Source organism: Lissotriton helveticus, chromosome 1_1 (genome assembly GCF_964261635.1).
Source record: "Lissotriton helveticus chromosome 1_1, aLisHel1.1, whole genome shotgun sequence".
In the NCBI taxonomy this organism is placed as follows: domain Eukaryota; kingdom Metazoa; phylum Chordata; class Amphibia; order Caudata; family Salamandridae; genus Lissotriton; species Lissotriton helveticus.
The window spans coordinates 1,277,748,014-1,278,036,371 of record NC_136057.1 but is presented as its reverse complement, the minus strand read 5'-3'; the positions used below and the strand labels follow the sequence as shown (position 1 = coordinate 1,278,036,371).

The following is a 288,358-nucleotide window of genomic DNA, read 5'->3' as shown; positions in this document are numbered from 1 at the left end:
TCATCTCATCGTGAACGAAGAGACCTGTCATCAGTAAACATCACAGCCGTTCCTATACCTGGTGGTATAGCATGGGACACAACTGATTATGACATTTATGGCCCGGTGGAACTGTTGAAGATTCCACACCAGTTTAAGGGTTCTTTAAGTGATTGTGTCTCACCAAACACTTTTTCTGATGATTGGGACTTTGAAACTGTTAATATTATGATGACAGACTTAGAATTGTCAGCAAAATTTACAAAACATGAATACTTAGAAGGTTCATCAAGTTATGAAGAAATGTATTGTTATAACCATTATGGTCATCATTATTTGCACAAATCTGTAAATCCTAGAAAGGTTTTTAGTTTCAATCTATGGGAACATTGTACAACGCCGCCAAAAGGCAGCTGTAAAACATTTTATGAGAAATTTCCATACTTCTCAGGATTTAATGTCACAAATCCAGAAACGTTTTATTTTAAAAATATAAATAAGACAGGAATGAAAAACATGTTGACCAATACTAAACAAATTTATTCTGTGAACTTTTATGCTCAGCTGTCTACATTAGGGTTTAACTTTTGGAAAGACAATATTGAGACAAAAACTGTCTGGGGCACAAAAGACTGGCAGGTGCAGGGTTTAGAAGCCTTGTTCAGAGCCTGCATTATCCCAGAACAAATTATATTTTTAAATGACACTGTTCAACAAACATCATGTCTTGACTTGGCCAAGATAAAAGATTTAAACAAACCGTCCATACCTAAGCCCACAACTGACAGTAATGGCACTGCAGATGAGGAGGTAGACGTAAAACAGATTTTACAACACAACAGAACTAATCCTGATTGGAAGAAATGGTTAATCTGGTCCATAGACACGAATAACTGTCAAGATAGATTCCTGAACAAAACAGAAGGGTTCAAAATGAATAGGCCAGATCCAAGATATTCACAGAGACAACATCCAGGGATAGTCACCACATACAGTGTAGGAAAACTATGCCTTGAGTGCCTACAAAAATCCACACTTCCTGAAATTAAACAACACTTAACTTTACTTAAAGAAGGCGTTGACTTGCGAGACTTCTTACTTGGGCTCCTAAACAATGTCAAAAACGTTTCATATACGCCGGTATATATTCTGCTTACAATGAAGCATGGAAAATCACGCAAATGGAAACTGCAGAAAAAATATGAGAAATTGATCGTATTCTTTAAGAAAGCTCTCTCTGTAGTAGACAATGGGTTAACGACTCTGTCCTCCAGACTTTATTCTTTGGACAGCATTGTATCATCTGCCATTGACATGATAGAACAGGATCTGCTAATGTTACAACATGGCCAGTCTCAATTACATTCTATAAGGCTGGACGTTACAAAATCTCCGTTCAGGCTACGTCCCATGGTGTCTAATCAATACCACGTCATTGTTTGCTGCCTTTAACCTTACAGATAAACAAAACTATTTCTTAGTACTAAAAATTTTAAAAACTCACTAACCGGTACACTTTTATGTGAAGGTATTAATTTACACGGAGCCTGCGAAGGTTCTTCAAATAACCTTTCCTGCCACATGCACGGTTCTCCTGCAGCAGTGATAGACCCAATTTTCAGGCAGCTTTCCAATGGCAGCTACATTATGCTCAATGATCACAGCTGTTGTGGCATGTTGCCAGGAAAAGCCTATCTAGTTAGTGTGTCGGCCAGGGTCACTTGTTGTATGCAAGTATTGTATCCAAAAAGCAAGACAGACAGGGAGTCGGTGTTATGGCCTTCACTGAATATCTCTTCTATACAAATTGATACTTTAGGCAGAATGAAAGCCATTCTTTTGCAAAAAACTTTGCCACTGACCTCGTCTAGAGAAACGTATGATCTGCAAGTTGCAAGGACTTCAGCAGAGATACATGCATTATTATCAACAAACTGCCCTGTACATTTCGCAGAAATGTTAGGTCAAATCTTAAACATGTCTGATACCAGTGGCATCGCACATGTATTTAAGATGATATTTTCGGGACTGTTAGCACCATTTGAAGCAGTCCTCTGCATTTTTCCAAATTTCATGCATTCATTTGGGGACTCGTGGCAGGATTTCGATTTTTGTTTCTTCTGCTCCGATATGACAAGTCCAGTCAACATCGATACCCAAGCCAGCATGGAAGATGCGCTGCAGGCGATGAGGTACCATGACAGAATAACACAGGTTCTTGGCTTGGCTCGTTTAAGAGATCTGAATACCACTTGGTTCCTTTCATTAAGACCAATCTGGCAAGATTGCATCTTACCTGTTCTACGATGCCTGCTTTGCGGAGAAGAATGCGTGTTAGACGTTTGTCTTACACTTCCATCAGCACTGCCAACGGATGTTGACACTTTGCTGGGTCCGGTAACGGCTCATGCCTCGTGTTGCCCCCAACGGCTGCCAATCCTGATGACGGCATTCATTGAGATCTCACCGGCGAATCCAGCTGCTGGTGAGGTACGTGGAACAACAGGCACACAGGTACCATCTGCTATGAACATTGCTAATGTGGATGACGCTGACGGCAATGCTTCACATCTGTGCACAATCGATCTACTTAATGAAGTAGTTCCACTTTCACCTACTGTGGTAGACGATTTCTTTGCCAGCTTAGACGATTGATGTTTTCTCCCGACACTGAGAATAACTTTTGAGACCTGCACACAGCATTCCAAAAACTCTGAAATTCGGCCTTCGTTTTTTCAAAACAAACTTTCTAACTTGGGAACTCTATATTTCTACGGTTTAATTGGAACTTTTTCCGAAACAGAATTTTTTCTCTTGGCACAGAGTGATCTGCTCAAAGTAGAACTATTCTTAGAGAACAAGAAATTCATTCAACACTTCCTAGAGACAATATTTGACCTTGTCCTCTGAAAACAACAATAACAGTTTTATATTCTGCTATGGAATGGTCTCGACTTTTTCTTCTGTAAACTTAGAGCCATTTCATAAATGTCATTTCATGATTCATTTTAGATAGCATTATTTTTTTGAATGATAGATATTGCTTATAAACTGCGTGCAATACAAATACTCATGTATGTGTATAACCATTTTATTGAATGCATTTTATGTATTTTTGGGTGAGATTGTGAACACATGCTTAAGTTATGTTTTAGATGCTTACAGATTTAGTAATATTAGACATAATACGTGGAGTGGGTGTTGTATAGCGTTTTAGGACCCTAGTTTAATTTTCCCATTTCATACCCTTATATAGGTATAAAGTACTGTATCCTTATATAGGCATAGAAATCATAACCATATTAAGACATAGCTCAAGTAGTCCTAATACGGCTTGGCTACTTCCACTAGTTCCGAAAATCTACAACGATTTCTTGGAAAAACCTGCCTTCAGCAGTCAGGGACTTCCCCCTGCATGAATATTGATTTATCCAAGATCTCATGGGGTTTTCAAAGAACTAGGGGCCAGACGTAGGTAACCAAATATTGGTCGGTAAAGGCCGAAAATACAGAATTTCGGCCTTTACCGACTGGTATTTGGCTTTTGAGATGTAGGGGACACAAAAACGTCTGAATCGGTAAATTTACCGAATAGGTAAATTTACCGATTCGGAAACTTTACAGAATCGGTAAATTTACCGATTCGGTAATTTTGCCGATTCGGAAACTTTACAGAATCGGTAAATTTACCAATTCGGTAAATTTACCGATTCGGAAATTAAGAAATGGTAAAAATGACTATTGAGATGTAGGTAACCTCTTAAATACCGAATTTGCATGAAATTCGGTAATTTAGAGTCAGTATTTACCATGGATTGAAATCAGGTGGTAACCAGGTGCAGGCTAAAAAAAGGGCCCAAAATGCAACAGTTTTACCAGAATGGCAGCATTCTACGTGATTGCAAGGCGGCTACGGCTACAGGCAGAAGGAGAGAGGGTCTGGAGAAGGGAGGAGCAGGTCTACAGGCAGAGGATCACCCTATTCCAACTAACTGAGCCAGAGATCCTACAAAGGTACAGGCTAGACCCCAAAACCATCCTGGACCTTATGAGGGACCTCCACCCACTGTTGGACCACCCAACCCCAAGGGTGCACGCCATCCCACCCCATGTGCAGGTGCTGTGCAGCCTACACCTGCTTGCATCTGGGAGTTACCAGAGTGTGGTTGCTGCGGTAGGTGGGGTGTCCCAGAGCTGCCTGTCCCGTTTTTTCATGAAATTTCTAGACGCCATGTTGCAGAGAATGCATAATTATATCAGCTTCCCTGCAACGCATGCAGAACTGCTCAGGACCAAGACAGACTTTTATCAGATGGCGCATTTTCCCAACATCATTGGCTGTATTGATGGCACCCACATACCAATATGTCCACCTGCTGCCACAGAGTACATTTATAGGAACAGGAAGTCCACCCACACCACAAATGTACAGGTGATCTGTGATTCAAAGTACATCATCACGGACATAGTTGCCAAATTTCCCGGGAGTACCCACGACTCATACATCTTTCAAAACAGTGGGATCTACACACGCCTGACAGCGGGGGGATTTAGCGAAGGATACTTGCTAGGTAACACACTGTGTGAAACTCCCTTGAGACATATTGCAGATGGATGTGTATGTGTGCATGTGAGTAATGTTTTTTTCTTCTTGCAAATAGGGGACAGTGCATATGCCCTCCGGTCCTTCATCCTTACACCCTACCTCAACCCTTCAATACCCAGCCAGAGGAGATACAACAGGGCACACAAATCTACCAGGAACATTGTGGAGCGCACCGCTGCCTACATAACAGTGGAGGGGCACGCCAGTATACACCAGTCACCTGCTGCAAGATGATTGCAACCTGTGCAATGTTGCTCAACCCTGCGGTTAAGAAGGGCACCGAAGTGGATTCATCTGATTATGAGGACCATGATGATGAACAAGCACTGCCTGAACCACACACAGCTGGAGTTGCAACACCAACAGATGGGAGACACAGACGGGAAGAGATCACACGCAACTTTTTTTAAGTAAGTAAAGAGACACAGACAGGTGGAGTATGCACCCAACGTAGTTTAATGGTGTCACTACGCAGGTTTCTAAAGCACAAATGTGCAACACAAATTATTTACATTCGATGATGTGTGTCCTGGGTCACTTCCCTATTAACTAAGATAATCATTTGCGCCCACGCCTACCAGTGCCAGATGTTTGGTGCTCGCTGTGTTCACTTGGCGTTTGGGCTGTAGCCTCAGCGTGGCGTCTGCTGCTCCTCCTTGTCTCTACGACAAGTGGTCTTGCCATGCTGCTCCTACTTGTGCTCCCTTCACTCTCTGGCACATCCAGAGCAGCAGTTTGTGCTGTGTGTGCATTTACCAGCCCCTCAAGATCACTGGTCATCCTGGCTATGCCCCTAGTGACCTCATTACTGTTTTGCGTTAGTCCCTCCTGCATGTTTATGCTTCTCCTGCATAGCAGGGATGTGGCTGTGGCCAGGCGGTTGATTGCTTTATTTTGTTGATGCGCACGCTGCTTTTTCTCGCGCCTTGATGCAATTTCATTGTCTAGTTTGGTGCACAGAAGCTGCACCGATTGTGACATTTCACGCATCCCTGCAGCCATCTCCTTGTTGACATCTACTAGTTCCCTGATGCCCTTACCTATGTCTTCCATGTTATTGTTCAGGTTCCTCGTTTGGCGTTGGCAAGACATGATGGCCTTTCCCTGCATCCTCTGAATTTTTACCATGCTCCCCTCCAGGCCACGGAACACACTTGAACCCTCCACACGTGCAGCTACACTGCTTTCTTGGACTCTGCGGCGTCTTGTGCCAGTACAGGCCACCTCTGCATTGGACTAAAGTGTGGCAGAGCTACTATCCCCAGGCAAGGTGTGTGTGTCTTCCCCCTCCATTTCACCTGCTGATGACTCAATTTCCAATAGTGGGGCCACAACATGCCTCCTGCTTGGTTGTGATGCAGGTGTTGTCACATGCAGTGATGCTGGCATTTATGGGGATTTGGCGTTGGCAAGACATGATGGCCTTTCCCTGCATCCTCTGAATTTTTACCATGCTCCCCTCCAGGCCACGGAACACACTTGAACCCTCCACACGTGCAGCTACACTGCTTTCTTGGACTCTGCGGCGTCTTGTGCCAGTACAGGCCACCTCTGCATTGGACTAAAGTGTGGCAGAGCTACTATCCCCAGGCAAGGTGTGTGTGTCTTCCCCCTCCATTTCACCTGCTGATGACTCAATTTCCAATAGTGGGGCCACAACATGCCTCCTGCTTGGTTGTGATGCAGGTGTTGTCACATGCAGTGATGCTGGCATTTATGGGGATGACAGTAACAGAGGGGATTGTGAACGTTCTGGGGACGCCTGCAACTGTGGAGCAATTTCTGTGTCTTGGGACGGAGGATGGCTACTTGGTGCACCTGTGTCCTGTGATACATTCTGTGCACTTGGACCTGGCCCCTGACTCTCATCCCTCTCTGGTGCCGGGCCTTCAGTCTCCTGGGAACGCCTGCGAGATGTGTCACCTATGGACATATGAGCGAACATTAGCTAAGCGCTACTGTCTCACAGACACTGCAATGAAATCATTTTAACTTGAACAATGTGCATGTTGCCTACGTTTCATTCTGTCTGCATTCATTTCCCTAACTTGCTGGTTGCTGTGCTGTATGACATGGTCTTTCATTTACTGACTACATGTCCCATGATGCATTGCTCCTGCATAGTGCTAGCAGTACTGGACTAGGGTTCACTTAGCGACAAAGGGTAAAGGGAAGGATGAGGGTGTGGGGCGGTTGCTGTGCATGCGTCTTACCTTTTCTGCTTGCAGCTCTGGCTGAGCTGTCTACTTCTCCCAGTCCGCAGACGCTGTCAGGTTCTATGGTTGAGGACACCATCTCCTCCAGGTCAGTAAGGGGGGGTGCTGGGTTCTTCCCTCCACCAGATTTGGATGCCTGCTTGTGGTGTTCAGCCATTTTTTTTGTTAGGCTCCTGAGGTCGTAGAACCTCTTTTTCAGATCCTCTATGTCTCTGGTAGTCACTCCAACTGCATTAACTTTGTCAAGTATGTCCAGCCAGAGTTTCCTTTTGGCTGATTCAGCCACAGTGAGGGACTGCCTGCCAAACAGTTTTTGGTGCACCTTCACCACCTCCTCAACAAGGACCTGCAACTCCATGCTGCTTAATTTAAGGTTCCTCTTCCTCTCTGGCTGCTCTTTGTCTTTGCTGCTTGCCATTTTTCAGATTTAAAAGTGCACAAAACTCTTTCTGCTGCTCAGGGACTCTCTGCTCCAACTGCCTCTCCAGAAGCTTCTAATTAGTTGCAGCTGCCTGTGTAGCCACTTGCTGGTAGGGAGGGGGAGGGTGGTTGCACCTGATTGGCTGCCTACTTAAGTTTCACTTTTGTTTGCTTTCCGATTCGGTTTTCACCGAATCGGTATTTACCGAATCGGTATTTGCCATTCATTCCTATGGGCCAAAAGGCCCATAGGAATGAATTGGGAATACCGATTCGATAAATACCGATTCGGTAAATACCGAATGTCCGATTCCGAATTTTACCGATTCGGTAAAAAATATTTTTTTTTTACCTACATTGCATTTACCGACTCATAAATACCGAATCGGTAAAATTCGGTATTTAAGAGTCGGTAAATCGCAATTACCTACATCTAGCCCTAAGTCTTTGATGATGTTATTATGTCCAACCTTACGTCAAACTCTGCAACTTCAAGGTATAAATATACCCACACTTGCCCAAACAAACACACAGTGGTTTGGAGCAGTTCCACTATCTACTTGCCCGACGCGCCCTGCTGCAGCAAGTGCCGAAGGAAGCCGACCCATCCAGCTGACGCACTGAGAGACTCTGTCCTTTCTCCAGCCTAGAAATCCAGCTTCAGTGTTTCTAACCTACCCTTGCGGGTTGTTGAGAAATCGAGTCCTGAGAGAGAGATACCAGACCTCCTTCATTCTAAACCAAGGTACGGAGCTGATTAGACCCTTAGAGAATTCTTGGATTAGATTCTTGGCAAAAAATACTGAAACTAAGCTACACCTCACTTACTTCTTCCCTTGTACTAGACCTAGGTTAGGTACACCGGGTTAGGTGTATTTTAGAAAGCACCAGTTGAGTACTTTTAGCCCCTTTTATTTATGTATATATATATTCACTGAAAAAACCATAGGTTTAACACCAGTTATAGTTAGCTGGAAATTTTACTGATATAAAACCAATGAAATTCCACGTTATAGTTAGTTGGACTCACTATAACTTGCGCGTGTAATGCACTGCTGATGACGTCACATATTACATCACTCATGACATCACTGATGACACCATCCAGTGAATGTGTGTCTTTCTGAAAAATAAATATGTGTTATATATGTATATATTATTGAATATCTTAGTGAATACATATATTAGTGAGTAATGCTTAAATATTTAAATACATGTATTAGTGTTTCACTTTGTGTATAAGTGGCTGCATGGGTTGATGAGTAGGTACATGTGTATGTATATAGGTGATTAGATGTTTTTCTTAGTATCAGTATGAGTGTTTGCATGCTTTGGTGGGAGTATTACTTAGTACATAGATGCAAGAATGACTGAGTCTCTGTTTGTATGTGTTTTGAAGACAGCATGTGTGCAGGACTGTATGGGTGGATTCGTGTGCATATGTCTGTGTTAGTGAGTGAATGACTGTCTTATTAGTGTCTTTATCAGTAACTACATATGTTTTAATGTAGTATATGTGAATATTGATGTATATAAGTGACTATATGTGAGAGTGAGGGATTGTAAAAGTTCCTGTTTAAATTAGTATGTGTTTCTAGAAGTGATTTTTTAAGAGAGTAAGTATGTGTAAGTTTCCTTAGAAGTAAAGTGGTAGTGTGTGTATATTTGTTTATGCAAATAAATGTATGTTCAATAGTTTATTTCCATGTGTGAGTATGTGTGTGAATAACTTTTGGATGACTGTCGGTGTGTAACAGGATGTGTAGGTGTATCACTACATATGATTAGTGAATATATGTATGAGTGACTATATAGAACTGTTGGTGAATTAGTGCATGTGTATATACATGGTGGAATTATTGAATTGGTTGTTGTAACTGGTATGGGTATCTCCATTTTTTTGAACATTTTAGTTTCTATTTTTGAATATGCGTTTCAAGGGTTAGATTACAGTGAAAGGAGGTCTGTCACTGTGTCACAAGGATGGTGTCATCAATGATGTCATGAGTGATGTAATATGTGATGTCATCAGCAGTGCATTACACGCGCAAGTTATAGTGAGTCCAACTAACTATAACGTGGAATTTCATTGGTTTTATATCAGTAAAATTTCCAGCTAACTATAACTGGTGTCAAACCTATGGTTTTTCAGTGAATTTCATAGGTTTTGTAAATGCTACTTCCTAACTATAACGTGTGTAAAACCTATGGTTTTTTCAGTGAATTTCATAGGTTTTTAAAATGCTAATTCAGAAATATCTCGTGTATACAACCTATACTTTTGTCAATAAAGTTCTGGCAATATTTTTTTCAGAAACAAGCCTTTTTCTTCACTGTTCAAGTTGCATAGAGACTCCTTGTAAAGCGATACAGAATTAGAAAGTCTGTACCTTGCCTTTTTTTCAACGCATTAAAATTTGCCTGTAAATAAAAATAGCCTTTCTAAACTTTCGTGCACGACCCGGTGTGCGCACTCTCGGCAACAGTTCTCAATAAAATGGATAGCGCATTTCCAGGCTTTCGTGCGCGACCGACTGCGCGCACCCGCCTATATATTTCGTGAAAACTTTGCAATCTGAACTTATTGAATTTCTTCATAGACCCATCAAAGAACTTATAATACGTCAAAGAGACTAAACCTAGGCTTCTTTTTTAATATTATGAAAATATTCATTAAATGGAGCCGAATGTCTTTTTAAACTTTCGTGTGTGACCGAATGTACACACCTTGGTATTTAAAAAAAAAATATAAAAGGTTTTATACTTTAACAATTGTATGCTTGAATCGAGCTCAGAAGATATATTAAATCCGGATATGTTTGGATTTACTCCTTTTCACGTTTTGAAACTTCACTGAATTAGACCGCTACTTCCAAATGGCGTCCGTGACCAGATACTATCACCGCGTACACGTCCTGAGACGTGCATGTGAAGTCATGTGACTTGAAAACAACACTTCCAATTGGTTCTTAGTAGTTTCTATTCTGCAATTTACACGGAGGACTCCACCCACTCCTCTCACTATCTTTTCTACTCTCAAAAGAGAACAACGTTCAACACCCTTCGGAAGACTTTGCTGAAATGGCTGCCGCCCCGCATTCATCTTCCGAATCTGAAGGAAATGAGCGACTACCTTTAAAAAGAAAAAAGGAATCTTTTATTTGGCAATTTTTCACTTATCCTGAAGAACAAAAGAAAGTGAATGCGTCAAAAGTTACCTGCACGATATGCAATTCGGTTCTCTCAAGAGGAAATCCAAGAAAAAAATATTCCTTTTCCATACATACCATGGTGCGGCATGTCAAACAAGTGCACCCTGTGGAATTTGCACAGGCATCGACAAGAGCCCTGGCCACGCTATTACCATCAGAGGTGGCCAGCACATCTTCTGGTGGACGACCTGTATCTCCATCGAGTGCTGTGATGGACTTGAGACCATATCTTGCAAAGGTGCACATGAAATGCAACGAGTGTGGAGAAATTCTTCTGTACGGAGAGCAGAGCCTCATTCTTACTAAACTAAAAATTGAGAGTCATAAATGCCCCGAGAAAAGATACATTTCTTCATTTCATTTTGATCCTGTGTCACACATGAAAATGTTGTTGCAAGTTAAAAAAAATCAAAAACTGCATGACACTGTTCCTGTCAAGGTAGCATAGCTGGCGGCCTAGGGGTGGAGGACCGTTGTGCAAATACTCCGGGGAGGACTCTGGATATGCTTGGCCCCTGAGATTCTTAGATGTCACTGCCTTCCACAAATGGCATAAGTCCTGGATGTTCGGTGCCATACTTGAGGGTTTGACCTAAAGACACGTCCTGCGGTGCCCTGGTCCAAAATCAAACAACATAACACTTGTTTAAAAAAAAAAAAAAAAAAAAAGTTATTTTCAGAACTAACTCATTGTACCAAAAACAGCTCCAGGAGCATATTATAAAGGGGGTTTATCTCCCCTTTTTTGGCTTTCGTTCGTGCGCGACCGTGTGCGCGCACCCGCCTATATATTTCGGGAAAACTTCGCGATTGCAACTTATTAAATTTCTTCATAGACCCATCAAAGAACTTATACTACGTCAAAGACAGTAAACCTAGGCTTCTTTTTTATTATTATGAAAATTTTCATTAAATGGAGCCGAATGTCTTTTTTAACTTTCGTGTGTGACCGAATGTACACACCTTGATATTTTAAAAAAATATATAAAAGGTTTTATACTTTAACAATTGGATGCTTGATTCCAGCTCAGAAGATATATTAAATCCGGATATATTTGGATTTACTCCTTTTCACGTTTTGAAACTTCGCTGAATTAGACCGCTACTTCCAAATGGCGTACGTGACCAGATACTATAACCGCGTACACGTCCTGAGACGCGCATGTGAAGTCATGTGACTTCACAACAACACTTCCAATTGGTTCTTAGTAGTTTCTATTCTGCAATTTACACGAAGCACTCCACCCACTTCTCTCACATCTCTACCCTGTTATCTGCAATTGTGAACATCAAAAGGAGCTGCGCTACACCCCTGTAAGAGGCCTCACTCCCACTGCTGCAACGGCTTGGCAGTCCTCCAGATGCACAGGAACAGCCCCTCCGATCCATTGAAGTTCTCTGTCGTGAGAGGCCTCACTCCCACTGCTGCAACGGCTTGGCAGTCCTCCAGATGCACAGGAACAGCCCCTCCGATCCATTGAAGTTCTGTGTCGGTCTCAATACCACTTACGAAATGAAAATAAGCACTGAAGAATATTTATGCTGTAGCAGGAGGAGTACTACATGCTTGCAGAATGCATTCTATTACCTATAACAAGCATTTGCAATGCAATAGGTCTCACCTTTGCGAGAGTTTAAGTTATTGCATTGTAAATGACTATGCCTTTTATTTATCTTTTTTGATTAAAAAACATAAATAAAAGGCATTGTTATTTACAATGCCAACGGCTCAAACTCTTGTAAATGCGAGATCTATTTAATTTCAAAGAAGTGGCCACCATTGTCGTGGGCTACTAGATAAGTTAAAGCATGCACAGAGCGCTGAATGTTGCAGGAAAGCAGATCCTGCCTGCAGTAGGAGAAACTCATTAAGAAAATAGTGCTTTCAGACTAAATAAGTCATACTGTGTAGCAGAAGTAAAAGAGTCAGTCCTCATGGGAGATTACAAATAAAGACAAGGCGGTACTAAGGAGGTACTAACCAGCCTATTAACGAATGTGAAGCCAGCATTTACAAAACGACAATGACACAAGCCAATGAAAAATATGGGCAGAGCTTCAAATCTATACTCTAATACAGAATGCCTCGCAGCGCTGCCCAGGCTTGACCTAAAAAAAAAAACTACAACCACGGGTAGAAAGGTAACAGAGGTGGGTCTGTGGAAAAGTAAATTTTGCCATGTTCTGTGTCCCTACGCGTCATCCATCATATGTTATCTGTGCATGATTAATATGCATATGTATTCCCTATGTTCGATTAATGACGCAATTACAGTTGTGTCCACCTCTAGTATGTCAGTTTCCAGTTCTCGTGAATACTACGAATATCAGGCCTATGTAAAGCTACGTTGCCACGTTTCTCAGTGTGCACGTTATTTCATTGTAAAGCCCCCGTTCCTAGGCCTCAAAAGGGCCCGGACACCAGATTTCAGCTCCTGTCTCCTGAAGCCCTCGCTGAGGAGCGATACAGCCCCCACCTGTATCCTCGACCCTTCACTTACTTCCTGCCTCGCAGTGCCCGGCTCAGCCTAGCTCTGCCTCTGAGTCTGCCAAGAGTATGTTATGATTCCAGTTATCAGTTCAGTCCTCCTTCTCTGCATTCCTAAAGCTACTGAATCGCATCAATAGTTTCCGTCATTGTCTAGCCTTTACGTCTCCACGTTAGAGAAATACTGCATTTAATGGTCATTTAATATTCTTCATCACGCACTACATGTAGAATAATGCATGCTCCAGTCTTAGAGTCTGTTCGCCTTTACCCCGATAACTTTTGGATTCCATCAACATGTTCTCTAAACATCAGATACTAGATACTGCTTAGGTACATGTCGCCCTGACTCTCCAGACTTCAGTCTCTGCTCCTAGCACAGAGTTCGAAGCCCCCAGCTTCTCCTAGTAACACGTCATTGCCAGTTTGCGCGCACCATTAGGTCAGAGGTCCCGGCTCCTTAGGTAGCCCCCTCCATGTTTCCGCCCCATTCATGACATATTCTGTTACGTTTGCATCACATGTCTATGTATACGCCTCTGTTACACCTACTTTCACCCTTATCTTTCGCGACTGCTATTGATCACACCCACTGCTCCGCCTATCGTATGTATTGTAATGCAACTGTTTTAGTATATATGATCGTGTATTGTTATTAAATGTTAGCGCGCTCATCCCAGATCCAGCCCCAGCAGCTGCTGGGCCCTGCCATCCTATTCCTATGCAGGTTGTCCCGCTCCTGTCCTTTATGCTGTAATAAACCTGCAAAAACTCCTACTACCTCGAATCTTGACTCTTATTTATTGAGCTATCTGTTATTGCTATATCCAGACAAACCTAGATCCGGTATTATTTATTTATATACCACATAATGGCGCCCGAACAGGAACTTGCCCTTTCCCCACGCGTCGGTGAGGCCACACCGGCCCCCTGACCCTCTGCAGCCGTGACGGAACCATACCGTGCACGTGCAGATATTTCTGCTTCAAGTATCCCTCAGGCCCACGGAGGAGACGGAGGTGGCGGTCCAGCATCCAGACGAGACGGTGGAGGAACGCGGCGAGTCCCGACCAGAGCCCAAGCCGAGAGTCCAAGGTCCGAGGTATCCGGAGGCCCACCTGTAACAGAAGTCCGAAGTTCGTCCGTCCGGCGTCGAAGCAGTCCAGTCCAGTCTGAGGCCTTCCGTTCTTGCTGCCCGGTGAGTACCGTTGCTGGGGTAGTATCTAGACAGGGTCAATCTAATTGACTCTGGTCCGTGGGTTGGTGGTACACAGTCCCACAAACGAAGTGTCCACTTCGGTGGATGCGGGTCCTGACGTGTCTCTGTATGAGACCGGTAAGTTTCGTACTGTTTCAGCAGTGCATCTAGTTCCTGTTCTAGTCAGTTCTGTTCTCGAGAAAATTCATGTATTCTGTTTTCCGTATTCCAGGTAGGATTCTGTTCGAACTGTTATTCTGAATGTTCTTCATGTATTTTAATGTCGTGGTATGAGTGCGAAGTGATTCTCGTGTTTATTGTGTATTGTATTGTGTCCAGATCATAGTTCAGTCATGCCGCTCTTTTCAAAACTGCGTCAGTTAAAAACTAGAAAAGGTCTGCTAGAAGCAGCAGTTCCTGTCCCGCCTAGGGACAGTCCAGGTCATTTTATGTATCAGAAGCATGGCATAAGCGCCATATTGTATCTAGATTTATGGGTCGAGTATACCAAACAGTTAGAGGAAAAGTATAGATGGCCTGTATCAGGCACATGGGATGCCGAGTGCATCATGCGAGTAGAAGAAGCATTATGGAAAAAGAAAGCCAGACAGTCACAGAAAGATGCCATCGAGTTATGGCGCAAAGAATCTCATAAAAGAACCGAAAAAGAAATCAGAAAGTCAGAATTAAGTAGAGAATCCTTAGAACGAGCCCAAGAAAGGGAATTAATCGAGATTGGTGAACGAGTTAAAACCGAACAGTCAGACAGACAGAGGCATGCTCTTATTAAGGGTATGTATCCTCTTCTTGCCGAGGACTTGCCAAAAGCAACCCCAGAGGCATCCAGTAATTTTCCGCCACCATTAGTCCCGACCAAGCTACGTCACAAACCGACCGCAGCTGATATTTTTATCTCGTCCTATTTGGACGACACAGTCCCAGAATATGCAAATCCCGCTCCGCCAGTCCCTGTAAATCAGGCACTTCCCGCTCCTCCAGACACCGGAGTACCTGTTACGGTACCCCCGGTCCAGCCCGCCATACAAGTCCAGCCTGCATTTCCATTTCCCACTCTGCCAGGACGAAGAGCATCAGTAGACGACTCTAGTTTAGGGGCCGCAGGAGGAGGTCCTCCTCAAACCCCGCCGCCACACAAGCGTTTAACGTTAGCCGAATTACATGCACAAGCGTCACAGCGTACGCCCAGGCATCAGTCTGTTGCAGAAATAAGAAAAGCCCTTAATGAATGTGGCTATGATCCAGTCCCAGGTGAGGATAGTATGGTTTTATATTCATTACGCGTAAGAAAGGTGACCGAGTATCTAGTTACCCTACCAGATATGAAAGAAGATCTAGACAGAATATATCGTTTCATCCGTACAGGGAATGATCCAGAAAGTATTAGTGACGTCATGTGCCAAAGAAAAGCTGAAGTCCAGCTCATGATATTAAAGTTTCTGATTAATTGTCTAATAAGGGAACAAGATTATCCGACCAAAGATCGAGCCGAAATGAAAGTCCTGACAAGGTGGAGTGATAATATAGCCGAGGGTAAGCACAAGACTATCGGTAGTATAGAGAGTATGTACAAGAAGATTCGTAAAGAAATAATAAGGGTACACGAACAACGTAAAGAAGCACAAGTAAGCGAAAAGGAAAATGACTCTGCGGAAGAGGTAGAGGACGAGAATCCCGACAGAATAGCGTATGTAGGAAAATCTAGATTTCCAGATCGCCATTTGCGCCTAGAACACAAGTCAATTTTTCATCATCCAGCACCAGAACAAGGTTCTCTGGAACAAGTATTTCAAGCTACCGATCACATTCTGAAATCACGAATCGGTTATAGCGAGTTAAGTACCATGCATGAACAAGAACTAGTCCGATCAGCAGTCCGATGGATTACTGACTCTACCACTTTTCCAGACGAAATAGTGGCACAAATGTTTCTGAAATTGCCCCCAGCCGAGCAGCGACTGGCGGGTATGTATATGATCCAGCACCTCATTACATTGTATGAGGGTCAACATTCTGATCCAGGTCCGTTACACGATGTCCTGAACGAGTTACTCCAGTATAAATGGAAAGGTTTAAGTACCGATTTGATTAGTGTCATTCTAGAACAGCGCCACAAATACAGAACGTTTCTGAACTCGCATTTTGTCCATGTCTCACCCCCAGAAAGTAAACCCTTTTACATAGACAGACAGAATCCGTTACGAGAAGTGCATCCAGTTAAGACAGACGGTGGTGAAATGCAACGAGTGTTTGTTTACACCCCTATCACAAAGATGGAACTCTTAGAGATGAAAAAGTTAATTCCCTGTCATGATAAAGATCCAGCAGGGTTCCACCGAGAATTAAAAGACATGCTCCGTATGGGAGAATACACGTATCCAGATATAATTAAAATGTTAAAAGTCCTGTTGCCCGCAGGGGTATATGAGAAGCTCAAAGAAAAAGAATGGGAGGTGGGAGAGAAAAAGATCGATTGGGCAGTTCTAGAAGCCGAAGATAAGGCACGAGTACCAGGTACCGGTCTTGGAGATAAATGTAAAGAATTACCAGAATTGTTAATACAAGTTTTGCCTAGGTTATTGACAACTAGAAAAGAAGACTGGGATGCAATCTCAGCCTGTAAACAGAAACAAGACGAAGATATTAGTGATTATTATTCCAGATTTGAGAAATGTTTTACCATAAACAGTGGCCTCAAGACGAGTAGCGAGTCATACCCTCATCTTTTTGTTACTAAATTAGTCGAGAATTCAAGTCCCCAAATTAAAAACCGAGTTTTGAAAGTCGAAAGTACCTGGCAAGCTAATACCCCGTCCCAGATGTTACAGATGCTTCAATATCACCAGAATAGAATCAGAGAAGAGCAAGAACATGAGAGAAAACGTATGAAAGACACGAAAATGAAAGTACTAGTTGCACAATCTGTTCCTCAAGATAGTCAGAAGAGGGGACCAAATCAAGCCAGTCATCCTGCAGCTCCCGTTAAAGGAAACTGCAATTATTGTAAACAGCCAGGTCATTTTATAAACGAGTGTGCAGTTCTGAAACACAACATAGCTACCGGTAAGACTAAAGAAAGACCACGTCCGCCGAGACAAGAGCAAGTTTCACAGACTCCTCAGTCACAGATTGCACCACAGACAGTTACCGCTCCGCAGCCTATCGCTGCAACACAGCATGTTACACAGCAGATGTACCAGTATGCACAGTCTGAGTATCCAGAGTATCAGCCGTATTCATGAAACAGCCTAGAGAGGGAGGTAGGCTTGCCTCTCATCGAGATACCTGTAGATCAAGAAGGTCCCTATGTTCACAGTCAAGTATTAGGGAAAGACAGAAAGTTTCTGATTGATACAGGGGCAAGTAGGACCACTATCAGTCACGCCGAAGTTCCAGGGGCTCCGCTCTCAGGCTCAAGAAATGTTTCCCTTGGATTTTCAGGAAAACCTATTGTAAATGAAATATCAAAGCCAGTTACTCTAGAAGTAGGTCCATTGTCCCGCACTACTGATCTGTTACTCACTAAGTCATGTCCAGAAAATCTATTAGGCATTAAAACACTGAAAGAGTTAGGTGCAGTTATATGCTGTTCCCCAGAGGGAATACGATTGTTCCTACGTGACTTCAAGGGTCACTATGTATTACGAGATTTTGATCCCAGATTGTCCAATGTTCCGCAGCATCTATGGGCGCAAGGTCCAACTGATGTTGGTTATATGCAAATCACACCCCATCGTGTGACTCTCAAGCCAGGTGTAGTGTTACCACGAATCAGGCAGTACAGATTGCCATCTGAGGCTGTAGCGGCCTTATCCAAAATTATTGACGAGCTCATGGCTCAAGGAGTAGTTGTAGAAACTGACTCCAATGTATGCAACTCTCCGATCATTCCAGTCATGAAACGTACTGATCCAAATGCACCTCCAGTATATCGATTAGTGATTGATCTCCGAGAACTTAATAAATGTATTATTCCCCAGTACCCAGTTGTCCCAGATATCTCTTCCCTATTGACAGCCATTGATTCAGAAGCCTCATTTTTTACAGTCATAGACCTCAAGAACGCATTTTTAGTGTCCCCATTCATCCAGACAGCCAGTTCCTTTTCGGATTTTGTTTAAATGGAAGGAGCTATATGTTCACACGAGCTCCTCAAGGTTTCACAGAAAGTCCTAGTATTTACAGTCAAGCACTTAAGAGACAACTAGATAACATTCACATGCCAACGGACACTGCCCTGCTCCAGTATGTCGATGATCTACTGATCACAGCCCGTTCTGAATGTGCTTGCGAGCGAGCATCCCTTACAGTCTTGTATTTCCTAGCCGAGATGGGACACAAGGTGTCCCCTTCGAAGCTTCAATTCTGTGTCCAGCAAGTGGTCTACTTAGGACACTTACTGTCCAAGAGGGGTAGGCAGTTGACACCAGACCGAATCCAGTTAATAGCGAGTCTTCCTCAGCCCAAGACCCAGAAGGAGGTACGTGCTTTTATTGGCCTCACTTCTTACTGCAGACAATGGATTCCTCAGTATGCATTTCTAGCCAAGCCACTGATACAGTTAACGACACAGGAGGCAGCCGTGTCGACTGTCCTCCCTTGGACATCTGAACATACACTTAGTTTCAATGAGTTAAAGAAAGCCCTATGCCAAGCTCCAGTTCTAGCAACACCGAACTACAGTAAGCCTTTTACACTTTTCGTCACAGAACGCGAAGGTACAGCATTATCTGTCCTCACACAAGATCAAGCAGGACAGTACAAGCCCTGTGCTTATTTTTCGAGCACATTAGATCCTGTAGCCCAGGCTCTGCCTGCATGCCTCAAGTCAGTTGCAGCCACAGCACTAGCTATCAGACAAAGTGATTCCATAGTATTAGGACATTCCTTGACAGTACAAGTTCCACACTCCGTGGAAGTTCTTTTAAACCGAACACAGACTCAGCACTTGACAATTGCACGTTTAACAGGTTATGAATTGACACTGTTCCAGCCACACATAGAAATCAGACGCTGCAACGTTTTGAATCCTGCTACACTGTTACCGTCAGTTAATCCAAACCCTGCAACACACGACTGTGTGGAAGTAGTTAACATCATGACAAAGCCAAGACAAGATCTGACAGATACTCCATTACCAGATCCAGACCTGACACTTTATGTGGATGGTTCATGTATGAGAACAAGTACAGGAGAACTAGTCGCCGCGTATGCAGTGACTACCGACACCGACGTTATAGAGACACACCGTATTGACACCCTGTATGCTCAAGCAGCAGAGCTAGTTGCTCTGACTCAAGCCTGCATACACGCCAAGAACCTGAAAGTTAATGTTTACACAGATTCACGTTACGCATTTGGAGTCGTACACGACTTTGGAGTGCTCTGGCAAGAGAGAGGTTTCATGACTTCTCATGGAACCAAGATTCAGCATGGTCTCCTCATTCAAGCTCTGTTAGATGCAATACATTTACCGACATCCATTGCTATCATGAAGTGCAAAGCACATACGAAAGTTACTGACACCATTTCCCAGGGTAATGATCTAGCAGATCGCACAGCCAAGCTTACAGCTCAGACTCCAGACATTTCAGTTAATCCGACACAGACGCACACTCCAGATCCGACTACATGCATGACAGTTAAAGACCCTACTCAAGATGTCATAGATATCCAGTTACATGCTACTCCCGAGGAAATCAAGAAATGGTCCGAACAAGGAGGGGTCCAGACAGATCAAGGATGGTTAACGAAGGGTAGAGCCACATGGTTTCTCCCCGACTCTATGGTTCAAGTCATTATTAATACCGCACATAGTCCAGCACATTTAGGAGAAAAAGCCATGTTAGACAGTATCCAGAACCTTTGGTTCAACAAGCATTTACGAGCTGCAGCCAAGCAGAAAGTCCGTACCTGTATGATATGTTGTCAGTTTAATCCAGGTAAAAGTGTCCCGGTGGAACAAGGTGGATTCCAGCCCCCTGACCACCCTTTTGAAGTCCTCCAGATGGATTACATTCAGATGGAGCGATGTCGAGGTTTCAAGTATGTCCTTGTAGTTGTATGCGCTTTGTCCAGGTGGACAGAAGCATATCCAGTTCCAGATTACACAGCCGCGACCACTGCCAAGCAGTTGGTTCGTGAGTTCTTCCCCCGTTATGGACTCCCTAGAGTCGTATATTCTGACAACGGCCAGCCATTCTCATCTGAACTCATGAAGCATGTGTCCCTTTTGTTAGGGTACCAGTGGAAGTTCCATTGTGTACGCCATCCTGAAGCAGCCGGTCTCGTAGAGAGACATAATCAGACCCTGAAAATCCGAATTGCAAAGGTTTGTCAAGAGAAAGGTGTGGACTGGCTCGTAGCTCTGCCAGTCGCTTTGTTTTATATGCGCATGGTCGCACATTCCAGATCAGGTCTGTCCCCGTATGAGGTCGTTTTCGGCCGCCCCCCTAACATGTGGGGTACTCCTAGACCTCGAAGTATTACCGATGTTTCAAGTAATATGCTGACAGATTACCTAGCTTCCTTGATGTCTGCCCTCAACTCTTGTCGTTCACAGGTTGCCGCCGCATTTCCAGACAATACCGAGGTGGCACCGCATGAAATCGTTCCAGGATCCATGGTCCTAGTGAGAAATTTCGATCGCTCAAGTCCGCTGGAGCCTCGCTGGAAGGAGCCCCGACAGGTCCTCCTGGCCACCCGTACAGCCGTGAAGTTGGAGGGACGCAAAGGCTGGGTGCATCTTTCGCATATTAAAAAATGTTATGGATTGAAGCCAGTCTCAAAGAACATTTCCCAGGATTCTAAAGACTGCCAAAGTACTATTCTTAAGGACTGTCCCGCAAAAGACATTGCTACGAACCCTTCCCAGTTAGAGAAAACTCCGCAACAGGAGTATAAACTCAAGTTAAGGTCTAGTAAAATAAGTCAGCCAGTTTGATTGTCTAAGTCCTCCCCTAGGTGAAACGGTTAGACCGGTTTCTGACATGTATAAAATAGACCCCCATAGTGAGAGAGTTAGTCAAAACTCAATCCGATGTATCGTTTTTCTATGTTTCATATTATTTCTCAGTATTATGATTTCCTGCACCAGTTATGCGTTTTACTTGTATTTTCCAGTTTCTCATGTAAATAAGTCTTCTAATGCTACAGTAGAGCACACGTTTAGTGATCTGCCTCCTCATGAACTCTCTTACCGCCTCGCTATGCGTAACAACTCTTTTATCCGCATGTTACATTATTCACACCAGACCAGCAATGCCACTAATTGTTGGGTGTGTGGTCGACTCCCCCCTTTCCAGACACCGAAGGGAGTTCTGCCACTCTTTCCTTATCCATTTTCACATAATGGTTCGTGTGGAGCATGGTCCACGTTAACGTCATCCTCAACAGATATGTCTTTTCTTAACAGTACATGTTTTCCAGACAAGCAAGGTCTTCCCCACAGAACAGGGTTAGATCTAGAAAACGAAGTTTACAATTTAGGTAATTATTCTTCGAATTTCATGGTCCTGAATGTTCAGTCTGATACTACTCCAGACTTACCTACTATTTCAGTACTACCAGTCAAAGGCGAATTATGTGTTAGAAATAATGGTTCCGTACATGTAGGACATAGCGATTGTACTACTATAGTCAAATACAGTGACAGTGGGAAATCTATTTTCAAAGCTTCACGTCATTCTTATTTTATTTGTGGTCAGACCGCATATGTTCGTCTGCCCCTCGATTGGGAGGGAACCTGTTACATTGCCTTCCTACTGCCACCAGTTTTTCTAGCCCCACCCGACTACCATAGGAATTCCCACCTAGTACATACTAGACACAAGAGAAACCTCCCGATTGTCGATTATACTGAAACTACTCTAGAACAATATATAGATATCAATAAAGGTGTCTTTCCTTATTTAGGTACAGTTGTGAATAGTAAACTGATACGTAGATTAACCAGAACACTCGAAGCAGTAGTAATTGAGACTACTTCTGCTCTAAGTAATTTAACCGAAGAACAATCCTTTATGAGAATTGTCGTGCTCCAGAATCGTCTCGTCCTTGACGTCATATTGGCCGATAGGGGCGGGGCCTGTAGAGTCATCGGATCTAGTTGCTGCATTTTCATTCCAAATAACGCGCCGTCTGTTTATTGAGCTATAACCAGACTCCATAAAATTGCCCATCTGTTACACCAAGATCCAGGCACCTGGACATGGTCCGGTTGGTTCTGGACTATAATTTCCGCTTGGGGATGGAAAGTCTTGTCCTTTCTAGGTATTGCAGTAGCGATCATATTCAGCTGCTGCCTCTGTATACAATGTGGCCCTGCGATTTGCGGCATTTGTGCTACCTCTTGTATTCCTAGTCCCAAGCCCCGTTCTAAAACACGTTCCCAGAAAATTCGAGACGAGCAAATGATACTGTATGAAATGATAGATGGTATCATGAATATTGATGTTTCCTGATGGAAACGTAGTGACAAGGAGGGAATGTGGAAAAGTAAATTTTGCCATGTTCTGTGTCCCTACGCGTCATCCATCATATGTTATCTGTGCATGATTAATATGCATATGTATTCCCTATGTTCGATTAATGACGCAATTACAGTTGTGTCCACCTCTAGTATGTCAGTTTCCAGTTCTCGTGAATACTACGAATATCAGGCCTATGTAAAGCTACGTTGCCACGTTTCTCAGTGTGCACGTTATTTCATTGTAAAGCCCCCGTTCCTAGGCCTCAAAAGGGCCCGGACACCAGATTTCAGCTCCTGTCTCCTGAAGCCCTCGCTGAGGAGCGATACAGCCCCCACCTGTATCCTCGACCCTTCACTTACTTCCTGCCTCGCAGTGCCCGGCTCAGCCTAGCTCTGCCTCTGAGTCTGCCAAGAGTATGTTATGATTCCAGTTATCAGTTCAGTCCTCCTTCTCTGCATTCCTAAAGCTACTGAATCGCATCAATAGTTTCCGTCATTGTCTAGCCTTTACGTCTCCACGTTAGAGAAATACTGCATTTAATGGTCATTTAATATTCTTCATCACGCACTACATGTAGAATAATGCATGCTCCAGTCTTAGAGTCTGTTCGCCTTTACCCCGATAACTTTTGGATTCCATCAACATGTTCTCTAAACATCAGATACTAGATACTGCTTAGGTACATGTCGCCCTGACTCTCCAGACTTCAGTCTCTGCTCCTAGCACAGAGTTCGAAGCCCCCAGCTTCTCCTAGTAACACGTCATTGCCAGTTTGCGCGCACCATTAGGTCAGAGGTCCCGGCTCCTTAGGTAGCCCCCTCCATGTTTCCGCCCCATTCATGACATATTCTGTTACGTTTGCATCACATGTCTATGTATACGCCTCTGTTACACCTACTTTCACCCTTATCTTTCGCGACTGCTATTGATCACACCCACTGCTCTGCCTATCGTATGTATTGTAATGCAACTGTTTTAGTATATATGATCGTGTATTGTTATTAAATGTTAGCGCGCTCATCCCAGATCCAGCCCCAGCAGCTGCTGGGCCCTGCCATCCTATTCCTATGCAGGTTGTCCCGCTCCTGTCCTTTATGCTGTAATAAACCTGCAAAAACTCCTACTACCTCGAATCTTGACTCTTATTTATTGAGCTATCTGTTATTGCTATATCCAGACAAACCTAGATCCGGTATTATTTATTTATATACCACAGGTCATATAAAACAGCATTTCTCTTATAAGGCGCATATATCACAGTGTGACCAGTCTCCTATCAAGTTGTCACAGCATTTGAGGTGAAAAGCAAGAGAGACAGAGATGGAGAAGATATTCTCTTCTGAATCCTTGTATGTGTAGGTTTCGAAAAGATAACATTATAAATGACAAAATGCCGCAATACGACCTTATACTGGGAGTTGCACAGTTATGTAGTCCAATTTACCTAGAACCTGCTTGACTGACTGCTGAAAAAACAACATCAAGAGTCATTAAGATGCTTTATATACGAGAAACCTCCTCTCAGGTTCATCTGTCTGGCTGCTTAACAAAATGCCATACTTGCTGAAGTATTCCGGATAACCGAACACATTCAGACACCATATCATCTCTAGGGACACTGTTGTAGAACAGACACTTTCAGGCACAGGTTGATGGCTATTGACGATTACCAGAAGTCATGGCGTGAACACAGATGCAAAGAAAAGAAAACAGGCAATGGGAGCAAGGGAATGAACCTCAGTGTAAAAACATACGCATCATGGCTGTGCCTGGCCGCCGCGCTGCCCGCGACGACCCGGAAGCGGTTGGGAAGCCGGCCAATGCCAGCGCGGCCCCAACCGGAAGTCCCGCCCCATCGCGCCGAGAGACAGAGAGAGCTGCCCGAGGAGCCACGAAGGCTCCGCATTGAGTCCCGGTCCCGAGATGGGGGACCGGGTGAAGAGCGGCCGGGCGCATGGGGAAGGCGGGGCTCTCATGTGGTGAGAGAGCCCCGCAAAGCGCTACCGCCACCCGGGAGAAGGAGCCGCCGCCGTGCACCGCCAGAACAGGTAAGTTGAGTGAGAGGAGGGGTGAGTGGGGGTGGGGTGTACGCGTGTGTGTGTGTCTGTTTGAGTGTGTTTGTGCGTGCGTCTGTCTGTCTGTCTGTGTGCGCGTGTGTATGTTTAAGGGGGGGTGCGTGTGTGTATATGCAGTGTGTGGATGCCTTTGTTTGTGCGCATGCGTGAGTGACGACGTGCGCGCTCACGAGGTAGAATCTCCGGCAGGAGACGCTCGTGACAGTGACAGTCTGCTGTCCACATTCCCCGGAATCCCTGGAAAGTGGCGACATAAGTAGTCTCCCTAGACAGCAAAAAGCTTTGCTTTTTGCTTTCGTCTAGGCGAGACCTAAAAAAGTGAAACACCCACGCTACAATCATATAGAATACTTCCTCTAAAGAAGCCTGTGAATAACTTTCGAACATCAGGTTAACCTTTTTTTACTCTGTCATCATTGTTAAAGATAAGTATTTACAATACTATATTAAACAATGCCATGATTTTTCCTTTTTAATTTTAAAAATCTTGCAATCTTTCACAAACCCAATACTCATGGCTTCTTTTTCGTGACAAAAATCTTGCAATATTACATACCTACATAGAATAACAGAAAAAACATAAAACTACAAAGGCCAAACAGTCTACTAAACGCGGATTTGTAACCTATGGGGCAGATTCATGTTAACTACTTCATACCCAGATATGCACCAGTTAATGTGCACCACAGTATGGTAGTGCTCCGTTACCCATGGTGTGCCACATTTGAAATGTGGCGCACCATGGTACAAAAACACCATACATGCGTAACACATCTGTGCTCAAAAACTAATACATTGCTAGAGTTGCATCGCAACTGTGATGCAGCTCCAGCAAGGCTCACCAATGCACTATATTCACAATGCTACGTCAATACCTACGCCTGCTTCAAGCACATGCACAGTTTTGAAACAGCATGGGCCTGAAAGTCACTGAGTGAAATATCATACATTACAGTCAGCCACTTTCAAGACGCATTCCTTCAGAGGAACACTTACCGGTTATTAGAGGTAGATCGTCCGACTCCACCGGAGGAGACCCCTAATAAAAAAGACATATATAAAATGCGGACTAGCCACTGTATCGTGCTAGCAAACTTTAACTTAAAAATCGTTAGAAAAAACAAAAGGAATCGAGCAAAATTAGTAGGCCACTGATAGGATCTCTTTTTCACCTCGCTAAAATAGAAACATTAGGAACAACCCCTCATGAGAAATATGAAACTAGTGAGAGAAACCGAGCTCGACGCCATGATGGCTGCAAGATAGCTCGGCTCCGCCGCCCACCCCGCCCAAAATAACGACAAACCCTATACAAATATTATAAATAAATACAACACACCAGCAAAGTAACAGGGTAAAACGTTTTATTAAATAACTATTTACATGGCAGCCTGCTGCAACATGAAAACAACACTTCCAATTGGTTCTTACTAGTTTCTATTCTGGAATTTACACGCAGCACTCCACCTACTTCTCTCACTATCTTTTCTGCTCTCAAGAGAGAACAACGTCCTACATTTTTCGGAAGACTTTGGTGAAATGGCTACCGTATCTCATTCATCTTCCGAATCTGAACAAAATGATCGACTACCTTTAAGAAGAAAAAAAGAATCTTTCATCTGGCAATTTTTCACTTATCCTGAAGATCAAAAGAAAGTAAATGCACCAAAAGTAACCTGCACGATATGTGACTCGTTTCTCTCAAGAGGAAATCCAACAAAAAAATATTCCTTTTCCATACATACCATGGTGCGGCATGTCAAACAAGAGCACCCTGTGCAATTTGCAGAGGGACTGACAAAAGCCCTGGCCACGCTATTACCATTAGAGGTGGCCAGCACATTTTTTGATCGACGACCTGTATCTCCATCGAGTGCAGAGAGGGACTTGAGATATTTAACTATATATGGTCTATAACCTATAGTTTTTTCAGTGAATTTGCTCCGCCGCCCACCCCGCCCAAAATAACGAGAAACCCTATGCAAATATTATAAAAATATACAACACACCAACAAAGTAACAGGGTAAAACGTTTAATTAAATAACTATTTACATGGCAGCCTGCTGCAACATCGATCCAAATGCATGGTTTTTTCAGTGAAATTCCTCCGCCGCCCACCCCTGCCAAAATAACGAGAAACCCTATGCAAATATTATAAATATATACAACACACCAACAAAGTAACAGGGTAAAACGTTTAATTAATTAACTTTTTACATGGCAGCCTGCTGCAACATCGATCCAAATGCATGACACTGTTCCTGTCAAGGTAGCATAGCTGGCGGCCTAGGGGTGGAGGACCGTTGTGCAAATACCCCGGGGAAGACTCTGCATATGCTTGGTCCCTGAGATTCTTCGATGTCACTGCCTTCCATAAATGTCATAAGTCCTGGATGTTGGGTGCCATAGTTGAGGGTTTCACCTAAAGACACGTCCTGCGGTGCCCTGGTCCAACCATCACATATACCTGCGCCAGGAGACGGCGTGGGGTGCACTGGAAGGGAGAGGCGGCACGAACGAGCCTCCCCCACCTCCCCAGGTGGAGGTTTCTCAGCTACACCCCTAAAGACACGTCCTGCGGTGCCCTGGTCCAACCATCACATATACCTGCGCCAGGAGACGGCGTGGGGTGCACTGGAAGGGAGAGGCGGCGCGAACGAGCCTCCCCCACCTCCCCAGGTGGAGGTTTCTCAGCTGCACCCCAGCACTTCACTCGACATAGGCGGCCGGCTCCCAGGGTCCGGCGGAACTTTTAGCCTTTTGGTGACTCTTCCATTCTGGACCTTGTCCCACAATCCGTTTGACCTGAAGACACGTCCTGCGGTGCCCTGGTCCAACCATCACATATACCTGCGCCAGGAGACGGCGTGGGGTGCACTGGAAGGGAGAGGCGGCGCGAACGAGCCTCCCCCACCTCCCCAGGTGGAGGTTTCTCAGCTACACCCCTAAAGACACGTCCTGCGGTGCCCTGGTCCAACCATCACATATACCTGCGCCAGGAGACGGCGTGGGGTGCACTGGAAGGGAGAGGCGGCGCGAACGAGCCTCCCCCACCTCCCCAGGTGGAGGTTTCTCAGCTGCACCCCAGCACTTCACTCGACATAGGCGGCCGGCTCCCAGGGTCCGGCGGAACTTTTAGCCTTTTGGTGACTCTTCCATTCTGGACCTTGTCCCACAATCCGTTTGACCTGAAGACACGTCCTGCGGTGCCCTGGTCCAACCATCACATATACCTGCGCCAGGAGACGGCGTGGGGTGCACTGGAAGGGAGAGGCGGCGCGAACGAGCCTCCCCCACCTCCCCAGGTGGAGGTTTCTCAGCTGCACCCCAGCGCTTCACTCGACAAGATGAGTTGCGCCCGCTCCTGCGGCACAGTGCCTCGCTCGGCCAGCTGAATTACGCCTGCTCTTGCTATTACAGCGTCTCACCCGCCATCCGGCTGAATTGCACCCACTCTTCCGGTACAGCGACAGGCGGCTGCCACGGAGCTCAGGAAATGGCGGTCGGCTCCACAGACTTGGGCCTGGCCTGCAAGGATGGCTCTGGACAACCCTGGAACTCGGACGCTTGACTGCTACGGCATGGGCCCCATTCCCAAAAGCGTCCCCTCAGCCTTGAAGATACTACAAGAGTCACCGGGGCCCCCGACTCCCGCAGACTTCCGGTGGGCAGCTTCTGCCATGATTGCTCGCAGAATGGCCACGACGTAGCCACGAGGTGCTCTCATGCTGACGCCAGCTTCAGTCTGAAACATCCAGAAACACTGTAGTATCGCGTTGTCGCGTAATGCCTCATATGACGCGCCGCGTTAGCGCATCCGGTGCGCGAAGCGCAGCTTCCCGGAAGCGATCCGGGGCGCGGCGCGAAGCGCGTAACGTAAGCATAACAGGTCATGTGACTTGTTAATAAAACTTTTCATTGGTTCATTTCACTTTTGGTTTCCTAATGATGTAAGGCTAGGTCATGTGACCTAAAAGTAACACTTTTCATTGGTTTAGAACTAAACCACACCTCTTCAGGTGGTGGTTGAGCAAGAGGTGCCCCCCTCCCCACCTTCATCTTGCCTGATTCGGCCAGCTCAATCGATCGAGCATGAGACTCTGTTGTGATCTGAAGAACCGCTGCCTGCGGTGCCTCACAGAACCGCTTAATGAAGGCCCCCGAGGGGCGGTGTGGTGGCGCGGACTGGGAGGGGCCGCTTATCTCCTACCCCGTCCCCAAGTCTCGCTTGGCCAGCTGAGTTCCGATCACTCTTGCGGCCTACGACATGGAGAGGCCGAGGCGTTGACTAGGCGGGACCTCCGGCCGCAACCACAGCGCCAACGATCGCTGCTGACGGAGGGGAGCCTTGCCGGTGAGAGCCACTGATCTAAAGAACCGCTGCCTGCGATGCCTCCCTGAACAGCTTAACGGAGGCCCCCGAGGGACGGTGTGGTAGCGCGGACTGGGATGGGGCGCTTGGCTGCTGCGCCCTCCCCAAGTCTCGCTCGGCCAGCTGAGTTTCACCCACTCTTGCGGCCTACGACATGGAGAGGCCGGGGCGTTATGGATCAGTATGAGCAAATTGATCTCAGTCTTGTTGCCCTGGTGTGGCCTGAGATCGCCCCCGACATAAGCGGCCGGCTCCCGGGGTCCGGCGGAACTTTTAGCCTTTTGGTGACTCTCGTCTTCTGGACCTTGTCCCACAATCCGTTTGACCTGAAGACACGTCCTGCGGTGCCCTCGCAATGCGGCCTGGTCCCTGAATGTGTGCAGGGGGACGGTATTGATTGGATCAAGATGGCGGCTTCACACAAAGCTGACTCAAGTGTTGCTGCTGATGCTATGCAGACAAAAACTGGTTTTCAGTTTGTACATTCTTCAGGCTTTTTCTTCATAAATGTAACAATATGAGACTCACTAGGAGAACGGCCGTTTATCTTTCCTTTCAAAATGCTGCCAACAATATTTTCTGAATGGAAGACACCATCTGAGATCGCCCCCGACATAGGCGGCCGGCCCCCGGGGTCCGGCGGGACTTTTAGCCTTTTGGTGACTCTTGTCTTCTGGACCTTGTCCCACAATCCGTTTGACCTGAAGACACGTCCTGCGGTGCCCTCGCAATGCGGCCTGGTCCCTGAATGTGTGCAGGGGGACGGTATTGATTGGATCAAGATGGCGGCTTCACACAAAGCTGACTCAAGTGTTGCTGCTGATGCTATGCAGACAAAAACTGGTTTTCAGTTTGTACATTATTCAGGCTTTTTCTTCATAAATGTAACAATATGAGACTCACTAGGAGAACGGCCGTTTATCTTTCCTTTCAAAATGCTGCCAAAAATATTTTCTGAATGGAAGACACCATCTGAGATCGCCCCCGACATAGGCGGCCGGCCCCCGGGGTCCGGCGGGACTTTTAGCCTTTTGGTGACTCTTGTCTTCTGGACCTTGTCCCACAATCCGTTTGACCTGAAGACACGTCCTGCGGTGCCCTCGCAATGCGGCCTGGTCCCTGAATGTGTGCAGGTGGACGGTATTGATTGGATCAAGATGGCGGCTTCACAAAAAGCTGACTCAAGTGTTGCTGCTGATGCTATGCAGACAAAAACTGGTTTTCAGTTTGTACATTCTTCAGGCTTTTTCTTCATATATGTAACAATGTGAGACTCACTAGGAGAACGGCCGTTTATCTTTCCTTTCAAAATGCTGCCAACAATATTTTCTGAATGGAAGACACCATCTGAGATCGCCCACGACATAGGCGGCCGGCCCCCGGGGTCCGGCGGGACTTTTAGCCTTTTGGTGACTCTTGTCTTCTGGACCTTGTCCCACAATCCGTTTGACCTGAAGACACGTCCTGCGGTGCCCTCGCAATGCGGCCTGCTCCCTGAATGTGTGCAGGGGGACGGTATTGATTGGATCAAGATGGCGGCTTCACACAAAGCTGAATCAAGTGTTGCTGCTGATGCTATGCAGACAAAAACTGGTTTTCAGTTTGTACATTCTTCAGGCTTTTTCTTCATAAATGTAACAATGTGAGACTCACTAGGAGAACGGCCGTTTATCTTTCCTTTCAAAATGCTGCCAACAATATTTTCTGAATGGAAGACACCATCTGAGATCGCCCCCGACATAGGCGGCCGGCTCCCGGGGACCAGCGGGACTTTTAGCCTTTTGGTGACTCTTGTCTGCTGGACCTTGTCCCACAATCCGTTTGACCTGAAGACACGTCCTGCGGTGCCCTCGCAATGCGGCCTGGTCCCTGAATGTGTGCAGGGGGACGGTATTGATTGCATCAAGATGGCGGCTTCACACAAAGCTGACTCAAGTGTTGCTGCTGAAGCTATGCAGACAAAAACTGGTTTTCAGTTTGTACATTCTTCAGGCTTTTTCTTCATAAATGTAACAATGTGAGACTCACTAGGAGAACGGCCGTTTATCTTTCCTTTCAAAATGCTGCCAACAATATTTTCTGAATGGAAGACACCATCTTGTAGCATAAAGGGCTGCGTCAAGAGTGGTATTGCCCAGAATGTCTTGTTTTCTAGTGCTCGTAATGACGAAGCCAGAACTGCCGAAAGGGATTCTGGTCCTGCCGCTACTTATTGGACACATTGAACTATACTCTGGTCCTGCCTGCCCTCGACCAAAATGGCGCCAGTATGGGAGCGAATTGCAACTCCTTATGACGTTCTAGTTACTTAGCCTTGACATTATGGGGGATGTATGCGGTCTTTATGCACATTGCGGGCGGGGAAGGGTACTGACTAGGAATACGGACAACCCTATTGATGTCGATTTTTCATTATTGATTATTGTATTAATAAAGCTTCGAAATAATGTTACCCATGATACTCGCCCATGGTATGCGTATTGACGATTTTATTGTAACTGATCCTGTTATACTTTCAATTAAAAAATCAACCTTCACTGATCCTGCAACCGTTTGTCACGTTTAGTTTTTTCAATTAAATGGCTCGCTTGTTACATACTCCTATACACCTGGCTTTTGAAAGACACCATCTTGTAGAATAAAAGGCTGCGTCAAGGATGGTATTGCCCAGAATGTCTTGTTTTCTAGTGCTCGTAATAACGAAAGCCAGAACTGCCTTGGTATATTCCAATATATGCCAAAGACGGAAATGGAATTAGTCCAATCAACATTGTGCACAAATTGAGAAAGCAAGGAGACATGTTAATAAATCTGTTTCTGCTTTCCTCAGAGATTATAGCATGGGTTCTATTTACCACAACAACTTGCGTTACCACATGCAAGACATCTATAGGACAGATGGTGTTCATTTCACGGATGAGGGAAACAGAATCTTCCTCTGCAACATCAGACTCTGCATCGGTACTTACTTATAAATGCAGAAAAAACTCAATTAACACAAGGGCTCTTTTCAGAGCCACCTTATATCAAAGCACTCAAACTTCTGATTTATCTCCATTTTCACACTCTTGTAAATAGGTGTGCGCGCCCGGGTGCGTGCACCCCGCAACTTTTAAAAAAAATATATATATATATTCGCGTTTAAGGGCCTTACTGCACACCCTGAGAGAACCTATGCAGCAAAACAATCTCTACCTTCTCCCCTTTCCATGTTCCAACGCTTTGAAATGACAATATATTTACTCGCAGTGACAAAATGGCGGTCAACACTTCCTGATTTCCTTCGAATCGAACGTTAACAGACGTCACGCAGCAAAAAAAAAATTCAGCTCGCGCGCAGCCGCTTGAGTACGCGCACCCGTCCGCGCTTACAGATATATAATTGACTTTAACTTTAATTTTCTCATCAACTACTGAACGGATTTACACTATTCCCAAAAAAGCGTAATCTGCGAGCCGGACTCTACAGTTTTGCCAAATTTCTTATAAATCCATTCAGCCGTTCGACCTGTAGCCGTGTCTAAACGTCCTATGGAAAATAACATGGAGAAAACATGTTTTGGGACCCCCCTTTTATCTCAGCCCCCACTTCACCAATCCCCCCCAAACTTTCAGGGAAGGAGCGCAGCGGACCGAGCCATCTTCTTTGAGAAATTCGCAAAGATTCATCCACCAGGGCCAAAGTTAATCCAAATAGAATGTTGAGGATTTCCTATGGAAACTAGGTCCTAACTATAACTACCTACTGGCGACCGCCAGTAGGTAATACATATATATATATATATATATATATATATGGTTTAGGAACCATACAATGCTCTAACAGTATTATTTTATTCTACTATTTATACTGTATGCATTCTTTTTTACAACCAGTGTTACGATTGTAGCAGTTCATTTCTTATGCTTGAGAAGAAGACTGTTCAATAAATACATTTTATTGAAAACGCCCGTCTCTCTATTTCTCTGCACCTCTGGTGAAACAAAGCATGCACAATTGACTGAGTGAAATAACTATCTATTGTTTCCGCGACTCTAGAGATACATTTCTTATTCTTGGGAAACAAATTTGTCATGTTTTATGCGGTTGTCAGAAATTAATCTCTTCTTGTTTATTCGAGAAAGTTTCTAGTGACCTCTGAGCTAGCTGGCACTCACAATTAAGTCTAGTATATTCGGTAGAGACCTAGTCGACTTCAGTCCTACGTCTAAACTACAGGATACACTATTCCAATGTGCAGAGCCTATTGGGAATATAGGAACTACACTACAGGAGGATGTCGAGCTGAATGTGACTGTGCAAGGACTGTATGCTAATTGGAGTCTGTTGCAGAAGCAAGGAAAAACGAGGGAGCATTTAGGATTTTGGACAAAGAAATTGCCAGATGCTTGTGAGCGGTACACTCCCTTTGAAAAACTGTTGCTTGCATGTTATTAGGCCCTGGTGGATACTGAGCAGTTGATCCTAGGGCACAATGTGATTTTGAAACCCGAGATTCCTATAATGCAATGGGTGATGCATTCCCCCAAGACTCACAGAACAGGACATGCGCAAGAAGCCAGCATAATCAAGTGTAAGTGGTACATACAGAATAGGGCCCGAGTAGGGCCCAAAGGCACTGCAGAGTTGCATGAGCAGGTGCAGAAGCCCCAGTGGGGGATGCAGAGGTGTTGCATGACGTACCTGAGATACAAGAATATCCTGTGAAGTGGGGTAGGCCATTTGAAGAATTGTCTTTAGAAGACAGGAAGCATGTGTGGATTACTGATGGTTCAGCCAGGTATGTAGGGGCTAAAAGGCACTGGAAAGTGCTGTCATACAATCCTGTGACCAAGAAATTGTTGACCGGTACCGGGGAGGGAAAGAGTAGGCAGTTCGCAGAACTATATGCTGTGTATCAAGCTTTGAAACAAGAATTGCCAGGAAAATGTCATATATACACAGACTTGTGGTCCACTGCTAATGGGTTAGCTACTTGCATTCCCACGTGGCATGCCCATGACTGGATGATATATTCAAAGGAAGTGACAGGTAAAGAACTGTGGAAGGAGATCAGGACCATGTTGCTACAAAGCACAGTTACCGTGTATCATGTAGATGCTCACTGTTCCACTGACTCACTCGACCGCTGGTTTAATTCCCTCACAGTTGAAAAAGCTAAGATTTCAGAGGCCGAGGTGGCAACGCAAGAATCTGACCTGGTTGGGATTGTGAAATGAGCACATCAAAAGTGCGGACACTTCGGAGAAACAATTTAGCTGGTGGGCAGAGAATAGAGGGATACACATTCCCCTAGATCTGATTAAAACTGTGATTTTACAATGTCCTATTTTTCAGCATACCCAACATAGACCAGTCCCACAGATAGAGAGAGGCCAGCTAGGCAGAAGGAAATTACCAGCACAGATCTGGCAGAGTGATTACATTGGGCCCCTGCCAACTAGTCGAGGATGTCAATGTGTGTGCACGGCTATAGACACATGCTCTGGATATTTGATAGCATTTCCATGTAAACGTGCTACTCAGTTGAGCACATTGAAATCGTTAGACTTGTTGATTTTGTATTATGGAACTCCATTACAGATTCAAAGTGACAATCAGTCTCATTTCAAAGGCAAACTGGTGCAGGATTATTGTGCTCAACACAACATTGAGTGGGTCTTTCATATCTCATATTACCCGCTGGCTGGAGGTCTAATTGAGCGCATCAATGGATTGCTGAAAGATCAATTGAGAAATTTGTCTGATGGTTCATTGAAAAATTGGAGAGATCATATCGAAGAGGCATTGCAACTACTGAACAATAGACCCTTAGCAAATGCAGAAACCCATCTGATGCAAATGCTAACCCCAGCCTTGCAGATTCAGCCTCATGTAGCCACTAATACAATCCTCTACTGGGAGACAGCTCCTGGAGCTTTGGCTCCGTACCGGACAACACCAGAGGCTGCAGGTCTTGATCTGCATGCTTTAAAATTGTACAGACTCAAACTAAGAGATATAGCACTCATTGAGACAGGAGTGGGAATCCAGATTGCCCCGGAGCACTTTGGCTTGATTGCCCCTCGATCTGGATTAGCTCTAAAAGGCATTCAAGTGCTGAGAGAGTCATTGATGAAGACTATCAAGGTGAAATCAAGGTTATCCTACTGAATAGTGGAAACACTGATTTGATAATACAACCTGGAGACAGAGTCACTCAAACAGTGATCATGCCAGTAAACAGAGGGATAGTCAAGAAGGGGACTGCCCCAGCCCTTCTCATTGTGCGAGGGAAAGGAGGGTTTGGACCTGAATCCAGGAGCCATGGTGTGGGTAGAATCTCCAAATAGTCCCCCTGACAGTCAGAGGTTATTGCAACAGGAAAGGACAATGTCCTGTTAATCATGAAACCAGGGCAGGAAAAATGGGAACATGTGCCTGCTGATAAATGTCACTTGCGAGAATGAATAAGACCTTTTTGTTCTCTGTTCAGAGCATAGCGTGTCTGTGCTCTGCTTGCGCTCGCTGGAGTGTGTTTGGTCGTGTTTGAGTGGAGCCGGGAGGGACAGCGGAACCCCTTACTCCGAAGTGGCCAGCCGACCGCACAGATCAACAGCACTGCTGACTCGACCTGATAATGTGTGGTCCTATCTTGCACAGACAGTCCTCAACAGGTCACACTTTTGCATGACAAACATGAAAGGCACCATGGATATTATTTCCACATTTCTCGTAGCTATACCTACCCCCGTCGATGTACTGTTGCAGTCATTCAATGTCACAAATGCAGACGGGGTAGTGGAGGAAAATTATATGAGAACTCACCTGTCACCCTATGAGTTTTGCCGATTTTGTCCAGGACCAACTGATGATACTGGATAAAATCAAACACAAGTGATAACTTTCAATATCTCTGAAGGCGACATCTATATATATAAAAACGAATGTATGTCTGTCTGTCTGTTTGTTCTTTGTGCATTACTACACCATTCATCCGATCGCCATTAAACTTTGGGAAGTTGTTGAGTACACACCCGCGAAGGTTTCTGGCATAAACATTTTTTAAAGATCGGCCCCCCAGGGCCCTCATAATCTTTCCAATACTGAATTTGTAACCACGACTTTGCAACGGTACAAGACTTTCGGTGAAAAAGATGATGAACAATGTCATCGAAGCTACAATTTTGAATTCAAGGGGGAAGATGTACTGTTGCCACGTATTCCAATGATCCCAACAGATATGCCATTTGAATTCAAACGTTTACAGTTTTTTCGGTGCGACTCGCTTTTGCAATGACCATCAACAAAGCACAAGGAAAATCGCTGCAAGTGTGTGAACTAGATTTAGAGAATCCGTGCTTCTCACATGGACAACGGTATGTGGCCAGCTCACGCGTCGGAAAACCTTCTGATTTATTCATGTAAGCACCAGATGGAAAAACAAAAAATATCGTGCATTCACAAGCACTCGAATAAATAAATAGAATTAAAACAACACTTTGAAATGTTTTCCAAATTAAAATGAATAAGTTTCAATAAAAATGACACAATGTAAATTGAATGTTATCGTAACAAGTTTACTTGAATTTCATTTCTTCTGAGATCGCAGCAACGCACGACGGGTAAGCTAGTTTGTTATAATCTAACCTGTGACCCAATTACCATTTGTAAATGTGCTCAAATACGACTTGAAGGAACTGAGTCACAAATGACGTGGGAAAAACAAGCTCTATGCAAAAATCGAGATGAAAGTACATATAAAAATATGCAGTATAATATGATATGTAAAGATGTAGTATCTGCTGTCAGTCATTTCAGGCATGTTAAATTGTCTGTAGGGTGGTTATTCTCTTGTGGTGATGTTACATATACATACATTCCAGCAAATATCACAGGTGTACCGTGTGCCTTTACTAGATTGGGCCTCATGATGTTCCCATTAAATCCAACATCACATGTCCGGAATACGAGAGAAGCTGTTCAACTCAATGAACATTGTGATTCTGAAATACATTTATTATCTAAGTCTGAATATATCAGTTTAACTGCTTCAATAGTAAGAATTCCAGGCCTAACCATGTATAATTCTAGGGCTGTTAGTGAATTAGCATATTTAATGGTGAAAAATATTAAAAATGCATCCGTTGCTTTAGCAGAATTATTATTAGATGTGTGGGGGGCAAGAAAAGCTATCCTACGGAACAGAGCTGCAATCAATTATTTACTCTTGAAACATGATCATGAATGTTCAGACTTTGAGGGAATGTGTTGTTTTAATCTTTCAGATCAAGTCAATTCAGTCCCACATTGAAGCTTTACACAAGTTAGCTAAAGATGTCAAGCAGGATGTAGAAAAAGGATGGTGGTATTTTGTTTGGGTGGTTGCCCGATTTTGGTAAACTTCGCTCTGTTCTAGCGCGGGATACTATTAGCAAATATGTATCTTGATATAATTATGTTGCTGTATCCAGTGTGTGCCTAATCTCTTATCTATGCTTTGACCTAAAGCAGTTGATCTCAGACCAATATGTTATGAAAGCCAATGATCACAGGGTGGAATGTAGTGATATTAAGAATAATACATTGACTATTGGCTCAATTTAGCATAATTGTCTAATTTTCTGTGTTGACTCCACCTTGTGTAACAGACTCCCTTTTCTGCGCTCGCACGTAGCTGCAAAGTGGGGAGGGGATGTTTTTGCTCTTCACTTATTTTTGCTCCTCACCGATCAGAGTGAACTGGAACATTCACTCTGTACGTCCATCTCAGAACCTTCGCCTCACGGTGGGTAAAACGTATTAAAGCCAGAGAATGTTGACAGGTGAACTGAATCTCATTTACGGAGTAGACGTACTGCCGTGAGACAAACGGAACCTGAGTCCTGGTCGAGAGTCCAAGCCCAGCTGTCAATAGGCTCCCCAGCTTGAGTTGGCAAGGATGTCGAGTGAACGATCGGGGACTTTGCGTATATGATTTCTATGTTTCTTTGCCCTCTGCTACATGTATATATGCTACATGTTATTCCGGTTTTGTGCTAAAGTTACTTGATATTTGGGAGTCTGCATCAACAGATATATTTTGCCTTCCTTTCCAAAATATAGAATTAATAAACGTGTGTGTCACTTTAAATGCACCTGAATGTGCTTTCTTGCCTCGCCTTAAGAGAGTGCTGGGTCTTGTTTTATCGCCTTGTCTTTTGGGAGTGCTGTTTTACGTGTGTTATTTAAAGGTGCATCAGTGTATTTGCCTCCTCTCAGGAGTGCAGTGTTTAAGTGTGTCCTATTGTGTCAAATTACAAGCATTACAGGAGGTGTAAAAAGCTATAGTAGAAGCGCCTGTATTACAACCATATGATGCTACAAGATGTAATATTATTACTGTGGATGCAAGTGGCTTAGGAATCAGGGCAGTTTTTAGTTTAAAAAAAGTGACAATTAATTTACTATCGCATACATTTCAAGGAGATTAAAGAGTGCAGAAAATTGTATAGCATTATTGAATGAGAAACCTTAGCATGCATCTGGGCTGTTGAAAATGTACTTATGGGGAAAGGAATTTGAGATAGTAACTGATCACAAACCATTAATATATATGATTAATGGGTCTGGAAGAGGAAATGGAAAGGCTTCATCTAGATTGCTCAGACTTCTTGCAAAATTACAAGAATTAAATGTTTGTATCAGGAGGATTAAACAGCAGAGCAGATTTTTGTCTAGACAACTAATGTGGAATATGAAGATGAATGTGTGGAGGATACTGAGTGTGTGGTAGCTCATATAGATGCCATTGAGATGTGTGAGGGTGCCATAACAGATTCTGAATGGACAGAATGTCTAAGTAAAGACCTAATCTTACTTAATATAAAGGAGTACATAACAAGTAAATGGCCATCACAAAGAAATCTCGTACAGGAACTAAAATGTTATCTTCAAGTAGCAGATGAGCTTACTGTTGAAAATGATTTGATAATGAGTCATGACTTATTTATTCCTCCATTTTGTTTAAGAGGAAAATTAATATCTTTAGCGCATAAGGGACATCATGGTTCGAGTGCCACTAAGAAACTTTAAAAACAGTATTACTGGTGGCCTGGAATGAATGCTGAAGTTAATATGCATGTTGATGTTGGCAAAGAATGTTTATGTGCAGACAAACATTAGAAAGCAAGGAGAAATTAAATGCATTTCGTAGAAATACCTGACGGACCATGGGTTAAGGTAGCAATTAACTTTTCAGGCCCATTTTCTATACTTGATGCGAGTTGTAGATTTCTGGTAGTATTGACAGATTATTTTTTTTACCAAACATTACAACTGATGTTATTATTGAATTTCTCAAAAAAATAGTTTCTATTGAAGGACAACCTAAAGTTATTGTATCTGATAATGAAACACAACTTGTATTAGAAAAAATCACAGGATTTAGAAAACTAAAAGCAAAACACACAAGATGATGGACGGAATGTTGCACAATGGCAAAATATTCACCCCCAGTCACAGATCTGGGTTTAATCAGTCTTGACCCTGTGCCTCATGGGAACAGTCCAGACCGAACTGCATCCTAGGACCGGTTTCTGGCTATCAGCCTTCATCAGCCAGGATAGCTTGACTCCACTGGCTTAGTGAGCACGGGACCCACGTCTGGGCATACCCTTCCCACATAGGGTGAAGAGCAAAACACACAAGATGATGGACGGAATGTTGCATCAACTGTTGTTTTTGCATTTGTCACCCCGAGTGGGACGGGTATGCTCAGACGTGAGACCCGTGCTCTCCACGCCACTGGAGTCAAGCTATCCTGACTGAAGACGGCTGATAGCCAGAAACCAGTCCTAGAATGCTTGATTCTGGTCCAGGGAAGACATGGCTTGGCAGTTCGGGCTGGACTGTTCCCATGAGGCACAGGGTCAAGGCTGATTTGCATATGCCATATCTGAACTGGGGTGGTGTGGTGAGCAAAAAAACAATGGATCTAGGCCCAGATCTCTGTACTGGGGTGAATGTGTGACATTGTTCTGCATTCTGTCCATCAACTGTTTTTAGGATTAAAAAAAATGTTTAGGCATAAAACAAGAGAAGACTCCTTTATATAGTCCTTCTTCAAATTAACAGGTTGAGCGTACTAACAGATTTTTAAAAGAGGGTGTGCAATTAGCTGTAGCATCTCATTTACCTGTTAAAGAATATTTACGAGAAAAGCTAAATAGCTAAAACGCTACTGTTAATGAGATTACTAAATAAAGTCTATTTTTTCTAATGCGAAGAAAGAGAGTGAAATACCATACTTCTAAATTTGATTATTTGTACAAGGAAAGCACAAAGTGTAACATAATTGATGATAAACAAGTAAAAGTGAAAGAGAAAATAATTAAACAACAACAGGTGACGAAAGAAAGCTGTCATGCAAGCAAAAAGTCTACTGCCAAAGAAATTGAAAAGAATGATTTGGGTAATTGTTAAGATACCTAGTAAAGTGCTCAAAGGTGAATCTAAATATACTAAACCATACAAGGTCTTGAGCTCTTCTAAATGTTCTGTTTTCTTAGGAAGTAAGGGTTGGCGAAGTAAAAGTGACGTGATTAAACTAAAACCTGGACAAGAAGACATTATAATGTCAAATAAGAAACATAACTTTGATAGTGATGGTCAAATTGATTGGGAACTATATGGAGAGAAGTATGTTAGAGATATAAATGATTCTAATGTACATGAGAATGAGGACAATTATACCAATTTGACTCAACAAAATACTGAGTTTACTAATCCTAGTAACGGATTTTGTCTTGGCAAGGAATCTAACAATTTTGATTTGTCAGATGCTAATCCTAGTCTTGAATCTGAAAAAAGAACATTTGTTTATGTTGAAAAATGAAAAACAAACGGAAACTAGCAATACTGATGGTGTACATTCAGAGGTTCAAAGAGCTGCTTGTAGAAATGTAGGTATGTCAAAACTTTTCATGACTTTATTATGTTTTAATTTTTTTGTTTTGTAAAAGAGGGAGATGTTGTACATGTATTATATTGCATTTTCTATGCTTGTTAATAGTTGCGCTTTGCTTATGTCCTTTTTTGCATATGCATATCTTTATTGGTTGTACCCCACATTGTGATGTAATATATGGAATGCTGTTTTACTATTTATATGAAGTGTTGGAAAGTTAGTGGCATTTTGCTGACCCTTTTTGTCCTTGCTACACCACGTTCTTCGTCCACCTGCGTGTGGGCCTTAAGATGTTACCTTGAAAATAAACATCTTCTTTTCACCTCGTGAGTCCTGTCATAACACCCACTGTACTGTTGGGGTTTCTTTGGCTTATGCTATGTTCTTTGGCTTGTGCAGCTTTTAAGTGTGCATTCTGCATTCCTTATTACGGTGATCTTTGCATCTGTTTGGCACTTTCCTACCGTGAGTTGCGCATTTTACTCCTGTTTTGCTGTGCCATAGAGCCATTCCTGGCTTCATTGTACTTTGACGTCAGAACTGCGCGCATCCTCTTCTTTACGTCAGACATCGTAACCTTGGTTATGACCAACGCGTCTGTTGATTCTGCACGTCATAGTCTTGTCTACGACCAACGTTACGTCCACCTCCTGCGCTACAACCTGGTTAGCTTTTCAGCTTTCCTGTGACATGTCACGTTGCACGTTACTTGATGCCATTTTTAGGTCGAGCGACCTATCTCAATGCGCATGCGCATTGAGCGGGAGCTCGATATATAGGGGCTTATCGAGAGTTTACCTAACTGGCGATTCCACTGGCGATTTGATGCTGTGCCCGTGCGCTTTTAGGTCAATGCGCAAGCGCATTGACCTAAAATGCGCGTGCACATCATCAAATCGCCAGTCAATCACCAGCAGCACTCCTCCCAAACCTTTGAAGTGAAGCTTAGCTTCACTTCAAAGGCCCCTGCTGCTTCACACCCTCATGCCTCTCTCCCCGCTCCGCCCCCTCCCCTGCCCGCCGTGTCGCATTTCTCCTCCCCCCTCCCCACAGCAATGCCCTCCGCCGGCCATACTTTCACTTTGACGGCCGCAGGCCGTCTCTCGTGTTTCTCCTTGTTTTTAGCTCGTGATGGTTAGGCTGCTGTCTGTTGAGTCCCAAGTTGCTAACCCCTGAACTCCGCCTTTTGTTAATTTGCTCGTTTTCTTATTCTTGAGACAAAGCCCACTTCTCTTTGTCACATTAGATTACCATCCAGCGCGCAAGATATTTCTTGCTAAATCCTCTTTCATTTCCCTCGCCACGTCTTTTCCGTTATCAGAACCCCCAACCCGCCCCTCTCAAAATTCTCACTGAACTGTGTTTATGTCCCTAGCACCCGTGGTTAAGAGTTAGTTTGAAAAGATCACTGAAAGTCTTACGCCCACATGCTGTCTTCTGATGGGTATTTCAAGGTCGGTGTGTGATTTATTTTTAAGGCCAACCCCCTCACTTCCTTTAAGGGGCCCTTTAAAATGTGTTTACTGCTCAGTATTCTAGCGGGTGCAATTGCTGGTGTCAGAATCGACCACTGGAGGCTTTAAGTATGTGAACAGGCAGCTGAATTAGTTTTGCTTTAAAGGGCCTTTAATGTCCTTTGACTCATCATGTTCCATTGTTCAAGGGGGAATAATTTCATCTCCAACCGAAAAGTTCCTTAGCATTAGTCAATAGTCGGACTGGTATGAGACATAGGGTTACTGGGCCTTAAAATATGCACATGACAAAACTTTCCTTGGAGCATGGAGACTTCCCACGGGTATACGTCTCATCCTCCTCACACCAACTTATGAGGATGTCTCATCCTTGCAGTGAGGCTTTTCCTGTCGCCCAGGATATGCTGTTCATTACCGTACCTCAGCAGTGGTTTCTTGTATTTATTTGTTAATGTTACTGAGACTTCTAAAGCGCTCTGTTACCCTGGGGTGTCCTGGCGCTACCTACCTGGAGATAAATCGGATAATATTCATTTCCGCTTCCAAAATCTTTTGTGTGTTCTCTTTTTTTAAATATTTTTTTTTTATGCAGGTTATGTTAAATAGTGTTTTGCAGCATTTCCGCGGTATTATTTTCTGTACTTCGAAAACTGATTACGGTAGCACAGTGTTAAAATGGCATCAGTTTTCCTTCCTCTTTGAAAAATATTGCATTTTCCTGTGACACCACCACCACATCCACCGCATCCACCACCACATCCACCATCACCTCCACATCCACCATGACATCCACCGCCACATCCACCACCACCACATGCACCACCACCGCATCCACCACCACATCCACCACACCCACCACCACACCCACCACCACCGCATCCACCGCATCCACCACATCCACCACATCCACCACATCCACCACCAAATCCACATCAACCACCACTTCCACCACCACATCCACCACCACCACATCCACCGCATCCACCACCATCACCTCCACATCCACCTCCACATCCACCTCCACATCCACTGCCACATCCACCACCACATCCACCACTACATCCACCACCACCTCCACCATCACCTCCACCATCACCTCCACATCCACCATGACATCCACCACCACATCCACCACCACCACATCCACCACATGCACCACCACCGCATCCACCACTACATCCACCACCACATCCACCACCACATCCACCACCACATCCACCACCACCACATCCACCACTACATCCACCACCACCACATCCACCACCACCACATCCACCACATCCACCGCATCCACCACCACCACATCCACCACATCCACCACCACATCCACCACCGCATCCACCACCACATCCACCACCACATCCACCACCACTTCCACCACCACATCCACCGCATCCACCACCACCACCACATCCAACACCACATCCACCACCACATCCACCACCACATCCACCACCACATCCACCGCCACATCCACCGTCACATCCACCGTCACATCCCCTGGCACATCAACCGCCACATCAACTGCCACATCCACCACCACCACATCCACCACATGCACCACCACCGCATCCACCACCACACCCACCACCACACCCACCACCACCACATCCACCACCACATCCACCGCATCCACCACATCCACCACATCCACCACATCAACCACCACTTCCACCACCACATCCACCACCACCACATCCACCGCATCCACCACCATCACCTCCACATCCACCTCCACATCCACCTCCACATCCACCTCCACATCCACCTCCACATCCACCGCCACATCCACCACCACATCCACCACCACATCCACCATCACCTCCACCATCACCTCCACATCCACCATGACATCCACCACCACATCCACCACCACCACATCCACCACATGCACCACCACCGCATCCACCACCACATCCACCACCACATCCACCACCACATCCACCACCACCACATACACCACCACATCCACCACCACCACATCCACCACATCCACCGCATCCACCACCACCACATCCACCACATCCACCACATCCACCACCACATCCACCACCGCATCCACCACCACATCCACCACCACATCCACCACCACTTCCACCACCACCACCACCACCACATCCAACACCACATCCACCACCACATCCACCACCACATCCACCGTCACATCCACCGTCACATCCACCACCACATCAACCGCCACATCAACCGCCACATCCACATCCACTGCCACATATACCGCCACATCCACCGCCACATCCACCACACCCACCACCACCACATCCACCACACCCACCCCCACCACACCCACCACCACTACATCCACCACCCCTACATCCACCACCCCATCCACCACCACCACCGCATCCACCACCACCCCCGCATCCACCATCACCACATCCACCGCATCCACCACCACCACATCCACTGCATCCACCACCACATCCACCACCACATCCACCATCACCACCACATCCACCACCGCATCCACCACCACATCCAACATCACCTCCACCATCACCTCCACATCCACCATGACATCCACCACCACATCCACCACCACCACATCCACCACATGCACCACCACCGCATCCACCACCACATCCACCACCACATCCACCACCACCACATCCACCACCACATCCACCACCACCACATCCACCGCATCCACCACCACCACATCCACCACATCCACCACCACATCCACCACATCCACCACCACATCCAACACATCCACCACCACGGCGTCCACCACCACCACATCCACCACATCCACTGCATCCACCACCACATCCACCACCACATCCACCACCATCACCTCCACATCCACCATGACATCCACCGCCACATCCACCACCACCGCATCCACCACCACATACACCACCACATCCACCACCACATCCACCACACCCACCACCACCACATCCACCACCACATCCAACACATCCACCACCACTTCCACCACCACCGCATGCACCACCGCATGCACCACCACCACCGCATCCACCACCACCACATCCACCACCACATCCACCACATCCACCACCACCACCACATCCACCACCTCATCCACCACTGCATCCACCACCACATCCACCACATCCACAACACACATCACCATCACATACACCACCACATCCACCACCACTTTCACCACATCCACCACCACCACATCCACCACCACATCCACCACCTCCACCACATCCACCACCTCTACCACATCCACCACCACCTCCACCACATCCATCACCACCTCCACCACATCCACCACCACCTCCACCACCACCACATCCACCACATGCACCACCACTGCATCCACCACCACATCCACCACCACATCCACCACCACATCCACCACCACCACATCCACCGCATCCACCACCACCACATCCACCACATCCACCAACACATCCAACACATCCACCACCACTTCCACCACCACCGCGTCCACCACCACCACATCCACCGCATCCACCACCACCACATCCACTGCATCCACCACCACATCCACCACCACATCCACCATCACCTCCACATCCACCATGACATCCACCGCCACATCCACCACCACATCCACCACATGCACCACCACCGCATCCACCACCACATCCACCACCACATCCACCACACCCACCACCACCACATCCACCACCACATCCACCACCACATCCAACACATCCACCACCACTTCCACCACCACCGCATGCACCACCACCACCGCATGCACCACCACCACCGCATCCACCACCACCACATCCACCACCACCACCGCATCCACCACCACCACATCCACCACCACCACCACATCCACCACCTCATCCACCACTGCATCCACCACCACATCCACCACATCCACCACACCCACCACCATCACATCCACCACCACATCCACCACCACTTTCACCACATCCACCACCACCACATCCACCACCTCCACCACATCCACCACCTCTACCACATCCACCACCACCTCCACCACATCCACCACCACCTCCACCACATCCACCACCACCTCCACCACCACCATCACCACCACATCCACCATCACCACCACCACCACATCCACCACCACCATATCCCCCAGATCCACCACCACATCTATATGTGTGTGTGTGTGTGTGTGTGGCTCTGTGTGTGTGTAGGTGCAAATGCAATGTTCTTGGATTTTTGTCACAATAAAATACACTGAACATAATCTTCACAAAATTTATTTACAAACGTTTAAGCTATTGCCATTATAAATTACAATAAATGTTATTTAAGTATTAATTATTTACAAAATTAAAAGCCATTGTTATTTGTAATATCAATACATGTAAGTCACGTAAATACAACACACATTACATTACAAATGCTATAGGTGTCACATTTGCGAAGGTTAAAACTATTGACATTGTAACTGACAAAGCTATTAATTTTGCTATTTTCAAAACCAACACAAAAATAAAAAAAGTGTCATTTACAATACCAATCGCTCAAACTTTCCTAATGCGAGACCTATTGCATTTCCAATGCTTGTTTTCTTTTTTTTGTTTACCTTCGTATTTATTTCTACGGACCGTCTTTGTGCAGCAGTGATTTCCTTTTGCCTCAAGAAAAGTAAGCCTTTATTTATTTTTCTTATTCTTTTCCTTTTTTTTGGTTCACTGATCCTCACATTTCACACGATCAGTTCAGTTTCTTTTTGGCAAATCTCCCTTCAAGACTCTTCATGTTGATATTATTTTATGGTCCTATGGTTGCACCCCCATATACTTGGGGTATGTCCCCCGGGATCCTGTTGGCCCTCCTATGTAGAGGTTCAATGAGTTCATACCATAGGTTTAGTTGTGAAACTTGATATTTTATTGCGTTATATATCCATTGTATTCATGTAACGTTTATCTTTAATCATTTCATTCATGAGTAAACGTTTTCGTTTATGCGCTATACATTTCACTTCTCCCAATGCATTTCGGCATATAGAATGCCTTCTTCCAGGGAATATTTCTACAAATCAAAAACGAAATAATGCAACATTTACTGTCTGTTTCCAAAGTCATATGCACAATACATAGTACTTAACTCATATTAATCCCCACCTTTCACCTTAAAATTCTAGCTTACAAAATCTTTGTGCCTTATGTCTGCTTTCATAAAATAACATGAAACTAACCAAAACGCTGTTTCGTGCTTAAAAAAATCCTCACTCACAGTGACTTTTGCTCTAGATGGAATCTTTGTCTATGACGGTTGTCTGTCTATGGCAATTGTCTGAAACTGTATGTGACTGAACAATAGTTACCCAAATGTTTACTATTTGGGCTGATTACCGAATTGTCAACCCTCAGAGTTCTTAAAAGTACCGAGGCTGTTACGCTCTCGGAAAAGCGGGCTTACCGAGAAATGTTTGTGTCTCCCGCGGCAATTCTCCTGAACCGGAAGTGTTAGATGTAATGCTCCGGAAGTTGAAGTTATAAAGGACGGTTGTTGCTAAGCAACGCTCGAAAGATATAAAATTGATATGTGAAATGTGGTGAAATTACTGTACTCACTATATCGGTTTTAGTGAAAAGGTGCGAACGATACCTATGGGCTCTGTAATCCTAATTGAAAAAGAAAAAAACCAATGTACGTGTGAGTTACCCGGTGTCTCAATAAAGTTACATGAAAATCCTGTAAGGCACTAAAAAAATGTCTAGAGGTGTAATGTGGTTTCAAAAACAGCCCGTAATGACTGTGCACTATTGATTCATACACCAATATGTCAATTTGGAAATTGATACTTTCATATACAAAGTCACATATCGCATCAGAGGAACATTATGCTAGGTTATAAATAACAATTAAATTCCATGCGGTCATTGAGGCGTATGGGGTCATGCTGGTCAATAAAGAAATCCAATAATTTTCTCTTTGTAGTAGTCTTTTTTTGTGGTCTTGTCCTTCTCTTCTTTGAACATTCTCAAGAACACAGAATCTGAGTTGACTAATGTTATGGTTCATTTCCGCAAAGTGTTGAGCCACTGTTGATTTTAACTGTTTAGTCCTAATGTTCGACTTGTGTTCATTGAGTCTCGTTTTTATTTTTCGATCAGTTTGTCCCACATATACCTTACCACAAGGACATTTCAACATATACACTACGCTGGTCGAATCGCACGTCGCTGTTGCTCTTATTTGAATTTTATTGCCCTTCATGGGGTGATTAATGGTTGTGCCTTTGATGACGCTGTTGCAGTGATTACAATTCCAACAAGGTAATGTCCCCTTATGTATCATTGGCTCTGTGAGTGAAGGTTTTAAACGTTCGCCTAGATTCTTAGCTCTGGTGTAGGCAAAGATGGGACCCTCATCAAAGATATGTCGAAAGTCTTGTTCAATTCTCAAAATTTCCCAATGTTTCAAAATGATGTTTCTATATTTTTTGCTTGCTGTTGAATATTTTGAGACTACTGTAATAGATTCTTTGGTCTTTGGTTGTGTTTTGGTCAATAATTCTGTTCTTGTTTTTGTCTTGGCACGTTCTTGAGCCTGTTGGAGGATATGATCAGGATACCCACGTTTGCTGAACCTGTGTATCATGTCTTAGATTGTTGTTCCAATATATTAGGATCTGAAACTATTCTTTTGACTCGTAAGAGTTGACTATATGGTAAATGTTCTTTCAATGGTTGTGGATGAAAGCTTGAGTAGTGCAATGTATTGTTTCTGTCCGTACTTTTCCTGAACAGGTCGGTCTGGAATCCCGTTTGAGTTTTTGTGACTCTTACATCCAAGAATGATATTGACTCCTCTTGTATTTCATGAGTAAATTGGACTCGTGAGTCTATGTTGTTCAATTGCTTCAGTTGTGTTTCCAAGGTATTTTTGGGACCTTCCCAGAGTAAAAAGATGTCATCGATCAATCTTAGAAATAATTTAGTGTGTTTTTTCCAAATTTCTTTGTTCAAAATATTATCCTCTTCAAATCTGCTCATAAAGATATTGGCGTAGGCCGGAGCTGCTGAGTTTCCCATCGATGTTCCTGTCTTTTGCTGATACCATTGATCATTCCATGTAAAATAGCTATGAAATAGCGTAAACTCCATGAGTTCCATCAAGAATACTTTGAAATTGTTTTCCAAATCTGTTCTCAGTAAACAGTATTCTATGGCTTCAATTCCTTTTGAATGGGGTATTGAGGTATACAATGCTGTGACATCGATACTACACAAAAGGATATCATCCATGTTTGTTAGCGCTAGCGTTTGTAACTTCTGAAGAAAATCGGTAGTGTCTTTAATATAAGTTTGTGTTGATATCACACTTGGTTGTAAATACTTGTCCAAGAATTTTCCGACAGGTTCATGTATGCTGCCGACAGTGGAAACTATCGGTCTACAAGGTGGAGCCGTTTGATTTTTGTGTATTTTTGGTACCAAAAAGAACTTAGGACTTTTGGGATATTCCTGTGTGAGGTATTTTTTTGTTTTATCAGTGATAATCCCCTCTTGCACTGATTTCAAAAGAATAGTGTCAATGATTGTTTTGAATTGTGTCGTTGGGTCTCCGTCTAATCTAAGATATGTCTCTTGGTCCGAGAGGTGCAGAATTGCTTGGCTGTTGTAATAGGTGGTATTCATGATTACTATCGCTCCTCCTTTATCTGCTTTCGCACTCGTTATATCAGGATTCTGGGCTATGGTCTTAAGGATACTCATTTCTTTCTGAGTGTAGTTTTTATGCTTTGGTACTCGTTGGCAATTCATCTTGTTTATGTCGTTTTTAACTAATGTTTCAAATGTATCTAGCGTTTTGTGAGATATTGGAGCCATGTATACGCTTGTAGGTCTTAATCCTCTCAATTGGTCTTCTGTTATCTCCATAGATGTTTGAACTACGTTGCTAAAAAAGTGACGTAAACGTAGCTTTCTCATTAGTTTAAAGAAAGAAATGTCAATTTCAAGTTTGTTCGTGTTAGACGTTGGAACAAATGATGTTCCCTTTTGCAGTGTTTGAATCTGGATTTGACTAAATTGAAAATCCGAAATGTTGATGACTAAACTTTCGTCTATTTTACTGTCTTCGGTTTGTCCTTCTTGGCCGTGACCGTCCAAGTTTGTGGAGGTTTTTTTGTTTTTTCTTTTGGCCCTCCTGAGTCTTCTTGTCTGTCTTGGCCTACTTCTAAAAAAGGATCTACGGATGTTGATGCTGTTTCCGCATTTCTGTGTAGAGTGCCAGTGGTTGTTTCTGTTCTCGATGGCGGGTAACGGCTAGCTCTTTTTTGTTGATTAGAGGTGTCTCCTTCTGAGGAGGAGGTGTCGGTATTAGCTGTATATGGTTTGTTTTGGCGACGTTTGGCATATATATCAGCCCACATATAGACTTCTCCCATCTTGTAGTCGATGGTGTCCCTTCTTAGTTTTCTTATCTTCCGTTCACTTACTTCAGCTGTGTGTTTAGATAACTGTACCTTGATATCCTCCAGAATTTTTGTTAATTCCTCCGGTGTATAACTGTTTTCTAGTTCTGATTTTACAACGCTGATGTCTCTGGCCAATTCTTCCAAAATGCTTGATAATTCTTCAACTATTAATAATATTAAGTCTAATGAACATTTATTTAAGATCGCGAACCATCTATCCTTGAATTTTTGAACATTTTTACAAAGTGATGGTTTGAGTGGTATCCTGAGGCCTCTCGGAATCCTTTGAGCCTTGTGGTATTTGATCATTGTACTCGCATGCAGGCGTTGATTTATTTCTTTTTTGGACAAATAAAGTAATTGCCTTATGTTTTGTTCCTTAGTGCGATCGGTGACTATGTCTGTAGCTTCTTCGTTAATGAGAGCATAGATTCTGGAAACTTCATCCTCCTTGTATGCAAATGTTTCCGCTCTGTTGTCTGTCATGCTGAAAATATCCTCGTGTTGCATTGTTATTGGTTATCTATTCTCTTGAGAGTGTGCCGCCCTTGGTGAATCAGATAAGTCGTACTACTAAGTGGAAAACAGGGCGCACTACTTTTTTAACAATCTTTGAAGTTGTATGGTTCTCCGGGGTATCACTCTCCGTTACGAGTGTATAATAATGATCCTATGGTTGCACCCCCATATACTTGGGGTATGTCCCCCGGGATCCTGTTGGCCCTCCTATGTAGAGGTTCAATGAGTTCATACCATAGGTTTAGTTGTGAAACTTGATATTTTATTGCGTTATATATCCATTGTATTCATGTAACGTTTATCTTTAATCATTTCATTCATGAGTAAACGTTTTCGTTTATGCGCTATACATTTCACTTCTCCCAATGCATTTCGGCATATAGAATGCCTTCTTCCAGGGAATATTTCTACAAATCAAAAACGAAATAATGCAACATTTACTGTCTGTTTCCAAAGTCATATGCACAATACATAGTACTTAACTCATATTAATCCCCACCTTTCACCTTAAAATTCTAGCTTACAAAATCTTTGTGCCTTATGTCTGCTTTCATAAAATAACATGAAACTAACCAAAACGCTGTTTCGTGCTTAAAAAAATCCTCACTCACAGTGACTTTTGCTCTAGATGGAATCTTTGTCTATGACGGTTGTCTGTCTATGGCAATTGTCTGAAACTGTATGTGACTGAACAATAGTTACCCAAATGTTTACTATTTGGGCTGATTACCGAATTGTCAACCCTCAGAGTTCTTAAAAGTACCGAGGCTGTTACGCTCTCGGAAAAGCGGGCTTACCGAGAAATGTTTGTGTCTCCCGCGGCAATTCTCCTGAACCGGAAGTGTTAGATGTAATGCTCCGGAAGTTGAAGTTATAAAGGACGGTTGTTGCTAAGCAACGCTCGAAAGATATAAAATTGATATGTGAAATGTGGTGAAATTACTGTACTCACTATATCGGTTTTAGTGAAAAGGTGCGAACGATACCTATGGGCTCTGTAATCCTAATTGAAAAAGAAAAAAACCAATGTACGTGTGAGTTACCCGGTGTCTCAATAAAGTTACATGAAAATCCTGTAAGGCACTAAAAAAATGTCTAGAGGTGTAATGTGGTTTCAAAAACAGCCCGTAATGACTGTGCGCTATTGATTCATACACCAATATGTCAATTTGGAAATTGATACTTTCATATACAAAGTCACATATCGCATCAGAGGAACATTATGCTAGGTTATAAATAACAATTAAATTCCATGCGGTCATTGAGGCCGTATGGGGTCATGCTGGTCAATAAAGAAATCCAATAATTTTCTCTTTGTAGTAGTCTTGTCCTTCTCTTCTCTTGTCCTTCACCCCATGAAGGGCAATAAAATTCAAATAAGAGCAACAGCGACGTGCGATTCGACCAGCGTAGTGTATATGTTGAAATGTCCTTGTGGTAAGGTATATGTGGGACAAACTGATCGAAAAATAAAAACGAGACTCAATGAACACAAGTCGAACATTAGGACTAAACAGTTAAAATCAACAGTGGCTCAACACTTTGCCGAAATGAACCATAACATTAGTCAACTCAGATTCTGTGTTCTTGAGAATGTTCAAAGAAGAGAAGGACAAGACCACAAAAAAAGACTACTACAAAGAGAAAATTATTGGATTTCTTTATTGACCAGCATGACCCCATACGGCCTCAATGACCGCATGGAATTTAATTGTTATTTATAACCTAGCATAATGTTCCTCTGATGCGATATGTGACTTTGTATATGAAAGTATCAATTTCCAAATTGACATATTGGTGTATGAATCAATAGTGCACAGTCATTACGGGCTGTTTTTGAAACCACATTACACCTCTAGACATTTTTTTAGTGCCTTACAGGATTTTCATGTAACTTTATTGAGACACCGGGTAACTCACACGTACATTGGTTTTTTTCTTTTTCAATTAGGATTACAGAGCCCATAGGTATCGTTCGCACCTTTTCACTAAAACCGATATAGTGAGTACAGTAATTTCACCACATTTCACATATCAATTTTATATCTTTCGAGCGTTGCTTAGCAACAACCGTCCTTTATAACTTCAACTTCCGGAGCATTACATCTAACACTTCCGGTTCAGGAGAATTGCCGCGGGAGACACAAACATTTCTCGGTAAGCCCGCTTTTCCGAGAGCGTAACAGCCTCGGTACTTTTAAGAACTCTGAGGGTTGACAATTCGGTAATCAGCCCAAATAGTAAACATTTGGGTAACTATTGTTCAGTCACATACAGTTTCAGACAATTGCCATAGACAGACAACCGTCATAGACAAAGATTCCATCTAGAGCAAAAGTCACTGTGAGTGAGGATTTTTTTAAGCACGAAACAGCGTTTTGGTTAGTTTCATGTTATTTTATGAAAGCAGACATAAGGCACAAAGATTTTGTAAGCTAGAATTTTAAGGTGAAAGGTGGGGATTAATATGAGTTAAGTACTATGTATTGTGCATATGACTTTGGAAACAGACAGTAAATGTTGCATTATTTCGTTTTTGATTTGTAGAAATATTCCCTGGAAGAAGGCATTCTATATGCCGAAATGCATTGGGAGAAGTGAAATGTATAGCGCATAAACGAAAACGTTTACTCATGAATGAAATGATTAAAGATAAACGTTACATGAATACAATGGATATATAACGCAATAAAATATCAAGTTTCACAACTAAACCTATGGTATGAACTCATTGAACCTCTACATAGGAGGGCCAACAGGATCCCGGGGGACATACCCCAAGTATATGGGGGTGCAACCATAGGATCATTATTATACACTCGTAACGGAGAGTGATACCCCGGAGAACCATACAACTTCAAAGATTGTTAAAAAAGTAGTGCGCCCTGTTTTCCACTTAGTTGATATTATTTTATGGCTCACACATGGAGTTTACTTTACACTTCTCTTTTTCTTGTGGCTATTTTCAAGTACAGTGCTTCGTTGTTTGGGAGTATACCTTATCCATATTAGCTCGTCACTTGTATCAAGGTACACCATTTATGCCTCCTGCTTTTAACTGTTCAAGTTTACTTTACTATTTAAGAGTGAAGCAAGGACGCTTCAGGAACCCACCTGTTTTCCTCCTTTTTAGGTCTCGCAGAGAGACCTAATGCCGCCCATCCACAAAGCTGACTTTTACGATGAGGATTTTCAACAGTTCACGTGAATCACGTGACCACAAGCTCCTCGTGCACGAGCTTGCATTCGATAATCAAAGGCAGCCCAGTCCCCCTCAAACAAGCTTCTCCCAGCAGGCAGCCCACCCCCCTCCCTCTCCATATGGTCGCTCGAGTTGCAGGCAGCCCACCCCCTCCCTCTAATCTGACATCTGCCCCGAGCCTTCAGCCTGCCCACCCCCTCCCCTAATTATTCACTTCACTCACTCTGGCTCTTCAAAGGCTCTGCTCCCCGCCCCCCCCCCTGCCTGCACTTCACGGCCGCTTGCCTTCTGTCCCTTAATCTCCCCGTGACTACCCCCTCACCTCTCCCACTCCACTGCTTCAGGCCCCCACCATTTGCTCAGGACATTGCTTGTTAATGCAGGCACTTAATTTAATTAGTCAGGCGTGGCACGCAACTAGTGATATCTGAGTGTTACATTTTCAGTATCTTTGGTTAAATTAGAAGATTTTTTTTTCGTTAAATGAGAAATGCAAGTTTTGCTTTTTGAAAGGCATAGACGTGAAGAAAAAATTAAATGTCTTCCAAACCACATTTTCCCACTACATTTTCCAAGTTGTGTTTAGCCGGAAACATATACACACATGAAAATATTTTTTATTTAAAAAAAGTTGCATCAAGATAGTCAGTCTCGCAACTACGGAGCAAGGAATAGGGACATTCTGATAAGCTGCCTAGACTAGAGCACAACAGCGGTCCAACTTTTATCCATAAGAGTCACATCTAGCAAAGCTTCATTCTCAGAGGCTTGCGAATCCCGACGTTCAGCATAAAATAGCACAGTGCAGGAATGCCTTATCTTTCACTAATATGGGTTTGGAAATCACCGTAAGATACAGCAACCTCTCCTAATGATGTCCCTATGACGTTTGAGTTTAGCAACAGGATTCTTATTCCACTGCTCGTTTACAGGACCATCCCCCAGCGCCTGCCCCCTCCCCCGTCCTATCCTTCAGTCCACGGGCAAAACAGCAGACAGGGCGCTCCAGCCCGGAGCCCAGGAGCCAAGGCTTTTCTTGTTCTGCAAGTCAGCCGATGAAACTAATTTAGCGATGTGAACGTACATAATACATTCAGGCACACCTATGTAGCATTTCTGACAACTCTCACACAGCCCCATATCGATCATAAGATATGTTTTCTTACGTGGGTTATGCCATATTCGCTAGTATTAATAAATCAAGAAAAATATCACATTTGGAAACTTGTCCCAAGAAGAAACCATGCACTTCCTGAAAGAACGATTTTCAAATTATGCAGCAAGACGTGTAATCACTCTTTCCTTGCTGTACGTCCAAACTTTTTGGCAAGGTTCATTTCCGCTTCTCCCAGGCGCTCATAAAACATGCGCAATTGTGCAAGTGACACAGGAACCGGACTCTGTGTGTGTTGGGGCATTAACACCAGGCCTATTGGCTTTGTCAATGCTCGTTTTTAATGCAGGCACTTAATTTAATTAGTCAGGCGTGGCACGCAACTAGTGATATCTGAGTGTTACATTTTCAGTATCTTTGGTTAAATTAGAAGATTTTTTTTTCGTTAAATGAAAAATGCAAGTTTTGCTTTTTGAAAGGTGTAGACGTGAAGAAAAAATTAAATGTCTTCCAAACCACATTTTCCCACTACATTTTCCAAGTTGTGTATAGCCGGAAACATATACACACATGAAAATATTTTTTATTTAAAAAAAGTTGCATCAAGATAGTCAGTCTCGCAACTACGGAGCAAGGAATAGGGACATTCTGATAAGCTGCCTAGACTAGAGCACAACAGAGGTCCAACTTTTATCCATAAGAGTCACATCTATGTCAGATTTTCCGCATATTTCCGTCAGATAAATCCTTGTGAAATAAATCTGAATAGGAATCCATGTTGTTGTTGAAAGGTTCTAATGAAAAACAGTATGGCATTGAAACTCGTGGAATAAGACAGGACACCCACACACTTTCTTCAAGTGAGCACAGGGAGTGATTCACCTGCTTTCTACAGCATTCAATTTTCAGTTGCCATCAATTTTCAAACAAACTGTTCATGCTAAAAAAAAAATCTGCATCATTCGCTTGCGTACACATGGATTATGTTTACACCACTGTCCAATCGCAAAACACTAAGAATTCTTCCCAGAGGCACTTCTGCTTTATTGGTGAGGCACTCGGGTTACTGCCATGTAATGGAGGATGGAGGTAATACACATGTCCCTTCTCAAAATACGTTTATGTCAGATGAATCTCCAGATCTGCCCATTAGCTATGACCCCTGTCACGACACACAGGTTACGGATTAATGTGGGGTTCAGCTTCATAAGTCACTGGGGTATTCCAGGAAACATCAGAGTTTTAATACGTCATCTCTTATGTCTGGCACTATTGTGATACGTTAAGGTATTTTTTTTCTTTCTCACCACAATGGTTGTATCCGTGTCCCACCTTTCTGCTCATTCTGTGTTCTCCCTTTTCCGTTCTACCATCTCCTCACCCACCCTTCCTTCACCCCCTAACCCTCTCTATGCCACCTCACCCCACCTAATTCTCTCTTCATGCAATCTCCCCACTCTCCAACTCCACCACCAACTCCACCACCAACTCCACCACCAACTCCACCTCCGACTCCACCCTCCAACTCCACTCTCCAACTCCATCCTCCAGCTCCAACTCCACCAACTCCACCTCCAACTCCACCACCAACTCCACCACCAACTCCACCACCAACTCCACCCTCCGACTCCACCCTCCAACTCCACCCTCCAATTCCACCCTCCAACTCCAACTCCACCACCGACTCCACCTCAAACTCCACCTCTGACTCCACCCTCCAACTCCACCCTCCTACCCCAACTCCACCCTCCAACTCCAACTCCACACTCCAACTCCAACTCCACCCTCCAACTACAACTCCACCACCAACTCCACCACCAACTCCACCTCCAACTCCACCTCTGACTCCACCTCCGACTCCACCCTCCAACTCCACCCTCCAACTCCACCACCAACTCCACCTCCAACTCCACCTCTGACTCCACCCTCCAACTCCAACTCCAACTTCACCACCAACTCCACCACCAACTCCACCTTCGACTCCACCTCCGACTCCACCCTCCGACTCCACCCTCCAACTCCACCTCCACCTCCAACTCCGACTCCACCCTCCAACTCCACCTCCGACTCCACCTCCGACTCCACACTCCAACTCCACCACCAACTCCACCTTCAACTCCACCTTTGACTCCACCCTCCGACTCCACCCTCCACCACCAACTCCACCACCAACTCCACCACCAACTCCACCTCCAACACCACCTCCAACTCCACCTCCGACTCCACCTCCAACTCCACCCTCCAACTCCAACTCCACCCTCCAACTCCAACTCCACCCTCCAACTCTACCCTCCAACTCCAAATCCACCCTCCAACTCCACCCTTCAACTCCACCCTCCAACTCCACCCCCAACTCCAAATCCACCCTCCAACTCCACCTCCACCCTCCAACCCCACCTCCACCTTCACCCTCCACCCCCACCTCCACCCTCCAACTCCACCCTCCAACTCCACCCTCCAACTCCACCCTCCATCACTCAGGAACACCACCACACACCCTCCAACTCCACCCTCCATCACTTAGGAACACCACCACACACCCTCCAACTCCACCCTCCAACTCCACCCTCCAACTCCACCCTCCAACTCCACCCTCCAACTTCACCCTCCAACTTCACCCTCCAACTTCACCCTCCAACTTCACCCTCCAACTCCACCCTCCATCACTCGGGAACACCACCACATCACTCGGGGACACCACCACATCACTCGAGGACACCACCACATCACTCGGGAACACCACCACATCACTCGGGGACACCACCACATCACTCTGGAACACCACCACATCACTCTAATACACCAACACATCACTCTAATACACCACCACATCACTCAGCCCAACCACATCATCACTCAGCACCACAACAGCACTGTCCTTGCTTGCTGCCAACAAGCATTTCCATAGCCAATAGGACTCGCATTAGGAAAGTGTAAGCTATTGGCTTTGTGAATAATGATGCTATTAACTTATATATTTTCAAAGCCGACACATATTAAAAAAATTTGTCATTTACAATACCAATAGCTCACACTTTCCTAATGCGAGACCTATTGCATTGCAAATGCTTGTTCTAGCTAACTAGTCCCTACACTATTTCACCATGTGTGCACAAAATTACGCACTCAAACCTCGTCAATCGTTCTGGCCTGCTGAGGAGTTCCCTGCATGAAGTAGGTTGAATGGAAACCGTTTTTCCTAAACTATATTGAGACATAGACGACCAGGGAAAATTGTCTCCAGAACAACAAAAAAACAGATTTCCGTATTGGTCCGGAAGGTTTAAAAGCCTTCATTCAAATGTCTAAGGCTATTGGTGGTGATGGGGGCGCTAATGTTTTTGATTTTGCCATTGCTGATTTTGATTGACATTTGTCTTCCAAAGTGTGTATCGGCATTGTCAGGTACACGTTTTTTCATAGGAGAGTGTTGATGACTATGTGGCTGGCCTAAGAATTTTCTCTTGATTGTCAATTTGGTTCTCTTCAAGAGGATTTCATAAAAGACCAGATTGTCATGCATGTCAACAACTCTTCTATTCAAGATAGGTTATGGGTTAATTGGGATTCCAATTTACAACACATTTTAGCACTGGTAAGAAAAGCTGAAATGTCTAGCAGAAGTGCCAACGTCTTTATAGGTGAATCTGGGCCCAAACAAGTTGAAATTGTTAGTAAAGTTAATCCCAGTTCTAGTAAAATGAATCTCAACCAGTTAGACAATGTTTGAAATGGGGGCCTCTAGTTGGCAATGGCTGGCACCAATGTCCAAATAGGGGCCCTTCTTCCTAAGTCAGGGCAAGTGGGCTACCCCCTTTGATAACCCCTGCTCAACCCTGTGGTAACGTAGCACGAGCAGTTAGGCCTTTCTCAGAAGCAGTGTGTGAAGCGTTTATGGCCACGTACAAAAAGGCAGAAATGACACCACACAAGGACACAACTCAAGTAGATATAGAAAAATAATATCTTTATCTAACAGTTTAACTCAAAACTCTCAAAGCGGTTCAACAACTAAAATTCACGTCAACCCGTAGGGACTCAAAAGGGACAACAACGTATTCACCCAAAGGGTGACATTGACTGAGTTCAGGTTCGGGGCCTACGCGGCCCATTGCGCACCAGATACCTGTCATTGGAAGGGGATACAGCACGCAGTTCGTTAAGATGCGGAGGCGGTGACAAGCGGACTCCCAGCGACCACAAGACTTGAAGGCTGAGATCCGCAGCGTGCACTCACAGTGATTCGGGTACTCACGGACAGGCGACCGCGCAGCGGCTGCAGTGCTTGCTGCGGTGGCCCAGGCTGGTGGTGGCGATGACTCTCGACGTGCAGCTCCGTGGTGGGCTCACAGCGGCAGCAGCTCTCTCTTAGCTGCGTCGGCCCACAGTACAAATCCACGGATTCAAACGTTGTCAATGGTGCGGGCGCTCAGCGGCCACAGCTCCCCGTTAGCAGTGCTGGCCCGCGGGGCAAATTACGAGGATGCAAATTTGTCAATGGGGCGGGCGCTCAGCAGCCACAGCTCTTTCTTAGCTGCAGCGGCCCACAGGGCAAATTACGAGGATGCAAGTTAGCAAAGGGTGTGGGCACTCTGCGGCTACAGCTCCCCCTTGGCTGCGGCAGCCCACGGGACAAATCACGATGATGCACAGTAACAAAGCGTGTGGGCACTCAGCGGCTACAGCTCTCTCTTGGTTGCGGTGGCCCACGGGACAGATCACAAGGATGCACAGTAGCAAAGGGTGTAGGTACTCAGCGGTACAGCTCTCTCTTGGCTGCGGCGGCCCACGGGAAAGATCCTGATGATGTACAGTAGCAAAGGTTGTGGGCACTCAGCAGCGACTGCTCTCTCTTGGCTGCAGCGGCCCATGGTACAGGTCATGATGATGCAAAGTAACAAAGGATGTGGGCACTCAGCAGCGACAGCTCTCTCTTGGCTGCAGTGGCCCAAGGGACAGGCCACGATGATGCAAAGTAGCAAAAGGGTGTGGGCACTCAGCGGCGACAGCTCTCTCTTGGCTGCGGCGGCCCACGGGACAGGTCACGATGATGCAAAGGGGCCAAGGGTGCCGGCCCTAAGCGGCAGCAGCTCTCTCTCAGCTGCAGCGGTGCGCACGGCAAAGGATGGCTTCGACCAGACGGGTACCACGGTGGATGCTCAGTGGCCAAAGCTCTCTCTCGACTGCAGCAGTCCACGCGGATTCCGAAGAAGGTCCGAAGGTGCAGATCCAGGCAGGCACTCAGCGGCGGCAGCTCTCTCTTAGCTGTAGCGGCCCACACGGATCCAGCGGAAGGTTTGAAGATACAGGTTTAGGTGGGCTCTCAACGGCAGCAGCTCTCTTCTTCGCTGCAGCGGCCGGCACATTTTCAGCAAAAGTTTAGAAAGTCTACGTTTCGATTGAGGCGGGCTCTCAGCGGCAGCGCCTCTCTCTTAGCTGCAGCGACCCGCACAGGTTTAGCAAAAGTTCCGAGGTGCCCTGTCCGTGGCCCTCACAGTAGAACTAGAGGCTCCGGATTACTCGACGGAGGCCTCATCTGCAAGCAGAACTCCTCGCACAGGAATTCCGACGGCTGACGGGGTGAAGTCTAATGTCCCTGAGACTTCGCCAGGAAGCGCTCTTGGTTTAGGCCCTCTGGTAGTTTCTTCGGCAAGCTTGATGAAAGTGGCAAAGTCCTTTTCTCTGTTCACTTGGACACAGTTTAGTCTTGACATCCAGAAGGAACACACTTGGCCAAAGTTCCAGCGCAGCATTTTATACCTAAAACGTTTTTGTTCTCTAAGGTTGCAAATCACTGACTCCGGTCAGAACCAGTTTGGTGGGGTCGGGGAGCACTTGGTTTACGAGGCGACATCCTGCCCTTTCAGAATGAGGGGGTCTGCTATCAGACACCCAGTGGGAGGTGGAGCCATCATTCACCTTGACAGGCACGGCACTACTCGGATCAAAGAGTCACCCCTCCCCATGCTCTGAATACCGATCTCTCTCTCCAGCCAGGTGTGACCCAGCTGGCCCTGCTGCTCCAAAACCAGATGGCCAATATACATACTCGCAACAGCCTACAGTAAAGCTCAGGCAAGAAACTACCACGTTTTCAGGAAAGGTATTTTAACACATGTAATATATAAATGGTCCTTACTAAAAGGTGGCCCTCAATGTCCTGAGCATATACATATCATACTTGAGGTTCCTATCAGGTTCCTAGTGCCATATAGGATAATAGAAAGCAATCTTTAACTGGCCCATCCTGGCCTATGAGAATGGATCATTTCGCAGTAGCGCCGGTGAAATGGAGGGTAACTCACTATTGAAACAGGCTACACCGATGTAGGTATTATAGTTATCTTTATTCATACAGTCATTTATACAGGGAGCATTCGCGCTGTGGCACTGAGTAGCAGTGGCACGGCGCCCAAAATGTCTAAGTACAGAAAATATAAAAGATAGGGAGAGGAGAGAGAAAGGGAGACCCACGCCAATGATGCCAGGTCTAAAAGACAAAAATAGGGAAAAGGTAAATGTTCGTACTAAAGACATTTTTTAATGTTTCAATGGTGGCAGTCCTTCTCACCTTGCCAACAACAAGTTTTGTCCTGCCCTTAAACAAAAGTGTTCGTTATGTGGTTGAATTGGCCATTTTTCTACAGTCTGCAAAAAGATACCCAAACCAAAAGTCAAATGTGTTGAAGAGGGTGATTACAGTGATGAGGTTAATTCTTCTTTTGCAGATGATAGATGTGTCCTTAATATTAAGTGAGGGAACCCTGTGGGATCTAAAAACAGAGGCGCGGTGAATAAGAAACCAATCATCCCGTCACCGCTATGTGAATATTAGAAGATAGGTCAACATGTTTCAGCCAAGATGTCCAGAGGGTACATGGCTTTCATCAGGACCGAGTTGAGGGGCTCCAATCTTACCATACTGTACTGGTAGTGCCACTCTGTGGTTATGACCTATAGTCTCTAACCACTCAGGGGGTCCATTGACCTATGAAAAGTCAAAGGACAATAGTGAGTCAATGTAGTTTACATATGAATCATGATAATCATACTTGGTCTAATCTGGGTAATTCTATACTCAAAATCGAGTTTTAAAACTACAACACAATTTTGTTTTCCCTGAAAACAAAAAACAAAATGGGCAATCATCTTACCCTTCAGGGGGGGGCGGATATCCCCATGGGAGGCGAGGGTTAGGGAGTACCCAGTGATCACACTCGCTGGAGGGAGAACAAAAGCAAGAAAGGAGATGTAAACCATATTCCGAGTAATCAGAGTTATGGTACAGGCAATATCAGCATACAAAGAATAAGGACAGCAACTTACTTAGTGGTAGGTAATTCCCAGTAGGATCACCTAAGATGTACGTCTCTCTCAAATTCAAGAGGGATACTATTTACCCTTACACCACTGATGAGTATTACGACAAGACACCGGAACAACAAACAAATAAGAAGCAACAACGGGCCAGACCAACACCTCAGCACTGGACCTTTAGCTCAGGGGAGGATCGCAGCTCCTCTGGTAGTAGTGATGAAGGGGGTGGACCATCACCGCGTCAAGGGCAACAGCCCAGACAATATCCCAACCAACAGATGTTTGCACCACCTATGAATCCGTATGGTTTCTGGCAACAACCATATTATCCACCAGGATTTGGCTTTCCAACAGGACCCCAGCCTTTTTTATTCAGGGGCAGGGGGAGAGGACGAGGCAAACAAAAACCACGAAGAGGCCCCAGAGTACACTGGGAGGAACCCGTGGAAGAAACCACAGGGGCTGTAACAAGGAGCAGAGGCAGGGGCAATGCCCCATCAACGAGCCGGATATAACGAATATTGTTAATTTAAGTCAACACCAGCTCTCCAATGATGAGGAATCCATTCTACAAAAAGGTTTGGGTTTTGTTCCAACCCCACAGAATGATCCATTCACCCTTCATGCTGAACTCGCCCAGTTCTTCCGGAAAATCAAATAGAGATCTTTTTTCGGAGACTCGGATGCCAGTACGTCTGAGGGTGACGGACATACCACCCTGAGAAACAAATCCTCCTTTTCGCCTCCAACGCAAAGTATACCATGCAATGTCTTAGCGTTTGAACAGGCAGTCCTCGCTGAGATTGAAAAAATCAACTTCAATGATATGAAAGGGTTCCAGAATATCAACAGAGGTGAAAGATCAGCCTTGCGAGACCTGAAACAAAACAAAGAGATCGTAATAAAACCCGCGGACAAAGGCAGAGCCACGGTCATACTAGATGCCACCATGTACCAAGATGAATGCTTGAGGCTGCTCGCTGACAACAATAGCTATGAAATCCACCAGAGGGACCCCACCATTACCCTCCTGAACAAGATCAAGACTATTGTACACGAGGCTTTGACGAATGACTGGATAACAAAAAATGAGGCAGATTTCCTCACTAATGATGACCCCAGGATGCCGAGGTTTTATGTCTTGCCGAAAATACATAAAAATGTATTCCCACCTCCTGGCCGACCTATAGTTTCGGGGATAAACTCTGTGTTGGAACCCCTTTCACAGTTTTGAGATTGGTTTCTAAAACCAATAGTCCAAACATCGAGGTCGTACCTACGAGACACTAAAGATGTCCTCTGTCATCTCCGAGACATGGATATCAACCAAGAAGAAGACATCTTCATCACTATGGACATCGAAGCGCTTTATACAAGCATTCCACAGAGACGAACATTGGAAGTGATCGAACAGATACTTTTCGACCAAGAATGGGACTACGTCACACCACAACATTTTGTGATAGACTGCGCAGAACTTGCCTTAACCGAGAACTTTTTCGAATTTAACAACGTCATATACCATCAGATACAAGGCACGTCGATGGGGAGCACATTTGCTCCCAGCTTGGCGTGCCTATATGTCCGGCAATTCGAGGAGGACAATATCTTTAAAGACACGAATCCCTTTTCTATGAATCTGAAGACATGGAAAAGATTTATAGATGATGTCCTTATAGTGTGGAGAGGCACTACAGAAGAAGCACTACTTTTTGTGGACTGGGTGAATGGAATCGACCCACACTTGAGGTTCACTCACAAGATTGAAGAAAAACACGCCATATTTCTGGACTTAGATATCAGTCTTACCTCTGAAGGAACACGGACCAAGGTCCACAACAAACCAACAGACAGAAATAGTCTGTTACTCTATGAGAGCTTCCACCCTAAAGCTTTGAGACAAAACCTCCCAGTGGGCCAATTCCTAAGGATCCGTAGAAACTGTTCAGATTTAACGGATTTTGTAACACAAGCAGACGACTTGGAAAAGAAGCTGCTGACTAGACACTATCCAAAGAAACTGATAACTAGAGCCAAAAAAAGAGCAAAAAACAATCACCGAGAGTCACTACTGGAAACCACACAAAAAGAGAAAACTGATAGACCAGTTTGTGTAACAACGTTCACACCTGCCTCCAATAAAATCCAGAACATTGTCCGGAAGGAATGGCACATTCTTAACTCGGGCCAGATGAATTGGGCACAACCCCTTTTTGCCTTCAAGAGAAGTCGCAACATCAAGGATGAGCTTGTACACACCACAAGCATCACACAGGGAAGAGACACTCAACTAACATTATGAGGCCATCAACGACCAGTGGGCCATTATCCATGTGGTGGCTGTGTTGCATGCGAATTCACTGACAGTATGAAAGAAGTGGATATAGGTACTGGCAGGCCCTGGGTTCTAAACAATTTCAGCAACTGTAACACTGAATGCGTGGTATATATGTTAACCTGCCCATGCATGAAGATATACATTGGCATGACCACGCAAAAAGTGAAGATCCGCATCAGTGAACACCGTAGCACATTCAGACGACGGAAGGATAATACCAAACTCACTAGACACTTTTTGGAAAGCAATCATACAGACTCAGATTTGAAATGGACTGTAATTGAAGTACTGAATAATGCAACAACGAACAGTACACATGCCCTCCATGTGAGAGAACAACGCTGGGTATTTAGGCTTAATACCTCCAAGCTTGGCCTTAATGATGACATCCCTTGGCTACAAATGAACAAATGAACAGATGTAACCTCTGAGGGCCTGAACTTAGGACACTAAGGATTCGCTTATCTGGGGCTAATTTTGGCTCCCTTTAGAGACAAAGATTGGTTCCCCCCCAGAAAACTGTATAATAATACACTTCAGTAGATGAAATCCCATCTGTTTCGTAAAGATAGATTTACTCCATGACTCACAAATGCACCTAATATTGTACATGATGCATCGACATAGAATATATGGTGAAACCTACTGGTACAGCAGCCCAGCGCTGGGATCTATGCACAAATTTTGGTGTATAGGTCCTTCCTTCCAAAATACTCGATCCGGACACCTAAATGCCACCATTTAGATGCCCACGAGACTTATTCTCTGTCTCTTCGTCTGCCGAGTGCCAGGACAAGATTTACCGATTTCCTACTTTCAGTGCTTCATGTCTCCATGACTACGAGACGCGGATGCACTGAATGGACACTTACATGTTCCATCACATGTCCAACCAATAGCGGAAGGGGCTGGCCACGTCATAACGAGGAAGCCACACCCACCCGCCACCGCTCGGAAACTCACATTATGAATCGAGCGTGAATTGCCCTTACAAATCCACTGTTAGTTTTTTTTTTTTTTTTTAAATAAACATAGGACGCACACAGTCTCCCTTTTTTCGTTAATTACTATTTTACAAGAGTGTTACGTCCAGGCAGCCGACATACGCCCACCTGGTTCATCGGGTGTTTATCGGCCTCTGATTGAATGCCGTAGCACCACGCCCACCTCCAGGCACAGAGTCCTATCAGGCTTGGGCTATAGCGAGTCCCTTGCGGACACAGGAAACACAACGTGTGTTGTGAGCTCCGATGCTTACGGCAGCCAGGCACATAATCCTATCAAGCTTGGGTTATAGCGAGTCCCTTTCGGACACAGGAAACACTGCGTATAATCAAGCGCGCCCATGATTACGGCACCCACTCCACCTGTGCACCATTAATTTTGAATGGGCCGTACTATATAAACTCCCTTCCCAGAATCCCCTTTGTCGTCGGGGAGGAATAGAGAGACGTACATCTTAGGTGATCCTACTGGGAATTACCTAACACTAAGTAAGTTGCTGTCCTTATTCTTTGTATGCTGATATTGCCTGTACCATAACTCTGATTACTCGGAATATGGTTTACATCTCCTTTCTTGCTTTTGTTCTCCCTCCAGCGAGTGTGATCACTGGGTACTCCCTAACCCTCGCCTCCCATGGGGATATCCGCCCCCCCCTGAAGGGTAAGATGATTGCCCATTTTGTTTTTTGTTTTCAGGGAAAACAAAATTGTGTTGTAGTTTTAAAACTCGATTTTGAGTATAGAATTACCCAGATTAGACCAAGTATGATTATCATGATTCATATGTAAACTACATTGACTCACTATTGTCCTTTGACTTTTCATAGGTCAATGGACCCCCTGAGTGGTTAGAGACTATAGGTCATAACCACAGAGTGGCACTACCAGTACAGTATGGTAAGATTGGAGCCCCTCAACTCGGTCCTGATGAAAGCCATGTACCCTCTGGACATCTTGGCTGAAACATGTTGACCTATCTTCTAATATTCACATAGCGGTGACGGGATGATTGGTTTCTTATTCACCGCGCCTCTGTTTTTAGATCCCACAGGGTTCCCTCACTAAATAAAAGTCATATTGGGGAACTTTTTATGGCTTTTTAAATTCACTATTCCTTTTGGGCCCCCACTCACTTTAGAAAGTGCATCCCTGTCGCCAGGTGTATGCCCGTCCTCCACCAAACGGGGTTTCTAGAGGGCGAGGACTGGCAGATGATGAAGCATGACACCTGGTGGTGTGTGATGCCAGTCCATCACTTTTTTTGAGATGCCCTTACCTGGCACCTCGTGTTAACTTGGTCACATTCTAGAAGTGGTCTCTTTTTGTGATATACGACTTTGACTGGAGGCTGGCCATCTTCTAGAGCCCTATTGCCTCTTGTTCCCTACTCGGGTCCGTACCCGAGCCTCCTTGTGTTTTCCTTAATATTAAGGACAAGGTTGCTGAGAACATTTATAGTGTTTCCAACAAAAAAAAAACCCTGTGTGATATGACAATTGGAGGGGTGGATATTCAAAGTTATGCAGATTCCGGATCAGCCTATTCCATTGTTAATGAGAGTGTATGAAATTCCTAATTTTCTTCCAAATTAGGTGCTGAGCTCGAAGTGCTAGATATTTCTCCAGAAGGGTATTCTGGGGAAAGAACTTATTTATTGGATTTCCGAAATTTAGTTTTCAGGTTCAAGAAACGTGAGATTGTTGGTAAGTTGTATGTCTTAAAAAAAGGACCTTCTGTGTTAGGCTGGTTCGACCAGGGAGAAATTGGCATTCTATTAGATCCTAATAGTCCTGAACCCGTTATGGTTCTAGCTGATAAGGAGGTTACTGGTAAGGACATGCATAATAAGTTCCCTAATGTTTTAATGGAAAGATTGGTAAGTTAACTGATTTTGTACATAAGATTGTCCTTAAAAAGATTTGTGTCCTAAGGTCTTCAAGGCTAGGAATATTCCCATTACTGTCAGGAGGGAGGTGGAAAAAGAATTGAGCCATCTAGTGTCTGAGGATATTATTGAGAAAATTGAATCCTCAGAATGTGTTTCTCCTGTTGTTATGCCTAGGCGTGCTAATGGTAATTTAATTTATGCATTGATTTAAGATACCTTAACAACAATATTCTTGTGGATCAGTTTCCATTACCTCGTATTTCTGAGATGCTTTCATCTGTTAAAGGTGCTAAAAAAATGTTGTCCATTGACCTCTCATCAGCGTACCACCAAATTATTTTACATGATGACTGCAAAATGTAGACTGTTTTTATCACCCCTGTTGAGTGCTACCAGTACAAAAGGATGCCGTTTGGACTTGTGTCCGCTACTGCTGTTTTCCAGCGTATCATGCATTCTTTATTTGGTCAACTGGGAAATTTACAATGTTTCCAAGACGATATTCTTTTGTAAGGAAAGGACAAAGCTGAATATGACGCCATTCTCTACAAAGTTTTGGAAATTTTAGAAGCCAGAGGCCTTACTGTTAAATTTTCTAAGTATAAGTCTGCCGAGACCTCTGTTTCTGATTTAGGTCATGTTTTATGATGAAGTTAAACCTAAACCTGAACTGGTTGAAGCCATACCATTTGCACTGGCTCCTAAGAGCAAAAGATGATGTTCGCTCATTTTTAGTCCTCTCTGAATTTTATGCAATGTATATAAAAAACTTCTCATGCACGGTGTTTCAGATCAGGCAACTCCTGAAAAATAAGTCCAAATTCTTGTGGTATTCTGATTGTGAAAAAGAATTCAAGGATGTCATATCTGCTTTTGCTGAAACCCCTACCCGATCAGGGTTTGATCCCAATCTCTTTAGTGTGCTTACCACTGATGCCAGTTCCAAGGGGTTGGGAGCTGTTTAATCTCAGAAACAAGTTGATGATGGTGAGGCCATCATTGCAATGCTTCAAGGTCCCTTACCTCCGCTGAGGAAAGGTTTTCTGCCATTGAAAGGGAAACTTTAGCGGTCGTTTGGGCTTTGGAACATTTTAGAACCTTTGTTTGGGGTAAACAGTGTCATATTAGAAGTGACCACAAACCTTTAGTCAATCTTCTTATCACTGATGGCATGATCAAAGCATCTGCACGCATTGCCAGAATGTCTATGCGTCTCCGAGATTTTGTTTACAAATTTTTTAGATCCCAGGCAAAGACAATGTCTCGGCTGATTTTTTGTCTAGGCTGCCTTTGAAAATTAAAGAAATCATTACTAATTCATGGGACGACTTCCATATTGCTTTCGTTCATGATGATGGCATTCCTTTTATTTGCAAGCAAGTTTGGTTGGATTTGTATTCTGATGATTCTGTTGTGCAAAGTGTTTTGTCTTTCATCAGCAATAGTTGGCCTTGCAAGAGTCTTTTGAGTCCTGATTTAAGACGTTTTTGGGAAGTACACAATTAATTTTCCTCTGCTGACGGCATTCTTTGGAGAGGGGATAAAGCTGTTCCTCCTTTCAAGCTTAGAGACTCTATTGTCAAGTTGTGTCATGAGGGACATTGTGGCATTGTTAAAACTAAACAGACTGTCAAGAATGGTTTCTGGTGGCCTGGTTTGGCCATTTTTGTGGAACGCATTGTCGGAAATTCTGTAATTTGTGCCATTGCCTCCAAATCTCTTAAAACCCTATGACCCAACATGTCTACCCCTTGTATTCCAAGTGGTCCTTTGGAAACCATTGCTGTTGATATCATGGGTCCTATTGGGAATGAGTCTAAGTACATTATTTCTGCTATTGACATATTTTCTAGGTGACCCACTATCAAGGTTGTTGAAAAGATTGACACTGCTGCTGTTTTTTGTTTTTTTTTGGACACCGATTTTACCGAGGAGGGTCTTCAAACTAAGATTATTACTGACAATGGTGTACAGTTTATTTCTCACAAAGCTTAGTTTTTTTTTAAAGACTAGGCATCGCATTACTTCTCTTTACAACCCCAGTGACAATGGCAGGATTGAGCGTTTTAATAAGAGTGCTCAAGGACGCTATCCAATCTGTTGGTACTGAGGATAGTAAGTGGGAGTTGTGTGTTCTTAAAACTGTTTGGACTTATCGCACTACTATTAATGACATGACTGGTTGTACCCCTTTTGAAATTATGAGAGGTAGGTTGGCCAGAACTAAGATCAGTCCTGCGTGGTTGGTTCCCAGCACTACTTCTAACTTAGATTTGAAAGTTGTTAAACAAAACATCAAAAATACTCTTGACAGGGACAAGTGTTCGTTTGACTACAAAAGAGGTTCTAAGGTCAACACCGACATTGCTATCGGTCCGCTGGTTAAGGTTAAGAAACCTTGTAAAGTCACTAAAGAGTTGAAAAATGCTGTTATGTTAAATGATGGTAAAGTTTGGAATCTCAAAGTTATTGCTGTTTCAAAGGTAACAAAGATCTTTATTTTAATTCTACCTCTCCTGTAAAGGGGAACGGTTAGGATGATGTGGATTCTTTTTATGGAGATTTGGTCATTTCTGATGAGAATTCTCTTTCCAGTTCTCCTCCTGTGGAAGCCTCATCCTCCAACTTTGCTTCTACTGAGGTAATACGTTGTGTACCATTTTCCTTTGGGAAAAAGAGTCAAAAAGAAACCTTCATGGAGGTCTGATTATATTTCTTGATTTTTTCTGTTGTTTTTTTGTTGTATTTTGGGGGAAGGTGTGTAGTGTTGAGGTTTCTTTGGCTCGTGCAGCTTTCAAGTGTGCATTTTGCATTCATTATTAGAATGCGTGTCTGCACTTTGACAGTTGGTGGCCTTACCTACTGCCGTATTGCTGCTCTGTTCGTGGGTGGTGTTATTACCTGCAAATAAAGGTACTTTCTTTCTGCAACCGAGTCTGGATTACTTTACACCCACCCTGGATCTACTTGGCCTTCTCTCACATCACAAATCTTTGAGCCAGGCCTGTTGCTAGGTGGCGTCACCGTTTACTTAAGACACAGTAAGGACGCACCAGTCTGGGAATCGTTGACATATACTTATTTACTTCCTTTTTTTTAAAAAAATACTTCTTAATATTTTGTTGAATAATCGAGCACATAAGTCTGTAGCTTATGCTAACAACACACTACGGATAATTATTTACAATTACATTAACGGAAATTAGAAATCTGTGTTTGAGGCTAAGGTGGACAAGGGCAGAGACGCCTTTTCTTGCTGGAGAAAGTAAAATATCCAGCTCGATATCCACGCTTTACTTTATTGGGCAGCCCCCGTACAGGAAGCAAACCTTGCCTGTGTGTGGCTTCCGTCCGACAGGAAGTAATTGACGCACCGGTGGCACGCATGCGCAATGCACAAGAGAAGTGTCTCTCATCCGAACATCCTCACTTACGCACAATAAACACTAGTCTTTAATTAGACAGGAGATGAAAAGTGTTTCTTCAGTGAACCAATGCTTCATTCAGTGAGAAGTATCTCTTTTCTGAACATCCTCAGTTACCCACAGCCCCCACCCACCCTGAAGCACCCGTGATACATGTAGACATTGTAGAGCTACAGAAGGGGGTTGAGTGAATCGTTTAAAAACACAAGACAAGAAATGCCCCCGCAGGGATCAGGTCAGGTGAGTCCTTCTCGACGGCAGATTGTGGGGTTTATAGGTGGACAAGTATTGCACGTAAGATGTCTTCATTACTGCAAAACAGATCACTGTATCTCTTTATAAGTAGCATCCTAACCCATGATGCTGTATAGAATCAGGTTGTTTTATATATTAATGTAATGTATATATATTTGTTCATGAAACCATCGATGTCTCGTATTTCTAGGTCTAGATTAGTATATTTTGATTTTGTGCATGAGGCGAGTGAAGACTAGGGACTAATGTCAGTTTTTTGTTTTTTTTGTTTTTTGACTAATGTCAGTTAACACATTTTATGGGCAGGTCAGGCATCATCAATAGTTTGGTGTTAGGGTTACCTAGACAGTGTGCAGTAATGTGTCCGTGTTTTGGGAGCTGCTTGGTAGAAGTGGAAATGGGCAGAATCTGGTTGTGGCTTCATTTTCCTGCAAACTGGAAACATTTTGAGGTTACATTCCCGATAAATGTTTTCATTCAACGGACTATCGCTTTTGTTTTGATTCCTGGGGACTAACTGCAAGGTTTCAGCCTTCTGAAAGAATTGATAAAAACAGTGTCCTCAAGCCTGTTGAAGTGTGACTCTTCCCAAGTTTATTAGTAAGCATTTCCTAGAATAAAATACTGAACCAAGATTGTTAGGGTTGGAAAGGGTGTATGAATAAGTAATATGTCTTCACACAAGCTAACTGAACATATCCTTCAGTTGCGAAGATATGATCTATAAAAGACACACAACTGCCAGTATTTTAGAATTTCACATGTACTTAGTGACAAGCTTGCTGAAACAGTACCAACAATGAGATGGTGTAACTGGCCTTTGGGGCTCAATAGTTTATTTATGCTATCAGGAAGCCATGCACTATTAGACTGTCGTATGCCATTCACTTAGGGCCAGATGTAGGTAGCTAAATATCGGTCGGTAACGGCCGAAAATAGGTGAATTTCCCGTTACCGACCGGTATTTAGCCCTTCCCAATGTAGGAGGCTGTAAATTACCGAATCCTTAAAACCTATGTAGGTAGCACTTAAGTGAGTGCATATTTGCTTTAAGGATTCATTATTCACCACCAACAAGTTGGTGGTAAATACCGAATTCCTTTAAAAAAGCAATTATTTGCTTTTTTCAAAGCGCCATGTGGCAGACATACATGCCCTTAGGGCATGTATGTGCGCCACATGTGCACACATGCACGATTCAGGGGTGCAACAGGGTGTCAATGTATGTGACACCCTGCCACCCTTGAATATGCTCCTGCTATTACCGATTTGGTAATAGCGAATCGGTAATAGTGAATGGCTTCCCATTCATTCCTATGGGCCTCCAGGCCCATAGGAATGAATGGGAAGGTATTCCACCGATTCGGTAATAAGGAATATTACATAATCGGTAAATTTTACCAATTTTTTACCTACATCATATTTACCGATTCCTAAATACCAAATCAGTAAAATTCGGTATTTAAGAATCAGTATATTGAGATTACCTACATCGGGCCCTTAGTGAGATGTTATTTCATTGGAGACTGCACAGCAAAACGGCTGTCAGCGAATACTGTGATGTTGATATCCATGTATGAGTAAGATTCACATCTTCTATATGTATTTGCTAATGTGAGGACAAAATATCCATGTCGACGGATTTCACTGATATACCCCCAGATGCATCAATAACCTATTTTGCTATTCCTTAATAGTGAAAAATAACGATTTGCTATTAAGGTTATAGTAAAATGCAATGCATAAAGAAATCACTAAAAAAATAGCGATTTCTTCAAATTCCTTAATTGCGAGTCGCAAATTGCGAGTCGCAATTAAGGAATACCTCCCCATTCATTCGCCCATAGGAATGAATGGGAAGACATTCTCAATTTGCTACCGCAATTAGCGAATCGTAAATTGAGAATGTGATTTCAAGGGTGCAGGGGTGTCCAAAGGACACCCTGTTGCACCCCCTGAAATTGATCTGTGCACATATGTTGCGCACACACATGCCCTTAGGGCATGTGTGCGCGCAACATGAAACTTTAAAAAATGCACTTTAGTGCATTTCTCAAAGTTTTTGCAAATTACCATGAAGGTCAACTTCTTGGTAATTTGTGATCCCTATTAGCGAAATCGCTATTTTTTAAACTTTAATGCATTGCATTTAAGGAATTTCAATTTGAGATTCCTTAAATGCAAGTAAAAGCAATTTTGCGATTTCCCAATTTGCGATTTTTGCATTTGGGATGATGCATCCCAAATGCAAAAATACCAGTCGCAAAGGGGCAGATTCTGAGAATGTGCCTCTTTGCGAGCGGATTTTATCTTGATGCATCTATGCCATAGTCAGTTTAGAAAACTCTGGAATCAAATAATTGATTATCTGTACATAGTTTAGTTGACAAATAAATAGAATTCCTAACATCCATAGTGAATCGTGTGGACGCAGTTTCTTTTAAATGATTATGATAATATTCATATGTAGGGTTTAGGAAACACATTTGCCAATTACATTGTCCATCACCTAGATTACAGTTTAATTTCAGCATTTTCGAGAAAGAAATTGCAGTTTCTGTATAATTATGTATTTCTAATTTGTTTATGGTACTATGCACACACCCCTTTCCTCCACAGTAAAATAGTAAAAGAGTCCAGGTCCACCCAGCCTCAGGACACCGAAATAGTGAGAGCCCCTTCCTTACCTGTTCGTTTATGGTGCAGTATCATATGTATAATAAGAAAAGAGAAAGCTGTCTTTGAAACAATACTCTATGGATGCTGCGCAGAGTAAAGTGTGTAGTTTGTAGGGAACAAGTCAGATGTTAGTTGTGGCTAATGGTTTTAGAGACAAAAACGCAAGGAAAGAATCATACCTAATATAACAAATGTTTATTTACAAAAAACCACAATAAACAATTTTAAGAGTTCACGAGAAACACATTGAAATGTTTTATGTCATAATATAATTTGAAGTTTGGCACGTGTTTCTTCAATGAAGGTGTACACAAATAAAATTACGTCTGCACGTCACCATTCTTGTTATGGCGTATCTAAGTATAATACTTGCTCTTCTAGGCACCAGTTGCATTTTGCGATGTTGCTGCACATTTCTCCGAGGAGGAGTGGGAGCTTTTACATGAATGGCAGAAGGAACTTTACAGGAACGTGATGAAGGAAATTCACCAGGCCTTGAAATCACTCGGTGAAGTTACATGTCTTTGGTTTTTTTTTGTTTTTTTGTTGGAGGGTGGTACTTGACTTATTCTCAGTAAAAAAAAAATATTATTTAAAAAAGCTCAGTCATCAGTAATGTGAGTAGTCCTGATCCTCCATTGTCACGGTCTTACATTTCAGCTCCAAGTCCTCATCCATTAAGGCAAGTAAATCTACCTCCTGATCCTCTTTTTAGGTCTCGCGCTTAGCGATGCACTGCGCAGAAGTCTGCGCAGAAGTGCTCGCGCAGCGAGAGTCCTTTTGTCCAGGGTTCAGAAATGGACCCTGGAATCGCACACTCTTGTGCGTGTGTTTTTACTTTGGTCTTCTGTGATTGGGCTTTGAGTGCGTGTTTTTTTTAAACAGACCACGCAATAGGCCAAAGGCGGGCGCATTGCTCCGCCCACGGCCTATTGGTGTCTGTTACGCTCACCAAAGCCCATATGTTTTCAATTATCGTGTCCAGACACGGGCGCGATAATTAAAAACATATGTCTTGCAGTGGCGCGCTTTCATGATCCCTTTCAGTGCCATTTCTTTACTGAGATTCGGAGAGCGGTGTACCTGAAACGGGCACCGCTCTCCGTTTATTTACTTATTTGAACTTAGATTCGGAGAGTGGTGTCCCTGGAGCGGGCACAGCGCTCCATTTATTTACTTATTTTAAGTTTGATTCGGAGAGCGGTGTCCCTGAAGCGGGCACCGCGCTCTGAATCAAAGTTAAAAAACAGGGTTGAGGGGCGTGGCTAGCAGCCTAAGATGGTGGCAGCTTAGAGGGCGAGCTCCGCGGTTGAAGCGGCCTCCAGACCTATCCGAGCAATAATCCGAAGCAGAATTTCACTTTGCGGGCAGGGACTGAAGCCCAGGACCGGGCGGCACGCCCGACAGCAACCAGACCGAAAATCCGACGGCGGGAAGTCAAGTTACTCGACTCGCCCGCTCTGGCCTTGGGAGGACATAGGAGCCGGGGTCCTGCCTGGCGTGACGGGGCCGACAGGAAGTGCTGCGGATTCGGCGTGGAGGGGCCGGAAGCGGTCGCTCGCAGCGGAGCACCAGGGACGCGAGCGGCGAGCAGCTCGGACTGACCATCGACGCGTCTGTGGCCTGAAAGGGGGAGAGTGCCTTACATCGACTGCAGCCCGGTGAGTGAAAGGGCGAGCTAGACCTCGGCCCGGGGGCGGTCGGACCCGTCCCGTCGGAGCCCGGGGCAGCCATCTTGCCTACCGACCACCGGAGGGTCCTGGCATCGGCTTTGCCGGGGTGTTGAGTTTGCCGACCCGGCTTTGAAAACAGCCGTCACTCGGACAGCGGAGAGCCTGGCACGGGGGACACCAGCGTCTTGAGCGGGGACACGGGGGCGGCCATTGAGACGCCGGAAAAGGGCCGCGCTACGAAGGCGGCACCATAACCTGCCTGTCTGCGCCGACCACCCTGAGCGCCCACACCCTCGACTAACCGGCTGAGAAGCGGAGCAGCGGGGCTGCCGAAAATACGGACGAGGCTCCTGGTCCACTGTGAGTCCTCTCTGATACACGGACTGGTGGGCGCGCCCCTAGACACGGCTGGCACATCACCAACTGGGGCCGGGAGGCGTTAAGAACTACACAGAGCCGAGGGGGGCCAAGGAGTGGGTCAGTTGGGACATTATCCTGAGACGTCGGACACGCACGTCATCCAGACCACGAGCAAATTCAGCTCCCTCGGTGGCACAGGTCTGCGGGTCCGGCGGACCACGCAGCAACACAACCTCATCAGCTAACCTCACCGGGGGACCCGGGACCTGGGCCGTCGACAGTAGCTACTTTGGCCGGCCGCACCCGAGGGCTGCAGTCACTACGGTGGGCATCCACCGGGACTCCATCTGGGGAGACATAGCTTCCTGACTGCTCTGCTCACAGCGACTATCTTAGGGCAACTACGGAGGCAATGGCGGGCAAAGGTCCGAAGGGAGGCAACGCACAGTCACGTCTTGAGAGGTATGCGTTTGAAAGGCCGTCCGCCTCCCCACCAGATGCCAAAGCACAGGCGAGCAAGACGACCGACCAGAAGGGGGAAAAAAAAGCAACCCTTGAGGACGTTATGCGTGCCTTGACGCAAGTGCAGGCTATAGTGGGATCGATCTCAACGGAAATAACCCTGATAAGAGCTGATTTCCACAAGATGTCCGAGAAAGTTTCGTCAATGGAGGTGGTGACCAAATCTTTGGTGGAGGACGTCTCGGAACTCCAGATCAATGTGGAGCGAATCTCGAACGAAAACAAAGACCTACGTGCAAAGCTGGATGAGCAGGAAGGGCGCTCAAGACGGAACAACATCCGCATTATAGGGGTTCCGGAGTCGGAGGACACGAGAGCGATGGACCTCTACGTGGAAAACTTGATCGAACAAGAACTCAAACCCAAGGGCCTATCCGCCTTTTTCTCTGTGGAAAGAGCACATCGGGTCCCGGGAGGAAGACCGAAGCAAGGCGCAGCACCGCGGCCGATCATTGCACGTCTCTTCAATTTCAGAGACAGAGATGCGATCTTGCAAGCGGCTAGAAACTCACCTCCAGTTAAGATCCAAAATTCTACTTTGGCGTTCTTTCCAGACTACACGGCGGAGGTCGCACGCAGAAGGAGGACATTCTTTGAAGTCAAAAAGGAACTGAGGGCGAGAGAACTCCCCTATGCCATGCTCTTCCCAGCCAAGTTGAGAGTAGTGGCAGACAACAAAACTTGGTTCTTTGACACTCCAGAGGCTGCACATGACTGGCTAGAAGGATGGAGACAAACGGGCCCACCTCGCCGCTCCACACGACCAAATAAATACCGCGCAAATGGTTCTCGCACAGGCTCCCAAGCTTCCGGAGGAGACCTGGATCCACACTCCCCGCTGAGTGAGGCCCATGACACTGAGAACAATGATGAACAATGACATCCCGGGCTTATTGAACTAGAACAAATGTACTGTTGATTGGGCTGGCCGTCAAGGAAACCGGGCGGAGGTCCTCCGTGGAAATGGAGGGAGGCCGCCGACTCCGGAGAGTCCCTCACCCCGACGAGCAAGTACTGTGTTTGGGGTTCGGGTCAGGCACTCTGCTAAGTTGGGGGGGCGGGCAGTTCTGGGTCCGTCAAGCAGGGGGGCAGGGAGTGGGGGAGTTGGGGATGGGGGGGGTTTGTTTTTTTTAAATTGTTTTCCAGGTGTAGATTGGTACCACGGGGCACACACACTACATAGGGCGAGCGCATGTCAAGGTTTTAAATCACACTTTCTATGGTACATAGATTTTCTCTACCACGGAAGCAATGGCACACAATACACGGTATGACATAGGGAGGGGAGAACCTGAGACAGGACCCGTGGCGCCTCTACAGCTTATGTCTTGGAACGTCAGAGGTCTGGGGGACAAGGTCAAACGAGGGTTGGTGTTACACAGTATAAAGAGGTTCAGCCCGGCCCTGGTCCTACTGCAGGAGACACACCTCACAGGCACAGCCACACATGCCTTAGACAGGAAAGGCTACCGGATGATTGCCCATTCGGAATTCACGAGGGGATCCCGGGGGACAGGAATATTAATGCACCGATCCTCCAGATTCATACTCCAATCCACGAAGGTAGACACACAGGGGCGCTTCGCAGCGGCACTTGGGCAGTGGGAGGGGAGACGGCTGAATGTGGTCTCAGTATACATTCCACCGGCATTGCACATGACGGTTCTCCCAGAATTGGGTAAATTTCTGTTGGAACTTCCAGAAGGTGACCTCATAGTAGGGGGGGATTTTAACGCAGTGGCGCACAATACACTAGACAGGTTCCCGTCACGAACACAGGCTCCAGGGCCCTCCCGGCTACATGATTTCCTAGAGGCGCAAGGCCTGATAGACCTTTGGAGGCGCCTACACCCGACAGACCGTCACTACACTTATCATTCAGCGGTCCACGACAGTCTGTCGCGGATCGACTATTTTCTTACACCGGGGCAAGGACTCCTTACTGTCGACGAAGTACAGATCAAACCAAGGGGTGTCTCGGACCATTCCCCGTTGACACTGACCCTCTCCAACCCGGAGCGGTCCCAAAAACGCATCTACCCGATATTCCCGGGCTTCCTTAGGGTCCCACAGGTGACCAAAGCTCTTAAAACAGCGACAAGATGTTACCTAGCAGAAATTATTGTGTCGGTCTCATCCCCGTCGATTCTATGGGAAGCCTATAAAACGGTACTCCGAGGCCAAGCCATCTCCACTATAACGAATTATAAGCGCACCCAGAAAATAGAACTGCTAGACCTGGAGGACAGACTTGCCGAGGCGAATGAGGTTCATATGGCTGACCCGACCGGGGACACGCTCCACACATTACAACTGTGTCAGCAACGCCATGCTGATCTTCTCCGACGTAGAGTGGTTGAAAACATAGCAGCCACTACGACTAGGGTTTACGATGTGGGGGATAAGGCAAGTGAGCTCTTAGCCTGGCTAGAAAAAAAACGGGTGGGACAGAGGAATATCTTACAGTTGAAAGACGCTGCGGGGGCGCTGCACACCCGCCCCGCACGGATAGTCGAACTCCTGGCTGATCACTTCCAGATGGTATATACCTCTGAGATAGAGGTTACACGGGACATGGCGGAGGTAGCGCTTGTGGGAGTGCCCACCCGAGCCCTGACGCCAGACAATGCAGAGGACCTGGAAACAGACTTGACGGCCGAGGAGGTGCAATCAGCTATAGCGGCACTACATCCAGGAAAAGCCGTGGGTCCCAATGGAATCCCGATTGAGTGGTATAAAACCATGTCGGAATCGCTTTCGACACCGCTACTCAACATGTATTTAGATAGCTCAGAACGAGGACACCTGCCGCCTGATCAATGCATGGCCACCATTGTGGCGATTCCGAAACCTGGCAAGCCCCCTGAGGACTGCGGCTCTTATCGACCGATCTCCCTCCTCAATGCTGAAAGCAAAATCCTGGCGAAATTATTGGCCAACAGGCTGTTGCCTCACCTTAGTCACCTTATCCATCCGGATCAATCGGGATTTATGCCGCACAGAAGTACGGCGCTGAATCTCAGGCGCCTGCACGGTGTTATGGCAAGGGCCCCGTTGCTGACAACTGATGCAGCAATCCTCTCGTTGGACGCCAAGATGGCGTTCGACTTGGTGGAATGGAGATACCTTTTTGCAGTCCTACGACATATGGGCTTCGGCCCAAAATTCATAGCATGGATCAGGCTCCTGTATAGTGATCCCACGGCGCGGGTGACGGCTAATGGACACCTCTCGAGAATCATTACATTGGCCAGAGGCACGAGACAAGGCTGCCCGCTCTCACCGCTACTATTCGCCCTGGTACTGGAGCCATTGGCCACTATTATTAGGACCACGCCGCTACTGCGTGGCATTACCTGGGGTGAAGGCTGGGAGGACAGAGTGTCCTTATATGCGGATGATATGCTAATATACCTTGAGAAACCGGCGGAGGGGATTCCAGTGCTGCTGGCATTGTGTGAGCGGCAGGGAATAGCCTCAGGTTACAAGATTAATTGGATGAAATCGGTGCTCTACATGCTGCATGGGACCCCGCCATGTCTGGAGGTGGAATGCCCCTTGGTGGTGGAGACAGTCTCCTTTCGCTATCTAGGGATTCAGGTCACACGAGATCAGGTGACCTTTCAGGATTTGAACCTAAGGCCCCTGCTCGACAGATTGAAGGCGGACGTGCGCCATTGGAAGACACTCCCGTTGACATTACTGGGCAGAGCCGCACTTTTCAAAATGATGGCGCTGCCCCGGTTCCTCTATGTTTTGGAAAATACGCCGGCACTGGTCCCACCTTCCTTTTTCAAACAGATAGCGGGACAACTGTCAGGCCTGTTGTGGGGGGATAGACCGGCGAGGGTAGCGCAGGTGAAGCTGATTAGGGATTGGTACAGTGGGGGGATTGCGCTCCCAAACCTGGAACTATACTACTGGGCAGCACACCTCAAGGTGATTAACCAATGGGTGCATGCGCCGCAGGAGGACCCGGCATACTTAGCGGACAGACGGCAGCTTGGCACTACTACACTACTTGCCCCGCTTTATAACAAGGGCCTGACGGCGAAACTGATCGGCCCGACTAAGCACACTGTAACTTTATGGCATAAAGCTCAATCTCGTCTGAAATGGGGGGGGGTGATTACACAGCTCACACCCTTGTGGGATTCTAAGGCACTGGGCAACTTGAGACGCAGTAAAGGATTTGATCAATGGGACACTATAGGAATATCCACGGTGGGGGATCTATGGACACGGGAGGGAGTGGTCCCGTTTGACACCCTGAGAGAACAGTATGAGTTGAGCACCACTGAGACATACCGCTACATACAGATTAGGCATGCATTACTGGCTGCACTGACACCGGGCACCATTGTCCCGGAATCGGCCCCTTTGGAAGACCGACTACTCACTGATTACATGGAAGCTAGCGCCACCTCCCTCACATATCGCAAACTAATCAATAACTTGCCTGACCCATTACGACAATTGAAAGTGAAATGGGAGGATGATGTTGGCGACTTGGATGAGGCAAATTGGAATGCCGCAATGGCATCGCCTAGAGAAGCGGGAATATCAGCAAGATTCCGTTTGGTACAGTTCAAGATACTACACCGAGTATACTACACACGCACCACACTCCACAAATTCCAAAGGGCAGACCACCCGTATTGTTTACGAAACTGTGGGGAGGAGGGCACATTGTTTCATACCCTGTGGTCCTGTCCAAACATACTGGAATACTGGAAGCGAGTGGCACGTACGGTCGCCCAGACGCTACAACTCCCGTTCACTCCAGATCCTAGAATTTGTCTGCTGAACGTGTGGGGCCCGACCGACCTGACGCCACAAGGGCGATTATGGGTGGTTATAGGGATGATGCTAGCAAAACGAGATATAGCACAGAAATGGGGGGCGGCTGAGATACCGACTTTGACACAGTGGTGCAAAAATATGGACATGATCATGATGACAGAGCGGGCGATATACCAACAGAGGGCTAATCCACGTAAGTGGAACAAAATATGGCTGCCATGGAATACATACAGAGGGGAGCCCTGTGAACCACTGCCGGAAGACGAAGAGGTAGATAGTTCACTAGAGGGGGACGATGCAGAGTAAGAATGGGCCAGTGGGGGGAACAGGGTGGATTGGACGTGGGCAAACTCGGTTTTCCAACGCCCTTTAGGCGTAAGAGATTATAAGAGTAACTGTGGATGGGGAAATTTGGCTGATGGCCTGCAATGCCTAGAATGTAATGTGTACGTAGCATGCTTCTGCCAAACCAAGTTACACACCTGGATGTTGTTGTTGTTTATTTACAAAAATGAAAATGTTGCGGTCCTGATAGAAGATGGCGGAATGTTGACGCCACACTTCGTTATGCCTACACTACTGATTATGATATTGTGATGCAACAATAAAAACAAATTTAAAAAAAAAAAAAAAAAAAAAACAGGGTTGATAACAAATGCTAATAACTTGCTAGCTGCACCATTGCCTAACGCCACACCTGCTTCGTAATCCTGACGTTACAGGAGAGTGAGGCCAGGCTGAGTCGGCTCAGTTTGTTGGCTGGAGGAGTGGTGTGAGCCTGCGTGGGGGGAGGCCAAGCACAGAGGCGATCGGTGGACCTCAAGAGGGGATAAACCATGTGGTGTAGTTGCGACCACTTTAAAAATGTGTGGCTCCCCGACAAGCACCTTTGCTGACACTTTAACCAAGCAGCAGTAGGAGCGTGAGCCGTGAGGTAGCAGTGCGAAGCAGTGACCGTGGTTACGCAAACACTCAAGAGGTCGCAGAGTCTGCAGCGGATGGCTCTGGACTTGGACTCTTCTCTAAACTATCATCCCTGCAGGCCAGCTGCTCTTACCCTTCTTCACGAGCCGTTACCACCCAGAGGGACTGACTCCTTTATCATTTCTACCCGAAGGTACTGTAACTTACCCCATCACAATTAACACCCAGAGGCACTGACCCCCTTTACCACCCAGAGGCACTGACCCGTTACCACCCAATCCCTCTGACGTTGCCACCCTGAGGCACTGACCCCTATACTGTTACCACTCAGAGGCACTGACTCCTTCACCGTTACCACCCAGAGGCACTGACTCCTTCACCGTTACCACCCAGAGGCACTGTCCCCGATACCGTTTCCTACCCGAAGGTACTGTAACTTACTGACCCCATTACAATTAACACCCAGAAGCACAGACCCCTTTACCACCCAGAGGCAGTGCCCCCTTTTAACCGTTACCACCTAAAGTCACTGACCCCTTTACCATTTCTAGCCAAAGGCACTGGCCCACCCTTTACTGTTTCTACCCGAATGAACTGTAACTGACCTCTTTACAATTAACACTCAGAGTTACTGAACCCTTTTAACCGTTACCACCCAGAGGCACTGACCCTCTACCGTTATCACCCAATCCCTCTGGCGTTCCCACCCTGAGGCGCTGACCCCTATACTGTTACCATCCAGAGGCACTGACCCTTTTACCACCCACAGGTACAGATCCCAAAAACGTCTTGTTTTCTGTGCCAACTAAAACACTTTAATCACTTGAATCCGGAGTGGCTGGTTATTTTCACTGGACCAGTAAAAATTTCTTTTTATGTCTGACTATCTCTCCTAGCTCCATGCATATGACTTTCACACGTCATTGACTTTTCCATAGCTATGATCTCAAGTGGTATTTATAGAGCACAGCTTGTCACCGGCGACCTTATCTAGGCGCTTGCTGCAGATCTCGTTCGAATGGTGGAATAGGTCCTACTTGTTTGATTCCTCATCCTGATGTTTTACTTGATCTAACCCATACAGTTTCTCCAGTTTGAGAGATACACGTGGGGTGTGTGACTGCCTGGAGCCCAGCTCTATTGCACTTCCAAAAGCACTATTTATTCATGCAATTAAGTGTGTCATAATTCCATGCTGCATCCAGAAGACTTTGCCTTTCATGTGGCTGACTCTGCCCCAGCCTTGATGGGTGATTGAAGCTGCTTACTTAATAAGCAAGCATTTGCAATGCAATAGGTCTCGCATTTACTTGATTTTAAGCTATTGACATTGTAAATAACAATCAGGCACATGCATCAATGTTGGCTTTTGCGATTCCTTAATTGCGATTTGTAAGGAATCGCAATTAAGGAATCGCAAAAGCCTATGCATGTAGAAATCGCGTAGAAAATAGCGATTTCTAAACATTCCTTAATTGCGACTCGCAAATTGCGAATCGCAATTAAGGAATACCTCCCCATTCATTCCTATGGGCCTAGAGGCCCATAGGAATGAATGGGAAGACAATCTCAATTTGCGATTCTCAATTAGAGAATTGCAAATTGAGAATGCAATTTCAGGGGTGCAACGGCAACATGAAACATTGAAAAATGCACAAAAGTGCATTTTACAAAGTTTTTGCAAATTAATATATAATTTGCTACTCCCATTAGCGAAATCGCAAATCTTTTGACTTTGATGCATTGCATTTAAGGAATCTCAATTTGGGATTCCTTAAATGCAATCGCAATTTAAGGAATCTCAATTTAGAGATTCCTTAAATTGCGATTTTTGCATTTGGGATGATGCATCCCAATTGCAAAAATACCGGTCGCAAAGGGGCCGATTCTGAGAATCTGCCCGTTTGCGACCGGTTTTTAGCTTGATGCATGTGGCTGAATGTGTTTTTATTTATGTTTCAAAAACCAAAACATAAATAAAAGGCATTTTAATTTACAATGCCAATAGCTTAAACTCATGTAAATGCGAGACCTGTTGCATTGTAAATGCTTGTTTTTGAAGATAGCATTTCCCTTAAACCTACACATTAATGGATTGGTAACGTTTTTTAATGAAACTATTCCACACAAGGCTTATATTAATTAAATAGAACAAGGCCTCACCTGAACTTCCATCGGTACTATGAAGTTCTGTACGAGGGAGCTGACAAGTCATTGGGAGGAGGAAAATCAAGAACTGAGAAGAGAAAGACTTTAGCCCAGAGTGATGACAATACAGAAAGTAATTGAAAATGTACCTCTATGTCCATATACTTTGTATGTGTATGAATGTTCACAACAACTACCTGGCTACAAAGCAGTCTAGTACCGTAATTGGGTGAGGGTAGAACTAAGGAGGCTGATGTGCTGTTATTTAAGTAATGTGTATTTGTAAATAAAGTGCATTATCACCCATGAGAATATCCTGGTGTTGAACAGGTGTGTGTGCTTAGCTCACCCTAGGGTACATTGGTAAATTGAAAAGCCAGATCTTCAGCTTTTTGCTGGATTTTTGAGAGGAGGAGGCTCTGATGTGGAGTGTGAGGCTGTTCCATGCTTTAGGAGTCTTTTAAGAGAACGCCCATCCTCTTGATCTGTTTCTGTGTATGCGTATGATGTGTGCAAGTAGCAATGCTGCAGACAGGAGGTGCTTGGGGGGTTGATGGATGGAGATGCAGCTGTTCAGATTGGTGGTGTTTAACTTGTGTGGAGCCTTGAATGTGTGTGAGGAATTTGAAATGAGCGTGTTTGTGTATTAGGAGCCAGTGAAGCTCCCCAAGGTGTGGTGAAATGTGAAATCCATGTGTAAGGTTGAAGATCAGTCTAACCTCGGAGTTCTGGATGGTTTGTGGTCTTCTGATGTGTTGATTGGTGATCCTGACATAGAGAATGTTGCTGTAGTCCAACTTTCTGGTGACTAGGGAGTGAGTGACTGTTTTTCTAGAGTAGCTTGAGGGCCATTTGAAGATCTTCCTCAGCACCTTCAGGGTGTGGAAACAAGATGCAGAGACTGCGTTGACTTGTGCCGTCATGTACAGTTTGATATCAATGATTATGTCAAAGTTCCTGGTATGGGTGGGGTTCCGAGTTCAGCCACCCACCAGTTGGAGTCCCCATGGCTTGGTGTTCTTGCCATTGAAATCTGGGATGCAGGCAGGACAAGGGGCCCAGCCAGCTGAGGTCCTCCATCTGGAGGGAGGGTTGCACGTTGATGCGGTGTTTTTTATCACAGTCCTTGCAGCTATGAGGACGTGCAAAGAAGCGAACAAGAACAAACTCATCTGCCCCAGTGTATCTATGGTACATTCCAACTCCAATCTCTTCATAAATTAATGAAGACTATTTGACCCTTTTATAATTTTTGTAGGACTTTTGATAAAAAGCTATAAGCAGTAAAATATTCAGCACCAGGTGGCACTATCAGCTATATTTGCAATTTTAGGTAGGTTCGATGTTACCAGATTAGTCACCATCCTTTGCTTTTACCCAGTACTCTGCTTTTGAATCCTCTGTGTTCCTCTGCCCTAAGTGCCCGGCTGTGTGTATCTGGTATCCTGACTTTTTATTTTGGCCATGGCATTATGCTAATTTAAGCATATGTAAAGGCCTGTCCCCAACTATGAAAGGTCCTGGACTGAAGGGGTGCACCATGCGTGCCCTCTTTTGCGACAGAGAACTACTGTCTTTAGTTGCAATGACTTTTGTTTGTAGCCTAGACTCTAGAGGGGTATATGGGCTCCACCCTTTCGCGTTTTGGTTCCTGAGATAGCACCCGGTTGGGTGTACAGTGTTCTTGGTAAAAAAAACACACTACAAATAAAAGAAATATAGTGTGTAAACGTACAAATACTTGTATCAGGATATCAAGGTTTTTTCTTAATTTAAGATACCTAGAAAGACACATATGTACTTTTTTAACACGTGATATTAGCGTGTCAGAACCATACACAGTTATATAGAAGAACACATTTCCAAATTACTAACCAGTCCTTCCCTGTTAAGTGACAGCAATGATACAGTTGCAAACACTAAATTAGACAACATCCTATGTGGTAAGACAATCAGTGACACATGAAAAATGCAGATCTCTGAATTTATAACATTTACTATAAACCAAAAAAACAACAAAAATAGCCAAAGATGTAAAAAAAACTATAACATCGAAGCCACTTATCCATAGGTAAAGGAAGACTTTGTCACTGCTAACACATCTAATAATCACAACATTCCAAGCCATGGCAGATCATAGAGTAGAATTATAACATTCTCCTAGACCTCTTCAGACTCTTGTATAGAGACACATGAGGCTGTAACAAACAACAACCAGTCTACTTCGCATTCAGATCAGTCGATTTTTGTTAGGAAGAGGGAGATGAAACAGGAGAGGATACAGAGGCAGGGGAAAAGGAAGAGCCCAATACCCCAGGGAACTACAAACCAACAGAAAAGTGTTCAGTTGGCAACTCCTATAGAAAACCCAGTTTACAACCTTTCACCACATACCTTGACTGAGGCTGAACAATCCCTTCTCAGCAAAGGCGTGCCGTTTGTACATTCTACCACGCAAGATCCCACCCAAACTAAAATTGAAATGTTACAATTTCCATGAAAGATATGATTACAGATCTATTTTTCTAACAGGGACTACTGGAGAGAATAAAGCAAAACTGGTTTGAAGAACAAATGTTTTGCTCTCCCACTACAGAAATGCCTCCTCAGTTGATGGTTTTCGAAGAAACTATTCTTTGGGAGATTGATCAGTTGCACCAAAAACACCTGTTTGAGCCCAAGAACCTTTCATATGATGAAAAATAGACATTAAAATCCTTTTCATGCAAACCCCAGATTATAGCCAAACCCGCCAACAAATAAAGAGGAATTGTAGTGATGGGCAGTGAGAAATACGATAGAGAAGTACTATGACAACTAAACAGTAAGGAACACTATTGTCCACTCTCACAAAACCCAGCCACAGAATTAAAACATCAGATACTGTCCATTACAGAAGAGGCCCTAGCGGACAATTGGATCAGTAACAAAGAACTTGACTTACTCAATAAAAAATACCCCAAGTTCCAATAATGTATGTACTGCTAAAGTTTCACAAACACTTACAGAAGCCTCAGGGGCGCCTGATAATTCCGAGATGTGGATAATTACTTGAGCCTATTTCTCAATGTATTGATTTTTTCTTAAACGACCGGCTCAATAGACCAAATCATACAAAAGAGATTCTATGGACTTTATCATTAAATACGAGGCCATAACTTTTGCCACAGATAACGAGGTTCTGGTAACAATGGACATGAAGTCCCTCTATACTAACATCCCCCAAGATGAAGCCCTGGCAGTTATGGAAAATGTCTTAGCCAAAAGATCTCAGCCTATAACAGTCCCGACCAATTTTCTCTTCTCACATGCCACTTTGTGCCTTTGCTTTCAAGAACGATCTCTACCTACAAGTGAAAGGAATAGCTATGGGTTGTGCATTTGCCCCGGAGATAGCAAATATCTTCTAAGACAAATTGATTTATGGCATTGATAACATATACATTGGCAAATTAAAATCTTGGCATAGACATCTTCTTGATGTGGCAGGTTTCAGAGTCTAAATTAAACAGCTCCCACGGATGGCTGATTGACAGGTCACCGGAACTCCATTTCAAGATGACAAAAAGTAAGGAGAGATTAACATTTTAGACCTGTGGATTACAACAGAGTGCAGCCAGATATACACTGATCTCTATATCAAACCCACTGACAGCTATACTCTCCTACATTATAGAAGCAACCATCGCTCAAAGATAACCTCCTCTGTGGTCAGTTTCTACGTACAAGTAGAAACTGCAGCCGCAAAGATTACTTTGCGAATGGTGAATTTTTCTGCAGAAAATTTACCAGCCAGGTGTATCCTACGAAATTGGTAAAAATGCTCTCAAAAGAGCATGGTTTACACCGAGAGAAAGTCTTTTTAGTACTTAAAGCCAAAAACAACAGCATCACCCTGACCTGCCTGTTGACATTTTCCACCATTTGTTTTTTAAAGACAGTTTTTATTGAGTTTTTATAGGTAACAAATCAAGAAACAGGCACATAGACAATGAATGATCTAAGTACAACTGTTCACTGAGTTGAGGGCATCAGTTACATTACTATACTGCATGCGATAGAGTGCAAACCTTTGTACATGCAGAGGAAGACATCTTGAGTATCATAATATATAAAAATAGTTTTGGTACAGTGCTTCCGAAGGGTAAGACAACAATACATTAACCATACATTGTGCATATCTGTTACCATGGAATATCAACAAACTTCCCCCTCCCCCTCCCACCAACTAACTGGTGCATTCCTAGTAGTAGACAGTAGCAAAAGAGAAAGTAGGGGAAATTCCTATGTAGTCATAATCGTGCGATCATGGTAGCTGGCATGGCGTATAAACTCTAGTGTGCAGTGTCTGGGAGGATGACAAGCGTATTCAGGCATCAATGCCATCTCGCGGCCCCAGTACCGTAGTGGATCTGGAGCATAGTTGTGCTTCGTCTGCATGTGAGTGTAGTTAAGACATTTTCCATCATTACCAACTAAATAAAGAACATCATTAAAAATAATTGTAACATTTTGGCAACATTTGATGTGCTGAATCCATTGTTTTCGTTCAAGAGAGGCAAACATTTACAGCAGCACTTGGTCATAGCCACCAGAAACCAAAATTAAAGGATCTACAAACACTTCTGAAGCTCCCTCCAGTTACAGGACCCCACAAATGTGGACATTGTACAGCCTGTAATTACACTAATAATTCCAAAGGAGTGATTATTAATGGCACTAAACATACAGTTTGAAAACTTCTGTTGTAACTCTGAAAACATTTTTTACTGTGTCTGGTGTTCTTGTGGCAAACCATACATAGGACAAACCATCCAACCATTCAAGAACAGAACTCTACAACATAGATCACAAATACGTTGTAAAACAGCTAGAGCGCCATTAGTACAACATTTTGAAAAAAAGAATAATTCAGTGGTCAGTCCTATTCGTTGCAAACACAGACACAAGACGAGGCTCAATGGAATCCCTTTTGTTAACAAGCATTGGCAAAGTCATTAGGTCTCGCCAACATAAGATCTATAGGCTCTGTCAATATTTTGTCACCATGTTGCATAGCAGTGCGGCCGCTGTGCAACTTGGAGAAAAACATTGACAAAGCAAATAGCTCTCGTATAGGCGAGGCTTAATGGCTTTCTCAATGCTTGTTTTTAATAGTGGGGCTAGGAGCAGTGCAGCCTGTGGGCTGCTGTCTCCCCCTCCCTCTGCTCCTTCTCCTCCGCTCCTCGGAGAACTGGAAATAGGAGACAGAGAGGACGAATTGGGGGTGCTAAATGAGTTGCCTAATCTGCATTTATTGCTGGGAACAGGTTACCCAGTACCATGGCCCATTCGTAATGTTCAAGGCACGGAGAGCCATCGAGATAGCAAATATATGGAATGGGAGAGGATGCAGCATTATTCCCAGAGCTGCTGACTTGGGGAACCAGGTGCTGGTTTCGGCGTTGGCTCAACATCTTGTGATTCTAGGCAAATCACTGCATGTGCCCGTGCCTAAGAAAACATGAATGCGACCTTCTGCAATGTAATTGGTACTCATATGAAGTGCTTCGATACCAGCCGGTCAAGTTTTCACTAGAGGAGAATGCACAAAAAAAAAGTTCAATGTTTTGTGAAAGACGGTGAACAAAGCCAATAGGTCTCGGATAGGTGAGACCTATTGACTTAGCCAATGCTTGTTTTTAATGGTGGGGCTTGGAGCAGTGCAGCCTGTGGACTGCTGTCACCCCCTCCCTCTGCATCTATTCCTCCGCTCCTCGGAGCATTGGAAAAGGGAGACTGGGATGCAGCCCTGCCAAGTACTACGCAACAGGCGTTAGACTAACGCATTTTAATGCAAGTGTCCGCTTCACTGCATTAAAATACCTTGGTCACGCATAATTCAAGCTCGCCCATCTTCGAAGTTGTGAGCCACTGCATTTAATTAAACTAAACAAAGCCGGCACGTTTGGCTCTGCTACAGGTGCTGCCAGGCAAATTAAGGAGCCGGCAGGGCCTGGGACTCACTTGTGTTTCCATAGTAACAGTCAACTTGAAAAAAAAGTAGCCCCCTGTGCAGCTTACAGCGCTGATGTAATGCCCCTTAAAAAAAATATCAGAACTGAGGTCATGCCCAGCTTCCCCGGGCCACGTGGATCCAGCGACCAGTGGGGTCTCTAATAAAGAAACTGCAAGCAGGTATGACCCAGCTCCCATGGGTTCCGGCACCTTCTGTTGTGTTCTGGGGTGGGGCGCTGATGCATGCCTTGCTGCGATGTCTTAAATTACTTTCTTTGTAAGGCCTCATTTCTTTCAATAGGCAACAGAGTATAGTGCAGATGCACTTATTCCTTTTTGCAGTGCTGTCCCCCGCATGGCAGTCTACGGCCGCACTGTGATATTGGGCCTATGGGTTTCCCTGACGAGCTGCAGTTTCTCCACAGCTGCGCCTTGTCTCTCGGGAGCTCCTCAGCTCAGCCCAGCTCACTCATTCGCCCCAGCAGGGCCAAGACCGTCCCGCCGGAGAGCCTGGTCACTCACCAAACCACATCCGTCCAGCATGGCAGCCAAGGTTTCAGATTGCTATGTGTGACATTTTCATAATTTCAGTATAATTATGAGTGACTTTTCAATGACTATGAGTGACACTTTCTCGCAAGCAAAATCAAGCAATGAAGACAAGGGAAATATATGAATAGCAGAAATACACCCATTTGAGCAACAAGAAACTCTAAGAAGAACTTAAAACTGCTACAAAGCAACAGAAATTGAAGGGCACTGACCGGAGGGAGACTGCATGACTGCAGTTTTCAGTAACAGAAGGAGGGCAGGCAGGCACTGCAGCTGCCCAGAAGATGATCTCATTGATCTGATCATACATGACCGTGCGCTAGCCTAAAAAGCACATTTTATAGCATAGCAAGTGCAACTAGGAGATTATACATCTTTGCGAGCCAAACCTGCAGGTGCTCTCAGGGAGGCCCCCTGTGCTCGAGTATATGCTTTAACTTGGGCCATCAGGTTAGAGTACAAGCACTACACATATGTAAGAGGGCGCAGATAAGGAGACCTGCATGTCCTTTAAGGTGAGCAAATGTTTGTACTTTTAGAATGTGTGCGATCAATTTGAATGAAGCTATACCTCCGAACGTGCGGCAGTGGATCTGATCTGAGGGGAATGGTGAACGAATCAGATTACTTTAAAAGCAGGCCCATGTGCAGAGAATTAGCCTATAAAGCCTGCAGCAATCTCTTGTCTACTTGACTCAAAAGACTTACAAGAAGGCATTAGGATGTTTAACAGGGATGTTTTGTCTTGAGATTCCGATTCTTGAAATGTCGGACAATAATGTTGTTTCACTTTTCCCCAGTTTTTCCCCTTGTTTTTGCAAGGGAGTGAAAAAGAGTTGGTAATCAAATGATCACCAGTTAGGAAACCACTAAGGGTTTCTGCCTCAAATTATTTCTAAAAACTCCAACATTTCTGCTGAAACGCCGTGAGTTTTTACTTAACAGTTTTGTTTAAGGAAAGTTAACTGGCAGTTCATGGAAAGTGTTGCTCTTTTAATAATTACAGACGTCGCACAGGAAGTACTTATAGCATTACTCACGTTCATGCATTATCATGGTGTCCTGACTCAAGTTAAGATTTGCATGTCAGGATAGTCCGTTTCAGTGTTGCTGTGTATTGGTATGTTTTTTAAATTTTTTTAATGGAATCTTGATGTTCACCTTTATTTTAAGCAAGAAACACATCTAGATTGAGGCTCGTTCCCAGAGCCAATGTTTGATAACCCCCGTATTTAAAAATAGGAGCAGGGACTGCAGTTAACACATTATGGGATCAAAGTTATGATCCATTTAACTCCCATTAGAGGTCCTTTGATCATATAAAAATATATAGAAATATGAATGATTCTATGACTTCCTTGATAATTAGGAAGCCAACCATGACCTACGATCCACTGAGCGCCCTCTATAGGCCCTCTGCTGCTGCGGCGCCAACTCGCTAGACTTGCAAAGATGTGCCTGAGACTGACCTGCAGTGTAATCAATCTCCTAGTTGCACTTGCTATTCTATGCTATAAAATTAGCTTTTTAGGCTAGCGAACGGTCATAAATGATCAGATCAATAAGATCATCTTCTGAGCAGCTGCAATGCCTGCCTGCCCTATTTAACTGAAAACTGCAGTCACACAGTCTGTAACCGGTTAGTGCCCTTTCATTTCTGTTGCTTTGTAGCAGTTTTAAGATCTTCTTAGAATTTCTCATTGCTCAAATGGGTGTAATTTCTGATATTCATATATTTCTCTTGTCTTCATTGCTTGATTTTGCTCGCGAAAAAGTGTCACTCTTAGTCGTTGATATGCCACTCATAATTACACTGAAATTATGAAAATGTCACAGATAGCATTCTGAAACCTTCGCAGTTATGGCGATGCGGAATCGGGGGTGCTAAATTGGCTACCTAATCTGCATTCATTACTGGGAACACATCACCCATCACCAGGGCACATTCGTAATATTCAAGGCATAGAGAGCCATTGAGCAGAGATATCCAATGGGAGAGGATGTGGCATTATTGCCAGAGCTGCTGACTTGGGACCCAGGTTCAAGTCTCATGACTTTGTAACCCACTCCTGAGGCGGAAAGCCGGGAGCTGGCGGTACGATTTGCTTTACCTGACTACCATTTTTAAAACTGTTTAGTGTGATTTATACCTATGTGTTTTTAAAAAAATATTGAAATAAAGCCTACCTCTCTTAACCCTCACTCGGGGCAGAAGCCCTTTGCTTGTGGTAGCGCACAGCCGAGTTTAACGCTGTAGCGTTCAGTGTTTACTTCAGCGGCCGCCATCGCCGGCGTGCTCACTGACCACGCCCCCTCGAGGCCACGCCCCCCGCCCTGCCTATAAAGACGCTGATCTACTAGCTGCTTTATGACTTTGTAACCCACTCCTAAGGCGGAAAGCCGGGAGCTGGCGGTACGATTTGCTTTACCTGACTACCATTTTTAAAACTGTTTAGTGTGATTTATACCTATGTGTTTTTAAAAAAATATTGAAATAAAGCCTACCTCTCTTAACCCTCACTCGGGGCAGAAGCCCTTTGCTTGTGGTAGCGCACAGCCGAGTTTAACGCTGTAGCGTTCAGTGTTTACTTCAGCGGCCGCCATCGCCGGCGTGCTCGCTGACCACGCCCCCTTGAGGCCACACCCCCCTGAGGTAGATATGTGCATGGACAGGAAGCGCAGCGGGAGCGCCGTTTGCGCGCCGAAGGCACGCCTAAGGCAAGCCCGTCTGCGCTCGACCGGGCTCAGGGCCAGAACCTATGCCGGATCCAGCCTTCAACAGAGTAAGTTACTCTCGCCGAGCCCTCCTGAATCTCAGACCCACCAACAACCCTTTGTGCAATTATGTTCATGAAGGTGACGGACCCTTCACTAGCTGCACACTCTGTCATCCAGTCCGGCTACAACTTACCGACCCACCCACCGCACATCCCGGCCTCAAACTAGCCGTACTGAATTGCAGGTCGCTCCCCAAGCATGCTCTACTCATCAATCACTTACTTGTAGACCACGACCTCGACGCTCTGTTCCTCACGGAAACGTGGCTCACCGCTCACTCGGATTCGGACGTGGTCATAGCCCTACCCCCAGGCTTCCTCATCCAGTCCCAACCACGTCCCTCCGGCAGAGGAGGTGGACTAGCTATCCTCCTTCGGGACCACCTCTCCTGCAGAATTAATGATGCCCATATCTTAGATTCAGAAAGCTGCCAGTTTACTATCCAGCTGACACCGACAAGCTCGCTGTCAGGCCTCCTAGTATATCGTCCCCCTGGCCATTTTGGCCCCTTTGCTAGCGCCCTTTTAGAATCAATATCTTCACTGGCCCATTCTACCTCCAACTTTACTATACTTGGAGACCTGAATATTCATTTCGACGACCCCCTAGATATAGGGGCCGCCGATTTGATTCTAGACCTGGCAGCCTACGGCCTCCAACTGACTAACTCTGGAGCCACCCACACCAAGGGTCACCTGTTAGACCCAGTCTTCACCAACGTCTACATCCTCCAATCCAAAGTGTCTCTTCCCCTCCCTTGGACGGACCATTTTTTGGTCCCTCTCTTCTTACCAGGAGTATTTAGGAAGCCCCACAAGCCTGCCACCCTCACACGGGACAGGGCGTGGTCCAGACTCTCCACAGAGGACTGGGCCAGAACTTTGAACTCGATGACCCTTACTCCGGCAGAGGACCCTGTCACAGCGGACAGAAATTTCAGAGACTGGATTTCAACTTCCCTGGATTCGATCCTCCCCATTAAAACTCGTGAGGACAAAAACGGAAAGACAGGATCAGCCCCCTGGTTCAGCCCGGAGCTTAGAATCCTCCGCAAAGAATGCAAAAAAGCGGAGCGACTGTGGAGAAAGGACTGGCTCCACTCCAGTAAGGACGCCTACCGTAAGTCGGTGAGAACTTATAAATCCACCCTGAAACTCACTAAAGCCTCATATTACGATGCTAGAATAAAAAATGCCACTAATTCGGCGAGAGAGTCGTACCTTATCGCCAAAGAGGTTCTGAAAATACCAACACCCCCCTCCTCCAACAGCTCCCCTCTGGGCAGAAGCGATGAACTGGCAACCTACTTCGATTCCAAAATCTCCCGTATCTTGACCTCTCTCCCACCTCCCAGTCAGCCAACCTACAGCAACACCGATGTGTCCATCGCCCACACTGGAAACATCTCTCATCCACAGCTGACCGCGTTTAGGGCTGTATCCCTGGACGAAGTGGGAAAAACTTTGGCCAAGATGAAAAGCGGATCTCCCTGCGATCCCGCCCCCATGAGATTCCTGAAAACAGTGGCCCCGGCCATCGTACCCCCTATCACGGAGCTGATTAACATCTCGCTGTCCCAAGGCTCTGTCCCTCCGAGCTGGAAGGGTGCAGTAGTCAAAGCCCTCCTTAAAAAACCTCAACTGGACCCCTCCGATCTGGCAAACTACAGGCCGATCTCGCTCCTCCCGGGCATTAGCAAAATGGCCGAAAAACTGGTCAATACCCAACTGTCCCTGTTTCTCAAATCCAACAACCTTTTGCGTCAGTCCCAAACAGGGTTTCGCCCTGGCCACGGCACGGACACCGCCCTCCTCACAGTCATCGAGGAGGCAAGGTGCATCTTGGATTCAGGAGGGTCAGTGGCAGTGATCCTCCTGGACCTTAGTGCAGCCTTTGACACGGTGAACCACCGTGTCTTGCTCCATCGGCTGGCCAGGGCAGGTCTCGGGGGTACTGCGCTTGCCTGGATAGAGTCCTTTCTATCGGGCCGCTCGTTCCAGGTCTGGGACGGCAATTCACGCTCAGCCTCCCTCCCTCTCTCTAGCGGAGTCCCCCAAGGGTGTTCGCTAAGCCCCACTTTGTTTAACGCCTATATGGCCCCCCTGGAGGATGTAGTGGCCCCATTCGGGATCAAGATAGTGAGTTATGCGGACGACACGCAATTGGTCGTCTCTCTCTCACATCTTGACCACCGCCCAGACAATCTGTTGAACTGCCTCCAGGAAATCCATCACTGGATGTGCGATTCATCACTTAAGCTCAACGGATCTAAAACGGAGGTCATGCTTATGGGCAAGAAATGGGCTACTATTCCTCCATCGGTCTGGCCTGATGTTCTTGGCGAGGTGCCCACCCCAAAGAAGGAAATTAAGACCTTGGGAGTCTGGCTTGAACCCGATCTATCCATGAAGACCCAGGCAGCCAAAACAGCAGGCACCTGTTTCGGACTCATGCGCTCTATCCGAAAGATCCTCCCGCTACTCCCTCCCCTATCAAGGAAACTCCTTGTTCAAGGCTTGATCCTTGCTCGTCTGGACTATAGCAACGCCGTCTATCTAGGAGCCCCCGAATCCACTCTGGCAAAACTCCAGCGCGCTCAAAATGCAGCTGCCCGGCTCCTAATGAATCTTCCCACCAGAGCCTCTGCCAGACCAGCACTCAAGGCCCTACACTGGCTTCCGATCCGTCAGAGGATTGAATTTAAGGCTATGTGTACCGCCCACAAACTCCTCAACGGCCTAGGCCCTTCGATCCTGAGAGACATGGTCACTCCTTATAAGGCTCCCAGACTCTTCGCAGTAAAGGCGTCCTCTGGCTGGAACTCACTTCCACGCTGCTTGCGTCTGGAACCCTGCCACCTTCGGTTCCGTAAAGAACTGAAAACTTTCCTTTTTCCCAAATAGGACTTCCTCTCCCCCCCTGGTCATTACAAGTCTTTCATAGCGCGGGGATGCCTTCGGGTCACCAGGCGCTTTATAAATCGCTAAATAAATAAATAAATAAATAAATAGGCTCAACATCTTGTGATTCCGGGTAAATCACTGCATGTGCCTGTGCTAAAAAAAACATGGAGGCAACATTCTGCAATGTAACTGATGCTCATGTAAATAGCTACAATACCTGCCAGCCGAGTTTTTGCCAGTCAAGACAGCAAAAAATGTTTTACAATGTTGAATTGGAAAACCAGCACTTGCATAACAGCTTGACCGGTGCTCATGTAAAGAGCTACAATACGTGCTGGCAAGTTGGATCTATACAAGTCTGCCCCCAGCCCCCTCAAAAAAACAAAGCCAACAAGGGCAAGCAACAAGGAAGGAAAAAATAGTGGCGTGCCTGTAGGCGCACAGGATTTCCATATGTATAAAAGTAGTCCCAGACATACATAACAATGGCCAATGCGATGTTTAGCAGTAGTTGGCCCGGGGAGGGCTAATCACCGGAAGAGCAATGACTTATGAATACCCTTGACAAATGGGGAACATGCAAAATCGAGAGACAATCGTGCAACCTTTTCATAGTCTCTGTAGCATTAATCAAGGACAGTTACCTCTTTTGATTAATATATACATATATGATATCCAATGCTTGCTCTCTCCAAGATGGTGTCTGATCTCTTCACCGCCATATCTGGCCTTTCTATCCATATATACACATATGACATCTTATCCATGCTCTCTTCAAGATGGTGCTCGATCTCTTCACCACCAGACTAGACCTTTAGCTTTCATGTCAAAGGATGCCAAACCTATCCCATATGAGGCCTGGGTAATGCCTTCACCCCTCGCCAAACACTCAGGAGCCCAGCATATTAATCCAATTCGGGTTAAGTCACAACTTCCCCATGTCCCTCCAGAGGTCCTGTGCTTTCCATTCACCATGCCAAGATGGCAAACAATGCTCCAGCACAGCACCACGTGACAGTGCAGCCCCAGCCACACCACACTGCGTCTCAGCTCACCATTATATGCAAGGTGTATCAAAAACACCTGAGGTACGTGGACGCGACCCGTATGGCACTATGGCACTACGGAAGTGACCACGTGTCTCGTTACCGCTATCCAGAAGTACCTAACTCTGGTATAAAGCTCTTCCAGTCTATGAGTTATGTTCTCACTACAATATTCATAGCTCTTTAGTGATTTGTTGTGCTATGTCTGATAACCTAGCCATATCCAGTTTTAGGGATTTCTTTTGCTACTGTGACCGGACCTATCAGCTCCAGTGAGAGCCCTGCCTTACTAGATGGTTCCTGCCAATGCAAGCAGGAAGACATTGGGTAAGCTTCACCCAAGACACATTGGTAGATATTAAATATACCCTCTGAGCCCACAATGCCCGGCCCCAATTTAACACTCTGGGCCTCTTGTCATGCTGTTTTCACACATGCTGTTTGCCCAGTGAGATACCTTAACAGTTTTACACCATTTGTGCAGATAAACAGCCACCGCATGAGCACCATACACATGAGGGCTATGCACCGCATCAGAGGTTTTGAAGGTTTCTATTTTTCTTTGCATGCCACTGAACATTGCTTGCTATGCATGTACACTCATTTTTGTTCATTTTTATTGATGCATCATTCATGCTTTTGATCTGAGAATGGGTCATTGTAACCCCCTGGCAATATTGTTTTAATATATTCCCTTTAAGTGAATGTACATACCCTTGCTCAGTCCTGAAGTGGCCTTGAACATACGGGCTGAAACGTGTTGCCCACAACACAAGGAGCCCACCGGACAAGACCTTTAAGATAGACAATTTGATTGAAGATAATTGCTGCAAGTAATCAGAGACATTGGATACATAACTCGTTGAGCCTGCCCTCCTCTGGGTGGTCTACCTACTGACGGTTGAAAGCCCAAAAAAACAGTATTGACTGTCATTATCAAAAACATATTGCTTTGGCAAGCATTGTGCACCATTTAAGTGATACATGATTTTCTATAAAAAAAATGATTCTATTTGCACAGGTATTCTATTTTTGATTTAAGATAGATGTATAGGTTTCAGCATCAACATGTGCAGTGTCTTATATGATAAACAGAACACATGATACGATATCCAGGTTATATAAAAAAAAGTTGTTGAAAGTATTTAAGTAGGATTATAATGATCCTGCTGATAACAATTGAAGTGTTAATATCAGCTGATTTATGCTTTAGAACTTATCCTGCTAGAGTGGTTTGCATTTTGTATGATTTTAGTACGGTGGTGGCAGCATATTTTGTTTAAAGAAAGATCACCAGTATGACCAGACCTTTTTAACTGGATCACTAGAGTGGCGGCCTACTCTCCCACTTGTGTAAAGTTGTAATTCTTTGTGCTTGCCCAATCCTTTGCCCTATCATCCCACTTGCGTCTTAGTGTGTGTAGCTCCTGTGGAAGATACTTGATGTATTTAAGTGAGCCAGAGTAATGGTGGCCAATGGGATTAATGTTGGACTTGAATGTGATGGAGGGTGAGGACTGTGCTTCCAGACACTGAAAGTGTATTGCTCACATTCTGTACTGGTGGGAGGAGATATAGACACTGAAGTGAGAGGCATAGAGACAAGGCTCCTTTAGATATTTTATGAGGCCTTTTCGTTAGCAAGTAACTGCTGATTAATTGTCCTGAACACTGCAATTTGATGGAAGGTAGGGATTATGGCTGGAACTGCTAAGTCAGTGTGAAAGGTGAGGAAACATTGAGGATAGGCCTGACTTATCTTTGCGTAATTGCTCCTTCAATTAGGCTGATGACAGCAGGTGCAGACATCTCATGCTTCTTTGTGCCTGTGTTGTGGGTGCTTCAGGGTGGAGACACGCCTTGCTGTGAGTAGCGTCACTCTATATAACGGCTGTGTCTGGAAAACAGGCCGGAAATTACACTTGAAAGAAGAACTAACCCAAACTGGTTCTACAGTTTAAGAAAGTGGATCCAAATATCCTGTCTGTCAGCAGTGAATAAAAGTGGTATCCAAACTACCCCACTTTGTGGAATAGTTCCAAGTCCTCTTTGACCGAGGACTGCTGTGGAACCAGGGGTGGTGTCTGCCTGACAGCCAGTCTCACAGAGGTGAAGAGACATACATTGAAGTCTGGATCTATTACTGGAAAAGCTGCATATTCGTCTTAAAGCGTCTAGAAACATTTCTGCATGCTGAGAGAGCAAAGGAGCCTGCCTACCCTGAATGAGGAGAGAGCGAGGTCTAGCATGTCCCTGGTGGCTGTGGAGTGCTCAGGAGAAGCAGGCTTGTTGAGCGAGATACAGGAGTTAAAGGGCACCACCCAGACAGCTTTGGTTTCCAGGCAGGCGGACCTGCATCTGGTGTATTGCGGAATGGCCCATGCAGGGCTACATCTGCGAAGGTGCGAGAGGCGCATGCGGGGTTACCTTTGCCGAAGTGCTGAAGTCCCTGTTTGGAGACTGTCCCTGCTCTGCTGTGGAACCTGGCATGAGCTACAACTGCTGATTATAAGAACCCCCTTGGGATTGCACTTACCAGCAGTCTGGCTGGGACTGTGGCTTCCCAGGACTGCTGATCTTCAGGTGATCACAAGGTAAAGGCTGAGCACCCGTGGTACAGAACGCAATCCAGTGCAAAATAAGCTCCACTGATTACTGCTGGTACACTGCTGCTCTCCTGAGTGTACGGGTGTGCAGCATCAGGCGAACCTGAAACTATCCTTGGGTACCAAACATCTGAACCCTGACCCTAATATTGCTATTGTTTCACCCGCCTCTTATGGAGATACATTTTGGTCTGTGGCATGTCCCCTTGGACATCTACACTTTATTTATTTAAACGTTTTGTATAGTGCTGACTTGTGATTGAAGCCACTTAATAGCGGGGTTGAGGTCTAAAAAGTAGACTAAAGAGGAGTGCATGAATAACTCAGTTCCCAACCCCCAGATAGGCCTGCTAATGTTTGTGTTGAGTTAAACATGATTGATAGCTACTCAAATGTAGACTCTATCGAGTTTGAGGATTTTAATTTGAGGGTTTGAGGATTTCAGGCTCAAACAATATAAAACCTTGCATGAGAAAGCAATACGCCAGAATAAAATGGGTTAAGTGCTAATCTCTGTGCTGGCACCTTCCTCAACCAGGTAGCTGGCATCAGGGCCGGTTCTAGGACTTGCGAGGCCCTGGGCTAAAAGGGAATGTGCGAGGTACCTCTAATGGAGATAAGTGGCCCCTTGCAAGGAGACCATTCACAGACACTGTGGGAGGCACATTGTCCAGCATTTTGTCGCCCCCACAGTTTTAACTTTGAGCCCACAAGCATTTCTCACACCTTCAGTCCGATAGGTGTGAGAACTGCTTGTGGGCTAAAAGTTAAAACTATGGGGGCGCCAAAATGATGAACAATGGGCCTCCCACAGTGTCTGTGAATGGGTCTCCTTTCAATTGAACAGAGCGTCTCCCTCCCTTATGTATCCAGATACCATCCCTGAGAGGCCCGGGGAGGGGAGGCCCCTCCATTTCAAAGAAAGGTGACACCTTTCTTTGAAATGGATCGCCAGGGAACCGACAGGACACATCACCAGTGCGTGGCCCCATGCTGGTGGGCTGAGTGCGAGGCCCTGGGCAGCTGCCCACGCTGCCCATGCTGCCCATGCCTAGCGACGGCCCTGGCTGGCATTACCCATTCAAATCTTTCAACTTATCAACCCCAACTTGACGGCTCCTCGTTTATTCACGATGAGTTGGACAGCATTCAGTAATACTTGGCAATTTTCACCATAGTAAAATTTATGGTGTTTCCTATAGTTTTATCATAACCTATGTATCCATTATAAGTTTTAGTTGTCTTTACTCAACAGGCCCACTGATTGCCACCTCAGTCTTTTCATTGCGGCCAAAAGAAAAGAACGAGCTGCGCTCCGCACTTCTTCCAAACTTGCAGACAGAAGGCAGCAGCTTGAACCCTCCTTCAAGTGAGTATTAGACACAAAAGTGCTCCATTAAGTAGTGAAAGAAATTATCATTCTGTTGTCGTTGGTTGACTTCGTTTTGAATTTCTATATTGGTGGTATGGACAGCTTCTTTGAAGAGTTTGGGATTTACATCATTTTAGCATCTGTTGGGAACGATCATTTGGGGTTTCCCTTATTTGTTGAAATTTGAGTATCTTTAATTTTCATTTTGGCTATCATCTGAGGCTCACTTTGCCCTCCTCCGAAGAGAACTCTGCTCGCCTCTCTTTTTTGTAATTCTCTCATACACCTGTAGTGCAGATCAGTCTCCCTTGTTGTCACTATTAGGGCATCCAGCTTTGACATGTATTGTCAGGTCTTGTGCCTTTCATATCTAGGCATGCCCCAGGCGTACATAGTGTATGGCTCCCCTGCTTCCATAAGACTGGCCTGACTGAGAATTGCTACATCTTAACTACTAGGTGATGAAATTGAAAGCTTATTGCCGATATCTGGTACTTTCAACTTTTTAGTCTATTTACATATTTTCTATGTACTCTCTCCATACACTGATATGAATTTAGTTAACTACCAGTACATTTATTATTATTTTCAATGGTGACACTACTGAGACAAATGGACTTTGCTTCTCTATCCATGCCCGCGTAAGGCCCAATGACTTGCGAGGAATTTTGTGCCTGATATAGAGTTTAGCTGATGGAATACAGTACAGATATCCTGGCTGCCGTATTACAAGTGCATTGTATTCTATGGCACTTGTGATATAGCGGATGATATATCCGTTACGTTTGTGACAGAGTATGCCATCAGCCAAACTATAAATCAGACCCTGAGTGACATGAAGGAAAAATAGCCACGCACCTTGGAGATAAGTAGTTTCCTTTTTGATTAAACAACACACCCAGTCTTCCTACTTTCTACATATGCAAACATTAACATTATCACTAATTCACAGGAACACAAATGCAGACGCACATATAGAAGTACTGACATGAATGCACCCACAGACACAATCATACACAAGATGCAGTGGAGCAATATCTGAGATGGGGTTGAGATTAGGTCTGCCCCAGTATAATACCACAATGTGAGACTATCAGATCGTCTCCAAATGAGATTAAGCCATGGGCAATTTGGGGTCCAGTGAAAATAATAATACGAGTTATATTGATAACCCCATGATATCAGTAAAGAGTATGCACATGTCGATAAGGCAATTCGTAGTGGAGGTGAGGGGTTCTGTGGAAAATCGCCCCCTGAGTTGATTCAGCTGTGTATTAATTCCTGTAGGGCTGTAAACTCCTTTCCAGTTGAGGTAGTTTCACATATCCATCAATTTTCTATTTAAAAGCTCATCTTTAAATGTTATCCTGCTTGCCTTTGGCACATTGACTTTCGCCTCTATTGTCAATGTAGGACCTGCTTTTAGCAAATCCTTCATGAACCTCTGTAAGGATTGAAATAGCCAAAATATTTCCAACATTTGTAGCCGAAAGTAGCGGTTTGCACAATATCTAAAACATTGCTTGTAGCCGTGGAAACATGAAAATACTCTGTAGCTACTACTGGCTGGTCTGCTTCTTTTTCCTTTCAGTCTACCTGAGCTTGTGAGTGTGCATTTTCTGTTAGAGGCAAAACTTACCCTTGGGTCTGCGCGCTCTATCATTCTCCCTAAAAACTCTATCTGTGAGGTATTAAGAAAAAATGTGTAAAACAGTACTATTTCCACATTCTCCCTATCCTAAATATTGACTACCATTTTTCTATCGCAAAAGCTTTTTACCTCCAATATGTAAAGCATAGACATATTTTGACTTAAAAAAATGTCATTGATTCCAATTTTTATCACACACTCTCCCACAAAGTTATATACTTGCATGAGTACTTTTTTCAGGGATCTCTTAGTCACACAGCTACAATCATAGGTCGTCTGGTGGCTTACCAGAGTGATTTTGGCACTTTTTAGGTCTTGGACCGAAGGCTGCGCTTGCGCAGTCTCCGGTCGGAGATTTAATGATTTGGAGTATGGGGGCTTGGACCCGCCTCTCTACTCCATTCTCCTCCATTGGCTGGCTTCCTAAACGGAGGCCAGCCATTGGAGGAGAAGGGAGTCACACCAATAAAGCCCCGTCTCTTTCGGGGCGTGTTTTTTTGCGTTCTTTCGCCTGTGACGTCATCCGTCACTCAGAACGCCCAAAACACGCCCCCGAATCCGAAATTTCAGAAGCTTGCGGCCGCCATTTTTTTTTGGTGCCGTTTTCGGATCATCAAGCGTTTCATTAAATTGCTGCATTTCATGTGTGTCGCCTCAGAGATTTCTGTAAAACCCTTGATTTTTAGCCAATAAACTTGAAAACCTGCTGTAAATATATTTGTGTGGCCTCATGTAACAATGTCTTGGAGGGCCAGCCCCCTCCCTGCCAGAGGGGCTGGGCTCGCTCCTTTCACGCTCCCTCGGTGGAGTGCCGGGCTGGGGCTGAACATTTACCAGTGCTTGGTTATGTTTGAGTGCAGCTCTGACCTCCTCTCCTGCCCAGACAGCACTCGCCTGGGCCCGGGGCCCCCCGTGGGCTGCACCGACCCTGCTGTGCAGGGGGGCTCGCCCCCACTGTGGGTGTCACCCCGGGGGCCCTCTGTACTTAGAGGACATTCATGGATGCAGGAGGGGTGCCACCTCGGCTCATTCTGGAAGCTTTTCTGCGCCACTGACGTTTTTCAAAGTTCACGATTTATGCACCCGATGGAATTTGCAACATTCCTCGGTTTGCTTTCGCCTCTGATCATTATGAGATCATTTTCACCTGAGTGCAATAGATGGTCATAGACAATAAGGAACATGTATACAGAAATGTCTGTGAATGTTTTCCTTTTTGCAACATAAATGGGCACAATTGTGACGGAATGCATAACACGTCACCCCTCCCCCTGCCTCGGCCTGCAGCCCCCTCAATAAGGTCAGCGCTGTCCGGGTTGCCATGGGGACGGCCCCCACAGGTCTTAATTTTGTCAGGAGCAGCGGCCGGCAATGTCCCACCATCGCCTTACCCCTGAAGGCACCAGCGGGGGGTGCGCTTCCGGGGAAGGCGATGGTCTGCGCCCCCTTAGCAGTCCCAAAACATGCCAGCGCCGTGTCGTGATTCTTCGCCTGAGAGGCCAGGATTCCTCACCCCACTGCCGAGGAGCACACAACACCTCACGTTTCCGCACAGAACTAAATGCACATAGAGTGCCCCCCCCCAAATCCTGCTCTGAACCCGTCATCTCTGCTATGGAAGTGTTTGTTATTCCTCTCTCTGCCCAGATATTGCTTCAGCCGTGGCCAGGGGTTCGTCAAACACGCCTATGTGTCTGCGGGCGCGCCAGGAGCGCTAACACAACAAAGGTACCTCTGCAGGCCGAGTGAGAATGTTCGAGCAAAGAAAGGCTGGTCTGTTACAGGAGGAAGGGCAGAGGGACACTGGGGCATTGTCTGGGAGGGGGTGGCAGGGCCGGGGGGACCCCTGGAGCCCGGGGGGCTGAGTGGGCAGCCAAGCCCGGGTGGGCGCTCAAGGGGCAGTTTAAAGGGCAAACTCTGGGCCCAAGGATTGCTGTGTTTGCTCCGTCACTTCGGGGTCTCAAGTGAATGTTAAACGTGGGCCAAAGACCCGTGTTCGGCTGCATGGGGGGTCTTCAAGGCGCTGCAATGATGATGCGATTCTGCGTCTGCAGCGTTTGCCGCATAACTAAGGAATTGCCACATTTGCCCCATAATCTATCATCCATGGATGTCATTTTGTGCTCCAGGCATTGCTTCTTGCAACCCCTGGCACTCCCTTTGTGACCCCTGGCCTAAGAGAATGCAAAATCAGTGGCAGCCACACATAGGCAGGTCGTCTATATGGACACCCCGTGGTTAGGGCTCCCTTGACCTTTTCCTGTCAATTGTTTATTACACTAATAATGCATAATGATACATGAATAATGAAACACTATTCACTATTAGTATAATAAAGAATGAGGTAAACATTAGCTGGAATATGACCTCCCTGCCCCCAGCAGCTGAGGGAAATTAAAATGCTTTTAAATGTATGGTTTTTTTCAGGAGTGTCATATAGCGCAAACTTGGCTCAAAGGTAGCAGAGCTCTTTATATGAACACTAGGAGCTTTACATAAGGACACATACATTTTTGTAAGGCATGGGGGAGTAAGTGATTTGCCCAGAATCACAGGATGGTGAGCGTTGTTGCAGATACTCGAGCCTGGTTCTCCAGGTTTTAAATTGAATAGCCCTAGCCGTTAGGCCACATGTTATGTGCGTGCTTGTGAGAAAGAGTGTGTTTATATGAGAGAGAGAGTGTGCGTGCGTGCATATGTGTGTGTAAGTAAAGGTCAAATGGCATGTGATATCACTTCCGCTGCCCTTGGAATTTTTGCACTAATCCCCTTTCTTGCTCTTTTCTGTGGGTGTCCAGTAAGGTGCGCTGTGCACATCACCGTGTTTTGATTGGCCTCTACTTTGGTACGTCACAGTCATCAAAGTTTCGTCATTATCAGCTTGCGCTGCAAGTGCTCATGATTGACACTGGTGAGAAACAGAAACACTCACACATGATCAGAGTCCAGAACGTCTTAGCAATGTCTGTGAGAGGGATGATTAGCCTAGTGAACTTATGTCTGAATGCACAGGCTAACAATACTACAGCTGCGGGTTTCAGTCCATAGTGGAGATAATAAAGGCCGCCACGCCGTCTGCTCTCAATGCTTTCTGCAAAAACTACTCACCTGAGACCATCTGCCCTAAGTCCCAGTTGTGTGGGAGTGGGTGGAGTCTGTCCTAAGTCCCAGTTGTGTTGGGGGTGGGATGGGGGCAGAAAGCTTTCTTCCCCAGGGAGTTCTTTGGTCAGATTTATTTATTTTATTTATTTGAGTTTTATATAGCGCTGGCTAGACCCGGAGGTATCAGAGCACTTTACATGAGGTTCCACATTGTTACAAAGTTACATCAGTTACAAGTTATTTCTATTGTGAGAAACATTTAAAGAGCATAGAAGACGAGATAAGTGGAGAGTAGAAGGGTAAAGGAGTAAGGGGGTAAGGAAAAAGGGTAAGAGGGAGATAAGGCGGAGAGACGAAGGAAAGTCTACCCAAAGTCAGGCTGGGTAGGTGATGGCCGAGGGGGAAGTCAACAGCCCATCTCCTCTATAGCTATCAGGTAGCTCCACCGGGCATTGGCCAAAATGCTAGGTGTCAACCGTCGGTAGCAAGATCACAGGATCAGTGTCCTGAAGGTGAGCCGATGGGGGATATCCTTGAGGTCTGGACGATGTCCAATTTTTGTCCAAGAGTAGTAGATCATCGTGGTAAAGGACCATTGGTGCAGCCATCTTGGGGTCAGGCAAGAGGATTTGCCCCTGGTGTTCCATTCGGCCGGACCCCATTTTTATCTTTCCCCTTTGTATTCTCAGGGATCTCAAGGGTAATTTGCGCAGTTCTTTAGGTGTCTCGTGAGCTGTTTCAGTAGGATACTCCTCCTTGCTGCCTATTCACCACCATTTTAAGGTCAGGGGTGCAGGAAGAGTACTTTCAGCAGGGGTCGGGTGTGAGGTTGCCTCACTGCTTTTAGGAGGTTTGTCTGGGTGCCTGAGACAATACAGGCAGAATCTCCAGGAGCCGGGACTTAGAAGGAGATTCTCTTCAGGCCTTATGTCCACCACCACTGAGTGGTACCAGGCGCACTGAGCCATACTCTTTCACAAAACACCCTCAGTACAAGGCACCGTGATAACTGGAAGACAGCTGAGCTGAATTCTTTTCAAGTGCGACGGGAAACGAGGAGGGGGGAGAAAAGGAGCGCGTTTGTTTTTTGTTTTTATCCCCTCAGTTCAGATGGTGGACTATTTCAAATAACCTTATGCTCGGCGCCGGGTGGTGTTCCATTTCCCAGGCTTGATGATCCATAGGCGTAGCTCAAAACAGCTGAAGAATAGATTTTAATTGGCCAAACTTGTATTTTTTGTTTTGCTTGTCTATCGAGCAGACTGCAGCCCTGCAACAACACCACGCAGTGCGAGTTCTCTAGGAGGTATTTACAGCCCCAGGTAATCAACCCGCCATTTAGCGCTTCCACGCCATTTTTCAATGCCTATTGGCGGCTGCTAGTTTACAGTGTTATGCATTTTTTCGTTCTCACAGAACTAAGGCACTACCACCGCTGATATTCCACGGCCCCACATCAGCTGTGTGACGTTATAATTATTACAAGGCATCCATTACCCCGCAGGTAATTACATTTCTCCTGTTCTCCCCATCAGTCGGATTTTCATTCAAGCCGTCTGCTCCGTAGTTTATATGCGTTCTGTTTCCTTTTCCTCTTGCAGACCTTTGTTATCACCAACATCTCAAATTCCCGGCTAGTATCGAGCCCTCCATACGCCCTACAATAAAGTTGTAGGTCTAACAGGAAAATTAATAAGATAAGAACTTACCGATACGCAGCGGCTATGTTTTAATCACCAGGTAAACATCTGATTCATGCTATAGAGAGCTCTATATTCGCCTTTGTACTCCATGTGAGGTGTCACTCACCAGATAAATATTCTTAGCTCTCTCCCAACTTTTTCCGTCCCCATTTTAATGCACGCTCGGTCATCATTTTAATTCCCAGAGCAATCTGCAGGCATTTCCACGTGCACAAAATCCTCTTTAACGCCGGCTCCAGCTGCCTTTCTACTCTTCATACACTGACTACATCACACTGCTTGAAACGAGAATTTTACTCTGCAGGTCTGCAACCTTTGTTTTTCGTCACTAGTCCTTACACACTACCTCTGGTTGATTTAAGTGGGCCACACTCCCTAGTCCCTCGGATAAAAAACATGATTTGACACTTAACATCTTTATTTTCTCATTTATGCTGTCCTAGTTACAGTACAATTTTTGTAATTTATTTATACAAACTAGAGCGCCCGAACAACCCAGTACGCTCCGTCTGCAAGAATATATCAAAATACATTTCGTCTGTGTCTCACACTAAAATTGGGGACAGCTAATTTCCAAACAAACCTGGCTACCACTAAGGAAAAATGTCCTGCCGTCTTTGCCAGGGTCGGACTGGCATACAAAATAAGCCTCGGCACCAAGATAAGTGTCCCCCATTAGCGAACCAGATCGTTAAAAAGTGACCCACTTGTGCAAATCAGTCAATTATTGTTCTTGTAAAGACAAACTGTAAAGACAAACTGTATACATGTTTTGCAAGGTTTGAGAGACTGCATACATTTTAGTTTGCTCCAGACAATGCTAGTGGTAATATCTGGAAAATCGACAGTAAAACCAACCCATCCAGCCATAAAACAGGGCCATGAACTTCTAGAAAACCGGCCCACAAACTAATGTCAGACCAACCCATTTGGACACTGCCTGGTTGCCCTCTAGGCAGTCCAACCATGGTCTTTGCCATATTTCTTGAGCAATGCAATGCCACCTTGGTATGTACAGCTCTTTTATGAGGTGGAGAAGCTGGGAAGTAACTCTGTCTTCAATCTTTGTCATCATATCCCTAGTCAGGGCATAGAAGAATGACCTTTCTTCTTACTTGCCACAGTACTTTCCTGCCCATGCCTACTTCCACTGGTGAAGCAGTGCACCTATCAGTCCATTCTGATCTGTGCCCCTGCATATGTTTGCCCCTGGCTGGTGTGCCCTGTGCTACATGCTTCTCCCTGGCGCCTCTGCCACCATGCTACAGTACACCTACCTATGTCCCAAATTCACTGTGTCACCATGGCACTGCCCATCCTCTATGCCTCCTATACCCTCTATGCCACCATGGCCCTGCACTCTCTTGCTTCTTCATAGGCCTTCACTACACCTTATTTGATCAATGTTTCCTCTGTGCCACCTTAACACAGCGCTTGCTGCCTGCTGTCCCTTCGCAACACTGCCCAGCCTCGCTGCCTGCCACATGCCACCTGTCCACTTTGTCACCATGCTCCTCCCTGCCCTGATCCCCCCGTGCCACCAAGCACACCCTGTTCCTGACAATTTTCTCCTGCCATTTCATCATGCCGTTTCATCCAGACCCGCAGACCCTGTCCCCCCACGCAGCAGTCTGCCTCTTTTCGCCCTCTGTGCCACCGCTGATAGTCTCTGCCACTCGCCCTGTGCCACCGTGCTTCTGCAAATCTCCTTACCTCTGATCCCACTGTGCCAGCTGGGCACTGCCCACCCTCTCTGACGCCCTCCCTCCTATGCTAGTCCCCTTCTACTCTCCTAGCAGTAGGGCACCGCCCACCTCCTGACATCGGCGTCTCATGTGCTGACATGGAGGTTACCCTGGCTGCACCCGGCTGGCTGGCAGTGCCACGCTCTCTGCGTCGATGTGTATGTTGACCTGCAGACAAAAGGTTTCCCAAATCTGCTGTACAAGTCTGGTGGGCTGTGTTAATTTTATCACTGCAGGGTGGCCAGGCGATTAGCCGGGGCAGTCCGGGTTTTTAACCTTGGATGTTTTATGTAATTATAGGCTACAAATGTCCGTGTTTTCAAAGAAAATTCACTAAGCACGTGGAGAGGATTATCTTGTGGGTTTATATAGCCCCCTTGTAAGAGAGTAATTTATGTAACGCAGATCACGCTGCTCACAAACTTGCATTTTACGCCCCCTTAGACTTAGCCTCCCTGTTGCATATGTTCCATGGTTGCGAGTGCATTGGCACCACTCATGTTCCTTTCCGCATTCAACGTAAAGCACTTTTGTGAAAGCGCTACACAAATAACAGATTTTTATTTTAATAAAAACAAAAGGTTCGGTGTGCAACACCTGCTTGTTTTATGGTCATGGGAAGCAGGTGCTCTGTGTGTGTGCGGGACTCTGTGTGTGTGTGTGTTTGTCTGTGTGTGGGGGGTGGCTCTGTGTGTGTGGCTGTGTGTTTGGCTCTGTGTGTGTGTCCCTGTGTGTGTGTGGGGGGGGCTCAGTGTGCGGGGCTCTGTCTCTGTGTGTGCGTGGCTGTGTGTGTGTGTGTGTGCGTGGCTCTGCGTGTGCGTGGCTCTGTCTGTCTGCGTGTGCGTGGCTCTGTCTGTCTGTGTGTGCGTGGCTCTGTCTGTCTGTGTGTGCGTGGCTCTGTCTGTGTGTGCGTGGCTCTGTCTGTCTGTGTGTGGCTCTGTCTGTCTGTCTGTGTGTGCGGCTATGTCTGTCTGTCTGTGTGCGTGGCTCTGTCTGTCTGTGTACGTGGCTCTGTCTGTCTGTGCGCGTGGCTCTGTCTGTCTGTGTGTGTGCGTGGCTCTGTCTGTGTGTGTGCGTGGCTCTGTCTGTGTGTGTGCGTGCGTGGCTCTGTCTGTCTGTGTGTGTGTGTGCGCGGCTCTGTGTGTGCTCTGTGTCCGCGAATACTCTCTAATGCTCACCTATTGCCATTGTAAATGACAATACCATTTATTTATGTTTAAAAAAAAATAAAAAATGTCATGAGCAGTGCCAATAGCTCTACCTTTAATAATGCCGAGACCATTGCATTGTAAATGCTTGTTTGTACATGGCATGAAAATATTTTTTGGGTGTGAAAAACCAACCATAGCTTTTGTGTTATTTATGCTGAACAGGTGTCCTCACCGATGAGTCTACTGTTTTATTCTTGGAAACCAAAATAGAAAACCCACATCAAGACCCTTGCAGCACAAAAAGCAAAAATGTTGATAATCCCAGATCAGGTAACGAATTACTGATGGTAAATGAGTGAATTAATGACTATCATCTGAAAATCATGCACTGTATTAGCATAGAGAAGAAAAGTGTATGGCTATAGATGTGTCACAGGGTTAAGCAGCCTAGGGTAGATTTACAAAAATTTTGTTCAAGCAGGTATTGTGTGCTGGTTACATCGTTGTTAGTTTGGTGCCAGAAGAACTGTAGGTCAGTATGAAACACAGAGTGCTGGTGACACTAAAGCATGATAAGATTAACCTTGTGGCAAAAACCAAGCTGACTGATAAGGTAAATGGTTGGCCCTCCACAGACAGCAAGCACACACAAATAATGCTACAATACCCATCCACGTTCACTGAGAAAGTCATATGAAGAGTGCTGCAACAGCCTTGCATGAAGGAGCACTTCAAGCGATGAAAAACATAGAATACCTATACCGAGGTTAAAGAAGGTATAACTGCACACAGAGAGAGATGGGAAGAGGTGCTGAACAGAGTATATGGTGAAACATCTGGGAGGCTTGCATGGCCAGTAAGATCATAAGACAATATTGTGCAGTCCTGCCCCATAAACATGCAGGGACATCATGGTGAACACAAAATGGGCGTCCCTGTACAAAAGTTGAAGTGTGAACGAAAATGTACTGATGACGAATCAGAATAAGAGAAACTGAGGAATTAAGCTCCCATCTAATTGCACAAAGTAGGAATCATCCAGCAATTGATGTGATCACTTAAGTGGAAGACATGAAGCAAGCTCCAATTCAACTCAGAAAGTATACAAATGAATATCAAGTCGATTTAGTCTTGGATGACCCAAGATAAACACCACCAGGATTCCTGCGATTAAAGAAGTAGGTCAGGAAAAAGCAAGATTTCAGCTAAGGGCTGAATTCCAAGAGACAATAAGAAACTAACTGTGTCCCCCGACCCCCCTCCAATACCTGTCAATTCAGAGGAACTTGAAAGGGAATTCAAGAGGGAAAGATAACGCCCCAAAGAGAAAACCTTGAGAGAATCCATTCAGAAACTTCCACAAAGATAGATACATTGTTGGAAGGAGGAAATCTAAACCTGCTCTCCCTGAAATATAGAGCCAGGAAAGAACAGGGAGTGACCTGCCATCCCAGAGACTCAAGATTAGGTTTCATGCTGAATGAGGATTGCTTGGACTGTGAGATTCAAGACCAGAAGCCACCGAAAGGAGGGGTAGTGTTGATCTGTGACCAAGGAAACTAAAGCTGTGGTACACCATAGATAGAGGGAATCTGACTTTTGATGTAGGAATATGTGAACTTGGAAACTCAACATGAAAAGAATAACCTGGGCGTGGCCAAGCGGTTTAACATGGAGGACGCGCTGTAAGAGAGCTCCCGTAGCCCCTTAGCAATCCGCCTGTTAATCGTGCCATGTTGGCCTTTGACACGATATCCCCCCTATGTAGATATTCCTTATACCTGGCGGCTCCTCATGAGCTGTGTCAGACCTGTTCATCAAGCTGCTGCAGGTTTCCGGAACTGGGGAGCGATTGAGGCCTGGTGAACCTCAGCCTTGCGTGAGGGGTGGTGCAGAAGAACTGCGACTGGCTGTGGCAGTGTGAGCCTGGCATGCATAAAAAACTGCTGTGCCACCTTGTTACTTGCGAGGTGAGGTGCCGGCAGCTGTGGGGCAGCGTTTGCTAGGAGACGCCCACCCGAGATTCAGCAGCTTTATCGGGGCGCGGCGTGCCTGCTCTTGATCTGCATGGCCCATCGCGGTAGGGGAAGAGACCTCTACACTGACCTCCTGACTCCGCCTCTTCACTTGGGCTGCCTGCGGTTGCTGCGGAGTCTCACTTGTTTCTGTGGGCACCGCTGATTCCTGTGGTGGGGCCCACTGTTGTCCCGAGCATGGGAGTGCCTCATCATTTGGGGTCGACTGACTGGGATTTACCGGCTGGATACCCCATTCCCGGGCAGTCATCGGCGTTCCTGGGAGCTCTGAGGCAGGGAGACTCGCGCTGGCCTGGCTGAGATAGGGGGCTGGCGACAACGCCAAGTGTCTTTCCCTCCACGGGGCTGATCTGGTGATTTCACTGCGGCAGTTGAGCGGGTGCCCCCCTGCTCCCGCATGTGTTGTGAGTCCTGGATTTAGAGTCGCCTGATGTCCCTGAGTGGAAGCTGGCTGCACAGGGGGGACTAGCGCGGTATTGTGGACATTGCTATCACGGCCTACAGACATTCTACGTGGGCCATGTAGGTAATAACCAGAGCCGGAGACTCGCAGGCGTGGTCACTGCCCATGGTCAGTTTTTGGCCTCCGGCTCCCCTTCAACACCAATATTTCTAATAACCCTACCACCATCTTGAACTGGTCCTACATATATATCTTCCTCAATACTCTACATGCCCACAGTGATTGTCCCTACGCCGTATATCTGCACCATGACCAAAGACAAACTTTGCGGTGCAACAGCACGACAGAGCACAATAGATAAATATGCGGGTGCTTCAGCCTTCGCTCCAGTTACAGGCAGCTCGCAGCCGTCCTCGCCAGACAATGCCGCCATATTAGACGCCATAACACAGTCCAGAGACATACTGGAGGCCAAAATAGGCGCAATCGGCTCTGATGTCATGCTCCTCAGGCAAGAACTTCGGAACACAGTACAGCTCATTACTGAGGCTGAATCCAGGATATCGACTGGAAGATTCAGTGACGACGCTTCAGAAGAAGGTTTCCACCCTGGAGTTTGTCGCAAAGAGCCTGGCAACACGTGCTACGATGCGGAGGGGGGTGCACACAGAAGAAATAACCTCCATTTTGTTGGGTTCCCCGAGGGCTGCGAGGGCTGCGAGGGCAGCGACATGGCGGGCTTTCTTGTTCAATGGCTTGTGGACTGGCTCCCCTCTGGACTTTTGTCCCCTTGCTTTGTCGTTGAGCGTGCGCATCGAGCCCTGTTACAGAAACTACCACAAGGCGCTCATGCCGGGCCAATTATTGCTAGATTTTTAAACTTTAAGGACAGAGATGTCACCCTGCAACAGGCTAGACTTAAAGCATCCCTCAACTATTCCTCACACCCTATCATGATATTCCCGTACTATACAAGGCTAGTCCAACAGCGCCGACAATCCTTTACAGAGGCTAAAGCTAGACTGCGGAACCTCAAAATCCAGTATTCTCAGTGTTCCCGTCCAGGCTGCAATATCCTACAAATCGCAGACACATTCTTCGACTCACCTGAAGAGGTGTTCACTTGGACTGACGAGAACGTCAGGCTCAAGCCACATCCTCCACCTAGAATTGATTTGGATTCTTCATCAGGGGGGCCGGGTGTCGTCTCAGTTACCGGGAAAACAGCGCCGCAGATCACGATTCAAGAAACGCTCCAAATCTCGCAGCAAATCCCACATCCGATCCACAGAAGACACCACATGAAAGACACTTAACCTAGTTAATTCTCGTTGTGAATAATTTGTCTACACGGTCGACAGTATAATATTATGGGCTACTTTTCTTAACGCTTTCCCTTAACTCTGGAGACATCTTTATGTCTATAGGGATCCATTGGCTGAGGATCATTCCCGACCCCCGTTGGGGTAAGGACACCTCTCATGCCAAGACAGAGTTCAACGTTCACAAGGTATTGGGGTGGGAGGGAGGGGGTAGGAGTTTGGGAAAGTTATTGTTTTTGTTCTTAAGTGTCATGCGTATACAAAATCTAGATGCTATGTCAATGTCTATGCCTATCGCATATTGTCCCCCGCCCACATGCATCGCTGTCAGTCATGTCGCTAGATATGTCTGGATTATATGAAAGATGCCTCCGCATTATCAGTTGGAACGGCCGTCGATTGCTGGATAATGTTAAAAGGGGGACTGCCCTTCGCCAAGCTAAACGCTATGAGGCAGATATCCTATTGCTGCAAGAAACACATTTACTGGGAAATAGGATCCCATGCCTGACACGATTTGGTATGTACAGGCTTTCCACTCCGGATTCACTAGAGGCTCACGGGGGTAGCCATATTGATCCACCACATAATCTCCTTCCTTCACGATAAAACTTAGACTGATCCCCAGGGCAGGTATATCATTGTAACTGGCACACTTTATGGCCAGCTGCTCGTTCTGGGCCGTGTGTATGCCCCTCTTACATGGAGCCTAACAGAACGCCTGATGAGGCTCTGGGTGGAAATTCCCCTGGGACTGACCTTAGTTGGGGGCGATTGGAAAGATACTCTACATCCCCGTCTGGATAGGTGGCGCTGCACGGGCAGACCTGCGGAGACGTGCGAGTCGAGGCTGCAATTCCTGGTGCAGGGGCTCGATTGGGTTGATACTTGGCGACGATCTATATGCCCCTGAGAGACTATCTCATCACATCTTGTCCATAAGTTTATTAATGACATGCCTCCGCGTGCCCTCACAGACTCTGCAAGAGAAGAATTAGATGCCTCAATAACAACAGAGGAACTTCAGATGGCACTATCCGAGCGGTGCCTTGGTAAGGTCCCCGCCCCAAACGGCTTTCCGTGTAAATTCCATAAGAAATATCAATCCATACTCGCGACCCCATACTTAATGCCGCCTTAGAAGAACGGAGCCTCCCAACGGACTTGCGCCATGCGGAAATAGTGGTGTTCCTTAAACTGGCCCGACCCCTGAGCTCCATGCCTTGTATCGCCCTATATCACTCCTTAACAGCTAGGCTAAGCTACTCACCAAGAGCATAGCCAATCGCATAGTACAATATATCTCAGACCTAGTCCATCCAGACTAAGCTGTTTTCATGCCGCCGTGTGCCTAATGCCATTGCTTCAGTGGACCGCCCAGGGGAACCGGCTGCTCTCTTGCTGGCAGACTTCGATAGGGCGTTCGATTCCCACAGTAGGACATTCCTCTTTGCACTCCTGTGTCACCTAAACTTTGGCCCCGTCTCCTTAAATATACTCAACTTCTCTATACTAATATTACTGGCTCCGTCTGTGTCGCGGACACTATCTCACAAACCTTTCCTATAGGGCGGGGTGCCTGTCAGGGCTTTCTCCTCTCTCCATACTTCTTAGTGCTCGCCATGGAACCTCTTGCAGCCTGGGTGCGGATAGACTCGCAGGTCCGTGGGTTTGAATGGTCCAGGGAGACCTCTGATCGCATAGCACTCTATTCGGATGTTGTCTTATTTTTCCTTACATGACCAGACCGGTCGGGACCCAGACTGCTTAGTATCATGCAGATTTTTTGTGAAACATCTGGGCTCTATATGAACCCCGGAAGTCTAACCTATGGCCCATGCGTGGCGCAGGCCCCTTGGGCCCGTGATCAGGCGCGGTGACGGTTTTACAAGATGGGTTTAAATATTTGGGAGTTTTTCTGGCAACATCACAATCTCTGTCCTGGGAAAGAAATCTGGCCCCACTATGAACACAAATCAAGGAACAGATCCGCCATCTTTAAAAGGGTCTCCCTGCCCTGCCTATTATATCAACTCCAGAACCACCCATATTTTTTTTTTCACAACAGGTTTATTGATAAAGATGAGCAGATGAATTAAGGTGGCATCCCACATTCAGGACGATACCACCAGGCATTGTAATTACAATCACAATATAAATCTGAGCGTTGAAACAATGAATCAATGGAATCAAGGATACACGAAAAGATTAACCCCACCTTCATCTTTTCAATAATCTACCCACCCAACTCCCCGAGCCCTCCCTCAACCCTCCCTAACCCCATGCATGTGTGTGTGAACCATAATGACGGAAGCTTTTAACGTGTCAAGTGTGTGTGCGGGAATGGGTTTCGCAGGAGCATATATGGCTACAGGTCCTCCACCGGTTCCGCCGGGGGATCCAGTGTCAATCCTCTGTAGTCCGCCCACCTCTTCCATATTTTGAAATGTTTACGAGGGCAACCTCGTGCCTCAAAGATTGGCCTCTCCAGACCCATACAAAAGTCCAATCCTGCCTTCCATGCATTCAGGGGGGGGGGCCTCACGTCCTTCCATGCTCGGGCCATGTCTCTTTTAGCTACCACCAGCCCCAGTAGGAGCAGATGCCGCTTATAGATATTACCACCTACCCCTTCCAGGATGTGTAATAGACCCAGGCGGTGGGTACGGGGGAGGGTCCAGCCCAGCACCTCTGACAAACAGCCCCAAACACCCCTCCAGAAGCCAACTAGTTTGGAGCACGACCACACTGTGTGGAGCAATGTACCCACCTCCGCCCCACATCTCAAACATTCCGGGGACCCAATCAGGCCCGCCCTCCACAGACGCTCTCGGGTATAGTAGGCCCTGTGTAGCACCTTGAACTGTACGAGGCGAAACCGTATCGCTATAGCCGCCCCCCTCGGGGATTCTAACGCCTCCCGCCAATCATCCTCATCTAACGGTCCTACATCGGCCTCCCAATGCGCCTTCAGCGGAAGAAGAGTGGATGAGCAATGCGTGACCATGGTCTGGTAGATGCGTGATACTTTTTTGTCCTCAAGATCGCCCATAAAGACCTTCGCTTCGATTGGGCTGAATTCCGGGAGCGAGTCAAGATTGGCTATACTGGGCGTCAGCGCATGTCGGAATTGTAAATAACGAAAGAATTGAGATTGGTGCATATCAAATTCGGTACGAAGGGCCTGAAAGGACTTAAGAGTCGTCCCGGACATCACATGGCCGAGCTGCGAAATGCCTATAGAGTCCCAGCCATCAAAGCCTGATAACTTAGACAGTTCCGGTAGTAACCCGTTGCGCCATAACGGCGTTTCCGCGGTCAGTCGACCCCACCAGCCCACGCGACGCAGCGCCTGCCGCCATATCGCAAATACAAGTTTAGTGACTCTCGGCAGTGGCCGACGGAGCCGGGACGAGTACAGAATGGTGTGGAGCGAGTGATCACCCATCAGCGTACGTTCCAGGGCATAGGCCGGATCTCCACCGTCACCATACCACCATTCATTTAAAACAAGGAGATGAGCGGCTTGGTAGTACGATTGTATATCCGAGGCGGCTAGGCCCCCACAATACGTGGACAGAAAACAAGTGCGCAGCGCTACCCTGGCAGCACCGCCAGCCCAGAGGAAGCGACCCAGCACCGAGTTCACCCGCCGAAACCATTGGGGTGGGATAGGATACGGATGGTTCTGAAGTTGGTAAAGTAGGCGCGGTAGTGCAACCATCTTAAAGATAGCTGACCGGCCAAAGATCGATAGGGGCATCCGGGACCAAGTCTTGACATCCGTCTGGACCCGCTCCCAGACGGGCAGTAGGTTACGTTCCCAGGCCGTATCCGCCGAGTTTGATAGAAACACCCCGAGGTATTTCATACCAACTGTGGCCACTTGCAGTTCCGAAGCCCAGGGCTCCGTCACCGTGTCCCCATGTAGTACCCATAAGGTGGATTTACGTAAGTTCAGGTATAAACCTGAAACTTCCCCAAACAATTGCATGACCTCTAGGACACGTGGGCCGGAGCGCTGTAGATCGGTGAGGAAGAAGAGGACATCGTCCGCGTACAATGCAATTCTATCCGATAGGGTGGCATTCCATTCGAAGCCCCGAATCAGCGCATCACTACGGACCCTGGCAGCTAGGGGTTCCATGGCTAAGGCAAATAGATAAGGGGAAAGAGGGCACCCCTGCCTAGTCCCCCGGCCAATGTGGAACGTCTCCGACACCGCCCCAGCGACTCGCACCGAGGCCGTGATGTCCGTATAAAGTAGTTTGACATAGGACCGGAAAATTGGGCCTAGGTTGAGCCACGATAGCAATGTAAATATGTACGACCAGCTGACCGAGTCGAAAGCCTTGTTGATATCGGCCAATAGCAACGCCGCCCGGTCCCCAAAGGCTCCAACAGCGTCTATCGCCGCCTGTGCCCGTCGGATATTATGTCTCGTCGCCCTGTGGGGCATGAATCCTGCCTGATCCGAGTGGACCAGACCCGTAATATACGGAGCCAGACGGTTTGCCAGGGCCTTGGCCAATATTTTGGCCTCGATATTGATGAGGGAAATAGGTCTATATGAGTCATGGCTACCCGGGGGTCTACCGGGCTTCTGAAACACCACTATTTCGGCATGGCGCCAATCTGGGGGCAACGCGCCCCGCGCTCTCGCCGCCTCAAGAACTCTGCGATAGTGGGGCCCCAGCTGTACGTGGAATTTCTTAAAAAATTCACACGGGTAGCCATTAGGGCCAGGAGCCTTGCCCGCATTGAGTTGCCCCAGAGCGTCTCCCAGCTCCTCTGCTGTGATGGGTGCGTCCAAGGCCTTCCTGGCCTCGTCTGACACCTGGGTGGGCGGGAGGTCCGCAAAAAACCGGGCTAAATCGCCCTCAGGCAATCGGTCACATGAGGCGTATTGGGCTTCGAAGTACGTGGCGAAGCTCGCTGCCAACTCGTCAGGGTCAGTCAGTACCTCCCCATTATCATCTGTGATGCCCGGCAGCACGAGGGGTTGAAAGTTGTGCTGGCATAATCTATGGAGCATGGAGCACGACTTGTCCCCCCATTGATACACCCTACTTCTTGTGGCCAGCCACGCCTGTCTGGCTTCATCCATCAAGAGGGACGCGTACGATTGCTGTGCTTGTAGAAGCAGCCTCAGTCCGACCTCATCGCCACCCTCGCGGCGTTCCCGTTCAAGGGTCTCCACTCGCTCAGCCGCCACCGTAGTCTGTTCCCGGCGCCGCCTACGGGCCTCCGAGCACCATGCGATATCCACCCCACGTACAGTAGGCTTCATCGCTTCCCACACCACTTCTACGTCAGCCCCTTCTATCAGGTTTTCCCGCCAGTAATGATCTATGGTTTCCCGCAAGTGTTTAGTATAGGCAGGCTGTAGCAGATGCCACGAGGACATCCGCCACCTGAACGGCTGCCGTTTTCGCAGGAGGTCCACGCTAACTGAAACTGGGGAGTGGTCTGACAATCCTCTCGGCAAGATGTCTGCGCTCTTCACCCTACTCAGGCATTCACGAGGTAAAAACACATAATCTAAGCGCGAGAACGACCCATGCACCGTCGAGACATAGGTATATTCACGAGTCGCCGGGTGCATATGTCGCCAAGCATCCACCCATCCCAGCCCCTCACTCATGGCATGCAGTCTGGTGGGTGGAAGGGAAGGGGGAGGAGTGTCAGTCGTCTCTTGGCGCCTCCGGCGATCCACACACACATCCATTACGTCATTCCAATCTCCCCCAATCACTGCCACTGACCCGGATATATCTTCCCATACAGCAAACAGTCTCTCAGCCAGGGCCCACTGAAGGGGGGGGGGGGGGGGGGCGTACACACTCCCAAACACTATAGGTTCCATGCCCACCATGCCTTTCACAAACAGGTAGCGACCCTGGGGATCCACCCATTGTTTCTCGTGGACGTATGGTATTCTACGGTGTATCAAGATGGCTACTCCCCTGGATCCCCTCGAAAACCCGGCATGGAAAACCTGCTGATACCCAAACCTCTGCAGTCCCAGCGCCTTTGTGCCCATCATATGAGTTTCTTGGAGCAATAACACATCTGCCGCTGCACTCTTACCCCATCGCAACACTGCCCCACGCTTGATTTTGTCCAGTAATCCCCTGACATTCCACGTAATCACCCGCATAGAGTCTTCCGGAATCCGACGAGTCGAATCAGCCATAGTCCTTAGGAGTCCACCACACGAGCCCCCCACTCCAGCACCACCCACCCCACGTCACATGAATCATTAGAACAACACACACATGCAGTGCACCATCCACCCCAGAGAACAGCTCCAACCCCCTAGTCCCACAATCCCCAACATTCCCCAACCCCAACTCAGCAGCCACAACCCTGACCGCCCGTCCCCAACCTCCCCCCACCCTATACCCCAATGAACTATGAGGTACCTGTCGCGGCATGGGTAGTCCCGAGTCCAAAACAGAGGGTGCAGGCCCATCCATACCAATGGATCCCAACATCCCAAAGAGGAACAGTGAACTCACCCCCTCCCCTCAGTGTCCCTCTCACAAACGGGAGAGTGGCAGCCACTATTATGGAGTCCCCGAACCCCACCCCACAACCTCGTCCACGCGCAGTAGACATTAGATGTACTGACACAAGGCCGCGATACGGCTGACGACACAGTGGGTCTCAGGCGACCAGGTGCGTCCAGCTAGGATTGGCAGCAGTAATAGCAGAAGAGGGAGCCGAGGCCCCGGAGACTTCAGTGATCCGTGCTAGATTGTTCGGAGTCCTCGGTTCTAACAGTGTTTTGTGCGCCATCGGCCGAGGCTGCGCGCTTGCGTGATTTGGAGCGTTTGGTTCGTCCGTGTCTAGACGTCTGATCTCGCTGTGGCCGAGGCGAGTCCTCAGGGGAGCCTGGATTGAGCCCTGGTTGAGAATGCGGTCTGACCTGCACCGTTTCATCGGTCCATCTGAAAAGGTCCTCCGGCGTATCAAAGAACAGTGTCCGTGACTGGAAGATCACTCTCAGGCGCGCCGGGTACAGCAGGGAATATTGTAGCTTAAGGCCTCTCAACTTTGCCTTGGCTGCCATGAAAGAGTGGCGTTGCTGTTGGACGAGTTTGGTATAGTCAGGGAAGATCAAGATCTTTTGATTTTCACATAAGAGGGTTTCTTTATTTCTAGCTTCCCTCAATATGGCGTCCCTGTCGTGGTAGTTCAACAGCCGTGCGATTACTGCCCTAGGCCGCTCGCCCTCAGGTGGTTTCTGCGTCAGGGCGCGGTGCGCCCTTTCAATAACGAAGCATGCAGACAGCGTCCCCGGGGGCATCCATGATTCTAGCCACTGTGTAAGGAACTGTTCCATGCCACCCTTCCCACAGTTCTCTGGAAATCCAAGGAAGCGGAGGTTGTTTCGGCGCGCCCGCCCTTCTGCATCCTCCACCCGGAGCGCCGTAACCCGCTGCGCAGTTTCCATCGCCGCCATCCTCTTCTTAAGGTTACTCACGTCGTCCTCCACCACTGACACCCTGGATTCCGCTTCCGTGATCCGTGCCACGGCGTTCCTTAGGTCCTGGCGCAATAGGGTCACGTCTGCGCCAACAGCCCCTATCTTGGCATCCAGCATGTCCCGTGACTGGGTTATGGCCGCCATAAGGGCCGCGTTGTCCGGCCCCCCTCCAGGCGAGCCGCCTCCTGACGGCCCAGGGCCCCCACCAGGCCCGGTGAATTTATCGATGGTTACTTGTTTAGCGGTGCTGCTACCCCCCCTGGTCATGATCGCAGAGGCACCAGGGCCACTGGACTGCTGCTGGCCCCTGGGAGGGGGGGAGTCTCGGACAAGTCACTTCGGGTCGGCTTAGTGTCGGGTATAGCACCGGGTGGACCTCAGACACTGCCCCCACTTATGCTGTCCCCCCCAGCCGCTGATGAATGGGGCTCTCAGTGACCGGTAGCGCTCCTCCAGTCGATGCCTGGACCCACAGCGTCTTGCGCCACAGCGTCGATGTCCCTTCTGGTCTGTGGGCCTGGGGGGGGGGGGGGGGGGTGGGGGGGGGGGTGGCCCTACTCACTGTTGCCGTCGGTAGGCCGGATAGTTGCCTCGGCACATTCACCGCCGATCGGGCTCTCCAGGGCGTCCGTCTCTCCTCCACGCTGCCGGCCCCTGATACCGGACCGCGAAAATCGAGGTCCCGGCTGTGCCTGGGCCACCAGGCCACCTCTGCCGCTCCGGTCCGCCTGACACGTCTACACTGCCCCTGGGCTCAGCCTGGCCCTGGGAGGATGGATGCCAGCAGTCTCTTGGCCCCAGGGCAAGCGGGGCGCCGCAGCCGTCTCCTGGCCGCAACCCACTCCTCGGCTGCTCCAAAATCGAGGCCCCGGCTGCTCCGCAGTCCACCAGGCCGCACCTCGCACCCCGCTGCCCAGCTCCGCACGGGAGCGCGGGATCGCCACCGAACACACCGGATGGTCGCTGGCGCCTCTGGTAACTTTAGCCCCGTTTTGGTTGCGGGTCTGTGGCTCGGGGACCAGGATAAGACGTCGGATCAATGGCGGGCCGGCGGGAGCTCTAGCAGGCTACAACCGCCATCGCCGCTTGCGTAGCCACGCCCCCAGAACCACCCATATTTGATATCACCGATTTGTTTAAGCAATTAAACGCTATTCTTCTAAACTTTCTCTGGGGGCGAGGCTCAACCCGAGTGGCATTGAAAACATGCTTCCAATCTACATACTGCGGAAGCTTAGCAACGCCAAACTTCCAGGCTTACTACGCGGCCTCGCATCTTCTGATATTGAACGATTGGTGGTATGGGAAAGGTCCGATCCTCCATATGCAGTTGAATGCTGGCTGATGAGCAACACGCCCCTTCACACTATCTTATATGCGGGCCCGATCCTAAAAGCATTACCGCCGGTGACCGCCACGATCTTCAAGCTCTGAAAACAAACACTGCATCAGTTGGGATGGTGGGCAGATTAACGAAAGAGGCACCATTGTGCCAGAGGGGTGTGTGGAATACAAGAAAGGATGTACGCTGTGATGATGTTATATCCAAATGGTAGATTTATTCTTCAGTTAAATAAGGACAGGAACATAAGATGATAAGATGGTTGTAGTAGTATCAGCCCCACCGGGAGCAGCATCCCTGCTGCTCAACCCACACAGCAACTGACTTTTCATTCAACCATACACACAAGAACACTCCGTGACATCACTCACACAATGGCTGAACAGCAGACTACAGAACACAGCAAAAGGACTAAACATAATGAAAGCAGAATACCACACGCCTCTCTGACACAATTGTCTTCTACCACAGTCAGCCGGACTGCCTGGCTTCTATGGATGTGAGGCAATAGGGATCTCCCTGGCCAGACATTGAATTCCTTCCAGGAATTACAACAAGAATACGCAATGACTCAATCGCAATGTTCTAAATACCTCCAGTTCCGTCAAGCTTTCTCCCCATATCTCACACTCCAGGAGACCATACCAGACTTTAGCGCTATTGAAGCCAAAGTGTTTATGGGTGAACTTGGAGGAACATAAGATTAGCAAAATATTTCGTACACTTATTACGAATAGCCCTACTATGCTCTGTAAAACACGTCAAGCCTGGCAGGTCGACTTGGGCCCCATCGATAACGAGGACTGGACTGAGGCGCTAAAGTCCCCATGTGGCGCTGCCATTGCGACGCAACTACGATATATTCTATTCAAGTACCTTCACAGGGATTATTACACTAGATATAAGCTTTGGCGCTCGGGGCTTATTGCATCTCCACTCTGCCTACGATGCCATGTTACTGATGGTACCCTCATACATACTGTATGGCAGTACACAACACTCTCAGGGTTCTGGCATGGGGTCATTGCATATCTGTCGGAAGTCTTGGGGTGGGGAATCCCATATTCACCACGATTAACACTCCATATCACTGATGGCATCGGGGGCAATATATACAAACGCCATCTACTACTATTGGGCCTTACGCTGGCTAAACGTGACATTGCAAAGGCTTGAAAAGACGCTTCCCCGCCCTCCCTTGGGGTGTGGAAGAGGGGCCTTGATTTTTGTATGGAGTTTGAAAGACCTATAGGTACAGCAAGGAGATGCCCCCAGAAAACATCCCAAGATATGGAAAAGGAGGGCGGACAATAGGGGGCTATATTTGGAACCTATCCCAGCTGTTTCAATAGACTAGCAAGGGATACAACAGACCCGATGGGGGGGTTGAATATGGGTGTAGATGCTTCGCTCTTCAATTGGGGGACTATTTGGCATGTACTGTACTGTATATTGGATCTATGACACTTCAGTTTATTGCTAGGATAATATGTTTACTTGCACTGTATCCTTCATTGGCAAAATGGCAAAAAAATGTCAACATCACAATGGCTGTACTGCTCTGGAACCTGGCTTGGCCAGGCCTACTTTGGCTGTTGACAATAACATTTTGTTGTGGAAAAAAAAGAAACATAACCCGAGATCAAGATGCCCCCAAAGCATTTAGACCCCTGGAAAATTGTAATTGCAGATTGTATTTATTTAGCACTTACTACCCCTGACGAGGGGCTGAGTGGCTTTGCAGCGAGTACCACGCTACTCCGGAACCCTAGATTTGAAGTTAATAGCTAGTAGATTAGCTAGTAGATTTTTTTTGTCTTTTGTGCATTATTTGTACTCTTGATTTCTTGTGTTTAGAGTGGGGATAGAATGATGGGAATGGATTTGAAAGGGGAATCAGTAAGTTGGTTTTATCAGAAGTGGTTTAGTGTGCCTGTTAGTTGGGAGCCATGGCTAAAAAAGGAAGGGAACGTTTGAAAAGGATGTTTAGGGGTTCATAGTAGTCAGAAATAATTTGGAATGAGTCCAAGAGAGGGATTGGACAAAAATTGAAAGAAGGATTGGTTTTTGCTGCGAGGCCTCCGGGTAGTTACGCTCTATACAAGTGCAATTTTTCATTTCATTTTAATAACAAAAAACTGAAATTAACTTATGCATATATACAGTAAGGTTTTATTGACTGGAGGAAACTCCTCTATATAAATACCCATATGTGCATAGAAGCAGCAATATTTACATGATCTGATGTGGTTATTTAGTTTGTGGTGAAAAATGTAATTTTGCTTCAAAGACATTTCTTAAAGTTTTAGTAGCAGACATACACCTCTCAATATATGCACCCATATGTACATAGGAGCAGCAGTCTTAGATTCTATTGTAACTTATAGTATAATATACATTATTCCCTTGTATCTGCTTATAACTGGAAGCATAGTTCAACGTACAATGGCACATTTATATTGGCAACTTCATCTCTATACCGTGATTAGTATAGTTTGTCATGTCAGGTTATAGTGTTGTGACACATTGTTGAATTGCAAGTATAGTTGTAATGCGGGGAAGAACCAGCTCTTGGCTAATCTTCTGAAGCTGAGATGGTTGTCAGTGGATCTTATGTGTGTAGGTAGAGAATTCCATAGCTTCGCTGCTTGGACAGAGAAAGATGTTGCACCCATTGTTTTTTTCTTGTATGTTGAAATGTTGAGAAAGAGTATAATTCTTGAGCGTATGTACCTTTATTGTATTTGTTGACTTTTTTCCTTATGAAGAGTAGCCCTCTGTTGTGTATTTCTTTGTGTGTGGTACAAAATAGCTTAAAGGTGCATCTTCTGGCAATGTATACCCAGCATAGGCTCCTCAACGCAGGGGAGATGTGTGCTTGTGACTTTGCATCTGAAGGAGGTGCAGGGTTGTAATTCTATAAACATAGCTCTCCAAGGGTGCCAGCTTTACATTCGCCTGTGGCAAAATAAATTACATTTCCAAAACGCTGCCACTACAGGAGAACATTTTAACAAAAAGATCTTTCTTTAAAAAAGTATCCTTCGCTGTTTGTTTTCCCCACACAAAACTTACTTTTTGTAAGTTTTTCACCCACTGTTACAACCACAAAAAACGAAACCTTCTGCATCTCTGAGAAGTTGACAGAGGCCAATTTCTCACATTTAAAACTTCCTTCAAGAACACTGACTATCAGTGACCTTTGGGTATTTATAATACCTCATCTCGTCCCTGGCACAAACGTAAATATGAGCCAAAGCAAAGCCCACTGGAGTCATGAGCAGCGTATGTATGCAGGGTGGGTCTTCCACCCCTCCATCTGTACAGAAACAAGCAAACGATGAAGACCAGAAAGACTGCCTCAATCCAGTTATTTTCTTTCCTGCCTTCTTTTTAAGCACATATCCCGCATAGCCTTCACCCAATATGTCTTTTAGAGGTCACCAGAGGTTTCGATTGCAACGCCATGTTGTATTCCTAGGTAACACAAGACCCCAGAGATCAGCTTAAGACAACGTATCTCCAGACTCTCTACCACCCATGTGATGGTAGATAATGTGTAGTACATGTAAGTTACCTTTCTAGTTTATTTGGAATACCTGTTAGCTTATGTTCCACATTCTACATTCTTGTGTTATCTGCTCATTGGGTTCTTCACTGTGGCAGTTGGTGTCTTGCTGCTGCTGTGGAGGGTCCGCTCTTACTCTGCTGCATATATTGCAATAAAGAATCCTACAACTACTTAACTCCGATTGATAGTCTCCTTTACTACAATAATTTGGCGACGATACATCGAACCCACGATTCATTGAACCCGTCTTTTGACCAGAGAACTAAGAGCGGACCAAGATGAGGTAAACCAGACGTCGTGCTGATATACGCAACATTGCCGTGAGTCCAGAAACTGCATTCTGAAGTGTTCTACCACTTACTTCTGACCGCTGGCAAGTACTGCTTTCCCCTCCCCCCGCCTACCTGTTCCGCTGCATCGCTCTCTCTCTGCCTTCTGTTCCAGTCTGTTCCTCGGAGTGAATGATGACGTTTTAGAATACTCGAGGAGAGTTAGTGGAAGGTTGTCTGACGTCTGAATACGTACAAAACCTCTGAGCCTCAATGACTTTAGCGGCGCTTCTGTAACGTCAGCGCGCAACAGAGAGAAACCACGTGAGCAGCGTTTTTCAGTTAAACGTCAGCACCCATCAGGCAGCCATCTTGTGTTGCCGGGGAAACCGAAGATAGCGGTTCACTCATTTTACCTCCAGCAAAGCAACGACGATGCGCACGTCTTTTGCGCATTCATTTCAAGTAATGCACTAATCTTATGTTGCTCTCACTAAAGTTTGTTTAAGATCACTATGTTTATTTACATTTTATAGATTTTTCTTCCATTCTCGATGCCTACTTCGATTATTTAAGAACTACAGTCGATCACCACAACTGTTTTAACTTTGCATATTTAGTCAATTTATTCCACAAACTATTTTTTACCATGTCAGAACATGTTACCTTACAAAGTGGTGCTGTAGTCCTACCACCTAGCTTTCTTCCTATACCAGGTCAACCAAGCATATCATGGGAGGATTGGTTTCCTATGTTTGAAAACTATTTGGATGCGTTGGATGCTCAAGATTACTCAGCTAAGAGAAAAAAAGCGCTACTTTTGAGTTCACTGGGTAAAGAAGGCCAACGCGTTTTTAAGTACTTACCTCAAGTCCTACAAGCAGGTGCACAAGCTTCTTTAGATGAATACAAAGAGGCTATCTCGAGATTGGAAATAAGATATGCCAAGGAGGAAAATCTAGTGATGAACAGATACAAATTTTACACCAAAAGTCAAAAGGTTGGTGAAACCATAGATGACTTTGTATCTAGACTGGGAGAAATGTCCGTCACGTGTAAATTCGGCAACATGACTGATGAGCTAATTAGAGACCAGCTCATAGTACAATGTAACAACAAGAAAATTCAAGAGCGCTTATGGGCAGCGAAAAATCCCAATCTCCAAACTGCGATTGATTTAGCCAAGATTGTTGAACAATCGGAGGGTTGTATGAAAGAACTAGAAAAGAGAGAAGTCACTAGTGACGTTAGTGAAGTGTCTAGTCACTCTCACAATATTTCTCCACACGAGGATGATGATCAGGACGACGTTGCTCTCATCAAACAGAAGAAGTTTCCTAACAAGAAGTTGGGGAATGTGAAAAGTCAGGGCACTTTCAAACCAGCAACTCTTAAACAATGTTTGAGGTGTGGTAGCTATGGTCATGCCACTGACTCTAAATTTTGCTTCGCACTTAAACAAGAATGTCTGAAATGTGGCAAGTTGGGGCACTATGCTAGAGTATGCAAAAGCAGACCTCGTTCTTCTGTATCTTGCATAAATGATATGCCAGAATCAAATGAGGATTCTAACAAAATTTTGGTAGTTAGCGATAATGATAGTGTTCAGCACGAAGAACTCAAACGGAAAAACAGACCTAAGGCCTTGTTTACTATCAATGAGAAAAATGTACATTTAATGGTGGACACTGGTTCACGCTACACTATCATTCCAAAGTGTGTTTATGTAGAAGTGTGGGGTATGGGTCCTCTTCTTCCGAAAGACATTTCTCCAGGTGGCTATCAGGGTGAACCTTTAGATATCCTTGGGTATTTTCAAGCTACCATCAAGTTTTTCACAAGACAAATTCAAGGAAAAGTTTATGTCTCTGAGTCTGGGCCGGCAATCTGGGTTGGGTGCACCAATACGATCTTTCTATCATTGTTAATCCCCGTGCAGATCCTCAAGTCATGGTTGTAGATGCCATAGAATTATATTCCATACTTTCAAATTTCAAATCGGTTTTCAGTGAAAATTTGGGCCATCTTAAAGGTTATTCCCATAGAATAATACTTAAAAAAGATGCCATTCCCGTCCAACACAGAATTAGACACATTCCCATCATTATTAGAGATGATGTTAAAAGTCTTTTAGATGACATGTTAACTTACGGGGTAATTGAACCAATTGAGGCTTCTCCTTGGGTTTCGCCTATTGTCGTCACGAAGAAATCGGACAGCAAGCTCCGTTTCTGTGTCGACCTCAGGTCCCTCAATCAGTGTGTTGTAGCAGACACCTTTCCATTATCCAACATAACTGAGCTTGTTACCACTCTTAATGGCACAAAGGTTTTTTCTAAATTAGAATTCAGGAGTGCATACCACCAAATTGATTTGCATAAGGATTCCAAATGCTTGACAGCATTTATCACTCCATGGGGTACCTACCAGTTCACTCGACTCCCTTTTGGTCTCATTTCAGCAGCGAGTGTTTTCCAACGAATGGTTTCTAACATTTTTGAAGGTGTACCAAAGGTCGTTTACTTTCAGGATGACATTTGATCTATGGTCAAACTGAAAGTCAACACAATGCCACACTTAAATGTGTTTTGGAGAAGTTATCCACTGCTGGTCTTACCTTGCGTAAGGATAGGTGTTTGTTTGGAGTGGACCAAGTGGATTATTTGGGTTACACCATCACTTCCTTAGGCATTAAACCAAAAAAAAACTTGTGTGAAGCCATTCGTTCTGCACCTCAACCATGTGATAAGGATCAGCTATGTTCCTTTATAGGACTGATCGAATATTATTCGAAATTTGTTAAAAACTTTTCTGATAAAACTGTTGGAATTAGATTTTTACTTAAACGTGGTGTGGGTTTTACCTGGGGAATTCAACAACAAGAGTGTTTTGAAAACATTAAGAAGGAGATTTGTGATGCCAAAGTATTGTTTCCTTTTGATATACATAACAAGTCTATTGTCACAGTGGATGCCAGTGCGCATGGTTTGGGTGCCATGCTCTCGCAAATGAAGGGGTCATCAGAGGTTACTATAGCTTTCGCATCAAGGACTCTCACAGATACTGAGAAAAATTACTCAGTCATTGAAAGAGAGGCGTTAGCTGCATCTTGGGCTGTTGAATATTTCCGCACATACCTGTGGGGCATGAAATTCATTTTAAAGTCTGATCACAAACCCCTTATCAAGATACTTTCACCGGGGGGGGGGGGCAGGTAAAGGTTCAGCCCGGCTCATGAAGCTTGCAGCCAGGCTACAAGAGTTTCAGTATTCTGTAGAATATATCCAAGGGTGGAGGAATGTTCAGGCCGATTGCCTTTCGAGGTTGCCGTTGGACTGGCGTTCTTCTCATAATTCAGAGGTGTCCTTGGACAGTGATGACATTGCTGTGGCTTCAGTTGAGGATGCTGTTTTTGTTGGTGAAGGTGTGTTCTCTTCTAGTGATTGGTTGAAGGAGATGTCTGCCGACGTAACCCTTCAAGAAGTTATCAAACTGATTAGATTGGGATCAAGACGTGAAAGTTCAGTTTCTGTATCAGTGAGACCATATATAAAAGTTTTGGATGAGTTGTCGATTGTCAATGACATTCTTCTTAAGGGTGAAAAATGTATACCACCTTTTGGGTTGAGAAACAAGTTACTAGCTTTGGCACATGAGGGGCACATGGGTCAGACTCACTCAGAGACGCATTAAGGACCACTTTTGGTGGCCAGGCATAGATTCGCAAGTGGTTGAGTGGGTTGAAAATTGTCCAATGTGCAGAGAGGGTGAGAAGCGTCTGAAAACTGGTCCAAGAGTAGTTCCTGATACTCATATTCGGAATCCTGGTCTGCCTTGGCACACAATTTGCTTGGACTTCATTGGTCCGATGGGTGAGCTGAATGAGAGAGACAGATTTGCTATAGTGGTAGTCGATGTTTTCACCAAGTGGTTGGTTGTTCATTTTACTAATGAGATCACTACATCTTGTACCATCAGATGTTTAGGTAATCTTTTTAAAGAAGAGGGTCTACCCTCTATCATTATTACTGATAATGGACCTCAACTCACTTCCGGAGACATGCTGGTGTTTTTGAAAGATTGTGATATCTCTCATCATCGCACGTCCTTGTATAATCCCCAGGGCAATGCGATATGTGAGAGGGCGAATAAGGTAGTCAAGGGCATTATTCAGATGGCTTCCAGTGGTGGGTGCATTGTCAGAAAGATGGTGGATGAAATGTTATGGGCCTACCGCACTACGCCCTTAGTTGTTGGGGATTTGTCACCATTTCAATTGATGAAAGGACGTGATCCTGGATTGAAGTTGTTTCCTTCATGGATGAGAGATGTTGTTACTTCGCGGACTCAGTCTAACACTTTTGACGGGGTAGAGGTCAGTCCATCCTCTTCTCATGTTCCTGTTTCTTCTCCTTTTTTGGTAGGAGATTTAGTTAAAGTTAAGTTGGGTAGACTGCAAAGAGGATTGTCTAAATTCAAAGGACCTTTCAAAGTTAAGAAAGTGTTAAAACCATTGTTTTATCCTTAATAATGGTGAGTGTTGGAATTTCAGGCGTGTTGCTCTCTACAAAAGAGTGAAATCTACCTTGCCCTCTGTCGCTCTGCCTAAGAGTGATTCTACCTCATTGGTGCCTGATACTGCAGCGTCTTCCATGAGTGGTTACTTATTGGCTGATCATATGTCCCTTGAGTCTCCACTCCATAGTGCTGTTACTAGCTCGGGGGGTGGTGATGCTCCAGTTTCTTCACAGGTATTTCCCTCTACGGACAGTGAACTTGTTAGTACACGTTCACTTAGGTCTCGACGGCCTCCTGCTTATTTGCAAGATTTTATCTGTTAAGTTTTTTTTATTCTTTTTTATTTTCACTACAGAAAGGGAGAAGATGTGTAGTACATGTAAGTTACCTTTCTAGTTTATTTGGAATACCTGTTAGCTTATGTTCCACATTCTACATTCTTGTGTTATCTGCTCATTGGGTTCTTCACTGTGGCAGTTGGTGTCTTGCTGCTGCTGTGGAGGGTCCGCTCTTACTCTGCTGCATATATTGCAATAAAGAATCCTACAACTACTTAACTCCGATTGATAGTCTCCTTTACTACATAATGCAGCTGTTGTGTATGAGCGAGTCCTGAAAGAGCTGGTGGACAGACACTATGAAATACAGGAACTGGTGCCTCGGGTTCGTGTGGCACTGGAAATTAAGGCAAGGCCTTTTGAGGCACAGGAACTGGTGGTCAGGAACTTTGTGACTGGGCATTATGTGGCAAATTAACTTGTGGCCATGTATTATGTGGCACTGGAAATGATGGCCAGGCATTACGAGGCACTGGGCCTGATAGCAGGGGGCATCATTTGGAGGTTGGGGAGTCTTCATGGACTACAACTACGACCTTTGTGGTTTCCTTTATCATACTATGACTGACTACATTTTAGCCACTTGTTACATTTTAAAGTTATTTATTTCATACTTAAAGAGTTTCTTCAGATGTAACCACCACCACAAAGGAGACCCATAACATATACTTAAATATCTGTCTGTTGGAAATTTGCCCTATCTGCAGGCTCACTCCACATTTTTTTGCTGAAACCTGTTTTTTTGGACTATAGAACTCTGGACTTTATCCCTGATAACCAGGGGGATAGTGCGTGTGCTCCTCCTTTCGACATGGTAAAATTGGTGTACTACTGATTGGCACATTTAATTTACTCCTAAGTCCCTAGTACATGGTACCATCTTTACTCGGGGCCTGTATGTTAAATGTCACCAGTAAGCTACAGCAAACATTGTGCCACTCACTATAGGTATAGGGCAAAACATGACAGCAGGCCTGCCCTGTGTAGCACAGTGGTGCACGTTTTAACTGCAAATCCGACCTTTCAAAGTAACTCAGTTTGACAGGCTTAAACCTTCCTTTTAAATGTTTACAAAGTCACCCATAAGTAAGCCATATGGCCCATAAACACAGTGTGCAAGGGGATGTATGACAGAACCACTCAAGGTATTATCATGCATACCTTTACAAAGCATCATTTACCACGCAATGCCTTTGCCACACTTCCATTACCACACCTATGCCTTAACCACGCATACCTTTACAACGAAAATCTAAGCATATCACAGGTAAATGAAAACCCTTTATAGATATATATACGCATATACACACAGATACATATATATGTTGTGTGTGTATATATAAATATATATCAGCATGTGATCAAGGCTGTGAACCGGCCAAAACGCATCATGGCGGACTAGCTTGTGGGCAATAAAGAACATTCTGCACTAAATGGGGTCCTCACTCGTTTTTTAAGTCTGCAACAAGAAGTTATTGATGAGAGATAGGATGGAGCTATATATATATATATATATATATATATATATATATATATATATATATATATATATATATATATATATACACACACACACACAAACACACATTACCATATCGACCCCTAAACTCTATCACCGCTGAATATACTCATACCACCCAATACCCCTACCCACCCTAAACACACCCTTACCAACCAATTCCTCTACTTACCCAAAAGTACCTTTACCACCCTATACCTTTACTCACCCCTAACCCCAAACAAGCATTGGCATTGCCAATAGGTCTCGCTTGTGGGACCTTATAAGTATTTAGTTTTGCAGCACAATATGATGAGTGGCGTTGCGTGTGTGAGTGGCGTTGCGTGTGTGAGTGGCGTTGCGTGTGTGAGTGGCGTTGCGTGGGTGAGTGGGGTTGCGTGGGTGAGTGGGGTTGCGTGGGTGAGTGGGGTTGCGTGGGTGAGTGGCATTGCGTGTGGGTGAGTGGCGTTGCGTGTGTGAGTGGCGTTGCGTGTGTGAGTGGCATTGCGTGTGAGTGGCGTTGCGTGTGTGAGTGGCGTTGCGTGTGTGAGTGGCGTTGCGTGTGTGAGTGGCGTTGCGTGTGTGAGTGGCGTTGCGTGTGTGAGTGGCGTTGCGTGTGTGAGTGGCGTTGCGTGTGTGAGTGGCGTTGCGTGTGTGAGTTGCGTGTGTGAGTGGCGTTGCGTCGATGAGTGGGGTTGTGTGGATGAGTTGCGTGTGTGAGTGGCGTTGCGTGTGTGAGTGGCGTTGCTTGTGTGAGTGGCGTTGCGTGTGTGAGTGGCGTTGCGTGTGTGAGTTGCGTGTGTGAGTGGCGTTGCGTCGATGAGTGGGGTTGTGTGGATGAGTTGCGTGTGTGAGTGGCGTTGCGTGTGTGAGTGGCGTTGCTTGTGTGAGTGGCGTTGCGTGTGTGGATGAGTTGCGTGTGTGAGTGGCGTTGCGTGTGTGAGTGGCGTTGCGTGTGTGAGTGGCGTTGCGTGTGTGAGTGGCGTTGCGTGTGTGAGTGGCGTTGTGTGTGTGAGTGGCGTTGCGTGTGTGAGTGGCGTTGCGTGTGTGAGTGGCGTTGCATGTGTGAGTGGCGTTGCGTGTGTGAGTGGCGTTGCATGTGTGAGTGGCGTTGCATGTGTGAGTGGCGTTGCGTGTGTGAGTGTCGTTGCGTGGGTGAGTGGCGTTGCGTGGATGAGTGGGGTTGCGTGGATGAGTTGCGTGTGTGAGTGGCGTTGCGTGTGTGAGTGGCGTTGCGTGTGTGAGTGGCGTTGCGTGTGTGAGTGGCGTTGCGTGTGAGTGGCGTTGCGTGTGTGAGTGGCGTTGCGTGTGTGAGTGGCGTTGCGTGTGTGAGTGGCGTTGCGTCGATGAGTGGGGTTGCGTGGATGAGTTGCGTTGCGTGTGTGAGTGGCGTTGCTGTGTGTGAATTGCTGGTTGGGGGAGTGGGAGGGGTGGGCGGGGGAGCAGCAGGCAGATGCGAGTGGAGCGCGCGCTGGAGAGGGAGGGGGTGGGAGGACTAGGCAGCGGGAGAGAGGGAGAAAGGAGCGCGAGGGAGGCGTTTTTAGATACATGAAGCCAAAATTACAAGTGAGCATGTTACAAAAGCAAACGTTACGTTACATGAGACAATAGTGACAGTTGTGCAAGTATCAAGAGCAACAAAATACAAGAGGTAGCAAACGATATGCAATAGCATATCTGAGGGAACACGGCCTGGGGGAAGCTGGCTGGGGAGGGGGAGGAGAAATGAAAGGAAGGCTGTGTTTGCGGGGAGAGAGAGGGGAGGTGCTGGTGTGGGAGGAGTGCTGCTACGGCAAGGCTGTGTTTGCGGGGAGAGAGAGGGGAGGTGCTGGTGTGGGAGGGGGGAGTTGCTGGTGTGGGAGGAGTGCTGCTAGGGGAGGAGAAGCCCTGGCCGTGAATGCTCGTGCATGTTCACGTGAACTGCAAGAAAACGCCGGGCTGAAACCCCTTAGTTTGAAGAGGATTTTGCCGACATGAATTCGATCCTATCCATTCCTGCGGAATGGGACAGGCTCGACCTAAAAACACCCTACCACCCCATACCTATACCCACCCTAAAAATTGCCTTAACACCCAATATCCTTACCCGCCCCTAAACCCTAAAAACACCCTTACCACCCAATACCCCTACCCAATACCCCTACCCACCCTAAAAACACCCTTAACACCAAATACCCCTGCCCACCCTAAACCCTAAAAAACCCTTCTCATCCAAAACATCTACCCACACTAAACCCTAAAATACATTTACCCACCCCTAAACCCTAAAAATACCCGTACCCCCCAATACCGTTACCCACCCCTAAACCCTAAAAATACCCGTAAACCCTAAAAATACCCTTGCCACCCATTACCCTTACCCACTGTACACCCTAAAAATACCCTTGCCACCCAATGCCCCTGAGCACCCTAAAAATACCCATACCACTCAATACTCTTACCCACCCCTAAACCCTTAAAACACCCATACCCTATATCACTTACCCGCGATATACTTACATTTTCATTGGAAAGGTGTGTGCGGTAAAGGCAATGCATGGTAAAGGCATTGCATGGGTTGACTGCATGGTAAATGACTGAGTGGGAAAAGGTTGTTTCCCATGCATAGCATTTAAAAGTAGGGATGTTAAATGTTTACTGTTAAACATGTCCTTATAGTGAATATGCCTTCAAGGTTAATTTTAGTTTCACGGTTTTTGGGTGTTCCATTGGAAAACATTGGGATGCAATAATAAATTCAAATCTTGAATTAATAGTTGTTAGCAATCCAATTCAATGGTGAAGTCTGATCGCAGAATTTTTACAAAAATGCCGATTTCGCGGGCACTTTTGAAAAAACAATAGGCTAACTTGAATGGTTAGAGGCGACCCCTCTGAACCTAACAGAATATGCAAGGTGGGGCTAGGATGATCCTTTATGGCATTAAAGCGTCAATTATGACTTGAATGTCGCATCCTGCTTGACAGGTCTGCTGGCACTTTTAATCTGTTAGCTGACATTTGGATGGGGCCCTTCTGTTGTCTTCCTGGGTACACAGCTTCAATCACAGTTGGACTCTTTTGGCATTACATGGTCACTGTCTGTTTCACAGGACTGCTGGGTTTACTTTTAGCATTTGGGGTGCAATTGAAATGAGGGCAACAGGATGCCAAAACAATGTTTGTGCATCTACTCTCTGGTTGCTAAAAACTCAGCATTGTTGGGGGTACAGGGTTGACTAAAACTGGAATTTCGTGTTGGATTTGGTAGAACACTAGTACATGTGACCAATAGCTTCGTTTGGTAATTTAAAACATTCAAGTTAATTCACAATAAAGTCCAGACACGACATTGAATAATAAATAGTTAAAGAACCATTAATATTCATCATTGTGATCCAGATTAGACCAACATTAATGAATGTTTAAAAAATAAGTAACCTAATCTTGTAGTTTAAAATTTGAGCATTTCCCAGCCTCTTAAATTAAAAAGCGTAATAGTTACAGGAATTCCCTGTAATTCAAGCAACATCTATCACTTACCAGGGGGATCCTGAAAGGTGGGGAATCCTTGGAAGTTGCCCACTTTGCCCATCGCTCTGCTTCAAAATGTATATAAAAGGGAGCGTACTGGCTGTAAATGCAGTATTTCAATATGAATTATAACTGATAACCAACTCATCTAACACTCCTTAATCCACTGGCATAGAGTACTTCAAACAAGCACAATATTATAAAAAGAACTAATAGCGACAAAATAAAGGTCGAAGAATATCCAGAACATCCCATAATAGTATGCGCCAAGTAAATTTGAATGAATGAAAAGTAAATGTTGTTCTAGAACGTCATTAGCGCAGATGTGAATCAAGTCTTCAGTTAAAATAGGGGCTGGGGGGCATGGGCAACAAGCCGACCGGTTTCCTAATCTGTGCCGAAATCTTTCTCTCATCCGCCCTAAATTAATTTAACTGCAGGGGCGGGAACATTTGTGGAGCAGCCTGTGGCAGAAATGCGGATGCCGGTGAGCCCGTTCTGGCTGTATAGGGGTGACTCCATCGTGAGCACGTGCAGCGCCTGCAACATGGCTGAGGGGTGTGTGGCAGCCGGGCTCGACATGGAGGGGCTCTGCCACCTGCACTGAGTAAATCGCAGGAGACTTTCGGCCCTTCCTGCTTCAGCCTGGGATACGAGTGTCCAGGTATCTAGCGGACCGAACTGAGTGCCACCAAGCACAACACCCTGCCTGGGGTCAGGGGCGTGGCCCAGAGTGTGAGGCAGAGAAAGGGCACAATCCCAAACCCACTCCTACATACACTATCTGGTGGGAATGGGGTGAAGAAGCTACTGCCAGTTACCCTTGTAGCTATAGACGCCTGAAAACGGGCAGAAAGGTGGGTGAAATGGAATGCATGAGTTGCACAAGAAATCCCCTTTTCGGAGGGGACACGCCTGAAGGAATTCAGGAAGTTGCAGGGTTTCAGGGCCTGTGATAATCTTGGGATCTCTAAACTGGGAGACATCATAGAGGGTGGTGCCCTAATCCCTTTGAGCTCTCTCCAAAGAGACTATCTACTCAATACTACACAGCACTACAAATACCTCCAGCTTCATCATGCCTGGATGACGAGGGGCTAGATATTAAAAGCATACCGGAAAATGCACCTCTAGAAGGGAGACTGCTCATGGGAGAAAATCCAGAAAAGGTAGTGTCATAGACATATAAAACGATGACAAATAGGCCCGACTCCTTAATAAAACTAAGAGCTCACTGGGAAAATGAAGTGGGAGAGGGTGACGACCTAGATTGGGACTGATTGGGACTCAGCCCTAATTCACCCCAGGGAAGTCGCAATTAAATCAAGACTTAAACTGATCCAATTTAAAGTCTTTTCATAAGGTTTGTCATGACCGGGCCCGATTGCATGGCTCCGGCAGGGCTGATTCTGCTACTTGCCTTCATTATGGGGCAGAGAAAGGGTCGCTCATACACACACTCTGGGAATGCCCTAGCATTCAACGGTACTGTGGGGGTATTGGGAGAAACAATACTGATGGACCCTAAACACATACTGTTCGGTATCCCCACAGATGTAGATATCCCTAGAGCCAAGCTCCTATTCAATAATCTGGGCAGTGGTATGTCAGCAGTGAAGTGCACGTGTCACAGTGGCGTGTCAGCAGAGGTGTGTCAGCAGAGGTGTGTCCACAGTGGCGTGTCTGGGTAACAAACACAATATCCCAACTGGTATTATTCAAGAAAGACAGTTAAACATGTATGCGAAAGGCATTACGCGAACAGAAACAAGGAGACTTGTTTGTTTACGAAGTGTGCTCATGGCATCATATAATTAGGAAGAAAAATGGAAAAAGGAAAAAACAATTTGTACAGTTGTATCAGCACTACTAAAACTGATAGTAAAACAACCCAAATTGTACTTGGTGCTTAAAATGTGCAAGTGACATTGAGGTGGCGACGCAAGTGACAATTGTGATCAGCAAGAACGGCCCATCTGTTATGTATGTATGTATGTATGTATGTGTCTTGTAAAGCGCACTGCTGCCCTGAGGCGTCATGGCGCTGTAGACCGCTGGGGAACCCGTCCTGGCTATCCCTGTGAGATGGTCCCTACTGGGTATCTCCAAGGTGAAACCAGGCATCCCCTGCGAATTGTGGGGGGCCATTGTAGAGATGAGGCAAGCTAATGCCCAGAGTTGCCGAGTGTGATCCCTGGTTAGTGTAGGCACCGAGGCGAGAATTATCGAGTCCGCTGACCCTGGTCCACGACCCTGCCGCGTCGGGAATTGAACCCTGGTCCCGGGTCTGCCGCCTCTAACCAGTGAGCCACACCACTCCACTAATAGATACAACTTATAGATGGAGCAACAGATATAACTTATAGATGGAGCAACATTGTCTATTAAATCAACATATGGGGATTTGTACAGTGCTCGTCCTGAACCTCTGTATTTGAATGCACTTTCAAATATGGTTAAAGAAAAGAAAAAAGAAAGGGAAGCTTGGTGCAAAATTGTTTGCCAAGGACCACACAATTCAGCCAAGCGGGATAATAGGAATAGATCCAGTTTTCTGGTTTTACGTTCACCCAATAGATGGATAACTGTTTCGCTCTCTGAAAATCTGACTCCTCACAAAGACATTTCATAGCGAGGCCTAATACACCACGGGAAGGAATAGGAGTACACCACGGGAAGGAATAGGAGTACACCACGGGAAGGACTATGCGGTCACCCCTGACTGAAACCAGCAGGGAAGGCCTAGAGGGTTCTCCCTGCCGCCCCCTTGAATGGGTCAGGTGAAGTAGGGGATTGCGCGAGTCACCCTTTTCGGCTCCTCTACAAGACTACAGAAATAGTAGCGCCCACTTTCCAAGCACAACTCCAAGCCCAAAATACCTGCTGCGCTTCCCTCGCGCACGACCCTCACGACACAAACAAGAACATTAAAACTGCATCACCCACAAGGATTCCATCCAGGAATAGCCCGCCCCCCTGTCCACAATATCGGTTTTCTTCTATGTTTTACAGAATCCATCAGGCATTCGCATCTGGCTCCCAGATGTGCTGCGATCTGGCCACATGTTTTCCCACAAAAAAAGGCTGGCTCTTACCTCGAATCGAAACGGCAGCACACGCTCGCGGAACACCTAGCACTAGCCACTGGAACAAAGCTATGCATACACAAGAACCCTGCAGCTCAGTTTCCGACTTGCTGCTGCCAGTCCCAACAAGCATCGGTCTCTTGTCCTTATGGGGCCATGTGTTTAATACATGGACCCATAAAGATAAGAAAGTGCTTTGCGACAGCAGCAAAGCAGGCCACCGAGTCCGGATCAGAGGCCAACGGACGCCAGCCAATGGAAATGAGGGGCGGGGCTTAAAGCACCCTTCTGAAATCTCCTTCATCACAAGAGTTCTCGCAGAGCGTTGCGCTGCAACGCTACACGCGAGACCTAAAAAGCATGGGGAGTATCAGGACCGATAAGAGTCCCAGAGAAAAGGGAGATACAACATGATAAGAAAGGCATAAGACAAGTAGGAAGATCAGGTGGACAGACCGCAAATCACAGAGGGAAGCACACAACAAAGAGTCAGATTACCTCCTAAAAAAAGATGCACCTGACTTGCGATGCAGAGCAATTTTAACAAGCTGTCCAGGGTTATGAGAAGAAAGAATTAGCAAGAAAAGATCATGAGTTCCATTTCCAAGAGTAGCCTGGGATTAATCTGCGTACGTGGTGAGAGCTATCTCATTTACTGGAAACTTAGATCTAAAACACTCAAGAGGTTTACACTTTGACCTCGAAGAGGCTAAAGCTATAGGGTAGCAGTAGGAGTTTGTAGGTTTCATATTAAACACAGCACTCATAGAAAATGGTAATCACATTTTCAATCTTTTGAAATGTTCAAGCTTTGTAAGAAGTACTCTTATGACAAAAGCCCATGCTTTATGCGTTCTGTGATTTCTCTATTCAGCCTGCTCTGCCCTACCAATTTTGCTCAATGCTCAGGTTCAGCCACTCACAGCTTTTGTGAAATTCTTCTTGAATATGGCCCCATAGGCCAGAGTCACCCTTCTGTTACAGCAAGATTGGCCCATCCTGCAGTTTCTTAAACAAATAGAGCGAGAATACCAAAATCTCAAATAAACCAATATGAAACATGAACGTTCTTCTCCTGAGTATTTCTCTGGTTATTTCTTGTACAGCAAACAGGTGCCAATTCAAGTAAGGCTTTTTTTAAACACTGACTTTGTGCAAGATTTCCTTTGGTAGTAAGAAAAGAAGACAGTCAGAGTAAGGTGTCAGGATTTGGTCATGAAAAAAAGCTTGCATTTTGTACCAGGAAAGTATGTCAGAACATTATAACCGTATCTCGTGCAAACAGCATCTCTGCCCAGCCTCACTTTACAATTGCCTAACTCTTACATTATGTTTCATCACACTCTGTTACTGAGCAGGCACACCGAGCGCTCAAGACGTAGTGTTTTCTTACCTACACACACAACCCCTTTCCTAATACCTGCACATTCCAAGAATAGGGTATCATTTTGGTTCTGTCTACTAAAATATTCTTTTAATAATTCTATCATTTTTAGGTCGAGCCTGGGCAGACCATGCGCTGCTCTGCATGCTGTATTGAGGTAGGGACTTGAAGCTCCGCCTCCATTTTTCATTGGCTTGTGTCGTTGTCCACTGTAAACTGAGGCTGTTGATTGGTCAAAATACTTTGTAGTCCCTCCTTAGTACCGCCTTGACTCATTTTGTAATCTCCAATGGCGACACCCCATTACGTGTGTTGTTGCTCGGTATACAGCCTCCAAGCACTATTCTCTCAAATAGCTTTGTCCTGCCTGCTGTTGCAAGCTGGACACACTCTCTGCGAACGCTTATTTTTATAGCGCACATTTGCAATGCAATAGGTCTCGCATTTGCAAGAGTTTAAGCTATTGGCATTGTAAATGACAATCTCTTTTATTTAGCTGTTCACCCACCGACTCAGTAGGCTGCCTGGGTAAGTGTGAAACGTTCTCTCAAGTAACTTTGGAAACCTATTATAAGCTGTTTTCCTTAATGTTTCCACTGCAGGCTCAAGTGAGTATTCAGAGACCACATTATACATTGTAAAGCCTATTGTGCAGTATACATGCTCCAGGGCCGGACTGGAAACCACAACCGGCTCTGGCCAAGTGCTTAGTCGGGCTTTGGTCTTGGACTCACCATGGTGGCCTTGATGTGCTAGCCGTACTTGTTGAGATCACGATTGAGGTACCCCGTAGTATCACCCCGTGAGGGCCTTTGCTGAGTTCGCTCTGAGCTCTCCAGACTTGTTGCCGAAAAGCTTGCTCCGCAGCTGTGAGAGAACTGACGCCGTCGAGGAAGTGCTTCCAGTTCCGATTGGTCAGCGTGTTCTTTACTTTCATGAGACACTCATCCGAACCCGTGGCTTTTCCTACGTTTTCCAGTGTGAGAGCAACAGAACAAGCCTCCTGCGAGATCATTTGCACGAACTCTTCGACCTCATCTTGCATGGGAGCTGGTAGGGCTGCGTTTGGGTGGCGCGACAGGAAATCAGCCGGATTGTCCGCTCCAGGTCGGAAGTGTACCTCAAAGCGATAAGTCTGTAATTGTACAGCCCACCTTTCGATCCTGGGAGGGGCAAGCCTAGCGGTTCCAGTGAACAGCGGGACGAGTGGCTTGTGGTCTGTGATTACCCGGAATTCATGGCCAATAGAGGTACAGATGGAAGTGTTGGCATGCCCATTTTATCGCCAATGCCTCGAATTTGATTTGGGCATATCGCATTTCCGTGGTGGTCAGCGCCCAGCTGGCGTACGCAGTGGCTACCCAATCTCTTGATTCCGTCTCCTGCATGTTCAAGTTCAAGTTCAGGAATTTGTATAGCGCACTACTCACCCAGAGGGTCTCAAGGCGCTCGGGGGAGGGGGTGCATTATTTATCGAATAGCCAGGTTTTAAGTTCCTTCCTAAAGGAAATGTGGTTCTGAGTAAGGCGGAGGTGAGTGGGGAGAGAATTCCAGGTTTTGGCCGCCAGGTAGGAGAATGATCTTCCTCCCATGGTGGATCTATGGATGCGCGGAACTGCGGCGAGGGCTTGATTGGAGGATCTTAGTTGGCGGGTAGGTGTGTAGAAGGACAGTCGTGTGTTGAGGCATTCGGGTCCTAGTTTGTAGAGGGCCTTGTGTGCGTGGGTGAGGAGCCGGAACGTTATTCTCTTGTTGACGGGAAGCCAGTGGAGGTCTTTCAGGTGAGCGGTAATGTGAGCTTGGCGCGGGATGTCCAATATGAGTCTGGCTGATGCGTTTTGGATGCGTTGGAGTTTTTTCTGTAGTTTGGCTGTGGTTCCGGCGTAGAGGGTGTTTCCATAGTCCAGTCGGCTAGTGATCAGTGCGTGGGTGACAGTCTTTCTTGTTTCGGTGGGGATCCAACGAAAGATTTTTTTGAGCATACGAAGTACGTTGAAGCAAGAGGATGAGACGGCGTTGACTTGTCTGGTCATCGAGAGGGAGGAGTCTAGGATGAAACCTAGGTTACGTGCGTGGTCTGTGGGTGCCGTGCTCAGGGCCGATGGCCACCATGAGTCGTCCCAGGCAGAGGGGGATGATCCTAGGATGAGGACTTCCGTTTTGTCTGAGTTAAGTTTAAGGCGGCTGTTTTTCATCCATTCGGCTACTTCTTTCATGCCTTCATGAAGATTGGTTTTGGCGGTGTTAGGGTCTTTGGTGAGGGAAAGGATCAGCTGGGTGTCGTCAGCGTAAGAGATGATGTTAAGGTTGTGTTGACGCGCGATGGGTGCGAGGGGACTCATGTAAACGTTGAAGAGGGTGGGACTGAGTGATGATCCTTGTGGTACCCCGCAGATGACTTCGGTGGCCTCTGATTTGAATGGGGGGAGTCGGACTCTCTGCGTTCTCCCGGCGAGGAACGAGATGATCCAGTCCAAGGCTTTTCCTTGTATCCCGACGTTGTTGAGGCGTTGTATAAGGGTGCTATGACTAACTGTGTCGAAGGCGGCGGAGAGGTCGAGTAGGATGAGGGCAACTGTTTCTCCGTTGTCCAGTAGTGTTCGGATGTCGTCTGTCGCTGCAATGAGGGCGGTTTCGGTGCTGTGTTTGGCTCGAAAGCCGGACTGTGAGGAGTCGAGGGAGTTGTTGGATTCAAGCAAGGCTGCGAGCTGGCTATTGACGGCTTTCTCAATGACTTGAGGAGGGAGATGGGGCGGTAGTTCTTAAGTTCAGAGGGGTCTGCTGTGGGGTATTTCAGGAGGGCGCTGAGTTCGGCGTGTTTCCAACTTTCTGGGAAGGTAGCGGAGTTGAAGGAACAGTTGATGACATCACGGAGATGGGGTGTGATGATGGAGTCTGCTTTGTTGAAGATGTGGTGGGGACAGGGGTCGGTTGGCGAGCCAGAATGGATGGAGTTCATTAGGCGGATGGTGTCTTCAGTGGTGATTATGTTCCAGGCGTTAAGGATGTTAGAGGGCGGTTTAGGTTCGGAGGTGGGTGGAGTGGACTGTTCTTTGGAAATGTTCTCGAAGCGGTTATGTATGTCGGCGATTTTGTTGTAGAAGAAAGAGGATAACGAATCGCAGAGGTCTTGGGAGGGAGTAATGTCGTTTGAGGCTACGGTGGGGTTGGTAAATTCTTTGACGATGTTGAATAGTTCCTTGCTGTTTTGGGCGTTGCTGTCGAGTCGATCCTTGAATGCTGATTTCTTAGTGGATCGGATCAATTGGTGGTGTATGCGGGTGGCTGTCTTGAAGGTGGTCAGGTTGTCAGCGGTTGGGTTTTTTCTCCATGTTTTCTCGAGAGTACGGCATAGTTTCTTGGATTTCTTAAGGTCCTAGTTGAACCAGGGGGCCTTTTTGCTACCCTGTTTGGTTTGGTGGCTTTTCAAGGGTGCTAGCTCGTCAACGCTGTGAGTGATCCATTGTTTGAGTTTGGAGGCCGCTTGGTTTGGGTCCGATGAGAAGGCGGGAGGGTTTTGTTTGAGCGATGTGAGGAGTTGGTCGGTGGTGATTTTGTTCCAGTTTCTTCGTGGAATAGGTTGTGGGTCGAGGTAGTTTTGTAGCTGAAGTGAACACAGCTGTGGTCACTCCAATGGAGGGCTGTGGTGTGATCGAAGGAGATGTGCTTGCTGGAGGTGAAGATTGGGTCGAGCGTATGTCGGGCTACATGGGTGGGGGTGTCAACAAGTTGTTTGAGTCCGAGATTGGCCAGGTTGTCCAGAAGGGTGGTGGTGTTGCTGTCGTTTTTCTTTTCCAGGTGGAAGTTGAGGTCTCCCAGTAGAATGTAGTTCTCGGAGATGAGGGCATGTGGGCTGATGAAGTCAGTGATGTCTTCGCTGAATTGTTTACGGGTTCCTGGTGGTCTGTAGATAAGGGTGCCTCTAAGTGTGGTCCTGGGGTCGGTGTGGATCTGGAAGTGGAGGTGTTCGGTGGTTGCAAGGTTATCGTCGAGGCTGGTCGTGATTCTGATGGTGTTCTTGTGGACAATGGCGATGCCTCCTCCTGTTTGGTTGGTGCGGTCTTTTCGGATGATCTTGAAAGCGTCCGGGATGGCTATGGCGATGTCGGGCGCTGATGAGGCGTTCATCCAGGTTTCTGTAAGGAAGGCGACGTCCGGTGAAGCAGTGTCGAGTAAGTCCCAGAGTTCAGTGGAGTGTCTGTGGACCGAGCGGGTGTTCAGCAGGATGCACTTCAGGTGGTTAGAGTCGGAGCTGTGTTTGGAGTTAGTGGATTTGGTGTGGGTCTTGATGCAGGTGAACTTGCAGGAATGGCAGGCGAAGGGACCGTGGGAACGTCCTGGGGCAGCTTCGTAGCATAGTGGTGTGCGTCCGGGGTTAAGGGCATAGAGGGTAGCAGCGTCATACGTTATGCGGGTGAAGTGGATTTTGCAGGGTCCAGGGGGTCTGGCGCTGGGCGCGGTCCAGGCGCGGACGGGCGTAGACGGGCTTACCTTTGAACAGCTCCGAGGACAATGGGGCTGGCGCCTGTTCGGGCGGAAGTACGCCATCACCCTGTCGTCGATGAGGGCACTTTTGACCGCTTGAAACGCCGCATCTTCTTTTGCTGACCACATCTATGCTTGTCCTGCCTTGGTTAGGACCTGAAGGGGCTCAGAGAGGGACGCGAGGTTGGGGATGAACCGGCCACAGTATGTGGCCATCCCCAAGAAGCTTCGGACCTCCGTAGCTGTTGTCGGCCTTGGTGCTGAGCGGATGGGTTCTGCCTTTCTTGGGTCCCTAGAGAAAATGTAGCCAAAGAAGTCTACGGACTCCTGGTAAAAAGGAACACTTTGCTCGGTGCAGGGTGAGCCCAAGATCTGCCAGGCGTTGCAGAGTGGCCCTGAGATGGATGTGGTGGTCTTCGAGGGACTTAGAGAATACCAGAATGTATTCACTCAAGTTGATTACACCAGATAGCACAGAGAGTGTCTCCTTTATGCCGTTTTGAAAAGCTTCTGCTGCTGAGGAGACGCCGAAGCTTAACCTCTTGTAACGGCGCAAACCAAAGTGTGTAGAAAACGTGGTGATGTTGCGGCTGTCTGGGTGGAGCTCCAGTTGGTGGTATCCCGCATTGAGATCTAATTTGGTGAACCACCGGGCCCCATTCAAATCTGTGACTATGTCATCCATCGTAAGTGTAAGATGGCGCTCTTGCTTCACGGCCTCATTTGGTAGGCGCATGTCGACGCACAGTCGAATGGCTCCTGGCTGTTTCGGTTTTGGGGCTACCACGAGGGGCGAAACCCACGGTGTCTTCTAGCTTGCGAAGTTCTTCCTCTAACTGCGGCCGCAGGTGGAATGGCACTCTCCTGTGCCTTAATGCTGTCGGCCTGACCTTGTGGTCCATGTGCAGCTTGAAAGTCTTTCCCTTGAGGTAGCCTAGAACCTGAAAGAGCATGGGGAAGTCCTTGAGCATTTCCTCCGCATGTAGCTCGTGCACTTGGTTCGCGAAGAATACCAGCTCTAAGTCTTCTGCTGTATGGAAACTGAGGAGAGTCCCTCTCTTTCCTTCCGTGACGTGGAATCTTGTTTTCAGGCTTTGTCCATTGCTGGCTATTTCCCCCTACATGACTCCACGTAGGGGGGAGTGGTTTGTCACTGTCGTACGTGTATATCTTCGCTCTGGATGGCAGAAGAGGGGGGTGAGGCGATAGTTTGTCGTACTGAATGCTGTCCATTACGCCCCTGTATCTATCAGGGCATGCACCGGGGAGCCTGCAACAGTGATGTTGCACATTGGTGGTGGTCGTCTTCTGGAGCCTTCCCTGCCGACGAATGACACAAAGAACAAGTTGTCGTCGTCTTCAAGATTGAAGGCTGATCGTGACGTGTCACTGCAGGGTCCTGGATCCTCCGTCAGCTGACGCACTCCTTGCGTGAATCCGCGTGAGCCACCGCTGCGGCAAACTTTCGCGAAGTGGTTAAGTTTGCCGCACTGTGAGCACGTCTTCCCCTTCGCGGAACATCTACCACCTGCAGGATGGTCCATGCCGCAGTTGCCGCAACATGGAGGTCTGCGGAGCCCTTGATCCACCCCTCGACTGTTGATGCTGTCTGCGGATCACCTCCACCTTCTCCTCCTTGATTGCAGGTGTCCGTGCCGCCACTGTAGGACGATTCAGGGGCGCCTCCATCTTGTCAGCCTGCGCGTTGGACAGTTCATGAGATCTTCCGAGAACTAGTATTTCGTCAAGAGAAATGCGGGGTTGTCGGAGAATCAGACGCCTGAGCTGAACGGACTTGCAGCCTTGAAAGAGCTGGGCACGAATTTCCAGTCTCTGGTCTAGCAGTTCACATGAGGTGGCGAGTTTCCTTAGGCAGGCGTAGTAGACGTCTACGGTCTCCGTGTCCGCCTGCCGCGCCTGATGAAGTTTGAACCACTCGTAGTCCGGGTTGATCTGAGGATCAAAGTGGCGATTCAGAGCAGCAACCGCCCCGGCATAGTTGTCATCATTGCCCCTGTCCGGCAGCTTCTCAAACAGGTCATAAAGTTCAGCTCCGCCATAGCACATGAGGAGCGACATCTTTAATTTCCCATCCGTCTCTCTGACGCCAACGAAGTAGTGGTCCAAGCGACCGATCCAGGAGCGCCAATGTGCTGTGGCGGTGGGCGGGTTTGAAAGCTCGCTGAATGGCGGTAGCGGGGCAGCAATGCCGTGACGGGGAGGAACAGGAGCATGCTGGACAACCTGGACGGGAGCATGGGCCTGGGGCGCGGCTTGTTGCGGAGCCGGCGCGCCTTGCTGAGCGGCGACGCCATGGGCGGCCGGATTGTTCATTGCCACGAGGTGTGGCTGGCGATGTGGCGCGGTGGAGGTCCTGTGCGTGTGCACACGATGATGTGCTGCCTCTTTTAGCAGGTAGGTGTGCGTTGTGGTTGCTACGACACCTTTTACCCCTTCCACATGCAACGGCAGTCCACCAGAGGTACGTGGGGCACAGAACTGGGTCACTCTGGGCCTATGAATAGGCCATGCTCATCTGCTGGCTCAGGTTCTGAGTAGGGCCTGATGAGGACGTAGAGGCCTCCAGCCAATGCGAAGGGGCTGTCTGCAGAGCCCATGTCTAGGCCGGCGAGAGGGGAGAAGCAGTGGTGTGGGCAGGATGGGAGCCCACGTCAAGGGCAGCACGACAGAGGAGCAGTGGGGCACACAGTGCACTGGCCCCCAGCTCGCGAGGGCCGACACAGTCCCTCCGTGCGAGCCTCCACAGCGCACGAGGCCCTGCACGTCGGCCGCACCACGTGCGTGAGCGCGCGCGGCCAGGAAAGGTGAAGCACCCGGGCCAGGAGGCGGTGGAGTGCGGGGAGACTGGCACACACCCCTGCCGGCTCCGTGCAGGGAAGGCCTCACCTGGGCACTGCTCCTGGCGCGCGCGAGCGAATGCAGGTGACTTCAGCGGGGTAGGCACCCGCAACATGGTCCCGGCGGTGGCTCGAGCACAGGAAGTGTGAGCGCCGCGGACACTGGGCGCAGGGGCCGGCGAGTGTCCGCGGGGGCGAGGCGTGGGGCAGACCCACCTCGTAGCCAGTGTGGTGACGTAGGTCACCGGGGCATGGGGAATGCCTAAGCCGCTAATTTGGGCCTACCTATACTCAATGACCACACACGGACACTCACTATAGTTCTGGGCCGAATACGTTTATTTATCCCCTCGGGCGGGCCCGCTCTTGGGGTGTGTGTGTGTGTGCGTGACTGCTTGTGTGGACGGGCCGGGTGGCTCCGTCATTACAGTGTATAGGCCAGTGGAGACAGGAGTGCAGGCGCGTGCGGCATACTTTACTCATTCGATTTTTTTCTGCAGCACGTAGGCACAGTGATTTTGGGGTCTCGGGGGGGGGGGGGGAGATTGGAGGAATAAGAAACATTGCCACAGTTGGGTTGGTGTCTCGCAACACCTGATCGTTGTTCGTTCCCGTTTTGCCCTATTTTGATTTCTCTTTCCTCAGTAGCATTTCCCGTTCGTTCCCAGGTCATTGCTGCTTCTACCAGTGGCGTCAATATTTGCCCTACTAATTTTTTGAGGAGTGTTATTTAGTGCTACAAATTCATTTTGATTCCCTTAGCCCCTCACCGGGTGTTTGGCTGGTAGTGTAGCTCAGTCCTATTTGGTCTAGTAGCTCCAGCCATCATTGCCACAGCAGGTAAATTAAATCTCGAAGGGAGAGATTTAGGATTGAATGCCATTTTATACTAATATATATCATACTGATCTCCTTTTATATGCTCGATATAGTGTGCCTTGTTTCTGTGAAAGAAGAGGCTAAGATGTGTAATAGCTTTGGAAGTGTTATCTGAAAAATTACTCGCTTTTCATTTTTTCTTCTGCAGTACTAATATTTCCAGATACACACTTTAAAATAGGTTCTGTCACTGGGCCATGTATTATGCATTCCAAACACAATATATTTTTTAATTTTCCACGAAAATAAGAGGTCTGTTTGTACAACAGTGAAATAGGCAAATGTCTCTGCTTAGCAGACCTCTCACATTATTTTGATTTTTTAATAAAGGTCATGGTGATGTAAGCCCTGTTGTTCCATTAATTGTTAAAGAAGAAGGAGGAGGAGAAGATACATATTCGATAGACCTCTACGACCATGAGAGAAGAGAAAGTGCTGCCGATGTGACACGTGAGTAAATAGTTCTTCTCGCATAAGCATTACAGAAAACATACAACCTAAAGACATGTCTGGGAGTAGCTGTGGCGATGCAGTGCAAAGCCACTAATCTAAGATGTCCTGGTATTGTTCACCTCAACTCCGGATCTAGAGAGATTGCCAAAACTTGCAACCGCTTAAAAAGGTGTTAATGTAGCATACCAAGCAAATCTGTCTTGAGTCATTATGTAAAACATTAAGCAATTGACATGAATCCTTCCAACCGACTATAGGTGGCTCATAATAAATTTGAGGAAAATATGTCAGTTACTTGTACCTACAAAAATACTTGCTCACACAGAGGGAGAACATCTTATTTCCATTTCATAACAGAAGGACGAGATAATGATGGGTTACTTCAGGTTCTTATGACAATGCAAATAATTCATCGAAGTGTATAGTTTGCTTCTTAAGCAAACTTTGAGGCCTGCGAAATATTGTCCTCCCGAATTGGGTCTTGGTCTGCCTTAGGGTAGGGCGTATGTCCTAGTGATTGGCCTACTGCTTCACGTTAGTCTTTATTGTAATTTGTATTGTATTCATGTTAAAGTCCTTATGTAGGGCCCAGCAGAATAAGGTTATAAATCATGGTAAGCTCATATGCACTGTACATAATGGAAAAGTCATTGTGATTTTTCATTATCCTGTATTCTTTGGTAACTCGATTTGGAAGTACTGTGACCCCACAACTCCCATTTATAACATTACTAGATTGGCTGCAGTTTACACTATGTAACCCTTTCACAGTATTCGGTCACTAGTGTCCTGAGCCATGATGGAGAAACTCTGCTCCACCTGGCTGCATGTTATTCCTACATGACAGGTCTCACTTGAAGCTGAAGATCTAAAATAAAATACCACTTGAATGAAAGTCGTTTTATCTTGTTCATTAGAATTTCCATTTTGCAATATTGAGCAAGAAGAGTGTTTGGCAGAATATCACCAGGAAAGAGAGGAAAGCAGCGCCTGTCCAAATACAGGTAAGTTATAAACAGTTAACACAAGTGGGGGGTGGCGGGGGGGGGGGGGTGAGAGGATTTGTTTGTTTGAGACTGTTACACTCCCTACCTTTCTAGAGTTTGAACGTATGAAAAGCATATCTCTCCTTCTAAATACCGAACTATTAATGGTATCACCATGTTCTGCCTCCTCCCTTTGGGCAATAAACCCTCACACACCTCAGGATGGGTGCTTGAACTAAAACACTGCCTTTACAAGTGCGGGCCACTATTAAAACAGTCACGTAGGCATCACTTAGTCAAAACTACGAGTAACACTGATTCAGGAACAGTAGCTGCAATACTCTACTAGTTGCTGCGCGGGGTAGACTAAACCCACTTATAACGTTATCATATGAACAAGCCACTGTTAGATTAATGGTACACTGCAGCCTTGTTCCCTATAAGAGCAATTGATCTACAGAGGGATTTTACTGCACATTGCAACATATCAACAGCAATGGACACGCAGGCCTTCATCTCAGCCCTCTTGGATTTATTATTTTGTGATAGGGTGACCACAGTAATAAAAAATATTTTCGGGTGACCCTGTACACAATTTTAGTCTAGACCATGGGTACTCCCAAACTTTCTCTGGGGGGCCAAATTTACAGTGTGGCTTGTGGCCGAGGGTCGCACCGGTAGGGGCCAGAGCAAAAAAACCTGTGACCATGAGGTTGAACACAGGCCCCTGCAGCTGACGCCTTCATCCACTGAGCCACCAGACCTGGCATACACACATCTATCTCTCTGTCTCCTTCCCTGTTTCCCTCCCTCTCTCTCTCGCTCTCCTTCCCTCTCTCTGTCTCCCTCTGTTTCACTCACTGTCTCCCTCCCTCTCTCTCTCTCTCCCTCTGTCGCCCTCCTCCCCCGTCTCCCTCCCTCTGTTTGTCACCCACTCCCTTCCTCTGTATGTCTCCCCCCTCTCTCCCTCTGTCTCCCCCCTCTCTCCCTCTGTCTCCCCCCTCTCTCCCTCTGTCTCCCCCCCTCTCTCCCTCTGTCTCCCCCTGACTCCCTCCCTCTGCCTCCCTTCCTCTCTGTCTTCCTGTCACCCTCTTTCTCTGTCACCTGCCCTCTCTCTCTCCCTCGCCATCTCTGTCTGTCCCTGTCTCTGCCTCTATCTGTCCCTGTCTCTATCTGTCCCTGCCTCTTTCTCTCTCGCTGTCTGTCTCTGCCTCTATCTGTCTCTGTCAGTCTGTCCCTGCCTCTATATGTCTCTATCTGTCAGTCTGTCACCTCACCGCCACAACACTTGGAATAGTGCCAGGACACTCGCAGCATGAGGAATCGATAGCTCGCGGAAGAAACTGATGTTGCGGGGGAACATTGTCTCTCTACCTTTATAATTGAATTGTAGCCTAATCTATCCATTAAGGCCTTTTATTACTGTACTGGATGGCGGGCTGTGGCACCCACGGAAAAATGCGTAGTCTGTTGGTGCAGGTGGTTCCTGTTGCGCTTAATTATTAATAACTTTATACATTACTCCTTACGTCATGAACATGTATATTAATGAGGAACGTAAATTAGAGATTAGGGAATTTCTAATTGTTTTGAATCCATATGGCCTGAGTGAAATGGGATACACCTTGCTGGTGCCTCGGTCATATGCTGGGCGGTGGTGTGTTTTTTTTTTTTGTAGGACAAATCTGATGTTAGGTCATTAATAAATGTCTTCTGCAAAGGTTCTAAATGTGAACATGTAATCTTTATCAATGGCACTAGAAATTGCATATGTTGCTTGAAAGAAGTAGAATTCTTTCCGACCCTGCTGAGACAGCTTCCCGGGCACACACACAGTACTTCACAGGTCTTTAAAAGACCATTTACTTGTTAATGAGGCTTTGTTGTATTTCACCTCTTCTTAGCTCCCCTGCATCTCCACTCTGACTATCACTGGAATCGCCCAGCCCCCATAGAGCAGAGTTTTTCGGAGTCCGGGCAGCTGCAACCGGCAGTGTTTGCTGACAATCTTTTTTAAAAAAAACCTATAAAAAAAACAGGTACGATGTCTGCAAGGTCCACGGGCCGCCAAGGAAGGCTTGCCGGGCCGCTGGCGGGCCGTCCCAGGAGTACCCCTGGTTTAGACTATAAGGATTTGTGTTGAATAAAATACTTGACGATAGAACATTCAACTCTTCGCATTGATGCCCACGACTGATAGACTAGCAAATAACAAGTAGAGAAGCAGAGTTGGATTCTCCTCAGTGCTAGAAAACCAATGACGAATCATGCACACTGGTTGGTGGAGGGCTCACTGTCCAAAGAGATGAGTTACGACATGGTAATGCCATTAATAGTTTGGTGTTTTAACAAGAAAGTTGTACTGTTTTGTAGGTTCGGAGTTATAAACTTTACAATATTTTAAAAGGTCTCTGCTCAAATGAATTTACAAATGTCAGTGCACTGTTAATAGTTTATTACTGGACGGGTTCCATAATCAAACACGTTTTCAATGCTACCGAGTAGGTGCCTTGATGTCATGAAACCGAGTGAATCACCGGATGTACAACCCAGGTTTTTATGTGGGTCACAAGGTGTTATAACACTTGTGATGTCATGCTGTGAGCTCTAGATGCCATGTTTTAGGTCCTCTGTACTCTTCAATAGTAGCTACAGAATTAGCATGCTCATCCACAGTGCAATGTACTGTTTTACTCGTGATGGACCACATGTCGGCCACTCACACCTCCCCCTTCTAACATGGCTTATACTGCTGAATTAACCATTTTATGATCAATCAAAACTTATTATGACTGAGTTGCTTGCAAACATGGGCCCCATTTTGACTTTTCAGTTTGTATCTTTTGCAATAGTTCTTTTACATTGCTCTATATCCATAAACACGGTTTGTAAAACATTTAGTATCTTCAAAGTATTTCCAAAACATGCCAGATTAGAAAACATAGGAATGGAGTAATACCTGCTCAGATTTATTAATGCAATTGTTACGAACATCATTTGTTTTGGCATATCAATACTTGTATTCCAATTTCTGAAACTGGGGCTGCAGTTTGATTTCTTTGCCAGAGTTCTGACATCTGCATCCTTTAATGGAGCCATCTTTGTGAGCACTCACAATTCATTTGTATCCCCTTAGCCATCAACACAGATTCTTGGCAAGCACAGTTTTTTGACCAGGAATAATTAATTCTATTAGTTCTACCTTCAAACCTAGTTGTCAGAAACCACAGCCAGCAAGCAAAGTATATACTAGTAAAATATACACTGAAATTTGTATGGAAGAGTTTTTAGAAGGAAGCATAAAACCGGTTTCGAGTTGTGAATAGGAGAGAAGTAATCATCACAATTGTACCATGCCTTACTCTCAGCTCTACAAGATGGCTCCTTTACCTTGATAAAGAGTTGCTTATAATGTGTTATTCATTTTAAAAACAGGGCCTGACGATTCCAATCCAGCAACATCAATTGGTATCAATGAAGAGGGACAGACGTACTCCTTTAGCAATCATGGTTATAGGAAACAACTGAGCATCAACAATTCTGGAAGTGAGTACATGCAGCATTATTAAAAATCATACTGGGCAAATATCGGAGTGAGCCATTCCTGAGTAGATATGGCAATCACTACAGAGCTATACTATGGAATATCCTTCTGTTTGTGGTCAATATAGGCGTTCTCTGGTAAATTAACATTGGGAGCTTAAGCTGGAGTGGCTTAATGGCGACAGGATACTGAAAAGAAAAAATACATTTAAAATCATAATTTTTCTCTTTTTCTTCCTTTATAAAACGGGTGTCATTGTTCATTTGTTGTTAATTATGGTGTTGGTTTCCCAGTGTATTCCAAACTTTGAAAAATTCGTAGTTATCACTGTTAACACTTTTTATACCATTTTGCGATGCTTAAATATAATCTAGCTTTTATTACTGAACATGTATAACATGCATATTCTGCACCACCTTAGTATGATATATACTGTATGTACAACATTGAAATATTAAAAGGATTAAGTGTGTAAATATTACACTATGCAAGCATCTTCAGTAGAAATACAGGAATTTACAAACACTTACATTCATGTGGCTCTCCAGAAGATTGTCTCAATACTGTTATATTATACATTTCTACAAGTCAAACTTATTGTAATAAAGTATACAATACTTCTTCAGCAAGTCTTTACTCATCCCCGCTTGTTCCTTCCTTTGCACAAGATCCTGTATCTGTGAAAATGTCCTATCAACATTGATAGTTGAGACAGGCAGTGCCAAAACAGCCAAGGCACAATTTGCTAACTCAGGCCACTGCTCTAACTTTCCTTTCCAATACTGGTGTGCCTGAAGATTGGAATTCCCAGGTACAGGCTCTGCAACATATGATTTGAACTGTTTGGATAAGGCCTCTGTGTCATCGAAACTTTGAAAAATGAAGCTGTGCTTTTCAAAGTCTGTAGAAAATTCTCCTTTGAGGAAGGGATCTAGAATTTGCACAGAGTACCACAAAGATGAATCGCTTAGTCCTCGTGACATGGTTGCAGATGAGAGTTTTCTATGCATCATTGAAAGCCATTTCTCGTGCATTATTAAATAAAATATCCTGAAATCCTTCTCAACAGCTCTTCGCTTTTCAAGTGGCAAACATTCTAGCAAAGCACATGTTGCAGGGCCAAAGTCATTAAAGGCTTCCCCCAGTTTACTCTCAAGATGACTTTTCGCACCTGAACCAATTATACTGTACACGTGGTAGACCAAGGTGTTTTCACACTCTAGCTTTTTCAATATGCCCACTAGAGAAGCCGTATTCTCCTTCAGAAATGTAAGGATGCAGTAGACCGTACTTTTTTTCAGCTCGTTATCAATATGTGATCTAATATCTTCACATTTCTTACCAGTTGCGTGATAACTGAGCATAAATTCTGTGAAAGGTCGCCACATCGACAATAAGGCATTTATTGTATCTAGCACTGAGAACCACCAGTTACAGTGCACATTTGGAATCATTCTTTCTTTCATACCATACAAAGCACAAAATGAGAAGTATTTGTGTTTTAACTCTCGTGCATCTCTAAACACTGCACCACAGCAACTTACAAAGTCAACAGTGTTCCTCATTAACTCTGATGAAGTTAGAGCGGATTCTAACATACCATCTAGCATGCGGCAAGGATCTCGTACAAGGAAGGGATTCAACTCAGGCATGCCCTTTAACATGTCATCACACATCTCTTTCATATAGGCAGGAGAATCGATGAAAATAAGTACAATGTCACTCAAATTCTTGTTGAACCTGCAAAGTACTTTCTGGAGCAACACCGCAGTTAAAATCTTATTGCAGTTTTCTGCTATATCTGCATCAACCATGACAGTGCGTCGGACACTTTCATTTTTTGTATCGCAAAATGTGAACAGCACTGCCACTGCTGGGTATCCACGCATCTCCAAAGATTCATTAATGGTAACAGCAATTTTTACATCACCATGAATTAGCTCTGAAATGTGTTTCATATCTGTGAGAAACAGCTCAGGTAGGTACTTTTCATGCATTTCAGTTGACGATGGCATTGTCGTGCCCACTGCTGCGCATCTGCGGAAAAGATTCCCAATGGGACCATCAATTTGATGGAAACTGGTTCCAGATTTCACTAGGGCACGGGCAAATTCATGCACCACATCCTTTTCCTCCTCACGTTTTCTTTTGAAGCTTGTCATTGTTTCTGTGAAGGACGACAACTGATGCAGGCTGTCACAATTAGATTGCTTCCCAAATTGTAAATGGGTTTTGGAAGCAAGATGTTCAGCAATTCTGTTTGCTGTTTTGCCGGCTAATATTGGAACGGATTCCTTGCAAAACTTGCAAATTAGAATCTTTTGTCCAGCCACCTCTTCCACAGAGAAATCTTGATTTTCTTGTACATAATCTTCTGCTGACTTGACTCCGTGGAGCATAATGTTCTCTACTGGGCTAAACAGAAAAATAAACACACACTTAGAAACCGATTTTAACATTTTTATATTCCTGTCTCCACAACCCACCCGTGTGAGACCCGCTATCATGGATACTCATGCAACTTGCACCCGCCACAAGAAAAGTCATGGGTCAGAAAGAAACATTAAAAGCTCAAGTTTAAAACTACAAACTAAACATTTACGTCAGGGGTATCCCCGTGTCACACTTTGGAACTCTTTGGCTTGGGCACCTGTAGTCAGCTGGGCTTCCTTTTTCTCTCCCTGGTGCTGCTTTCACATTCTTTGCTGAGGGGAATAAGAAATAAGAGTCAGACCATAGACCAAGGTTCTGGGAGAGGATCAGCTTCACATGAGGCATAGCAAACCCTAAACCATCTAAAGTGATAATTTCCACGCACCAGCAGACACAGGAGAACACAGATGGACGGAGTAACAGTGTGGGAATTTGTATAAGCAGTTAATGCAGAAACACCTTTCGCAACTGATATTTGCCTATTTTTCACTGAGAAAAGACATTTTCACTTGTTTATTTTTTGATAGGGTACTTGGAGGCTTAACATACACAGTAGCCAAATGCCGTGGCTGTCATATGGAGGTTGATAGAGTAAGGGAAATGTTAATGTCCTCAATGTGTTGAGCAAGAAAGTGAAGTGAGGTACAGTTAGAAGCACAGCAAAAATATATCACATTACTTCTATGTTTCTTTTTTTTATAGAGGGGAGCAGAGAATGTGCTACTGGCCCCAACTATGGTTTCCCATAATTCCAGACTCCTGCCCTTTAACAAGAAGACACCCAGATTTCAGCTTTATAGTTGGCAAGTAAGACCTCAAGGCCCAAGCTAGGCTGGGTGGGGAGTGATTGGGAGTAGGGAACATCCCTTGCAGAAGGAGATTATATAAAATAATAGCAGGAAAGGGTGAAAGAGGATTAAAGCGTCAGATGGGAGCATCAAGCAAACTGCAGGATGAAAGGGAAATAAATACCTTGACACCAGGTAACTGAACTGGATGGTGGGCAGGGAAAAATATTAACCTGTTATTAATATTTACCATTACATAGTGCTGCCTACAACATACTGTTGTGCTCCTTTGTGGAGGCAACACTACCAACTGTCACGGAGGCTCCCAATGGCAAACTGTTTGGGTTTTTAACTTTTTGGTTTTCCCCCATGAGTTCTGCCTGTTCTGTGCCGGCAACTTTCATAGAGGAAAGTGAGCCTGGTGGCCAGTCTTGTATGTCTTATTCTCCTCGTAAATATCAGGGAGGGTAAAACGTTTAACTGGAGAAGGCCATCACATGGTGCAGGAAAACATATAATAGTTATATAAACAACACGTGTTTAAATAGTTATTTAATGCAGGCCATTTATTTAATGAAGATTGACAGTCTTTAAGTGACAACTGAAGCCCTCAATTTAATGTTATGTATACAAGACTTGCTTAGTCCCTGCCAAGATATGAATCTGTGACCTGTACATACTTCTGACCACTGCAAGTGGTTCAACATGCGGAGCTGTTACCTACTTAGAATAGAATATTTCGAGGCAGTGCATCCAGCCTACCGCTGTAGGTGAGTGAGTGTTTGTTTTAAGATTTCTACACCTTATGTGACAGTGAAGATTCTCCAAATGTGATGCCAGTCCAAAATTCCGTTCTGAAATACAAGGTAAAGCTCCCTTGCTGCCATTATTAACACTAAGAGGTAAATAAGATTGCAACCAGGTGGGCTCATACCTTCCCACTGAACATTTCAATATATATGTTATTCTTGTGATGCGGTGGTGTGTAACAAGATAAAGGCAAGCTGGTGTGGGCACAGTGCTTACGAGTGATGTCTGCTAACGTCTCCTCTAACAAAGTGGCATTGGTAATACTTTTGCAGGGATTATGTGGAAGATGAATCGTCCTGAATATTGTGATTTGACCACTGCTGTTGCTTGTAATCTTGGTTCACGCCATTTTGGCAATATCTACTGCGAAAGGGAGTGATTTTGTTTTAGATTTGGAACTGTGGTATATCTTGGTGACACTTATAGAATGTATTAGCTCTAAGATGGACTTGGTGGAGTCTGTTCTTAGAGCATCTTTCCCAAGAGACAAGGAAGAAATAAGGTCTTATGAAGGATTGACTGAATACTATTCCAAATTTATTATGGATTTTGCCTCATTGGTTTACCCATTGAGACAACTTCTTAAAAAGGGAGAAAGATTTCTGTGTATGGAAAAGTTTACGTATGCTTTTAATCTAATAAAGGAACAGCTAGGTGAAATGCCTACCTTGGCACCTTTCATTGTTTGTAAAAGGACTCTTGACAAATGATGCACGCTCAGTCGCACCCGCGAGTCGTGACGGCTGCGACTGATAATTGCAGCCATACATTTATTCTGTTGCAACTTTTCATTAATAAAATATTTTTGTGCTCCACGGATACCCTTATGAGGGAGGGCCAATTACATGCAAATTCAGTTTGACTCCACTCCAAAAACAAGCAGTACAGACGTATGGCTTGTACTGTTAGACCATAGTGTCCTTCCACAGGATTCAGGTAAACGCAAATGCAGATCTGCCTTTTTAGGCTTCATTTGTGATGTATAGGTTAAAGTCGTAGGCAAGGCAAGCACAAGGACAGCCATGTCAGGATGCCTGACGCTTTTAGCACTAGAACCCAATTTTCATAGGACGTGAGGATAAATGCCTGATATATTCCATTTCAACTATAAATACTCTAGTGCTCCGCAAATGCTTTTGTAAAGAAAGACCAACCACATGCAAATCATTTCTTCACTCCAAAAAAAAGAATAGTTCAAAAACATATCACGTTTGCAATTTTTTGGTGAACATGACAGGAAGAACTGCAATACGTTGTTCTTTTGGAGACAGAATGCTTACTGCAGTGAGTGGTTGAGCAAACAGTGGCCCATTATGGATCATTATATGAATAAAATCGCACTGAAATTCTCAAAAATATTCACATAGATTTCAGAAAGAAAAAACTTTAGCAACAGAGCGTTACTTATTAATGATATCGATGATTCTGCTTATTCGAGATTTGGAGAACATTACAGAAAGCCTGTTCTGCAAAGTGATTTAATAGGATATTATAGCTTTAGGTACTAGCTAATTTTTAAAATGCCCTCTTGTATGCTGGATTACATGGTCTCATTTTCTTGAACACAAAAAGCTAATGATTTGGTTTTCATTTTAATTCAACAGGTCAAGGTCGTATGAAAAGAAAAAGTAAAGGTGAAGAGCCAGAACAATACCCTAATAAAAACATCCAATGCGCCGCTTCTTCGGGAAAAGTGAAGGTTATCAAGAAATCTAAGCAGATTACCAGCTCTAAAAGCCAGCTGTGGTCAGATAGAAATCTGAAACTGGGAGTTGTTCAAAGTGAAAATGAATGTGTCAACAAATTACAATCTCGCTTACAGCAATCAAATCCAAAAGTAGGGAAAATGACTAATCCTAATTATTTGTGGCTGGCCCAGCCTTTTGTTGGTCAAACAAATTCTACTGAACACCGAACAACAAAGATTGCATCATCCTCGAAAGAAAGGCATTTTCAATGTACAGAATGCAACAAAAGCTTCATTCAGAAAGTACACCTCATCCGTCACCAGAGAACACATTCAGGAGAGAGACCTTATCATTGTACTGAATGTGAGAAAAGCTTCAGTCAAAAACACCATCTTCTGGGACATTTAAGAACGCATTCAGGAGAGAAACCTTTTCAGTGTGCAAAATGTATGAAAAGATTCTGTTGGAAAGAAGGTCTTTACAGACACCAGAGAACACATGTATGCCCCATGCACAGTTACACCTAACAAACACTAAATATAATGCAATCATATTGAAAATGAAAACAGAAAATATGTTATCTGCGATTAAAGCACAAATGGTTTGCAACAGGGGTGTAAAAAGTGACCCTGCTGGGGAAGATCAGTGCAAGATTTACAAGATTCCCCAATTTATATCTAAATGGGTTCCACTGAGATTTGCTGCACCTAAATTTGCTTTATAGGGGTAAGCGGAAATTGTGACACTGGTCCGACCAGCCTCGACTGGGTTTAGACACCCCTGGTTTAACCCTTTAAGTGCGATGAACGTTCAGCGGACGTCGCGTGCACTACCTCGCTAGTGCTGCGCACGTCCGCTGAACGTTCCGGGCCCGCCCGCTCTATAGAACGTTCCGTACCAGCACGGAACGTTCAGCGCAGCGAAGGCGTTAAAGATTTACCCATATTTAAGGGAATGTACCAAAACAATTGCCGAAAATTCCAGCTGGTGCAACAATATAGATTGCAAAAAAAAAAAATCACATTATGGTGTTCACCAAATCGAATTCAAATGATATAACACAAGTAAACTAAATGGAACATTGAACTGCTATGATAGTAACAAATATATTATCAACTCCATGGTCAAACGTTTCTATCGATGGACCTCGTGTCTTCATTAAAATAGAGATCCAAAAATAAAAACACAACCTATTGGTCTTGCTGAATATAGAATTGACCACACAACGGTTACATTATAAGCAGGAGTAGTGAAAAATATCCACCATTCTTAATAAGCATGAGAAAATAAGACAGATATTTTATCACAGCACATTAAAAGTTGCAAAAGTATTTTGAACGTCTTGGTGCTTGCTTTTTGCAACATTAGTGTTACTTCACTGAATAGTAACACAAAACACAGGAGTATGTATGTAAAAAATGTATTAGCAAGCCACTAAATAAATCCCCTTTGAAATGCATAGGTTTGGGGTATTTTTTTTGGTTGACTGCAGTCATCAGCAGCCACTGAAGACTGGAAGGGCGTTCCACCTACAGCCTTTTACAACGGTGAATAACCAACCACCCCAATCGGGCTCAATTAACATTGTTTACTGCTCATGCCCTCTGTCACAAAGAAGCCCCCTCGGTAACATAATTCCCTGGCTATTTGCTTCCACGGTTGACATGGATGGCCAGCTATGACATTCTATGCCAAGTATTTATTTATTTGTTTGTATAGCGCTAGAATCGACCCCCGAAGGGGTATCTCTGCGCTTAAACAGACTGTGAGGAGAGGCAGTGGTTCCTAGCAAGTTTAACAGACACAGAACAAAAAGGTTTTAAGCTGTTTCCTGAATATCAGATGTTCTGAACACTATCAGAGAGGGAGCTCATTCCAAAGGCGAGGGCCAAGGTAGGTAAGAGCTTTCCCTCCTAATCTAGCCTCTCTTATACAGGGTACCTCCAGAAAGTGTTTACCACTGGAACGGAGAGATCTTGTGGGTGCATAGGGTAGAAATTTCTCTGAAAGATAGGAAGGGCCCAGGTTCTGCAATGCCTTGTGGATAATGCAACAAGTTTTAAACGTAATCCGTTGGTGAATGGGAAGCCAATGGAGCTTTACAAGGAGGGGGTCCTGGATGGAACATTCAAGACCAGCCGTGCTGCTGTGTTCTGAACTACCTGCAGTCTGCTGAGTGAGGTATCACTGGCCGAGATCATCAGACCGTTACAATAGTCCAGGCGGCTTAGTACCAAAGCCTGGACTAGAGTCTTACTTACATCGAGTTTCGAAAGATCCTCAAAACTCATCTCTTTCACCAAGCCTTCCCATCCTAAATCCTACGTCCCTTCACGGCAACCTCAGCTTCCCACTAGCGCCAAGAAACCGCATGGTATAAGTGCGCTTTATAAATTCTTTTGAATTCAAATTCAAAATTAGAATCAGGAAGTAGAGGGAAGACTCGACAGAGTAGGCCTATTGCATGGAAACAGGAGCCAGCTGTTTGAGTAACCTGCTCCTTCAGGCTGAGGGCCCGGTCTAAGCGGATGCCCAGATTTTTAACTGTAAGCTTGGGAGCAGGATTAGAGCCCAAATCAGATGGCCACCAGTCTGGAGTCCATGAAAGGGGGGCCTCTCCAAAGAGCATTACCTCTGTCTTTTCTACGTTGCATTGTAAAACATTATTTATCATCCATTGTGATATGGCCCTCATCCCATTAGAGAAGGCTGACTGGACTGCATCCGTAAACTTGTTAAATGGGAAAAGGAGCTGCGTATCATTGGCATATGATATGGGAATAAACCCATATGTCCTTAGGAGTGGCCAGGGGAGCAACATAGATGTTAAATAATGTTGGGCTCAAACATGAGCCCTAAGGTACTCCCTTGGTCAATTTCATAGGAGCCTGAATGATACAAGCCAAGATTAACACTCTGGGAGCGATCAGACAAAAAGCTCTTCATCCATGATAAGGCTGATTCTCTTAGCCCCACCTCTTTCAATCTTGTGAGCAAAACACTGTGAGAAACTGTGTCAAACACTGCATATAGGTCCAAAAGCACCAGAATCATAGAATGGCCTTATCTAGGGACATTCTGATGTTATCTGTAACTACAAGTAATGCAGATTCGTTGCTGTATTTGGGCCTAAAGCCAGACTGGGAATGGTCTAAACATCCAGTCAGTTCGACAAAGTTACAAAGATGGATGTTAACATGTTTCTCCATTAGCTTGCTCAAAAATGGAAGAATTGAGATGGGGCGGAGGTTGGAAAAATCCATCCATGGAATTTTAGAGTTCTTACGGATAGGTCTGACCTAGGCGATCTTCCACTCCCGCAGAACTTGGCCCTCTGTAATGGAGAGATTGTACCACATGGGCAAGCTGTTTAGTCAGAGATGGAATAACTTTGGCAGGAATGTGGTCGGAAGGGGATCCAGACTTTATCTGATGGATCAGTATTTCAACCTCAGCAACAGTGATGATGGGGAAGTTATTAAGTAACGTAGGGTTGACCGGTTTGGGTTTATCTAAGTACATAGGATTTTGCTGCAAATTGCCTGCTGCCGTGATTTTACCATATATAAGCTCTATCTTTTGAGAAAAATATAAAGCAAGACCATCGCACAGCTGTTGGGAAGGGGTCTCGAGGCTTTTACATGCCTTCGGATTAATAAAGGACTTGAGGATTTGATACAAGGGTTTTGAGGAGTTTCCAGCCTTTGTTAGCTGCAATGATATATGCATTTTGCATGCAGTTATTAGGTCGAGGACCGAAGGCTGGCTTGCCAACCGGAAGTCGGAGATTTAACCCCTTCGACGCTCATGACGAGCCCAGCTCGTCATGGAGTTTCCATTGGTTTCAATGGAAATTACATAGACCCCATGAACATGCCTTAGCATCCAAGTGGTTAATGTCTTTCAGTAGGGTGCTTAAACCCGCCTCTCTCCTCGTCTCTCCTCCATTGGCTGGCTTCCTAAAAGCGGAGGCCAGCCATTGGAGGAGAGAGGCATCCCTCGAAAGAAGCTCCGTCTCTTTCGGATTCGGGGGCGTGTTCGTGCTGTTCTTTCCACTTTTTAGCCACGCCCCTTTTTTAGAACGCCGAACACGCCCCCGAATCCGAAATTTGCAGAGCTTTGCGGCCACCATTTTTTTTTTCGGTGAACGCTGGCACGAGTGGATCCTGCTGCCGCTCCAGAGTCTCTGCGTCTGCCGGTGAGGTTTTTTGGGTTGTTTTCTGGAACAGCCCCGCTGCCATTGCAGGTAAGTTACACCCCTCATTGTCTGTGTTTTCCATCCTCCTGCCCTCCTCTCGTTGTCAGCGATCCATTTGTTCCCGCCTCCTCCCTGTTGTCCATGCTCTCTATCCTCCCCTTCCCGTTGTTGTGCCTTGTTTATCCCCCGCCCTCCCTCCCGTTGTCCGTGCCTTCTCCCGCCCGCCCACTGTCTGTGCCTCCCCTCGCAAATGCCAGGGACCCACTCCACCCCTGCCTCATGCTAGCCATTGCCTCTTAGCGCTGAGGTAACACACGCACACATCGTAGGCACAGCAGGCGAGTACCGGTGCATGGAGGGGCTGCGGGGCTGAGCACGTCCTGTGGTCCGAGATGGCTTCCCTGAGCCTCAACTTCTCCCGTAAGAAGAGCATTAGCAGGAATGCGATGTGGAGCGGAAGAACCTGATCATAGTGTGCAGGGAAATACCGGGGCAGGGCGAGCTGAGGGGTGGAGGGCCGTGTGGGGCGCACAGCTACGGGGAGCAGAGGCTCCCGTCATTGCGGGCAGAAGCGCCGCTCTGTCTGAAGATGACTTCATATTTGCGCCCTTGTATCTGTAATGATGAATGTCAACAGTCTTTACCATAACTCGGAGTCTGTGAGGAGCGTTGAGGGGTGATGTCACCCAAGCTTGCGAGCTTCTGGTGCATGCTGTGGCAGCGTGTACAGTGGCAGTGTGTGAAGGGGCATGAGAAGTAGCACAAGTGCGAGGGGAAGGTGCGTACAGAGTGAGAAGTATGGTGGGCATGTAGCGGCAGTGTAAGGGGCAGGTACATGGAGTGTGAGGGAGGTGTAGAGGCACTGTGTGTACAGAGTGAGGAGCAGGTAGAGGTAGCAAAAGTGTGAGGGGCAGGGGTATACAGAGAGAAGCATGGGTAGAGGCACTGTAAGTAGATGTGCTCTGGGTGTGTGTGTGTGTGTGGCTCTGGGTGGGTGTGTGTGTGTGGGGGGCTCTGGGTGTGTGTGTGTGGGGGGCTCTGGGTGTGTGTGGGGGGGGGGCTCTGGGTGTGTGTGTGGGGGGCTCTGGGTGTGTTTGTGTGGGGGGCTCTGGGTGTGTGTGTGTGTGGGGGGCTCTGGGTGTGTGTGTGTGTGGGGGGCTCTGGGTGTGTGTGTGCTGGGGGCTCTGGGTGTGTGTGTGGGGGGCTCTGGGTGTGTGTGTCTGTGGGTGTGTGTGTCTGTGGGTGTGTGTGTCTGTGGGTGTGTGTGTCTCTGGGGGTGTGTGTGTGTGTGCGTGTGGCTCTGGGTGTGTGTGTGCGTGTGGCTCTGGGTGTGTGTGTGGCTCTGGGTGTGTGTGTGTGGCTCTGGGCGTGTGTGTGTGGCTCTGTGTGTGGGTGTGTGGCTCTGGGTGTGGGTGTGTGGCTCTGGGCGTGTGTGTGTGGCTCTGTGTGTGTGGCTCTGGGTGTGTGGCTCTGGGTGTGTGTGTGTGGCTCTGGGTGTGTGTGGCTCTGGGTGTGTGTGTGTGGCTCTGGGTGTGTGTGTGGCTCTAGGTGTGTGTGTGTGGCTCTAGGTGTGTGTGTGTGGCACTGGGTGTGTGTGGCTCTGGGTGGGTGTGTGGCTCTGGGTGTGTGTGGCTCTGGGTGTGTGTGTGGCTCTGGGTGGGGGTGTGTGGCTCTGGGTGGGGGTGGGGGTGGCTCTGGGTGGGGGTGTGTGTGGCTCTGGGTGGGGGTGTGTGTGGCTCTGGGTGGGGGTGTGTGTGGCTCTGGGTGGGGGTGTGTGTGTGGCTCTGGGTGGGGGTGTGTGTGGCTCTGGGTGGGGGTGTGTGTGTGGCTCTGGGTGGGGGTGTGTGTGTGGCTCTGGGTGGGGGTGGGGGTGTGTGGCTCGGGGTGTGTGTGTGTGGCTCTGGGTCTCTGTGTGGCTCTGGCTCTCTGTGTGGCTCTGGCTCTCTGTGTGTGTGGCTCTCTGTGTGTGTGGCTCTCTGTGTGTGTGGCTCTCTGTGTGTGTGTGTGTGGCTCTCTGTGTGTGTGTGTGTGGCTCTGTGTGTGTGTGTGTGGCTCTGTGTGTGTGTGTGGCGCTCTGTGTGTGGAGCTCTGTGTGTGGGGGGGCTATGTGTGTGGGGGGGCTATGTGTGTGGGGGGGGGCTATGTGTGTGTGGGGGGGGCTATGTGTGTGTGGGGCTCTGTGTGTGTGGGTGGCTTTGTGTGTGGCTCTTGTTGGGTGTAAATGCAATAGGTCATGCATTTGCGAGCGATTAACATATTGGCATTGTAAATGACAATGCCATTTATTTAACGATTAAGCTATTGGCACTGTAAATGACAATGCCATTTATTTAAGATCTAAAAAAAAAAAAAATCATGAGCTATGCCAATAGCTCTACCTTTAATAATGCCGAGACCATTGCATTGTAAATGCTTGTTATGTTTCTAATGATAGCTGGTCAGGGTGGAATAATATTGGTTTCTGTCCATCTCATGCCATACTCTTTCCAACTTTCTACAGAGTTACTTTTGAGTTCGCAGATGAACCGTAAACCAAGCTGCTTGTGGGCGATTGGGGCGACTCATACAGGATTTCATAGGCGCAATATAGTCAAGTCAAGGGCATCCGTTTGTTCTCCTGTTGGACCCGGCCTCGTGGCGTGGTCCTCCCCTGTTCCCCCGCACCCTGTGAGCGTAACCCTGCTCCCTGAGTTCCCTGCGCAGCACCCCGTTAGAGTAGCAGCCCCCGAGTTTCCTGGTCGTCCTGCTCCCCGAACGCCCAGAACCCGTACCCAGCGACCAGGCCTGCATGCCCCACAAGGCCCGGCTGCCATTTTCCCTTCCCGAGAGCCCTGACTCGCTGGGCCTAGCGTGACCCCGGCCCCAGCGAAACCCAGACTCCAAAGGCGCGCCAATCCCGGCTGGGGGGTAAAGGGCTCCCCAATTGAGATAAGCCAGGGAGTTTCGATGGCACCTCCGGCCTCCCCCGAGACTGGTTTCTGTCACACCTTTGGCCCTCCCCTGTGGGCCAGTTTCGATCGCACCTCTGGCCTCCCCGAGTGCTGGCTCCAGACCTGCTGAGCGTCTGGGAATTCCCGGACGCATCTTCCAAAGAGATCAAAGAGCCAACCGCCGGACCTCGCCAACGACCAGCCCCCCAAGGCATGAGACCTCCGCCTGCGAGGGTCCGGAGATCAAAGGGCCAAGGGACTATATCAAGGCCCGCACCACAACTAGCGGGCAGTTGTATCTTGGACCTGAAGCCTGCTGATCTGATCGCGGCTGACCCTAAGAAGAACTCATCTTGAATCGCTGAGCCCTGCTGACGCTGTCGCGGCTCCTCCTTCGTAACTCGGAACTGAACCACCTGAGCCCTGCTGACGCTGTCGCGGCTTGTCCTCTCTAAGTCCATCGGAGCCCTGCTGACGCTGTCGCGGCTCGAGCTTGAACTCGCAACCATCGGAGCCCTGCTGTCGCGGCTCCTTCAAGAACTTCTTCGGATCGAGCCCTGCTGACGCTGTCGCAGCTCGTCCTCTCTAAGACCTCGGAGCCCTGCTGTCGCGGCTCGAGCTTGAACTCGTACCATCTGAGCCCTGCTGACGCTGTCGCGGCTCCTCAAGAACTTCTCCGGATCGAGCCCTGCTGACCTCGTCGCGGCTCGAGGAGTACTCTGGTCCGGCTGGACCATCAAGACCACCATCACAACCGAGCCGACTCGACGTGAGTGAAGCAGCCAGTACGCCCATCATCATCCGTATCCCCCGGCTCGAGGATTGAGAGTTGTGCGCAGGGTACGTCTCGTACTGGCCCAAGGGCTAAAGACTGTCCCGCTTCCCTCTTCCCGAATCCTCAAAGATGTTGTGATCCCTCGATCATTTGTACATATGAGTGCTACTTTCTTCTTACTGCATATAAAGAACTTGTCATTAGAATCCAACGGTGTGGTGTCTGTTCGTAAGTGTGGTGTGAGCTCAGTACGTACGATCCTAGACCCGAAGTCCTCCCCGGTGGGGACCTCACGATAAGACTCGGCAAGATCTGTGGGAGAGGTGGGTCCTGGGGTGGTTGGGTGAGCAATACCTGGCCTTCCGAGATCGCCCCTTCTAACATTGGTGGCAGCGTCGCGATAAGAACCTACGTCTAGGGATCGTACAACTGACACACTAACCGAACAAAACCATGAGCCTCACGGACAACGAGACTACATTCCAGATGGAGCGTCTGGAAGAGTATACGCACCGAGAGCTGAAGCAATTTTGCAAAGATCTCCATATCCCGACAACGGGATTAAGCACCAAAGAAGACTTTCAAAAAGCCCTGACAGCCTGGGTGGAGGCCGGAGCACATCCTCTCCCGCCGGCAGAAGACGGCAGAGACGGAGGGCCACTGGGCGAAACCCGTGCCCAAGGGGTTGAGAGAGCAGAGTCCCCGGCGCGGAGTCCCAGCACGGAGAGAGGTCTGTCGCCAGAGGAGATGACCGACCGAGAGCGCAACCGAAACCACGAGCTGGAACTAGCGCGCCTGAAGATAGACGGAGAACTCAGGATAGCCGAGAAGAAGCTAGCCATCGAGCAGTTGCGGCTGCAAGGAGAACTGGAGGAGAAGAAACTCCAGAGAGAACACGAAGGGAAACGACTCCAGCTGGAGCATGAGCGCGGCCTGAAGGAGATTGAACTGAAGGCCCGGAGCGACGACAACCGAACATCAGGGGCCCGAGAGGCCGTTCCCCCGGTGGAACCCAAGGTCCACATCCCCAAGGATGTGGTCAAAGAATATTATAAGAACGATGATATCCAGCAATGGTTCAAAGCCTACGAAGTCGCCATGACCTCCCACCGAGTTCCACAAAAGGATTGGGGGGCCGGGCTGTGGGGTAGGTTCCTCAGCGAAGGGAGGGACACCCTACTCGACCTACCGTCCTCCGAGCAAACCTCCTACAGCCACATGAAGGAGGCCCTCCTCACCCGGTACGGGCTCACCCCGGAAATGTACCGACAAAGGTTTCGAGACTGCAAAAAAATCCCCGGCACCACGTGGGTAGAATACGTGAATTTCTACAGCCGGGCCCTGGAGGGTTGGATCAAGGGCAGCAACGTATCCACCTTCGAGGGGCTCATCGATCTCATTGCTTATGAACATTTGTCCATAAATTGCTTTGTGGAACTCCGACAGCACCTCTTGGACAGCAAGTTGGCTGACCCCCGGAAACTGGCCGTCGAGGCCGATCGCTGGGTGAGCACCAGATTCCCCCGTGGGCCCGGGGGAGACTCTGGCCGAAACGAACAGGGATATTCCTGCCCGAGGGGAGGGGGGGTCAGAATAGACAGAGGGGGTCCCAGGTAGGGTCTCCGCGCAGTCCCCCCAGAAACCAGCCCGGCACCTCGTCTCCCACAGCGCGCGCAGGGTGCCCTCCAGCCAAGTCAGGGCCCCGAGTCAGCCAAGTCTGCTTCCATTGGCAACAGCCAGGGCACTATGCCAATGACCCCCGATGCCCTTTGTTCAAGAAGCCCACCGCTGCGGGTCCCCCAGCGCGCCAGTTAGCCTCTGTAGCCATAGAAGAGGAAGGGGAGGAGGATTTCGAGGGGGGTGACCCCACAGCTATGATCTTAGTCTCCCTGGGTGATAGGGAAATGGTCCCCGGAGCCCCCCTGCCCGACAACACCGAAAAGTACCGACAACAGGTAACAGTCAATGGCCACCGCGTAGGGGCGCTCCGAGACACGGGGGCCAGTATCACAGCCGTAAAGTGTCACTTAGTCACTGAAGCCCAAATTGTCCCCAGCGCTTCCTGCAGGGTGATCGCAGCTGACAATTCCGTCCGCACCTGCCGGATAGCTCAAGTCCCGTTCGAATGGGGGGGCGTCTCCGGAGAGTTACGAGTAGCGGTCCGCACCGACATGCCCGTGGACTGCCTGCTCGGTAACGACCTGGAGAGCTCCCCGTGGAAGCAGGTAGAGCGAGGGACCCACCTAGAGATGGTGGGCCTGACCGAATGGGCCTGTGTGAGCACTCGTTCCATGACCGCACGAGTGGCCACCCCCGAGGGGATAATCCCTGAGAACGCCCAGCCAGTCCCCGAGGTCCCTGTGGCACATGAACGCCCCGTGCTGTCCCCCGAGGAGAGCCTCATCTCCGACGCAGGTCCCCTCGGGCCTGATGTCGACCCGACTCCGAGCCTGGACAACCTTCCTGAGCTGGCCCAGTGGCGCCAGGAAGGAGGACCGTCCCGGGAAGAATTTTGCATCGAACAGACCTCCTGTCCGTCCTTGGTTGGGCCGCGGCAGCAAACGGCCTTCTGTACAGCGAACAAAAGTCTGCCGAGCTAGGGTCAGCCCGAGTGCTGGTGGTACCCCTACGCTTCCGCGGTTTCCTCCTGAACCTAGCCCATGATGTGCCCCTGGCGGGACATCTGGGACAGGACAAAACGTATCACCGCCTGGTCACCCACTTTTACTGACCCGGCATGCGCTCCGATGTGGAGGCCCACTGCAAATCCTGCCCCACGTGTCAGTCCAGCGGGAAGAGCGGAGGAAGCCCCCCCTTTGGTCAGTACCCCCTTTGAGCGGGTGGGAATAGATATCGTGGGGCCTCTCGACCCCCGGACCTCCTTGGGCCACAGATTTATCCTCGTTTTGGTGGACCATGCTACCCGCTACCCCGTAGCCATTTCCCTGCGAACGGTGACGGCCCCCGTAGTGGGGCGGGCCCTCATGGGGATCTTCTCCCGGGTGTGATTCCCCCGAGAAGTAGTGAGCGACCGAGGGAAAAACTTCATTTCGAAGTACATGAAATCCCTCTGGCAGCAATGTGGGGTGACGTACAAGTTCACCACCCCATATCACCCCCAAGGTAACGGTCTGGTTGAACGGTTCAACCGGACCCTCAAAGGAATGATCATGGGACTCGAAGAACCCCTGAGGCGCAAGTGGGACGTCCCCCTTCCCGGTCTCCTCTTCGCGTACCGTGAAGTCCCCCAGAAATCCTTGGGGTTTAGCCCCTTCGAGCTGCTCTATGGGCACCCCGTCAGGGGGCCCCTCAGTCTGGTCAAAGAAGGATGGGAAACGGCGGCCCCAGAGCCCCCTCCAGATGTGTTTCGATACATCCTGGCCCTCAGGAACCAGACGCGAAAGTTCCGAGAACTGGCCGAGGCAAACCTCGAGGCCAGCCAAGAAGAAATAACGGTGGTATGACCAGAATGCCACTCTGGTCGAGTTTCAGCCCGGACAGCAGGTCTGGGTGATGGCCCCTGTGGAGCCCTGTGCCCTGCAAGACAAGTGGACAGGGCCCTTCAAGGTGGTGGAACGCAAGAGCCAAGTGACCTATCTGATAGATGTACAGTCCCCCAGGAACCCCTTGAGGGTCCTTCACGTGAACCGCCTCAAACCCCACTTCGCACGGACTGAGTTGAGTTTGCTCCTCGCCACCGACGATGGAGAGGAAGAGGAAACGGAGCCTCTCCCCGATCTCCTGTGTGCGAAGGAAAATGATGGCTCTGTAGAGGGAGTGAGCCTCTCCTCCTCCCTCACCCCTGAGCAGCGTGAGGACTGTCGCCAGTTACTGGGACCATTCTCCCACCTTTTCTCCCTCATCATCAGCGTCACCTGCTGGTGCGTCCACGACGTGGACACCGGGGACAGCCCTCCGGTACGGCACAGAGCCTACCGCGTCCCTGACAGAGTCCGGACCTGCATCAAGGCCGAAGTCAACAAGATGCTAGCCCTCGGAGTGGTCGAAGCCTCTGACAGCCCATGGGCCAGCCCCGTGGTCCTGGTTCCGAAGGCGGCCGCCCCCGGGGCTGCTCCCGAGCTGATGTTCTGCGTCGACTACCGCGGACTCAACGCAGTCACCAGAACCGACGCCCATCCCATTCCCCGAGCAGACGAGCTCATTGACCGCCTCGGAGCGGCTCGCTTTCTCAGCACGTTCGACTTGACCAGCGGATACTGGCAGATCGCCCTCACAGAAGGGGCCAGGGAGAGATCCGCTTTTTCCACCCCGGAAGGTCACTACCATTTCCGGGTGATGCCCTTCGGGATGAAAAACGCCCCCCGCCACCTTCCAGAGGCTGGTTAACCAGGTACTGGCTGGGTTGGAGGAGTTCAGCGCTGCGTATCTGGACGATATCGCGGTGTTCAGTTCACACTGGTCCGAACACCTCCAGCACCTCTGGAAAGTACTGATGGCCCTGCAGAGGGCCGGTCTCACCATTAAGGCAAGCAAGTGCCAGATCGGACAGGGGTCCGTAGTCTACCTGGGGCACCAGGTCGGAAGCGGCCTCATGGCTCCCCTCCAGCCCAAGATCGATGCGATCGTGGCCTGGGAGGCCCCCACGACCCAGACGGAAGTGCGGGCGTTCCTAGGGCTCACGGGGTACTATCGAAGATTCATCAAGGGGTACGGCAGCATCGTAACCCCTCTCACGGAGTTAACCTCCAAAAACCAGCCGAAGAAAGTCAGCTGGACCCCCGCCTGCCAAGAGGCATTCGAAACCTTAAAAGACTCCATGTGCACTGCCCCAGTGCTACAGGCCCCCCGACTACTCCCGAGAGTTCGTGGTCCAGACGGACGCGTCCGAACATGGCATCGGCGCGGTCCTCTCCCAGGTGAGCAAAAATGGCCTCGACCAGCCAGTGGCTTTCATTAGCCGGAGGTTACTCCCTCGAGAACAAAGGTGGAGCACCATCGAGCGGGAGGCCTTTGCGGTGGTTTGGGCCCTGAAGAAGCTGAGGCCCTACCTGTTCGGTACTCACTTCCGGGTCCAGACCGACCACCGACCCCTCCGGTGGCTAATGCAGATGAGAGGGGAGAATCCCAAACTGTTGCGCTGGTCCATCTCCCTCCAGGGGATGGATTTCACTGTTGAGCACCGGCCCGATGTTGACCACGCCAACGCAGACGGCCTGTCCCGATTCTTCCGCCTCAGCGAAGAGAACCCCCAAGAGGATGGGTAGTCCTCCCCGCCTTCAGCTGGGGGGGACGCGTGTTGGACCCGGCCTCGTGGCGTGGTCAGCCCCTGTTCCCCCGCACCCTGTGAGCGTAACCCTGCACCCTGAGTTCCCTGCGCAGCACCCCGTTAGAGTAGCAGCCCCCGAGTTTCCTGGTCGTCCTGCTCCCCGAACGCCCAGAACCCGTACCCGGCGACCAGGCCTGCATGCCCCACAAGGCCCGGCAGCCATTTTCCCTTCCCGAGAGCCCTGACTCGCTGGGCCTAGCGTGACCCCGGCCCCAGCGAAACCCAGACTCCAAAGGCGTGCCAATCCCGACTGGGGGGTAAAGGGCTCCCCAATTGAGATAAGCCAGGGAGTTTCGATGGCACCTCCGGCCTCCCCCGAGACTGGTTTCTGTCACACCTTTGGCCCTCCCCTGTGGGCCAGTTTCGATCGCACCTCTGGCCTCCCCGAGTGCTGGCTCCAGACCTGCTGAGCGTCTGGGAATTCCCGGACGCATCTTCCAAAGAGATCAAAGAGCCAACCGCCGGACCTTGCCAACGACCAGCCCCCCCAAGTCATGAGACCTCCACCTGCGAGGGTCCGGAGATCAAAGGGCCAAGGGACTATATCAAGGCCCGCACCACAACTAGCGGGCAGTTGTATCTTGGACCTGAAGCCTGCTGATCTGATCGCGGCTGACCCTAAGAAGAACTCATCTTGAATCGCTGAGCCCTGCTGTCGCGACTCCTTCTTCGTAACTCGGAACTGAACCACCTGAGCCCTGCTGACGCTGTCGCAGCGCGTCCTCTCTAAGTCCATCGGAGCCCTGCTGACGCTGTCGCGGCTCGAGCTTGAACTCGCAACCATCGGAGCCCTGCTGTCGCGGCTCCTTCAAGAACTTCTCCGGATCGAGCCCTGCTGACGCTGTCGCAGCTCGTCCTCTCTAAGACCTCGGAGCCCTGCTGACGCTGTCGCGGCTCGAGCTTGAACTCGTACCATCTGAGCTCTGCTGACGCTGTCGCGGCTCCTCAAGAACTTCTCCGGATCGAGCCCTGCTGACCTCGTTGCGGCTCGAGGAGTACTCTGGTCCGGCTGGACCATCGAGACCACCATCACAACCGAGCCGACTCGACGTGAGTGAAGCAGCCAGTACGCCCATCATCATCCGTATCCCCCGGCTCGAGGATTGAGAGTTGTGCGCAGGGTACGTGTCGTACTGGCCCAAGGGCTAAAGACTGTCCCGCTTCCCTCTTCCCGAATCCTCAAAGATGTTGTGATCCCTCGATCATTTGTACATATGAGTGCTACTTTCTTCTTACTGCATATAAAGAACTTGTCATTAGAATCCAACGGTGTGGTGTCTGTTCGTAAGTGTGGTGTGAGCTCAGTACGTACGATCCTAGACCCGAAGTCCTCCCCGGTGGGGACCTCACGATAAGACTCTGCAAGATCTGTGGGAGAGGTGGGTCCTGGGGTGGTTGGGTGAGCAATACCTGGCCCTCCGAGATCGCCCCTTCTAACATCTCCATTCAATGTTAACCAGGTTTCCTACATCCATACCTAAATCTCAGTCAGGAAAGTAGCAATGTTTAACATAATGTATCACATGATTAATGATACTGTTTAGCCCAGTTGGAAGATGTGTGCAATCAGCAAAGACCGGGTTGATCAGCTCAAACTGTTGCAGAATTCCTGCCAGGGACCTTGTGTACATGTTGAATTGATGAGTTAACATGAAGGAGCCTTGAGTCATTCCTCCGCCATTCAGTCAATGAAAAATCACAAAACTATACATGCTTATAGCACTGTATTCTACAGACCTCTATCCAAGTAATGCAACCTCAGTAATGCCAAACCAATTATGTGTTCTATTAAACAATGAGCAGAAAAACACATTGGGGTCAAGGTCATCTCTTACTCTTGTCCACAGCCAAGAGAAGTGTAATTCCGAATGGCAGCATAGCACTAGAACTATTTTATGTGAATGGAAGTAATACTCTGCTGGCAGACTTCTATCCCACAGGGACACGGCTGATGAGCACGGTTCATGCAGCAGCCAGTCTACTCTTAATATCTAAGAAAGAATTACCTATTCACACCAATACTGACAGAGCTCCACTGGCATCTGAAGCCAGTCTTGATTACATTCAAGCTAGTTCTTCTGTACCTATTGATCCAGATCAAGACCTCCGTTGGAACATGCAAGATGCACAATAGCAGCAGTTATAACCAGCATGGAAATTAGGAAAAGCAGCAAGGAGAAGACAAGACACCAAGGTCTTTGACCACGGTACTCGGGTGGCAATCCTGCTTCTGCCCTATTACGAGGCAGCTTTTTGAACCACCGCCGGCTACGCCAGAGAACTGCCGTTCCCTGGCAGTGGCGCAGCGCAGAGACCTATACAATATGCAAGTTTGGACCGCCGTGGTCCACGGAGCATATTACGAGTTTCCTCTCCGCCTGCCATTTAATGGCAGGCTAATTCCCTTGAAAAGGCTGGTGGAGGGGAATACAAATGGGGTCCTACAGAGCACCCATGCCCCCGTTGTCAAGGGGATGCTTTCAGGAGGGACAGTCCCTGCACGGCTTTGGCGGTGCTAAGCTGGTGCACAGCCGTCGCAGCACCACCTAAGTCGTAATTGGCCCCTAACCCTTTAGCTGTGCTTCAAGAACGTAGAGTTCCATCCCAGTTAAAATCTACCAGGTCCATTCATGCTCCGCTTCCAGAACGAGTTGAAGACACATTGCAACACCGAGTTACAAAGTAATCACTAAGCAACAGCCCTACTAAAGCTATATTAATCTTGTCCTATGTCTCCAGTATACCTAAAAAAAAAAAAAAAAACAACTCTCCAGTATACCTGCAGTTTCCCACCTTCCTCCTTTCTTACAGCCCCATTACATTTCTAGGACCTCCTCCCAGATCCTATGCGGCAACCTGGCCTTATTTACAAAATTATTTTCATGTACGTTCTCTCGCCCCATCAGAACCCTCCATCTCCAATGTGATTCCCAGTCGCCACCACCCTTTAGCATATCTCCCTCCATGGCTTTTACTTCAAGTGCATCCTGGTCCTTCTCATTTTCCCTGTGTAAAGAGTCTTCTATAGCACTCTCCTACTTTGTAGCTAGGTTCTAGCAACATAAACCCCATACATTCCTGCATCTCAGGAAACTCAACAGTTGAATACATTTTGGAGAAAGAGGATGGTCATGCATGGTTTTATTATCTACCTCACCAGCCGATTTCATATTAATCATATTTAGTGATGCACAGATTGCAGGCAGATTTAGAGTTTGTGTATTTCCCAGTGTGCTACCCTCACAACATGGTGTCTGAAGACTGAAAACTTTTTTTTTTTTTTTTAACAATACAAAATTGTAAGTCCTGGAAACGTATGTTGGGCAAACTGATTAATTCCAATTGGTTTTGTTCATTAAGAGGAGTGTTTAGTTTGATTCCCAACATCTACTATTTTCATGCACAAACATGGCTGTTTTGTACCCTACTTTGTTGAATTCTGAAGGCTAGTTTGTCAGCAGAACACTAAGGGCATGATTCACAAACTCCACTTAATTAGTAACTTACACTTTGTAGAAAGTCCTGCACTACCCATGGCTAACCACTGGTACTGCAACACATAAAATAAAACACCCATATGAAATATTAAATTACATTATTGAAAATAGTTATAAATATATATATACACACACATAAATTGATGTTAAAATATATATTTACAAAATAGTACATATATATTATTCAATTATAATATAATGAAGGTAGTCCCTACCTCAGTTACTTTCTATGAGAGGGTTTTGTAGTACCAGTGGTTGGCCATGAGCAGTGCAGGAGCTACTACAAAGTGTAAGTTACTACAAAAGTGCAGTTTGTGATTATCGAAAAGTAGGAAACTCACTCAAAAGTGTAAACGTACTTAATAATGTAAGTATCCTTTATGAATTAGGCCCAATGTGCAGTGATTGATTCGAGGTCCAGGTGGAATCATTCTTTTTTAACTCGATCCTCATTTAACCAGGTTTTTGCATGGCTTTGAGGTTTTACGTTGTTGTTCTTTCAGAACTAGATGGAAGAATGAATCTATATTAACTCTAATGATTGATTCCTCAGTTGTTTTTCTGCTCAGCTGTGAAGATTCTAGAACACTGGCTCTGATTTTCCGTATTATTTTTGTGTTAAAAATATTAAGCATTTGTTTCCTGGAGGCATTTTCTGCTTCTACTGCGTGGCAAATTTCACCTCTCTCTCTCCATTCACCACGGAATTGTTTCTTGTCAGACTCCTCCAGCCCGGATAAAAGACTATGGGCAGACTGAAAGTGTCCTGGGATTGGCAGAAAATATACCTTCAGCTAAATAAAACATACTTCAGCCTACAAATATGTGGAGAGTTAAAATCTTGCAGTTGGAAGGCAATTACACAAAAGGCTTCCTTTGGGCATCACTTCTTCCAAGCTCTATATGAAGCTAAAGAATCAAAAATCTCGAAATGCAGTCACTCATAACCTTCTGAATGGCCCCTCGTTAGTGCTCACCTGAGATTCTCTCCACGAACAGAGGTTCCTCCTTCACACACATTTCTTCCCTGCAGTTTTCAAAACATGCCAGTTCAGAGGACGCTTCGCCTAACAGGAAGAAAGCAATGGAAGTTAATTTTACTATAGGGTAATGTTCAAGGCATTCACTCCAGATACTTCCAGGGAGATTCTGCGATATGCTGAAGATATTACATCAACCGCAAATGAGTTTGCTGGAAATTGTATTTGCACATATGTGGATGAGTGGTTTGTTGTGTAGTCACTTGTAGAAACAATTGCCAGATCTCACCTGATGTCACCAATAGTGATTCACAAACATGTGTCCTACACTTTTTGAACCAATTAGGAGAGTCTTTCTTATAGAAAACTGAACACTGCAGTGAGAAAATCTAAGTTTATTTATACCGGTGTAAGGAAATTCAGCTAAACAGACACCAGTTGAGGGGCAAGCAATCAAATTATAGTCATGTTGTTCTCTTTTTCTATTCTGAACAGGGGAGGGGAGGAGGAAAGAAAGGGGGTTGGAAGGGGGGACCTTGGTTACTATTCTCCAGATCTGCGTATATTGGCCATTCTTAATTATGGAGAACTTTCTGCACTGCTTCCACATGATAAGATTTTCAAACCTCTGTTTAGGTTTCCTACTCCTAAGAACAACTGTTTCCCAAATTCAGTACCTGCTCTTATAAAGTCTACCCCTACAACTCTCCTATCTTCGTAAAACAAAGAAGTAGATGAGTTTTCAGAGCCCAACCCTCTTGCCTTCCTTTGTAAATTATGCCTAGCAGCATCTTTTGAGAACCTTCTAAAAGCCTGAATAATATCAATAACTGCACTATCTTTTATTAACAAGAAGGAGGCAAAGATCCAAGCACAATACCCAGCTGTAATTGAAAGGGGCATTACTCCTTTGACGTGTTAAGAAATTAGCCTTGGGGTTTACCTCCCCTTCCACGCCCCTTCACATGTACAACAGATAGGTCATACATCCAGATATACACACTGGGCTTGTTAATTGCTCTCAGAGCAGTGCGAGAGCTGGACGTCCTTGAGCATCTCAAATGAGAGGCTAAGCTTTGTTGGTGAAAGCAACAATGGATGCTGAACGCCCTGTGAGTATTGTACGCCCAGAAATATCCCCCAATAGCCTCCCATTATTAAAATTCCTCTCCCCCACACCCCATCTGTCACCTACTCTTCTCTGTTCAGTGCACTGAATGTATGAATGGGAATATTCTAGGTTCAGCTGTATTAAACAGTTGCAATATCCTGTTAGACAATATACATTAAATGCACCACTGAATATAGTCTGGTTAATCCAGACGTTTTCATTTGCTCAAAAATTGACCATCAGGTTGACAGCACGGGGGACACTAGCAATTAACAACGACCTGATCAGAACCACGTCGTTGACAAACTTTAAAACAGACCATGACAACTAAAATGTGAGCCAGGGATTCATCGAACCGAGCTCCATTCACATGCACTTTGGTTCAGATGCCGGTTGCAAGGTACCACACCTCCAAGTTTAACCCTAGATGAAGGTTTGGCAGGCAAATAAGACATGGTGCAATTCTGCAGTCAAATACTGTTAGACATCCATGTTTCTTATAATTGAGATTATCAATTATGATTGAGAAAGCAAAGGTGAAGTGCCTTCAAAGTCAATATCTTTTGATGTCAGAAGAGTTCCATGACAGTAAGTACAGATGATGCTCTATACAACAGGAGGAATCCTGGCCCCAGGTACTACTAGAATTTCCTGGTCCTGACAGCCAGCCCCCATCAGAGACTGGGGCTCAACAAGAACTACAGTTCCAATTTTGTGTGACTCATTGTTTTCTAAAAAAGGAGTCCCCATAGTTTTCCATGAATCTTATTCCCCCACTAATTTTTCACCTAACAGTCAGAATGGAGCTCAAATAAGGGTTTAGTACACCCAGCATGTACTGAGGAGGTGTAACTAGCCGTAGCAGAATTGCTATTTTGAAATAAATTTGGGGTGGACGTTACTTACCACATAATGTTCAGATATATGTGTCTAAAGCATTAAACTCTGCCAAATCTGTTCCAAACTCATTGAAAGAATATCGCTGGGATTCTAGCGAACTTAACAATAAGTGAAACTTTATCAGCGGTTCACGGAGTCAAAAGTATTTCTGTATTGGAAGCCATACTGAGTGGCACATAGTTTAGAGAAGAGGCCTTGTCACAGTGAAGAACGCGTTTTTATGTTGTACAGACATTACTGAACTACACAACAGCCTCTCACAAATGCCAAAGAGTGTGCTCACCTATGGTTTTTCCTTCAGTACTTGGTTCTTCTTTCGGACATATCTCGTCCTCAAGTTTCACACTCAAGGAAAATACAGATGTGATAACAGGATGCTCTAAAAGGAGAACAAAAAATAACAGATGATTTAGAGTAATATTTAGAAAAGATTAACAGGATTACTGTAGAAAAGAGTACAATAATAAGAATGGTAATTATAAGTGCACTAACATTGTTCACTTTACACCTGGTGTTGTCTCTAGGCACTGATGACGAGTGTTGATGCTTAATCATCTCAATGCTACTAATGTTATTACCCTCATGTGGATGAAAGAGTGAAATGACTCAGTGGGATTCCAATTTCCAACTTGTAACCTTTGTTTAAACACAGATCTCTACACGGGATGCATTAGCCCACTACGCCATCTTGCCTACAAATTTGCATCCACAATCTTTGTGCAGGAAAAATCATGTGAAAAGTCCTAAAATTCATGGATTACAGTAGACTTGAGACCTTAATTATTTTCGTGCACTGCTCGTGGTCTGACACGACATTACTAAAGCTAGGTTTTGTAAACTTAAAAATTCTCTGTGCCAAACAGCACTTCTGCTGCCATCCCACTGATACTGGTTTTGTGTAGTTTTCCTCTCATGCATGGACAATGGCACTGCTATATTACTTCCTTGCACAACCTCGGGCAAGCTCCCGAGGTTACACACTAACACATCATGCCTCGTACTGGGCTTGAAATGGACAGAGCACGTCGTGGTGTGGCTAATTTTATCCCACTAGCAAGTTGCCCAGCAAAGGGTGGAGCCCACTACCTAGCTGCTTGTCCACAAAGTCCAGCACTTTTGTGTAATCTCTGTTCAGAAATTATAGACCCCATAGCGACTGATCAAACATCTAAATGTAGTTGCCCACAGACTACCCAACAGGTCAGTGTGGCATAAACATGTTGGCGGGTGGTTATTTCAAGCAGAATGCTATTCCCATTAAACTCATTCCCTGTCCGGTTTTCTCTATAAGGACTCTGGAAAGTACCCCAAAGCTCTTTTCTTCCACAAAGCACAGGATCCAGCCTACTCTCAACTGACTTGAAATTCCTGTTATCAGATAATTAGGTTAAGATAAAGTAGGTATATTAATAAGGTATGTTGTATATGTGTTTGATAAGTGAAGGATGAGGGAGACCGTGTGGAGGTTGTGACTTGGGAGTATGAAATACTCTCTAAGAATTATGGCAAAATATTGTTTAACTGTGAAATACTCCTCTTAAATTGGTACACAGAAAGGGCTTGCCCGAAGAAACTGCTCTCTGCAGCACAGGAGTACAGTCACCATCTCTCGCTACTCTGGCACAGACTCATGTTTTAATATTCTTGACTCTAGGATGGAATGTGTTATACTCACTCAGGGAACTACTGGTGCTTTGAAGTCTCTCCTGTGGATCCTGGTAATCAGTTCCATCATCTTCTTTAAAAGTACCTGAAACGAAAACATTTGCAGTCATACAAGGAAGTGTAAACATAATTTTCACACAAATATACAATATTTGCAGTAAGAATCAATGAATCAATCAGGAGTTTTTAAAGCGCTACTACTAACCCAAAAGAATCTCAAGGCGCTGGGGGTGGGGGGTTAAGGGAGGCGCACAGCTCCGGGTTGATCACGGTGATTCTCCAAACAGCCAAGTATTGAGGTCCTTCTAGAACTTGGAGAGTGTAGATGTCTGTCGGAGGCAGAAAGGTAGGGTGTTCCATGCCTTGGCCGCGAGGAAGGAGAAGGAGCGTCCTCCTGTTGTGGATGTCTTGATGAGTGGTACAGTCGCAAGAGAGCTGGGCTGAGCGGAGGGATCAATCAATCAATCAGGGAATTGTAAGCATGCTACTCACCTGTGAGGGTCTCAAGGCGCTGCGGGAGGGGGTCCGCAGATCTGTTTAGCCGAAGAGCCAAGTCTTGAGTGTCTTCCAGAAGGTGTTCAGGGAGGGGGCGCGTCTGATGTCTGGTAGCTCGTTCCAGGTCTTTGCTGCAGTGTGAGAGAAGGATCTTCCGCCTGCTCTGGCTCTGTTTATGCGCAGGGTTTTGGCCAGTGCAAGGTTAGAGGATCGGAGGTTTCTTTTGGATACGTGGAAGTTGATTCTGTCGTTGAGGTATTTGGGTCCGTTGTTGTGTAGGCATGAGTGAGGATTTTGAAAGTGACTCTTTTCTCCATGGGAGCCCGTGGAGACTTCCTAGGTGCTGACTGATGTGTTCGTGTCGGGGGATGCCGAGAACGAGTCTGGCGGCAGTGTTCTGTATTGTCTGGAGTTTGCGGAGTAGGGACTTGTTGATGCCGGCGTAGAGTGCGTTTCCATAGTTCAGTCTGCTGGTGATGAGTGCCTGGGTGCCTGTCTTCCTTTACTCAGGGAGGATCCACTTGAAGGTCTTGCAGAGGATGCGGAGGGTGTTGAAGCAGCTGGAGGTGACGGCGTTGACCTGTCAGTTCATAGTGAGTAATGAGTCGAGTGCGATGCCGAGGTCCTTGGTGTGGTCTGAGGGGGTAGGTGGGCTTCAGAGGGCGGTCAGCCACCAAGTGCTTTCCTATGCAGAAGGGGTGGTAACGAGGACGAGGTCTTCGGTCTTCTCGGCGTTGAGCTTCAGACAGCTGTTGGTCATCCAGACTGCGACGTCTTGCATTCCTTTCTGGAAGTTGAGTTTGGCAGTGGTGGGGTCTTTGGTTAGGGCGAGCTGGGTGACGTCGGCTTAGAATACAATGTTAAGGCCGTGTTGTCGGACGATGGCTGCGAGAGGGGCCAAGTAGATGATGAAGAGGGTGGGGCTCATGGATGAACCCTGTGGGACTCCGCAGGTGATTTTCGTGGGGTCAGAGAGGAAGGGTGGGAGTCTGATCCTTTGGCTTCTTGTGGTGAGGAATGATTGGATCCAGTCCAGGGCTGTTCCTTGTATGCCTGCGTTGTGTAGTCTGGCGACTAGTGTGCGGTGAGAGACGTTGTCGAAGGCCGCTGATAAACTAGTAGGATGAGGGCTGCGGAGTGGCCTTGGTCCAGGAGGGTGCAGATGTCCTCTGTGGCGGCGAGTAGGGTGGTCTCTGTGCTGTGGTTTCTTCGGAATCCGGAATGGGACGGGTCGAGGATGGCGTTCTCTTCAATGAATCGTGTCAGTTCCCTGTTGACTGTTTTCTCTGCAACTTTGGCTGCGAAGGAGCGAGATGGGCCGATAGTTCTTGAGGTCGGTGGGGTCAGCTGTGGGCTTCTTGAGCAGAGGTCTGACTTCTGTGCACTTCCAGTCATCTGAGAAGGTGCCTGGTTTGAAGGTGGTGTTGATGGTGTGATGTAGTTCGGGTGCAATGGTGGCTGCAGCTCTGTGGTAGATGTGAGGGGGGCAGGGGTCGGTGGGGGCCCCCCCGAGTGGATGCTTTTCATGGTTGAGGCGGTGTCTTCGGCCGTGATCGGTGTCCAGTTGGAGATGGAGGGCTAGCTGGTGTTTCTGGGGGGCGGGGCAGTCTGTGGTGCCTGGTGGACGGTCGGTGAAGTTGTCGTACAGGTTTTTGGATCTTGAGGTGGAAATAGGTTCCAAGGTTGTCGCAGAGGTCTTGGGATGGGCTGATGTCTGTGGCTTCGCTGCGTGGGTTTGTGAATTCTTGAATGACACTGAAAAGTTCCTTGGAGTTGGCCAGGATTTTGTTGTGGATGAAGTTCCTCTTGGTGGCTCTGATCTGGTTGTGGTAGTCCGTCATGGCGTCCTTGTAGGTGGTGTGGTTTTCGGTTGTCTTTGTGTTTATCCAGTTCTTCTCCAGGTGTCTGCAGGTGCGTCTGGCTTCTTGGAGAGCGGTGGTGAACACGGCGGCTTTCTTGGGGTGTTGTCTGTTGTGTTTGCGTTGCGGGCGAGGTAATCTGCGCAGTCTGATATCCAGGTGCGGAGGACTCAGGCTGCGTCGTTTGCATCGTGCGTCCAGGGATCTTTGGGGTCCGTGGAACGAGAGGTGGTGGTTCATGTAGGCGGGTCCGTTGTAGTGGAGGGCTTTGTGAGCGAGAAGTTTGAAGGTAATTCTCCGCTCGACTGGGAGCCAGTGTAGTGACTGTAGGTGTTGGCTGATGTGTGCAGTGGGTTGAGGACTAGTCTGGCGGCAGTGTTCTGGACGTGCTGGGGTTTGCGGGAGAGGTTCTTGTTGATCCCGGCGTAGAGGGTGTTGCCGTAGTCTAGTCTGCAGCTGATGAGGGAGTGGTTGACGCTTTTTCCTGTGTTTGAAGGGAATTCAGTTGAAGGTCTTCCGGAGTATGTGGAGGGTGTGGTAGCAGGAGGAGGGGACAGCGTGGATCTGGCAGTCCATTTTGAGTTCGGAGTCCAGAATGTATTTATGAATATAAGAGACAGCTGTGCAGTGGAGATCAGAACACCCTGCTCAAATCATGGGAAATTTCAAGATTTGAAAAGACCCACAGTACATCCCATCTACCAATTGTTTGTAAGCAACACATGTTAATGGAAGAACGTATTTGTGAGAAAATGCCCCTTTCTGCATGGTCTCTCCCATTTTTGCTTAATTTTATTGTTAATTGTAAACTGTGCACACTGGTACACTGCTGTCCAGTGATTAATGTATGTGCACTGAGCCCCTAAAACCTCAAAGTTTGCTAATCCCTAATTATCATATTTAACTTTCCTATAAGTTCATAGCATATGGAGTCGCAAAATATACCAATGGCACGGAAAGTTAAATGTCACCTATGGACTACAGCACTACTATGCCATCCACTAGTATGACAAAACAAACATGCCTCATGGCCTGCCATGCAGTGTGTCAGCTGCAGCTTAAAACTACAACATGACCTGCCAAATGAACCTTTTGGACAGGAGAATACTTCACTTTTAAATATTAATGTCACCTTTTTGTAGGTTATGTAGCCCCCCAGGCAAGGTGTATGGGATTAAAAAGTAGGACATGTAGAAAGGCGTTTTGTTCCTCTCACAGGAAGACTAGTTAGATAATGCCTCCATACTTAATTCACTTTAAAGGGAATTCCCATATCACACAAAAAAAACGTAGCTCACACATCATGAAGCCCTCTTTTTTAGGTCTCGTCCTTTACCATTCCGAAGGAATGGGAAATGGCGAGAATTCAAGTGCTCGAACTGATTGTCAAACCACCGCATTTTTTCGTGGCGTTTTCTTCAAGTGCACGTGGCCACAGGCACGCGCTTTTGGCCCATACACTTTCATGGCCATCTGTTCCTAAATGTCCCTCCCACCCTTCGTTTGATCTTGCCGCGAGTTCAGGCTAATGGCCCTCCCCCAGCACAGAGCGCGCATCGCGGCCGCACAGCACATCAAAGGGCTTCTCCCAGCGTGTGCTGTGCGGCTTCTCCTCCCCTAATTATGTGGCCGGCCGTACTTGTGTTTCCCGGCCGCTTCCCGGCCGCTCTTGTATTTAATTAGCAGCAGCAGCATTTCTCCTGCGCCAGGCCACATCAAAGGCTCTGTGCCACTTTCACCCACACAGCAACACTTACAGACACGCAACTCCACTCACACCCACGCAAGCCCACTATCATCCACGCAACACCACACTCACCCACGCAACGCCACTCACCCAAGCAACACCACTCACACACGCAACGCAACTCATCCACGCAACCCCACTCATCCACGCAACCCCACTCATCCACGCAACGCCACTCACACACGCAACGCCACTCACACACGCAACGCCACTCACACACGCAACGCCACTCACCCACGCAATGCCACTCACCCACGCAACGCCACTCACACACGCAACGCCACTCACACACGCAACGCCACTCACACACGCAACGCCACACACGCAACGCCACACACGCAACGCCACTCACACACGCAACGCCACTCACACACGCAACGCCACTCACACACGCCACGCCACTCACGCAACGCCACGCCACTCACGCAACGCCACTCACGCAACGCCACGCCACACACGCAACGCCACACACGCAACGCCACTCACACACGCAACGCCACTCACACACGCAATGCCACTCACACACGCAATGCCACTCACACACGCAACGCCACTCACACACGCAACGCCAGGCTACACATCATAAATAACAATCATTTGCAATGCTATAGGTCTCCCATTTACTTAAATTGAACATAATGGCATTGTAAATGACAATAACTTTCAAAAAATTTTACTTTTACAATAAATTGAAAAGGCATTGTCATTTACTATGCCAACAGCTTAAAGTTGCCTAAATGCAAGACTTATTGCATTGCAAATAGCCAATAGGGCTCGCTTTTGGGACCATCTAAGTGTTTATGCATGCGACATTTTATGTTGTTGCAACAAGGAAATTATGCTGCATAACTACTTATAAGGGCCCAAAAGCGAGACCTATTGGCAATGCCAATGCTTGTTTGTCCTACTTGTCACACAGGCATCACACCCAGTGTGGGGAAAAGTTGCCCCCGGAACTTGTTTGCAGTGACCGAGGAGGAGGAAACTGTTCATTACCCTGGCCATACCTGTGCGTGGGCACACAAATGCTGCTCCAGGGGAGAAGGGGCTCTCCATCTTAAATTTTGTGAGTATGAGGCACTGTGGGATTGTCTGCAGTAGGGCACACAAAAACTGCGAAAAAAGTAGGTACGATTAAACCCGGGACCTTTTACCCTATTGGTTAAGGAGGGGTCAGGAATCACCCCCACCCACAAGCCAGTGCCAGGCATAAATGTGGCACCCAATATACCTTTTTCAGAACACTCTGGGGCTGTGGAAGAACAGAAGAAGGACTGCACCTGCTGTTTGAGACCTGTGAAAAGACCTGAAGGGTTGGACCTATCCCCACCTGTACCCAAGACAAATATGTTGACTCCACTGGTCATTTGGCTGAGCTCCTGCGTAGGTACCAAGGCCACAACGAACTGCAAGAAGCCTTTTTCCTGAAGTGCCCAGCAGACCAGTACCAACCAAACCTGACCTGTACCCTGCTGGTGGCCTCTGCTAGAAAGAGTCTTGACTCCCAAGTATTTTTCCTAAGGTCCTGGGACAACTCGCTTTATCTAACTGGACTTCTCCTAACATTTCTGAAAATATGGGACTCAGAAACATTTTGGACACGAAGACCTCCTGAGTACCAGGACAACCTGCCAAGCCGATCCACCCTAGATGCGGTGCCACTGGGCTGAAGGAACAAGTTTTCCCAGCTCAGATCGTCTCAGCAGCAGAAATCCAATTCTGCGGGCCCTTGCCCAGAAAGTATATGGCCTTGCGGAGCCCTCTTCAGATACACCCCACAGCCCTGCCCCTGTGTAAGATTTCGAGCTCTGAAAAAATAAGTAGGGGGCATATTTGTTTTAAAAATCACACCGTCGACACTGTTAGGAAGGGCAGCGCTCTTTAAGATGCTCTCGCTCCCAAGATTCCTCTATGCGTTACAAAATACCCCGTTTCCGATCCCGATCACTTACTTTAAAGCAATAGACGCAGAAATCTCCTCACTATTATGGGATGGGAAACCGGCTCGTATAGCACATTCCAAACTCGTCCGCAGCTGGTACGATGGGGGGATCGCACTGCCGAGTGTCAAATTGTACTATTGGGCCGCACAACTAACGGTCATTAACCAATGGTTACATACTCCACAACAGGATCCAGCCTACAGCCTAGACAGGACGATACTCCCCGCAGACAAACTGATGAAAGCCCTGTACACCAACAAACGACGACACATGCTCACGGGCCCGACGGCCCATACTGTCAAGATTTGGCACACAGCTCAAAGAGCCTTGGGATGGGAGGGAGTGCTCACACTTGCCACCCCACTCTGGGACACACAGCGTCTTGGGACCTTGGCTAACACTAAGGGATTTAGGCAATGGGACCTAATTGGTATTTCAAAGATAGGAGACCTATGAAGTCGGGGAGCAATCATCACATTTGAAGCCCTAAAAGAGAAGTACGGAATGGCGGATACCGAGTTCTACTGCTATACACAAATCAGACATGCTTTGCAGGGTGCCATTCCACTAGGGACCACACTAGCCGACTCCTCCCCACTGGAGGATAGACTCCTCACAGATCATCTTGAAAAGAAAGCAATCTCACTCACATACCGTAAACTGATAAATAATCATCCAGACCCCACGGTGGTTCTCCAAAGCAAGTGGGAGGTAGAACTAAGAGACATAGATGACGAAGAATGGTTATATGCACTGGCTTCGGCAAGAGACGCCTCCATACCACCTCGGCTGAAACTCGTACAACTAAAGATGCTACATAGAATATACTATTCACGCACCCTATTGCACAAACTGGGACACGTCCCAGAGCCTGAATGCCTGAGAGGTTGCGGGCTCCCGGGAACATACTACCATACACTATGGGACTGTCCTAAAATACAAACATATTGGACATATGTCATGTCGGACATTTCAGAAGCAAGTGCGGTAGAAATACAGCCAGAACCTAGGTGCTGCATATTAAATATTTGGTCGCCCACAGACCTCAATCGGGGGATACAGACATGGGCAACACAGGGCATGGCTCTTGCAAAGCGGAATATCGCTGGAAAATGGGGATCCGGCCTAATACCCTCAAGAGCACAGTGGGGAAAGGACATGGATGCGGCGATGGTAGCAGAAAGGGCTGTATATGTACATAGAGGGTGCCCGAAAAAATGGTCCAAAATCTGGGAGAAATGGAATGTGTACTGGGGAAACATATGTGAACCCCCGCAGGAACTGTCTGAACCTGAAACAAAGCAAAACCAAAGGTGGTGATGGACGGAGCGTTGACAATACAAGCACTCACCCCCAGTCAACTGATCTGGGTTTAATCCATCATCGTTCTTTAGCCCACTCTGCCACCCCAGTTCAGACATGGCCATATGCAAATCAGTCTGACCCTGTGCCTCGTGGGAACAGTCCAGCCAGAACTGCCAAGCCATGCCTTCCCTGGACCGGAAACAAGCTGCAGAGGACTAGTTTCTGGCATTACAGCCATCTTCAGCCCGGCTTGCTTGAATCCAGTGGCAAAGTGAGCAAGGGACTCACGTCTGAGCATACCCTGCCAACTTATGGCGAACAAAGCAAAACCAAAGGTGGTGATGGACGGAGCGTTGACAATACAAGCACTCACCCCCAGTCAACTGATCTGGGTTTAATCCATCACTGAAACAAGCCCATAGGGTGGGCTACATGATACACTATATATATTATGACAATATATCCATAAGTAGGAGGGGAACCGAAAGGGAAAAGAATGCTGTTATTTGTTGATGTAACTGTTTATTGAGGGACTGTTTCTGGATACGTGCTACATAGAAGATTATTCATAGATATACGAACATTTGCTGGCCCTCATATCTCATACGAGCACATATGTTATGTTACATACTTCTGGGCACGAATCAGTGTACAATGTACTGATCTATGTGAAAAGCGAACTTTACTGAATGCCTTTACTTGTAAGAAAACAAATTGTACATGTACTGTTACAATGCTAAAAAGCCAATAAAAACTGTTTAAAAAAAAATCACACCGTCACCTTGCTACGCTGCGTGGGAAAGGGCATGTATCTAACATCATACGTCGCATTCCTGTCTTTTACCTGCGCTGGCACACAATGGGGTGCCTAGTGCCAACGCAGGCACTCTTGCATCACGGTGCAAGGGTGCCTGTGTTCAAAGCAGGATTTTTTTTTTTGCAGGAATGGACAATTTCCTGCACAAAAACAATCCTGAGAGGCAATTTCCTCCTATGTGTGCTGAAAAATACAGCACACATAGAAAGAGGAAGTAGCACGGAGAAATAGGGATATTTCTCGTTACGCCTCACATGGAGAGGCGTAGCATTTTGACAAATTCCCAGCTCTGCCAGTAATGGTAAATCTGGGAATGCACCAGAATCCATGGGAGGATGTGTGGGAACGCCTCCCAGGGGAAGAGTAACGTAACGGAGCTATTTGCGCTGCATTACTCTAGATTTATCAGGTTATGCAAGGCCATCAAAAGTGACCTTGCGTGGTTAGATAAATTGACTTAAGAAGTGCCTCCCTTCTGTGCCCCATTGCATACTGCAAGGGCGATGCAAGTCTGCAATAAATTTGTCCCTCGGTCGAAGGTAAATATGTGGTCAGGTAAATATCCTGACCACATTATTGCACTAAAAGCATCACACTAGCAAAAGGACTTCCATAGGTGCGAAATTCAAGTTTTTCTTCTCTAACTTTTTCCCAGCATAACGAACAGCTTCACCAGGGCCTCGTACAATGCCTATCCATCGTCTTAGAGCCCTCCTTGAATATAGCTTGCTTGTCCCGACTAAGAATTTTGACTTCCAGAAAAAAGACAACTAATCCCCATTGTAAAACATCCAACCGGGTCCACAGGGTTGGTGTATTTGACTTGCGCTCTATTATGTACACCATTAAGTTGTGCATAGGTCCTGGCCTACCGCAACCATACTTAGTACATTTTGGTGCAATTGTTATTTTCAAAATTTAGAAATCCATACCTCCGGTTCCTCTTAACGGGTTTTTGTCAATTTAGTGTCACTTTGCCCATTAAATTATTAAAATTTCTTTTTTAAACTAAGTGGATTTTTATTGTGATGTGTTTTTTTTTTTACTTTTTAACTGTTTTGGTAGTCTTAAATGATTTACACATTTTCTTCAAGTTAAGCCTGTCTGCTCTGTGCCATGGCTACCAAGGGTTGAGCTCATGTTTAAATGACTGAAATTCTTACTGTTTAACTGATAGTGCCTTTAATACTTGTAGGGGACCTCGATCCACCCCAGCTAATATACCCCTTTCTCACATGATTGCTTTGAATTTTTGACATCGTTGAGTCTAGTCATCTAGTCATGAATTGGCTGGCAGGTGCTACTGCTAAACATTCTATCAAAGTTTTCTTTCACAAAGCAGGGAGTCCGAGGAGATATGGCATCGAATCCATGATGGAATTTTGCTTGCGTTTTTCACACATGCCTTGGGAAATCCGTCATTTGAACGAATAAGTCTTTTGCACACATTTGTTTTGAGCGCAAGTCGTTTTAACGACTTACCATCAGAGGGGTGCTGGATATTGGAATAGTTTAATTTACTACTCCAACTCCAGACTCCGCAACAGTAGGGAAAGTGTTGGACTTTAATTCCAACACCACTACACCATTGTGCCCCCCTAAAGCAAGTCGTTGTAATGCCTTGTGTGCAGAATGATTACGTGCTAAAGACGCATTTGTTCTGTTGCTAGTGCTTTGAAGGCACAGTGTGATTCTGGCTTAGTCTAAGGGACGTTTCTCATTGCATCCTGCATCTTTCGGCTCTGCCAGGGGCCAAATAACAATGAACTTATTATTGAAGTATATGCTTTACCCAAAGATAGAATGAATGTAACCACGCAAAGCACTGTCTAGTTCTTTTTTTTTTTTTTTTGATTTCAAAGTTTATTTAAGAAAACAGTACAATTTCTGACCAACGATGAACCAATAGGACTTAAACAGCAAAATATACAACAGAATCAATGATCCATTTTGAAACTAACACGGTCTAGTTCTTACATTATTATCAACAATATGAGTTTAGACTCTACCTCCCCACAAGGTCACTCAATAAACATTTGCTACAACACATAAAATCAACAGCATCCACTAAAACGCAGTTGTGGACAATGAGATCTACCTGTGTCAGGAGCTGTACCAACCCCTCCGTCTTCTGAGCCACCTGAATCCATCACACGTCTCTCAGTCATGTACTGCCTTTAGCCCACCTGTTGGAGATAATGAAGCACTTAGTAAGTGGTATTCCACTCCGCATACCATTTTCTGTATATCTGTAGTTAAAAACTAAAATAATTAAATAACGATTACTCAATTCATGCGCCACCTTTAGAATACTTATTGGAAAAGAAAAATTCTGTAGTAATTACTACTCGACTTGGAATCAATTTTCAATTTCAGAATACCCCCTAGAGAGACCAAGGCTTTTACGGTCAGATGTACTAAACACTGGTTGCAAAATGTTGGTCCCAATTCTTAACCACAGTGGCATTTTGCAAACCAATCTATATAAAAATAGGTTGGTTGCAAAACATTGAATCGTAGCAGGACGCAATTCGACCTACCTCGTGAAGATTTAATGAGGTAATTTGGATTCACTACCATTACAGGGATGGTGGCTTGCTAGGGTCAGGGGCAGCATGGCGGTAGAAGGAGTGTTCGAGAAAGGAGCCAGCAGAGGCTGGCACAGTGAAGGGATGCTCAAGATTCACCATTCACAGCTCCCGCACTACACACAGTCACATGGGGAGACAGCACCCATCCTGGGGGTGCGGTGAGGTTGTAGGGGCAAGGAGCTGCAGGAACAGCAGTTGGAGTAGCCGGTGAGCAGCTGGCGAAAGGTAACGAAGTGAGCATGCAGAAGCCTGTGGTGCACTAAGCATGGTGGCCATGACCCTTGCTACTCTTTTGTTGGCAGAGGCAGCCAACCTAGTGACTGGGGTGGCTTGCACCCAGATCGGGTGGTCGCCAGCTGGCTTGCGCATACACTTATCAATCAATCAATCAAGCATTTGTATAGCGTGCTACTCACCCGGAGGGTCTCAAGGCGCTGGGGGAGGGAGGGTCCGCTACTGCTCGAACAGCCAGGTCTTGAGCTGCTTCCTGAAGGCGAGGTGGTCCTGGGTCAGGCGGAGGTGGGTTGGGAGGGAGTTCCAGGTCTTGGCGGCGATGTAGGAGAAGGACCTTCCCCCTGTGGTGGCTCTTCGGATGCGAGGGCGTGGCCGGTAGATCGAAGCTGGCGATTGGGAGCGTAGAAGTTGAGGCGGCTGTTGAGGTATCCTGGGCCTTGGTTGTGCAGGGCTTTGTGTGCGTGGGTGAGGAGGCGGAAGGTGATTCTCTTGTTGACCGGGAGCCAGTGCAGGTCTTTCAGGTGCCCGGAGATGTGGCAGCGACGGGGGATGTCCAGGCTGAGGCGTTCGGGATCCGCTGGAGTCTCTTCTGGAGTTTGGCGGTGGTTCCGGCGTAGAGGGAGTTACCATAGTCCAGTCGGCTGGTGACGAGGGCCTGGGTGACCGTCTTCCTGGTCTCAGTGGGGATCCACCGGAAGATCTTGCGCAGCATGCGAAGGATGTTGAAGCACGACGAGGAGACGGCGTTGACTTGTCTGGTCATGGAGAGGGAGGAGTCCAGGATGAAGCCCAGGTTGCCAACGTGGTCTGTTGGTTTGGGTGCGCTGCCTAGAGCGGGGGGCCACCAGGAGTCGTCCCAGGCGGAGGGTGAGGATCCCAGGATGAGGACTTCCGTCTTATCCGAGTTCAGTTTCAGGCGGCTGTTCTTCATCCATTCGGCTACCTCTTTCATCCCTTCGTGTAGGTTGGCTCTGGCGGTGGCGGGGTCGTTGGTGAGGGAGAGGATCAGTTGGGTGTCGTCGGCGTAGGAGATGATGTTGAGGTTGTGCTGGCGTGCGATGGCTGCGAGGGGACTCATGTAGACGTTGAAGAGGGTTGGGCTCAGCGAGGAGCCTTGAGGAACGCCGCAAATGACTTCGGTGGCTTCTGATCTGAAGGGGGGGAGGCGGACTCTCTGTGTCCTTCCGGCGAGGAAGGAGGTGATCCATTCCAGTGCCTTCTCCTGGATTCCGACGTTGCTGAGGCGCTGTACTAGGGTACGGTGGCAGACAGTGTCGAAGGCCGCGGAGAGGTCTAGGAGGATGAGGGCCGCTGTTTCTCCGTTGTCGAGCAGGGCTCGGATGTCATCTGTTGCTGCGATCAGGGCGGTCTCGGTGCTGTGGTTGGCCCGGAAGCCAGACTGCGAGAGGTCGAGGGATCCGTTCGTCTCGAGGAAGGCGGCCAGCTGCTTGTTGACGGTCTTCTCGATGACTTTTGCGGGAAACGGGAGCAGCGAGATGGGACGGTAGTTCTTGAGGTCGGTGGGGTCGGCTGATGGTTTCTTCAGTAGAGCGCTGAGTTCGGCGTGCTTCCAGCTCTCCGGGAAGGTAGCGGTGTTGAAGGAGGTGTTGATGATGTCCCGCAGGTGGGGTGCGATGACAGAGTCAGCCTTGTTGAAGACGTGGTGAGGGCAAGGGTCGGTCGGAGATCCGGAGTGGATGGAGTCTTCGGTGCTGATCGGGGTCCAAGTCCGGAGGGTGGTGGTGGGGGGCGGTGGTTCGGTCGAGGCGTGCGTCGGTTGAGTGCTGAAGCTGTTGTGTATGTCCGCGATCTTGTTGTGGAAGTAGGAGGCGAGGGAGTTGCAGAGGTCTTGCGAAGGGGTGATGTCCTTGTTTCCGGCGTTGGGGTTGGAGAGCTCTTTGACGATGTTGAAGAGTTCCTTGCTGTTGTGTGCGTTGTTGTCTAGTCGTTCCTTGAATGCAGTTTTCTTGGTGGCGTGGATCAGTTGGTGGTGTTTTCGGGTGGCGAGCTTGAGGGCAGTCATGTTGTCCGGTGTTGGGTCTCTGCGCCAGGTTCTCTCACGGGCTCTGCAGTCCTTCTTGGAGCTCTTGAGTTCGTCGGTGAACCATGGGGCTTTCTTGCTGCCGGGTCTGCTAGGCGGGGTCCTCAGAGGGGCGAGGTCGTCTGCGCAGTCGCTGATCCATTTCGTGAGGTTGGTGGCCGCTTGGCTGGGGCTTGTTGCACTGGTGGGTGGGTTCTTGCTCAGGGAAGTCGCGAGCTGGTCGGCTGTGATCTTGTTCCAGCCTCTGCGTGCAACCTGTTGCTGTTGGTGGTGGATCGTGGTCCTTTTGAAGCTGAAGTGGACGCAGCTGTGGTCCGTCCAGGGGAGTCCGGTGGCGTGGCTGAAGGCGACGTCCTTGCTGGATGAGAAGACGGGGTCGAGTGTGTGTCCGGCGTAGTGGGTGGGGGTGGTCACCAGTTGCTTAAGTCCGAGGTTAGCGAGGTTGTCCAGCAGGGTCGTGGTGTTGCGGTCGTTGTTGTTCTCCAGGTGGAAGTTGATTTCCCCGAGGAGGATGTAGTCAGCAGAGGGGAGGGCATGCGGGCTGACGAAGTCGGCGATGTCCTCGCTGAATTGTGTGCGTGGTCCCGGGGTCTGTAGATGAGGGTGCCTCTGAGGGTGGTCTTGGGGTTGATGTAGATCTGGAAGTGCAGGTGCTCGGCGGGTGCGAGGGTGTCGTCGGTATTGGTCGTGATGCGGATGGAGTTCCTGTGGATGATGGCGATGCCTCCTCCGGTCTGGTTGACGCGGTCCCTCCGGATGATCTTGTAGCCGTCCGGGATGGCAATTGCGATGTCGGGCGCTGAGGAGGCGTTCGTCCAGGTTTCCGTGAGGAAGGCGACATCTGGGGATGTGGTGTCGAGCAGGTTCCAGAGCTCGACGGCGTGTCTGTGGACGGATCGGGTGTTGAGCAGGATGCACTGCAGGTGGCTGCTGCTGTTGCTCGTCGAGGTCTTGGGCACTGCTGGAGTGGTGCAGGTCCGGATGCAGGTGAACTTGCAGGAGTTGCAGCAGAAGGGTCCGTGGGTACGTCTCGGGGTGGCTTAGTAGCAACCCGGGAGTCGGCCGGCGTTGAGTTCGGTGGCGCTGTAGGTCCGGCGGGCGGGCTGGTGTCTGCGGGGGCCAGGGGTCCTGGCACTGGGCGCGGTCCAGGCGCGGACGGGCGCAGACGGGCTTACCTTTGGCGCGCCTTCGGCGCACAATCGGCGCGCCCGCTGCGCGTACGCGCGGTCGCCATATATGGCGAAGTGGGAGGGACCGCGGAGCAGCTGGGGAGCGGGGAGGGCACAGAAGGCAAAGGGGGCGTGGCCGTGAGCACGGCGGCGGGAAGCGGGGAGCGGGCGGGGGTCACAGGGGCAGAGCGAGGTGATCGGCGCAGGGGGAGAAAGCACGAAATAAATTAGCAATCACACAGTGAAACTATGGACCAAGGACGGGGCACACAATTACAGCAGACAGCAAGTAAAGCACACAAGTAGGAGCCAACAGACAGGAAAACGGCAGCAGGCGAAAAATACGGGAGATGCAGCGGGGGAGGGGGCGGGGTCCACGGGGCGGGCTCAGCGAGGCTGAGGGCGGCAGCGGGAGGGAGTAGCACACGCTACAGCTGGTGGCCGTGCGGCGCGGGGTTGTCCTGTAAACACCCCCGCGTCAATACTGAAATCTCCACAATGCACCCTTCTTCTGTGTGTCCATCCTCACACTACAGTGCCTGTATTTGCTCGGCCTGTGCCTGCTCATACATTGGCCTCCACCAACTACTATCACTGCCATGTTTGCGCTGTGCTTCTGTCCCCTATTCCCCAAGAATAACCACGATTGCAGAGCATAGAGAGCTCTCAGAAGTTACAAGGCTAGAATCCCAGGGGCCGGGCGGAAGGTGGCAGTTACTCCAAACTGAGGCAAATTACTAACAATGCTTAAGTGCCTCATTTTTTTTAATCAGAGTTGCCCAAAATTAGCCAGGCCCCAGAGCAGATAAGGCACTCAAGATCTCCCTGAGCCTATTGCATCGTAAACCCTCTCACAAGCTCTTTACTACATTTGTACAAGAGAGGAAACTGTCATACAGAGTTTTAACCAGCAATTTTAGTATGAGGCACAAAAATGTAGCACGCAAAGATGGTATAACAGCAAATGCCAGCAGCCGACAGACAGGGAATGAAATAATCAAAGGCAGGATGGGCGCAAAAAAGGTAGCTCAACAAGCAGTTTCTTCACTGAAAATCCAAGCAAAGACCCCAAAAAATCCCATTTTCAATCAAGCTTTACTTTCTGCACATCATTTATCTATTATCACCTGCTCCACCCCAACCTGTGGAAATCTCCACCACTCTCAAAGCGAGTTCCTCCTTCATATCTATTTTGTACATAGTAAGTGGTCAGCATTCCTGACAGGAAATTTGTGACACCTCTATTATTGAACTTTTGTCAAATTCGGCCGTATCAGACCCGATCTCCCAGAAACCAACAAAAACAAACGAATATATCTCCCCGATTTTACCAGCTCATTCAATAAAGGCGACAGCACAACTCCATTAAGCTCGAGCCCAGCTACACACAGTCACACAAGTTATAAGAACCACTAACATGAACCGCAAACCAATAAACCAGAAGCACTTTCAAGATCTCAGCAAGATTTACTCTAAATGGTTCAGACGAAAAGCTAATAGAGGCATTCGATCAACAAGCACAGCACATAATTTACTAGGGAAGGAACAAGGATTAACTAGGCAAAAACCCATTGAGGCCATCCTGCTCTCAATGAACTCAACCCTGCTTGAGGTTACAAATGGCTTAACCTGGCAGTCCCATAAATTACAACTTCAGGTTGACCCGATGCAAACACTAGCAAATGCAATACCTAGGATGGATTAAAAAATAACGAACCTGGAAATAAAGTTTAGTGCATACCTTCAGTCAGATAGGTCCATGACGAGTACGTGCACCCCCCTAGTAGATAAGCTTTGTACACTCCCAGGATTACTTACAATTCTTGTAGACAACCTCAAAATCAATCATCTTACTAAGGGAGAGACCGTCGTAGTAAACCAAGCACCGGACCATTCATAGTAGAGAATCGTAAAAACCAAGAAGGCCCTATAGCTCAAATGGATCATGTTGGCCTTAGTAATGCTTTAACTTTGCAGTAAGACACAACAAACAGCAACATGACCGGCAATGAGCACCACAACAAATGTTTCTTCCTCAGAGATAGCCGAACTGACCACCATTCCTTTAACTAGGAGGCAGAAGAAAAGTTTCAAGAAAAATATGAAAAAGTTGGTAATTCTAGCAGGCCTTGTGCCCACCTTCAAACCTGTGGTGACTAATTACATCAAATGTATCCCCTTGATCAAATTCGACTTTCAAACGGTTTCCAATTTTCTGACAGGCTCAGACAACCCCATCTCAGCTCAGGTGTCCTACTTCTCAGGTGCACCTGTATCCACATCTGGTCACCCACCCGTAAATCGTGTACTTAGAACTCAAAAACATTCTGACAAACCAAAAATCTGTTTCAAGGAGGAGCCTAGCTCGAGAGCGTAATGGCCGCCTTTTAGCTCGGCTCCGTCGGCCCTCCGGCCAACCTCGAATATCCTGCAATATATCCTGTACTGCGACGATACTTCACTACAGATTTTGGAATTTAACGACCCACTCTTACTCACCGTCTGGTCCGGAGGCTCCTGCGTGCTGTGGGTCCGCAGCTGTGCCCTCGGTGGGATTGGGGCCTCCGGGCGCTCGAGACCGGGACCTCGCCTGTGGGACCCGACCAGCGGTGCTGAGATTGCCGGCCCCGGCCGCGAGAGTGAGCCACTGGTGGGAGCCGTTGTGTGTATGCCCCGGCGATCCTGAACCGGCCCCGATTTGTGGACCGTGGGGCTGGAGGGGGACGAGATGTGTCGGGGGCTGACTGTGTGAAGGGGTCCCTTCGCCTTTGTTCTGTCCGGTAGCCCTGGACCCCGTGCCTGGCTCTCGCTTGTGGGGCCCGCCACTGTTCGGAGGGGCCCCCCCCCCCCCATTGAGCGCCGGCCCGTTCTGTGCCGGTGAGGCCATCGTTGGGAACCTCCGGAGGTCTGTAAAGTCCTACATTTGGGAACTGTTTGGGGGCCCACGGTGGAGTGCGGAGCGGCGAAACTCACAAAATGGCTACCAACAATGTGTGGGGTGATCCGCTCTGCACCGACGAACCTTGCTGGCCGGATTGCGCGGAGGCTTGGGCGTGTGCTCGAGCGCCCACGCTCGGAGATGTCCTGGACGCCTTGATGTCCTTGTATGCTGTCTTGGCCCCCGGTGCTTCTACCGACCCCATGCGGCCCGCCGCCATTTTGGGTCGTCGCTCTTTCATGCACCCCTATCGTCCTGATGCCTCCATTGTTTTGCCCCCTCCGGCTGCGCCAGGTGTCGCTGTTCTTCGGCCGCTTGATGGGCCGGTGGCTTTTGAACCTCCGCTTTCTCACTGCCCGGACTTCGAGGACCTGCACACGACGCGGAGATCTGCTCCTTCCCGGACTATTGGGAACTATGGTGGACCGCTGTTTGCTCCCGCTTTGATGGATTCGAGCTTTTGTCCTGGTGGGGTACCTTTGCATTGTCGAACTGCGAAACTGGACTCCGGCTTGCTTTTGCTTGCCCTGTCGTTGCTGCTACAATTGACTTGCTTCATTGACTTTTTGTATTCCATTAGTATGGTGGCTCTCCCTACTCTACATCACTGCCGTAACCCTGGTCAACATTACGATTATTCTGTGGTGGGTGGTCCGCTCCATGTTATCCTGTATTGGGTTGGTTTCGTGATTAGGAAGGGCTGGGGGTGAGTTGCAAGACACTGATAGACTGCTGGTTTACCTATCCGTTGCACTGCTGCTTGTACTCTCGACATTGTGAAACGTTAATATTTCCCCCCCTCCCCCCCCTGCCGGTTTTTGCTGTATGTGAATGTGTAGCATTGATTTGATAATTATTCATTTGCTGGCCGGGGGAGGGTCGTAGCCGAGTGTGTTTGTTCATATCCTCTGGCTCCTCCCTCACATCTTATTTTTGTTTCATATTCCCTTTCCTCCTTCTTTTTGTCTCCTTATTCTACTTTCTTTCTTTACTATATTTCGGGTTTCGGATTAGGGCGACAGGCACGCTGTTTGGAGGGTAGGCCGTAGCCTTCTGCAGGGGTGCGGGGTGGGACGGGTGGGCGGGGTCTTTCAGATGTTTCTTTTTTGGTTCTATGGCCCTCTTCTATCCCTTTATAGCTGTGCCGCTTCTGTCCTCGCTTCTCTGGCATGAGTGGGTTGGGGTCTGTCGCTATGCCACTTTTATCTGTTTCGATGCTCCGTCGCCACTGCCATACCCTTCTTCTCGCCAGCTCTCCACTTTCTTCTGTATTATTAGCCGCGGGATGCCTGGCCCGGGGTGGCGCCCATCTTGCACGATTGTGTTTCTCCTTTTATATTTCTTTTATTTCTTTTTCCTTTTTAATTTTTCGTATATTTTAGATCAGACGGGGGGTCGGGTGGTGTTCCTTTTGGGTAGGATTTAGCACCCTGTGCTTATGTTGTATGCACTGTTTATTGGATTTTGTGTGTACGGCGTTGATGTTAGTACATAGCCATTGAATGCTCGCATATCCTGTTTTCCCTTCCCGATTATATTTCTTAGAGGGCCTGTATCCTCCTACATGGCTTGTTCCACGTAATACTTGCTTTATTGTATGACACTGGATCCTTTCTTCCTGCTGTAAGAATGTGCCCTCTCATGTCCTGCTATATAGTGGTTAAGTTTGCAAATTAATCCTGCAGTGATATATTGACTGGGTGGGCACTGACTGGCGCGGAATGAAGTATAGTGTTTCTGTATCCTGCCTACAATGTTCAACGCACAAATCCTAACTATTTCTGCTCCTTTAGTTGATACTATGTCGTATGGCTCGCCCTTTCGGTTGTCTGGTCTGAATGTATGACACCTCTTTAAATTTATAAAATGAAACCTACGTTATTCTTCTTATGTCTGCTGCTACTACACCGTGGCGCTCTTATTTTTAGCTTTTCCGCATAGTAAGACGACCTGGAATGTTGTTGATTGTCATAGCGGCCGGCCCGTACAACCTCCCAGGTGGCAGAACCACCACAATTATCCTAAATTCAGTCAGACAAGAACATGGGTTGGCTCACATGGGTTTTGCCTTACAGGTCACCCGAACAACAGACATTCATATCAGTCCCTCCTGACTAGTGCAAACAGGCCAGTGAACGATTCTGCAGACACAACCCACTCATATAGCTTTCAAAAAATATCAGATATGGAAACCAGTAGAGCACCCGCAAAGGGCCATAATCTAAATTACTCTTGCAGCTTCTCTCAGACCAATCCTTCAATTGCAGGTAACTTAGAATCAGAACAGTCTACAAAGGTGGCATTTAACCTGACATGAGATGACCCACAAACCTCATTGAAACTAACTTTCTCCCCACCATACACATCAGGAGGACAGAATGACACCTTGAACTAGGCATCCTTCGTCTTCTGCAACACATTCCACCCCTGACTTAATACCAAACCAATTAAATTCTGAGAATTCAGTTTAACAGACTCCATTTATCTTCATAAACTACAACTGTCACTTGGAGAACGCCGTTAATTCAAACCAAAGTTCTTAGTGAAAAATATACTGTTGGAAATGGCCCTTTTTGCAGGGTTATCCCCAAACTTTTTGCTTCTTCCTCCCTTTTTTTCCCTGACCTGAGGTTGTTGGCAATAGGACTCTGGGCACTTTACCACTACTGATTAGTTCTAAAGTGCATGTGCTCTCTGTATAAATTGTAATTATGATTGATTGGCAGATTTGTTTCATCAATAGGTCCCTAGTAAAGTTCACTGAGTGTGCCAGGGCTGGTGATTCAAATGCTACCAGTAAGCACGCAGCACTGATTGTGCCACCCACATGAGCAGCCCTAAAAAGGTGTCTCAGGCCTGCCGCCGCAGTGCCTGTGCGCAGTTGCTAACTGCCATGTTGTCCTGGCCAGTATACACACTTGCCAGGCCTGACCCTTCCCTTTTCTTGCACATTAGACACCCCTAGGGTAGGCCAAATAACCCCCCTGGGCAGGGTGCGGTGTATGTGAAATGTAGGAGATGTACTAGTGTGAGTGACATGTCCTGATAGTGAAATACTGCCATTTTCGTTTTTCACTATTAAAAGGCTATCTTGCCCATAGGCTAGAATGGGGAATGCTGTGTATAATGTTTACCTGCATATCTTCCCAAAGGAGCAAGATAGAAAATTGAAGTCCGGAATCCCTGAACTCAGAATTTAATAACCCATCTTTTAGGAAGGATGCTTTTTACATCCTGTGTTTGAAAACAGCACTTTTAGAAAGTGGCTGTTTTCTTGTCTAGTGAGAAGGAGAATAGAATCCTTTGGACTCAATAGCAAACTCTAATATTCAATCAGTCAACACTTTCCATTCAACTTGATACATATTCACCATTCCATCACATACACACTTGAGAGGGTTATACCATGTAATTCACACAAAAGATCATAAAACATAAAAGGTACAAAGAATATAAATCGATTTATTAATATAAAAGCAGGTATCTCTAAAATGAAATTTAAAAAAGGGGATAAGAGGAACCCTATATTTGGTAGGCACAATACATAGTGTTGTACAAATAAGAATAATCACATCAATTAAAAAAATAACCACTTAATAAATCACAATTCATTGGGAAACATAATAAAACAAGCAAAAAGAGAGTACATAGCACAGACAGGCTCAATTTGTCATTAGTTTGTTACACATCTGTTTTACACCAGTACTTTGGGCAAAGATATTGGTATTGACTACTCATTGATCTCCGCCTCTTTCACAGATTGTGTATTGTGATGAGCATGAACGCGTATCGATGGAAGAATTATTTACCCATCTTTTTCAAGACCAACTGATATTTACTCACTTTGGTTAAAAGATATATTAATGCTTTTTGTATGAACAATATCAATTTTACCACCACCTCTAATAGGCAGTAATAGTCATGTCACTGGTATTAGGCAAATAAAGTAGGCTCTAATATCTTGGTTGTACGTACGCTGATACGTTCTTAAATGTTGAGAATATATCTGAATAAGGCAATGCAACGGACTATATTTGTGCGATGTAATGAGGCTAAAATCGTCTGAAGTCTTCCCATAAAAACACACCTTGTATGCGAGATCCGCGACACGCAAATTGCTAGTGGGGTCAAAAACACTCCTTTAGATGGAAGCTAAGTTGCTGCTATTAACGGACGAAATGTTACAGTTCAGTTGTAGAGTGTTTTTGAACATTAGGATTTGTGAACAGCGTCCGTCATCCCGTGCAGACTTTGTCTTAGAACAGCTCAATGTTTATTTGTCTAACCTTTCTGTGTGCCGCTGCCTGTTTGTGAATTGACTGTCTGGTTTGTGAGTGACAGGGGCTGGGGTGGCCCCAGGAGGCTGGGTGAGTCAGCACTAGACTGAATAGCTCCATCTGCATCTTGAGTGGTGGGAGGGGATAGTACTTGGGCCTGAATAGGGCTGTGCCTGCCTTCCACAATGCTGGCTCCACTTACTGTTGGGCGGCTGACGACCCTGCCCCTCTCTCTCTCAATGCCCCTCTGTCTCAAAGGAAACAAGCATTGGCATAGCCAATAGGTCTCGCTTTTGGGACCTTATAAGTATTTAGTTATGCAGCACAATATCCTTGGTGCAATAACATTAACGGTTGCATGGTTAAACACGTATAAGGTCCCAAAGGCGAGACCTATTGGCTATGCCAATGCTGGTCTTTGCTCTGGAGACAAGTATTTTCTTTTTTAATTTCAGTTCCTGATGGATTTTCTTCACACCTGCCGGGCATTTTCTTTTTAAATTTAAGCTCCCATTAACTTTTTAACGCTGTCACCGATGCCCGTTTTCCACTTTTTTTTATTGCCACTGTTTATTTTAAAGATTACGGGGGTCAGAAGTTTAGGCAGTTAATCATCTTGCCATACTGCTCATCAACATAACTGCAGGAGGCATACAGAGGGCATATCAGGGGTTGACACTTTCGCAGATAACAAACCCAGAGCTTATCGAGGACAAGAGCTAGGAGGGGTCTAGTGTAAAAGCTGAATTGAAGAAGTCTCCAAAGAATGGAGGAGTCAGTCATGGGGAATCTCCAGTATCATTTATTGGACACCCAGCGTGGGGTCTCAGAGCATTCGTAATGTCGCTGGTGCTCCTAGGCATATCACACTAAATTAAAATTAATTAAATGAATGTGAACTTGGGTAATGTAACTGATGCTAATTGGGAGCAAGGTGAGCGAGTGAAAAGAAGTCAGCAGAGCCGTCCCCGCCTATTGCATTAGATGCGAAAGCATCAGAAAGCAGCCAGGAAGCCAAGTGGAAAAGGAGTAGGTGAGAGGGGGGAAGCAGGATGTGGCACTATGGCCAGAGCTGCCCACTTCAGAACTGGAAAACCAAATTTGACTCTCGTCATCGGATCAATGCCTGTGATCATGGGGAAATCACTTAACATGAAATTAAATAAATGAACGTTAACTTGTGTAATGTATTCAGTTGCGCCTCCCCATTGGGAAGTGTCCCTCTGAATGCACTGCCTGATGCCAATTCAGACGTTCAAGCACATCATTTATTGTAAACGGTATGGATGTAATCTCATTGAATTCAGGAGTTATTCAACAGTTTCCTTAAAGTATAAATCCATAATCAATTAAACAAGTGTGTATTGGCCCCAATGCATTTCGGGCAAATAACCGCCCTTTGTCAGGGGTTTTTCCTAAAACAAAACCAAGATTGGGCGAGTGAGACAACAAAATTCAAAAAAGGGGAATATTGTTGCCATAATATATCATGCGTTACATGCAAGGTGGAATAGTCTCCCTGTGTCTTTAAATGTCCATATGGTGACATGCTGATAGGAAACTATGGACGGTTCAAAAGAATACGGCGCCACCTCCGTGAGAATGTGCAGTGATTAATCAAGGTAAAAGAAATTGTGCACAGAACGAACCCGTGGATATACCGAGTGTTAATATAACGTGTGCCACACGTTGAATTAGCAGGATGACTTTACATTCATGCGTTATATGTGAATAAATCAATGTCCATACCTAGCTACAACAATGTAAATGTTGAACATTCATACAAGGCTGTGACGATATCTGTGTTCATGCCATGCTCAAGGTGTGCTTTAAAATTGTGAAGCCTTCATTGGCGCTGTCAGCGTTTGATCAGGCAAAGTTTCGGATTTCATGCATACTCTCACACGTTTATGAAAACAGCGTGTTTGCAAGACAAAGGCTAGGTGTAAGTGGCTTTACCTCATGGCGCTCGAATGCATGGCATGCCGCAGTGATAAAATCAACCTGTTGTGCTTCCAACGCAGGTTAGGCTAGTAAAACGAAGACACCCGTAGCTACCGCCATATTAATGAAAGTGTAGGGTGAAAAAAGGTGCTGCCTTCCTTATCCCGAGAGAGAAATATTTGCCATCTTAAAGTGGTGTTAATGCGTGCAGATGGAGAAATAACATGACTGAAAGCCTATAGCATAGTATAGTAATTTCACTGGTATGTTAAAGTGATAGAAATTGAGGGTAGAGAATAATGAGATTGAAGGGTCCTAAAACAAGGAAGCAAAGCAAACAGCCGGAGAAGAGAGAAAACGGCAGGAATCGAAGTAAAGAGGAGGATGCAAGGAGAGGTACAGAGGGAGTTAGCATAAAAGGAGACACGGCCGGCGGCCGTGAAACTGAAAGTACGGCCGGCCGGCCGTGAATAATTAGGGGATGAGCGCACGCTGAGAAGCTGCCTTTGATGTGGTAATGCGAGGCAGGCAGGCAGGCGGCTGGTGGCATTGTGCACGCGCTTTTTAGGGCTTGCGCTTGCGCAATGACCTAAAAAGCACATGCACTTCAAGAAATCGCCAGTGGAATCGTGCTTGGGTAAACGCTGTTTAAGCCCCTATAGAGCTTCGCCAGCTATGCGCATGCGCACAGCAGGCGAGCCCTAAAAAGGAGTCATGTAAACAGAGTGCTCCAGGACTGGCCAGAACTGATTTGGACTAGGCAAAGGCCTCTCTGCCTTCAGAGAACAAAGGGGATATTGGTATAAAAAGGGGACCCAGACCCCAAGACTTTAGATCATCCTGGAATCAAGAAGGAACCTCTGCCAAGGAAAAAAGCTGGGAGACTGAAGAGGAAGGACTGTCCTGCTGTGTGTTGTAGGCTGACCTGCAGTTGCTATTCTGCCAAGGAGAGGGGAAGGACTTTGCTGTTGCTGAGCCCCCTGCTTGAAGACATCTCCAAGGGCCTGAGAAGATCTGACCTTCTGTTAAGAAGTCCCAGGAACAAAAGGACTTCACCCCCAGCTTCCCCCTGAACTCTGCTGTGTGAGTTATGACCTGCCTAGAGTGCTTGAACCATTTGTGGAGCCTCTAAAGGTTTTTTCCTGCTGTTTGGGGAGCTGGAAAAGAAGATCATCTACAATTTGCACGCATCGCTCACTTGCGGAGCGCATCGTCGACAGTACAAGAGAACTCCCAGCGCCGCGAAGATTGTCGCAGCGCCTGTTGCCGCGGTAAGAACCGACGCATTCTTTGCTTGTGGAGTGCATCATCCCATTGCGGGAAGATTCCTGTTGCTGCAAATATCGTCGCAGAGTCCAGTGCCAACGCATCGATGGGCCGCGGCAGAAGAGGATCAAAGCTGTGCCACGCATCGCCGCTGCACCGAAGATCGTTGCCGTCCCGAAGATAGTCGCATCGTGCCTGTGCGAGACGCTTCTACCGGAGAACCTGCACCCGGAATCCACACAAGGTATCACTTCGCTCCCCATACAGATCGGATTCGTCGCAACACGCCCGCTGCATGCAGCGAGGTTGTCGCATCGCCTCCTCAGGGTCTCAGGAGTGACGCATCGATTGTTTTTCGACTCTGCAGTTGCCGCTAGGAACTTTTGTCGCATCTACAGGTACTTTGGGCTAAAAGTGACGCAACTGTGGATTATTTTGACGTAAAGCCTAGAACTCTTTTAAAATCATATTCTTGAACTGTGTATGTTGGATTTTTGTCATTTTGGTCTTGTGTAGTTTAGATAAAGATACTTTATTTTTTCTAAAACTGGTGTGGAGTCCATTTGTGGTGTTTTCACTGCGTTACTGTGAGTGTTGGTACAAATACTTTACACATTGCCTTTGATAAGCCTGTCTGCTCGTGCCAAGCTACCAAGGGGGTGAGCAGGGGTTATCCAAAGAGTGTATCCCCCTTACCCTGACTAGAAGCAAGGGTCTCTATTTGGACATTGGTACCTACCTCTGCCAACTAGAGACCCCCAGATCTAACACATACGCTTGCACAATGGGACATTGACATTAATCTATGGAACCAGAAAAATACCACCCAATCTTGAATAGTAATTGCTGTTCATCTAAACGTAATCCGATTTCAAGCATTTTAAGGGGGGACTAATGGCACCTCAAACCACTGAGCAAGCTTAGGATCCAAGTGAGGCTGAATAAGAGACTACGAGTTAAATGCACAGTCCAAACCTACTCAAACACAAAGAAAGACACGGATTGGGGTTAGATTGCAGCGTCACTATCAGCCAAGCCTAACAACTGTTCCTAGTTCTTCAATAAAATGCTTGCATTCGGGGACTGCTCTGAGCAAGTCAAACCTCACCATGATTTCCTGGAATGTAGCAGGCCTAAGGCAGATGCTAACTAAGGATGAGGTACCGAAATTTATCAAGGAGGCCGATCTCTGCTTGCAGGAAACATGGGCGTTGTCACAAGTCCTGATTGCAAGCTTTTACAGTCCACACAAACTGCCTTCTAAAACGAATCACTTCGGACATCCATCAGGTGGTCTCGCAATTTACATAGCTACAACTGCTAATCTTGACATCATAGTGGACATGGATTGCCATCAATTCTGGCAGCCACAATTAAGGAGTGCAAACTTAACAAGAGGGTTAAACAAATTAGGTTAATTCACATCTTCTTAAACACGCACACAAGCAGTAGAAACGCCACAATTTCATTCTTCTGTTGTGCAGGCTTACCAACTTAGCCTGCAGATTCCCTACCCATGAGATTGTGATAACAGGAGATTTTATTATTCATAATGTAGATGGAATAGTGGTATTGTACCATAACCATAGGCCTTACTCAGCGGGGCACATACAAACCTGGTTAAAAATCCACTAACGTACGACCTTGCGTTCCAACCAAACCAGTAATAAAATTGCCAGTACACCAATACACTCATTAAGAGGCATTCCTACACCATATTACACCTTTGTAAGTGCGTTACTACCAACCAAATGCAAATCCATCATCTTAACGGAACGCACAGAAAGATCACTATCCAGCTTTAATAGAGTTTGGCATGGAGCTCCCCACATGCAAACAACTAAATACATTAGGCGTGTCCACAAGAGTGGAACAAACCACACTGGTAAGACAACTAAAGTGGGGAAAGACAACTATGGATCTATTCAACATCTGGAAAAAGCAAATGACAACAATCGTCAGTTCTGGGAAACTGCAATGCGACTGGGATTTAATCACAGACTTAGCATTTTGCAGCTTAGAGTGCCAAAGTCACCATCATCCATCAATCACTAAGAAACCTGGATCCGTATTCAAGGGACGTGGATGCCCCAGGAAATAGGATCATAAATGGGGAAAGTGGAACAAATATAGAGGGGACCTCTGCATCGCCCCTCCTATAGAACTGCGACATGAGAGACAAACACTGATGGCCCAGTTCGCAGATGAAGTTGAGTCCTCCCCACTGTCAAGCTAAAACGACTGTGTCCGTTTGGCCCTATCAATTAATCTTATCATTGCAATTACTATCCTGGTTTAGTGATGTATTATATAGAGGAGTGGGTGCCTTCCAGAGGCAGCGAAATACGATTGTATAATGCTATGCACCGATGCAATTTTGTTGCAAATAGAAACAGTTAAAAAAAAAATTTTTTAAACCTGGATCTAAGAACGCCATGGTAAATGACTGAATTAACCTTAAGAAAATCTGCCCTGAATGCTGCTTCCAGAAGATATAATAAGGATAAAACAACCAGAGTGCTTTTCGGCAGCTGAGTACCAAAAGGAAAGCCAATAGCACTCTGCTGAGGAAGTCAAAGGCAAAATATGTGGAATCGGAATGAATACATTTATGGTCCCTCCTGTCTCGCAATAATCAAGATAAGTTCTGGCTTTACATCAATACAATAAATCTACTGTCAGAGAGAACGGCATACCAACTATGAAATGGGTAGAACATGTATAGAAGCTATATACAGATTCTGACTCTTCAGTTTGCCAGAGCAAACGCCTTCACGAGGCAGGAACTATAACTAGGTACTGAAGAAGAGGAAACAAGGTTCTTTGGTATTCATTCGGGATTCTGTTTACAAAGTCATCAAGTCCATGAGAACCAACGGGACCCCCAGTTCCTAATGGCCTACCGAGTGCACTTTTCAAGTCAGATATCGACTTCTGGGACGATTTGCTAACCCCCTTGTATGCGGACTGCTTTAAATCGGCAGAGGTTCTACAATCCTGGAAGGGATCCATCCTCCATCCAATCCACAAAATGGTGAGGAATGCTATCTCAGGAAAGGATTGGTTAATTGCACTACTGGATGTAGAGGCTAAAATCCACGCAAAAATCTTACTCCAAAACCTTGAGGCATGGGTGGCTAAAGCAATTATTATACTGCTTTATTAAACTGGATTTACACTACATTCCTCCACCATTGACAATATTGTTGCCTTGACATATTTAGCCTACAACGCTTCCCTTGTGTCTCGGCCACCTCTATTTGTGTGTTTTGTGGACTATTCCACAGCATTGAACAGTGCGGACCACAATAACCTCAGGGAAAAGTTAGCAGAATGGGGCGTATCTGGAATCATCCCACTGTTCTCAGACGCATGGATCCATGTTAAGACTGGCACAGATAACTCTGCCACTAAGCACATTTCAACTACACAGGGCCAAAAGCAAGGGTATTTTCTAGCCCCTATGTTGTGTAATCTTTACACCGCAGACACAGGGTGCTCTATGGCTGAGGCAAACACAATTCCACCAAAGATCGTCCTGGTCAGGTTTTCAATTATCCAATAAGTTGATGATTTGCCCATTCTGGATCACACAAGAGTGGACCTGCAGCATGCTCTTAATGAGCTTCATAGCTACAATACTGAAAACAAGTTGGTGGCTAATTCGGATAAAAAAAAGTAATTACGTTTGGCAGCTATAACAAGAAGAGAAGTCTGAGATAGGGGCTGGGCAATCAAACAATTTCCCAAACATCCAAGTATAATTATCTTGGAATCTAGTTTATGGATACAGACAAACCAGGTGTACATCTTAAACACATCAGGCCAAGCATTCACATTTGCCTCATGCACAATATACCATCACAAGTCACGCAGGCAAAGTTGTTACCAAACCTTTCTTATGGCCAACATGCTTATCCAGGGGTATTCGCTCCAATACTGGATAAGTCTCAGTGCAATGCCTTCAGGTGGTTGTTCCACCTTCCAAAATGCACTCGCCACTAGCTACCTCTACTAGAATTTGACCTGAATGGGCAGGATCTTAAATGTAAGGCCACCTTCCTTAAGCACAACTACGTCATACAACAAGACAAACCAGATACCTTAAAACAGCACCTCAAGTGATTTCTACCACTTTCAACCGACCCATGGTCTTTATATTTTAGAAAGGCTTCTGGAGTTACACGTTATTGCAGTTAAGCCCATGGCCCCTATTGTTCCTTGCCCAAGTATAAAGGCAATCTTGAGGAAACCCATTGCACACGTTCAGAGGAGGTTTGACCTAGCAACTGTACATACCATCACATATGAAGCCCCAATTACAAAATCATATGGGGAAAAGAGATCGCAACTGTATTTAAAGTCAGCACTAAGCAAGGAGACCAGGCACAGCATCCTTAAAGCACAGCTCATGGCATGGCCTTTCAATCAACGAGTTTCAGCCAGAGAGGGAAGCAACATCCAGCAGTAGAATTTGTAGATTCTGCTAGTTTAGAAGAGAGTCCATGATTCAACTGCTATGTTGTTGCCCAGGGTATTTAACTGCAAGCCACACCTTATTAAAACCAATGTTTAGACTGAATGGGGTCTCCAGCAGCAATGATGCGCTGTAATTTTGCATGACTATCTATCATTGTCCCCATGTATTTGGCACGCGTTGAGAATTTATTTAACATGGTTTCACTGCCGTCAGGCAGAAAAGGACTTGAATACTCGGACTACTGTCATTGCCGCAGGACTGTTATTTTAAACTATATTCATTAATTTTACTTATTTTGTTAGAGTTGTATTCTATTCTGGGTTTGCTGCTCATATGCTCTTAAATGATTTTATCCTTTTACTGTGATTAATTATATCAATTTTAATTTATTGCAACTGGAGAATCCAAGTTTTCTAGTTTCATTCTAAAATTAGTTTTTATAATGTTATGCATTTTTTTAAATTCAGCATTCACAGTTCTCGAACTAATTAATGATCCAAGTTTTATCAGAAGCTCACTTTTGTTTCAATATACTTTATTCACACATCATTAAGGAAAATTGCTAATTTTCTTATACATGAACTAACTTGAATGAACTCTCGCATTCTGCTGCAATACAAGATGTTTTGGACTAGCCTTCTTTCTCTTAATGACAAGAAAGAAGTTCTCATATTTCTGCTAACATCAACGTAGTACTCATTTGGAGCCTTTGCCACTCTTCCAGAAATACAGCAAATGAGACACGGAGCTACAGAATGTTAAATACGTAACCTATGTATCGGTTATTGTATTAAAATAACAAGAGTAAGTAAACTAGCCTACAAATCCAAAACTAAGAACACACCTGCATGTATACACTTCGAATGCAAAGTAAATATCACGGGCTCTTGAAATCTCTCAACAGCGTGGTCTCTGTTGAGAGCTGAGCTTTAAAAAACACTGCACCCAACAAAGGAGCTAACATTTGCCATCAGATTTAAGCAATCGCCCAATAGTTACTCACCAGATATGAATCTTTTTTGGGGGAAAAACAGTTGTGTGTTTTCCAATTGTGGATGTGGAGTTCTCAACGTCGCTTTCCAGGAAACAGTAAAGAGGGGGTCCGAACACAAACAGAACCAGTTCCACATAAACAAACCGAGGACATCTGCACCTGGGTGAAAATGACCAAACTTTTCGCAGTACCCTCAGATTCAAAGCAAAAGGCTTCGGCGAGCAAGCAGGCTGAGGCGGGCAAGGAGGCGACAGAGCATGCTCAGAGAGTACACACTAATCTGCAAACCATGCGCAGAAAGCACACAATAATCCATTCAAAAACAGAACTGACGGACAGAGCTCTTTTCTTGAACAGACGCAAAGTTTTTTAATTTTATTTTTATTTAATGCGTTTTTTTATAGCGCGGACATTACCCGAAGGTGTCAGAGCGCTTCACAATAGGAACAGTAGTGAAACACGAGGAAAAATGACAAGTCAGCATGTTACAAGAGCAAACGTTACGTTACATATGGCAATAGTGACAATTGTGCATGTATCAAGAGCAAACAAAATACTAAGAGGTAGCAAACGATAAGTTACAAGAGGAAAAAAAGTGACGTGTGTATGTTACAAAAGTGTACAAAGTACAAACAGAGGTATAATACTGCACTAAATGGCAGGTACTCAAACCACAAGAACACACGTTACGTTACATAAGGCAAAGGTGGCAATTGTGCATGTATCATAAGCAAACAAAATACAAGAGGTAGCAAACGATACATTTCAAGAGGGAAAGTAGCGTGTGCATGTTGCAAAAGAGTACACAATACAAGTAGGAAATAATGTAGCAATAAGTGGCCAGAGTGTGGACAGTTTTCAACGAAGCTTACTCAGTCAGAGAGGTAAAGTAGATCAAAGCAAACAGAGGTGAAATACCATATCCCGATAACAGGCATTGACCCACTCATTAACATTCCCCACGTAAATTCCATGCTGAACACACACATACTTGTCCACTCTTTGAATTCAATTTGAGCGGCGTCTAAACATCTATTCCCTCTACCACGCACATTCGAGGGAGCCGTGTCCTCTTTGCCACGCTCGCGCAGACAGGGGGGGTCTCGAGTGCTGTAGGTGAGAGTGACCCGCATCTTGCACCTGCGTGTTGCATGGCTGCTGTTTCGCATCGTGCGCATGCCCAGTCCCCGATGTACCATGCCTCAACCACTTCCTGTCGGGTAGCTAGTTTCGAGGTGTTTTGTCCCTGGTTTCATGAACTGTTCGAACCGCCTAAGAAACAGCTGGAAAGTGCCACCAGTAGGAAAATGTTCCAACAGGACTCTGATAAGGTTGGTGATGGCGTGTGCATGGAGCGCGTGCTTTGAGAATTAGTAGATTGTCCATGGTGCCTTAGGACATCGATGCCCATTTTTACGAGTTGCCCACATATTTTAACAGAAGACTTATGATTCTCCAATGTGAGGTAACCATTTCAGCCTTTACTTTATCTTTGGTGAGGTTTTAATATAGTGCTCCTGTGACTCTTTCACTACCTCAGTGCATTAATAATGATAACGAGGCATGTCTTTACCCCACACTTAACTTCTCCACTTCAAATCTCAGGGGTATAGAAAGCTAATCACAGCCCAATCCATACTTCACATTTTTCCCTGTACCTCCTCTGGCTCCCCTGGGTTTTCATAATTTTATTTTTCTGAAAAACAAACCAAAGAGGAAGTCCAATGTAGCATTCACTGGGTGAGATATCGGCCCCTTTCCTTAGTCTGGGACTGGCGCACCCTGGGCAATAGCATTAGCCTATTACAAAGACAGGAGAAAAGGGTCTTAGGGGAGTTTAACGACCACACCTAGGTTGAACCCCCAATACAATGATTAGAACACAAGAAAACCTAGGGGTCTAGAAAAAGGTACCTTTCGTACACTTTAAACCGCAGCGCCAGCTTGCTGGAGAACTATAGTAGGGGTGGAAAACAGATGCAATTGAAAAGAAGAGGTGTGAGTGATTGTGACAAAGAAACCCGCTTGGTTTAGAGGATTCCCATCAAACACTTGTATGATCAGATTCTATCATATGGTCATCCTCAGGGGTCTGGTGTCTCTAGATCATTGAGACACAAACGTCCCCTGTAGTGTAGCGGAGCCAATGCCCACAAGTACTCAGTGACCTATGATAGACCGAAGATGGGTCTAAGTGCAGTGCAAAACTAAAAAAGTGGTGAATTTAAAATAGAATAGAGGACAGAAAATTAGGTTTATTAAGACACAATCCTCTTCCTAAATAAAAACAACATGAACAGTGCAAGGATGCAGTATGAGAACAAATCACTGCATATCAGGCCAACATGTTTCAACCTCACAGGGAAGGACCCAAGGTTTTCGTCAGGGCCCTGTTCACAACGTTGCTACTGCGTAGTGACAAACTAATAATATATCTTTAAATATTACAGATCCCGTGTAGTAACCAAACAAAAGGATACAGCGTTAGGGTTCAAAACTCCGCCGTGCAGAAGGTTCCAAACAGTGATCTAAAAGGACAACACAAACACCCCATATATCAAAAACATCCCATATTCAAATCCTACACCCTCCATTGTTTCATAAAGGTCGAAAAATACCACTCACCCTATTCTGCCGGGGAGTAGACCTCACCTCACCTGGACTCTGACTCAGGGGTAAAGGGGAGGCCACGCTCTAAAAAGGAAAACTGAGGCGTCAGGAGTAGAGAACATTGCAGAAGTGTATTACTCTGCTTCACATATTATCCCTCCCCACAACTGTATCACGCCTCTATTCTTAAGTCTACTTTCTCCAACAACTAACCCAAGAAAAACTAGCTCTACCCAATAACACTCCTCTCCACTCTTAATTAATGACCTGTATAATGGTCAAAGAGTTCTGGACACTCCAAGTAATCATAAGTCCATGCAACCCTTAATCCACTGTAAGTTGGTCAGACACAGTCTAGTATCAGAGAAAGCCTGCCAGGGAAGCCTCTTAGCATAGAACTCAGTCACCACAAGGATAAACCTTACCTCTCCGTCGTTGCCCCAAGCAGAACGCTGAGACAGGGGGAGGCAACGAACGGCAGAGGGACCGGTCTTTAAGAACCGGCGCCGGGCCCCGCCCAATAGGGGGTGTGTGTGCGGAGGTGTACCCTCCTTACCTATCAAATTGCGGTTACTCACCGCTTTCGTTGGGGAAACGGCACCACCATTGCCTGTTTACCCCGCGCGCATCACCGGTGATAGTGTCAATAGCTGCGCGCATGCGCAATGGTGATTAGTAAAGTCGCGCGATACTGCAGAACTACAGAATGACGTCAATCACGTCACTTCTGTAGTTCGCCCGCCTTCCAAAGCTCTCAGCGAATACAAACAGCATTCTCGGCATCAAGGACTTACTCCAAACTTCTAAGTACGACATGCACAACGGATTTAAGTCCCATAGCAAAATGGGCCTACCTACCCATTGTGTGCAGCACTCTCAAATTATATTGAAGAGACACTGCGCCTCTCAATGTAAATGCAGATATCGCCCGCATTGTGGAACTGTCAATAGGGGCTATTTAGTCAAAATTTGCTAAGGGCGACCTCTCCCAGGGTATAAACAGAGAGTTTCTCCATGCAAAATCTATTGGCTAACAGATCCCTGCAAACCTCTTAACTGATGCACACTATGTCTAGTGTTATATGGACTATACTTCCAAGTCCTTACAGAGTGGTCCACGGGATATCATCATTGAGTCCCTGGCTCTCTAAACGTAATAAATAAATCCATTTTTGTTCCTTTAAATAAAGAAAACGTGTAGGGTTCGTAACATGGTTGGGTATGAATGGTTTCTCTAGGACAACCCAACTAAATTCGTCCTCTTTGTGATTGAACTCCAAAAAATGTTTGGTCAGCTTGGACACAGTTTTCTTGCATTTGAAAGAACTTTTATGTTCAAGCATGCGGGTGCGTACTTTACGGGTTGTCATACCCACATACCTTTTGTTGCACGGGCACGTGAGAATGTATATAACATTGCAGCTGTTACAGTTGGAAAAATGTTTTAGAATCCACGGGCGCCCAGTACCTATATCAATCTGGCTCGTCTTCTGTGTCAACCCGCACATAGAGCAACCCCCACATGGGTGGTGCCCCTCTACAGGTGGTAATTGCCATAGAGTGTCATTAGACTCGCGCCGTGCTTCACGTGGCCGGGTGTGTATCAAACAATCTTTTAAATTTTTGGAGCGCTTGAAGGCAAACAATGGGGGTTCGATCTTATCTGTAGTGCTGTTAAGAATGCGCCAATGGCGTCTGACAATTTTCTGCACTTGATTAGATTTCTCATTAAAAGTGCTGACAAAAGTAATTCTAGTTAAAGGTGACTTCTCCACCGGTATCTCCAAGAGGGCTTCGCGGTTGTTATTACTTGCTCGTTTTAATGAGCGCTTAACCAGATTGGTAGGGTAATGTCGAACCTGCAGTTGTCGACAGAGATTATCAGCATGTTTCCTGTAGGTCTCTTGCGTGGAGCAGTTCCTGCGAACCCGGAGGAACTGTCCGTATGGAAGGTTCTCACGCAAGGACCTAGGATGCTGACTCTCGAACAGTAAAAGAGAATTTCTCGCCATCGGCTTCCGGAAAAGTTCACTGTGTAGGCCCTCAGATGTAGAAAAAATTGAAAGATCCAAAAAAGTGATCCTCTCCTTGTTCGTCTCAATGGTGAATTGCAGGAACCTGTTCCGGCTATTAAGCCATTCATGAAAGCTCACAAGGGACTCTGCATTCCCCCGCCATACCATGAAAATATCATCGATATAGCGTTTGTAACAAACAATGGATGATAAAAAGGGATTCTCAGATGTTAATATCTCCTGTTGTTCAAAAGTATGAACATATAAATTAGCCAAGCTCGGCGCAAAAATGCTGCCCATACTTGTCCCGGAGATTTGTAGGTACAGATTCTCTTCGTATCTAAAATAGTTCTCTTTCATCGCCATTCTAGCTAGCGCCATTATAAAGGGAACCGGTGTAATGGTATCCAAAGTGGCAGAATTCAGGATGGAACAAATGGCGTTCAAGGTGTCATCCTGGGGGATGGAAGTGTATAGAGACACAACATCCATGGACACAAGGATGTCGGTCTCTTGATTGAAGTCAATACCTGGCAATAGGCGCAAGACATCTTTGGTGTCCTTCAAATAGGAGGGCATGGTCAACACTATCGGCCTCAAGAAAAAATCCACAAATTCTGATAACGGCTCCAAAACAGAGCCCTGCCCTGAGATAATCGGTCTACCTGGCGGTGGTCTTTGTTCCTTGTGAACTTTAGGTAGGGTGTAGAAGTAGGGGATAACAGGGTGTTCTACCTGTAAAAATTGGGACTCATGTGGTGTAATCCAGCCTTCTGCTAAGGCTTCCTCCGTTAATAAACGGATTTCATTCTTCAGTCTTTTAGTAGGGTCAATGGTCAATAGTCTGTAGGAGCTCTCAGCACTCAACTGGCGCTGACACTCTGCTCTGTATATCTCGGTGTCCTGTAGCACTATGGCACCGCCCTTGTCGGCAGATTTTATAACTATCGAGGGGTCACGCATCAAGGTTTGTACGGCCTGCTGGTCTACCCTCGACATGTTAGAATAACCATTGGTAGAACCATCTGTCCAAATGGCTTCAATATCCTCTTTTACTGCCCTTTCAAAAGTAGCCACATGTGGCGGAACAGCATGGATAGGGGGTAAAAAGGTAGATTTTGGCCTCAACCCTGTGTTTTTGTCAACAGTCTCAGAAATTTTGTCCCTGAAAAAATAATGTAGCCTCAACTTCCGAAAAAATTGCGCTAATTCAGTTTGTGTTCTGAACGGATCGCCTCTGTCAGAAAGAACAAACCCTAGGCCCTTGTTAAGGACTTGCTCCTCACTGTCAGTCAAGACGCGACTGCTCAGATTCACAACTAAGTTCTCCACAGGTGCATTCAAGTCTGAGGCACAGTCCTGGCCGTCTGACTGCGAGTGCCCGTGTGTGGTCCAGTTGTGTCTTCCCAGTGTACTTGTTGGGGTGGTGGGGGTAAGTTTCCCCTTCTGCGGCCTCTTGACCTCCTGGGGCCAAACCCTAAAAAAGACTGGTTATTCAAGTTTTGGTACCCAGGGTACTGGCCCATCGGTGGCTGAAACTGGTAAGGAAAAGGAGGCGTCGGGCCCCATGGAGATGGTTGCCACCAAGGGGGGACTGGTCCTGGTTGGAACCCACTGTGGTTTTGGAACCCACGCGACCTCCCTCGCCCTCTACTCCCTGACGGTGTAGGATTGTTGGTGCCCTGATCACTATCAGAGTCCGTCCCTGAACCTGAATAGTTTGAGCCATTCTTCCTCCCATTACTTTTGTATTCTGGTGCTTTGTAAGAATCACTAGTGTATGGGTATACCACTTCTAGTTTAAACTTTGCCAGGTCTTTCTTGAATTTGTCAATCTTTACTTGTAAGATATGATCAAAAAAATCTTTATTGTTTTTGTCCGACTCGTTCTTCTGTTTTTTGAAAATTGTAGTGGTGGAAATGGTGGTTTTAATGTGTGCCTCGAGGACTTGGATCTCTATCTTTTCAATTGCATCTGTTTTCCACCCCTACTATAGTTCTCCAGCAAGCTGGCGCTGCGGTTTAAAGTGTACGAAAGAGGTTTTCTTGTGTTCCAATAGCATTAGCCAACAGGAGAATACTGGCACCATCTTGCCTTATCATGAAGGAATACTTTCCCACGGATACCGTCTGGGCCAGATGCTTTCCAGACAGATAGTGATCTGAGTGCTACATTGACGTCAGCCCTGCTAAAGACCTCGTCTAAATAAAAAGAATGAGTAATCTCGCACAAAACTTCCTCAGATAAACCCAGGGCATATTGGGGTTTAAAATGATTAACCCAATCTTCCTGTGATATATGATTTTGTGGCTGTTGGGGCTGCCCTCCTCAGTCCCATTTTATTATATTCAAAAAGTGCTTGGGGTTTCTCGAGGCGCAAGCCTCTCTAAGGCCCTGCAATCTTTTGTCATCCCAGATTTTCTTGGCCTTCATCTGGGTACTCCTATAGTTATGCAGAGCTGCTTGCACTGCTACTGGATCACCTGTTTTGATAGCTAGCCCTAGTGCTACACGTGCCACTCTATATTCCTTGTTAAACCAATGTCCGGCTTTCCGGTTTATAGCCTTTTTGGGCTTGCCCTGCTTGATAAAGTATGTACGCAAAAGGGCAAAGAATGTGTAATGGATATAGATGAAAAGCTCGGGAGCCGCTATGTTTGCTGCACTAGCTTCAAGCTCTGTTGAGGCACAGTCCATATCCTCCATGATACTAGCTAGGAGTTTGGGCATCTCTAGTATCTTCACCCATTTTAAGCGTCTCATATCATTGGTGGGGACGATATTGCATGAGAACCTTATGTCTTGTTAATTCCAGGATCACACACAGGGGGTTATGATCACTTTCAAGCCGGTCCCTGACGATCTTATCTCCGAGGGCATGCCATATTTTCAAGTTAATTACTATGAAATCTATTCGACTAGCACTATGCCTGTTGTTAAATGTGTTAGCCCCTAGTCTGTCTGATGGCGATCTTCTGTTTGCTGCCTGCATACCCTTTTCCAGACAGAGAGAATTCATTTGGATGGCCACATCTGTCCACTCTTTTATCGGTTCAAGCTCCAATTTTGGGATGCCCCACTTGGTATCTTCCTCTTCTGCAAAATAACACTCCTAGATTACAAGGAGCTCAAACAACGAGTTAAAGTCGCCCGCGACTAGGACATTGTATTCTTCTGAAATTAGGTCAAGAAGATCGTCGAGAGCTGCTAAAACTTCAGACTTCCCTCTAGTTTCTCTCACGTAGACATTATAAATGTCTATGTTCCCTTGTGAGCCCATTGTTAATCTAATCTGGGTCAAGAGCACCTGGATGTTAGAGCCTAATTCCTGCCGTACCCAAATTGTCAATATCCTGATGGACGCCCTTTTGCTCCTCTAATGGCTGGGATGTAATAATTTTAATAGACTGGGCAGAAGAGGGGAACCTCTGCCCAGATTTCCTGAAAGAGGCCGATGTCATAGCACTCAATAAAGGCATACCACTCGGGAGAAGTTGTCTTTGAAATCAACCCTGCGATGTTCCAGGACAGCAGGGAATCCCTTGAGGGAGTTGGGCAAGGTGACGATGGCCCACTAGACCTAATGGAAGATATACAGCCCACCTCCATTGGGCTATCTATCAAAGATGGAGCTGCAGATGTGGTCTTTAGAGATCGGGCCGGTCCTGTTTAAACAGCTTGGTACTGGGAGGACTACCCCTGATGGTGGAGATGGATATAGGGGATTCTTGTTGCTTTTGGAGCAGCACTCTTGAATCAATCATTAGTGTCCAAAGTGGAGCTTCCCGGCTGGCTGGTGAGCAACTGCCTGGGGAAATGGGTAATCTGGCTACTCGGAGGAGATCATCTGAACAGAATCGATGACAGTTCTGGGGAACTGGTTCGAAACTCTAGAGCTAAAAGGTTTTCAGCTAGATCTGCCCTGGTCAGGGTAAGCTCAATACAGTCTTACTGGTGGGCTGGAAAGGTAAGCCTGCAAGCCTTAACGATGTCGTCCCTTATCACTGACCGGCATCCCCTTATATACCGTATCCAATTAATGGCTTTATTAGTCAGAGAATCCGCATTCTCTGTGCCTTTATTGATGTCATACATGGGCAGGTTCACTATAAAGATTCTATGGCTACTGGACGGGTTAGAGGTGTTCTATTCGGACAACCTGGTATGGAAACTACACTGAGGATGTTGAGTTTGAGGGGGAGTGTTTCTGCTGTACAATGTCTGGTTCCTCGCTGATGCTACCTGTTCAAGTAGGTGACAACCGGATACTTTAGTTTAATAAGGATGAAGGCTTTATTAAAATTTAAATAGCTGGAAGAGCTCTTACTCTCCGGCCTCGGCAACCGCCAGCCTCAGAATAACAAGAGAATCTGGAACGTATGAAGTTCCATGGATGACAGTACAGATTCTCATGCAGGCGCGAGGACAGAGAGCAGCAAACACCATAACATATCTTCTTTTCTTACAGAAAACAAAAGATATACAAAGCACATAAGAAATGGAAAAACAAAGTGCAACGATTAAAATGAAACAGCAAAAGAAAACTACATTCTAAAATAAATGAACATGTACATTCCATCACATTCCTTCCCATATTTTTTCTTAAAGTAAGAGAAAATCAATACATAACAAAATTATCAAATTACTTTGGAAGACGACACTGACGTACAGGTTTTACTTGTTCAAACTGTTGAGTTTCTTTGTAAGGAAAAGTTTTTTTAATAGAACCTTCTTTCGTACCTGTGTCTTCAATATTCTTTGAATAAAGAGCAATTCTCCTGAAGTTCCAACATTGACCATTTTCTAACTCTACATGCCATTTATGAACCTCTTTAACTCTCAAAGGATCTGAAAATTTATTTATTCCATGTTCTCTTCTACCTAACTTTATTTTGACCAAATCTCCTACTTCTACTCTTCCCAACTTACCAGAAAGAGTCCCATTAGATAAAGAAACATTTTTTTTCATTCTTTTCATTCAACCAATGAGGAATTCGTTTAGTTTTAGGAACCCTACCTTGCATCATCTCGAAAGAAATAGCATTGGTAACACTATGGACAGTGGTATTGTAAGACCAAATTATATCCTCCACAGCTCTTTGAACATCACACCGACCTTGAATAGATAATTGAATGGACCCTTTCACCATCCTATTCATTCGTTCCACAATACCGTTCCCTTGTGGATTATATAAGGAAGTACACATGTGTCTGATACCATGATTTGCAAGAAAGTTGCGCATAGCCAAGGAGGTTAATTGGATACCCTTATCTGTGACAAGCACCCGTGGAAAGCTTTCTTTAAAAAAAATAGACCTAAGTTGTTTAATAACACTGTCAGTAGTTGTATTTCTCATGAATTCTACATACACCCAAAGTGAACACACATCCACTAAGACCATAGCAAAATGACACTCAGCACAAAGAAAATCCATCGGACCAATAACATCCAAACAAACTTTTTCCCAAGGTAAATCTGCACTAAAAGAAATGGAACCTTGAGTTTGTGAATCAATCTTCAGCCTTTTCTCACTTTCCTTACAGAGAGAACAATTCTCAACCCATACTTGAACATCATCATCCATCCCAGGCCACCAAAAGTTGACCTTGAGACGTTTAATGGTCATGGTTTGTCCAAGATGGCCCTCATGAGCCAGAAAGAAAAGTTTTTTCCTGAGAGAATTTGGTGGAACAAATATTTCACCCCTCATCACTAAGTCGTTTGAACTCCCAACACTGAGTTCCTCTTGCAATTTGACAAAACTATGTAAGGACGGTTTTACTTCACCCTCACGCTTCCAACCTTGTCGTATGGCATTAATTAAATCGACAAAATCTGAGTCTTCAATAACTGCCTGATGCCACTCATCTTTGGAAATGGATTTAAATCTATCTGAACACACATTTCAAAACTCGTTACCAAACATACACTTTCTTCCTCAAGATCATCAAAAATATCCAACTGAATGGGCAACCGAGATAAGCAATCTGCCTGTATATTTTTCCACCCAGAAATGTGTTCTATTTTAAACGTATATTCTTGCAACCTGGCAGCAAACCTCATAAGTCGAGGAGAACCATTATTGGCTCCTCCTGCAGATAAATTCCTTTTGAGAGGTTTGTGATCAGTTCTTAAAGAGAATTGTGTTCCCCACACATACGTACGAAAATGAGAAACTCCCCATACAGCAGCTAAAGCTTCCCGCTCAATAACAGCATAGTTACGATCCGAGCTACTGAGCATATGAGAAGCGAAAGCAACCGTTTTTTCGTTCGACACCATTTTTCTTTGTGAAAGAATAGCACCAATTCCATAAGCACTTGCATCGACAGTAATATAAGTGTCTTTACCTGGTTCAAAAGTAGTTAGTATGCCTGCATTGACAATTTCATGTTTAACTTTTTCAATAGCTTCTGTTTGTTGAGCTTCCCAAGTGAATTGTACACCTTTCCTAAGTAGTAAACGTAAAGCTTCAGTCTTATGTGCAAAATTAGAAATAAACTTGGAGTAATATTCAACTAACCCCAGAAATGATTTTAATTGGTCCTTATTTGAAGGAATAGGCACACACCTAATTGCCTTTAACACGTCTTCTTTGGGTTTGACTCCTGATTGAGAGATAGTATATCCCAAATAATCTATCTCAGTCAATAGAAATTTGCACTTATCCTTTCTCAAGGTAAGACCAGCATTTAGTAAAATATGCAAAACTTTAGCCAAATTGGCATTATGTTCAGATTCATCAATACCAGTAACAAGAATATCATCGTGGAAATAGTGAACATGTTTCAAACCCTTTAGCAAAGAATACATCATGCGTTGAAAGACGCTGGCCGCAGAGGCCAGCCCAAAAGGTAACCTTTTAAATTGAAAAACTCCCTCATTAGTCAGAAATGCAGTAAGTTTACGTGAATCAGGGTGTAGTACTACTTGATGGTAGGCTGACCTGAGGTCAAGTTTACTAAAGAATTTTGCCTTGTCCACCAAGAGTACCATTTCTGAAATATTTGGGAGAGGGAATTTATCAACAATGATGTTCTGGTTGAGAGACCTGAGGTCAACACAAAAACGAAGCTTACCATCCTTTTTCTGTGTGACCACCACTGGAGAAAGCCACTCAGAGGCTTCTGCAGATTCAATTATGTCTTTTTTTTGCATATCCTCAAGCATTTCCTTAACTTCTTTCCGTATGGCAATAGGAATTCTCCTAAGTGGATGCTTGACAGGCGTGACATTAGTTTTCAATTTAATTTCATGAACATACCCCACCAGCTTACCTAGATTCAAGCGAAAAATATCATTGAATTTTGCTAGGACAGCAATAACATCAGAAAAGTCATCAACGACTAGAACTTTATCATCAGATCTAGGATCCAAAATAATATGTAAGTCATGCTGTTGTATTTAACCCAAAATAGCTGGACCATCTACAGAAATATATACCTTACCTGACGCAGACCTACCTTTGAATTCAAAAGAATTCTCTATCACACCCCATATATTAATAATTTCACCTCCATACCCCTTCGGCTTGATGTCACTCTCTATGAGTGGCATATCTGGCCAACAGTCTTTAAACATGCGAAAGGGAATGATGGTGAACATAGAACCAGGATCTACTAAGAGTGTCATCGAAACGCCATTCAAAACAAGGACAGCTTTAGGTCTTTGAAGAAAAGTAGAGGAATTATCATCAATACAAAGAGCAATATCAGGGGAAACAACGTCATCATCAACAAAAGCAACTCTATTTATAGATGGATTTCTACACACTTTATTGATGTGACCCTTTTTCCCACATTTCTTCCACATCTTATCACGAGCAAAACAACCATAAAAATCCGCAGCATGAGTCATACTCCCACAGCGATAGCATCCAACAAATTTGCTTTTACTATCATAGAAAGTTCCTTTTGGTTTATTCTTAAAGGTGGAAAATTTAGGTCTAACATCAGTAGATTTGGTGTCACAGGCCGAAGAAGAATCCCTATCAGTCTTATCATGCTTGTTGACTAGGTTGACTGTGTCCTCCTTCTTTAAACCCTTCCATGCTGATGACGGCCCCCGGCCGTCATGCACCACGGTGGGCATGTGCTGATGATGGCTGGGGGGCATTAGAACCCGCCCACTCATTAAAAGCGCTGCACAGGCGCAGAATCGCGATCGCGCCCAAGGGGTTAATTCAAGTGCACGCATTTCTTCCATACATTTGTCAGATTCCAGGACAATTTTAGCATAGCAATTGCTTCCAATAAAGTTGGATTTTTCGCTGCCCAAAGTTTTTGTTGCATCTCTTGTTCTTACACTGTACAATTAATTGATCTCTGATAAGTTGGTCAGTCATTGCACCAAAATCACACTTTATTGACAGTTCCCTCAATCGAGTTACCATTTGGTCAACAGTTTCTTTATTCTTTTGAGGAACAGTGTAAAACGTATGTCTTTGCATAACGATATTAACTTGCGTTCCAAAATATTTCGAAAGTCTTTGTTTTGCTTCATTGTAAGGGTTATCAATAGGTTGCCCATCTGCACCTAAGAGTGCTGGTAAAAATTTAAAGGCATGTTGACCCGCTTTTCCAAGGGAGTTTAAAAGAATAGCCTTTTTCTTGAAGCTTGAAATCTAAGTCCATCAATAGCTTCGAGGTAATTTTCAAAAACACTAATCAATTCTTCCCATTCAATACTAGGAATGTCACCTTCAATAAGAAAAGATGTTTGGTTAGCTGTAGTTGCCATGAGTGAATAGAGCCACAATAAAATGAATAATGCGGATTTAAGCTGAGGCAGGAGTAGTTGGAGGAAAAAAAAAAAGAGCTGTACTGATAATATATAATAAAAAAAAATTATAACGTCTTAAAATATTAAATAATTGGCTAAATAATGAAGAATGAAGCACTTCTAGAATACGTTCGTAAATAAGTATCCTAATTGAGGCACGTGGTTGGCAAAACGTGGTTCGCAAAATGTAAATTGACACAGAAAATGGCCGCTGTGTGCGTAGGACGCGTAATGAAGTCACAGAATTGCTGGAAAGCTTCACAGTCTCCTTGACAACGCGGCTTAGTACCTGCACGCGCAACCTGAATGACGTTGCTAGCAGAGGTGCGCGACGTACGGAATGCGCGTGATTGGGGAGAACGAGTTGCCTAGCAACGCATTACAACGGCAATAATAATAAATTGAAAATGCCACAAAAGTACCTCACGGAGTGAAGACACGGAGGGGAGAACCTCGTGCTAGAAATCTTCAGTCACGAAGCCTCACACATCGCTGATTCAAACGCTTGTTCCAGAGGTTGTTCAAGACGAGGAAACAACGTGGGATCTTGTTTGAAGAAATCGGAGCAGTCACCAGAGTTGCGTCACCAAAATGTTCAAGTAGGTGACAACCGGATACTTTAGTTTAATAAGGATGAAGGCTTTATTAAAATTAAAATAGCTGGAAGACCTCTAACTCTCCTGCCTCGGCAACCGCCAGCCTCAGAATAACAAGAGAATCTGGAATTTATGAAGTTCCATGGATGACAGTACAGATTCTCGTGCAGGCGCGAGGACAGAGAGCAGCAAACATCATAACACTACCCTATGTGGATTATTGGGATTGCTTACAATAGGATATGGTAGGTGCTTGAACATCAGTATGGTGTAATTAATTTATGGATCCTAGCCATATCAGAAGGAAAGGGAGGGCCGTTGGAGTTAATGTTATGGCCCGTGGCAGGGGCAACTGATGAAATTTTGCGATTGATGGCCTGGCAGCGCGCTGGGAGATGACTTGCCGTAGTATTAACTCTCCCTCTACGGGATGAATCTTCTGATGATAAGAGCTTAACCATAGAGGTTCAGTTCTCAATCATAATTCTCATAGTCCCTACTTCCTGCCGTAGCTTGTTAACTAGTTAGATGATATCCTGATACTACGGGTTAATCCCTGGCACTACCTCTTTACTATTAGCTGCAGGTTACTGTGGTAACTGAGCAATATGGGGTCTTTCTTCCCTGTCTGCATTAGTCAGATCCGACAGAGGCAGAAATCTATTTGTACTTACGATTTTAGGATCTATATGTTGAAGGTTAGACCCAGACAGGCTAGTAGTCGAGTGAACTACTCCCGATGTGTCACGCTTTCCCTCATCATTAGAAATAACCGACCTTTTTTTGTGTGATTTGCGAAACATAGCATGGATAGCAGGATGACAATTTGGGCTTCCATTAATGGATTGGGTTGATCTAGGGGGGGACTTGTCACAGGCAGTTTGTGCATTAGGCGCTGTCTCTAATGTATCCTCACACTCGCTAATGAGGGTGTCAATACGGTCTAGAACACAATTACTACCTGTGTGCTTGGGTAACTTACTGGCCTTTTCCCCATTGTTACCCCTTCCAGTTACTGTGCTGGATATAAGCGCCTCCGGGCACTTGCAGAGTGACGTGGGCGCCTCCCTGCTACAGTGCTTCCTGGGGGCTAGAGTCCCCCTCATGGGTTCAACAGGTCTGAGGCGGCAGGTTGCGGGCTAAATACAGTCATGTTAAAGTTAAATGCAGACTTTGTAAATAGCTTTTTTTAAGAGGTTAGTTTTTAACAAAGCAATCTTCTTTTAGACAATCCTTAACCCTACTTTGTGTTCTTGTATTAATGTTATCCCTACTTTTCTACTGCACACTTGGACCAAGGTTGATCTTCTGTAAAATAAAGAAATAGGAATTGATCAGTGTCAGTCTCTTGTTTTCATGTAACTTTCCTTTAAACTTTGTCTTTTTGTAAATGAACAGTTGTTTTTTGTCAAATATCCTTTGTCATTGAGGTTGAAATAGATCAGATCCCACATCACACAGTTCATCTATTGTGAAATTTAGTACTCTATCTAATTAGTAAGAGCAGTCAGGTGCTGAATACCTTCAAGGTACTCTTGCTCTTTTTTATCTTCTCAGCTTTTGTTGTTTTTTTCCTGTATCACTTTCTTCACTTGTTTCTGTTTCTTCTGGCATAGTCGATGGAATCAGATCAATAGACAGGCTTTGCTTCAGTCTTCCTCAGTTACAAGTCTGAGACCATTCAGCTTCACAAGTGACTCTTCTTCGTTCAGTGCTTGTTCCTTTACCCGGATCTCCTTGCTGTACTGCTGCTGTTTTAGTCATGCTTCAAAATTGAGGATCCGTCTCTGCTTCTACTTCGTTAGAGACTGCAATACCACTTGGTGCAACAACAGGTACTTGTAATGGTGTAGTTGGTTGCAGTTCTTTACCCATTTCTCTGTCTTCCTGCTGGTGTGATCCCGGTGTCACTGCTCTCCACGGCCTCACAACTTGTGGTGGTGCAGTCACCATTGCTCTGGGATTAAGACAAAAGAGCACCATTTCTTTTTCAGGATTTATCACTTTCTTGGTGTGTAAGCCATGCCCCAATCTTGAACTCTGCCACACTTTACAGTAGTATAGATCACTAAGATGACCTGGAAGGGGCCTTTCCAATTTGGCTCCAAACAATTCTTCCAAACGTACTTCTTGATCACAACCCAACCACCAGGATTGAGGTCGTAGCACCTATCTTGGTGTGGCTTTTTAGTGGCAGCTGCAACCTGGTAGGAAACAGAATGCACCACATCAGCCAATAGTCAAATAGCATATAATCTGTGAAGTTCAATAATGCATTTGCAGGTACAGCAGGTAACCTCATTGTGCTTCCCATCAAAGTTTCATGAGGCGATAACCAGTCTTTCTAGCAGGGATATTTTGAATACTCATTATCACTAAAGATAAAGCATCTGGCCATTTCAGTGATGTTGAGCACAAACCTTTGCTAGATGAGACTTGATAGTCCCATTACATTGTTTAACTATCCCAGAACCTTCAGGTTGTTAACTGCAATATAGTCTTTGCTCAATTTGTAATGCTGTGCAAATCATCTTCAGGACCTCATTATTGAAAGTGGGTCTGATTCCAAAGAAATCGGCATGCCATACCTGGGTATTAGTTCTCTTCATAACAGTTTTGCTACAGTAAGACTGTAATTTCTTCTAGTTGGGTAGGATTCCACCCATCTCAAGAAGACGCGTACTATGAATAGGACATATCTTAACCGTTTGAAAACAGGCATTTCAATTAAGTCAATCTGCTCAATCTGTATGACTCAGGCATTTCAATGAAGTCCTGATCCCCCTCTATGACTCAATGTGATGTGTTCTTTTCTCTGCATTCATCTGTTGACATATCACATCTGTGACACACTTCCTCTGCAAGCATCCTGAACCTGGGATTAAACCAACTCTGCTGGAAGAGTCTAATCATGGCATCTCTCTCTAAGTGTGTGTACCTTTTGAAATATCGAGTCATCGGGAACAACAATTCATCTGGTTACACTGGTCTCCCGTCAGCTGACATCCAAATGTCATTGCCATTTTTTGCACAACCTACTCTGATCCAATCCTGTTGCTCTGCTTCTGAACATTTCTCTTGTACCGTTTTCAGCTCATGCCAATTGTCTGTTACTTTCATTATCATGGAAAATGAAGTGTCTTCCTCAGACTCACATGTGAAAGCTCCATTAAATGTGCAGACGCCCAAGGGACAGTACCATGCTACTGAATCAGCCTACTTATTTCCCATGGCAATGTAGCCATTCCTACTCAGATGAGTTGCACACTTAACAATTGCAATTTCAACTGGTAACTGAAGAGCTTCTAACAGGTCTCTCTCCTGCTCTCCATTTCTAATTGGGGTTCCTGAAGAGGTCATAAAACCTCTCTGTGACCACAATTTCTGAAAATCATGGTTAGTTCCAAAGCCTTACTGACTTCCTGTAAATATAGTCACTCTTGTTCTAGCAGTTAAACTGCATGCTCTGATAAGGGCGATCAATTCTGCAACTTGTGCAGAGTTAACTCCTTGAAGCCATGAAGCTTCGCTACATTATTTATGGTACATACATAGGCTGTCCGGTTTTCGGTTAAAAACGACTCTGACCGACAATACCCTACTGGATGAAAATCAAGTGACCCGGTTTAAACCGAGTGTCACTGATTTTCATAGGTGTTGCACTGTTTGGCCACATGATGGAGCCAAAGCATTGCAACACAAAACTCACAACATCGTATGGCGGAATCTGCAGCTAGAGGCACGAAGAGCGACGTGAAAGAAAATCTTGGAGAGGAGCAGCAGCAGCGCGTGAGTACAGAGTCAGACTCGTGATCTAAGAGCACGCGGGTTGGAGTCTCCAAAGTACCGGGGTAGCAAAAGAGGCCGGCACCAGAGAGGGCTAGAGAAGGGGGCGCTACACATTTGAGCTCACATACACGGTAACTAGGGAAACGGTGAGAAGAGCTGTATTTCAGCTATCCCGAGCTCACTGACAGCCAGAGAAAGGCAGGCGAGGGGGGACGCTGCAGCCGCGAGCTCCCTGACTGCCCGGGGAGGGGCCAGGCATCCTCGAGAACAGTGACATGGCAGGCAGGACAGTTAGGGAGCGTACAGCGCTGCATCAAGTTAAAGGAAAAAGAAAAACGGATCTTAATCACTCTATCTCGTAGAGGAATAGCCAATGTATTTGTCACAAAATAGAACAGAAAATGTACTTCAGAAACATTCTGGCTGGCGCTGCCTGGGGCATCTAATGGAAACTGTGGTAGCGTGAGTGGCAGGAGAATGTTACAACACAGGGGACGTAGACTAACAGGCGCTCCGGGAGGGACAAGGGAATGGGGTTAACCTCTACATAATCCTGCCCAGGGAGACACCAGGCCTTCCTTGATGTTTGATAGGAACCTGAAGAGAAGGAGACGCTAACCATGCCAGTGGCGTGGAAGCACTCGCCATGAGTCCTTAAACTGTATCTGACTCCGCAACTACTCCCCTGCTCGCCACTTGTCTTTAACACCTATTCACTGATCGCAGCATGTGGCGGCAGAGCACTGCGCGCTCCAGGCGCTAGAATCCATTAAGCATGAGCGGGTTGCTGGTGGTCTGCTTGATTTCCCTGGCAATGTTATTGGGGTGCTTCCTCCTCTGTCTCATACCTCTGGCCATTAAACTCTCTGAGGTAAGCGCATTCATTCAACATGGAACATATTTAGGATTCCAGGAAGGCGGCCATTAACAGTTTGTTCTCTGCAGCCTTCAGATTTTATCAGCAGTGACCTGCCGAGGCTGGCAGTGTTTAAAATACCATTGTTCAACACCAGGATCCCTAAGTGGCCGCAATTAGTAGTGGTGCAGAGTCTACATATCAATTCAAGTGCTGGCCTATTTACAAAAAATGGCCCAGTTACTTAAACGCTCGCTGCTAACACCTGTGTGTGACGTGCAAGTCAGAGGGTGAAATTCCGGCATCCTTTTGATCCTTCTGAGGTCGTCAAATTGATTACCATTACGGTGGGAAATTTGGGCTTATCTGACAAAAATGGTGCCTTAAAGGCCATTCACATCGCCAAGTGGGTGTGACCTTTTTACACTTCACTTTACACTTTTTATCACTCATCAGACGAATCACTGTGGAATCTTTAGCAAAGGGCTGTGGCCTGTAGCTGTACAAACCATCAGCCGAGAGGGGCGCCGCGGGAGGCCGTGCAGAGCAGATGGTCCGCCCTGCTGTGTTTTTGATAGGAAAAGAGAGGTAACATTTGCAGCCAGGTCAAAGAGACAGTGTTCAGCTAAACAAATTGGTCTCAGAAGTGCATGGGCGCTGGAGCGATCCCTGCTGCCGGCGAGGCTGTATGTCACCGTAATGCCATGACTTTGTGTTTTTTTTTTCTTTATGAGAGGCAAAAAAAAGAAACAGGATCAGAAATCTGTAGCCCTGACATTATGCGTGCATTGTGACAAGATAAATCCCATTGGATAGCGTTATTCCACATATAATTTCTTCACTAGCATTTAGGTAGGCACTATCTACTGGGACAGGTGCAGGCACGTTTGCAGAGCAATGCCTCACCATGGTTTGGAAAGAGGCATGGAGAAAGACACAGTGTGTAGTTAAAAGCATTTCAACATGGGTTAAAGAAAACGGGAGCCAGAAAAGAAAGAGTATTTTGAAAGGTACAAGTTAATTTAAAAATAAGAAAGAACAAATAAAGTAAATGTGCAATTTAAAAAGTAATAAAGAAAATAAAAAAGCAAAACAAAGAAGCACAAGCATGAATAAAAAAGCAAAGTGTGTACAGTAACTGCAAAAAGATGACAGAAGGTGCAAAGGTAGGAAATTAAAAGACGTTTAAAACAAAACTGATCCAAACAAAAAATTGATCCAACAAATATTAGTATTATCATGTTCACTAGGCAAAAAGGTAAGCAGTGATACACTCTTTGGCAATTATTGTGAGTGTGATAAGAACAGCTCACATGGGAAGCCAATGGATCTCTCACTACACATGCTCCCCTAACTCAATACCTGGTATTAGCACTCTCAATTTGAGGTACGAGGTGGAATGAAGGCCCGACATCCCTTGTATGTACACCCCCATTGGCCTGCCTGTGGTGGCCTGGCGCAGAGGTGTCAGGGGAAACCACTGCTTCTGGGCCGGTCCGGCACATGGGGAGCCGAGGTGTGACTGGACCAAGGGCCAGAGCAACACCAGGCCCCCTGCCTGGCTCACATGGGGGAGAGGAGCTGTTGTGGTCTGCCGCACCCGAACCTGAGTACTTCACAGGTCTTTAAAAAGACCATTTACTTAACAAGGTTTCGTTGTTCGTTCATCCCTTCTTAGAGCCCCTACAGCTACACTCTGCTGATTTCGACTCTAGTTGCGCCTCTGGGAGCTATGTAAATATGTAAACTATGTAAAGTATATTTACTCACTCATGACCCTCTGTTGTACATTTAGACTCTGTATCATTTATCTCCTTGTACTTCTGCTCAGCTCCTGGAAGCAGCTTAGGGCCATATTCTCAAGGACTTATCGCCGATTTATCAGGACTTTAGCACGTCAAATGTGGCAATGGATTCATCACCCCATTCCAATGCTGGTGCAAACTGTCAACATTGCCAGTTTTTCAGTGATAGCTGCCGCAAAAAACATCACCACGATGAGAGCGGCAACTAATGCTAATGAAATGCAGAGTAGGCATACCCATCCAAAAATATAGGAAAACACCACTTCACGATATTGGAAAGGAAAGAGAAAGCGCAAATGACCCCAAGGACTCACTGAAGAATTATTGTATGGTGTACTACAATAAGTTTGACTTGTAAAAATGTATTTGGACCTCATGTACACTGTACATACAATGTCTATATACCATGCATCAATGAAGAAAGCAAGCAATAATAAAAGCAAAGTGTTCCATAAACACCGGTAAAACACAGTTTCAGTTGTTTTTTATGGCGCGAAAATGAGTAATCACAGGTATTGAAATCACTGGAAAACACTGGAAAAACACCACCAGAATTTACCAAAAATAGAAACTGAAAACAGGAAAGCCTATACATACAGCATAAGCTGCTCTCAGGGTACTTTCTTTGTTTCTCAGGCATGAGCCGTCTACAAAACGTAAATGATCAGGCTCAATCAGCAGTTCATCCATGATATCGGATATAGGCTTTGTGCATAAATCCGTGACATCTAGGCAATCATGTTCAGTTTCATCACAAACATCATAATTTACTGAAAGCAATATAGCAGGGCTCAAAATCTGACTCCTTATGATTACAACATTCTCAGAGGACAATATTCCTTAAGCCGATTATTGTCATGTGCTTTGTTTTTGTTCTTGTCAATAGACGCTTCACAGTGAGGGACTATTACAGTTACTGGATATCCCATCACTATGCTCTCACTTTTTTCCAGAGTAGTGCCTACTGCCGCAACATCTTTAAGACAGCCTGGCAGATCTGCGGCGACAGGACCAAGGGTGGTTAAAAAATAAGTCACAGGTTTCCGAGCATCAACTTTCATCTGTGTTAGCACTGAGAAAGCGCTGCCCTCCCTTTCACTGCAAAATAGAAAAAAATATTTACAGTAATCTGGCTTTCCAAGTGCTGGGACACAACAAATATTTTCTTTTAGCTCTAGAAAGTCTTTCAAACATTCATTGTCTCATGAAAGCGGATCCAACACATCCCTGTGTGTCATGTTCAGTAAAGGCTTTGCCACTAGGGAAAAGTTCGGTATCGACCGCCTTCAATAGCCAACCATTCCAATAAACATCCTGACTTTGCGGTGGATTCATCTGAAGAATTGCTTCCACTCTCTCTAGTGACACCTTTCTAGTTTCTTTCTCAAATATGTGTCCCAAGTATTGAACTTTTTTCTGACAGTACTGCAGTTTACCTTGAGACACTGTCCATTCTTAGGTAGGTGATTAAATAAGGCAATGGTATCTTGTTCACAAGCTTCTCGTGTCTCTGAAGCCACCAGTAGGTCATCAACATGCTGGACAAGTAGTGATCTATAGGGCATTTGTAATGATTCCAGAATTTTTTTCAATATCTGGTTAAAAATGATGGACCCTCTTTATATACCCTTTTGGAACTTGGCATCATGCCAAAACATTCTCTGCTGAGACGTAAATGAAAAAGGGAACTGGGTATTTTCAGTTAATGGCACTGAGAAGAAAACCTGTTGAAGATCAATTACAGTAAACTATTCTGCAGTACTAGGAATCTGAAATAATATTGTGGGTGGATATGGTAGAAAGGGACAACATGGGAAACTATTTCATTAATTTTCCTAAGGTCTTGAACAATCCGGAATTTTCCATTGGGTTTCTGCAAACCCATGATTGGAGACTTACCTGGACTCCCAATTAGCTTCCTCAAAATCCCTACAATTGTTTCTGGGGACAGATGGCACGGTGGGGTTCTTCCAAACACTACTGAATCATATCAGGAGGGAGAAGGAAGGTGTGATCCATTCAACTTCCTATGTATCAAATCTCATAAATCACATGGGGAAGGATCACTTGTCCTGCATAACCTGGGTATACAGGTCGCGTACTCATGTGTCCCAAATAAAAAACCCTCATGCACCTGTAATATAGGTCGGGTAAGCGGTATATCTTGGTTCTCCGCTGTTTAATCACGTGATTGCATAATCATTGGGTTAGTTGTTATGCAACCTCCAGTAGTGATCAGTGATAGGTGAGGTCTTCTTTAAAATACTCGGACAGGCAGGTTATTTATTTATTGGGTCTGGATTCGAGTAGATTGTCATCAAGACTATAAGGTGTGCGTATAGTAAATAATTAGAATTCTTACGCACTCAATGTTTAGTGGTTTAAAAAGGTCGACATGTTTCAGCCCTTGGTTGCCTTGTCAGGTCAGGTGGGCTTTCTTCAGGACCGAGGTGAAGTGTAGGTGAAGACAGTGGGTGTCTCAATGTAGGTGTTCTCTTGTAAAAGAATTTCTTAATATAATGAGAAGTGAAGTTAAGCGACGTATTAGTCCTTCATTTCAGATAGGTCTCGTTGTACCTGTTGGAACAGACATACAAGGGGGAGGGGGAGTGGGGTATAGGACACACTTAACAGTTAAGTACTGAATTGTCGTTTACTGCAACTGGAAGATGGCAATACTTTATAGACCACACACAATCATGGCAATTAACACTCTCTCGTTTCTGGTCATGTTTTGCAATGTTTGTCTCATTTTTCAACATTACTTGGATTGGCAAACTTTCCCTTCTCATTTTTCACTCATACAGCATGTTTTCGTAAGTAGTAATATACCTTTTGTTTCTTATGCGAGGCTCAATATTGCTCAGATGGTAGCTTTTCATTAATTGAGCCAAGCGTTAATTGTACATTTTAAATCATTGAACACGTTTACGTTCATTCCAACATTCGAGTCCCTTTTCACCCATAGTTAGTAGTGCGAGGGGGATCTGGCTGAAGCATGCTCGATTTTCAAGCGTCGTTGCGTTTTTTTAAAAATTAGCGCGATTTGGCACATACCTCTTGTGAGAGTTTTTCACGCTTTAACGGGTTGCCAGGGGGTCAGGGATGCCTACTGCAAAGGATAATTACAGGTTACAGGTCAGGGGCAGGGAATACTTTACGGTTTTGTCGCTGCGAGGAGCCTCTCATTCCCGCTACCTGCGGCTTGATCCTTGTGCACGACTTGTGCTGACACTTCCTCTCTGGACCCGGATTAGGTGGAGTGCTTCCGGGTGGACGTTTTTAACAAAATTTATCATGACGTGAAGAAAGACTCATTAATTTAAGTGAAGGTCTTTTCTCAATCGCGTTATGACGCGTGTGAATAATGGGATGTAAATTTTGACGTTAGTGTATTCGTCAATGGCCTTGATTAAATTTTGTGCTCAGTTCAAAATGTATATCTAATGGTGAAAAATTGAGACCTCTTTAGGATAATGATTTAAAAGTTAATAAAACATTTTGGTATTAATAGTTAGTTTTGAGTGGGAGACTACTTGTTTAGGCTCAGCCAGGGAATGTTATCATTCAATCCCATTGAATCTGTTTTTAATCTGTGCACCCATCTTTGTTCCTTTTCAAAAAGGATTTTCTCCGCATTATGGTCCTTAATGAGAAGTGTTTCCAACACAATACATTTTAATTCATCAACTGTGTGGCCCGGCTCTAGGTAGTGATTGGACATTTTTGTTGTGTTTTTTCGGCATTTGACATTCCTGCGGTGCTCGCAGATTCTTTGCTTTACCTTTCTGCAAGTCATACCTATGTAACGCTTGTTGCATGGGCAGGTAATCATGTATATTACATGACTGGTGTTGCAATTGGTGTGGTTTCTCATTGTCCATTTAAGGTTGGGTAAGAGTTGTATTTCTTTTACTCTTTTCCTCAGTGTACTGAGCAGGAACCGCAAGGAAAATGTCCCGTCACTGGTGGATGGTCCCATAGGCCGACAGTCTTTTTTTGTTTCGTTGGTGGTGGTCTGGTGTGGACAAGTATGTCTTTTAGGTTGCGTGTTCTCTTGTTAGCAAACCTTGGTTTTGGCCATGTTATTGTAGCAGAAGTGAGAATTCTCCAGTTTTTATTTATTATTTTCTTTATGTTGTTAGACGCAGCGCTGTAAGTGGTAACGCATGTCATTAGATCCTGCTGTGGGGCCTTTTCTATTGTTTCCAGAAGGCCATCTCTGTTTTGATTCCTTGCTCTTTTTTTGAATTTGTTGATCACCTTTTTGGATAGTCTCGATCCTTAAGTTTTTTGCACAACTCATTCACTTGATTCTTGTATTCTTCTGTTTTACTGCAATTTTTTCGCAGTCTCAAAAATTGACTGTAAGGGAGATTTTCCCTAAGTGGACGAGGGTGGAAACTTTGGAAGGATAGCAAACTGTTTTTTGCGGTAGGTTTGAAGAACGTTTTCGTTTGTAAGATGTTGTCCTCCACATAGATAGTGATGTCCAAAAAGTCAAGGCTCTGTTTGTCTGCCGTATATGTGAACTTCAGCCATTCATCCCTGGTATTGATCCACGAGTGGAAGTCTTTTAGGCTCTCCATGTCTCCTTCCCATATGAGGATAATGTCGTCTATGTAGCGCATCCAGAATAATATGTTGTGTTGATAGGGGTTATCTGTGTTATTGGCATATGTTTCTCCGAAGCTACTGACGTACAATCCTGCCACACTTGGGGCGAATGTGCTCCCCATCGAAGTTCCATGGCACTGTTGGTACAGGGTGTCATTGTATTGGAAGTAGTTTTCTGTAAGTGCAAGCCTGCAACACTCAAGTACAAAATGTCTTGGGGTCTTATGGTGCCAGTCTGTGTTGAAGATGAATGTTTCCAGGGTATCCAGGGTTTTTTTGTTGAGGTAGGCTAATGTAGAGGCTTTCTACATCCAGCCCTACCAAGATCATACTTTCCTGTGAGTAAAAGATTAAGAAGGTCCCTCGTATCTCTCAAATAGGTGGGTGTTCTTTGTGTTAAAGGTTTCAGATATTGATCTGCGAATTGTTTCAGGTTTCAGATATTGATCTGCGAATTGTGAGAGTGGCTCTGGTGCAGAACCAATACCAGAGACAATGGGTCGTCCTGGTGGTGGGATGCGTGCTTTATGGGTCTTTGGTAGGGAATAGAAATATGGTATTCTAGGAGTTCTTGTTTCTAAGTACTCCGCCTCTTTTTTAGAGATCCAATCGTTGGTTTCCACTTCTTCTACCATGAGGGCAATCGTCCTCTGTAATCTGGGTGTGGGGTCTGTGGTGATGACTTGGTAGAATTTTTGATCAGACAGGAGGTCCATGCATTGTCTATTATAGCCTTTTTTGCTCAGGAGGACTATCCCTCCACCTTTGTCTGCCGGTTTTATGACAATTTGCCCATCGTTCCCAGCTCATTCAGAGCTTGTTGTTCTGCTTTAGTCACATTCTGGAAGGTTTTTTTTGTCATGTTACTCAATTCATCAATCTCTTTCATGATGGCCTGTTCGAAAGTTAGAATCTCTATTGGCACTTGTGAATTCAAAGGACAGAATTTTGACTTGTTCCGTAGAGAAGTGTCTCCATCTGCGGTGGGGGTTTCTTGATTCTTGAAAAAGGCTTTCAATTTTAGTTTTCGGCAGAATTCTGCAAGCTCGCATTTCGTTTTGAAGATGTCGAGGTTTGGTGTGAGAACATATCCCAGGCCTTTGTTTAGAATTTTTTCTTGATTTTTTGTCAAAATCTTGTCTGTAAGATTCACGACGAGGGCATTGTGCTTGATCCCGACTTCGCTCTGGTCACGCTCCTGGTTTGAACTTGTCGTGTCTGGTCTGACCAGGTCACTCCTCTCCGTCTCGATCTCTGGATCACTGGGCCTCTCCCTAAAAAAGAAAGCCTTTGTTGATGGTTTTGTCCTTGTTGATGTTGCATTTGAGGATTCAATGGTGGGGGTCCTTGAAAATATGGGTTCACCCAACCATGGAAGTGTGGGTTAAATGGTTGGAATGGTATTCCTTGTGTGTTTATTTGGTAATGTGGTATCTACCACATGTTGCATCCTCGGCGATTACCTCCTCTGTTTTGGTTTCTGCCTCTTCCATATGTAGGGAGTTCATCTCCACTCGAGTCTGATCCGTCTATTGATGATCCACTATTGGAACCATAATTTGAAGCATTGTCATTCGTTTTGTAATCTTTGCTACTATACAGTTGAATGCGTTCGAGTGAAAATGTTTTGAGCTCTTTTGCCAATTTTTGTAATTTGGTTTGGGTGAGGTGTTCTTGTGTTTTACTCATTTCTTTGTTTATCTCTTCTAGTCTCTTCTTGTAGACTGTTACGTGTACCAAGTTTAGTTTCTATGATTTGAATTTTTATTTTTAGTTCATCTGTTAGTCTGGTCGCCGTCTTGATTATGAGTACTAAGTAGTCTCTTGTACATTTCCACGAAATGGCTGACCAGTCTTTTCTAAATGCGAGGTCTTTTAGGAAGATGCGGGGTGCATTGGTCACCCAAAGTCCTTTGGGTGCCGCATTTACTCTTAGGTACTCGGTCATGATGATTCCATGAACATCTGTCCCGACTTGTTCTCTTTTTGTTTCAGGTAGTTCATCCCATTCGTTGGTGTTGGCCAGGGTTTGAGTGAGGTCACTGTCCAGTAAAAGTGGCGGACTGGCGAGTATTGCGCCAATCTCCTCGGTTGAGTAACTCAGGCCAAGATTTTCTGCCATGTTTATCCTTTTTGGGATTTTCGGTAAAGGAATTCTTCCGAATGGTTATTCAGAATGAATTAATCAGAGCTCCCACAGCTGCACGCTGCTAAACATTACTCGAAACACTGCATTTGACTTTATGGTAATTTGTACTGGGTCTACTCCTTTAATCAGTCCAATGTTTCCTCCTGTGAGATCCCACACTTCTGGGTTCACAGTTTCTCTCAATTCAGCAGGCATTTCTTCTATTGTCAATAATGGAAACAAACATACAGATGTCTTTTGTTGAACCATTTTAATTTCACATCTTCATCATGAGTCTGAAACACAACACCTTCTGGTGTGCAGTAGATTGTGCAATTTTCACGATAGCCGCAAAGACACTGATGATGCATTCCGTGCGAGAGCAAGCGCGAGGAGGGAGACACCGCGATGCTCTTCGCTCTCTTCTCGTCGTCCTGTCCCACCTCTTTGCCGCTCGCCCTCATGGTGAAGCCCCATTGAGGCCTGTAGAGGTCCCGTGGCCCCCGCAGCCCCCCGCTGCTCCGGGATTTCCGGCGGCCACCCGTAGCTTGTAGCTGCAGCTGTGGGTGGCGGAGAGAGGAGAACGAGCGCGAGTCAGGAACTGGAGGCAGTGAGAGGCGCTGAGGCGTTGACCTGTGTGCTTTTTGGTGGCCCACTCTGTGCAGCACTTCCCAGCTGAGGGCACTGACCTCTCCAACGCCGCTCCACCGCCTCCTTCAAGCAGCTCGGTAAGTTATAGTGGCTTGTACAGGGCGCGGTTGGTGACTGCGTGTTCTACTGTGGGCGTTGAGAGGCATTGTGAGGCTGGGTCTCTCAGAGGGCCTGTAGAGCCTGTGGAGAGTGCGGCGGGAAGCCGGGCTCTCTGTCTGCGTTGCGTTGCCTGCCCGCCTGCCTGGAGCCAGCGCCAGAGCCAAAAAACAAAAAGCTAAAGTCAAAGTCAAAAACGCCTTGATATTGAGGAAGCAAGATGCGCCCATGGTAGCAACAGTGGTTGTGGTTGTGTTTGTGCTTTCACCATCTTTCATGAGAGCCCGAGAACCTACAGCCAGTGGCGTTGTTGCAGTGGTGTTGAAGTGTTGAAGCTGCGGAGGAGGACCAGCAAAAGTTTTTACCTGTTTTTCCCTCTACCTAGAAATTCAACTTGCCGGGGAGCAGAGGGAGCAGGAGGGGTAGGGGCAGGGAATAGTCACCTTGCAACCGGCTCCCAGCAGGATCATTGAAACTTGCAGGTGTGGGTGTTTTCTGCAATACGCTGGAGGTCGGGGCTGATTTAAAGTGAAATCACGAAGGCTCGCAGTACTTCTGACACAGCAGGAGCGGTGTGTAACATACAGAACACGGTGAATGCGGAGGAAGGAATGGAGAGCGACTGGCTTAGAGGAAGGTCTTGAGAGGCGATGAGATAAGGGGCCACAGAGTTTAAAGCGATCTTCAACCACCATGCCCTTCTGCTCCAGGTTAAAAGGTTACCCCCACCTATCCGAAGCTCTCTGGTTCCCTTTGGTCCCAAAAAACCTTTTGGGATTACAATAGATTACAAAATAATTTTTTGTAATGCCATCCAGGAGCTTGCGCTCAAATGCATCAGGGCCATCTGCAAGCGCAGCAAGTCGCTCTACGGACCATTGTAGTCCCCTTAAACTCCCAAAAACTATCCGGCGAAGGAGAAATAGGGTACACCTCTCACATCTGAAAATGTACCCATAGGTGATGTCAATGCTCACAAAAGGTGTAAGGAGCTCCAAACGTGTGTGGTAAGGTGGCAGAGGAAGAGGAAAAGGAGGTCCAGGAAGATCAGAAAATGGACACCCATGTAAAATCTGAGAATGAGGAGGGCGTCCAGCCCGCTCTCTCAGAGTTTAAAGTGACTCCTTATCTCGCCGTAATTATTCACCACCAGAACACAAGCAAAAACATTCAGTTATCCACATTTACACAGCCACTTGGTGGAATTGCTTTACAAGCAGGAATGGAGGACAGTACGATGGAAACGGATCTAGCTGAGGGCAAAGTAGAAGTCTTTTCATATGAGAACTTGGATAGAAAGGAACCATCATCATTATCACCATTGGCAGGGTTGGTATCCTTGATTGATAAACCCCATACCACTCCAAGAAGTATCATTGAATGTAATTCTGGGCCTTCTCTGATGAAGTTGTGTGAGCAGGCGCCACAGCTCAAAGATCATAGCCCTGTACTGGTGAGGACTATACCCTACCGGATATTGCTATACCAATGGAAAGAAACAAAGACTTGAAGGCGCATTTGAGAAAAACAAGTACCAAGGATCTGGACCTGGACCTGGAATCGAGAATGTCTCCAGTTTTATTAACTGGTCACTCGCATAGGCCCGCCCTGTACAGCAGTACCCCCACTAGTTTTTCTCATGTTCATTCACTAGAATTGTCTGATATGGGGACATCTGTAGCATTTTTGGATAAGGGAATTTATGTCTAATAAACCTGTGGACTTGGAGCTTAGAAGCTGTTCAGGGCCTGAGGAAACCCCAGTACCACAAGTGGGGGACGAGATTATACAAGGGAGTGAGGTTAGACAATTAGATGCCACTGTAGACATTCTATCCGCAGAAAAAGATTATTGCAAGGTGGTCTTTTGGAACGTGGCAGGGCTAAAACAGAAGATTACCAATCCAACTTGGGATGAGGCCATTACCGACGTGGGAATTCTAGCCCTTCAAGAAACTTGGGCTACCACGCCGATACATCTTAATGGCTACAAAACTTACTTTACCCCTGCGGTGGGTGGTGTACATGGAAGACCCAAGGGAGGGTTGATTGTATACATATCAAATCTCCTAGTTTATGATAAAATGTCCTTCCTTCCTGGATCCAGTTACTATCAAAAAATAGTGATAGACACAAGGAAGGGTCCAAAGATGGTTCTTTTTAACTTTTACAATAACTGCTTAGGTAGCATGATTAAGGATGTACTTGCTACACTAACTTCAGATATGCAATACGAACTTGATATGAGTAAAAGGGGCGAAGTTATGTTATTATGGGGGGGTGATTTTAATTGCACTCTTTGCAAAAAGGGCCAAAAGGGTATTTGCGGTTTAATGCTGGAACAAGATGTCAACTTGACGCATTTCGAACATACCCTACTAGGTGACTCATTAAACGAGATGATTTTTAATTTCAACTTTGGGTTTTCAAATGAGTTAGCACATTATACAACGACATTTGCTCCAACCTTTGTTGGACGGGGTGCCTCATCTATTATTGATTTTAGTTTATGTACACAAAGCTCAGCGAGCAGATTGATTAGCGTGAACATCATGGACTTACCACTGAGTGACCACCTGCCACAGGTATTAAAAATGAAGAATTTATTTGTTGTAACCGATACTAGAGAATGTCCCAACCAAATGGTTCAGGATGTGAAGTTGGGCACCCAAAATGGTTATAACCTTAAATGGAGTAGAGTGGTCCCGGATGATTTTTTGCATAATATATTGAGTAAATGCACGAGTAGTTTTTCGATCTGTTTAGATGAATATGCAGAGAGTAGCGAAATAATAACCCATTTTAATATCATCTCTAGTACAATTAAGGAAGCACTGTGGGTTGCCAGGAAAAATTCCCTAAAGCCCAATAGGAAATGGTTTGATAGAAAGTGCACCAAAGCCTTAACAAAGCTTAGATTTGCAATTCATAAAAGACCACGGGATGTCATTCTAATTAGAATTGCAAGGAGGGATTATAATGTAGCATTGAAGGACAGGAAGGCCTCGATAAAAAGGGAAGCCTGGGACAATTTATGTGCGGCATCAAAATCAAAGGATCCGGCTGCTTTTTGGAGGGTCATTAACACCCCCCTCCTACATGAACAAAAAGCACGCATGGAAATCGCCGTTTCAGAAGATGAGTGGGTGGCTCACTTTTCCTCCCTTTATAAGGTTGTGGAATTAACCCCTGAAACATGCCAGGATGCAGGGTTGCTAAATTTAGATACATCTAGAACCCTGGTTGTAACCCTTCCTGAAGTTATTGCGAGCTTGAAGGCGACTAAGGGGGGCAAGGCGGCTGGACCAGATGGCATACCAGCTGACCTTTATAAGGCTAACATCGAACTATGGGGGCCACTGCTAGTCCAGCTCTTCAATGCCGCTCTGGCAAATAGTCCAATTCCTACCTGGTTCACATCAGTAATAGTCCCAATTTTTAAAAAAGGGGATAGGCTGAGTTGTACTTGCTATAGGCAAATTTCCTTATTGGACTCTTCTATAAAAATTTTGGGGAGAGTGATTTTAGCCAAATTACAAAGCTGGGCTGAGGATGATGGGGTGTTAAGCGACTTTCAATTTGGGTTCCAGAAGGGCTTAGGGACCATAGAGCAAGGTTTGAATCTTTTCACCTTGCAACAGAAGTATATAAAGGTTAAAAAACAACGTCTATACCTCACATTTGTTGATTTATCATCAGCTTTTGACTGTGTGTCACACACTAAATTATGGTCAATTATGGTTGAATTGGGGGTAGACAATGCCATCATATGCTTTTTGAGAGACTTATATTCCAGGGCCACTGCAAGTGTCAGATATGGAAATAATGGTGAATGTAGTAGACAATTCGGGATTGGTCGGGGTGTGCGCCAAGGGTGCGTTCTAGCCCCCTTTTTATTTTTGTTATATATAAATGGAATGGAGAAGCACCTCATGCAGGAGGGCAGGGACATGCCTATGGTGGGAGGTAGGCCTGTCCCTGCACTGATGTACGCTGATGATGCTGTTTTGATGGCACGCACTCCAATGGCTTTACAAACTTTGGTTACATCCTTTAATAGTTTTATGCTTGGTTTAGATCTGAAAATCAATTGTTCTAAAACTTTGTCTATGTACTGTGGGTCAAGAACAAGCAAGCATCTGAAGCCAATTTTTATAAATTCCAATCCCTTAGAAAGGACCCCCACCTTCCCATATCTGGGGATATTGTTCCATGAAAGTGGCTCATGGACTACTGCAATCCATGCTAGATCTCTGTTATTTTCTAAGACTATTATGGCCCTAAAATGCTTTATGAAAAAATTAGGAAAAAAACCCATAAAGGAGATTTTAACTGTTTACAATGCGACTTGTATATCTGTAGTCACCTATGGTGCAGGATTATGGGGTTACTCAAATATTAGCGCAATTCAAATCATGGAAAATAAGTTTTTATGTCACATTCTGTCCGTGCCCGAAAGTACTGCAACGATGATATGCCATGCTGAATTGGGAACACCTTACGTCACTGATACTATTAAAATTCAGCCAATCCTACTTTGGCATAGGGTTTGGACAAATGATGAATGTGTTGTTAACCGGGCAATTTTAAAGGATATTTTAGTATTGGACAATATCAATGACTTTAAATGGATATGCTACGTCAGAGACTTTCTTGAAAAATTAAGTTGCCCCCAATACTTTGAGGACCCACAATCAATGGAATACATATCTAGAAGTGACCTGAAAAATCTGTGTATGGTGTACCTCAGGGAAAAGAGACATATAGAGGAGGCGAGAAAAAAGACTGTTTCTGCCCATCAGGACATTTTATGCGGAGAGAAATTGCAGCCATATCTATCATTGTATATGTCCAATCATGAACGCTTCCTTTTGACCCGATTTAGATTTAATATTGTTTTTAGGACATTATCGTTCCCCGTGATGAATTGTTGGTCGAGGGATCTATGTCTTTGTCCATGTGATGATGTATCCCAACAATCCGATATACATATATTATTTTTCTGTAAATTTTATACTTTCTTTCGAAAGAAACTTATCATCCCTATCCTCAAAGACTTAAATGTATATAGATGTCGCCTAGCGTTTTTAGAATGCCAGAAAATGGAAACTGTTTTTATGGTAGCTTCAATTGCAGAATTTTTAAAATCAGTTTTTAAGTGTCGTAAATTAATTCAAATCGATTAATTTTCTATATTGTACACATGAACTTAATTTTGTTGTCTTCCTTTTTCCGTGATTTTTAAAAAATGTTTACTTGACCCCTTGAAAATTGTACCTTTCATGCTACTTTCATGGTTATTTTGCTTTTATAACCGAATAAAGTACTTTTGAATCTTGAATCTGGATAAGGGAGCAGATAACATCTTAAACTCAGTCGAGACTGTACAGGGTATCTTAGAGATTTTTTATGCACTGGAGAGAATTCTATCATCAATTGTATCTTTGTTAGAAAAAAGTACGGTAAATTCTGATCATATATTGGTAGTTCTCTCTCCTATTTTAATGGGGATACAAGCACTTAAGTTAATCATGCAACAAATAAGTTAGCAAAGGTCCCTGATATAGATTGCCGCTCATGACAGACATGCAACGGGGTGTTTAAAAGGGGAATTAAGATAGAGGAGCAGGAAGTTAAGGAGAATTCTATAGGTGTACCGCCCAGAGGTAGTCTCCTGGTAAGTTCATCCCCAGTTAAACAACATAGAGAGAGTTCCCAGCCTACTAGTCAAGGGGGAAATTTAAATTGAAAAGTTACGTCCCTATTACGGGTATACCCTATTGATAAAAAAAAGTATCTCAAACAACTCATGCATGACAGATCCCTCAATTAAATCACAGTTTACTGAAGAGACTACTAATACTTTAGTCACTGTACCCTTAGGGGAGGTCGTCCCACCGAGAGAAAGTAATACCCAACATAGTCGGAGGGGAAAGAAGTAGAACAGGATTCGGCGTATCCCAAAACGGAAACAGAAAAAACTGCGGTTTCCTTCCCTAATTGAGGAGTTCAATGGTACAAAATCACCATCAAGTAGGAAGGTTCCTGGGCCCTTGGGGCAATCTATATTAAATGTTGGTCTTAATGCAGGGATAGATAACGGTAATCAGCCGACTTGCTCGAACTCGGAGCTGATTAAGCTGTGGAGCCAAGAGGGTCAGGATGGAAGAGGGACTCCTAAAGTCAACATGGGTGACATTGAGATTCAGAGTTTTCCCTGCATCACCACTTTAGTTAATTATGAAACAAGTAGAGACCCTTTACCAGAAAATGTATTGATGAATTCATATGTCTCTGTATTAGAACAGGGTTTAGTTAGCGGAGGTGTCCCTCTTCCTCCTTGTGGACGGGATACTTTGCCAGTACAGTTTGATCCCGGCCAGGGGAGAGTTGGGGAGGGGGACTTAATCACAGTTTGTAGCAGTAAGAGGGTTAGGTCAGAGAGGGGATCGGTCTTGGGGCCAATTGGTAAAAGGCCCATAGGGCATATAGGGCTGGGTGTCGGGCAGGTGAACAGGACTTTGCTCTTTGTTTCCCTGTTCGACACTGATTCAATGTTACTGAATAGAAGTATCCTTCTTCAATTGCTATCAGAAATAGAGGGCTTGCTACTTGTAACAAGCAAAGAGCTAGAGTCGGTCTATTTAGACATGAGGAGTGCCCCTCCTAGCACTAGAGTCACATTCACGTCAGGGGTAGTTTCAATGTTAGTATTAGCTAATGTAGATTCCTTTAGGAAGAGAGGAATATACTTGCTCTCATGTGAACCCTTGCCCAGTTCCGTCTGAAAGTTCAGGAAACACCCACCAGGTGGTAGGTAGCGGGTTCTCATCTCCCATAGGCGTTTTAATACCTATACATCCTAAAGACATTGAAATAATAGTAGGGAGAAATCTAGGAAATAGAGAAATTAACATTATAGGTCCCCAAGTTCAAAGCCTAGTAGTCGCATTGTGGAGGATGAGATGGCCCAGTGGAGCTGGGTGGCCGGTACCCTGAATGGCTCAAAATAAACAACAAAAATGCCCTTGGTGCGGGGGTTGCCAATTGGGAAGAATCCTATCCTGGAATTTAGCAGGGGTGGGAAAAACTGATTGTAAGCTTCAATCGTTATTGGAATATGACCCTAAAATAATTTGCCTCCAGGAAACCTGGAAGGATGAGGATTTTTATTTTGAGAATTTTTTATGTATATTGTTGTGCAGCAAAATCTTCTGTAAAAGGGCATGCTAGTGGTGGTTTAGCTATTTTACTTAGCTGTACCATAAAATGGGATCCTGTGATTTTCATTCATCCCTCAAAGTGTCGTATGGAAGTGAAGTTGAGGATGGGTGAAGATAAATCAGGGCAAGCTGTTTTTCCTTTCCTGGTAAACCTGTATATTCCCCCACGTAGAGCATCCAACTCATTGGTTGATTCAATCTGTACTTATGTGCAAAGGATAAGTAGCACTGATGAATGCTCGCGGAATATGATGGTGGGTGATTTTACTGCCAAATTATCCAACGGTGCAGTCGTGTCTCTTTCAAACCTTGAATTGGAGGAAGGATGGTTCATTCCAGATTCTTTACTGCCCGATCATTTAAGATCAGAAAAACGAGGCCTGTTACTTTTGCAAAATTTGAGAATGTTCAACCTAGTAATGTTAAATGGCAGATTTCCAGAGGATTCCCCAGCCTCCTATACTTACAGGGGCCCATCTGGTTACTCATTAATTGATTACATGGTGGTATTATTGCCAACTGTTTGGTGCATGTACACAATTCAAGGTATTTCCAACAAGTATGAGAGATCATAGAATTCTGGCTGTTAATGTTGATATAGAAATCGAGGAGTCTGAACTCTGGAATCATAGGGACGAAAAGGTTTTATATAATCGCAGTAATGGGCGCACTTGTTGGTCTAATAATTTGCTCCCATGGTTTTGAGAGAGTCTTTGAAATTATAGCCTTTACTTGTACTTAAGAAACCCCAATTGACAGGTTTGAGAGAATCCTGGCTGCAATTAGATCTTTTGGAAGAAAAATCAAGTTCATAGTTCTGTACCACCAGTGATTATACCATGGGAAATCAAAAAATTTGATCTCGAAATTAATGCTTTAATTAGAAAAGAATATAGGGTGTCTACGATACCAAGGCAAAGGGAAATTAAAAGACTAAAACAGGTACCCAAAAGGAAAATGGTATCGGAACGTAGAAGGGTCGAATACTCAAATTGGTTTAAAGTTCGAGAGGTTGCTCAAACTGGTGACAATAGGAAATATTAAACGCTGATAGCAACATTTTGCGATGGGACAGAGAAGTCAAAACACATTTTAATTCCAGATGCAGAATGGTCTACGTATATTTCCAAGTAGTATGCTTAAAAATTCTGCAGTTGGATGGATATAAGATGTTGGCTTTGCCCCGTCCGTGGGGAGCAAATATGGAGCACCTTTGTGCCTTGAAATAGAGGGTTATGTTAAAGGGGCAAGATACTCTAGTGCTATGGGCCCAGATGATGTACCAATTGCCAGAATAAAACAAGATGGTGAAGCATGGGCAAAATCTTTGCATCCACTGTTTGTCCATTGTTATACCCATGGTAACATCCCTCAATCCTGGAAGGGAAGTATAGTTTTTCCACTATACAAAAAAGGGTCCAAAACATTCCTCTGCCAGTTTTAGACAGATCTCTCTCCTGGATGCGACTGGCAAATTATTTGCGAAGAGCATTCTTACCCATATGCAAGATTGGGAATTTGGAAACTATCTAATTCCCGTGGAACAAACAGGATTTCGCAAAAATAGTGGTACCTTAGATAATATCACCTCCTTGCAAACTTTAACCGAAAAATATCCAGTGAGCTGGGGAATGCCGTTATATGCAGCTTTTATAGATTTCTTTACGCCATTTGACTGGGTAGATCAGGGGCCGTTGTGGAGAAAACTGGTCAGGTTTTATTGGAGGGATCACAGGGTCTTTCGAGGAAAATAGAAACTAATAATGGGCTGAAGCAAGGGTGCCTTTTGGCCCCTCTTCTTTTTTTATTTACAATAATGATTTGCCAAGAAGGGTGGGGCTCAGCAAAGGGGATTCGCCTAAATTGGGAAATTTAAAGTTGAGCTGCCTGCTATATGCAGATGATGCCATATTAATGGATTTAACTCCAATTGGACTTCAAAGACGTCTGGCTGAATTGATTAGATACACAGAAGAATACTATTTAAAAATAATTATTTTAAAGAGTAAAGTTATGATTTTTAGTTATCGGGGATGTATAGTCAGATAAAACTTGCATTGGTTCTTGGGAAATGAGAAACTGGAAGTAGTAAAGTTTTATAAATATTTAAGGAAAATCTTTACAAACAGGTGTTCCGGTACCAATCATATGATCATTGTAAAGGCAAGGCAATCTCCCAGGCCTTTGCAATTAATCGATTGTATACACACTGCGGGAAAAGACACTTCACACATATTTTATCAGTCTATAAAATAAAGATACCACCAGCATTGAGCTATGCCTGTGAAACAATAGATGCACAAGAGTGGGATAAACTTGAGAAAGTGGAGGGACGGATCTGGCGCCAAATATGTAATTTGAATTGCGCTGCTTCTGTCGCAGCCATTAGGCTTGAATTTGGTTTACTCTCCTCTTATGTGCTATCTATGGCTGCGTGCTTAAGATGGAGCAACGCACTGGTAAACCGCTCCGAGAATATGTTACGGGTAGCACTGTGTGAGGAAATCTTTGTCTGCATGAAAGAAAAGAGTGCTCTCTTTAAGAATTATTTAAAAGCAATGACAATGTTCGGCTTAGATTCAGATAGTGCGGCGGTACTCTGTAAACGTGCTTTTGAAAATCAGAATTAAAACAAAAATCTGGGAGTTTCTTGCGAAAGAGATACTAAAATGTGCGCAGAGAATAGTAAAAATTATTGTATTGTGGGGAGTCGCATTTACAAAAAACCCCAACCATACGTTTTATGGAATCTTAAACATGGAGTACGTAGAGATATTCTGTTGTTTAGACTGAATTTACTCCCTCTCAGAATCGTAACAGGAGCTTGGAAGGGCATTGCTAGACAGGAAAGACTTTATCACTTATGTAACTCCTGTATACAAGACTTAAATCATGTCCTATTTGTTTGCCTTACATTACAACCAGTACATGCAGATACCTAAGGAATTGTTTTTAAAGTATAATATCACCACAGCAGAAGAGGCCCATAACTGTCTGCTGGCACCTCCATCTGAACTTGTTTGTTTTAAATTTTCTAGCTTTTTTAAACAATGTTTAAATATATATTAGAACAGTATTGATTGATTACTACGTATGTTTCTGAGCACTTGCACTTATCCAACCTTTTTTGCTGCTAGCTATCGAGTACTCTATGCTGAAAATTTTTCTTTGAGTTTTGAAATATTCTTGCACTGTTATTTTGCTGCTGGTTATCTTGTACTGTATTGTGACTTGACAAATCCTGGCACTTTATTATATGGTTTTAATTTTGAAAGTTTTTATAATAGCATTAGATTGTAATCTTCGTAAAAGTCTCCTAAATACCCATCGATGGCAATCTGATTTATTATGGATCAATCCTCTTGGGACTTGAAAGCTTATTGAATTGTTCCAATATATACGTTTTTACTTGTTTTTATATGATATGAGAAGATGAATTTAGCACTTCACTGTCTCTCTTTTTATGGAGTGTAATGTTGATTTTTGAATGTATCTTTTTCTTTTATGTGGAACTCTTTGGAGTCCCAAAACATAATAAATAAAACTGTAACTGTAACTGGCCAATTACATTGTGCAATTTAACTTTGCACAATAAATCTCTTTCTAACAAATTTACAGGACTTGTACCACAAACCACAAATTGATGTTTTTCCTTAAAGGAACCTATTTTTACAAGGGCCTTTTCCGATTGGTAATCTGTTTATTTGAAACTCCTACAACCTGGATCTTCTTTCCTGAGAGGGTTAGGTCTGGGGCTTCCACGGTTCTAACAGTGGATCTGTTAGAACCAGTATCAATAAGAAATAATATGGGATGACCAGTTCATTCACCATCTATAAATAGACCAGTCTGGTCTACCTATGAGACTGCGCCAAGCATGCAACCTTCCTCCCCTTTCATGCACCGCATTGAGAAGTGTTGGAGCCTGAGCCAGCACTCTCAAAAACCTAAAATTGCTGGAAAGCATTCTGATCTGCGTTAGGGAAGTATTGAAACATATTTGGATTTATATTCTGAAAATAATTTGTTTTGCTTTTTTGCATCTTGTTCAAATTGAATCTCGTGTTTCCCATTTTTAGGGGAACCATTTGTGCCTGTGGGACCTGTATTATCGGGACTTATTTTTGCATTGGCACCTGCATCTGTTGTACTTGCATATTTTGCATCTGAACTCCCCTCTGTATTGGCATATTTCTGTTTGCATTATCAGTATTAAATCTACACTCTCTCTTTCAATGACCTTGTGACAGATGTGGCAAGAAGTCCGTTTCTTCATTGCTGCAACCTCCATTCCTGAACCTGGATGAAGAGGTACACATCTACCTCTACTCTGTGAACCACCAAAACCTCCTGAATTTCCTTTGAACCCAATCTGTGGAACAACAACACCTTGCATACCTCCTTGATTTCCCTCACAAGAAGAATTCTGGAAACCTTTCTGAGACAATTTTGTTTGAGCTAACATAAATTTCTCTTTAATCTTTCTCTGCTTCAGTCTTAATAAGTCACTGCAATATTTTGCATGTCGCAGGATCTCATCAAGGATCTTATTCTGCCAACAATTTTTTTTGTAATCTTTTTATTAAGCAAAATATGCAATCCACTTGTGTACAATGAATAATATAGTAAGCCTCCAACAAGCTCCAATTGCAACATAATACAATAAACCAATAATCGTACCAAGGGATGGTGACAAATGAGTATACCACAATTCAATTTTCCATTTTGCCGCCAATTAAATCATAAGGAGGAAATTATAAAAATGATATCACAAAAAAACATAAAATCAAGTAATCAATCGCCAACAAAACACTTTGAGCTATAAGGGAAATTATTTCTGGTCTCAATCCTAAAACAAATTGAGATACAAAAATCCTCATATCTTTTTCTTCTGGGTATTGTCCTCCACTGTGCTGCTGAAACACCTGAAACAAATGCTCATATTACTCATGAACATGAACGGATTCTTTTGCTTCTTATGTTGTTCGATTTATCTTCAACCAATCTAACTCTTTTGGAGGCACTCTGCCTTTCACGAAAGTAATCACTGCCTCATATTCCTCCATAACTACAGGAGATAGTGCATTAGTGCGTGCATCTCTCACAGGCTCACCGTGGCGATTGTACAGCAGTTTTAGATTCAGCACACAAATCACTTGGCACCACAATATCAACTAATGTATCAACTAATGTATCCAAATATGATCAAATATGATCCGCACTTGGAGATATTTTCGTTACAGAGGAGACCGTGAGTATTTCATAGCGCACCCGCTTAAGGAGTTAATATTGCCACGAGGACTTTTGATTTACAGACTGCTAATACTTCACAGCGCACATGCTGGAGGAGTTATATTTACATACATGGACTCTCAAGTTGCTGCGAACACTCGCGCTCCGGTTTTGGCTATCAGGTTAGATCACCATTTCCATGATTCGACCACACTGTCCGTACATATGATTTACATTTTATTTGGCATTTTGAAGCCTCAACCAGCCGGGTTGGAATTATCACCGGCAGAGCAATTTCATTATTATCTACTTCGCATTCAGCCCTGAGGAAGTCGCAGGAGCATGTGTTGGCTGCTTTTTCCTTTTGCTCTTGATGAATAAATCTTAAACATTATTATGAATTCTTCTGATGTGGACATTGACATTACCTCATAGTGGTTGATAGCTTAATTCACGTGTGCTCAGGTTTATGGGTTTCATTAACTAGGTGTAGGGCATCCTACATGTATTGAGGGGTTTAAGGGGTTTTCCCCTTCCCTGTTTTGGCACCATAGTAGAAACATTTAATGACTAACGTTTGCATTTACATAGCTGAGCGCCACACTTCCCTAGTTAAACAAAACCCTCAAACCAGTGCTATGTCCACAGCACTTTTGAAATGTTCACAAATTGACCAACTTGTGTATACCACTGCACAGGTTTGTCTCTCAATTTTGGCAAATTGTTTGTAGAAGCTGCAACATACCTCTGCTCCAGGGCACATGGACATATACTCCTCCCTCTATTTTTTCTCAGTGATAAGCTGAAGCTCCTTACCCAGTTTGTTCCTTGATATCCTTTCAGAATTCAGGCTGTTAAATTTTCTTTTCATATTTCTTTGCTCATTTCCTGTCTGAGTTTTCAAAATCACCCCATTTATTAATATATTTTATTAATTCGGTAATGTATAACCAAATTCATGAAGAACTCATTGTTTCATTTGCTGCATCATCTAATTGTACTCTAACTTTTCCTTGAAAAGGAGAACTGTTTGAAATTTCGACATCATATCTCTGGGCCAAATTGGTCAGCCGCTCATGTGTAGTTGCGGCTCGTCTTGTAATTTCTTTACATGGGTAAACCAATTCTCCCCTGTCTCTTAGTGCTTGAATTGTCTGAGGTGGTCTCCACAGAACAGTCTGGGAATTTTGAGAAGTCTGGACAAATCCTGTCACAGGTAACCCTCCTACAGCTCCTTGTATCGCTGGAGTCAGATTAACATTTACTGGTGTGTTAGCATCTGGTCTAGGCACTGTCTGTACATTCATTACTTGTGATTCTTGCACCGGTACATGCATAACAAGTCGAGGAACAATCTGTCTCTGAGCAACTTGTGGTCGGGCAATTTGTAGTATTTGAAGTGGTCTCTCAACTTGTACCACTCTAGTTTCTACAGGGGCAGTTGCTATTGTTCTGCTTATTGTGGCACTACTTCCAGTACTATCAGCTGGGGTTGCATAAGGCGTAGGCCGTGAAGCCAGCATCTCTTCTAATATATCCTCCCATGAATCGCTATCTGTCTCATATTTGTTTTCGTTTTCCTCTGTCTTTCCCCTGGGTATTTTTCTTCTTACCGTTGTCCAATATTTCAGTAGAAATTGCTGGCTAGTGCTTTCAACCATGGCTTTCCTGCATCTATGCTGTTCCTCATCCCTTCGAGCATCTGCCTAATTACGCATTGCTCTCTTTGTCCTTTTCTGGTATTTTTCTCTCTTGCGGTCTTTTCCCACGTACTTAAATCTTCAAATTGGATAGCTCTAGGTGGTCGCTTCATCTCGCATATGTTTTCCCTTAATTTGTCAATAATTCTTAATTCAAAACTCCCATATTTTGGAGCAGTGCTGAAACAGAGTAAACATGCACTCAAAGAAGTATCTTTGAGAACTTGGTGCTTGTACTGTCATTTTCTTATGCCTCATGGGCGCTACAAACTACCCTTGACTTTGGATTGGCGTTTAAGCAGCCCATGTATACACCTTTATTTTCAATGACGTTAAAAATAATATAGAAGACTGTTAGTTGTATTTTTCTGCCAGCATGATATTGATCGATGCACTGCTGTCTATAATGACAGTAGAAGGGCAGCCATTCACCTTTAGCGTGATCTTGAGGCAAAGGCCAGAGGAGTTTAGTCGCTTCACGTTGCGATCTCTCTTTGACTTAGGCTCTTCTTTGCAAGCAGCCAATCCTACATGTGCATGTCTTTCTGTGGTTGACATAATCATCTTCTTCACTGTCGCTCTGATGGCGCTGAAGAGCATTTGCAAGATTAATCTGATGACGATTGACTTCTTTTAGTCTCTACTTGCCTCAATTGATGCTACCATTGTGGGCAAGGCTAAACTGCTTCTGGAACTTTCTGGTGCCCATTTTCTCTTCTCTTTATGATGCACTTAGTTTTTCTTTCGCTTTGCAGACCATTATGGAATGGATTTCTTTTCCACAGCCTTTGCATATCTGTTCAATGGCGGGACATTTACCTTCATGTGGGAACGAGAATCCACATCGGAAATACGATTTCTTTTTCTTTGGAGACATCGTTTTATGGGCTTCTACTTTGTGTTTCTGTTTACTTTTCATGACTAACGCGGATTCTTTCTGGGTTGTTCCAGCTTCCATATCAGCAGCCTGTTGATCTGCACGATCCTCAGCTCTCGCAGCCATGAGTACCTTTAGTAGACTGAGTGTCTCTCTCAGCTTGCGTCGTTAGAACGAATTGGAGAGGCACCCAACGAAGACTTGGAGACACATGGCTTCTTCATCATTGAATTCACTGAAGTTGCAGTGTTTGATGAGGGTATCAAGTCTTTCAACAAACTCATTCATCATTTCACCAACTTGATGTCTTGCCTGGTTAAAAATGTACCTTTCATAGTCGATATTTGGCATTGGATTGAACTTGGCTTCCAACTTTTCTTTGATTTCATGGTACAATACTGCATCAACTAGTGATTTTTTTCTTTATCACTTCTTTCACTCCATCACCTACAAGGTTATTTAAGTATTTGATGATCTTTTTGTCATATAATTCTTCTAGAATATCTATGAAGTCATTGAACGTTTCGATCCAAGCAGTCCATCTGACATCAATATTCTGTTTTTTGGTGCTATTGAATGGCGGTGTTGGTTTCAGGAACGCAGCTGTGCCATACTTGGCAATCTTCTCTGCAGCCACTGAAAAATTTCACTATTCTGACTGGCTTTCATCAGATTAGATGCCACTGGCTACTTTGGATGCACCAGCCTCCGACCAGGTCCGCTTCGAGGTCGGGTGCCACTTATTCGTTTGCGCTGGTAAGTGCACTTGTACTTGCTGTATCTGGTTGTCATTGTCTTTAACGTGGACAGTGGCTCTGTGTGATGCTGTAGGTGTAGTATCTCTTCTCTCTGCCTTACCAGTGGGCTTCTCGCAGGTTTTCTAACTGTCCTCCTCTGTAGGGCCTTCACTTTCTTCAAGGGCATTGTAAGAGCTAGAGCGGCGCTTCGATTCCACAAACGCCAACTTTGAAAGGAGTTTGTGTAGGATCACAAGGGTCCTACTGCACATAATCATAGGACATTACATCGACCTCTTTAGATAACTTGCTAGCTAAATTCTGTATTTTTGAACAGATGCATGTAGTGGCCAGATGTCAGCACCGTCATTGAATTGTAGTCTTAATCTACTTCTCACTTTATTCCTGTAACCTTCAGGAGTCATACAGTGGTAAGCGGCATGCCCAGAAGACAGGGAAGGCATGAGGATATCACTCCCATAGGTTTTCAGAAGTATGATGAATTCCAAGTGATTGTGTGTCCATCTCAATCAATCAGTCAATCAGGGGGTTTAAAGCGCGGTTTGGAGGGGGTGCAGCTCCGGGTCACCCGAAGAGCCAGGTCATGAGGCTCTTTCTGAAGGTGTACAGAATAGGGGGGCATCTGATGCTGACTGGGAGTTTGTTCCAGGCTTTGGCTGCAGTGTCTCAGAAGGCCCTTCCAGCCTCTCTAATTCTGCGGATGTGCAAGGTTTCTGCCAGAGCGAGGTCGGCGGAGGGGAGGTTCTTCATGGGTACGTGGAAGGAGACTCTTTTGTTGAGGTATTTGGGTCTGCAGTTGCGGAGGGATTTGCAGGCGTGGGTTAGCAGTATGAAGGGTACTCTCTTTTCGCCGGGGAGCCAGTGGTGGTCTCCCTGGTGTTAGGTGATGTGCTCATGTTGTGGGATGGTGAGGACGAGTCTGGCCGTGGTGTTCTGGATGGCCTGGAGTTTGCGTAGCTGGGATTTGTTGATTCCCGCCTAGAGGGCGTTTCTGTAGTCCAGTCTGCTTGTTATGAGTGTGTGGGTGACGGTCTTTCTGGCTTTGGGGGGGGGGACTTGAAGGTCTTGCGGAGGACGCTGAGGGCGTTGAAGCAGGTGGAGGCGACAGCGTAGATCTGTCGGGTCATGGTGAGGGAGGAGTCAAGTTTGATGCCGAGGTTTTGGGTGTGGTCCGTGGGGGTTGGGGAGTGCCCAGTGGGGAGGGCCACCAGGAGTTGTCCTACACAGAGGGGAAGGGTCCGAGGACTAGGACTTCTGTCTGCTCCGAGTTGAGCTTCAGACAGCTGCTGCTCATCCAAGCTGCAACGTCTTTCATTCCTTCTTGGAAGCTGAGTCTGGTAGTTTCGGGGTCCTTCGGGAGAGGATAAGCTGGGTGTCGTCAGCGTAGGATACAATGCTGAGTCCCTGCTGTCTGATGATGGCGGGACGAGGGGGGCCATATAGATGGTGAAGAGTGTGGGACTGAGCGATGAACCTTGTGGTACACCGTACTTGATCTCTGTGGGTTCAGAGAGGAAAGATAGCAGTCTGATCCTTTGGATTCTGCTGGCGAGGAGGAGTGGAGCCAGTCGGGGGCAGTTTCCTGGATACTGGCATTGTGGAGTCTGGCTGCGAGAGTGAGGTGGGAGACGGTGTTGAAAGCTGCAGAGAGGTCGAGTAGGATGAGGGCTGCGGTGTGGCTTTGGCTGAGGAGCGTGCGGATGTCGTCAGTGGCGGTGAGGAGGGAAGTCTCTGTGCTATGGTTGCTGTGCAATCCGGATTAGGGGGGGTCGAGGATGGAGTTCTCTTCGATGATGTATGTCAGCTGGGTTTTGACGATCTTCTCTGTGACTTTGGCTGCAAAGGGAAGGAAAGAGATGGGTCAGTAGTTCTTCAGGTCCGTCAGGTCTGCCAAGGGTTTCTTGAGGAGGGGCTTAACGTCTGCGCCTTTCCTGTCATCTGGGAAGTTGCTGGATTCGAAGGTGGTGTTGATGGTGCGTCGTAGCTGGGGTGCAATGGCGGTGACAGCTCTGTGAAAAATGTGCGGAGGGCAGGGGTCCATGGGGGCTTCTGAGGGGGTATTCTTCATGTAAGTGGTGGTATCTTCATGGTGACCCGGGTCCAGGTGGTGATGGTGGGCCGGCTGTCGTTGCTGGAGGGGAGGGTGGTTTCTGGAGTCTGCTCGCTAAAGTTGTCGTAGAGGGTTTTGATTTTTCAGGTGGAAGTAGGAGCTGAGCTTGTTGCAGAGGTCTTGCGAGGGAGTGACATCTGTGGCTTTGGTGTGGGGCTTGGTGAATCGCTTGATGATGTTGAAGAGTTCCTTAGAGTTGCTGGAGTTGGTGAGGATTTTGTTCCGGATGAAGGTCTTCTTTGTGGATCTTAGTTGGTGGTAGTCTGTCATGGCTTTCTTGTAGCTGGTCTGGCCTTCCATGGTTTTGCTGTTTCTCCATCGTTTTTCAAGACATCTGCAGAAGCGTCTGGCATCTCAGAGGTCGGTGGTGAACCAGGTGGTATTCAGGGAGCGCCGTCTGTTGGTGGTGCAGAGGGGTATGAGCTTGTCTGCGAAGTTGGTGATCCAGTGGTGTAGCTCCTTGGCTGCAGAGTTGGCGTCAGTCGAGGCGGGGGCGTCGCTGTTGAGGGTGGAGTTAAGGAACTCCTCTGTGACCTTGCTCCAGTTCCTTCTTGAAGGACGAGGAGGGGGCTTGGGAGTATTGGCAGTGGTGGTGTTGAAAGTGAAGTGTACGCAGTGATGGTCCGTCCAGAGGGGCTGCGTGGTGTGGCTGAAATGGATCTCACCAAGCTGTGATCATGGATCCTTTCATGTCTGTAACTACATATGGTTGAGGATCATAGTTTGAGTCATCTTTGCAGTTTCCTCGAGACTTGACAAGCACTATACTTCCTTGATACAGCTGTGAAGAGTGAGCCTTCAGTCACATTTTTATCTTCTTTGCAGTAGCATATTGTATTGTATTGTAATTGCATTTATATAGTGCTTACTAACCCTGACGAGGTGTCAAAGCGCTTTTTCCGCGGGTAGCACGCTACTCCGGGACCCATCGAGGATTAGTGTTGAATTAGTATAGTGAAACATGCAAGTACATTTTAAGTGGTGGATAGGTTAGTCAGTTATTTGGATTTGGAATGATAGCAGAAGGATAGAGGAGGAAAAAAAGGTTTATATTTATATAGCGCTTGTTACCCCTGATGGGGTGTTGAAACATGCTATTCAGGAAGCCCATAAAGGATTAGTGGTGAATTAATATGGTGAAATATGAAAGTAATTTCAGTGGTGGATATTAGTCAGTTGTTTGGAGTGAGAAGGATAGCGGAGGGATAAAAAGGGGAAGAAAGGTTTGCATTCATATAGCACTTGTTACCCCCGATGGATGTTGAAGCGCTTTTCTGGGGAGTAGCACGCTACTCCGGAACTCAAAAAGGATTAGTGTTGAAAATTAGTATAGTAAAATATGAAGTAAATTTGAGTAGTGGATATGTTATTCAGTTATTTAGGTAGAGACGGGTAGGTGGCGGGATAGTGAAGGGAAAGAGGTTTGTATTTATATAGCGCTTGCTACCCCTGATGGGGGTTTGAAGCACAAGTAGCACGCTACTCTGGAACCCATCAAGATTAGTGTTGAATTAGTATGGTGAAACATGAAAGTAATAGGACCCGAACTTCATGGGTTATAAAAGCTCTTCAGCAATATGTTGAATGGTTGTGTTGATCTCCCTTTCAAACATGACTTTCGCAGACAACTCCCTTGTTGTGAAATGAGAAATGTCTCCGTAATCATGAAATGTTTGACTTAGTGTTTCAAAGATAGAGCTATTGGTCTCTTTAGCAACCTGAAGAATATTGTTGAGGACAGCCATGAAACGTTCAACAATGCCACTAGCTTAAGGCCACAGTGATTTTATTTTCCTATGCTTGAAGCTCAGTGAAACATCAAACTCTCTGAATTCTCCTTCAGAAAATGGGGGATCATTATCTGACTTTACAAATGTTGGGATACCAAATGTGGTGAAGAATGTGGTATGGGCTATAGTTAGATCCTATGCAGTACTAGGCACAGCCATGACCTCTGGGAATCATGGGCTTTCATCAGTTGAGTACCAGCATGTATTGTCCTATCCCAATGGGCCTAAAGGAGTGGACTGTAACTTCACTCCACACTTGTGTGGGGATTTGCAAAATTTTAGGGGGTGGGGGGCTCTGGGGAGTGGTCTCTGCTCAAACATTGACACTTGGTTTCATTTATTTTATTTTCCACTTGCTTATTTCAGAAAGGAACTGTGGAAAAGTAAATTTTGCCATGTTCTGTGTCCCTACGCGTCCTCCATCATATGTTATATGTGCATGATTAATATGCATATGTTATTTCCCATGTTCGATTAAAGACGCAATTATAGTTGTGTCCACCTCTAGTATGCCAGTTTCCAGTTCTCGTGAATACTACGAATATCAGGCCTATGTAAAGCTACGTTGCCACGTTTCTCAGTGTGCACGTTAATGCATTGTAAAGTCCCCGTTTCTAGGCCTCAAAAGGGCCTGGACACCAGATTCAGCTTCTGACTCCCGAAGCCTCGCTGAGGAGCGATACAGCCCCCACCTGTATCCTCGACCCTTCACTTACTTCCAGCCTCACAGTGCCCGGTTCAGCCTGGCTCTGCCTCTGAGTCTGCCAAGAGTATGTTATGATTCGAGTTATCAGTACAGCCCTCCTTCTCTGCATTCCTAAAGCTACTGAATCGCATCAATAGTTTTCGTCATTGTCTAGCCTCTACGTCTCCATGTAAGAGAAATACTGCATTTAATGGTCATTTAATATTCTTCATCACGCACTACATGTAGAATAATGCATGCTCCAGTCTTAGAGTCTGTTCGCCTTTACCCCGATAACTTTTGGATTCCATCAACATGTTCTCTAAACATCAGATACTAGATACTACTTAGGTACATGTCGCCCTGACTCTCCAGACTTCAGTCTCTGCTCCTAGCACAGAGTTCATAGCCCCCAGCTTCTCCTAGTAACACGTCATTGCCAGTTTGCGCGCACCATCAGGTTAGAGGTCCCGGCTCCTTAGGTAGCCCCCTCCATGGTTTCCACCCCATTCATGACATATTCTGTTACGTTTGCATCACATGTCTATGTATACGCCCTGTTACACCCCTTTTCACCCTTATCTTTCGCGACTGCTACGCGTCACGCCTATTGCTCCACCCACTGCTACGCCTATTGCAATGTAATGCTATGTGTTTGCGTTATGTATATATGCTCATGTACTGTTATTAATACCACGCTAGCCTTCTTGTCCAGATCCTGACCCCGGCAGCGCTGCCAGGGCTTGCCATCCTATTCCTGTGCAGGTTGTCCTGTTCCTGTCCTTATGCTGTATTAAACCTGCAAAACTCCTACTACCTCGAATCTTGACTCTTATTTATTGAGCTATCTGTTATTCATTTATGCATTCAAAAAGAGAGGTATTATTTATTTATTTACCACATAATGGCGCCCGAACAGGGACTTGCCCTTTCCCCACGCGCCGGTGAAGCCACGCCGGCCCCCTGACCCTCTGCAGCCGTGACGGAACCATACCGTGCACGTGCAGATATTTCTGCTTCAAGTATCCCTCAGGCCCACGGAGGAGACGGAGGAGGCGGTCCAGCATCCAGACGAGGCGGTGGAGGAACGCGGCGAGTCCCGACCAGAGCCCAAGCCGAGAGTCCAAGGTCCGAGGTATCCGGAGGTCCACCCGTAACTGAAGTCCGAAGTTCGTCGTCCGTCGTCGTAGCAGTCCAGTCCAGTCCGAGGCCTTCCGTTCTTGCTGCCCGGTGAGTACCGTTACTGGGGTAGTATCTAGACAGGGTCAATTTAATTGACTCTGGTCCGTGGGTTGGTGGTACACAGACCCACAAACGAAGTGTCCACTTCGGTGGATGCGGGTCCTGACGTGTCTCTTTATGAGACCGGTAAGTTTCGTACTGTTTCAGCAGTGCATCTAGTTTCTGTTCTAGTCAGTTCTGTTCTCGAGAAAATTCATGTATTCTGTGTTCCGTATTCCAGGTAGTATTCTGTTCGAACTGTTATTCTAAATGTTCTTCATGTATTTTGATGTTGTGGTATGAGTGTGAAGTAATTATCGTGTTTATTGTGTAATTACGTATTGTGTCTCAGTTACAGTTCAGTCATGCCCTTGTTTTCTAAGTTACGTCAGTTAAAAACTAGAAAGGGTCTGCTGGAAGCAGCAGTTCCAGTCCCGCCTAGGGACAGTCCAGGTCATTTTATGTATCAGAAGCATGGCATAAGTGCCATATTATATCTAGATTTATGGGTAGAGTATACCAAAGAGTTAGAGGAAAAGTATAGATGGCCTGTATCAGGCACATGGGATGCCGAGTGCATCATGCGAGTAGAAGAGGCATTATGGAAAAAGAAAGCCAGACAGTCACAGAAAGATGCCATCGAGTTATGGCGCAAAGAAGCTCATAAAAGAACCGAAAAAGAAATCAGAAAGTCAGAATTAAGTAGAGAATCCTTGGAACGAGCCCAAGAAAGGGAATTAATCGAGATTGGTGAACGAGTTAAAACCGAACAGTCAGACAGACAGAGGCATGCTCTTATTAAGGGTATGTATCCTCTTCTTGCCGAGGGCTTGCCAAAAGCGACCCCGGAGGCATCCAGTAACTTTCCGCCACCATTAGTTCCGACCAAGCTACGTCACAAACCGACCGCAGCTGATATTTTCATCTCGTCCTATTTGGACGACACAGTCCCAGAATATGCAAATCCTGTTACTACTCCGCCAGTCCCTGTAAATCAGGCACTTCCCGCTCCTCCAGACACCGGAGTACCTGTTACGGTACCCCCGGTCCAGCCCGCCATACAAGTCCAGTCTGCATTTCCATTTCCCACTCTGCCAGGACGAAGAGCATCAGTAGACGACTCTAGTTTAGGGGCCGCAGGGGGAGGTCCTCCTCAGACCCCGCCGCCACACAAGCGTTTAACGTTAGTCGAATTACATGCTCAAGCGTCACAGCGTACGCCCAGATATCAGTCTGTAGCAGAAATAAGAAAAGCCCTTAATGAATGCGGCTATGATCCAGTCCCAGGCGAGGATAATATGGTTTTATATTCATTACGCGTAAGAAAGGTGGCCGAGTATCTAGTCACCCTACCGAATATGAAAGAAGATCTAGACAGAATATATCGTTTCATCCGTACAGGGGATGATCCAGAAAGCATTGGCGAAGTCATGTCTCAAAGGAAAGCTGAGATCCAGCTCATGATACTAAAGTTTTTGATTAATTGTTTAATAAGAGAACAAGATTACCCGTCCAAAGATCAAGCCGAAATGAGAACCCTGACAAAGTGGAGTGATAATATAGCCGAGGGTAAGCACAAGACCATCAGTGCTATGGAAAGTATGTACAAGAAAATCCGTAAAGAAATAATAAAGTTACACGAACAGCGTAAAGCAGCACAAGTAAGCGAGAAAGAAAGTAACTCTGATACTGAAGAGGTAGACGACGAGAATCCCGCCAGAATAGCGTATGTAGGAAAATCTAGATTTCCAGATCGCCATTTACGCCTAGAACACAAGTCAACTTTCCATCATCCAGCACCAGAACAAGGTTCTCTAGAACAAGTGTTTCAAGCTACCGATCACATTCTGAAATCAAGAATCGGTTACAGTGAGTTAAGTACTATGCATGAACAAGAACTAGCCCGATCAGCAGTCCGATGGATTACTGATTCTACCACTTTTCCAGACGAAATAGTGGCACAAATGTTTCTGAAACTGCCCCCAGCCGAGCAGCGACTGGTGGGTATGTATATGATCCAGCACCTCATTACATTGTATGAGGGTCAGCACTCTGATCCAGGCCCGTTACATGATATCCTGAACGAGTTACTCCAGTATAGATGGAAAGGTCTAGGTACCGATTTAATTAGTGTCATTCTAGAACAGCGTCACAAATATAGAACGTTTTTGAACCCGCATTTTGTTCATGTCTCACCCCCAGAAAGTAAACCATTTTACATGGAGAGACAGAATCCGTTACGAGAAGTCCACCCAGTTAGAGGAACGGGTGGCGAACTAGAACGAGTGTTTGTTTACACCCCGATCACAAAGATGGAACTCTTAGAGATGAAAAAATTAATTCCCTGTCATGATAAAGATCCAGCAGGGTTCCATCGAGAATTAAAAGACATGCTCCGTATGGGAGAATACACGTATCCAGATATAATTAAAATGTTAAAGGTTCTGCTGCCCGCAGGGGTGTATGAAAAGCTCAAGGAAAAAGAATGGGAGGTGGGAGAGAAAAAGATAGATTGGGCAGTTCTAGAAGCTGAAGATAAGGCACGAGTACCAGGTACCGGTCTTGGAGCGAAATGTAAAGAATTACCTGAATTATTGATTCAAGTTTTACCCAGATTGTTAACAACGAAAAAGGAAGACTGGGATGCAATCTCAGCCTGTAAACAGAAACAAGACGAAGATATTAGTGATTTTTATTCTAGATTTGAGAAATGTTTTAGCATCAACAGTGGCCTCAAGACAAGTAGTGAGTCATACCCTCACCTTTTTGTTACTAAATTAGTCGAGAATTCAAGTCCACCAATTAAAAATCGAGTTTTGAAAGTCGAAAGTACCTGGCAAGCTAATACCCCGTCCCAGATGTTACAGATGCTCCAATACCACCAGAATAGAATCAGGGAAGAACAAGAACACGAGAGAAAGCGTATGAAAGACACGAAAATGAAAGTACTAGTTGCACAATCTGTCCCACAAGACAGTCAGAAGAGGGGTCCGAATCAAGCCAGTCATCCTGCAGCTCCCGTTAAAGGGAACTGCAATTATTGTAAACAGCCAGGTCATTTTATAAACGAGTGTGCAGTTCTGAAACACAACATAGCTACTGGTAAGACTAAAGAAAGACCACGTCCGCCTAGACAAGAACAAGTTTCACAGACTCCTCAGTCACAGAATGCACCACAGACAGTTACAGCTCCGCAGCCTATCGCTGCAACACAGCATGTTACACAGCAGATGTACCAGTATGCACAGTCTGAGTATCCAGAGTATCAGCCATACTCATGAAACAGCCTAGAGAGGGAGGTAGGCTTGCCTCTCATCGAGATACCTGTAGATCAAGAAGGTCCCTATGTTCACAGTCAAGTATTAGGGAAAGACAGAAAGTTTCTGATTGATACAGGGGCAAGTAGGACCACTATAAGTCATGCCGAAGTTCCAGGGGCTCCGCTCTCAGGCTCAAGAAATGTTTCCCTTGGATTTTCAGGAAAACCCATTGTAAATGAAATATCAAAGCCAGTTACTCTAGAAGTAGGTCCATTGTCCCGTACTACTGATCTGTTACTTACTAAGTCATGTTCAGAAAATCTATTAGGCATTAAAACACTGAAAGAATTAGGTGCAGTTATATGCTGTTCCCCAGAGGGAATACGTCTGTTCCTGCGTGACTTTAAGGGTCACTATGTATTACGAGATTTTGATCCCAGATTGTCTAATGTTCCGCAGCATTTATGGGCGCAAGGTCCAACTGATGTAGGTTACATGCAAATCACACCCCATCGTGTGACTCTCAAGCCAGGTGTAGTGTTACCACGAATCAGACAGTACAGATTGCCACCTGAGGCTGTAGCAGCCTTATCCAAAATTATTGACGAGCTCATCGCTCAAGGAGTGGTTGTAGAAACTGACTCCAATATATGCAATTCTCCGATCATTCCAGTCATGAAACGTACTGATCCAAATGCACCCCCAGTATATCGATTAGTGATTGACCTACGAGAACTTAATAAATGTATTATTCCTCAGTACCCAGTTGTCCCAGATATCTCTTCCCTATTAACAGCCATTGATTCCGAAGCCATGTTCTTTACTGTAATCGACCTCAAGAACGCGTTTTTCAGTGTTCCCATTCATCCAGACAGCCAGTTTCTTTTCGGATTCTGTTTAAATGGAAGGAGCTATATGTTCACACGAGCTCCTCAAGGTTTCACAGAAAGCCCTAGTATTTACAGTCAAGCACTTAAGAGACAACTTGATAATGTTCACATGCCAACTGACACTGCCCTGCTCCAGTATGTCGATGATCTATTGATCACAGCCCGTTCTGAACGTGACTGCGAGCGAGCGTCACTGACGGTTCTGTATTTCCTAGCCGAGATGGGGCACAAGGTGTCCCCTTCGAAGCTTCAATTCTGTGTCCAGCAAGTGGTCTACTTAGGACACTTACTGTCCAAGAGGGGTAGGCAGTTGACACCTGACCGTATTCAGTTAATAGCGAGTCTTCCTCAGCCCAAGACCCAGAAGGAGGTACGTGCTTTTATCGGCCTTACTTCTTATTGTAGACAATGGATTCCTCAGTATGCATTTCTAGCCAAGCCACTGATACAGTTAACGACACAGGAGGCAGCCGTATCGACTGTTCTCCCTTGGACATCTGAACATACACTTAGCTTCAATGAGTTAAAGAAAGCTTTATGCCAAGCTCCAGTTCTAGCTACACCAAACTACAGTAAGCCTTTTACACTTTTCGTCACAGAACGTGAAGGTACAGCATTATCTGTTCTCACACAAGATCAAGCAGGACAATACAAGCCATGTGCCTATTTTTCGAGCACATTAGATCCTGTAGCCCAGGCTCTGCCTGCGTGCCTCAAGTCAGTTGCAGCCACAGCACTAGCTATCAGACAAAGTGATTCCATAGTATTAGGACACTCCCTGACAGTACAAGTTCCACACTCCGTGGAAGTTCTTTTAAATCGAACACAGACCCAGCACTTGACAATTGCACGTTTAACAGGTTATGAATTGACACTGTTTCAGCCACACATAGAAATCAGACGCTGCAACGTTCTCAATCCTGCTACACTGTTACCATCAGCTAATCCAAATCCTGCCACACATGACTGTGTGGAAGTAGTCAACATTACGACAAAGCCAAGACAAGACCTGACCGATATTCCGTTACCAGACCCTGACCTGACACTTTATGTGGATGGTTCATGCATGAGAACAAGTACAGGAGAACTAGTCGCCGCGTATGCAGTGACCACTGACACTGAAGTTATTGAGACACACCGTATTGACACCCTGTCCGCTCAAGCAGCAGAGCTAGTTGCTCTGACACAAGCCTGCATACACGCCAAGAACCTGAAAGTTAATGTTTACACAGATTCACGCTACGCATTTGGAGTCGTGCACGACTTTGGAGTGCTCTGGCAGGAGAGAGGTTTCATGACTTCTCATGGAACCAAGATTCAGCATGGTCTCCTTATTCAAGCTCTGTTAGATGCAATACATTTACCGACATCCATTGCTATCATGAAATGCAAGGCACACACGAAAGTTACTGACATTATCTCTCAAGGTAATGATCTAGCAGATCGCACAGCCAAGCTTACAGCTCAGACTCCAGACATTCCAGTTAACATGACACACACTCTAGATCCGACTACATGTATGACAATTAAGGACCCTACTCAAGATGTCATAGATATCCAGTTACATGCTACTCCCGATGAAATCAAGAAATGGTCCGAACAAGGAGGGGTCCAGACAGATCAAGGATGGGTGACGAAGGGAAAAGCCACATGGTTTCTCCCCGACTCTATGGTTCAAGTCATTATCAATACCGCACATAGTCCAGCACATTTAGGAGAAAAAGCTATGTTAGACAGTATCCAGAACATTTGGTTTAACAAGCATTTACGAGCTGCAGCCAAGCAGAAAGTCCGTACCTGTATGATATGTTGCCAGTTTAATCCAGGTAAAAGTGTCCCGGTGGAACAAGGTGGATTCCAACCTCCTGACCACCCTTTTGAAGTCCTCCAGATGGATTATATTCAGATGGAGCGATGTCGAGGTTTCAAGTATGTCCTCGTAGTTGTATGCGCTTTGTCCAGGTGGACAGAAGCATATCCAGTCCCAGATTACACAGCCGCGACCACTGCCAAGCAGTTGGTTCGTGAGTTCTTCCCCCGTTATGGACTCCCTAGGGTCGTATATTCTGATAACGGCCAGCCATTCTCCTCAGAGTTAATGAAGCATGTTTCCCTTCTGTTAGGATACCAATGGAAGTTCCATTGTGTACGCCATCCTGAAGCAGCCGGTCTTGTAGAGAGACACAATCAGACCCTGAAAATTCGGATTGCAAAAGTTTGTCAAGAGAAAGGTGTGGACTGGCTAGTAGCTCTGCCAGTCGCTTTGTTCTATATGCGCATGGTCGCACATTCCAGATCAGGTCTGTCCCCGTATGAGGTCGTATTCGGCCGCCCCCCTAACATGTGGGGTACACCCAGACCCCGAAGTATTACCGATGTTTCAAGTAATATGCTGACAGATTACCTAGCTTCCTTGATGTCTGCCCTCAACTCTTGTCGTTCACAGGTTGCCGCCGCATTTCCAGACAATACCGAGGTGGCACCGCATGAAATCGTTCCCGGATCCATGGTTTTAGTGAGAAATTTTGACCGCTCAAGTCCGCTAGAGCCTCGCTGGAAGGAGCCCCGACAGGTCCTCCTCGCCACCCGCACAGCCGTGAAGTTGGAGGGACGCAAAGGCTGGGTGCACCTTTCGCACATAAAGAAATTTTATGGATTGAAGCCCGTTTCAAAGAACATTTCTCAGGATTTGAAAGACTGCCAAAGTACTATTCTCAAGGACTGTCCCGCAAAGAACAATGATACTGCACCCTCCCTGTTAGAGAAAACTCCGCAGCAGGAGTATAAGTTGAAACTCCGGTCTAGTAAAATAAGTCAGCCAGTTTGATTGTCTAAGTCCTCCCCTAGGTGAAACGGTTAGACTGTTTCTGACATGTATAAAATAGACCCCCATAGTGAGAGAGTTAGTCAAAACTCAATCCGATGTATCGTTTTTCTAAGTTTCATATTATTTCTCAGCATTATGATTTCCTGCACCAGTTATGCATTTTACCTGTATCTTCCAGTTTCTCATGTAAATAAGTCTACTAATGTTACGGTAGAGCACACGTTTAGTGATCTGCCTCCTCATGAACTCTCTTACCGCCTCGCTATGCGAAATAATTCTTTTATCCGCATGTTACATTATTCACACCAGACCAGCAATGCCACTAATTGTTGGGTGTGTGGTCGACTCCCCCCTTTTCAGACACCGAAGGGAGTTCTGCCACTCTTTCCTTATCCTTTTTCACATAATGGTTCGTGTGGAGCATGGTCCACGTTAACGTCATCCTCAACAGATATGTCTTTTCTTAACAGTACATGTTTTCCAGACAAGCAAGGTCTCCCCCACAGAACCGGGTTAGATCTAGAAAATGAAGTGTATAATTTAGGTAATTATTCTTCGAATTTCATGGTCCTGAATGTTCAGTCTGATACTACTCCAGACTTACCTGCAATTTCAGTACTACCAGTCAAAGGCGAATTATGTGTCCGAAATAATGGTTCCGTACATGTAGGACATAGTGATTGTACTACTATTGTCAAGTATAGTGACAGTGGGAAATCTATTTTCAAAGCTTCACGTCATTCTTATTTTATTTGTGGTCAGACCGCATATGTTCGTCTGCCCCTCGATTGGGAGGGAACCTGTTACATTGCCTTCCTACTGCCACCGGTTTTTCTAGCCCCACCCGACTACCATAGGAATTCCCACCTAGTACATACTAGACACAAGAGAAACCTCCCGATTGTCGATTATACTGAAACTGCTCTAGAACAATATATAGATATCAATAAAGGTGTCTTCCCTTATTTAGGTACGGTCGTGAATAGTAAACTGATACGTAGATTAACCAGAACACTCGAAGCAGTAGTAATTGAGACTACTTCTGCTCTAAGTAATTTAACCGAAGAACAATCCTTTATGAGAATTGTCGTGCTCCAGAATCGTCTCGTCCTTGACGTCATATTGGCCGATAGGGGCGGGGCCTGTAGAGTCATCGGATCTAGTTGCTGCATTTTCATTCCAAATAACGCGCCGTCTGTTTATTCAGCTATAACCAGACTTCATAAAATTGCCCATCTGTTACACCAAAATCCAGGCACCTGGACATGGTCCGGTTGGTTCTGGAATATAGTTTCCGCCTGGGGATGGAAAGTCTTGTCCTTTCTAGGTATTGCAGTAGCGATCATATTCAGCTGCTGCCTCTGTATACAATGTGGCCCTGCGATTTGCGGCATTTGTGCTACCTCTTGTATTCCTAGTCCCCAGCCCCGTTCTAGAACCCGTTCCAAGAAAATTCGAGACGAGCAAATGATACTGTATGAAATGATAGATGGTATCATGAATATTGATGTTTCCTGAAGGAAACGTAGTGACAAGGAGGGAATGTGGAAAAGTAAATTTTGCCATGTTCTGTGTCCCTACGCGTCCTCCATCATATGTTATATGTGCATGATTAATATGCATATGTTATTTCCCATGTTCGATTAAAGACGCAATTATAGTTGTGTCCACCTCTAGTATGCCAGTTTCCAGTTCTCGTGAATACTACGAATATCAGGCCTATGTAAAGCTACGTTGCCACGTTTCTCAGTGTGCACGTTAATGCATTGTAAAGTCCCCGTTTCTAGGCCTCAAAAGGGCCTGGACACCAGATTCAGCTTCTGACTCCCGAAGCCTCGCTGAGGAGCGATACAGCCCCCACCTGTATCCTCGACCCTTCACTTACTTCCAGCCTCACAGTGCCCGGTTCAGCCTGGCTCTGCCTCTGAGTCTGCCAAGAGTATGTTATGATTCGAGTTATCAGTACAGCCCTCCTTCTCTGCATTCCTAAAGCTACTGAATCGCATCAATAGTTTCCGTCATTGTCTAGCCTCTACGTCTCCATGTAAGAGAAATACTGCATTTAATGGTCATTTAATATTCTTCATCACGCACTACATGTAGAATAATGCATGCTCCAGTCTTAGAGTCTGTTCGCCTTTACCCCGATAACTTTTGGATTCCATCAACATGTTCTCTAAACATCAGATACTAGATACTACTTAGGTACATGTCGCCCTGACTCTCCAGACTTCAGTCTCTGCTCCTAGCTCAGAGTTCATAGCCCCCAGCTTCTCCTAGTAACACGTCATTGCCAGTTTGCGCGCACCATCAGGTTAGAGGTCCCGGCTCCTTAGGTAGCCCCCTCCATGGTTTCCACCCCATTCATGACATATTCTGTTACGTTTGCATCACATGTCTATGTATACGCCCTGTTACACCCCTTTTCACCCTTATCTTTCGCGACTGCTACGCGTCACGCCTATTGCTCCACCCACTGCTACGCCTATTGCAATGTAATGCTATGTGTTTGCGTTATGTATATATGCTCATGTACTGTTATTAATACCACGCTAGCCTTCTTGTCCAGATCCTGACCCCGGCAGCGCTGCCAGGGCTTGCCATCCTATTCCTGTGCAGGTTGTCCTGTTCCTGTCCTTATGCTGTATTAAACCTGCAAAACTCCTACTACCTCGAATCTTGACTCTTATTTATTGAGCTATCTGTTATTCATTTATGCATTCAAAAAGAGAGGTATTATTTATTTATTTACCACAGAACCCATACATTTTGTCGGAGCAGACTTTTGGTGGCCACCATGCCTCAATGCCCTTCATGTGTGAGGTTGATCCCTTGATTTTGCAATGGATGAGGGATTACTTTGCTAAAAGAGTTCTGTGTACAACCCATCGGGATGTCAAGAAAGCTCATTTTGAACATGTTGAGATGTTTAATTTTACTCTGTCAGTGTAAATCCTTTCATCTCTGTTTTGATAAAGTCTACCACAGCACACTGGGTAGGATCCTGTGAAAGGCTTGGAATAGATCCTGCTTCTTCAGTTCACATGGTCTTGACTGGTTGACAGTGTATTTGAGGTATACTTCAGTGGCAGGTAAATTTGTGTCATATGTTTCGAAGAGAAATCGTGAGACAAAGTTAGCAGGATTCTTGTCTTTGCTTGGTGGATGAAGTATCTTGAATTCATAGTATTTCAGATAGAGGCCACATCTCTCTATTCTAGGTGGCATTTTGGCGTGGAATTGTCAAATATCTTGAGTAAAGCCTGATGGTGTGATATAACAGTGAATTACGCACTATACAAAAATAGATTGAAATGTTCTCAGGCCCACACCCCAACAACGTATTCCCTTTCTGTTTATGAGTAGGCTTTGTGAGGCTCAGGATAGCGAAGACAGTCGCTCATCCAGGGTTTTGGGATCAACGACCCTTTGTGACAGAATGGCTCTCAAACCCACGGGCTGGCATACATCACCAATTCCGTCAGCTGTCCGCTTCTGCGATATTCAGGCAAAGGTTTTAAAATGCTGTCTTTCATTTCCTGCACCCTTTGAAGTTGGACCTTACTTTGTGAGAATTAACAAGGGTGCACTCACTGATGCAAAATCAGGTATGTACTTTTAGCCGTAGTTTGCTAATCCCAGAAAAAAGCAGGGAGCTAATAGAAAGTCTGGGCACAATGCTAGCATTAGGACGGAAGCTTCAGCCAGGTATTCATTTAATCATTCATCTCCAAAACTTTTTTCGGAGGCATTCTAGTACCCATTAAAGCATTATGCTGTGCAAGCATGCAAAAAAGTTATCCAGTTCAGACTTCAGCCAGGTATTCATTTGTGCACTTTGATGTGGCTGGGACTAGGATGTTCTCTAGTTTCCTGTGTTTTTGTAGTAGCTTTCGTCTGCTAACAGCTGATTCATCAAAAGGCAAAAGAGGCACTTCTCATTCTCGATGCCAAAAGCAACCATGTAGTTGTCCTTTACCTAGCGACATCACCCAGGTCAGAGGTTGTTCCTGTCAGCAAGACTAAATGGTTCAGGCACGTCCAGAGACAGTATTTTTGTAGCGGTGATGGTTGTGGGTGCTGAAAACGACATACTCTGAGCAGCTGTAGGCTTAGAGGAGCACGGTTCACAATGACAGTGGGTTTGTCATCTTCAGACGATGTGGCCATGGAGCAGGATGCAGTGTGCATAGGAATGTATTACTTGTTGATATAAGGTGATGGTGCAACACTATATTACTGCTTGTTTCCGGTCCAGGGAAAACATGGCTTGGCAGTTCGGGCTGGACTGTTCCCATGAGGCACAGGGTCAAGATTGATTTACATATAGCTGTGTCTGAACTGGGGTTTTCGAAGTGAGCTAAAGAACCGTGATGGATTGAACCCAGATCTGTGGCTGGGGGTATGTGCCTTAAAAGTTTCAGCGCTCCGTCCATCATCCCCTTGTGTTTGCAACTCTGTATTACTGTGGAAGCGGATTATTTAAAACCCACTGGTGCAGGGGTCACCCTTCGTCCATGGGTTCTTAACAAGTAAGGAGGAATCGACACTGGAGTGAAGTACAAACCAAGGATCATTTATTAGCATTCATGAATCGGGGCTCATCCGACAAGCACCATAGAGATACTCTAGGAGGAAACACACTGAACAATGGTTACTTGGGTTTTTATAGCAAAAGATCACAAACAAGGGACGCCCAAAGGTAAATAAAGCTTTGGGAAGTACACACAAATGAGGTAACGGTAAGAATCAACAGCCTTGGTGTCTTGTGCAATTGTCGCGTCTTAAGGCTGCACAACAAGATATGCTATCTGAGTAAACTTTACTTGAGGCTTTACCATGGTCTGAAAAACCATGAGCAGACGCCAGCTGTTCTTTTGCACTGACTTTGCCTGTATACACAGCTTGCAATGCCCCCATCAAGATTCTTTATTCATGTTTATACAGATGCGGTGCCAAGGATAGAGTCGGGCTGGAAGTAGGGAAGGGGTGAAAAATGGATGAGGCATAGCTTAACCAAAAACAAGAGAATCAGATCTTACATTTGAACATTACCTCATTGTTAATGTAGTGACCCGAAATCGCCACAATATTTGGAAAAGGCCGAAGATTCTTGATCACCATCTCACTTCTTTCCTGTAAGTTGTAGAAATCAAACAATGTCATGCATGAAGTACACTAATTGTATTCTGCTTGCCTTTGGCTTGGCAGGTACTGATCATCAGAGCACAAAGGAGAATTGCACAATCAGCATCTTCTCTCAGCACTGCCTGTGCTCTGATTACTCCATCTGTCCTTCTGTTGCACCCCTTCCCCCAGCAGAGAATTTGAATTTCACCTGTGTGCTGGTAAGTAGCACGACCAGAAGACAGGCAAGACCTGAAAACATGACAGTGCTATCCTTTACAGGCTATCGTACGTGCAGCAGGTGCAATGGCCACAGGACAATTGATTTGAGGGTGCATTGCAACTCCTAATATGGCTATTTTGTACTATCTAACCAGTGGGCAATGAAGACCAATATCCTTGCTTGCAATAGAGCCTATGTTACCCTTTCTGTTGTCATTTTTACATCACCCCGCCTCACCTCTTCAACAAGTGTCACTATCCATCCATTTTCAAGCTCCTGCTTCACTGGATCATTACTGAAGCCCTGCTAGAAGCCTCATGTCTATTGTAACAGAATACAAAGAGGCATGACAGCTTCTCTAACATGGTCCCATGCGCTTGCTTCCTTTTGATTCTTCTTGTGTTTCATCTCTTCGCCTCTAGGACCAGGCATTGTGCAAATCTGAAGCTGCTGTTGCCGTCCCAGGTGACCTTAGAATGACTCGGAAGTGGTTTTAAGTTCTGGCCTTGCAAAAAAGGAGTAATCAAAAACTCCAGTTCCCAGTTTGGTTACAACAGACGCCAGCAGTATGAGACTTGGTATAACCATGGGATCCTTGACAGAGCAAGGAAAGTGGTTAAGCTAGATTCCGCTAAACTGAGGGCACTAGACACTTCATCAGGCTTTGATTGCATTTGTCATTTAACTAACTGGTGCAACAGTTTTCCTGTGTACAGACAAGGCAGGTTTTAGTTCGAAAGCCTGGCCTACATGATGATGTAAATTCTCACTTCAGCTGTGTCTTTTCTCCCTGGACAGTACTACAGTTACCAAAAGAGTACACTGTTCTCCTCTTCACATAACTACTGGCTGTCGAGGTAAGCATTCCAGGAGATTCAGTCACACCATACATCTGCCTGGATCTGTTAGCTTCGAAAGAAAAGGCTATGGTGCAGTATTTTTGAAGGAGCTCTTCCTATTCTGTTGTGTGGAAAGGGACGATTTGTGTGTTCCCTAGGCTGAGGGGCTGCACTTTGCGATCTCTCCTTTCCTTTGAATTTTCAATCAGATAGGAGTAGTGATTGTAATATTGGTGGTACCTTTTTGGATGTGAATGCTTGGTTCTTGCTTCACTGGCAGCTCTCAGTAGCCAAAAAATAGGTTTTAGACATGTCTGCACTCCATGCTTCTGTCCTCAGACCCCGGCCCAGGTTTGACTTTCAGTCTTGAAATTTAGTTGGTGTAATTATCGAGATCAGGATGATGTAGGAAAGTGGTACTTGCATTTCGGCAATCCAGTCACTTCTCTATGTTGAGGATCTATGTTTATCAACTAGTCCATTTTCAGGCATTGTGTTCTTACAAGGGTTGACATGATTCTTGTGTGTGCACCTGATATCCTTCAGTTCCCTCATAATGGCTTCCACACAAGATTGGAGTGGGGTTTACTTGAGGTTGGATTCATACCTTTGGGCATCCTAGAGAGTGTTTTGGTAACACATCCTCCCCAAGAAAGTATTGTTGCCTTCTTCAGAGCTGCTAAGGGATTTAAAGGCTCTGCAGCAACATCTATTCCAGAACCATGGGGAAGTCCCTATCAAGGCACTTTATTTTTAAAGAATGGTTTTTCATCAGAGACATGTTTGCATTTAGGGCAGTTACACTAGCCATTCCCATTGGTAGATGTATGTACGGCAGCTATATGGGCTTGGTAACACACCTTCATAATGCATTGTCAGCTTGAAATTGTATATCTGAGTTTGTGAAGAAGTCATGGCTTCTGTCCTCAGTTTCACAATGATTTTTCTTGTCTGTGCCACATAAGCATGACTGTCGCACTTTCAGTTTGGCTCAAGTATCTTCATCTTTGTTACATGGAACAATCTATTGAGCTTGCTTTGTTAATCTAATTTTGTTAAGAAATGTGATGTGGAAGCGCCACTAAGGGCTAATTACTAGCCAACCTACTTCTAATCCCCATTGCACTAAATGCTGTTCCTTGTCACAGCACTGACAATCGACCCTACCGCAGAAGCATAGTGGCAGATACAAGAGTGACCTAGTAAGAAGGTATGGGGAAAGCCCTTTCTTACAAGTCCATTAACGGGGTCATCTAGAAAAAGCGAAATTAAAAAAAGAGTTTTTGAAGAAGTGTGGTTGCTTGAAGGTATACCCATGCCTAATTTTTAGCTCTCGCGCCTAGCAATGCACTGCGCAGCGCGAGACATATAGGCAGTGAAAAACGGGGTTTTAGCACTGACCTAGAAATCGCACACGCTTGTGCGTGTGCTTTTCCTTTTGTGCTATCCCATTGGCCTTTGCGTGCGTCTTTTTGTAAAAGACTGCACGCAATTGGTTAAAGGCGGGCGCATCGCTCTGCCCACGGCCTATTGGTGTCTATTACGCGCTTTGTGCGCATAATTGACACCAATAGGCCATGTGGTTTCAATTATCGTGCCCAGACACGGGCGCGATAATTGAAGCCACATGGCTCACAGTGGAGCGCGCGTGCACCACTCGTGAGCTTCTTTTTCTTTATTTTTGGATCCATTTCACACGGAAGCAACAAACGGCGAAAGGCTAGGAGTAAACACCAAAGGTATTTTCTTTGCCAGTGCTTGTTTAATTAAGTTACTGGGGGATGCACATTTTTGAATATTCAACGGTATGTTGTGCATTTTTAAGCATATGCTCCACGGAATTGGGCAGTGAAAAAATGTACTTTCAAAATATTACACAAGACATCCTAACCATCTTCGACTTTCGTCAGGAATGAGAAACTGATCGCAAATACAAAAAGGTCGGACGTGCCTCAACTACGTATGCTCGAAAGCTGTTGATACTTACTGGAATCCAAACAGGGGGGCCATTCTCCGTGTAATGCAGATCCAGGAATCTAAACGCGGGATTTGCAAAAAATTTAAGTTTGAAATGTATCAGAAAGTGATCTGATCGCAATTGTCTGCTGGCCTGTGTCTGCTTGGAGATGCTCTCTGGGGCTTTTTCACCAGCATTTCAGTAACTTGGGACTAACCATTGCTTTCCGTGTCTCTGTGCTGATGACATTTTCAAACATAGCGTTTATAGTACCTCCCCTAGCGCCTAATCTGCCCTTGTTTCCAAATACCTCTAGCCCCTAATCTGCCCTTGTTTCCAAACACCTCTAGCGCCTGATTTGCCCTTGTTTCCATACAGCCCGCCCTATTGGGCTCAAAATAGTCGACTTGAAATTTGGGCCTGACAACGAAGGCTTTGAAAGAAAGATTAGTCCAGAGGTACTAACGCCTCCCCTCAAGCCCCCACCAACGTGTCTATGTGCTGATGACATTTTCAAACATAGCGTTTATAGTACCTCCCCTAGTGCCTAATCTGCCCTTGTTTCCAAATACCTCTGGCCCCTAATCTGCCCTTGTTTCCAAATACCTCTAGCACCTAATCTGCCCTTGCTTCCAAACACCTCTAGCGCCTAATCTGCCCTTGTTTCCAAATACCTCTAGCGCCTGATCTGCCCTTGTTTCCAAACACCTCTAGCCCCTGATCTGCCCTTGTTTCCAAACACCTCTAGCCCCTGATCTGCCCTTTTTCCAAACGCCTCTAGCGCCTAATCTGCCCTTGTTTCCAAACACCTCTAGCGCCTAATCTGCCCTTGTTTCCAAACACCTCTAGCGCCTGATATGCCCTTGTTTCCAAACACCGCGCCCTCTTGAGCTCAAAATACTCGACTTAAAATTTGGGCCTGACAACGAAGGCTTTGAAAGCAAGACTTGTCCAGAGGCACTAACGCCTCCCCTCAAGCCCCCACCAACCTGTTTTTGGAGATAATATAAGAGGCTTACAAAACCTCACTCTTGGGGGTAAAGCGACCTGAAGTAACCAAAAGGAGAGTTACTGCACTTTGTAACATCACGCTATAAATAATCAGAAAAATAATGAATGGAATAGTTACAGTCTAGGTCCTACAAGATGAACTGTTCTGCCTGGTGTTAATGTTGTCTTCTCTATTATAATATACCTGGTTATTTACACAGCTGTTATTTTTCTGCAGCTGTTGGTGTTTCCAAGAGTTGTGAATTATGGATGTTAGTATTTTTTTAATGGCACTCAGTTTGCCAAACACGGAAAGATGGAAGGCTGGGTTGGTCGTGTCTGTTTCAAGGTTTGACTGGCTAATCACGCCAAATGTCTGGAGTGAGCGTTAACTATTTGACCAATCTTGTAGGCTTTTTTGGATTAGAAAAAGGCAGGATAAATTGAACTTTTGAACCAGCAGAAAAGAAATAGGTCCAATCAGGGATAAAAGACTGTTTGACAGAACGAATGGTCATTTTCTGGATATGTTTATAAGGTCAAGTAAACTTCTTCGAGAGGCACAGCATTTATGTATTTACACATTTGCTAATGTACACAGTACTGTTTTTTGTTAGTCTTAGGAGAAAGGTCTGAAACCAAGACTGTTTCCTCCCCGTGGTAAATGGTGCTCATATAAAGCACTCCAATTCCTTTGGGTCGAATTTGTGCTACATAATCTGCAGATTTTAACAAAAAATATGTTTCTACCTCCAACAGATCAAAAGTTACTAATATCTTGGTGACAGGTTGCTGCCCAGTAGAAGGCCATACACAGAGGTTGACCGGTCAGCTTTCAGTTTCTTATTACTGTACTTGAATGTTAAAGTGGTATTAATGAGGAGAAACCTTTGCCCAGACAGCGTTCACATATGAAAGAAATGACCCAGTAATACTAATACAAAATGCCACATGATTTAGTAAGGCGATACAAAAGGGGATGATGGACTGAGCGTTTGAACAAATCAAACACTCACCCCCAGTCAACTGATCTGGGTTTAATCCATCACCATTATTTAGTTCACTCAGCCACCCCAGTTCAGACATGGCTATATGCAAATCAGTCTGACCCTGTGCCTCATGGGAACAGTCCAGCCCGAACTGCCCAACCATGTCTTCCCTGGACCGGAAACAAGCATCCTGGGACCGGTTTCGGATTTATAATCCTCATCAGCCAGGCTATCTTGAATCCAGTGGCCAAGTGAACAAGGGACTCACGTCTGAGCATACCCTGCCACACTTAGGGCAAACAAAGCGATACAAAAGGGGATGATGGACGGAGCGTTTGAACAAATCAAACACTCACCCCCAGTCAACTGATCTGGGTTTAATCCATCACCATTCTTTAGTTCACTCAGCCACCCCAGTTCAGACATGGCTATATGCAAATCAGTCTGACCCTGTGCCTCATGGGAACAGTCCAGCCCGAACTGCCCAACCATGTCTTCCCTGGACCGGAAACAAGCATCCTGGGACCGGTTTCGGATTTATAATCCTCATCAGCCAGGCTATCTTGAATCCAGTGGCCAAGTGAACAAGGGACTCACGTCTGAGCATACCCTGCCACACTTAGGGCGAACAAAGCGATACAAAAGGGGATGATGGACGGAGCGTTTGAACAAATCAAACACTCACCCCCAGTCAACTGATCTGGGTTTAATCCATCACCATTCTTTAGTTCACTCAGCCACCCCAGTTCAGACATGGCTATATGCAAATCAGTCTGACCCTGTGCCTCATGGGAACAGTCCAGCCCGAACTGCCCAACCATGTCTTCCCTGGACCGGAAACAAGCATCCTGGGACCGGTTTCGGATTTATAATCCTCATCAGCCAGGCTATCTTGAATCCAGTGGCCAAGTGAACAAGGGACTCACGTCTGAGCATACCCTGCCACACTTAGGGCGAACAAAGCAATACAAAAGGGGATGATGGACGGAGCGTTTGAACAAATCAAACACTCACCCCCAGTCAACTGATCTGGGTTTAATCCATCACCATTCTTTAGTTCACTCAGCCACCCCAGTTCAGACATGGCTATATGCAAATCAGTCTGACCCTGTGCCTCATGGGAACAGTCCAGCCCGAACTGCCCAACCATGTCTTCCCTGGACCGGAAACAAGCATCCTGGGACCGGTTTCGGATTTATAATCCTCATCAGCCAGGCTATCTTGAATCCAGTGGCCAAGTGAACAAGGGACTCACGTCTGAGCATACCCTGCCACACTTAGGGCGAACAAAGCGATACAAAAGGGGATGATGGACGGAGCGTTTGAACAAATCAAACACTCACCCCCAGTCAACTGATCTGGGTTTAATCCATCACCATTCTTTAGTTCACTCAGCCACCCCAGTTCAGACATGGCTATATGCAAATCAGTCTGACCCTGTGCCTCATGGGAACAGTCCAGCCCGAACTGCCCAACCATGTCTTCCCTGGACCGGAAACAAGCATCCTGGGACCGGTTTCGGATTTATAATCCTCATCAGCCAGGCTATCTTGAATCCAGTGGCCAAGTGAACAAGGGACTCACGTCTGAGCATACCCTGCCACACTTAGGGCGAACAAAGCGATACAAAAGGGGATGATGGACTGAGCGTTTGAACAAATCAAACACTCACCCCCAGTCAACTGATCTGGGTTTAATCCATCACCATTCTTTAGTTCACTCAGCCACCCCAGTTCAGACATGGCTATATGCAAATCAGTCTGACCCTGTGCCTCATGGGAACAGTCCAGCCCGAACTGCCCAACCATGTCTTCCCTGGACCGGAAACAAGCATCCTGGGACCGGTTTCGGATTTATAATCCTCATCAGCCAGGCTATCTTGAATCCAGTGGCCAAGTGAACAAGGGACTCACGTCTGAGCATACCCTGCCACACTTAGGGCGAACAAAGCGATACAAAAGGGGATGATGGACGGAGCGTTTGAACAAATCAAACACTCACCCCCAGTCAACTGATCTGGGTTTAATCCATCACCATTCTTTAGTTCACTCAGCCACCCCAGTTCAGACATGGCTATATGCAAATCAGTCTGACCCTGTGCCTCATGGGAACAGTCCTGCCCGAACTGCCCAACCATGTCTTCCCTGGACCGGAAACAAGCATCCTGGGACCGGTTTCGGATTTATAATCCTCATCAGCCAGGCTATCTTGAATCCAGTGGCCAAGTGAACAAGGGACTCACGTCTGAGCATACCCTGCCACACTTAGGGCGAACAAAGCGATACAAAAGGGGATGATGGACGGAGCGTTTGAACAAATCAAACACTCACCCCCAGTCAACTGATCTGGGTTTAATCCATCACCATTCTTTAGTTCACTCAGCCACCCCAGTTCAGACATGGCTATATGCAAATCAGTCTGACCCTGTGCCTCATGGGAACAGTCCAGCCCAAACTGCCCAACCATGTCTTCCCTGGACCGGAAACAAGCATCCTGGGACCGGTTTCGGATTTATAATCCTCATCAGCCAGGCTATCTTGAATCCAGTGGCCAAGTGAACAAGGGACTCACGTCTGAGCATACCCTGCCACACTTAGGGCGAACAAAGCGATACAAAAGGGGATGATGGACGGAGCGTTTGAACAAATCAAACACTCACCCCCAGTCAACTGATCTGGGTTTAATCCATCACCATTCTTTAGTTCACTCAGCCACCCCAGTTCAGACATGGCTATATGCAAATCAGTCTGACCCTGTGCCTCATGGGAACAGTCCAGCCCAAACTGCCCAACCATGTCTTCCCTGGACCGGAAACAAGCATCCTGGGACCGGTTTCGGATTTATAATCCTCATCAGCCAGGCTATCTTGAATCCAGTGGCCAAGTGAACAAGGGACTCACGTCTGAGCATACCCTGCCACACTTAGGGCGAACAAAGCGATACAAAAGGGGATGATGGACGGAGCGTTTGAACAAATCAAACACTCACCCCCAGTCAACTGATCTGGGTTTAATCCATCACCATTCCTGTAAACCTGAAGCATAATTTGGTCTTTCTAAGCCACATAATTCTAGTGACCCCAATTATAGCCCAATGCAGATTGCTATACCAGTTGTTAAATGCCCTGGACCAGAGTTATAGGCCCAACCCGCAGGTGAGGGGCAATAATGAGATAGAGTGCCATTAATACCCAGAATAGCCCTAGGCAGAAGGGCTATAAGCCTATTCAAACATTATGCCCACTGAGGGAAAAAGGTTTTAAATCAAAAAAGGAGAAACAGAAAGACAAACATTGGAATGTTGGTATAGAAAGCTTGTGCCCACCATTATTGGGGAAACTTCAGACCTCCCGCGCCCACAATTACTTTCCTCAATCTCCCGCATAACTCTCCCTCAATGTTGGCATGTACATAAGCGTGGAGGTGGGCTTGCCACTGAAAGATTGATCCAAGCTGTACCGTTTGAAGCCTGGCTTATACTCAGCTAGAGGTCCTGTTGGAACTTCAAGTCCATTACGAGTCGAGACTTCATGTGGCTTCTGTCTGCTGCAATCCTTGGAACCAGGATGTGGCATTACGGACAGAGCTGTCGACTTTAGAACTGGGGAACCCGGCACGAGTCTGTGCATCGAGTCGACATCCTAAGCAAAATACTAATCTCCCTTCCCTATAAACGATGCATGTGACCTTGTGTAATGTAACTGGTGCTCATGTGAAGCTCTCTACAGCTTTCTGGCCGAGGTCACACACTATTAGCAAAAAAATGCACAGAGGTCAAAACAAAGCCTTACCAGAAGGAAAGACAACTAGATACCCATTTCCTGGCTGATTTTTGCTAAACGGAATCTGAAAACCAGGATAAATTGCGGCTTCCTCACTTAAATTGTGAGGTCTTAGGCAAACATTATATTTCACCAAAACTCTTTTCTTCATTACTGCGTATGAAAGCACCTTCAAAAACGTGAGTCAGAATAAAACCCAATGTGCTGGATTTAATAGACTATAATGTTGTTCTACAATATTCTAGGACACCAATAGGGTTGACCGGACAATTGTCTTGCCTTTTAGTGCACTAATAGTTTATGTTTAAAACTATAATTTTGAAAAAGTACTTCGCAGTGCTATATTGTTACATTAATGCCAAAGCTTCATATGTTAAATAAATACACTTTTTTGAACTTTGAAATGACTTCATCACATTTCACGTGATGTTTGTTGTGTGGTTTCCACAGCAGGCATTTTCAGGGCTCGGCTCGTGCACGGGCCCTAAGAGCCGAGCCAGACTTTTGGCGCGGCGCTCCCTGTAAATCTGTTGGCTCACCCACCCTCTATGTAAGTGGTGTCGACGAGGCTCAGCCTTGATATGAACCTAATGTGACAGACCGCGGTTTTGTAGGGCCGTGTGCCACTTGCACCAAGGGGAAACCCAATCGGTCGGCCCCGAGATCAGGTGAAGGAACATTCAGTCAGTCCATAAAAAGGACAGCCATTATCGCCCGCATCAATCATAGCTACTGGGTCATAAGCGTTACACAGGCTATTAAATTCCCTGCCAAGTCCGCCGTGCCCGACCCTTAAATCACGCTGTGCCAGGGTGCAGTGACGAGCCTGCGAGTCATTGATCAGGGATTATTATTTTAAATGTATGCACGGCAAGATTCGGGGAAAGTGCCCGATTTTCATTTTTGCAACCGGCGTGGTGCTTACAAGTACTGGAAAGGGTTCGGATGGCTCATTAGCTGGGTATGAAGATTGCTTCTGAGACTCTAAATGTAAAGCAATGAGATTGTGTGCTTTGGCCGGTCTCAAAGTACTAAACAAAAAGACTAATTACTGGATTATGTCATGAATTGCCCTTTTAAATGGTTTCTAAAATCTCTTTACAAATATTTGGGAAAAGCATTGATGAAAAATGCAAAACTCAGCTCCATCGTTTGAAACAACCAGACCCCACCCCTTCTGCTACCCGTCCCTAATACCCTACACACTGCCAACTCCTTGGATGAGACTTTTTGCAAGTTCTAGGACTTCATGATGCCAATCTGCAGGGGCAGAGAGGAAGTCAAACAGCAGCATGGCCAGAATGTGTCCGAAGCCCAATTTCTGAATAAATACCCTGCCTGCTACTGGGCACAGCTGGCCAGATGCCAAAAAAGAAATACTTCAGCTCCATTGGTTGCAAGGATAATGAAGGCCGACAGGAGCTCCAAAACCATAAAAAACAAGCATTTGCAATGCAATAGGTCTCGCATTATTAAAGTTTGAGCTGTTGCATTATTTACAATGCCAATAGCTCAAACTTTAATAATGCGAGACCTATTGCATTGCAAATGCTTGTTGTATATGCTGTGTCAAGGTAGAGAAGCCTGTGTAATGGCCATTAAAGCAAGTTGTACCTGTGGGTAAGAGTGGGACTCATAGCTTTCTTGAATGTACGATCCTAATAACCAATGTCATGACTGTGTTTCAGGCAGTGAGATTCAGTTCACTGAGGCAGTGTGTGCTTCAAAGAGTAACACAACCCTGTAAGGTGTGAGACTCGTACCCAATGAATGACACTGGTGCAATGCATAGGACTCGCCCACAAAGTGAGGCAGTGCTCCAAGTGGTAAGGTTACACAATATGAGCATGTTACATAAAGTGAAATTCGCACCTAATGAGTGAGACAGTGCTCCATCGTGTATGGCTCACAAACAGTCAGCGAGAATACACCAAGGTGTAAGGCTCACATGTTGTGAGAATGAGCCTAAAAGTGTAAGGCACGTCTGTTATTGTGCATGCTCAAATGTATGCGACTAGGCTTGCTGTATAGGCCATTCTTGTATGCCCATGGGCCAGGGGGGTGATATTTCTAGACGTAAGTGTCTCAATGGTGCCAGGAGAAGTAAAGATGGGTTTCTCATGCGATTTGCCCACCCTATTAAAGTCATTTATATACCAGCCATTACTGATCTTTTATATTTGAAAAACATCTATCCACCAATGCTGCCTACAACGTAAAATGTAAACTCTTTGATACTATGCTATCTGTAAGTGGTATATTATTGAATCTGTCAAGAAAAAAATGACATGTTATGAGCATAATAGTTAAATAGGTTGTCCAGAATATGATCAAATTCCTGAATACACACACACACACACACACGCACACACACACATGAACTGAAAAGTTATATGCATATTAAAATCTCTGTCCACAAATGTCGTCAAAAATTACATTGAACAGTCGACATGTTTCGATCCCCACTACATGGCTTGCAGTCAGGTTATTAAACCACTGTAAGTAGGAACGAGTGAAGCAGTCCGAATATATCACAACCTTCCAAGCACAGGAATAATTCCATATTTAGGTGAAATAAACTGGTATTAAAACCAAAATTGTAAATAACATGCTATAATGTTTTGTACTTCAAGTATACTTTACTTTAAAAACTAAACATGGGGTAATTCTGTAAGAAAAATGCAAGTTAACATTTCATTAGCTAAATTTTGGTAGAGCCCATATTAAATAAGGCGATACAAAAGGGGATGATGGACGTAGCGTTTGAGCAAATCAAATACTCACCCCCAGTCAACTGATCTGGGTTTAATCCATCACCATTCTTTAGCTCACTCAGCCACCCCAGTTCAGACATGGCCATATGCAAATCAGTCTGACCCTGTGCCTCATGGGAACAGTCCAGCCCGAACTGCCAAGCCATGTCTTCCCTGGACCGGAAAAAAGCATCCTGGGACCGGTTTCGGATTCATAATCCTCATCAGCCAGGCTATCTTGAATCCAGTGGCCAAGTGAGTTGTCCATCAACTGTTGTTTTTGCATATTGAATAAGGGCAATAGCACTGGAAGCATAACAAATAAATGAGAAATAAATACAAGTGGGATACAGTTGCATGTATCAATTAGAAAAAAGATGAGCGCAGTAATGCAAGGGTGGGGTTGCATAAAAGTTGTTCCATCCAACGTGTGCCAAACTGTAAGATAAAGGAATCCATCAGCCACAAAAAGGTTGAGTTAACAACTGTTTTCCTTACAAAGAAGATGCACACATCAGTATTTCCACAACATAGCACTACATTACATTGATGATGTGTTCATCATTTGGTTCAACACGTATAGCCATCCAGAAATTGTTTTGATACATTTTTGTTGATTTAATCTGGTGTTCTCATACTTGAGCAGTAAAAGTGATTTTACACGTTGAGGTAATTGACAAACTTAAACCTACACTATTTGGGAAACACTCTGCCAAATGTGACAACAAACTTAAACCTACACTCCCCATGCAGGCAGAGCGCACTCTTCCATTCTTGAATTGAGCGTCCAATGGGGTGATTTCAGTCAACTAGGAGGTGGTACTCTAAAGAACAGGGCTTTGATACTGAATGCATAAACACTTAAAACCTTCTTAATTACAGCAGAATCGAGTCCATATTCCAGCCCATATTATTTATAGGTTAAAATTCCTTACTACTACTGTCCCTGAGAGATGACCGTTAGGATGCAAGTTCCTCAGGAGCACCCGGGCCCAATGGGGTCCCTGTAAATGCTTTTAAATAAGACATCGCTTTTTGGGCACATCCAATGCTGAACACATCTTTTTTTTTTTTTCCTTTTTTTTTTTAGGTCTCGCCTGAGCCAGCGCATGCGCTGTCTCTGGCGAGACATTTAGTAAGTGGGCTTTTAAAAGTGCTACCACACGTTTTTGCTGGCCTCAAGCTTGCAGTTACGCGTGCACCCGCAGCCGCCATCTACCTTTCTTATCTCTTCCTCATTAAACATCATGCGCCATCTGGCTTTCCTCGTCATGGCTCATTAGCCAGCGATCACTTTCAATTTTGCGTCTTTTGTTTCAGCACTCCACATGAGTGCTTGTGTTTTCCTTTAATAGGAATGGGTCTTTAAGTATGAGGATGCCAAGTTGTGTGTGAATACTAGACAAATGATCCCTTGTCATGTGTGACACGTTAAGTACACAAACATATGCGTGCTTGTGTGTTTAAGATTACACACACTCACAACGGCAAAACGCAAAACTACAATCCCAGAATGCAAAATGGTGTTTGCTAAAAAGCCAGAACTGGATGAAAAATGTTCCATGTAAAAGGAGTCAACTCGGTGGCTATGTTTTCGGCAACAGCTGTGACTTGCGAGCATGTGGCACTTGGCGCATATACCCAGCAATCGGTTATTTCTCTGTTCGTGCAGCAGAGAGCAGTGTTTCACTACATACCGAGAATGGCTCGTATCACAATGGTCAGATATGGGTAAACATTCCAGACATATTCGGTATCCGAATTAAAGCTTCTTGGTGACTCCATGGTGCCAACGGCACAATGCTCCAGCCCTGGGCTTTTCTTACACAAATCATTGGCTTTCTGGCTTTTTTGTTCCACTGAAGCGACTGAAGTAAACTGGAACAAAAAATATTTAAAAATACAGAAGTTGTTGAGCAAACACCCCGAAGCAGAGCACAGTTTACTCGGGGGCGCACAGTCATCTGGTGACCTTGGTCAAAAAGAAAACGTTTTTGCTGTTTACAGATTACTTTGGAAGACCCATCTTGCCACGATTGCGAATAGTTTGCATGTCGTAGTATCTGGTTTGGACAACTTAATGGCAGAGTATTCAGACCGGTGTCTTAAACCTTCCGGTGCATGTGACATACTGAAGTTACTTTAGCTGCCCCGTGCTGTAAGGACAGTAGAATGCACAGGCCCCGCCCCCTCAGCAGCAACAAGCATATGTCACACTCTCAGCAAGCGCACTTCCCCTCCCCCCACACACGACCCGGTGCAACCTCTGCATAAAACACCCCCTCATGCTCTGCACACTCACAGTGGCACCGATCCGCATCATCCCTGCGCCAGGTGATCGATAAGGCTTCCTCGTGTTTACTCCTGTGTCCCCTCTCGCAAGCCCGGCCGCTGTTGTGTTGTACACGGGGCACCGGAGTCAGA

At 45.8% G+C, this 288,358-nt stretch overlaps 2 protein-coding genes across 5 annotated transcripts; one reads left to right on the top strand and one right to left on the bottom strand.

Moving 5' to 3' along the window:
* The first annotated feature begins 71,628 nt into the window (after positions 1-71,628).
* LOC144822736 (uncharacterized) lies at positions 71,629-162,773 on the top strand. 3 transcript variants are annotated; one of them, XM_078680582.1, is made up of 8 exons: positions 71,629-71,888; positions 74,964-75,090; positions 102,150-102,263; positions 111,841-111,948; positions 150,943-151,062; positions 151,983-152,069; positions 155,487-155,597; positions 161,231-162,773. In XM_078680582.1, the coding sequence occupies exons 1-8, from the start codon at positions 71,865-71,867 to the stop codon at positions 161,839-161,841; spliced, it is 1,302 nt and encodes a 433-aa protein (XP_078536708.1). In that variant the 5' UTR covers positions 71,629-71,864; the 3' UTR covers positions 161,842-162,773. The 3 variants fall into 3 exon arrangements, with proteins under 3 accessions (XP_078536708.1, XP_078536725.1, XP_078536718.1); XM_078680599.1 differs by lacking the exon at positions 102,150-102,263; XM_078680592.1 differs by lacking the exon at positions 111,841-111,948.
* LOC144822725 (uncharacterized) lies at positions 154,493-224,612 on the bottom strand. Of its 2 annotated transcripts, none has more exons than XM_078680561.1 (7): positions 212,767-212,998; positions 192,922-193,009; positions 182,668-182,742; positions 181,276-181,371; positions 178,979-179,068; positions 158,246-158,300; positions 154,493-158,010 (listed from the first exon to the last, which is right to left on the bottom strand). In XM_078680561.1, the coding sequence occupies exons 2-7, from the start codon at positions 192,989-192,991 to the stop codon at positions 156,177-156,179; spliced, it is 2,220 nt and encodes a 739-aa protein (XP_078536687.1). In that variant the 5' UTR covers positions 192,992-193,009; positions 212,767-212,998; the 3' UTR covers positions 154,493-156,176. The 2 variants fall into 2 exon arrangements, with proteins under 2 accessions (XP_078536687.1, XP_078536695.1); XM_078680569.1 differs by lacking the exon at positions 212,767-212,998 and adding an exon at positions 224,464-224,612 and having other exon boundaries at positions 156,127-158,010.
* Between the last annotated feature and the right edge of the window lie 63,746 nt (positions 224,613-288,358).

Excerpts from the sequence above, each read along its gene's own strand:
- LOC144822736 (XM_078680582.1), top strand. The coding sequence starts at position 71,865 with ATGCCCCCGCAGGGATCAGGTCAG. Across the intron at positions 151,063-151,982 it reads AAGTGCTGCCGATGTGACAC|AATTTCCATTTTGCAATATT; the intron begins GTGAGTAAATAG and ends CTTGTTCATTAG. Across the intron at positions 155,598-161,230 it reads GAGCATCAACAATTCTGGAA|GTCAAGGTCGTATGAAAAGA; the intron begins GTGAGTACATGC and ends TTAATTCAACAG.
- LOC144822725 (XM_078680569.1), bottom strand. The coding sequence starts at position 192,991 with ATGACTGAGAGACGTGTGATGGATTCAGGTGGCTCAGAAGACGGAGGG. Across the intron at positions 182,743-192,921 it reads TGGTACAGCTCCTGACACAG|GTACTTTTAAAGAAGATGAT; the intron begins GTAGATCTCATT and ends TTTTCGTTTCAG. Across the intron at positions 158,011-158,245 it reads GGAAGCCCAGCTGACTACAG|CCCAGTAGAGAACATTATGC; the intron begins GTGCCCAAGCCA and ends TTTTCTGTTTAG.